The 286394-nt window shown below is 31.3% G+C and overlaps 29 protein-coding genes, 8 non-coding genes and 1 pseudogene across 54 annotated transcripts in view; 9 read left to right on the top strand and 29 right to left on the bottom strand.

The window, feature by feature from the left end:
* LOC113854017 (VIN3-like protein 1) overlaps window positions 1-2086 on the bottom strand; it is an 8354-nt gene extending 6268 nt beyond the window's left edge. For all 4 annotated transcript variants that reach the window (XM_027484806.1, XM_027484808.1, XM_027484807.1 and 1 more), the window contains exons 1-2: window positions 1787-2086; window positions 691-753 (exon numbers count right to left, since the gene is read on the bottom strand). In XM_027484806.1, coding sequence (XP_027340607.1) covers window positions 691-721 — 31 coding nt within the window. In that variant the 5' untranslated portion in view covers window positions 722-753; window positions 1787-2086. The remainder of the gene's footprint in view (window positions 1-690; window positions 754-1786) is intronic.
* Window positions 2087-14255: 12169 nt separating this feature from the next.
* LOC113856497 (protein SODIUM POTASSIUM ROOT DEFECTIVE 2-like) lies at window positions 14256-15406 on the bottom strand. The gene is made up of 3 exons (XM_027488328.1): window positions 15212-15406; window positions 15052-15127; window positions 14256-14383 (listed from the first exon to the last, which is right to left on the bottom strand). The coding sequence occupies exons 1-3, from the start codon at window positions 15404-15406 to the stop codon at window positions 14256-14258; spliced, it is 399 nt and encodes a 132-aa protein (XP_027344129.1).
* A 7815-nt stretch (window positions 15407-23221) lies between these two features.
* Window positions 23222-30728, top strand: LOC113855791 (probable ADP-ribosylation factor GTPase-activating protein AGD14). The gene is made up of 15 exons (XM_027487423.1): window positions 23222-23470; window positions 23782-23888; window positions 24949-25010; window positions 25267-25354; window positions 25461-25522; window positions 25594-25690; window positions 26209-26646; window positions 27825-28146; window positions 28231-28475; window positions 28558-28686; window positions 28785-28889; window positions 28996-29079; window positions 29617-29761; window positions 29855-29900; window positions 30254-30728. The coding sequence occupies exons 2-15, from the start codon at window positions 23790-23792 to the stop codon at window positions 30387-30389; spliced, it is 2058 nt and encodes a 685-aa protein (XP_027343224.1). The 5' UTR covers window positions 23222-23470; window positions 23782-23789; the 3' UTR covers window positions 30390-30728.
* Window positions 30729-31453: 725 nt separating this feature from the next.
* Window positions 31454-36011, bottom strand: LOC113855311 (probable serine incorporator). Its single transcript, XM_027486899.1, has 12 exons — window positions 35734-36011; window positions 35123-35196; window positions 34732-34891; window positions 34610-34634; window positions 34428-34517; window positions 33713-33884; window positions 33543-33619; window positions 33241-33310; window positions 32815-32886; window positions 32607-32740; window positions 31908-31981; window positions 31454-31750 (listed from the first exon to the last, which is right to left on the bottom strand). The coding sequence occupies exons 1-12, from the start codon at window positions 35924-35926 to the stop codon at window positions 31695-31697; spliced, it is 1197 nt and encodes a 398-aa protein (XP_027342700.1). The 5' UTR covers window positions 35927-36011; the 3' UTR covers window positions 31454-31694.
* A 15331-nt stretch (window positions 36012-51342) lies between these two features.
* LOC113855790 (leucine-rich repeat extensin-like protein 4) lies at window positions 51343-53779 on the bottom strand. Its single transcript, XM_027487422.1, has one exon. It carries the CDS (start codon window positions 53777-53779, stop codon window positions 51563-51565), a length of 2217 nt encoding a protein of 738 aa, XP_027343223.1. The 3' UTR covers window positions 51343-51562.
* A 6638-nt stretch (window positions 53780-60417) lies between these two features.
* Window positions 60418-64675, bottom strand: LOC113853823 (aldehyde dehydrogenase family 2 member C4-like). The gene is made up of 9 exons (XM_027484477.1): window positions 64533-64675; window positions 63787-63929; window positions 62648-63031; window positions 62381-62470; window positions 62130-62303; window positions 61816-61953; window positions 61119-61256; window positions 60946-61007; window positions 60418-60832 (listed from the first exon to the last, which is right to left on the bottom strand). Exons 1-9 carry the CDS (start codon window positions 64642-64644, stop codon window positions 60559-60561), a joined length of 1515 nt encoding a protein of 504 aa, XP_027340278.1. The 5' UTR covers window positions 64645-64675; the 3' UTR covers window positions 60418-60558.
* A 2617-nt stretch (window positions 64676-67292) lies between these two features.
* Window positions 67293-72880, bottom strand: LOC113853824 (aldehyde dehydrogenase family 2 member C4-like). The gene is made up of 9 exons (XM_027484478.1): window positions 72717-72880; window positions 71023-71165; window positions 68929-69312; window positions 68741-68830; window positions 68491-68664; window positions 68264-68401; window positions 67938-68075; window positions 67774-67835; window positions 67293-67650 (listed from the first exon to the last, which is right to left on the bottom strand). Exons 1-9 carry the CDS (start codon window positions 72817-72819, stop codon window positions 67377-67379), a joined length of 1506 nt encoding a protein of 501 aa, XP_027340279.1. The 5' UTR covers window positions 72820-72880; the 3' UTR covers window positions 67293-67376.
* Window positions 72881-78256: 5376 nt separating this feature from the next.
* On the bottom strand, window positions 78257-82232 carry LOC113854876 (FRIGIDA-like protein 4a). Its single transcript, XM_027486167.1, has 3 exons — window positions 81040-82232; window positions 79299-79474; window positions 78257-79188 (listed from the first exon to the last, which is right to left on the bottom strand). The coding sequence occupies exons 1-3, from the start codon at window positions 81863-81865 to the stop codon at window positions 78607-78609; spliced, it is 1584 nt and encodes a 527-aa protein (XP_027341968.1). The 5' UTR covers window positions 81866-82232; the 3' UTR covers window positions 78257-78606.
* A 13038-nt stretch (window positions 82233-95270) lies between these two features.
* On the top strand, window positions 95271-98463 carry LOC113855409 (ras-related protein RHN1-like). The gene is made up of 8 exons (XM_027487043.1): window positions 95271-95290; window positions 95431-95481; window positions 96400-96477; window positions 96584-96751; window positions 97350-97398; window positions 97665-97738; window positions 97897-97990; window positions 98266-98463. The coding sequence occupies exons 2-8, from the start codon at window positions 95443-95445 to the stop codon at window positions 98361-98363; spliced, it is 600 nt and encodes a 199-aa protein (XP_027342844.1). The 5' UTR covers window positions 95271-95290; window positions 95431-95442; the 3' UTR covers window positions 98364-98463.
* A 1422-nt stretch (window positions 98464-99885) lies between these two features.
* On the bottom strand, window positions 99886-105535 carry LOC113854268. 4 transcript variants are annotated; one of them, XM_027485175.1, is made up of 7 exons: window positions 105338-105514; window positions 105062-105194; window positions 104820-104923; window positions 104030-104174; window positions 103788-103925; window positions 103323-103649; window positions 101147-103283 (listed from the first exon to the last, which is right to left on the bottom strand). In XM_027485175.1, the coding sequence occupies exons 1-7, from the start codon at window positions 105376-105378 to the stop codon at window positions 101997-101999; spliced, it is 2175 nt and encodes a 724-aa protein (XP_027340976.1). In that variant the 5' UTR covers window positions 105379-105514; the 3' UTR covers window positions 101147-101996. The 4 variants fall into 4 exon arrangements, with proteins under 4 accessions (XP_027340978.1, XP_027340976.1, XP_027340977.1 ...); XM_027485176.1 differs by having other exon boundaries at window positions 101147-103166; XM_027485174.1 differs by having other exon boundaries at window positions 101147-103649; window positions 105338-105535.
* On the bottom strand, window positions 100197-101015 carry LOC113855789. The gene has a single exon (XM_027487421.1). It carries the CDS (start codon window positions 101013-101015, stop codon window positions 100197-100199), a length of 819 nt encoding a protein of 272 aa, XP_027343222.1.
* A 13519-nt stretch (window positions 105536-119054) lies between the features above and the next one.
* On the top strand, window positions 119055-122082 carry LOC113855788 (indole-3-pyruvate monooxygenase YUCCA2-like). The gene is made up of 4 exons (XM_027487420.1): window positions 119055-119744; window positions 121128-121376; window positions 121517-121639; window positions 121894-122082. Exons 1-4 carry the CDS (start codon window positions 119055-119057, stop codon window positions 122080-122082), a joined length of 1251 nt encoding a protein of 416 aa, XP_027343221.1.
* A 12733-nt stretch (window positions 122083-134815) lies between these two features.
* Window positions 134816-135563, bottom strand: LOC113855787. Its single transcript, XM_027487419.1, has one exon. It carries the CDS (start codon window positions 135518-135520, stop codon window positions 134816-134818), a length of 705 nt encoding a protein of 234 aa, XP_027343220.1. The 5' UTR covers window positions 135521-135563.
* A 7306-nt stretch (window positions 135564-142869) lies between these two features.
* LOC113856574 (transcription repressor OFP8-like) lies at window positions 142870-143751 on the bottom strand. Its single transcript, XM_027488441.1, has one exon. It carries the CDS (start codon window positions 143749-143751, stop codon window positions 142870-142872), a length of 882 nt encoding a protein of 293 aa, XP_027344242.1.
* Window positions 143752-147714: 3963 nt separating this feature from the next.
* Window positions 147715-150165, bottom strand: LOC113855786 (polyol transporter 5-like). The gene is made up of 3 exons (XM_027487418.1): window positions 150057-150165; window positions 148611-149979; window positions 147715-148340 (listed from the first exon to the last, which is right to left on the bottom strand). The coding sequence occupies exons 1-2, from the start codon at window positions 150163-150165 to the stop codon at window positions 148637-148639; spliced, it is 1452 nt and encodes a 483-aa protein (XP_027343219.1). The 3' UTR covers window positions 147715-148340; window positions 148611-148636.
* Window positions 150166-152280: 2115 nt separating this feature from the next.
* LOC113856231 (protein sym-1-like) lies at window positions 152281-154344 on the bottom strand. 2 transcript variants are annotated; one of them, XM_027487966.1, is made up of 3 exons: window positions 154109-154344; window positions 153817-153908; window positions 152281-152945 (listed from the first exon to the last, which is right to left on the bottom strand). In XM_027487966.1, exons 1-3 carry the CDS (start codon window positions 154265-154267, stop codon window positions 152540-152542), a joined length of 657 nt encoding a protein of 218 aa, XP_027343767.1. In that variant the 5' UTR covers window positions 154268-154344; the 3' UTR covers window positions 152281-152539. The 2 variants fall into 2 exon arrangements, with proteins under 2 accessions (XP_027343767.1, XP_027343768.1); XM_027487967.1 differs by having other exon boundaries at window positions 152416-152945; window positions 154115-154308.
* Window positions 154345-156381: 2037 nt separating this feature from the next.
* Window positions 156382-160986, top strand: LOC113853690 (pentatricopeptide repeat-containing protein At5g21222-like). Of its 5 annotated transcripts, none has more exons than XM_027484210.1 (5): window positions 156382-156493; window positions 157343-157438; window positions 157523-157574; window positions 158656-159588; window positions 159772-160986. In XM_027484210.1, exons 1-5 carry the CDS (start codon window positions 156405-156407, stop codon window positions 160657-160659), a joined length of 2058 nt encoding a protein of 685 aa, XP_027340011.1. In that variant the 5' UTR covers window positions 156382-156404; the 3' UTR covers window positions 160660-160986. The 5 variants fall into 5 exon arrangements, with proteins under 5 accessions (XP_027340011.1, XP_027340010.1, XP_027340014.1 ...); XM_027484209.1 differs by having other exon boundaries at window positions 157520-157574; XM_027484212.1 differs by having other exon boundaries at window positions 156465-156493; window positions 157343-157430; window positions 159772-160985.
* A 978-nt stretch (window positions 160987-161964) lies between these two features.
* On the top strand, window positions 161965-164181 carry LOC113853692 (chloroplast processing peptidase). Of its 2 annotated transcripts, none has more exons than XM_027484214.1 (5): window positions 161965-162559; window positions 162964-163101; window positions 163451-163537; window positions 163651-163718; window positions 163821-164181. In XM_027484214.1, the coding sequence occupies exons 1-5, from the start codon at window positions 162104-162106 to the stop codon at window positions 163954-163956; spliced, it is 885 nt and encodes a 294-aa protein (XP_027340015.1). In that variant the 5' UTR covers window positions 161965-162103; the 3' UTR covers window positions 163957-164181. The 2 variants fall into 2 exon arrangements, with proteins under 2 accessions (XP_027340015.1, XP_027340016.1); XM_027484215.1 differs by having other exon boundaries at window positions 163651-163713; window positions 163821-164117.
* Window positions 164182-166127: 1946 nt separating this feature from the next.
* LOC113856743 lies at window positions 166128-166251 on the bottom strand. The gene has a single exon (XR_003502977.1). It is a non-coding gene; the product is annotated as a small nucleolar RNA SNORD14 (small nucleolar RNA).
* A 154-nt stretch (window positions 166252-166405) lies between these two features.
* Window positions 166406-166529, bottom strand: LOC113856744. The gene has a single exon (XR_003502978.1). It is a non-coding gene; the product is annotated as a small nucleolar RNA SNORD14 (small nucleolar RNA).
* A 167-nt stretch (window positions 166530-166696) lies between these two features.
* On the bottom strand, window positions 166697-166821 carry LOC113856745. The gene has a single exon (XR_003502979.1). It is a non-coding gene; the product is annotated as a small nucleolar RNA SNORD14 (small nucleolar RNA).
* Window positions 166822-166956: 135 nt separating this feature from the next.
* On the bottom strand, window positions 166957-167061 carry LOC113856730. The gene has a single exon (XR_003502964.1). It is a non-coding gene; the product is annotated as a small nucleolar RNA snoR99 (small nucleolar RNA).
* Window positions 167062-167276: 215 nt separating this feature from the next.
* Window positions 167277-167366, bottom strand: LOC113856721. Its single transcript, XR_003502954.1, has one exon. It is a non-coding gene; the product is annotated as a small nucleolar RNA snR60/Z15/Z230/Z193/J17 (small nucleolar RNA).
* Window positions 167367-167596: 230 nt separating this feature from the next.
* LOC113856729 lies at window positions 167597-167678 on the bottom strand. The gene has a single exon (XR_003502963.1). It is a non-coding gene; the product is annotated as a small nucleolar RNA U83 (small nucleolar RNA).
* Window positions 167679-168218: 540 nt separating this feature from the next.
* Window positions 168219-168303, bottom strand: LOC113856723. The gene has a single exon (XR_003502957.1). It is a non-coding gene; the product is annotated as a small nucleolar RNA Z43 (small nucleolar RNA).
* Window positions 168304-170150: 1847 nt separating this feature from the next.
* LOC113854888 (protein LIKE COV 1-like) lies at window positions 170151-174727 on the bottom strand. The gene is made up of 7 exons (XM_027486190.1): window positions 174257-174727; window positions 173654-173706; window positions 172603-172712; window positions 172123-172290; window positions 171925-172022; window positions 171079-171205; window positions 170151-170613 (listed from the first exon to the last, which is right to left on the bottom strand). The coding sequence occupies exons 1-7, from the start codon at window positions 174398-174400 to the stop codon at window positions 170519-170521; spliced, it is 795 nt and encodes a 264-aa protein (XP_027341991.1). The 5' UTR covers window positions 174401-174727; the 3' UTR covers window positions 170151-170518.
* A 2053-nt stretch (window positions 174728-176780) lies between these two features.
* Window positions 176781-177321, top strand: LOC113856386 (dynein light chain LC6, flagellar outer arm-like). The gene is made up of 2 exons (XM_027488183.1): window positions 176781-177062; window positions 177178-177321. The coding sequence occupies exons 1-2, from the start codon at window positions 176925-176927 to the stop codon at window positions 177319-177321; spliced, it is 282 nt and encodes a 93-aa protein (XP_027343984.1). The 5' UTR covers window positions 176781-176924.
* A 1950-nt stretch (window positions 177322-179271) lies between these two features.
* Window positions 179272-182044, bottom strand: LOC113855785. Its single transcript, XM_027487417.1, has 3 exons — window positions 180368-182044; window positions 180065-180197; window positions 179272-179906 (listed from the first exon to the last, which is right to left on the bottom strand). Exons 1-3 carry the CDS (start codon window positions 182042-182044, stop codon window positions 179272-179274), a joined length of 2445 nt encoding a protein of 814 aa, XP_027343218.1.
* A 2992-nt stretch (window positions 182045-185036) lies between these two features.
* Window positions 185037-185108, top strand: TRNAW-CCA. The gene has a single exon. It is a non-coding gene; the product is annotated as a tRNA-Trp (tRNA).
* A 1100-nt stretch (window positions 185109-186208) lies between these two features.
* Window positions 186209-191094, bottom strand: LOC113856566 (protein ABIL1-like). Its single transcript, XM_027488427.1, has 8 exons — window positions 191005-191094; window positions 190808-190890; window positions 188564-188711; window positions 187968-188067; window positions 187820-187859; window positions 186564-186721; window positions 186411-186475; window positions 186209-186295 (listed from the first exon to the last, which is right to left on the bottom strand). Exons 1-8 carry the CDS (start codon window positions 191092-191094, stop codon window positions 186209-186211), a joined length of 771 nt encoding a protein of 256 aa, XP_027344228.1.
* A 1682-nt stretch (window positions 191095-192776) lies between these two features.
* LOC113854170 (proteinaceous RNase P 1, chloroplastic/mitochondrial-like) lies at window positions 192777-197002 on the bottom strand. Its single transcript, XM_027485054.1, has 7 exons — window positions 195480-197002; window positions 195308-195397; window positions 195032-195213; window positions 194814-194934; window positions 194537-194608; window positions 194269-194395; window positions 192777-193189 (listed from the first exon to the last, which is right to left on the bottom strand). Exons 1-7 carry the CDS (start codon window positions 196935-196937, stop codon window positions 192948-192950), a joined length of 2292 nt encoding a protein of 763 aa, XP_027340855.1. The 5' UTR covers window positions 196938-197002; the 3' UTR covers window positions 192777-192947.
* A 1978-nt stretch (window positions 197003-198980) lies between these two features.
* Window positions 198981-200866, bottom strand: LOC113856223. The gene is made up of 3 exons (XM_027487955.1): window positions 200635-200866; window positions 200368-200486; window positions 198981-199261 (listed from the first exon to the last, which is right to left on the bottom strand). The coding sequence occupies exons 1-3, from the start codon at window positions 200769-200771 to the stop codon at window positions 199242-199244; spliced, it is 276 nt and encodes a 91-aa protein (XP_027343756.1). The 5' UTR covers window positions 200772-200866; the 3' UTR covers window positions 198981-199241.
* A 1641-nt stretch (window positions 200867-202507) lies between these two features.
* LOC113855090 (protein tesmin/TSO1-like CXC 5) lies at window positions 202508-209023 on the bottom strand. The gene is made up of 8 exons (XM_027486560.1): window positions 208469-209023; window positions 207755-207862; window positions 207477-207654; window positions 206397-206750; window positions 205430-205530; window positions 205259-205353; window positions 203946-204362; window positions 202508-203020 (listed from the first exon to the last, which is right to left on the bottom strand). Exons 1-8 carry the CDS (start codon window positions 208693-208695, stop codon window positions 202803-202805), a joined length of 1698 nt encoding a protein of 565 aa, XP_027342361.1. The 5' UTR covers window positions 208696-209023; the 3' UTR covers window positions 202508-202802.
* A 3093-nt stretch (window positions 209024-212116) lies between these two features.
* LOC113855115 (cyclin-dependent kinase F-1-like) lies at window positions 212117-215263 on the bottom strand. 2 transcript variants are annotated; one of them, XR_003502824.1, is made up of 4 exons: window positions 214722-215243; window positions 213842-214620; window positions 212448-212592; window positions 212318-212379 (listed from the first exon to the last, which is right to left on the bottom strand). XR_003502824.1 is itself a non-coding variant. In XM_027486600.1 (3 exons), exons 1-2 carry the CDS (start codon window positions 215205-215207, stop codon window positions 213859-213861), a joined length of 1248 nt encoding a protein of 415 aa, XP_027342401.1. In that variant the 5' UTR covers window positions 215208-215263; the 3' UTR covers window positions 212117-212592; window positions 213842-213858. The 2 variants fall into 2 exon arrangements, 1 of the variants encoding a protein (XP_027342401.1); XM_027486600.1 differs by having other exon boundaries at window positions 212117-212592; window positions 214722-215263.
* A 1325-nt stretch (window positions 215264-216588) lies between these two features.
* Window positions 216589-219578, bottom strand: LOC113855784 (protein NRT1/ PTR FAMILY 1.2-like). The gene is made up of 4 exons (XM_027487415.1): window positions 219494-219578; window positions 219091-219308; window positions 217848-218386; window positions 216589-217468 (listed from the first exon to the last, which is right to left on the bottom strand). The coding sequence occupies exons 1-4, from the start codon at window positions 219576-219578 to the stop codon at window positions 216589-216591; spliced, it is 1722 nt and encodes a 573-aa protein (XP_027343216.1).
* A 3933-nt stretch (window positions 219579-223511) lies between these two features.
* On the top strand, window positions 223512-230354 carry LOC113855783 (annotated as a pseudogene).
* A 7575-nt stretch (window positions 230355-237929) lies between these two features.
* Window positions 237930-241772, bottom strand: LOC113854370 (transcription factor bHLH68-like). Of its 2 annotated transcripts, none has more exons than XM_027485328.1 (9): window positions 241244-241772; window positions 240656-240968; window positions 240049-240123; window positions 239707-239772; window positions 239351-239416; window positions 239077-239133; window positions 238831-238875; window positions 238503-238547; window positions 237930-238420 (listed from the first exon to the last, which is right to left on the bottom strand). In XM_027485328.1, the coding sequence occupies exons 1-9, from the start codon at window positions 241462-241464 to the stop codon at window positions 238286-238288; spliced, it is 1023 nt and encodes a 340-aa protein (XP_027341129.1). In that variant the 5' UTR covers window positions 241465-241772; the 3' UTR covers window positions 237930-238285. The 2 variants fall into 2 exon arrangements, with proteins under 2 accessions (XP_027341129.1, XP_027341128.1); XM_027485327.1 differs by having other exon boundaries at window positions 237935-238420; window positions 239050-239133.
* Window positions 241773-270163: 28391 nt separating this feature from the next.
* Window positions 270164-276973, top strand: LOC113853785 (NADPH:adrenodoxin oxidoreductase, mitochondrial). 4 transcript variants are annotated; one of them, XM_027484395.1, is made up of 15 exons: window positions 270164-270288; window positions 270425-270558; window positions 270636-270731; window positions 271217-271330; window positions 271433-271486; window positions 271659-271775; window positions 271970-272079; window positions 272170-272243; window positions 272816-272877; window positions 273105-273303; window positions 273578-273638; window positions 273913-273980; window positions 275067-275209; window positions 275980-276231; window positions 276568-276973. In XM_027484395.1, the coding sequence occupies exons 2-14, from the start codon at window positions 270433-270435 to the stop codon at window positions 276211-276213; spliced, it is 1458 nt and encodes a 485-aa protein (XP_027340196.1). In that variant the 5' UTR covers window positions 270164-270288; window positions 270425-270432; the 3' UTR covers window positions 276214-276231; window positions 276568-276973. The 4 variants fall into 4 exon arrangements, 2 of the variants coding, with proteins under 2 accessions (XP_027340196.1, XP_027340195.1); XM_027484394.1 differs by having other exon boundaries at window positions 270627-270731; XR_003502696.1 differs by lacking the exons at window positions 275067-275209; window positions 275980-276231; window positions 276568-276973 and adding an exon at window positions 274186-275050 and having other exon boundaries at window positions 270627-270731; window positions 273913-274070.
* Window positions 276974-286394: the final 9421 nt, after the last annotated feature.

Raw genomic sequence — 286394 nt, 5'->3', positions numbered from 1 at the left:
TACCAGTAGTTGACATGAAATTTCAACTCAATCAATCTCTAGTATATATATTATACTAATTGGGCGAATCACATCATTGCATTACTACATTTTAGCACATAATAACATTATATTTCATCATGTGAGCCAAACAAATTTCACATAAATGATAAACATAGGGAGCAGAGGCAGCTTTGAGACATCTTACTGGAACATTTAAGTTTCAAGATTCTTGATCAAGCAAGCATAGTGTTCACGCAACAAATCACGAGGCTACAATATAAAGTATAATAATGAAATGTGGACAAAAATCCTTCTAGATAACAAGTACTCCCTTCCAATATTTACATGTATACCATACATTGGACCAAAACTGTACATAACAATTAGTCTTCATCAGGAAAGAAAACAAAAGAAACCACATGGTTAGACATATTTGAAATAAATACAGCACAATCTTCAATGGAAGAACGCATGTAATATAACAGAAACAGGAGACACAACTTATAGAGGCAATAAGAGTTAAAAGACTTCTAAAATCTCCTGTACGCCTTTCCCAACCCATGGTTTACTTTTAATAGATTAACGTATAAGAATATGAATAATAGTACTACACTAGCTAACACTCAACTTTACATACACCATTCAGAGAAAACAAATTGTTGTAAAACTTTTGAAAGTGCACACTCAGGAAGAAGCACAACACCATACCTTTGACAAGGAACTTCTCTTCTAAATCCATATCTAATTGCTAAAAACTATAATTGCCCTTGCCTGACAAACAAAGAGAATGGCATTACAAGGATGTTTATGCTAGTGGAAAGATCAAAGTTGTGTCATGTATGAATTACCACCAAACTCTATGCCAAACAAAAAGAATATGATATTAAAAAGTAAAATCTCAATCACTGAAATACACCAAATGAAGTTAACAGATGGTTATTAGCACAAATTTTTAACACGAGAACTCGCTCGCTTGAGCTAAAGTTCCAACAGTTCAATAATCAAGAACAAATTAGTATTAGCAATGTCAACACAAAAGTTTCGTTTTTCTTTTCTCGCCCCTTCTTTACTTGAGCAAACAGAAAAGTGATAACATGTGATGGGAACAATGTAGCTCACGAACAGAACATAATAGACCAGCAATAAATCGAACAACAATGCAGTATAGAAAAATTAAATTAAATGATCCCAGCTACAAAACAAACGCAGGACATTGAAGGGAATAAAATAAAATAAAATCAGACTCCACTACATCCATTTTTTTCTTCCACATTTCATCACAGCCCACAATGCTTCATGCAAAAGCTAAAATAAACATAAAGCAAATAGCAAAGAAACCTTACCACAACATACCAGAGACCCAATTGTGATGGCCAAAATTTTTCTATTTTTATTGTAAAATAAGTATATCTTTATATGAAAGACAAACTTCGAAGCAAAGAGAGAAGTACGAGTACGATAAAGCCATGCGCATCACGATTTAACGGCTCTTCCTATACACATTGCGCCGTCCGCATTGACGAGAAGTGAAATCAAAGCGTGTTTTTCTTTTCTCCTTTTTTTTTCCAAAATAAGAAACAATTCCAATATGGGAACAATGGAAAACCGAAAACGCGTATTTATTTTGTTAGAGAATTACAAAGCATGACAAGGTAATAGGAGGGGGGAAAAAAGAGTGTGAAGAGGAGGAAGAACGAATCTGCGGAGAAAAGAGAGGCGAAAAATAGGCAAAAACTAAAATAATATAAAATAAATAAGAGAGTAATTTTCGGAAAAGTTGAGAACAGAATCTGTAGAAACGCACCTTAGGAGAATGGGGAGGGTTTTCTGCGAAGCATGAAATTTGCTCCGAGGAGCACGAAAAATCCAAGCACAGAGAAACTTCTTCGTTGTTAGTTGTTGTGTTGTTGGCTCCAGAGAAAGAGAGAGGAAATTGTACGAGTTGTTCACGTTTTACAACGGAGAGAAGATAGGAATGTTACGCGCGGAGGAGCGCGTGTGAGAGGAGGAGTACTTGTTTGAAAGCAACCATGGTTTGGGCTTTTCTGCAGTTGCACGGTTATCGCTGCTCAGCGATTTCCACACTCTCACGAGTCGTGTCGAGTCTCCACCTATGTTATGTTTATACGCAGTCCATACTTTTCTTTCCTTTCCGTTTTTTAATATTCACTTGAATGGACATAAATGCCCCTTCAAAAGTGGAGAAAAATTTGTCTTTAAATGCTTCACTCTGTATGTTTAAAAGTATTTCTTATGTTACGATAAAAAAATCTTTTACGTTTCCAATTCCCCCAAAATTATTTCTTATAAAATATATATATAATTTAAATGAAATTTTTTTAAAGAAAAGTAAAAATTTTCAATAATAAATTACGTCTAAAAATGAATTTTTACAAAGAAATAAAGTATGAAAAAAATATAAATAAGTATATATAATATTTTATCGTATGTCAATTTTAAGTTCATCAACCAACAAAACTAAATTTAATAATTGATCAATGGAGAGAACAAATTACAGAAATTTTTTATTTAATTTCGTTAAAGAGATAAGACGTTCTTCTTCTTTTTTTTTTTCTTTTGAAAAAACTCTTATTGTAATTTACAAATGATGAAAGACTCTTAACTCTTTAAAGCTAAAAATAACATAAGACTAACAATACTCTTTGACTAAAATAATAACGCTCAAAATTTTATCAACTTCGTATTTTATTTACGGATGCATGTATTTTATAATAACTTTAATTATTGAATTATTAATTAATTGTTTCTATTAATAACAAATATAAAGACAAATTATGTTAACAATTTAAATTTAATTAAAATTATTTACTTCATTATTATAATTGTTTCATTGGTGTATCATGTTAAAGTCAAGACACTTAGCACTTGAACTATTGGTGAAAATTAAAACATTAATTCTTAAAAAATAATGATTATTTGACAAGTTTGTTTAAATGACCGATTCCAAATATTTTTAATATGTAACATAAAAGAACAACAGTTCTAAAAAGATTAAGAGTCGTGACTGAATCAGCAACGACATAAAGCGATTGCATCGTAAGGAACATATTGTGTTTTTTTTTTTTTTTTTTTGTCAACTGGAACACATTGTTTCTACAACCCATCATTTATTTAACTTATTAAACATGCATGAGGGTTTGACGATTTAAGTAACATTAACCAGATAACGATAAGTCGATAACTGATTTAAAATTTGCAAAAACAAACTTCTAAAAGTGAATATAATAAACACACCTTTTTATAATTTTTACGCGTCAACCTTTTCTATAAAAAATAGAAAAGTAAATAACTCAAAGTATATTTTTACCTATGCTAAAGCGCATACACAACTATATCAGCTCTACTAAGGACATTGTACCTTTGCTGTCAATGATTATTAATTGTCTCTAAAGAAAATGAATGCTAAACCCCAATGGGTAGGTAGAAAGTTTACACTGTACATAGAGGTTTTCATTCGCATCAGAGTGGACTACGAGATTAAGTGCAAAAGAAGTAAAGAAGAAATTATTATTTTTGTAATCAATCTTTTTTGGTAACACTGAGCATCATTTGTATATATTTTTATAATCTAAATTTTATATTTTTTATACTTTAAAAATTATGCTTGAAGAGGTTTAAAAAAGATAATTAAATTGCAAACCTAAAAAAATTGTACAATAATACTCAAGAGAAAATTATTTATAAACACAAAAACTTCATAATAAAAATCTTACTAATTCGTCAAAGACTAATCATAAACTATATAGCTTTATAAATCAAATTGATATAAATTTATGCCGTTTTATTGTAGTCCTGCTTTTCTTTTCTTTTTTCTTAGGACAAAACAAATAAATAAATAAAAATAAGCATGCCAAGGGTAAAAATGTCCAATAAAGTTGATTTCATTTAACAACATAAAAATATGAACCTGGTGATTACGAATAGCGAATAGCTAGGTTCTGCTTTCTGCCTGCAGCAAAAGTACATAAAGCAGTGATTCCCCATGCCATTGGTACGTGTATTACCAATTCTATTTGTTGCGCGTGAGAGCAACATTATCCAAAAATTGTTATCTTTTGCTCTTATTATTTATTATTAGCAAATTTTGTTTGGAAACAGAAAACGTTGTTAGGAGCCTTGAGAAAACGCTCAACGAGCTCGCCATTATCATGTGCTTGGTGTCAAATATATTTAAAATTTCAAGGTCTTCGTCTTTTTTGTTTTTTGGGTCGCATGATCTTCGTATTTAATGGTAACGAAAACAGATACGTCTAAACTTTTATGCATGCTATAATGAAGATAATAAATCATTAGTGTTATTAATCAGTATCTTGAATTAATTAGGAGTGTACTAAAAATCATAAAAAATCGTGTTAATATTTTTTTATAAAAATTATTTTGTCCATTTCTTTAATCAGCATTTTAATAAATATATCAATGAGATAGCACTATCGCGTGTGAAGAATAACTTTTTAAATATATTATCAATCTTTTAAATTGAATTTAAATATTTAAAATAATTAAATTTTATTAAAAACTTATTATTTTTAAAGAATTAAAATCATCTCTAATGATTATATATATTATTTATTTATCGCAAGTTTGGATTGTAATTTGCAATCTTCAAACCTTGATTTAGAATGTATAGATTGACTTTTATTTGAAACTAATATATGTTAACAATATTCAGCAATGTTGTGTTTACATGTTTTTTTGAAACATTTTAGTAAAAAAGGGGGCAAAATTACCTATTATCGGGTCAAACAGATATTTACAGACCATAATTATAATCCAAATATATCATTCTTAGATAATGTACAAATACTACCTCTCGTTTTCAAAAAAAAAAATTATGTAAAAAAAATATTATAAAGTGTGTCACAGCATGAAACTATATTTCAAGTTTAAAACATGCTGCATGCGATTATATGCTATAAATCAACTATCTATTTTTGTTTAATAAATGTTGACCGAATATTTTTTTATTCGTTTTAACGTATCTTTATTATTAACCATGATTTATTAAGAAACATGAAATTTAACAAATTTCTCTCGTTATTAATAAGGTGTGTATATGATTTTATGACTTCTGATAAAATTTAATTAATAATAAAACGTGTATTAGAATTCTTGATTTGTTGTCATCGAATGTTCAATCATGCATGTTAGTGAGTTACATATAGGTTTGGAGAGATTTGCCGTGATATTATCGTAGGTTCATCATCCAAACAAGAGGAATAAGAGTACCCAACCAATAATTGACGTGCAACGATGACGAGTTAAGGATGAAATGATTGATTTAATATTAGCCAATAGTTAATGAATTAAGCTATCGTTGGTCCATACAACTACTGGTTGCTTTCACGAAAAGGAAATTATCAAAAACTGAGTGAAATTAAATTTAAACTATTAATACAATTAAGATTTGTGTTTAAATTAATTTTGGATATAAAAATTATATGTAGAAGAAATAAAAAAGAATCTCAAGGTTAAACAAAATGCATTAAGCAACAATTGATGGTGTGTAGTGTGTAGGCAGAATCTTCAAAACAGTGACGAAAAGAATGAGTGAATATAGTAAAGAAAGATGCAAATGCATGTCAAAACATGAGTTTTAGTACTTTATGTTTTTTTATGACTCATTGGCACTTTTTCTTGTGCTTTGGATTCACTTTGGGCGCAGCCACATATCAGCCGTCCCAGTAGCGTTATTGGTTGGTGTGTGTGATTTGACAACTCTCTAACTCTCATCCCTCCGCTTTGGCCCTCGGGCCTCACCTTCACACACCAATTCAAATATAAATTATTTGGTTATTGAACATTTCCATTCCTATATTTTTATTAATTAACCAATAATGTTGATCTTTATTTTCAATATGATTTATGCCCCCACCAAAAATATATTATTTAATAATATTTTCAAATGTGGTTGGTGCGGTTTATTTAGGATCTTAATCCTTTAAATTTTATAAAATAAGAAAATCAAAATTTATTTATTGTTAATTTTATTATATTGATTTAAGTTAATAATAAAAAGTTTTCTCTTATTTAAAATAGTTAAATTTATTGTATTAATCCACATTCTTAATTTTCATTTACGTAACACATATATGTATATGTATAAACACGTACATTATTTGCATATTACACAAAATAAAAGAAAATATAAATTTTAATAATATAATATATTTCCTAAATTATTATTTTTTATTGTTACGTGACTAAAGTTGTAATTTCATAGATAGATGGATATGATATTTGTTTGAAAAAGTTTATAAATAATTCATATAAAATATTTTTTATAATTTTTTTACACTTAATAATTTATGTTTTTATAATTTATTTTAAATAAATTTATTATCAAATTTATATCATAAATTATTATTTAAAAATAATTAAACAAGTGTTTAAATTATCTGTATGCCAAAATTCATCTAACATAAAATTTTACAATGATTATGAATTCAAAATTTTTAAAATCTAACTCAGCGAAGTAAGTTGCATTGAATTATAACATATTTTGACACCTTAAAAAAAATTAACTTCTTAAAATTACAGCTCCTAAAAAACAGAGGTTATTGATGTAGAAATTTATGCATCCAAAAACAACATTATAAATCTCAAAACACGCAAGCATATGAATGAAACATGTATTTTATTTTATTTTTTTTCGTTATTTATTTTTTTTGATAGGCAAAACAAATCTTATTAAAAAGAGTTTAAGGAGAACTCAAAACTTATATACACAAAAAATTACTTACTCAGAGAAATAAAAAGCAAAAATACACTTATGCAAAATTAAGACAGATACAATTTTGTGGATTCAAATACCAATCAGCTAACATAATAGCTTCTTCCTTACTAACAAGTGATAACCATTTTCAGGATTTTAGAATAATAAAATCTAAGACTTTCCTCTCATCCAAAATACCATTGAAAAATATAATTCTATTTCTTTTCGTTATTTTACTTTTCAAGTCCTCTTTAATATATATTTTTTGTATGATTTCAACATCTTTTCAATTTTTTCAATTTTCAAAATTTCTACTGAATGATTTTGTCGTATGAGAAAACAAAGTATGTTTGTTCTCAAAACACTCGGTCATGAAATCAAAACTTGTATTTATATACACGCTTTAATCAAAATGCTCTACCTTATAATTGACAGGTAAATAAAATAGTGTTAATTTTTCTTCTACTTTTAAGGACTGATAAAAGTAATATAAATTTTTTGTTTCATCTTCGGCAGGACCTTTGAGTGGATTATGAAGACAGTTTTCTTTTCTTTTTGAGTTTTGGTAAGTATAGAGAAGTACACATATCTTCGTACTTTTAGTGGTTGGGCTGTGCAAACATATGAATTGAAACACTGCATTACTTTAGAGTAACACTACTTTTGTGATATTTTCTTATAATTTTTTTTTCCATCTCTTTACAATAATTTTCAGTGGTTTTACTTATTAGCTTAAGATATTAATATTCATTTTAATAATAATCTTAAGTAATTAAAAATGTATTTGATAAAATTAGTTTAAATTTTATAATTTGTTATGAACTAATTAAATTCAAATTCTTTGACAAAAGTAATTATACAAATAAATTAAAATGTGTTAAATAGCCAAAAAAATATTTTTTTAGTGTAAGCTATTTAAAAAATTGAGAATAAATTTTTTAATAATTAGTTTCTAATAAGCTAGATTTTTAAGAATGATAGGTACTCGCAAAATTTATTCTCAACGGATAAAGTATTTACTTGCTAAACAGGTAGAGATATGAATATAGATAAATACTCACAAATTTTAATAAGAATGAGTACGAGTATGAATACTAAGTATTCACTCCACTCCACATCCGCATATATATATATATATATATATATATATATATATATATTATTGCCTTAACCTAAATGAGAGAAAATTAGAGTTAATACTTTATATATTTAGCTAAAATTTCTCTATAGTCATTAATAATTATGTAATTATTATATAATCATGCAAATATGAAACTGGATACAAGTATTTTTTAAAATGCAAGTATAAAAATGGGTACTATAATACCCTATTCATGAACTTTACTTAAAATAATTTTCAATAAATTAATTTATAAAAGTCATAAGCTTTTCTATTTTTTGTTTATTAAACATTTCTATTGATTTATTGAAAAAAATCATTGCAAAAAATAAATTTGTATTACTAGACAATTTTGAAAGTGAATTTTTTTTATTAAAAAATAGTATATAAAAATATATAATAAAAATCTATATATAATAATTTTTAATGAAAGTCACATAACGAGCTCAGATGAAAGGGTATGAGAATAATTTATAAGAATAATTTATGATTCATATAAACTCTATTATATATTATTAACCATTAATGAAATCCGTTGAGTGTAAGTGGCTACCTGCCAACACTTGAAGCCTGGAAACGTGAAAATAGAAAGAAATGACGGTGCAGTTAAACAGGCAAGTTGTTCTTGCAAGTGTCGTTTGTAGAAGTCGTGATAACCATGGACCACAAGATGCACTCACGCTGTCATGGTTGCATTTTACTGCTCACTGTCGACAGGGAATCCAGTGTTTCTACAGGTACTATTTTAGATTGAAAAGGATATTTAAATTATTCAAAATTAATAATATATGTGCTATTTTATAATTTATTTATAATACATGTATGTATTTCGATATACATCATAAAACATAAGGGGATATCTGCTCCTTTTTTAGGTGTTTAAACAATATTTTCCAAGGATTGTAAATAGTAACTAAGAATAATACCTAAACATAAAATCATACTATTGTAGTCCTTAAAAGAAAAACCAACAACTCATTTATTAAACAAGAACATTTCATAAAACATTTTTTCAGAAGTACCGTTTATCTGTGATCATTGAGTTTATAATGAAACAATTCAGACATAAAAATTAATAAAGACAGAATTGCGTTAGGATACATTTAGATAAATAATTTTAGTTAAGTGTATGCTTGATAAAGTTTCATTGAATGTAAGTTTATCCGTATATTTAACTGTAAAATTACTTAGTGAATTTTTGAAATTATAAAAGTTTAACTTGTTTTGGACGGTGGTGGAGGTGGTTCTCTAACTCCAAAAATATAATAATAGCTGATACATGTCTTGGAGTAGATTAAACACATCTATAATTAAGGAAGGATTGAAAAATAAATAAAATTTAATATATATAATTATATTAATTTGTAATTCTTATATGAATATTTTTTTTGTTTGGTTTTCTATCCGTTTTAATCCAGATTCGACACATATCACGCACGAAATGTGGTAGACGAGTCTATTAATGAATTTTTTTTACATAAATAAAAGCTTAAATTCGAGACCTTACTCAAATAATACTAAACTGTTTGACATTTGATCAACTTTCATTAATTTATATGAATATTTTTAAATATAAATAAATACTTCATTATCATTAAACAATAATGATATTATGCGTCTTAAGAATAGATAAAGTATAATTAAAGGTAATTTATTTATATAATAAAATAAAAATTAAGTCATTCATTTAAAACATGATTATTGAAGATTGAAATAAAATTTATATAAAAATAAAGTAGTTTGATGATATTTTTTATTTTATTTTAACTTAAGAATAGTTTTGTGATTATCTTTAAACCTTGTTTTGATATCTTAATCATAATTAAATTATTTTTAATCATTAATTAAATTATTTTTTAATTACAATAAAAGACATTCAAATGATACGTGTTTTCATCTATCATTTCTGTCTTTTTTTTTTCTTTTTATTGTTAACGTCACTCGTTATTCCTATTCTATAAATGTACAAAATATTACAAAATAGGCTAGTTAATGATAGTTGATTTATATGAATATTTTTAAATATATATAACATTTAAAAAGAAATTAAAAAAATTAAACACATCTATAATTAGGGAAGGATTGAAAAATAAATAAAATTTAATATATATAATTATATTAATTTATAATTTTTATATGAATATTTTTTTTTTCAGTTTTCTATCTATTTTAATTTAGATTCAACACATATCACCCACTGAATATGGTGGATGAATCTATCAATAATTTTTTTTTACATAAATAAAGATTTAAACCAATACCTTACTCAAATAATATTAAACCGCTTGCTATTTGACTAATTTCTATTGATTTATATAAATATTTTTAAATATATATAATATTTAAAAATAAATTAAAAAAATTAAATATAAATAAATACATCATTATCATTAAACAATGATGATATTGTGCGTCTTAAGAATAGATAAAGTATAATTAAAGATAATTTATTGTATAAAATGTGAATATTATTTTAGTTATGTAAAAAAATTAAAAAATAAAGTTTTTTTTTTTCGTTGCGAGAAAAAAAAAACAAGGCATTTGAAACGGAGGAATAGACTGTGATATGACAAATTACATGAATCAACTGTCAATTTGAAGAGATATATTAAAATTAAAATATATAAACTTCAAAATTGCAGAGATAGAAAGTTTTTAATATTAACAAATAGATAAGCTAAGATGAACTAAATTAATAAATATTTTTAATAAAAATAAAAAATGACAAAATGTGAGATGCATAAGGTAAGAAAAATTACTTGGCAAGTTGAGAGAAAATAATTAAGATAATTTGGAAACCCAAAAAATGAGAAGAAGAAATACTCCTTAAAAAAAATACAAACGGTTAATATATCAAGTTGATTGGTTAATTACAAAACCACATACTTTTTATATGATAAGATAAAGCCTGTGCATAAAAAATTAAAAGGGAACCTTACATCGCATGAATCTAAAATAAAAAATAAAGAATTGATCATCACTATTTTAAATTGAATATTTTATAAATACGATTACATTTAAATTAAAAATGACTTATTTTTTTTATTTATTTTACCTTAAAATTAGTCCTTACCTTCTCCGCTACAAATTTAATATTGTCACTGCATGATGAGGCGAGCTTAATAACTCCGATCCGGAGGAGGAAGACAATGAGTTTAACTCGTTGGGAATATCATTTTTGGGAGCTCGCGATGGTTCTGACGAAACCAAATCCAGTTCTTGCTGAAATGTTCTAATTCTTCATCATTAACGTTAGACTTTCACCCAAAAACACATGCATGCTAAAGTTGTAGTTTCATATTGAATGTCAAGCCAGCTTCACTCAACCTACCTCTCATTACACTGAATTTGAAACCCCGAAAACGTAGCCACAGAGACCAAACAATATCATGCTCAATACTACAGAAAAGTTTTTAGATTTATTTTAGTTTTGAACCATATCACCAAACAATAAATTTACAAATACATACAAAAATTAATGCAATTAAAATCCTTAAAATTTTAAAAAATTTCAAATTCTGAATGTGCGCCATCATGAATAGTGTTAAAAAATCTCACATTTCTCTAAAACAATCTAGATTTTGTTTGGTACATTAGTGTTTTTTTTTTTATGTGCTAGACTATAATCAATAATAACTTGTTTACTTCTGTCTTCCTCTCTTTGTTATGTGAGCTTGAGTTTTGAGAGCTATGCATGGACGATATATATTTTGAAAGTACCTGTAAGAAAATGTATAAATAAGTCGAATTAAGATGACTGTTAAAAGTTAAGGCTTGATTTGTAAAAATAAATAAATAAACTCAACACAATTATTTAATTGAGACAATTTTAAAGACATAGTTTAATTTGATAAAAAAAAAAAATAACTTCAGTCTTGATTTTATTTATGACTTGACTATTCATTTATTTATCATTTTTTCTCTGAACTTTTTTTGGTCTCGATTTAGTGTATTGATAAATACATTTACAGCAGAAAGTGAAACAAAATACTAACCCAATATAATTTTATAGTCATAAATATGGATTAAAATTTGGAAACGTAATATTTTTATGATAAAAAAAAATTAAGTCATCCATTCAAAATTACTTTATTTTAATACACTATCATCGTGTAACATCTAATACTCATAATTTTTATTATTATTTTAATATTATCGTTGTAGAATAACTATTATTATTGAAAATTGAAATAAAATGAATGATATATCATTTTATATAAAAATAAAGTATTTTGATAATACATGTATATTTTTTTATTTTAACTTAAGAATAGTTTTGTGATTATCTTTAAACCTTATTTTGATATCTTAACCATAATCAAATTATTTTCAATCATTAATTAAATTATTTTTTAATTACAATAAAAGACATTCAAATGATATGTGTTTTCATCTATCATTTCTGTCTTTTTTTTTTATTATTGTTAACATCACTCGTTATTCCTATTCTATAAATGTGCAAAATATTACATAATAGGCTAGTTAATGACAGTTGTTTCATCGACATTATAGACAAACATATAAGACTTAAATATATTTTAAATTTATATAAATGTAAGTTAATTTAAGTTTAATTTTTTAAAAATAATTTTGGTCCCAGGAAATTTTAAAATTATTGAAAATAATTGATGTTATTGTTTTGTGATAATATAACGTGCATTTAACATTAACAAGTAAAAATATATATTATTTTTAAATTTTTAAAATCATGAAAAGCAGAAATAATAAATTTTTTAAAAGGCTAAAAGTCTAAATTAATCATACTTATAATCACTCAATATTTAAATTAGACAAGTTGATAAGATATAATTTATAAATCACGACTTAAATAACTTTTAATCAACCATAATAATTTGTTGCCATATAAAAATAAGTATATGCCAATATAACACAAGTGTTAAAAGAAAAGCAACTTTTTTTAGTTCTTTTTATTTGAGCTTAATTTTGTTTGATATTTATTATTATAAATTTTTACAGTATCAGTGTATTCTAATTAAATTATTTTATAAATATTTTTTATTTGTATCAAAAGATATAAAATAATAATTTTATATTTTTTATTATAAAAATATATATAATCTAATCTTTTTAGGGAATCCATTAATAACTTCTAATATATTTTAATAAACATTTATTATTTATGATTTTTTATAATGTATGGTTGAAAACACGCTAAAAAAAAAGCTACTTTATTAAATACCTATTCTATCCTAGATTGTCGAGACGGGGGCGGGTGGGGTATTCAGTTCAGGACTTGTTTTTGGTCGAAAATGATAGGTTTAGTATCTTCCAATACGCAACGAAACTTTTGGGTTCACAAGTTTTGGGCAGGTTCTGGATCCATTAATCAGGCCCATCTTGGATTTTCACAAGAAGTATTAGGGTTGGGGGTTTTGTCATTGGAAATGTCACCAAAATGCAAATGATTTGTATTCAGTTCCCAAAAAGAAATAAAAAATCAATGCTCCTTCAAATAAAGATGCACAGTATTTATTATATTTTTGAATAATGATAGCCATACTGTTTGTGATTCAATTCAGCATCTTTTAATTTGTTTGAATGCATTATTAAATCTGAATTTGTGATCACAATGCAATTATTTGGTTTGCTATTTCGTAGCCGCGCGCATACAATGCATTATTGAAGCTTTTCCGTAATTGTTGTAAGGAATAAGCATAGATCTTATCATGTTTTAAAGCTTTATTTGCAAGTTTAATTTAAGAGAAAAGGTGAAGGAAAATTAAAGCTTCTAAAGACTATTTTTCTGTTTGATATTTTAAAAAAATAAGATAAGTGTTCTTTTAGAACTTTTAGATATCGTTCAGTTTTTTGTTAGCTTGTATTTTTATTTTTATTTTTCTAATATCTAAATAAGAAAAAAGTCAGACATTTTTTTTTCTCTCCCTCTATCTCCAAACTCCGAACAAAGCTTAGAAGAACAAAATTATTGACTAGCTAAGAGAGTTAGTCAAACTTTGATACTGCTCTTTGTTTAACTGTTTTTAATATTATCAATGTCATTAAAAATTCAGTCAGTGCTACTATTTTCCATTTGCATAATGCGTGACACGGAACAATATTTGAGCTAGAGAAGCTTCTAAAGAGACCGAAATAAAATAAAGAAGAGATATTACTATAACTATTTTGGGTGCAGCTTGACGATAGTAAAATTTTTAGCTATTAATGCTAGCTAATACCCTACATCAAGACCTTAACTGGGAGAGACATTAATGCATTTTTAAAATTATATTTCTTTCCTGCAAGAGAATTATTGGAACATGGCACGAGGTCTTAATATTATTATATCTATATAATAACAACAAAAATGACAGAGAAAAATGCGTTCCTTCATTCTATGTTAACTTTTGTCCTTATCGAATTTGATGAGGCTGACGATGTTTTGTGCATAAATTTTCCTTATTAACATGGAGAATTCCAAAACTCAGCATTTTTAACCTTGGATACACTTTCCAATACTTCCAAAGGAAGAATGTCGCCAATAACAACTACCATTTTGGTTTCCAGATCTACCTTGTATGAACTCACTCCTGTTGACAAGTAGAAAGAGGCAATTATTAGAAACGAGATAACACAAAATAGCACCACGCCACAAGTGAGAGCACAGTACAAAATGATAAAGTTGACTTTTTCAACCATGACTTAACATTTATCACGGGTACTAAAATAATTTATCTTTTCTCAAGGATAGTTGGGCAACCTCTATGCTTTTATCACACCGCGCCAGGATAACCATTAGAATTTGGTTCAGATGAATTGTTCAAAGTTGAAACAAACACACCATGCACAACCGCATAAATAAATACTCCCTTCATCCTATACCTGTTAACACTATAGACCCTTTTTTTCCTGTTTCATAACGATTAGTATTTTGAAAATTCAAGGCCTGATCAATCGATTAATCTTTCCAATCATATCCCCATATAATAATTATGTGGGTAATTAATTTAGAATTATCTTAATGATTTTTTAATCTATGTATATCTATCTTAAAAAACAATAATTTTGGAATGGAAGCAGTAAAGTCTAAGTAACTCTGGCATGGTCTAAGTAAGTTAATTTTATATGAAAGTTATATTTTTATTTGAACGAATTTTTTAACGCATGTCTTAAAGTATATAATTAAATATATTAATAATATTAAATGCTATAATTTTTAATAAAACTGATTATATGAAAAGCAGTGCAATGTGCTAACCTTCCAGCTTTGAGATATGTTTCTCAACTTTTTTTGCACAGCCATAGCAATGCATGGACACCCTTAATATCACTATCTGCATATTTGAGCAACGGGAAGATATATGCTTTAAGATATTGCCAAAGACACCTGAATGCAAAAAAGAAAAGAAAAGCCTCACCTTGGGCTTCAACTGAAAAGCCAATGTCTGCTTTCCAGCGACAACATCCTTCAGTCTTAGTTTATGATCGCTGCCGCTTGCAATCAAAGGCTTGCTCTCAAACTCATCTTCAAATTTCATGGAATTTACACAGAAGCAGGAATTTGAACCAGAAGAGAGACAAAACGTGTCCAACATCCTACTAAGTTTCCCCATTCAAACTTCTTATTACCAGTCACACGGGCAGATCAGAACTGAAAGAACCTCTCTACTCTCCCTGTTCTAACCTCTACTTCTTGTTATAATACCTTATGTAAGAAAGGAGGTTAAGCTTAAGGTCAAAATTTATTGGGAAAACCAATCTGCACAGAACCCAATGAATTTTATCCAAAATAATAATAGGAAATAGACCCAATACGATTGGAACTTGTCATGTGATGAACCACAAAACTCTGACCAAAGTAAAATCCACTAAAGGCAGAAAATACCAACCATTTAGTGTCATGATAAAAGGAGAAACATGGTTTGAGAAGTTTTTAGCTACTGTCTAAGAAAGAGATACTCATTAGAAATGGAGAAACACGACTCATGAATCAACGAGGAGAGGTAAGCAAAGGAAGACACAATGATAACAGGAATGGAATGTGAGTGTGATGAAACTTAGCCAAAACTGGAGGAAAACAATATGTATATAGAATTATAGATCCATGCGGATAAGTGTAACTTCCAAATTAATGAAATATTGTAAGCATGGTAAAGAGGTCAAATATAAACGAACAAAGTCAAGGCATATTTGGTAATACAACTGTGACGCAAATGGAAAACAAAAGACAAAAGAAAACGGATGGCAATACGGCATGATCGGGACTTACGGCACAGCGTGCCTTAATTTCTTTAAAGTTTTGAGCATTTTATTTGACCCTTTAAAGACTTTATGCACTGTAAACTATCGTCATATAGCAACAGTGCACAGTGCTTGATTCACATTTTGTTGAATTGAAAAATGTTTAATACTGACAATTAAAGCAACTTATAAGGAGCAGGTGACAACGCATTCAATAGATTGAGAGACTTTGCATTCTTAACATTCTAAACTATGTCATTAGATAATTTTATATCCATGAGTACAAAGAGGGAAAAATATACAATAAGTAAATCTGACCCAATGAGACATGAATATTGAAGCTGAATCTGTTGATGTCTTTGTCTATACCTTAAATATAATAGTGCAAAATGGGACAGGCTCTTTTGCATTATTGGACAATATGAGCTCAGAAGCGTTTCCGAATTATTGAATAATTATTGGGGTTAAATAAAAGCTGTTTTCTATCTACAGGTTGGTCCATGTGATAGTGGATCCCTTAAAAAAAATGGAGCAGATTGAGGAATTTGACAAGGCTAAGGGCAATGACACTTGTCAGAAGCGTGTCAGTCACATGAGCTTAATGCGCTTCTGCGACGATAGAAGTAAAGCGAAGGAGCTCTTGTGGAACTTGTTATATGGAAGTTCAAACTACTGTATAATGAATAATTTTTTAATCGCAAAATTAAAATGTAATTTATATTTTAAAATAATATATAAATATATGTTATTTAAAACTTGCTTTGTAAAATGATAAAAAATATTAAAAAATATAAGAGTATATAGCAAAATTCATACACCAAAAGGAAGCAACAGTTATTTTGTACACAAGGAGGAGAGGGAAAGCAATTGTGTTCAACAATGCTCAGCAAGACCCAACCTATTGTAGTGCATTACCAGCTTTTTGCATGGAACAGTTCCCCTGAATTTTATAAGAATATAAAGGGGCAGAATAATAGTAGTGTGCGATATGAGTCATATGACATCCAGTAATCGGTTGACTGTAACAAAGGAATCCACCACGATGGACCAGTCACCATGGTACACAATTTTTTGTATTTTATTTTCGCTCACCTTTAATTTAAACTATTGGAAAGTAGTATCTTTTTCCTCCTCTCTTTTTTCTGTATTGAATGATTCCACATTTTACGAGATACGTAAAATAAATATTATACTATAAATTATATTAAACACTTAATATTTAGGATCTTATTTTAAGACACCAGTTTAAAAATTATTAAAATTGCATTAAAAACATTAAACATTACAATAAAAACATGTTAATAAACTCTTAATAATTTTTAACTTTTTAACTAATGTATTGACATTTACTTACTTTATATAAGATCCATAAAGCTGCACACATCACTTGTATACAAAAAAACAATCTCAATCCTATAGGTGGCTCTTCTTTAACCGATGTAGTAGTGAGTAATCACATGCACTGTGCCACAACTTTCTTCAGCCTTGGACTCCATTATCCAGCTGAGTTCGCGTAACACTGCCTCAACAGAGCAAACACCCATTATTTGTACATGACAGTATATATAGAGGTTCTTAGTCGATCGTACTAAATGGAAGTGTTCTTAACGTGATTTGTAAATGAAATGATTAATTTAAAGGGATTGTTGCATGCAAAGATCGTATGATTGAAGAAGCAAAATGTATGCGTTGACTATTTTCTATGTTTTTACAATTTTTTATAACGTTAAACTATTTTTTAAGCAAATCAATCAAGTTTTACTCTATGCAAACATTTTTTTAATTCTTAAATCAACCGCATAAATCTATCCCACATTTTTTAATTTAGATCCTCTTGTGTGGTTAATTAACATAAATAATCATGTTAAAAGAGAAAAAAATTACAACTTATTTATTAAATTATATATATATAACGTTATCATATTATTCATAAATAATACAAGAAGATCTAAATTCTATATTTTTATATTTTATCAATGTTTAAGAAGCGTTTTTTAATATAAAATATTTTTAAAAAATTACTAACAATAATTTTTTATCAAAAATTTTTAATGACATTTTTTATTTTAATTTTTTCAAATCGTATTGACTGATTTGAAGACATTCTAATTGTTATTTTATCTCTAAATGTTTATACTTTCATGAAAAATATCATTGACGATATTTGAATTTTATATTTATATTTATATATATATATATATATATATATATATATATAATACTATATGTATATATATATATATAAAATAATCCTTAAAAATAGTTATGCCATTCAAGAAATACTTGTTAACTTGAAGCATGACTCCATGGGACAATTGGTTGTCTAGTGAACTGCATGTGACCTAATATGATCTAATTAAATACAGTAATTAATTAAATAAACCAATGTTGTTGTGTTAGTGCATTTGATTATGCCCCACTTCGGACACATCCATCTGGATTGTACGATTAGAATAATTCGCTCTGCGCAGAGCCACCGTCCCTGTGGTCTCAGCTTTCCCCCAATGGGGGCAAAACCCGTGCTTTACGGGTAATGCTGAACCGGACAGCCAATCAAGTATGGATAAAACTAATAGTATTTTAAAAGTATGATTAAACTCCTTTGGTTTTAACTTTTAGAAAACATGTCTATATTTAATTAAATTCCATTTAAACTTGTTAATATTGCTTTACTTAGCAACATATCAAGAAATATGAAGAAATTTAAAATTGTTTTTTAAATGGAACAGAACTTATTATTTAAAACAAACAAGTATTTTAAAATAAAAGTAGTACACCCAAATAAATATAGAAAAAAGCAATAGTAAAAATAGAAAATTATTTATTTTTTGTTAGTTTCTATTAAAATATTAAAAAACAAAACAAAACAATGTGATAACTTTATAATTAAAAATAAACATATTTCCTGAAATGAAATGATCTCTAAATTTTTGTCATACTCATTCAAACATATGAATTAATTGAAATGTGAATATTTTTTTTTTCATATTTCTCCAACTATTTTATTATTATTGGATAAATTTTCATTCTACTGACCAATAAAGAACGAATCTAAATTATTTAATGAGATCAACATGAGATTTTATCGAATAATAAATCTGGGTATAACAAAACTAGTAAATAGATTAGGTAAAAGATAAATTAATTATTAGTTGAAAGCTAAAAAATTCATTCATTAAACTTTTAAAAACTTAACAAACAATTATTTTAAAATATCTAATTAGTTTAAAACCATATAAATATATATTTAATTACTTAATCTTAATATAAATATTAATAGCTAGCTTAAACTGCGACAAACTTCTAAAATAAGTTAATTTTATCAAATAAAGTTATTTCGGTTAAATAAGTGTTTAAGTTCATTGATTAAGTTAGCAGCTACTTTAAGACACTACTATGAGCTAAATTGTACTTAAAAAAATATATAGTATTTAAATTAGGAAAAATATTTTTTTACACAAGTATAAATTTAAAAATTCTTACACTTAATCTAAGTCTTTTATTTAACTTAAATTTAACGGGTTATAATTTATTACTTCACTAGCCATTAGATTTAAGTTAAATGAAAGATTCATTTTAGGTATAAGAGTTTTTAGACTTATACCGGTATAAGAAAATCTTGTTCTTTTAATTTATTCATTTTCAGTAATAGTACAATGTAAATTAGAAGCAAATTATTCGATTAAACAGATAATATAACGAGTAACTAACTATTTAATATCAACATGGGAATGACCAGCAACTACAATGACAAGAACTTTCTATTTTCCTCTCTTTAGGATACATCCTTAAGATATGTGAAATCTCTACCAAAAATATCGTCTTGTTAGGCTAAGATGCTCTAAGAGAGTGGTGAATGATTCCCACGTTTGCCAGTTCCTATTATACCAAAATTCAGCCCAGATCACCCATTTATGCAGTTTTGAGTTAGCTCCTCTGAACATACATTTTGATACCCTAAACAAGGTCCTGTCCTTCCACATTTTCCGGTGTCTCTTGCATACTTCATAGTCTTGCATTGAAGCTGCCATCTTCTCAACTTGAGTTTTATCAAAACTACCACATAATTAATGAGAAAATGTACATATTTTGAGGCAAAACATATATCTGCTAGAGTTGTAGGATTTATCTGGTTTATAAAAACGTAAATATTGGTGTATTTATCAGTTTACAATTGTAGGATAAATTAATGTTACAATTATGTTTTTTTCAGCCCATTAAATGCTTACACACCAATTCCGATATAGAAACTCCATACTAATCAAAAGTTGCTCAAAAATAGTGCAGAGCGATAGATGGATCAGAGAATGCTATTCGTCGGTCCATTTACAATCTTTCAGCCACCTTATTATTCATTAATGATTACACTCCTAAACTAACTATATCCACCAGTCTCCCAACGACTATGAAATAATATATTATCATCATCTTGGGGATGCAAATATTGGGACTACATATCACAGTATTCCAAAAATAGCTGTTAAGATATGTACGAGAGCAAATAACACAGGTGGCATATATCATAGATGTAATTCAAGTGATACCAATTGTATAAGGGCTGATTGGATTTAGATCCTTGCATATTTTTTAATAATATGATATGATCATATTAAAGAGACAAATATATAATTTTTATCAAATTTAATTAGTGGGTCATATAATCAATCATGATAATTAACATGATCGTATCATATTAGTTAATAACATGAGAAGTTCTAAATTAAGGATTGATTAGTTTTGTATCGCTGTTTTGAAAGGCTTCCTGCTACTGATTTGCGCAGATTTTACTTTGTAAGGAAAGAGTGCTCTTCTCCAGACCACAGTTCGTGATATCTACAGTTCTAAAGGCAAGGTAGGCATAATGTTAAACTAAAACTGTATAAATGTAAACCACGTTTAAATCAAAGGTTTGTTTGCATAAACGAAGCAAATGGTGTTATAACATTAGCAATGTGTAGCAAGAGATCGGCGAGTGTATTGTTTATTATTGACAGAATATGTAGTTTAAGTATTTATGATGCTTTGTTATGCTCTGTGTAGTTCAAAAAATCCAGTAACTTGGTAACTTTAAGCAGTTAAATCCAGTTGGGGCTGATTTATTTATTCCTTCGGGAACAGATATTTAAGAGGGAAAAAAAAAAAAACCGTAATACTTGTACTTATGAATATCTGTAAATTTACTTAATTTTTTTTATCTGCTCATTTGTAAAGATATAATCGAGTATTAAGGTACCCGTATATATAAAATTATTAAAACATCTCAATGTATAAATAAATGTGTTTCTAACTTTATTATTTTATGATAATTTTGATATATCCTTAAGTATTTTACTTTCCTTCTAATTATAATTTTATATATAAATTACTTAAAAAATATATTATTTTAGAAAAGTTATATTCTTAATAAATATTCTTAAATACCTGCGAATGATAAAAAAAAATTGTTTAAAACCTGCTTAACGAACCACATGAGTATGGCGCAAAACTGTACTCACTGATACAATGGCAAGTTTCTATTACTTGTGCCCGTTGACATCCTTATTCATAGGTCATTGTTATTATGTTCCGAACGTCCGAACGTCTCTACCTTTTGTTTTTAACCTTTTTTTTTTTCAAAATTTTTATATTTCATATGGGTGACTAAGTAGATATATATATATATATATATATATATATATATTATTTCTCTTTTTATCTATGTAAAAATATAATTTTTGGATCTAATTTTTTAATTTTAATTCCTCTTTTTTAATTAAATAAAATGTCAGTATATTTTAAATAATTTTTTATTTTCAATTTGTAAAAAGTAATGTTGAATATAAAATAAAGATGCTCTCATTCCGTTCGTCATATAACTAAACGACGGAAGAGAAGCCTTATCATTGTTTTTAATTTTTATATGCGCCAACGAGGCAAATTTATATTTTTAGTGTGTTTAAGAGGGGAAAAATTGAAAGCATACAATGCACTGAACATTACACATGGTCCCGGGTACAAGCTATGCACTAAATGGCAGCAAAAGAATCCAGCGATTATTTTTGTTTGATTTTCTGATTGATGTGAAGAAAAAGCAGCTGTTGAGTGAGTTCCATGTGTATGCGGCAAACGAAAGAGAAAGAAATCTAAATACTCTATTTATAATTCAAATGGAAATTCCCTTTGCTTTCTGCAAATGGAAGAGATAGACATAAAGGAGTAAAACCCATAGGAGTTCGGATTTTTATTTGAAGAATGTTTTTATTTCACACAGTTAATTTAATTACTAATCACAGTGCAAGGGTATTTAGCTATATTTATTCACAATGTTAATTTCATCAAATGGTAGAAAAAGAGAAAAAAAAAGAGAGAAGAATTTGAGTTGCAGCTGTATAAACAATTTGGACACGACATCTCTGTTTTATACACAGTCAAAATAAAATAAAATTTATTATAAAAATAAAATATTTTTCACAAGCAAATAAGAATTTTCAAGACTATTTTTTTAATTCAATAGATTGAACGTGTGACATATCTATTTAATTTAGACAAAATTTAAGCGTATTTTTTAAAATATTTTTAATATTATTTTTAATTAAAAATAGTTTTAATTTTAATTAAAAAATAATATAAAATCATCTAAAAACTGTACTTAGTTTTTCAAAAGATGTTTTCCCAGGATAATAAATAACATTAAAAAAAAAAAAGAACGTTAACGTATTCGTTTAACAAAACATGCGTAAAAATATTTTGTAGAGATGAGAGGAGAATAATGTGAATAGCAGTATATTTTTTATTTAATTGAAGGGAAAAGTAAAAACGAAATTTGATTTTTTTAAAATAAAATGTGTTTTTTTTTTTTTTTTCTATTTCCTCCCTCCAAACATAGGAATATTTGACATGTCATGTATGGAACGAAAATTCAATGGAAGTTTCGAACGTTGATTTATCGAAACACAATCACGTCGTTTTTATTATTATTTTCTTTTCTAGAAGTTGAATGTTTTTTAAAAGAGAGAATGCGATGGTGAATCGTGATATAGAATTGAACTGAGGAGGGGCGGAGTCGCCATGTATGACCACAGCAAAAGACTGTTTAAACTCCTAACAAATTAAAAATATAAAATAAACTTTTTAAAATCAATCTTTTCATTCCTGTTATTTCTCTGTTTCTTCTCTTTTCAAGCTGTTTGGCTAAAATGTATCTGAGCTGTACAGAGCAGTAAGTTTTCATCGCACAACGATCTCACACTCTTTCTTCCTTTTTTCCTTAGCCTCATCAGCTTAAGAAAAAGGCTGCGTAAGTTGAAGCCTTAGAACTATTTCTTCCTCTGCTGCAAAATCAGGTCACTTCTCATTTTCATTTTTCTCTCGTCAACTTTTCTCTTTCTATAACTTTTAGGGTTTCGAAACGATTTTTAGTTCAGAAGATCACTTGCTCGTTTTGTTCTGCTTGTTAGGCAAGTGTTTCGCTCTCAGATCTGCTGTTTTTGCATTATTGCTTGATTTGCTGCTTTTTACACTTTTCTCTCGGTTGTGAAAATTGTTGCATAAGGAATGGAATGTTCTAGATTTTTCTAAAAAAGAAAGAGAACATTCTAGACGCATTATGTGGTAGTGGACGCGGATGATCATGGTCTTGGATGAAAGCATGAGAAGTTTAGTTCATTTCTGTGTAGCTTTTGGAGGAATCTGATTTTGTTGAATTGTATTTTGTTAACTGTTGTGAGTCATTGACTTGTTATATTATATGCTGTGGTGTGTGTTACAGAATTTAAGATGGCAAGTCGACTAAAGGAAGATGAGAAAAATGAACGAATAATTCGAGGACTTCTCAAGCTCACACCAAATCGAAGATGTATTAACTGTAACAGCCTGGTAGGATTTTTCCCCCTGTTTCTATCTCGTCATCATGTTCTGAAGTTAACGAATCGAGGTATTGTTAGGTGCTTTTCGAGCAAGTGAAATCTCTTACTTTGTAACTTTAATGTATACTACATCAGTTTGTAAAATTAAAATTGTATTTAAGATGAGAGACATTGATGTGATATACATTCAATGGTAATGATTTTTCTTACTCTGCAAGCACCTAAGAATTTTGCTGTGGAGTTATAGTGTGAATGTGCGCGCACGCACTTGTGTGAAATTGGCTGCATTGCCCCAAGGTTGTTAGTGTTAGATTCGACTGGACTCTGTAATCGTGTGAAAACTTTAAGTAGACTGCTACTTAGTCAAAATAAAAAGGTCAGACAGAAGAAATTAATTGCAGCTAGTATGCTTGTTTAATTGTAGTGCAGGTGTCACGGGGGAGAAAACATGATAGCAAAAAGAAAAATCTTTTTGCTTTTGGATGAATGTCCATTTGAGGTGCAGTGAATGGATAAACGAACATTGCAGTTTCTTTCCTTGTTATATTTGAATATGCTACATGGAGGAGTCTTTTATTTAAATTTCTATGATTGGAAATTATAAGAGTTAGATATTGCAATCTTTATGAGTGAGGGTTTACTTGATTAATAATATTTTGATTTTTAGAGTTTTATTTATTAAACAAGGAATTTGTGTCAAGTAATTTACAAACTTGTTCTGCCATAGTCTTGATTTATATTGACTAAAAAGTACAGACAAGTTTTTACAAATGTGTGTTATGACAGTTTTGGGAAAAAAAAAAGTGCTCAGATTTTCTTTGATGTTATGGTTGTAGACCATTGAATTGCTGGGATAATAACAATATGCTGTACCTATCAAGTAGTGTGTTGAGATTCCTGTACATTTAGAGCAATTCACAGTTTGATTGAAGAGCCAGTAATTTCTACTGACTTTTATAGTGTTGTTCTGATTGTATATTTCGGAATCTGGCAGGAAATTGTTGAATTTGATGTAGAGATTTGAGGCAAGCCTGTTTCATTAAATCCTTTTTTTTTTCTCTCTCTTTTAGGGACCACAATATGTGTGCACAAATTTTTGGACGTTTGTTTGCACTAACTGTAGTGGATTACAGTAAGTACTTACAATCTTTTTGCTTACAATATTGTAAAACAATGTTTTTGCTTTGAGGATTGTTTAATCTACTCCACTAGGAATGAAACTTGAAATCTCTGTTTACTGAATGTATTTTCTTGTACTTGCTGCATTCTTGTAATGTTGTTTTTGATGGATTGGTGTTCAAACTGTAATTTGTTTAAATAGTCTGTTGTAGTAGATAATAGCATCACGGTTACCTTTCTTCTAAACTGCCTTTTGTTTTAAATTCCAGTCGAGAATTTACACATCGGGTAAAATCAATTTCAATGGCTAAATTTACTGCACAAGAAGTCAGTGCACTTCAAGAAGGAGGAAATCAGGTATGAATGTTTTTTTTTTGGGTGCTAAAGCATGCTCGAGATATCTTCAGTCACACTCATGTTACATATTTCTTATGTTTATTTTCATTTATTCCAATATTTGTAGTGTGCAAAAGAAATCTATTTTAAAGAATGGGATCCACAACGTCATTCTTTGCCTGATAGCAGGTAAGCATTTGCTTGTGAGCTTTGTGTATAATTGCAAGGTGCTTTATTGTGATTAGTATATCTGGTGCCAGCAATATTGACAGGCTCCGAGATTTTATTAAGCATGTTTATGTGGATAGAAGATTCACTGGTGAGAGGACCTATGACAAACCTCCTAGAGTAAAGGTGGTAAAGTGTCTTTTTGCTTCTTTGGATCCACTGTTTAAGCTGATACCAAGTAGTGTATCACAAGTTCAGTTTTAACCTATGAAGCACTGATACATGACACGAGTTGGAGGACATGCTGAATGTTCAAAATCGTAGGGCACAGCATCAGCATATACATAGACACACATAATATGAGCTTCAACATTTACAATATTGATATGGTTATATTTGCCAAAACTTGGAGGAAATGAAATTGGTACCAGACAAAATCAATGCTATCTTAATCTTATTTTCCTTTTTTGTTTTTAAAATTTGCCTAGAAATTTAAAATAGGCTCAACCTCTTTTTAGTAATAAATAATAGTCCAGTGCTGCCATGTTGGAGCTGAAAAATTAATTTTTTGGATTAGACACGTCGTCAGTATGTGTGGGATACATGTTCGCGCTTTATAAATTTAACTAGTACACTACTGGTTTTGCTAATTGCTTAAATGTATCAGCTAAATCTAATTCTCTTTTCTATTGATGCTTGTTATACAGGGTGAAAAAGATGATTTCTTTGAAAACAAGAGGATGGAGACATATCTGGGAGGACCTAAAAGCCCTCCATATGAGGACACATATGAACGTCGTTACAGTGACAGTTCTAGTCCCGGTGGAAGAAGTCCTGGATATGATCAAGAAAATAGGCAATATGGTGATCACAAGAGAAGCCCTGGTCGACCTGCAATAATAAATGATTGGCGTCGTGAAGATAGATTTGAGGATGGACGGAAGTTTGAAGATCATAGAAAAACCAATGGAGATAATAAGGTGGAAAGCCAATCTCCTGAGCAAACCAAAGATCCGGATTCTTCCAGCTCACCTGTGATCCGACCTGTTAGAGATATCTTGGGAGAAAGTGTAGTGCCTCTTCGAATCAGTGAACCCCCCAAAACAAACAGTGGACAGGCTGCTAATGGCTCAGCACTCACACAGGTAAGTGATTATCGATGATGTTCCATATTCTTCAATCACCTATGTTAGGAGTTAGGGGAATTAGTTGGGATAGTTATAATAATAGTTGGTAGAAGGGGTGGGTTAGTTAGTTTGAGGGGGGTTGTGAGGTAAATAAATAGAATGTATGGGAAGGGGATTCAGATCCTTTGTCATTTTGTAAATAGAGCAGTTGCATAGGTTACAAATGACACTGATCTGAATCCCCTTCCCTTATATCCCTCCCCCTATTTATTTACCTCACAAACCCAAAAATCTGGGTTGTGATGCTACTTGATTGGTCTTTCCTTTGGTGTTACTTCAATGTTTACCAGTGGATTTGCCTTGCATTTCTGTAATTGGGATTGAAAATTTTGCAAATAGCCAACAAGCTATTGGCATCTCCCTTAAGTCTTTTAACTTGGGTGTGATGTTGTTGGAGGTTCAATCCGCCACTATACCACCTTTTCCCCTTTCCCTACCAAGGTGCAAGCACCTCTAATGTAATTGAAATAATAGAATGTGTCCAAAGTAACTGAAAAAAGAGTTTAGCAAATATGTTTTCACTGACTTCTTATGGTTTACAGAGAAAAGAGAAAATGAATACGCAAAAAGTCCAAACAGTATGAGATTAAATTGCCTTAATGTGTTTAATATACAAAGCACTTATATCCTGTACCAGTGTAGTTCTACTAATAAAAACCAAGCCCACTGATTCATTATGACTAATGTGTTCTAAATTTACTCAGTTTTCTTGTTTTGGACACTTTTTCCTGGGGTTTACAAAAGGAGGTCTAGAACAGTGTCATTGGTGTGGGTAGAGGAAGCTAAAGTGGTTGAAAAACAGCCTGATTAGATTTAAATCTGGTTTCAAGTAGCCCCCAAAGGGATTGGTGCTACTCCAGCTGTGCCTCATGTCTTGAGCTGGTGAATTTATTTTCTTGTAAGTATCAGATTATCAAAGGAAGGCGGCAATTAGCACAAACATCAACATGTTTATTCGTAGTCCTCTTATTAATCTATCTATGTGATGTGGCTCAGTCTTTACTTTCTTTACCATGAATTTTTTTTTAAGACGACCTCTCCCTTCCCTCTTCCCGTTTTGCTTTGTAAGTTTCCCAAAATTGATTTCTACAAAAAAATATATTCTCATTAGTTATAACTGACTATTGTAATTGCAGAGACCTGCATCTTCCAGTTGTTTGGCATCCAGCAATGGAACCCCAGCAAAAGTTAAGATTGAGACTATGAAGAGCCTTATTGATTTTGATGATGATCCTGAACCACCTTTTGCTCCTGCTATTCCTCAAGCCCAGCAAACTACTGTGGCTCAACTTGGGATGCCTGCAAATGCCAGTGATAATAATTGGGCCTCTTTTGATGTTTCTCCTGAGGCAAAAGCATCTCAAGGTCCTTCAAATGTAAATCCACTTGAATCTATGCTGTCTCAGTTGTCAGTACCAGCATCTTTATCTGCTCAAGTTCAAGTTTCTGGAGCCCAAGGTGATCCCCATCTTGCAGCAGCTATTCCTGGGAGCATTGTGACAACATTGTTTAGAGTCAATGACTAATCTATTTCACCTGCAGGATCTGTGACTGGATCAGCTCTTACTTCTGCTGCTGGAGCTCCAATTGTTAACAGCTTCTCGACATTCCCTATCAGTGGTGCTTCAGTAACATCTTCTGGATTGACAACAGCATCATCCCTCAATAGTGATGGACAGTGGGCTAGTTTGCAGTATCAGCAACAACCTCCTTTGTTCCCTGCTGCAGCTAGTCAGCCTACTATACGACAATCTACACCACCAGTAGGTGGAGCTTTGAATAATCAGGTTTGTCTTATAGAGTAATTGTCTCATTTTCTGTCTATAATTCAGATTTGATATTTGTTCACCCTTTCCTGGATTATTGCAGCCCTGGACTATACCTTCCGTACCATTTGTACAGGGACATCCAAGCACATCAATGCCTCAAGCATCACACCTTGTTTTACAACCTTCTTCAGTGGACATAAAACGTGGTGGAAGAAGTGAACTTCCTGAGGTGTTCTTGACTCCATATTTTACTTAATAAAACATCTATATTGTGCACATGATTGTGTGTCTATTGTTTATCTCAAAAGTTAGTTCTGATTTCTGCAGGATCTATTCACTGTGAAATATTCATCCTTTCCTGCTCCAGTCCCAGGTTGGCAAATGGGTCCACCACCTAGCATGGGTATCTCAATTCAATATAATAACATGGTGGTACTGTTACAATCCAAACTATTACTTACACTTTATCTTAATCGGTGACTACTGGCTTATACAATAGTAAGATGCATATCTCATAAATTTCTTCCCATTGTTACAGCCCAAGCCAAGTTTTCCACAACCATCAAAATCAACAAATCCATTTGATGTCAACAATGAATCGACTCCAGTGCAAGCCCCAACTGTATGTGACTTTCATTGATATAGTAGTGTGCTGTATTTCGCATGATAGTTTGTGTAGATCATATTGAGTATTGTATCAAGCTGTTTGTTTATTATTTAATATTATTGACTGGGGATTTGGCTCCTTTAAAGTGCATGATGTGCTTGGTAGAGGAAATTCCTGTTTATACAGCCATTGGTGGAAGATAACAGTGAAGTTGGCTGTTGTCCACTATTGAGTTATTGATTCATAATTTATTTTTTTCATCATTAATAACTTAAGTCGTGTGCATTACTTCTGAAGGCATTTTTCTTAGAGGAGCTTTATAAATGCTGGAAAATATTGTCTGTTTTCTTTTTCCAATCATCGTGCTTTAAAAAAGCTGGAACATTGTAGTATGATGTGCTGATTTTCTAGTATGTTAATTCACGGGTGAATTCAAACTTACTATAACTGCGGTATGTGATAAGAAAATAGATAATAGCATAAACTTCTCAGTGTATCATCAGTTAGTTGCATATTTGGTGATGTTTTATGGTTGGTGTTCGTTGGTTGCAGTTTCCTTCCATGTCATTGTTACAAGGTGCTCTGCCTAGTGTAACTCCTTCAGCAACAATGCACCCTTCAAACATGGGTAATCCACCCTCATCATCATCATCATATGTATCAGGGTTGCCTCCTCAAGCACACACTCTTGCACCAGGTATATACTTGTTATCTTTCCTCAGTCAATTATGTTATGCCAAGGCAATTTTCCTCTTTATATGTATCTTAAACGATGTTGTAAAATTCTCAGGGGCATACATGGGGCAACAAATGCCAACTAACATGCCAATGCCAAGGTAACTGTTCTTTAGTCTTGATAGTGTTTACTATTTGCATATGCTGTTTAGGTTATGGTTTTTCTTTGGTCTTGGAAATTCATCTTTTGGTTCCGCTCATTCATTTAATCTCCCATGTTTGGAATAATAAACTGAACCCTGTATTCATTAATTAACTTTCAAATTTTAGCATCTAATTCCATAGGTTCACCAGCTATTGTTCCTTGTATGGGCTTCTATTAGATGTGATTACTGAGAACTGTCTATGTATTCTGCAAGGGCCTTTAATTGTGCTAGTATGGATAGGGTCGATAATCATTGGTTGTGGTCTACCTTACTTTGCTTGCCACTTACGATTGACACTGAATATATAGGCATCAAGTAATTGGGAGTTTTGCTACTGAGGGAGCTACTTTTGGCTTCTCAAATCCAGATCAGCAGCCGACTGGTAGGTTGTCAGCCCCTGCTACCCCAAACCCCTTCCCTGCAGGAGGGAACCCATTCGGGTGATCTAAAGTTTTTATCTGCTCGGACTCTGAGTCATGCATCAATTTGTTGCACTCTGTACAAATATTGTTGTTGTTGTTCATGTCGTTTGTCAGTCAAAGTGAAACACGCTAGCATATTGAGAGATTTATGACCTGTCACCTCTCACCCGTGGGTTCAAATTCAAATATTTGTACCTGGGCTTGTAAATTGTTTATTGCTACAGGAAACATGAAGGCAAAATCTGCCTACAAAAAGGAGGGGTCTTTACTGAGATAATGACTTAACGAATATGAAAAAGAGGAAGAGGGGGTTACAGTGACTTTCGTAGAGAATAAATATTTTTTTTGGTGCGGCCATGTGTTACAATTTTAGCTACGATTGTATTAATTTTTATTTGGTGTTTTAATTTGGTGCCCCTAGTTGTATTAATTTTTTCAGATTTCCCTGTATTTTATTATTTTGTAATATCAATTTTTTTTTAAGTTATTTCTATTCGTTGAAGTCCATGAATTCTCTGTCAAATAATTAAGTTTGAGTTCTACGTCGCAATCTGCTTGAGATTATTATGACTGGTTGATTTTTTTCTTTCACATCATACCGCATGTTTATCCAACAGAGGGACAAGCTTACCGTAAATTATTTAAATTTAACATGATTAAGCATTAATATTTTAATTAATCCTTCGAACATGTCTTAGTGAGTGAAATCAGTTACCATGGATTCATTAAAACGAAAAAACTTAAACTACACTTTTAATTTTTATGTGTAATTTTAGTCTTTTTTATTTTATTGTTTGTATTTAGTTGTTTTAATTTTTAATTATTTAAATTTAATTTTTCTTCAAAATTTTATATAATGATTAATAAAAATATAAAGTTGAAACTAGTTTTGGTTACTTGCACCAGAACTCCACCATTGAGATTTGAGACTAATAGCTCGGAAAATGATGAATGAAAAATATAATTAGCATATATTGAATTATTTTAAATTACATCACGCTCCCTCAGTGACACATGTACAAGTAAAAAGGTATACTTTTAATCCCTTGGGCAGAGTGAAAGGATTGTATATATATCTTCATGAGGTAGTAGAACAGATCCAACCAGTATACGTGCATTTAGTGCCAGATCCTATGCGTCCAGTATGCATCGAAGAAGAATCGTTTCCTCAGCAAGAGAATTTCCTGGATGCTGCAATTGCAATTCTTTCTCCTCCTATCTGCAAAGCCGGAGGAGTCCACTACATGCGCAAATTGAGATATGGGACTATCTGAAGATCTTAATCCTCAAAAATTATCAAAAATAGAATGGTTTGTCTCGGACTTTCTCAAGTAGAATTGGTATGTCTGCTCTTCCATATGATTGGAGCTATCAGAATCCATACTGTCAAAAGATATAAACTTGATTTAGTTGCGCCTCAATTGTTCAAGAATTAACGGCAAGAGTAACTAAACTTATCTTTGAGTTAAAAAATGAGCTTTTATTATGCTCGGATAAAATTCAGATCTGAATGCGAATTGGTTTTACTACAAATACTTACAATATACACAGACTGCCAACCATTCATTTACTATTCTGACCCAGGTGCTGGTCCAGCCCACGTCGATTGTCCATCTGCAGAAGAATAAAGGTATTCTGTCTTGTGAACTTGCAACATTTATGAGTGCACTGAAAGAAAGTCGATCAATTTTAGATGAATCTGCTATTTAACACTAAAAGAGAAACTGGAGAAAAAATTATTTCATTTACAACGTATTCGAGGTGACACTGCTGAGTGCTGATTATTATATTACCCGATTAGTTCCTCTAAAGTGATTGGGGTATACTATAGAGGATTTAGAGAATATAGTTATTACCATTGTATAAAAAATCAATGGTTGAGATATTAACAATTTCATAATTAGTTATACATGTGTATGTTGTTTATCAAAATTTTAAGTCTCAACCATTGATTTTCTAATCAACAGTTACAACAACCTCTAAAGCTCACGTTCTCACTTTAAAAGATCCAAATCATAGAAACTTTCGGTAGTGTTGTGCAAATAAGACCCCTCTTAAACTTAATGGGGACCACATTTATTGGGTTCTGATCTTGGTTTGTATATGATCATTTGCCGAATAACAGCTGAAAATGCATTTCCTTTGTTTGCCCGACAATTTGTTCTCTAAAAGCAAAACAAGAACCCCAGTAGGATGCAGATAACATGATATGGGCCAAAAGCAGAAGAGGAGACCATACTTTCTCATAGAATGATGACTATTCCATCCAATCAATAGCATAGCAAAGTACATTGTTCCCGTGGCAAAAACAAAATGGAAGAAACCATAACCATAGGGTACATCATCCTCTTCTGGCGTATCATCCTGCATGACCTGCAGGGAGCTGTCAGATATGTATTGAGAACATAACATTAAAATTCAAGTTGACTTCAGAGTTTGTAACTAACCTGGAAGCATTTGGAGTCTATGCCTGTTGAAAACGTCGCAATAACAATTGCCAGTATTGCAACAACAAAGCTCTGCCAACAAGAGCCACTATCATAAGTCAAACAATAATGAAAAGATCAATTAGGATTATGTATTTCAAATATTCAAATACTAATTACCAAGCCATCATAAAGATGACGATGATATTTACAACCAAAAGGCGAAGATAAAGATTTTCATAATAGACAAAGAAACATTGAATTATATTTTCTGGGAAGAGTTTCAGTTTTTCCTGCGACTGGTTAAATAGATACATGTACATGAAAATATACTGAGCCACTGACACAGGCTCTGCTACACAATAGACAATAGACATATATTTGTAAGTTTAGTTTAAAGAAATGTACTGTTCAAATTTCAGTTAAGCAAGAATAGATATATATTACAATGATGCTTAGCCAGTCTGTTTTGGTTGCAGAGTCTGACTTCCTGATGCAGTTTTCTCCATCAGGTTCACTGCATACGCAAACAATCAAGCTCAAATTCAATAGAAACGAAAACGGGAAGTTAAAAGGGGTTGCATAAGCAATAAATGAATAGAAAAGCAGAAGATGCAGATTTTTTTGGGATCTTTTTACTCCCATGCTTTCTTTGGGAGATAATATACACTAAACGGCAGAAGCTAAATGCATTGGACAACAACATCGACACTAATCCAAATCTATCAGGCGAAGATTGTTAGCCCTGCCTTCTAATAGCGCACCAGCAAAGGTAGACAACATAAAGCCCCATCAGCCCCGGAGTTAGAATGCCAGGATTATTAACCTATTGCAGATGAAGTTAGAAAATCCACATCATGTTATGTTGTATGATGAAGTGAATTGCGCAAGCAAAGAGTTGGACATAAATAAAACTTACTTTTGGGTGCAGAGACACGCTTGTCATAAGTTGGAGAAGTACTAGCGTCCATGTAATGAAGAAAATGTTGAGGAGGCAAGATGGCTTTGGTGCATACCAAATGTACATCAAAATGACCCCCACCAAACAGACAACGTATGCAGTCGTTGCAAACAACATCACATGGATTTTGCTGCATGAGAATTGATTATTAATGCAAGCATTTACAAGATAGGAATCTTATCCCTGATATTATTCTAAAAAATTTGATGTTTGAGCCTATCAGAGTCAGAGAATTACAAGTGGAATAGGGGTAAAATGCACAAGAAGCATAATTTTAGGTTTGTGTGCCCCACTGCTGGCTACACAAGGGAGCTTGATGTTTAATTGCTAAGATAAGCTTGAATAACCTCGATCAGACAATTACTCTTGAGTATTCTAGAATTTTGAGTACATTTAATGTTAATAGAATGTAATTTAGATTCAGAAAATTCATTTTTTCCCTCCTTTCATCTTTATATCAGCACAATAATCAATTATTCGATATCCAAAATCAATGAGCATGCCTTGCTAAAACGTTAAATAAATAAATAAATAATTATCCAAATTATATAGCTACAAGTATCACAAGCAAATTGTTCATTATCGGGAAGCATGTGTTTCTATAACCGTTCTCTAACAAATAAAATCTTACCAACTTGCTGCATATTTTTCAGACTAACAAATAAAATCTTACCAACTTGCTGCATATTTTTCAGACTCACAACAATCATTCAGCCATGTAATGAAGCTGATTATGCTTATCAGTTGAATTAGGAGGAAAACTCTGAAAAAGAAGTAGAGTAACACTTTAAACATTCACATATTAGTTAGAAAGAATGGAATGACTAAATTATTTAGAAGGGGTAAAAACTGTACCCTGCACCAAAATGAGCCACCTCCCCTGCCAAAAGGATTGTATCAGAGGAATGACAAGTTTTTAATATCTACGAGGATGCATTAATATTAGGAGGCTGGTTGAAATATACAAATTTACTAACCATAAATCTGAATAAAGCCAGACGGGAGTAAAAATGGGATGATCGTCATGACGACCCAGAGAGCAATCTTGACTGACCACCATCCAGAGTGCCATTTATCTCTCACATTGTTCAGTTTAGAAGTGCGAGCAGTTGACAAAAACATTATGATATAAAATATCTGAACTAGGATTAAGGTTTACTTTAGATATTATATGATTAGGCCATTGACCTTAGTGACTTAGCTATGATATAAAACTTTCATAAATTCAAAAAAAATTATTTTATTTCTTCCAGCCAGCATAAGAACATAAATTACTGATTAATTAAATGCTGCCTAATGCGATCTTTTCTACAAATCTTATACAAAGCTTTTACCAACTATTTTCATGCATATAATTGAAATGGATACAAAGCAACCCAAGCTCACACGCAAAACACCTTCGGCACCCAAACAGTCTTTTCCACCATTGCATCCTTTCAATCCTGTAGGTTCAATATATTAGATTTTAAGATAATGTCGGCGTTAGATTAGAAAGAGCATGATCTCAATCATCTCATATGTGCAAGTGAGGTGTACCCATGAATTTCTATAGACTGAATTGAATGATTTGCTGACATTGAAAAGGTTCAACTTATTAAAATAGACGGATATACAAATCTTTCTCTTGTTCAGAATTGATAAATTAAATGCTTGCTTATTCCACTTTGGGCATCAAACAATTTCAAAATGAATGCATACCAATAAGTACATTGTTAATTTTTTTAATATTTTTCAAATATCTAATCAATGTTTATAAAATAATGCATGCATTCAGATGAGACATCAAATTTGCAGGTTAAGATAGTGAACCTTCAGGGAAGAAATTGGCAGTGTTCAGAAGAATCAAGAAAACTATTTCAATTTATAAAAAATAACAAACGAAATGTTTAAGCATAAGAACTGGATCTGAAAGAGGCATCAGGAAACTAAGTATTATGAGGATGGAAAGTTCATCACTTTAAGGATTTAAGAAATCTTACTCTCCATTTCTGTTAAAGCACCACGACCAAAATCCCGTGCAGCCCATGCCAAAAGGTTCGCCACAAGAAAAATCAAGGCATAAGCATATCTAGCCATCCAAGGATTAGATGCATTGCGGAATTGACTGCACCATGAAGAATCGTTGGATATGATACACCTCTCGTTACTAGCGTTACTTTCCCCAGCTTCCATCTCTTGTTCTACACAACAGAGCTACGCAGCATGAATGGAGCACAGAAGAAATGGGTGTCATTCCATTATTCTATTTGATTTCCCTGTACACATTATTCAGAAAAAGACTCATCTTTGTCATGGGATCTTCATTACCGTTAGCTAAGCATTAAATGAAATAAAAGAACAACAAATCTTGAGGAGGTTTAGACCGCTTTCTAGGTCAAATTTAACTTATGGTTTTGTCTTCACGTAACTGTAGAATAGTTGTTTAACTTTTTTTTCATTTGATAGTGAACACTGATAGTCATTTCACTTGCCCTGCCTGTCTTGCCTTTTGTTGGCCAAACATTCCTTGTCAGTAGAATAAATTCTAATTCCGACAGTTTAAGTGGTACGTCAAAAGTCTTAGCCACTATTTCTCACTTCTTTACCTTCAATAGTAAAATGGTCAACCGTAGATAACTATACTTTAATCAAACATTTGCATAAATCATAAATGGACTAGGAAGGAGACTAAGTAAAAACGCATCAACGCCACGGTCTGAAGTTACAACTTAGAACCGAGTTCACAGTCCCAATTATTATCTCTATGAAAATACATTATGATCGTATTTCCTATAAAAAATTATATCCATTTCTTTTTATCGGGAAAAAAATTGAAAATGAACTCTGTTTTAAAAACGAGAAACATGTATCAATATTTCAACAGTTAATATAACTTACTAACTAATTTTCATATCATTTATCACTTCAATAGCCAATAGGTAATAAAAAAAAAACAAGGCAAGATCTGGATGAGAAAACAAATGACAACCTGTATTTTATTTTATGTACAGATATTTAAAAAAAAAAGCAGAACTCAGGAGTGTTTGTTTTTTTTTATTTAAAAGAACTTTTTGTTTTTAAAAATAAAAAACTTTTTTAAAACAGGAATCAAGCATTTTTTTTTTACATTTTTTTTTTCAATTATTTGAAGCAGTGGAGTTCTTCGTTTTCCTTTACTTCGAAGCAAGCGTCCCAACTCTGCCTAATTTTCTTTCCTAATTTTCTGGGCAAAAAAACATCAAAACCGTTGATAATGCATACGCATTCAGCAATTTTATCCCGAAACGAAATGCATACGAACTATACGAGATGGAACATCATAGAAAACGAACATCAACGAGATGAACACATGATCCAGCAGAAACACAGCCAAAAATCAAAGGTAGAAATAGAGTTCTTAATTCTTCAAGTACTGAGAAACGAGAATAACGTGATGGAAAAGCGAAGAATCTACGGAATGGAGAAATGCAAATGCAAGTACCTGATAGAGATGAAGGTGAAAGCAACTGCGAAAAAGACGCGCAGATCTAGTTAGCGAACACTGAATCACTATTTCTAAGAAAGACTGATTTGCATTCTGTTTAGTTTTGCAGTCTCTCGAGAAAAATAAAACTAGAAGAAAAAAGAAAGGGATTATTGGGAGTTTGCTTTGCTTTTGGCTCTTTTAATTAAAAATTGTTTAAAATGAAAGAGAATGCTTTTGTTGGGTGTTTTAGTTTGCTTCTCTCCGCTTTTTCTTATTTTTTTTTCCCGCGTTAAGCTTCTTATAGTTTCTTTCTGCGCCAGATTAGTGTTCTTTTCAAAGCATTCTTAGTTTTTTTATTCCTCAATCACACTATGTTATATAATAGATAATATTTTTATATGGAAAAAAAAAATGTATATAATAATGTTTTCTTACTTTATAGTTTTAATAAATGGATAGCATAATACTTTTTTAAAAAAATTAAAATATAAATATTTATTTCTTAAGAAAATCATCAATATTAAAAAAAAAAATTTAATATTTTAAAATGAAAATATATTTAATATTTTCAAATAAATTGTTTTATTCATTAACAGTTTAACGTGTTTCCAATTTTGAAATGATTATCATTTAAAGTTCTGTTTACAAAAAGGTTATAAGAAAATTTTAATTCAAAAAACATTAATTTCATTGATTATATCATCTTTTACCTCATTAATAATTTTTTTTTCCATTTAATGGATGGATTAAAAGAGAAAGTGACATGAGAAAATAATAATTAATATATTTTTAAATATAATCTCTAATATCATTAATATATTAAATCGTTCTATATCTTTTAATTTAATAAAAACTTATTATAAATAAATTTTTATCGTGTGTTTTTATACGTAATTTTAAAAAATTAATTAAAAGTTAGTTCACAATATTTTAACATGATAAATTTATAGTTTATAACATTTTAATTGTTTTTTATTTTTTAAAATTTTATAGCCAAGTCCTCATAAAGTCAATACTGTTAAGTTTTCATTAAAAAGAATTAATTTAATGGAGGTTTTTAGTCTATTTTCATTGAAAGCATCGAATGTTGTGAAACCTGGATACAGATCTTGTAGACACATTTTCAATACAGTGAAGAGGTTGATCTTTGAACAGCGTTCCCTTGTCAAATGGGAGATAGTAATAGAGAGCAAAGTTAAGCACGCTGATTAAGTACAGTGAATACCTCCGCATGATTTTTGTTCAAGCCCTTGTTTAAAATTTTAGGTCTTTGACAAAATTTACTCTAATTTTTTATATAATTTTTATTTTGTTATTTTATTTAAAATTAGGACCTTAAATAATCTCATTGGCTTTTTTTTTTATGTTCAAACGTCTCGTTGGTTTTACTATATTTTTATCTTATATTTTTTTAATTTTAATTATAATTCTTCAATTTTGTTTAGTCTCAAGTCTTTTAAAATTTAGTATTTTTAAGTCTCTAATGATAAAGTGACTAGATAAAAGGATGTCATGTGTGAATTCTTTGTTAACACGTATTTCTAGAGTTTAGAAATATTAAAATTTAAAAAATTATAAATTAGAAATTAAAATTAAAATATTATAATAATATAAAACTAAAAATATTTTTAAATCGTATTAAAATTAAATAAAATTAATTTTAATTATTTACATTTGATTGTGATAAAATTTTGTTACTATTAATTTATACTTAATATATTGTTTTCACGAATAATTAAGCATACTTGTCGCTTTTTTTTTAATTTAAACATTTTTAGTTGTTTTTCTTTTAATTTATACTTTTTATTTAAAGTTGAGTCTCCAGAATTAAATTACTGGTGAGAGGATTTCAAACTTCATTACTACAATTATACGAAAAAAATAATTTCTCATGTGCACATGACACTTATCTTAATTTTGAGTTGTTTATAAAATATATTTTGACCGCTTCACAATATTTTTCTTTTAGAATTCAACTTATTTGATGGATGTGAATAGATAATATAATAAAAAAAAGCTTTTTTTACTATATTGTTTTTTTTTTCTTTTTATCTAGATAAGACAAGTTTATCCAATAAATTTATCATATCTCGCTATTTAGTAATTTTATAAATTTTATTTCAACAAAAGACTTACATCAGAAATAAACAAGACACGATAACGTTAATGTGTCTAATTTATTAATTTTATATAAATTAAACATAACATGAGATTAATAATTTATCCTACTCTTTTATTATTATTGTTATTCAACTACTATCTCTTATTACATTTTTTGTCTTATCATAACCAAAAGTTCGATTCTCTTCCCTCCTTGTTATTTAAAATTTTGAGTAAGTGATATATTGAATTTAGAAAAATGTTAAAATTAATGCTTAGAGTTTATTTTAAGTATTTAAACGCGATAAAATTTTAATTAAAAGGTAAGTATTTATCACATAAAAAATATAGAAGTATAGTTAGCTTTTTTATGATAAAAATTTATTATTTTGTATGTTTAAAAGTAATCTTAAAAAATTATTATTCTGTGACATACATGAAAATCAAACACTTTAAGCGCTCCTTGCCTGACTTGCCTTTTAGCTCGGCAATGACCAATGAGCACCGATCGAGTGTTAGGCATATATATACCTTACTACAAAAGTTAAATAAACAAATTACAGGTCTGGCAACTAATATTAAGCTAATTAAGTTAAAGAGCCCTCTTTTATATCACAATTTTCTTTTACAAAAAAGTATTTTGTTTAAATTAAAAATATTTACAATTTTAATAGTTACCTAAATGTAATGATTGTTATAGCATTTTGATAAGTATAATAATAATTATAAAGCAATCAGAGGAAACATATACAGGATGAAATCGAGCTGGTGATTGTCAGATACATAATCCATAATCATCTCTCAATATATATCAAGCCATTAAATGGGTGTAAAGGTAGAGTTTGATGCTTGTTTCACGCCTAAGTTAAGGTTGGTTTGCGTGTTTAATAATATGGTTTTGATACTTGGTTAAATAACCATAGTGGGCCCTCTATATGATTATCTGCACCATTGTTGTTTGCATGGTAGTAGAGATTTTTTCTTTTCTTTGTGCTGATATTATACATGAAAGAAAATAATTGGTTGATTTTATGTTTTTCAACTTAAAGATATCTTCAAACAAGTTGTTTCTGAACCGAAAGAACATAGCCCATTCTTTATTATAAAAACTTTTTATTTTTAAATTAAATTATAACATTATTTTATTTTACCTAAACACATTCTGTTTAAAAAAACATATTTAAAAACAAAAAACTTACAACTTCCCGAACATGGCCTAATTTTTTTCTTTTGGTCATTAGCCTAACTTTTTTCAGAATCATTCAAGAGATATTCTTGAAATTGTGTTTAAATGCTTACATGTTGCACCTAACTAGGAAACTACACCAGTTAGATTTGCTGTAACAAGATTTGTGAGTAGGTGGTGCCTATAGCTACACCGCAAATATTAAAAAAAGCGACTAAATTTAGAGTATCATGCATTTTTTTTTTGTACTTATTAAATTGTATTGTAAGGTTATTCAGCAAGACTAATTATATAATATGATAATTTTACATTCACAACTTATATAAATTGGATTCCTTAAAAAAATTAAACTCATTGTCGCATCAATATAAAAAAATATATGCATAAATATTGTTACCAAACTACGTAATATAATATCAACTTTGAAAATCGAAGGCAACGCTGGAAAGTTGTAAAACGTGGATACATGTTTCGGGTCGGGGAAATAAATAAATAAATTATATATATATATATATAATTGAAAATTTTAAAGATGTTGTAAATGAAAAATTATAACTTGAAATATTACATTTTGTAAAAAATATTTTCTAATGAAAAATTAGTAGAATATTATTAAGTATTTACGTTATTATGACTTTATTACTCCTTTAAAAATTAATTATTTAATCAATTGAGAAGAAATATTTTCCAAACATAATTATACAAATTTCATAAAAATAACATCTTAAAAAATATATTTCACATTGTTAAAATATCTTGATATTTTTTTTGTCAAATACACATTTTGAGTCAATTGTTTTAGTTGATATTTTTTTCTTATGCGAATACAATAGTGCATGCTGCTGTTTCTTTAGCACATCTCTTCAAACAAGTAATTATTTTGATTCTTAGAATTATATTTTTGAAATGATTCAGGCCATAAATCGTACATCAAGAATAAACTTTGTTTGTATAAATACATTTACTCTTTATATAACGTAAATAAATTGCTTGTCAACAATGGAGCGTTAATCAAGGAGCCGTTGTTTAGCAAAATCATTGTTGTCGCTTTTTAACTCACTTTACTATTCTTTTGTTACTAGACAAATTTATAGAATATGGCATCGTTACATATGCTTTGTTTTCTTTCCCATGCACTTAATTTTCCATTTATATTTAAGTTCAATTAGTTCGGTGTCTTATTGTGACTGGGAAGTTGTCTGTATTGTTCATTTTGAAAAGGCAAAGTACGGATCTCTGTGTTTAATGTTTCCTTCCAAGTTTTCTGTTTTTCCGTCTTTCGGGTGTCGTGGGCCTCTTTTATTTTTGGGGATTTGCCCCCATTACGTAGAAAAGAGAAAATTACATTTCCATTTTTTTTGCACTTGGCACACTTAACATAGTTTTTTATTTTTAAAGAAAAATATTTACCTAGATTGTTAAGTTGAGTTTTAAGTATGTAATAATCATATTTTTTTATTGAAAAAATTACCGTGTTATTTTTTAATATAAGTAATATTTTATTTTCAACAAAATTTAATTAAGTTTGGATGTTTAAATCGAGTTAATAAAATTATTTTTAAAATGCATATTTTATGACTTATTTTTAAGTGCGGAGAGAATTCTGTTTCTCCCTTTCATTCACTTGATAAGAATTTATTGATGAAGGGTGGGATGCCGTTTGCAAAGTGAAAATGAAAAGGGGATCTTGGAGTGAAAAATGGAGTTAGTCGTTGAAGGAAAAGGGTAGACTGTTGATCAAAGTTCAAAAATTTAGGTACAATGATTTTAAAAGTTGTTTATTATCTTTAAATAATTGGGGAAACTTCAAAAGGTGTGTCGTTAGGTGGAGAATCTATGATGTTTAAGCATAATTAGTGGAGCAAATGGTAACGCTTTTAGATGATTGAAGAAAAAAAAAATATAATAGGAAGAGACAACACAATTAAATTTTGAGAGGAAGTGTAAATGGGTAATCTTATTCTTAGTTTGTATCCTATATTTTTTTTCAGTTTCTATGATAAAAGAAATGGTTGTTGAATTGGAAATTTGATCAAACGAAGGATGGAAATGGACTCCAGATTTTGGAAGTTTCATAATTTGCTAAGGTTAATTTCATTGTTAATTGATTTATTGAGATTTTGTATTTAGAACGTGAGCAACTTCAGAGTGAAAGAGGATCTTGCATTTTTATTTTATTTTATTTTTAGTTTGGACTTATATCTTCGAATTTTGAGTATAATATAAACTTAATATAATTTAAGAGTGAACAAGAATAATATGGTACAAGTTTAATTAGTTTACTTCTTTAAAATGTGTTAATCAATATATATATATATATATATATATATATATATATATTATTTGATGTGTTATTAACTCACTAATTTCTAAATACGATTAATTATAAAATTACTTCTTATCTCTTCAAAGTCTAATAAACAGTATTGAAGATAGTTTTAAGCAGATTTTGGAAGCTCCAACTCCGTCCAAAAGTGTTGGCCTTTTCATGATAGGTTATAATGGCTGCACATTTGGCTTGGACCAAAGTCCGAGCATGGATTAGTCATTCCATTATTTTACCCTCAACCATTACATCTCATTACTTGCCACGTTGAGGACTATTTTAAAGTAAAAAAGTTAAACAAACTGACCTCCATTATTGACATGGAATGAATCTTTTAATGTAATTGATTGTTGGATTTGATAAAAATTAGGTTTTTGTCATGGTTTTCAACTACCGTAAATTCTTTTTTATTTTCTGATCGGTGTATAAGTTAAATTTATTGTGTATAGCAAAAAATTTAATTTCTATTTTTGGCGAAAGCAAAATTGTTACATATGATGCATGAATTGATTTTGATGTATCTGGGTTAGTGTACTCCTTTAAAATATTATACAGATATAAATCACACTAAAATAGTTGGCAATATGATTTTTTTTAATTATTATCCGGTTTTCATTAACATCAGAAACTGACGAGTTGTAGCGTTTAATTGTTTATAGACCTTTTGGTCCAAATACGACCTTCTGTTTTTAGTAAAAAAAATAACCAAAATGCTCATGAATTCTCTTTTGGGTCCAAAATCCTCGAGTTTTTGTTTTTGTGAATAAAATACTCATGAGTTTGGATTTGCTTATACACACGTAAGCTTGCTTATGGTCATCAAGCCCACTTTTCCTACAGAATCAGGACTTGATTGGACCCTTTCAGGAACTTAAAGGGCTGATATCAAAGATTTGCCTCCTGACGTACTTTAGAATAACATTTTTTTTCTTGACCAAAAATGAAGAACGAGTTATAATTTAAGGAAGATTGTAATGGAATCAGACTAACAGCTATCGAGTTAGGGACAATTGTTATTGCAACAATTATTATAAGAATAAATAGTAGAGAAAAAAATGTATTCCGACAATAAAATTGATACTTTCAGATTTTAACTTCCTATTCAGATTAAAAGAAAAAAATTATATTTGTATTTTACCATAATTATTAACAAGAGTTAAAAATAAGCATTATCTCTCGTTAGTCTCTTCATTCTGAGACCCATTTTCACCCATCGAAAGTTATACTGCTTTATTTAAGGTGAGGTTAGGAAGGGGCCTTAAAATTTTAATTCTGAATGATGAAGGAAATATTTGTTGCACTACAAAAATTGTTGTGTATAAAGAGATTGTTTTTAAATGTTTGACTATTTTACACTGTAGTGTTTTTTTTTATGCACGTATAACGCATATGAATATAATGCTAGCATGATTTTTTCAATTTAAATTATCACATTTATGAAAATTAGTATGATTTTTTTATTTTCTCTTTATTTAATTTTTTGTCATTATGATTCTAACAATTTAAGTACTATGCACTTTGTTTACGATAAAGAAACAAGCATACATTTAAATTAACAAATTATAGCTAGACAAAGCACATGTTATACTAGTTTTCAAAATTTATAGGTTCATTTCTGAAAACCATACTATTTGTACGAGACCACAAAAACCATACAAAATAGGTACATTTGGATTAAACTGTAATTTGAAAATTTTAATAATTGTCGATTCCGTTTCATTCCTCCTAAACAAACATTCCATTTCGTTCTATTGATATTTAGATGAGTCTAAACATTCCATTCAAATATGTGATTTTGTGACTTGGTTTAGGCACAAGAATTAGTTGGCAGTCCACTTCTTTCCCCTCATCAATTATTGAATTAGCTTTAGGTTAGATATGAAACTTCTCGAGCTGCAAATCCAGCATATTGTTAATTTTCTATAACTATTTGATAGAGAAAAGTTAAACACAGAAAAATTGCATATATTTTTTGTTGACTCTTCAAAGAACAGAAACTATATATAATTGTTTTTAAACGTTAAACTGCACCGAATTATATTTACATGCCTAAAATGTGATCCCTACATTATAGAAGTTAAACTTATTCTTCCTAAAAACTAGGAACACAACTACAAATAGAAACAGAATATATCTAAACTTGACATTCCCTCCCTTAAATCAATGCATCTATACTAGTTACTCCAAGCATGACTCGAAGTTTCTCAGACTGTTTCAATTTTAAAGGTTTTGTCATAATGTCTGCGAGTTAATCCTGAGAACTACAAAAACTAAGCTTGACTATTTCATCATTCACTAAATCCCGAAGAAAATGAAACCTGACATTAATCTGTTTGCTTCTCCAATGAAACACTGGGTGTTTGGACAACTATATAGTAGAGCTATTATCACACATAATCACAACTTCTGTCTTCTTTTTTACTTCAATTTTCTCTATTAATCGTCCAAGCCAAACACATTGACAGGCACATAATGTTGCTACTATATATTCTGCTTTCGTTGTAGACAAGGCAACTACTATTTGTTTCTTTGAGACCTAAGAAATTGCTCTTGCTCCTTTCTGATACAAGATTCCAAAATTAGTTGTGCCTTTCTCATACCGTAAGACTCTCTTTGCTGCAAGCCAGTGTGCCGTGGTTGGATGGGTCATGAATTTGCTTATTAAGCTCACTGTATACATCAGATCGGGCCTAATAATAGTTAGATACATCAGACTCCCAACTAATTGTTTAAATAATGTTTCATCAACACTCCTTCCTCCTTTGTCCTTAGATAGCCTTGTTCCTGATACCATTGAATTTTTCACAGCATTGCTATCCTGCATTCCAAATCTTGATAACACCTCCTATGCATACCTTCTTTGACAAATAAATATTCCATTTGCACGTTGCTTGACTTCAATTCTGAGAAAATGACTTATTTTTTTCAAATCAGACATATCAAAATGCAACATCATTGAATGTTTAAATTCATCACACATAGTTTTATCACTTCCAATGATTATTAAATCATCAATATAAATGCTGACTACTAAGATTTTATCTCCTTGTGATTTTGTGAACAATGTGTTGACTACTAAGCTCGTGCTGCGTGCTTAAGGCCATATAAGGCCTTCTTTAGCCGATAAACTTTTCCTTCTTCTCCTTTCTTTATAAATCCCTTTGATTGCAATATAAATACGTCTTCTTTGAGTTCTTCATGGAGAAAAGTACTCTTCACATCAAGTTGAAACACCTCCTAGCTGAATTGAGCAGTTGTAGCTAATATTACCCGTATGGTATCAAGTTTTGCTACTGGGGCAAAGACTTCAACATAATCAATTCCATACCTTTGTGCATACCCTTTTGCTACAAGCCATGCTTTGTATTTCTCTACTTGCCCATCTGCATCCAGTTTTGTTTTAAATACCCATTTAACTCTAATCGGTTTAACTCCATCTGAGAGTGACTTCTCAGGTGTGATTCTTTTCTATAGCATCAATTTCTTTTGTCATTGCCTCGCGCCAGTGTTTATGCAACACAACTTTTTAAAATGAGACTGGATCACTTTCAGTCATCATCATCATTATATTCATATTTTTTTTCTTCAGAAAAACTTTCTCTAGTTACATAATCTACCATCTATCTTGGTGCTCTCCTTGCTCATCCACCCCTCCCTTGAGATAAATCAGGTGGAATACTGTCTAGATTGTTTTGACCTCCGTCGTCTGCATCTTCATCACCGTCGTGATTATTCTCTCCTTTAGCGTCCTCTTCATCGTCACAATTTAGTTCATCTTGCTGGATCTCCAACTCAGTGTTGCTTCAGTCCCAGCTTTCGTCTTCTTCAAACATCACGTCTCGACTAATAATGATAGTTTTTGAGATTGGATCATATAGCCTCCATGCCTTAGATTAGGGCACTTATGCCGTTTAGCGCAATATTTTACTCACCATTGTACTATGCTCCACCACTTCTCTATTGGACTTCATTGCGGTGACCACAGCCAAGGTTCATCCCAAAAATCTATTTACCTTTTCACCTTCTTTAATGGTAAGCAATTTGAACTCCCTACATAAAGCTTGAAGTTGTGCCCTCTTGACTCTCGTGGATCCTTGATATTTCTGTTTCATTGAAATTCAAATAGTCCTTGATGTCCCTTTGTCAAGAATTGTTTCCAGAATCTCCCTATCAATTGCCTGGACTAGAAAATTCTTGACCTTCAAATCCTTGAGTTTGGCCTCCTCCACAGCTTTTCTCTAAGCCTCACTGCCTGGTCCTGAACCAATTGCTGGTATGAGAATGTCTTCTTCCACCAGACTCCACAGCTCCTTGCTTCTAAGAAAAATCTCCATGGTCATTGACCAAAAATCATAATGGCCATCAAACTTAGGAATAAATGGCTGGACAAATTTTTCAGAGGTTGACATTGTTTTGGTTTTGTAATAATGAACGAAGGTATTACTCTCACTAGATTGACAATGAGATTCTAATGACTGCTATATGGAAACACACACACTCTCTCACTAGGTTATCAAGCCCCTTGCGAAGCTCTGATACCAATTGTCAATTTCCTATAACTATTTGATAGAGGAAAGCTAAATATATAGAGAAATTGCATATATTTTTTATTGAATCTTCAAAGAACAGAGACTATATATAGTCGTTTTTAAACGTTAAACTGCACCGGATCACATTTACATGCTTAGAATGTGATCCCTACATTATAGGAGCTAAGACTTATTCTTCCTAAAAACTAAGAACACAACTGCAAATAGAAACAGACTAAAAAAATAAAATAAAGAAGCAGAACATATCTAAACTTAATATAGTTAGCTTTTACTTGAAAAAATATTAGAAAAAAGTAATTCCTAATTTATCTTAATTTTTATTTATAGCAAAGATAGTTTGTGGCTGGTTAACTATTGAAATTTGTATTTCACCGTCACAATGTCAACAATAATAATAATATATAGAATCATTGGTTATACAAGCAAAGAAAGTTAAAAATCATTCTTTGGAATAAGAGGTGAAATTTAATAAAAATAAAAATAATATATTATTAAAAAGATAAAATAAAAGGGCAATATTTTAAATAAATAAATTATGTTAAGATAATATTTATAATTATTTTTTAATGTGTGTCGAATGATACGTGTTAAAAAATATAAAATAATTTTTTAATTAGAAATAAAAGTATTTATTATTTTAAAGTTATAAAAAATTTATATAATTTTTTATGTTAATTTACAGAATTTAGTAGGATATAATTAATGCTTCTTAACATATATATCAAGATACATTATAAAAAACGGTATTTATAATAACTATGAAAAATTTAAACTAACTAAAAATATTTTTATTTTTATTTTTATTTTTATTTTTTTTGAAAAAACGGAACGTTCCCTACTCTCCTACTTTGAAATTGAGCGTGTCTCCGGTAAGTATTGGGCAGGAGAGGAAAAGATATATTTATTTTGTGGGTCTATAATTAGTATAATTAGGAAAGAGGACCTTTTATTCCCAATTTGGGAGGAACACGGTTCCATTCCCTTCCCTTCCCTTCCCTCCCCTCCATAGTACCATCGTTCCATTCCCTCCTCTGCCATTCAAATACACACATGGCCTGGGGACAAATCTCAGTTGATTAATTTGAGAAATTTCCCCCCTAATGATAATTAGTTAGTAGCATAGTTTTCTTCTTGTTTTTAACTTGAGGACGGGAATCAATAGCTTGAACTCACTTTAAAAGCTATTAATTATGCTTGCCAATCACAGGCTGTCTCTAGAGCCTTAGTAGTTATGTCCGAGTTTAGGTGATAGCGTAACAGGACAAGTCGACCAACTTCAAACATCAATATTTTCATTGCATGATGAATGTGCAAACCCTAACAAGCCATGTGAATATTATTATCTACCCAGGGCCCATCCCACGGACATAAGGGTCACTATCCCTTTGATGACCAAGATATGCTCTGTTTGCTTTTAATTTTTTCCCTCAATTTTCCTCTCATAAGCAATTACAAGCGGTAGGTCTGTGCTTTTATTTTGTTTTATTTTTCACTTCATTTTCCACCCACACACCAAAGACTAGAGCCAGCAAGGTATATAAATTCATTTCATGGTACTTTCTAATGTTTCCCAGTTGAGAAAAACACCAAATTTGTCTTCTTATATATAAACCACTACAAACTGAGTAAATGCTTTTCACCTATTATTTGGTACATGAATTAAGTAGTGATATAATATTCATGTACAAGATGGTTAAAGTGAATCCGATTTCAATGATTAATATGATATATAAGATTATAATTAACCGTAAATTAGTTTAAAAAGCTATTTAATAATATAAGGTGACACTTGGAATAAGAAAAGTGTAAACTTTTTGAAGAAAGTGGAAGGAAAAAAAAAAAACATAACATTATTGCGAGAGTACGCGCAAAACAAATTACCCCAAGAAAAGATGTTTTTAAACGCGTTATAATATAATAATATTATATACAAGCCAACTTTTAATTTTCAGTTATTTAAACAACGAAATAATTTACTCTCCATTTAGTAGGATGGGCGAAAAGTGAGGAAATAAAAAAGTAAATATAAATTGAAGAAAAAAATAAAAGAAAGAAAAACTTTAAATTTTTGTTTCTATTATTTTCCCCTTTCTTTTAATTTTCCTTTCAACTAAAAATAACATATTTTTCGGTACTCTTTTTTCTTTCAAACCACGAGAAAATAGCAACGGCACTAGCACATTATTATCGTCTATGCAAACAGTTACTAGATGCGACTTCTCCTTTTCCCTAATTCGAAGGAAACGTTGCTTTATTCTATTCATTTCCCCCAGGTAATAAACAAAGGAACAAAGATGGACTACTCTCTGCCACGGAAAGTGGAAAGTTTCTCTGTAGAAGAGTTTGCCATAAAAGCTAGAAGATCTTGTGCGAATTATATTCCCCAAAGAAACTTGGCAAGAAGTAAGCATTGATCCCAGTTTGGGTTGTTGATTCAATACGCATCCAGAGGCCAGATGCTTCTGGCAACTTTGGGGTCAATTACACGGCTAGAAGAATGTTCACGCTGGGCTTTTAAATGTCTGGCGACGAATAGTAGTTTCATCTGGGTTGGCGACAGTGGCTAACTTGTATGAGAATAGTTTCGGCGGTCAATAACACAGGAAGGGAAACAAATGCTAAATGTGTAACACGGTAGAAGAGAAATCACACTTAATGGAAGATTTTCCTTTTTGAACTGAGAAGTGTACTTATAATAGTTACTGATTAGTACTATACATTTATCTATATAGTTTATTATATGGGTGAGTATTTTTTCATAATGTTAACTGTAAACTATATTTTAATAGCTAAGGTGTCCTCTTATTTGGGATCCTCCTGGGAATAAAACTATAGAAGAAAAAGCAATAGCTGTGGGAAATAGTCAGATACAAATGTGAGATGACCAACAAGGATTTATTGCAGACACGCAATGCCTTGGAAAAGAAGAGAACTCGTGGCTGTAGTCAAGCCTAACAGTTTTAATGTTCACGATCCAATTTGAATTCAAATCTCGAAACTACGACGATTTGCACATGGAGGGGGTACTCCTTAAAGCAATATATATGTTTAAATTAAATAGAAAAAAGGACTTCATTAAATAGATTGACCCCTGTATGTTCTCCTTAATGGTTCTTGGCATATCTATTGACACCCCACCAACTACCATGATCTGAATCGGGACCGCTATACTCTGATGGTCTCCATGGCGATTAAGACCATTTCAAACTGTAGGCATGGTCTTTGACGACACCATAATTAATTACACGTCTAAATCATTCAGCAAGAAGCGTTTATAATTATATTTTTTTAGAATGATATTTTCCTGTTCCCTGCACCCTCTCCACTTGTGTTTCATTCAAGCATGCACGTTTTCGAACTCGACGCTCTAATTGTATACTACAGTTAGATCCTCTCAAAGACACAGAATAGAAAGAAAATGCTAAAACAAAACCTACACCAATGAACTGAAGCGGGAGCTCTCAAACAATGCAGGCATGTACAGAACAAATTAGATTGATTATCCCTATCCAGGGTGGAATGAAAAGAAAGTCATGGGGAAGGAGGAGAATTTATATCATATTACATATTTCTTAAATGAAGGACAATATTAATGCGGATTGATTTTCGCCGGGGCAAGTGAAGAAAAGCATTTCAATAAAAAAAACAGGTTCAAGACACTGATATAAGAGAAATAAATTATCTAGATTCAGAAAATTAATACAAGGGAAATGTTCATAAATTATACTAATAAATTGAAAAGCAAAAAAAAAAAAAAAACAAAATTTGTAGGAAAAAGAAGTATGATATAAAAGAGGCAATAATAATAAACCCCACAAATAACCAGCTACCGTCTTTGCAGCCATGAATTATGCTCTCCAATTCATCCCTATACATACATTTTTCTCTGCAACCTACTCTTTCTCTACCATTTTTATTTTCACAACTGAAATATTCATAATAATTGAAATCAAAATGGAGAGACTTTCTCCTCTACCCCGCTTTGCTGCAACCTACTCTGTTTCTTTTGATGATAAATAATAATAAAAATAAAGAACAAACGCTGCCTTGCACAAATAATGTCATTCTCGTGTAATACTTTTCCTTGATAAGCGACGAGAGTCGCATGATACAGTAGAAAGGGCCGCAATAATAAAAGCGTGACTCTTCACTCTTGTAGTTCGTAGAGGAAAAGGTCAGAGGAGAAAAACTCTCAAAAGAATCAGTAGTAAGGTGGCGGTGGAGGCGATGCGTATGGGACTCCAAAGATAGGTGGCAACGGCCCTTCATATACTGGGGCAGGTGGCGGGTTCCAGTATACGACGGGTGGAGGCGGAGATGCAGATGGCGGTGTTTCACAAGGAGGCGGGGATCCTGGCGGCGGAGAAGGGTAAACTGGAGGCGGAGGCGGCGAACCGTAGTGAACGGGAGGTGGCGGTGGCGAACCGTAATGAACGGGGGCTGGCGGTGGTGAACTGTAATGAACCGGAGGAGGTGGCGGCGATGGGGGAGTATACTGAACCGGTGGAGGTGAAGAAACATATACCGGTGGTGGTGGGTAAGGTGTGGGAGAAGGTGTTGGTTCTATACAAGGTGGTGGAGATGGAGGTGGTGGTGAAAGGACATGTGGCGGAGGCGGTGGAGACAAATAAGGATAAACAGGTGGAGGCGGTGAGTGAGGTGGTGGTGGTGTGTTATAGTTATGTGAAGGTGGTGGTGGAGAGAACAAAGGAGCATGTGGCGGCTCTGAATTTGGTGGAGGCGGCGGCGAAGACCGGACACAATACGGTGGCGTTGGAGTAGGGGAAGGTGGAGACATAGATGGTGGACTTGGTGGAGTAGATGATGGAGGCGGCAATTGGGAAGGCGGAGGAGGTTGTGGAGTGTTAACAGGTGGTGGAGCGTACGGAGGAGGAGGTGAATGTGGAGTGTAAACAGGTGGTGACGGTGAATGAGAGTACGGTGGAGGAGGAGAATGTGGAGTAGAACCAGATGGTGGAGGTGAAGGTGCGACCGCTGGCGGTGGCGAAGGAGGTGTAGGCACAACTCCAGGTGATGGAGGCGAAGGCACCACTCCTGGCGGTGGCGAAGGAGGTGCAGGCACAACTCCAGGTGATGGAGGCGAAGGCACCACTCCTGGCGGTGGCGAATGAGGTGTCGGCGCTACACCAGGTGACGGAGGTGAAGGTGCCACTGTCGGCGGTGGCGAGGGAACCACCACTACAGGAGGGGAAGGAACAAAAGGTTTGCATCCAAAGGAGTTACAATCCACTGGCTTAGACAAGAACGACTTACATTGCGCCGGAGGCCTCTGCAACGGCCTCGCCGGCAAGCAGTTCCTCCGGTCGTCAAACGCCGGCAAGGCGAGACATGCCGGAGGCTCACCGGTGAAGAAGTTATCAGAATATGTGAAGTTCTGAAGCTTAGGCAACATGCAAATACTAGCAGGAATTTTACCAGAGAGTAAATTGCTTGCCACGTTGAGCTGCTCCAAGCTCACAGCATTTCCAATGGCATCCGGCAAGGGACCAAGAAGCTGGTTGATGCTGACGTCGAACACCGTTAGGTTCTTCAGCAACCCTATCTCCGAAGGCAAGCACGATCGGAACTGGTTGTTCATGAGAATGATCTCGTTTAGGTTAGACATGTTCCCCAAGCTCGCCGGAATGCATCCATGGAACCTGTTGTTGGCGAGAACGATGACGGAGACCGGCGAGTTACCGAAGTTATCGGGAATATTGAAGACGAAACGGTTGTCGTTTATGAAAATGGCGTCCAGATCCTTGTCGAATAACTCCCTAGGTACAGTACCTTCGAATTCGTTGAACCTGAGATCCAAGAACTTGAGCATGGGAAGCCGAAGAACCACTTCCGGGAAATTCCCTGCGAACCTGTTGTTACTGAGATCCAACTCGAAGAGTAGTTTCAACCTTTCAAACTTGTGAGGCACGGTGCCGCAGAATCTGTTGGAGTTAATGTGGAAGAGTGCAAGATCTACCAAAAGACCAAGCTCTTCAGGTAAATAACCGGCAATGTCACCGTGGTTAAGATCAATGCCAGCCACGGTGCGGATCTTGGGGTTATCAAGCGCATGTGCACAATAAACTCCGTTGTAGTTACACACGTTGGATCCGACCCAATTGGCTGTTTGGTTCAGAGGATCAGACAAAATGGCTTGCTTCCAAGCTTGCAAGGCTATATAAGCGTTTCTGATGCGGTCGTTTTCGAAAACAAGGGAGGGGTCTATGGTTACATTCTCTCCTCTGTCGCCGAACTCGTCTCTGTAGGAGAGAAGTTGGCGTTGGCTGATGTACATGGCTTGGGCGTCGGTGAGGGCTCCATTGGCTAGAGTGGAGGCTGAGACTGCGAGGGAGAAGGAGAGTGTGAGAAACGATGCAACGAGGAGTGTAAGGTTGGTGGGATAATCTTCCTTCTTCATTTTACATTAGGCATTTGACACACCGAGTGCCACCTTTTTTGTTTTCTTTTGGCACTCGCTCTTTGGTGAGAATGGTTTGTTTTAGCAGATCTGAGGAATATGCAGGTGTGGAGGATGGTGGCTGTGAAAGGGTTTATTCTAGGGATTTTGGTGCTGAGAGCTTCTTCTATATGACATGTAGAGAGAGAATGTGTGAAATAATTCATCAAGGGGACAGCTATACCACAGCTCAAAGCCCACCAGATTCTCTCTCACATTTATTTTGTTTTTTAAACAAAGATAATAATATAGATTTCTTTCTCGGTTATTATTATTATTACAGTAGCATCGCAAAACCTAAGGAGTTTATTCGGAGTCTGGGATGGAATTCGTAGACGCGTAGCCTGCCAACCCGCCCGTTACTCATAATGTTATTAATATTAATTATGATTCGGAGTTATTATAAGGTCCAATGCCTTACTTGTTAGACAAATTTTCTAATTTCAAACAGGGTTAACTTATAATTAGAAACATGTTAGCATGATTGAGGATTTTGGAAATAAATAAGAGATAGTCGGTGGCGAATTCAGAGAGTAATCCAATTTGTTTAAATAAATTTAATTATGGAATTTATGTTTGGTGGTTGAACTCACCAGACGTTGGAGTTTTGTTAGGGTGTGTTAGTGTGCATTGCTACACGTTGGTGGTTCTTTCTCTCGTGGACTTTTTCTTTGGCAATGCCTACATTCTTGTAAAAAAGTTGAAGCCGGACTTCTGATTCTAATTCTGTTACCCATCCCACCCGTCCTTTTTCCTTTGACATGTACAAAAGATACATTAGCTGCACCGTTATCAAATTAATTTCAGTCTAACACTAGTTTTGTTAAATGTAAGTGACTAAAATTGTTGATCATATTGCTATTAGCATTGTATATTATATTATATTATATTGAGCCAGGTGTATCATTGTGAGGAACAAAGACAAATCCTTGTCATTTCCAAGAGAGAGTGCAACCTTTCTATCAAAATTAGTATTGAAGAAACAAATTTGAACGCTTTTTAACTAGTATTTTTTCCCTTCTTATAACAGTCGACTTTGTTATTGCTTTATTTTATTTAAAATTTATTACTTTTTGTAGTAAATAGTTTTTAATTAACTAATGATCTGACACAAAACTCAAAAGATATGTGTCGATAAATGGAAAAGGATGTGACTCTATTTACAGATAAATCATCTCATTGCAAGGTTCAATTTTATTATATAACGGTCGATATCTTAATATTATTTATATATATAAATTTTTTAACATTCTGATAAAATTCCTTTAAATTGGAATAATTTTATAGCACCATTTTTCTTGCCACATATCTAACATGAGACTAGAAATAAAAATATTTAATTAGTGATTGATATTTGTTAATCAATATGTTAAAAATACTGATAAATAAATCAACACATCAATAAACCATCAGTTAATACACTACTAGTCACGACCAAACTCTATAAATAATTTTTTATAATTTTATAATTATTTAACCAATATCTTAAAATTATTAATTCATACTTACCTTATTTTATAAAGTTAACTCTTAATAGATACTTTATTATTATTCAACAATATCACTGTTTATTTATGTGTATATATATTATTATAAGCATGTAATTATGATATACAAGGTAAACAAAGGGTTTTTTACATAAACAAATTAAAAAGTTTATTATTTTCTAAATATCTTGAAATTTTTTTTAAGTAAATGTCCTAAAAGTATATTATAACAAAAGTTAATTTAAATCAACTTTTGTTTTTGTTTTAAAAAATTTTACACAAAAATTGATTTAAATCGACTTCTATTATAAGTTTAATTTTTTTTATATAGAAGTCGATTTAAATTGACTTCCATTTTGTTTTAAAATTTTTTATATAAAAGTCGATTTAAATTAACTTTCATTATAGGTTTAATTTTTTTTACATATAAGTCAATTTAAATCGATTTTCATTCTGCTTTTAAAATTTTTTTACACAAAAGTTGATTTAAATTGACTTACATTCTGTTTTAAAATTTTTTATATAAAAATTAATTTAATTTAACTTTCATTCTTGTTTCAAAATTTGTTTACATAGGAGTTAATTTAAATTTACTTTTACTCACACTTGAATATATTTTAGAAAGAATTCTATTATAATCAATTTTATAATGCATAATTAAAGTTGACTTAGATAAATTTCATTCTCTATATGAAACAAGTTTAATAGAAATGTCCGCCAACATGTCACACTAGTGTTTTTTTGTGATATTCAATAGTTATCATACAATCAAATTAGCTCTAGAAGTTACAAGGAATTAGTGACATCCCTTCAATATATCATGTATATTGTGTGTAGCACATTATGTCATTGTGTCAAAATTTGTTGGAAGGTTTACGAATACAGAGGTGCAAAATAATTGTTAATGAATGTTATCATTTCACTCTAATTCTCACATTTAATTTCAAAATTCTCTCATCTTCAAATAACAAATTTTTATTTATTTATAATAGACTTCTTTTTAATTTATACATTACAAAATCAACTATAATCGACTTTTTTCTAAAAGATATTTATGTGTGAGTGAAAGTTAATTTAAATTGACTCGTGTACAAATAAATTTTGAAACAAGAATGAAAGTCAATTTAAATCAACTTTTGTACAAAAATTTTAAAAGCATAATGAAAATTTGACTTGTGTAAAAAATTTTAAAAATCGATTTCTGTATAAAAAAATTTCAAAAACAGAAAATTGACTTTCATTATAAAAAAAAATTAAACCTATAATAAAAGTCAATTTAAATCGATTTCTATATAAAAAATTTTAAAAATAAAATAAAAGTCAATTTAAATCAACTTTTATGTAAAAAAAATTAAACTTATAATAGAAATCGATTTAAATTGATTTATGTGTATGAATTTTCAAAACAAAACAAATTTTGTTATAATATACTTTTAGGATATTTATGTAAATTTTTTCTTTTCAAGATATTTAGGGAATAATAATTTTTTTTAATTTATATATGTAAAAAAGCCGTAAAGAGAGGTGTTTGTTAATCAATATCTTAAAATCACTTGCTTGTGATAATAAAGTATTATTCTTTACGGGTTTTAGGATTTCATAAGCATGTACGTTTAGATTCAATATTTAAATTTATGTGTATATATTATCGGATGGAATTCAAATTATAATTGTACTTCGATAAATTAATTTCACATTAATCAAATGAGTGTATTCTCAAAAACGAAAAAAAAAAGGATTATCGATTTTAATTTATAATTAACTTCTTACGAGTGGTTTACTACGGAAATGTCATTAAAAAATCATCGTTATTACTTTCTCCCGTGAAAGCTACTAAGAATTAACCCAAATCGAACAAAAATACACAATGTTAATGGGTTATTTTTTAAAAGTTAACTCTTAATCGTATATTTTGACCAACTTCTCATATATTTTAGTATTGATTAAAATTTATGAAAGTTTTATGATATCAAATGAATTTTACTCTTCGTGTATTGAACACTATATCTTATTTGATAAATTTACATAAAAATTTAACAATGATAAGTAATATGCTTAAAAATTGTATCAACGGAATACATTTCTAATATTTTATATATATCTAAAAAAACACGTTTCTTCAATTTGCGAATACACAAAATCATTATTATATTTATGCAAGATAGATGGAATTATGCGGAGCGCTGGTCAGTGATAACATAAAAGCAGCAGAGCAATGGGGAAATATAATTTAAAATTAAATAATGAATGGAAAATAGAACTGTTGAAAGAAAAAAATGAGAAATAATTAAATTAAATTAAATTAAATGTATGGTCCATATATTTGACTTTTTAAAAAACTTTGTATGAAAAAGTTTATATTTTAATTATTTTATATAAATGTATAAGAATTAGTTAATACTATTATAAGTATTATAACAACGATTTTTTCACAGGAATTAGGATAAAAAAATACGTTAAGTGAAGAGAATAAAATGCTGACCCCTTTTATGTAAAAATAAAAATGAAATATAAAGATTAAATCTAACATTATAGTGTTGTTAGAAAACGAAAAAAATTAATTGATAAATATTTTTATTGTTTTTATAAAATTTAAATTTATGACAATATTTTTTAGCATAATTTATTCAATTTTTTTATTTATTTTAATATATTTTAATTAAATTTATGTCATAAACTTTTGTAAGATAAGAATACACTTAGATAAATATTTAATTAAGATGCTTATTTAAATATATCTTAAAATATAAAATATTTCATATAAAGGCTTAAAAAAGTAGTATTAGTATGAGATATAAAGACATTTATTTTAACTATAAACTTCTTCACTTTTTAAAATTTGTAAATTTTAAATGACTAGAACTCTTGATCTATTACACTATTTCTTATTTAATAAAATTTATGTAAATTATACTTAATAATAATAATTAATGTATTAAAAAAATGTGTAAACAATATGTTATTAATATTTGTTTTTCATGTGACGGGATCATTATTATACATGAAAAACAGATGGCGTGGACCAGTGACACAGAGAAAAGGAAAGAGAGAGTATGGTTTATTTTGTTTTGTTTTATGAATTTACAAATAATGATTTGAATAAAAATTATAAAAGAATAAAATTTCACCCAAACTATAATTGGGAACTTTTCAAAGGAGAGACAATCATGTTGACAGGGAAACAGTCACAGCTAACAGGAGCGTCATCACTTTGTGAGTCTGTGACTTTAGATTAGATTGGATCCCTTTTTCATGTTTGCTATGGAAACTTCAGCCTCCAACGTGTTGCGCGTCTGTATCACATTGCTGTGGACGTTCTCCTCTGAGATTGGGACCCACCAAACATGGCGAATAGAAACCTGTCTACTGCGAGATGTAAAACGACAATGAACGAATGTGTCGTATTGGGACCCACGCATCACCTCGTGCCTAGCTGGACCATCGCCGTTGAGGACTGGGCCCCCCTCCTCCATCGTTATGGTGCACCGCGTCCGCATAGTTTGCCCGTCAACGCCTGCCACCTAAGCACTTTTATAGTCAGAATGATTAAAGTTTAGGTTGATGATAAACTTTAAATAATTAAATATAACGAAGATATTCATTTAAATATTATTGTAGAGTTTTTTTATTTTTATTAAAAAGTAATATTTAGTTTGAGTTGAGGTGCTTCTATAAATAACCATTAAAATAACATTTTTGTCAATCTGATTTATGTAAACCATATATATATATATATATATATATATATATATATATATATATATATATGATTTTGTTTGGTTGAAAAGAGGTTTGAAAGAGATCTACTAGAGAGGATCCAATTTGTTGCAATTGGTCTCTCTTTTCTCAACCCAACACCAGTGCACGACATTGGTTGTCATTCTAAGCTAGTGTTCGACTTTGCTGTCAAAGTTACACCAAAAACTAGTTGTGTAATCTTTCTCATATAATTATAAATCAACTTTTTTTTCTTTTTAGGCTTATAAGGGACTATGAACTTGCTTAACATGTAATTATCTACATTTTGGAATGTACAACACGTCAAAAGCAGAGTTAATAATCTCTAAACTATGAGAAACAGTAACTCCAACTTGACTATTCCCTCCCCTTAAGAAAAAATAAATTCCTTGTGAAGTCATACAAAGAAAGCAGCAGAGAGATATATAGAACAGAAAAAGATTGGTTGACTAAAACGATTTATTTTCTTAATTAGACATGAACTTGTTGGCACGTTAGAATAAACAAGTTTTGTGTTGTAGTAAATAAACCATGAGAAAGTAGATTCGTTACAAACGCGTAACCCCACAACAGAGGAAATAGGCAACTTTTAAAACGCCAACTCATTTCGCATACTTGATAGAAAGATACACATCTAGAAAATACACAATGATACTTGCTAATTCTTTTTTACAGGCTAATCTGTGTATGGCATAGGCACAGTTTTCATTATTATTTTGATCCTCAAGTCTCCGACCGCCTTTTTTTTTGCTGAAATAATGCACATTAAAAGGTAACCAAATGATTGGCCATGATTGGAACTTTCTTTAATAATGAGCGCAGGACTCGGATTAAGAAATAAGAATGTCTAAAAACTAGCATTTAGCTAATACAAAGTCTCACAGCCATTGGGGACAAACAAAAACAAGAAAAAGTATAAGTAGCTTATCAATAAGGAAGAGTTTAATTTTGATGTCGTGGGTATAAAACTTTTCACATTATCATCTATTTAAAATTAATTTTAAATGAGTTTAAGAGCAATTATTACAAAAATATTTACTTCTGTCTTTCCATATTTCTGCTTCATAAGTTTTTCTTTTAATGTTTTTGCGGGTATATTTTTAGGCCTGCTTTTGGTTTTTGGAACAACCGTCTTTTCAAACTAGAACAAGCAACAAACGAATGGGCCCAAGGCCCAACCAGATTTTCAAAAAGAACAAGAATGATACCTCCTGAACTTGGTCCATTTGAGACTAGTGCATATCCATAATTATGAATATGATCCAAGTCTATATAACATCTCCACAGATAATTCTTTAGGTAGTCACTACAATGTGTACCTACCACTAAAAAATAGATGAAAAATATATAAAGATAACAATGTGGAAACAGAGTAAAATACAAGGATGGAAAACGTTAAATTCAGTAACACAACGAGTCAGTGTTTTTGAGTCACACCAAACCATAAGGAAATAAATGTAACTGTCGAAAAGAAAATGACATACATTAGCGGCCACGCAGGAGCCATTCAATTATTCAAAGCCAAGGAGAATTGTAAATAGGTGTTACAACAGATTTAACTTGTAAGTACTTGTGGAGGGCCTCCAATCCCAAATCTCTTCCAAATCCACTCATTTTGTACCCTCCAAAAGGAACGTCATTCCCAAACGCAAAATAGCAATTTATCCAAATAGTGCCTGCACGAATGGACCTTGACATAGTGTTTGCAGTATCCAAATTCTTGGTTACAATGCCTGCTGCTAGGCCATACTTGCTATTGTTAGCACTTTTAATTGCTTCCTCAATGGTCCTGTTCGTATGTCACACTTGAATTTAGTGTTCAAGAACATGCCCTCGAACTTTTTTATTTTTATTTTTTATGTGCAAAAACACCAAAAATTGTAAAATTAAAATATAACTTACTTAAACTTCATTAGCGCCATTACAGGGCCAAATATTTCATCTTGTGCTATGAGCATGTCCTCCTAAACATGTTTTTATTTTTATAAGGGAAAAGAAAAAGAAAAACATGATGATTAACTATCAAACAATGCTAAAGATATCTAAGTTGACACTTTGATGGAATTAGAATTCACCTTTACATTAGAAAATACTGTAGGTTCAATGTAGTAGCCCCTGTTGCCCACTATTTTGCCTCCCGTCAAAATGATTGCTCCTTCTCTTTTTCCATGCTCAATATAGGAAAGTATTTTTTCAAATTGGTTTTTGTCAGCCTGAAATAGAAAAAATATTCTTATGTCTCTTTGAATGAAAATTGAGTATAATTGATTTTAATAAAATTAATTTTGAATCATTAAATGTGATTGTGATGTGTGCATAAATTAATTTGAGTAACATAATTTTATTGGAACATATGTTTTTCATTAAAAGTGTGATTTTATAACTTCAAAGTAGTCAAGTAAAATTTCAGTTTGACCATTTTTGCAAATAATGTATAATGTTTGAACTATGACATTCAGACAGTGACTAGAAAATATCATCAAATATATTTTAAAATTAGTATAAATATGATTGTGCTATATATATATATATATATATATATATATATATATGTGTGTGTGTGTTTGTGTAGAAAGAATCTTTTTATACTAGTGTAAATTTAAAAACTTTTACATCTAATTTGAGTTTTTTATTTAATTTAAATCTAACGATCAATAAAGTAATAAATTATTACCTATTAGATTTAAGTTAAATGAAAGACTCAGATTGACTGTAAGAATTTTTAGACATCGACCAATGTAAAAAGATCATGCCCATATATATAATACTTACTTGAGGTCCTTGCTGTGATTTAGGATTAAAAGGGTCTCCAACTATCCAAGATTTGGCCTTCTCCACTAACTTCTTCTCAAATTCATCATAAATCCCTTCTTGAACGAACACACGAGAACTTGCTACACAAATTTCTCCCTGAAATCACATACTAAGAAATAAAATATTGGCTTGGTGTGTGTGTATATAGGGTGGGGATCAAGTTACTTCATGCTATATAATAACTTTAATAAACATTGATTTTTATCAATCAAATCTTAGGTTATAACTGAGATGCTCTTTTAAAAGAAAGAATTTTCTGAAAGCAAATTCACCTTGTTAATCAAGACGCCCAAGATAGCAAGCTCAGCAGCTTTGTCTATATCAGCATCATCAAAAATAATGAGAGGTGACTTGCCTCCTAATTCAAGTGAAACTGGTTTTAGATTACTCCTAGCAGCAGCTTGCATTACTTCACGTCCTACTTCAATTGAACCAGTAAAGCTAACCTGAAGATACAAATATAATTAAAGAAATTTTAGCAGTCAATGAACTTGTACTTCCAAATGTTTCACATATAAATTACCGCATCAATATCCATGTGTGAGCTAACTGCAGCACCAGCAGTTGGGCCAAATCCTGGTACTACATTGAGCACTCCATCTGGGATTCCAGCCTTTCAAAGGGAAAAAAAGAAAATTAAGGCCCATTTGTTTAAATTTTTTCAAAAGGTATTTTAAAAATTTATAAGAAAATATTTAATTTTTAGAAATTTGATATAAAGCAATTTTGTATTTTTTATTTTTAGTTATAATTGCAATTTTTATTAAATCATGTGTGCAAACCAACTTACCAACTTAGCCAAATGAGCATGAAACAAAGCAGAGAGAGGTGTTTGTTCAGCAGGCTTGAGGACCATGGTGCACCCTGCAGCTAAGGAAGGGCTAACCTTGGTGAAGAACATGGAGGTTGGTGCATTCCAGGGAATTATGTGTCCCACAACACCAATTGGTTCCAACAGTGTATATGCATGGAACTCCTGGCTCATTTTTAATACCTCGCCATGAATTTTATCAGCAGCACCTGCATAATAACGTAGCGTACTAGCAGCCGCAGGAATTTCCACAACCTTATTAAAATGGTACAGCTTGCCAGCATCTATCGTTTCTAATGCAGCTAGTTCATCTACATTTTCATCAATTAGCTCTGCCCATTTCATCATAATTTTTGCCCTTTCCTGACATACCACACCATGTCAATATTAATATTGATGAGGGCGATGAGAAATGGTAAAAGGAAAATTTTAAAAACGAGAGAGTAAATTATAGCATCATAAATAAATACAAAAAATATATTTAGTTTTTTAAAATCTGACTTGTGCTTATAAAAAAAGAACAAATTATATCGACATTCTCTAAATTTTAACAAAACTTCATGTGATAATTCTCTTTTTTTTCACCCTACTCAAACTTTCCTTAATTTATGTAGTAATAAAATCACATTTCCTTTTTATTACATAAACTAACCCTGAGTTCCCGTAATATCGTGCTTCCTGAAAGCACAGTATTAATCAGTAATGAATAATCCATAAAAATGGATTCCGAGATTTTGCTTATCATTAAGAGGCAACATAGCATAAACGGGCGGATAATGTGGCTAAATGATATCCTTACCATTAGACTTTTAGGTTTGGTTGGTCCAGATCATTCTCATTTAATTTATGCTAGTTTGACCTTCAAAAGCTTTGCAATGAAATATATTTTCACAATTTTTAGTATTAAATTCTAGATCAAGGATCATACTTTTCATTTTTTAGTGAAAATGAAAATGCCTGTCGAATTTCTTAATATAAAAAGTTAAGAATGGTTTAACTGGAGAATTGAAGAACAAAAAAACACAAAATAACATTGGGGAGCAGTGAAAATTAATAAAATATTGTCTAATTAAAGAAAGGTAAAGCATTTTTTGGTCAACTGAAAAAGAATGACTTACAGAACCGGGCAAGCGAGGCCATGGGCCTGAGTCAAATGCTTCACGGGCCGCTTTAACGGCTAAGTCAATGTCTTCTTTATCTGCCTCGCTAACTCTTACAATCACCTCTTCTGTTCTAGGATCTATAGTCTCAAATGTCCTTCCTTTGAAAAAAAAAAACCATAAAAAAGTATATATGCACATTGTTAAAACTAAATAAAATTAAAATAAATTTTAATTCTCAATATTTTTAATTTAAAATATCTAATAATTGTCTTTTAAAAATTTTAACTAATAAAAACATTATAAAAATTACGTTTCTTACTTGTTGATTAATTGTTAAACAACAAATGACTTTAAAATAATATTTATTTTTTATTTATTAAAAAACAAACTCTCTTTATGTCGTATTTGGTTACAATTTTTTTCTTTACATAATCGATCTCAAGCCTTGGTTCGTTTCTATAACGTCAAGTCTAGAAAGAAAATATGAGTAACAGAGAAAACTACCACTGAAACGAATGCCAATAAAAGAAACAGATTAGAAAGAGAGGAAAAGGCCGTGAGGCTTTGCCAAAATAACAAGCCACAAGTATTGATCATGTTATTTTCCAATGAAAATTACTATTTATTTCAACAATAATTGTTTTATATTCAATAATTGAAATTAACTGTAATTAGTGAACTAAAACACTAATTTTAATTAAAAATAACATTAATAGTACCTATATAACACTATATAAAAATTTAATCCTATATGCAAGAACCTGATATGGAATCAACAAAATTTCCATTGATGAAGAGCTTGGTAAACTTGATGGTGGGCATCTTGAAGAAGGAGCCGTCGTGGCCACTGTTAGAGTTTGAGAGGGAAGTCATCTGTGAGTGGACGTTGTTAGAGAGAGAAGGTTGAGATGATAGGAAGAGCTGTATCGTTACAATTATATAAGCAAAATTAAAAGCATGACCTGACAATGATTTAGGTAAGAAAAAAAAAACACTAGTGGTTTTGCAAAAGCACAGCAACTAATTAAAAATACAGAAATATATCTTTATAATTAATTGTATAAGCAAAGATAAAAGCATGAATTGACAAAGGTTTACGTCATAAAGTTTTATTTCAATATATTATTATTATAAATTTTTTACTCTATCAACTAATTAAAAATACAGTAATTATATCTTTATAATAATTATTTTAAAAATTAATAATACCCATTAATATAATATTTTATAATTAAATGATTAAATAAAAATAAGCTATGCAGTCATTGTATTTTAATTATATTTATTTTCTAAAAATATGTATGGGATAGCTTTCTTACCATGGCAGGTGAAGCTTTCCTGCCCATCATTAGAGACAAACCTAATCTCCGACCAAACATGAAGAAAATAGGTAGCAATTTCCCTAGAACAATTAAATATAAAAATTACATAATTTAAAATATTTAAATTAATACAATAATTTTAACTAAACATGCATTTTTCCTTTTTAAAGTGGAAAACATTTTAAATGTAAGAAAAGAGAGCATATTTTATTTTAAAATAGTCATATTATATTTATTGAAAGAGAATAAATTTATATCACTTCACTTGTTAGAATTAAGAGTCATGAATATGTTTTTTCTATTCATAAGGATTATTTATTAATTTTTTTAAAATTTTACAAAATAAAAAATTATTTACAAAATTGTTACAAATTTTAATAGTATTATTTATTATAATATTTATATTAATAAGACATCTATTTTTTACTCTTATAAATAAATATATTTATTCGTTCAATGTATGAATCATTAGTTTAATTATTTATTATTATAAACTATAAATTTATAACACTTTACTATATTTATAAAAAAAGTTGATGAATTATATTTTTATTTTTTTATAAACAGGCTGGAAGGACTATATAATAGAAATAGTTTTGATTTAAAATTTAAATTTAATTCAAATTCAACGAAAAAAATTTAGTTGGTTTTATTTTATTTTGTCTAATTAGTGGCAAATAAAAATTATCAGTACTATAATTTTTTAATATTAAATATTAAATATAAGAATAATATCAAATGAAGGTATTTCAAAAATATTATTATTATACTTTATTTCTATCTATCGATTTAGGAAAAAAGAGAGTCATTTAATAGAAAAAGTATAATTTTTAATCATGTAAATATTTCATCTATTAGTAGAAGGAAAAAAAAAAAAAGGAATTGATTTACAATTTTTTTTTTATTTTTAAATTTTTTTGAATAATATTTGGTACCCTTTATGTAATCTTTAACGGAATATCAATACAATGTAATCCTCAAACGAATGATTATCATATCTTTCTCGTTGAGTGAAAGAAAAGCAACTGGGTATTAAAAAAGATAAAATTGAACAATAATAAGATAATAGCAATAATGTAAATATAAGGGAAAGAAGACAAGATTTCCAACAAACAAAGGGAGGTGACCAATAAAATGACAAAAACAGTCGAGTGTGAAATGCATTGGCAAGTGATATGAGAATCTTATATTATATACGAATCAGAAGCAGCATCGAATTAGATATTAAAAAAATATATTTATTGCTTCTTTCTTTAGTGGGTAAGGACTAAGGAATAAAAGCAAAAACTACAATTTATAATAGTTTTCTCTTTTAAGTATCTTTTCATTTAATAAATGACAAACTAATTTTTCAAGGATTAATGACAACACTGCTAAAGTGAGAATTATTCTCAACGGAAATTTGTTTTATATTATTGATAGGTACAATGGAGAAAAGAAATTGTATTACGAGAAGAATATTGAATTTTAATTTTAAATATGAATTCATAAGTTTTGTTTAAGAGTTAAATTTTAAAAAAAATAAAAGAAAAAATTGTTTAATGACAAGACTCGTTTAAGAGTTTTTAAATAAAAAGTGATTTTTTTAAAATTATTTTAAATTCATATTTTAAAATTGTTCTAATTTAAAGGATTTTTTAATACTTCTTCCTTCTAACTTTTCTCTTCCATTTTCTGTTTTGAGTCCTTATTTTACTCTCCTTCAAACTCTTAAAGAAAGCATAAAACTATTGTGTTATATAATAGATAAGGCACAACAAAAATCATGGAAAGAAAAATAAATATAAAAATATTCACAAACTACTTCAATCTAATGCAATCAAATTATAAAAAAAAATATTTAATTGGACTATATACATTAATTTTCAAAATATAACTAAACCAATTTATGAATTTCCCTACTTAAAACTGATCCACTTAATTTGTAAACACCTATGGCATTATCTTATTTTCAAGAATAAAAAGTTAAATTTATTATAAAAGATTGAATTTATCTGACAAATTACGAGAAGTGTCATCCATTAATATAAACAAATAAAAACATTTATTTATCATGCTTATAGAAGCTATTATGATCATTTGTTGTATTATTATCTTTTATGGTATTATCTTTTTTTCTTCTGCAAGGACTTGTATAGAAATCCATAACAGGGACAGGTTGTATTATTATCAATGATACAAAGCCTTTATACACAGGTCAACTGTTGCTAATATCACTGCTCAAAAGGTGAATGTTTATGATTCATGATAGATGAAAATTGATAGGTCGTGACTGGGAGATATTCAAAGCCAAGGAGAATTGTAAATGGGAGTTACAACTGATTTAATTTGTAGATACTTGTAAAGGGCTTCCATTCCATGATCTTTTCCAAATCCACTCATTTTATATCCTCCAAAAGGAACATCATCCCCTATGGCAAAATAACAGTTGATCCAAATAGTGCCTGCACGAATGGACCTTGACACTGTGTTTGCAGTATCCAAGTTCTTGGTCACAATGCCTGCTGCTAGGCCATACTTAGTGTTGTTTGCATTCTTAATTGCTTCCTCAATAGTCCTGTTATTCATATATAATACATGTTTCATTAACTAGGCCCTTGTACACTTTTTTAGCACTAAACTTCCTACAAAATAATTAACCAAAGACACTATAAAATATGAATAATAATAATAAACTTACTTAAACTTCTTCAGCGCCATCACAGGGCCAAATATTTCATCTTGTGCTATAAGCATATCGTCCTAAACGGGTAGTTAATTTTTTACAATGGAAACAAGATGGTTAGTTATCTAACTATGTTGAAGATGGCCAGTTGATAATTTTTTCGTGGACTTGTAATTCACCTTTATATCAGAGAAAATTGTGGGCTCAATGTAGTAGCCTTTGTTGCCCAAAGTTTTTCCCCCGGTCAAAAGGGTAGCTCCTTCTCTCTTCCCATGCTCAATATATGAAATAACTTTTTCAAATTGTCTCTTGTCAACCTGTAATATAACATATAGATAGTTGTTATCCTATAGAAAAGTGCATGTCCTAATTACTTCTCTTAATTTTGTTTCAAATGCTGCTGAGCAATTTTATAAATAATAAAGTTATGGAGTTCCAAGAAAACAAGTGATGTAAATTTTAGGACTAGTGCAGAAATAGTTATGCCACTATTTATTTTCCTTACTTGAGGCCCTTGCTGAACTTTAGGATCAAAAGGATCCCCAACAATCCAAGCTTTTGCCTTTTCTACCAATTTTTTCTCAAATTCGTCGTATATTCCTTCTTGCACAAACACACGGGAACTTGCAACACAAACTTCTCCCTATAGCCACATAGGAAGATATTAAATGTTGGCAGAGATATAACTAGATTTATATTTGCGAAAAAAGGAATTTGTGTAAGCAATTTCACCTTGTTATATAAGATTCCCAATAGAGCAAGCTCAGAAGCTTTGTCTATATCAGCATCATCAAAAATTATAAGGGGTGACTTGCCTCCTAATTCAAGTGATACTTGTTTTAAGTTACTCTTAGCAGCAGCCTGCATTATCTCACGGCCAGTTTTTGTTGACCCAGTGAAGCTGACCTGAACACACACCAAGGCAATTTAAGTAGTCTTATTTAAGATCATGATACTTCCAAATGTTTCACATGTAAATTACCGCATCAATATCCATGTGTGAGCTAACTGCAGCACCAGCAATTGGACCAAATCCAGGCACTACATTGATTACTCCATCCGGGATTCCAGCCTTCAAAAGGGACAAAAAGAAAAGAAGTGTGTGTTGAAAATAGTGTATTGCTAACGTTCCTTGTTGATAAACATATGAAACCATTTGGTCAGACATACCAATTTAGCAAGATGGGCATAATACAAAGCAGAGAGAGGTGTTTGTTCAGCAGGCTTGAGGACCATGGTGCACCCAGCAGCTAAAGAAGGGCTAACCTTGATGAAGAACATGGTAGTGGGGAAATTCCAGGGAATTATGTGTCCCACAACACCAACTGGTTCCATCAATGTATATGCTTGAAACTCGCGGGCCATTTTTAATACCTCTCCATGAATTTTATCAGCAGCACCTGCATAGTAACGTAGAGTGTTTGCTGCTGCTGGAACTTCCATATTCTTACACATATGGTACAACTTGCCAGCATCAATGGCATCTAGTGCTGCTAGTTCTTCTACGTTTTCATCGATTAGGTCTGCCAATTTCATCATAATTTTTGCTCTCTCCTGATTTTCATATTCACATATCACACGTCAGCATTTTACCTCAAATGTTGCACTAAAACTTTGATGTTGCCAGGGACGTAATTAAAAGATATTTATTGGGATAACTACGCTGGAAGATCAATAAAAAGTCTTAAAAAAAAAAATGAAATTACAGTTTTTAATACATTGCAGAAAAGTTCTAAATTCTTAATTTTCATATTTATAATAAATTTTAAAATAAATTATTTTAAAAGCAATTGCATCTATCTATCTGTATATATTGGTCCTCTACCTTGATAAATATATAAACTCCGTTTATTTAAGTTAAAAAACAAACTCTTGTATTCAAATCGTCTTCATCATTTGAGACGTGCGTAGTTTTCCCAGACAATGGGCTTAGCCCATGTTTCTGGTAATTTTTCAAAAGAAAATATTTTTATTTTTCAAAAAATTGAATAACTTTTTAAAAGATAAACATAATAAACCCTGACTTAATAATCGGCCATTTTGCACCGCTCAGCCGGTGTCATTGAAACTGCAAAATTAGTTTGTATTTGGGTTAACGTGGCCCAGTTAAAAGTTGGGTTGAATAATCCAAATAGGAGAAACTGGGTAAGACCACTCGCGGAGAAAACATTACTATTTCGTGAAATAGTATAAAAATTAACCTATATATATATATATATATATATATATATATATATATATATATTATAAACAATAGTCTAGTATTAAATATTTACTTAAATTTATTTCTTTTTTATAGTTTATTATATATATATATATTATTAAAATTAACTAAAAACAATATGAGAATTACGCTCTCTTTTGTCATAATAATTTAACTTTTTCTGTGTTTTTTAATTTTATTCTAAATTTTAAATTTAATTTTTTATTAGAAGAGTCAAATCTCTTTAATTATAATTATTAATATATATTAAAATTAATATTTAATTTCAATTTTTAACAATTTATTATAAAAATATTATTTAAAATAATAAATGTTTTTAAATTATTTAAGTTTTATTATTTTAATATATATTATTCGTAATACAAAGTTAAGTTAAAATAAGTATTATTTAAAAATATATAATTATTATAAATTTTAATTTTTATTATTAAATTATATATATGTATTCTAAAATAAAATAGATTACACATTTTACTAAATTAGTATATTATCAAATGTGCATGTTAATTTCTTTTCACGTTAAAAATAATTTTTTTAAAGTATCTATACTCATAATGTCAAGCAATCCAATTTGTTTTTATTGGAGAGAAAGTCAATCAATCAAGCCATTAAGTTCTTGTTTGAAAAACGGTTTCAAACAATTATTAAATATTTGATATTAATATTTTTTATTTTTTAAATTATTATTGTTAGCCACTTAACTTAACTATAAAAATTGAGATTAATATATATATATATATATATATATATATATATATATCCTTTTTTTCTTCTTCCACTAAAAAAAATCATTTTAACTATGGATAAAACTGAACTACAACTAAGTGTATATACAAATGATTTCATCGGTTAAAATAATGATATCTTTTGTTAAATTAATGATACACATGTTTTTATTTAATTTTTAAAGAATTTCATTCTAAATGATCTTGAGATTGTACATAATTATAAAATCACATATAATTAAAATTAACTTGATGAAATAAAATGAAAAAGAATAAAAAAGTATATATAATAAGGGAACGGAAAAATGGACGTACAGCTCCAGGTAGACGGGGCCATGGGCCGAAGTCAAATGCCTGACGTGCGGCCTTTACGGCAATATCGATGTCTTCTTCGGTTCCCTCGCTGATCCTCGCTATCACGTCCCCTGTTCTTGGATCTATCGTCTCAAATGTCTTTCCTTTTTTTTTTTTTTTTTAATATCCACACAGCAAACAAAAAGACAAACATCATATGAGTTAACAAATTTGTATTATAAAATAAAAACAAAAACTTCATCTGGTGTCGGTATGTCAAGTGAGCTCTCAATCTGCATTTTTTCCGTTCTTGATATATAATTTTCTTAACCAATATAACATTACACAAAGAAATCATATTTTCATTGAAAAAAGTTATAACATTTAATTGTATTAATTATAATTTTTAATAAAAATTTATTTATATATATATTTTCACAAGTTAGTATATATATATAAAGAGAGAGAGAGAGAGATTTTTTGTAATTCTAAAAGCAGGATTTTAAGCTTACTCTACTCAATTATGTGATATTATTTTAACAATTTTATATAAAAATTTAAATTAAATTTATAAAATATATAATTTTATATTTAACATTTATTTTTTTAAAATACCAGGTTTAGTGTAAAAAAAATTTGACTGATGAATGCCTGATTAACTCTTAAATTGTATAAGTTTTGTTAACAATAATTTTTACTTTGATGGTTGAATTAACAAAATATAATATTTATAAAAATTATAACTATTGAAGTAAGTCGATTTTAGCATTTAAAAAAATTAAATGTTTACTTTTTTATTTTATTTGTAAATTTTTAATTAGTCTCTTAATTTCAATCCATTTTTTAAAATTCAGTATTTTAGTTGCAATAGATAGTTGACATATGACATAAAAATTAGATACATAACACCGTGTTAATTAACTACATCACTATTGAGATTAAAATATTGAATTTAGAAAGAAATTGAGTAAAACCAAAAACAATAATTTAAAGACAAAAATTAAAATTTCACATGAAATATAAGAACTAAAAATCTATTTAAAAAAATATTAAATGTTTAGAAAAATTATTTTATTTTTTTCATGAAATCATAAATATTAATGTGCTTCATGAGTTCCATTAACGGAGTTTCTAAGGAATAGAAGGGAGATGTGGTTTCACCAAAAAAAATAAAAATAAAATATTTATATATAAAAAATATTTTCAAACACTCATAAAAAATACTTTATTTTATTTTAAGTGTTTTTTTTGTATTAAATTTTTTTTTATTGCTAATGTATTAATTTTAAAATTTAATAAAATTATACATAATTATTTTGAATTTTAGATTAATTATTTTATCTACGATCCTCTAAAAATTTTGAGTCAAAGATCCGTGACTGAGTTGTGAGTTGAGACAGCATATTGTTGCGACAACCATTTTATAGCACTATGTGCAGACAAACACTAAATTATAGTTTGAACTTTTAACAACCATTTGCTAGAAATAAACTTGTCTTGCAAAACAAAATACAAAAACCCAACTTTATGCTATCTTTGAAATTGAGGTAATATATTGTCTTGTTGAAGTGCTTCCGATTAAAAACTAAAAATACAGAAAAAGGAATAGAAAGCCAAAGAAGCTAAAAAGAAAGGGCAATAAAGGGGAAAATGGAAATTGAGAAATAGGAACTAAGTGCAGATCGAGAATAGAGGTGCATATATACGCAATTAACCTGATACGGAGTCAACAAAATTTCCGTTAATGAAGAGCTTGGTGAACTTGACGGTCGGAACCTTGTTGACGGAGTCGCCTTCGCCGTAATCAACGCCGGTCATCGTCGCGTGTTTGGCCGCTGATGAGTCGAAGCAGAATGGAAAGTTAGTTGCTGAGACTCGTACAAATGGAAACTGCAGGCGCTACTGCTATATGTATGCGAAACATAAAAGAATGAAAACAAAGGAGTTGACGTATTAATTGACATTAGATGAAGTTTTTGTAAAATAGTATCTATAATATTTGTTTACCGAAAGTAAATTTTATAAATGAAACAGTTAAATCTATAATTTAATTCATTATAAGCTTAATTAAGTTTGAAAAAGTTTCATTTAATTTAAAAATTAAGTAACATTTTATTATATAATTTATTTTAACTTATAATATATTATTTAAAATACAAATAAATGTTTATATTATATTATATTATATATTAATAAAAGTATAAACTATTTTAATATTAATATATACATAATCGGTATAAAATAATGTTAAAATTGTAAAAAAAAAAAGAGATTTTACACACATTTGAATAGGATCAATAGATATTAAATGTCAAATTTTATTATAATTAAATTATACTTTTAATGCCTTCGTGTAAAAAGGAAATTTTATCAGTTAAGCAGTTTAATTTGTACAAAATATATTAATTTTATATAAATTAATTATTTTTTAATGCTTAAATTTATTTTAACATATAATATAGTATTTAAAATATTGATAAATATGTATTATTTAATTATATATTTAGTAATTATCTAAAATTTGATACATAATTATTAAAATAATATCTCATGCTTTAATAATTATACGGTTAAAATTTACTTTTTATAAAATCTTATGAAAGGTATTACGTGACATCAATGTTAAGGGTTATTTTTCTGTGAAAGTGAGTAGAATAAATCGTGACTATAAAATTATATATAAATTATCATAATGAAAGGTTACTTAAAGCTATATGATTAATTCAATAATTTATATGGTTTTGTGTTTTAATTTTTTATCATTAATAATAATATGTAACAGTTAATATTTTCTCTTCATTTTCATGTATAGATTTTGTTTAATGTGTCTAATAAACTTAATAAGTGGAGAATATTTAGATTGAGATTGTTGACAACCAATTAAGACAAGACCAAAGATAATTTAACATGGTCTTTTTTTTCAATGGCCTGTTTTTTTTCCTTCTTGTGGTCATGGAGGGCGATCGTCGCTCATGCGTGCCTCGATTCACCTATCTATTTATATAAACTTAATAAGTGGAGAATATTTAGATTGAGATTGTTGACAACCGATTAAGACAAAGACCGAAGATAATTTAACATACCAACAGTTACCATGTAAAGTATACGGGACCTGAACGGGACCATTGACAGTAGATTGCATGGTGAGTTGGTGACACCTCGTTGAAAATCACGTATGGATGTAGTACTGCGCACTCTATGTGGACGAGCATGTGATAAAATTTATATACTAGCTAGGTCATTGGGCAATGGCCTCGCCTGCTTGTACTCAATTCGTAACTACATTTTCAAATGATTCACAGATTTTAACTTATCGTAAAACCTACATTAAAGCACGCAAACGATATATATATGTTGTCAAGAAAGGGTCGAAATTGTGGGGATAACAAAATTTATGTTATGTGTTTCGTTAATTCACGTGTAATTAAATTATACAGTAGTCCAGATTAAAACATATAAATTGTTGTTCCAAGTCACCGATGTGTCTAGCTAGGTCACACACTCTTCTTTCAGTGGTCTTTTTTTTCCCTTCTTGTGGTCATGGAGGGCGACGGTCGCTCATGCGTTCCTCGATATAATGGAAAAAAAAATGTCAATGGGGAAAAAACTGATGGACGATGATTGATATAAGGACTACATTTATCTGTTTATTATGCTATGTGAGCATACATGCATATGATAACATACAGACATGTATATCAAATTATGGTAAGGGGTATATCGTATGCTATATTCAAATACATCAAACTCCTGGTTTTATACAACTGTGCATCTTCCTTCGATGTTCGCCGGCTAGTGGGAGGGTGACAAGTTAATAAAAAACAATCAATTATCATATTCTTATACTCACTTTTTTTATATTTATTATTACATCTAATATTCTTTTTCCTTCTACCCATTTAACGAGTGTCTAACATATTATTATTATTATTCAGAAGAAACGTCATCCCGCGATATTCTTGGCCAGGTTTGCAAGAAAAGTCATAATGCTTCATTTTCTTCTTAGATAGAAAACGCTAAAAAAATTATATTTTTAAAAAATATTGTAAGGGAAAAAAAAATGAAAGATGAGACTTCGAACCAGCTGGTGACAAAGACACTATAACCAGTATTGTGTGTTAGCCCCAAAGAGAAAGAGGTTGGTGTAACGAGAGAGAAAGAGGCACGTAAGTGACTGTAAAACTACAAAAATACGTAGCTCTAGGAGATAATTTAAAAATTGGTCTGTTATGTGGCCCTAGAAACAACACTCAATCGAAACATATTTTGGATTTGTGTACATAATTCAAGATTTGACCCGTTTCATCCGGAATATACTATAAATAAAAAATGTTTAAAACGAAAAAAGCAGCCTTCATTTATTATTAATTTTTGTTTTGGCATATATTATTAATTTGAGTTAAAGTATCCTGTAAATATAATTAATTTTAAATTAATGATAAATAAATATTCTATTTATTACTTTACACTTTTTCTTGCTCTAAAAGAGTTAAATTTAATTATCTTATCATAACATTACGTTTTTATATCAATTTAATTAAAACAACCATCTTAGCCCATCAATCACGTTTGCCATGATATAATTTCTGTTCTTTTTAAACAATCATTTGTCATATATGCGTGGCTTTTGTTCTTAAGATCTGAAGAGATGTTCATATGAGACTTTACAAGGAGAGAGGAAAGGGAACAAGAAAGAAATGGAGCACAACATGGGAAATTGACTCCACCCATCTCATATATGTATAAAATTTGAAATGACTTAAGGAAACATATTTGTTTAATTAGTGAGTTATCGGTTAGCATTTTTATTTATTTTATCGTTTTCTCTTGGCTTCAAAATTCAAGGTTATGTTGAGCTTGACCGAGGTAGCTGTTGGCCAAAATAATGGAGCAGGTACATTACACGACAAAACTTAAAAAAAGATACATAGGAGCTGAATATGAACCTTCAGTGTTAACGGATATATTAAAGTATTTATTTTTCTATATGTTATAACCGTGTCAAATACATGTTTGACATTGACATAATTTTTGTTTTTAGTATCCTTTGTTTACATAACCAGTATATACCAAAAATAAATTTATGCTGCCGTTTTCGCAATAAAATATTGTAATAATTAAAAAAAAAAAAGACAAAATCCAATCAATTATCTAAGAGTCAAGATTAATTTATTTTGAAAATTACTCTAATAAAAATTATTCTATTTAATAATTCTTTATAAATATTAAATTTTATTAATTTAATTATTATTATTATTTTAAATAAATCAAGTCTACAAAATATCATGCAAATTAAAAATTTATGGAACACTTTTATTTTAACACCTAATGTAAATTTTTAAACTATAAATAAGTATATTAGTTACAAGTTGTAAATGTTAGTTTTATCTAAAACTTTATATGAATGATCAACATAAATATATAATTTTATTTAATTATTAAATTGCAAAATTTAATAATTCATAATTAAATTTATGTGACCTATGAGATGTGGAACCTTATTTCTTTTTCATTCGACTAATCTCTTCAAGATCAATTGTCTAATGCTAAACAGCATATTTAATTTCGTGTGATCATACAACTTGTGTGTTAATTGTTGAATATTAATTAAATACTAGGACAAGAGAATCTCTAACATATGTGATAGATCATAATTAATTCACTCTCTAACATATGAGATACTTTTAAGTGTTTTTTTTTAATATTTGAAATGTATTTTTAGAATATATGTTCGTAAAAAAAAATAAAAGTGAAAAGAAAAAAAATACTACTATATAAGATTAATTTTTAACGATTCAAATAATCAAACTGTTCGTAAAATATTAAGCTTTTAGCTAAAACAAATAAGTGCTTATTATCGTAATATCATTTCGCATTATTTATTGTCATTCCTTTTTAATAACTTTGATCTTTATTTTTGTAGAATTTACATACAATTTATTACCACTCCTATACCCTACATTTTTTTTAACTAATGCTAATTCTCTTCTGATCTAACATAAGTTTTCCAAAGCCAGTATTTCCATAGCACCGAAACGCGCGATAGAATCTCGTGCGCGAAACGTGCTGGACCAAAACAGTAATCTTAATTAATAATACATGAAAATAGTGTCAACCTAATTGAGAAATCTCATTATATTTAATGTCAAATGATATAATTATTAGAAATTTAGGGTATAAACCATAATATATTACAACTTCAACACAACCTTTTTGTTACAAAAATTTCAGAAAAAATAAAAAAAAAGTGACAATACACACACACACACACACAAAAAGGGTGGGGGGGGGGGGGGGGGGGGGGCAAAAATGAATATAAAATGTACAGCTTTCCTGATACGTTACTTAATCTGCCATCTAGCGTTTTATGGAGATTAATAATATGGAATTAATGGCTAGTTTAAACTCTAAAACCCTTTTTTTTTTTTCACTTATTTCACAATTATTTGATCATATAATAGAATACTATTTAAACATTTTGCTTCACATTTCCATAACTGAGTCCAATTCACTACATGCAATAAATTTGGTTACCAGGAGACCATCTTCCTCTTCTAGGTATGTAGTATAATGACATCAATTTATTTTTTAATAATAACGATAAATTTTTTTCTGGTCGTAACAACAACAATACTTCCCTTTTTTAAAAACAACATTTTTTTTGTTATGAGGCTAATTCTTTCGCTGGCCTTTATGGCTGAAAGCCCAAGAGAGGTGCATAAGGCTTTGCCGTGCCCTAGATTTGGGCTGTGCTGCCAAAGGCATTGTCTATCCTCCTCAGCCATTGTTTCGCCACTGACTTCAACAGCAGTTAAACAACCGCACCTTAAGGGTTGTTTGGAAAAGAATATTTTTGAGCGGAAGAAAAGGCAAATTTTGTATTTTAATTAAATATATTTTAAATTAATATTTTTTACAAAATAAAATATATAAATTAATATATTAATCATACATTTATCATCATAAATAATATACAATTCTTTTAATTTAAAATTTAAAAATATATCATTCTCTCCGTTCTTTTCTAAAATCACCTCCCATAACAAACCTTATACCCACTCAGTTAAGTTTGTAAACTTTACGCACTTTCCATGATGAAAGCAAACTCCATTACAGCTACAGCTTTTTTTTCAAAGGGAATTTTTTAAATCCCCACGTAACTGCTTTTTATTCAATACGCAATTACACAGGCCAAAATAGATTGTCTTCTGGATTGCATTTTATTGTGATTAAACATTAAAGGCACAAGTTATAAACTAAACATTTTTACCACTTACTAGTGCTTTTGGGCATACACAATCGGCATAGAGATTGAGAAATTCAGCCGAACAAAAAAGTAATCATGGCATATGTCTATGTATTTGAAGAAAAGGGATATATTCCCAAAAGAATAAAAGGGAAAATTAATTACTTTGAAACAGTAAAAGTAAACAGAGAAAAAAAAAAAAAGAACTTTCATTCGCACCATACATCTATGCATTTGAAGAAATACATTCCCAGGAACCTATTTTATTTCCAATTATGGCATGCACAAAACGAGAAATACAATTAGTTGAAAGTAGCATAAGGAGACAACGGTATAAAATGGATTGGGGGGTTGTACAATTATCCCCTGTAGCTGGTTTGATCAATTGTATACGGAGGTTGATAAGTTGGAGGAGCAGTACTTCCATAATCATATATCCCGTAACTAGTCTGTCCTGAATAAGAACCACCAGATCGGTAACTAGACAAGCCCAAATTCTCAACAGGAAGAGGGTAGTGCTGTTGTGTTATTCCAGCCGAACTTTGAGGGTGGGAAGTTCCATAGGTTGCTGCGTAAGGATTAGGATTTGGACCGTCGAACATGGTCTGACTCGGGTAGTTGAATGGTCCAGAAAATCTTGGACTGGGACTAGGCTGTAGAGAAGGTGCCATGTTCCTGCGACTGAAAGATGATGATGTGTGTGCACTATATTTCGCTGCTTTGGCTGGACGAGATGAGCTGGATCCACTGCCTCGACAGCCTCGCTTGTTCTGAGGTTTACTTCCAGATGATGAACTCTTCTTCCTTTCGGCCTTAGTTTTCTCCAAATGAGTGGCCCGCTTTCTCAAACTATCAAGGTTGAATTCTGATTCAAGCTTGTGATCTTCTACACATTTGATTATAGCCTTAATGGAATTCAACTCCAAAGTGCTTGAATCATCCTGAAAAATGACACATTTAAGAATGTGGTACATCAAAGGCCTAATGTCAAGAGGATATTAACAAAAAACACCGTATATGAAACTGAATTAGAAAGGTAGTTTATCCAAACCATTGCAGCCTGATTGTTGTTTCCCTTTTTCAACGTGGTGGTGACATTCTTTTTGTAGTTCCGATAATAGGACTTGAGCAGGTTGATCGGAGGAAATCTTTCAGTCAAACCGGACTCTGAAGCAAAATAAACAGCTTCTATCTCCTTGCCATTTTTAATTAATTCATCTATAATATCTGCATAAATCACTTGCTTTAATTAGATAATGCAATTAAATTCTTCTCTCTATTGAATGGAGAAGTATATAAGTATGACAAAGAATGCCAAGTAGAACAGAAACAAGGTAAAAACTGTGTATGTGATAACATAATCTGAATTTCTCTTACTAATTGATTTAGGCCAGGTCTCCTTCGTGCTTCTGCTTTTATTATAGAGAAAAATTAACTCTGTTAAGAGCATACATGTCTACAAGGATAGGTGTAGGGGTAAATTTGAGGGAGATTACTAGAATATAACACATCAAGACATCTGATGAGGAGGAGCTGCAGAAAGGTAATGTGAGACATGTAAGAGGTTGTGGCCAGTTAACATAGACCAATTAGCAGAACTAACATTGAGAGTAGTAATCCAAAAGAGTAACACGGAAACATTATTGAATCAATAAATCCGTTTCTAAGAAACAAGAAAACTTTTAAGAAAATTATTTAAATTTCAGTACCCTCCACTGCATGCAAGACCCTAATGGAATGTAATTCATGCAAGAGCACATGAACCTTAAACAACTAAACTAAAATAATTTTATTCAGCCTATCCTCACCATTTTCCGCCTCCACCCTCACAAATTTTTTTTGCAGCCATCCTTTCTAACTACAGTACTTCCTTTTTCCTCAGCCAGATCTCCACCACCATTGCTCCACCATAAAAGTTCTTCTTTCTACATTTCCACCCCCTCTTCCTTCCATCATTACCACTTCTGCAGGCCATGGATGAACCCAAACTCTGCCTTCCATTGCCAACGCTGCAAACACAAGGTGCTTGCTATAATTGACACTTACACCACTGTAAACCATCAACTCAGACAAAACGCAAGTTTACAGAGGAATGGCTGCAAAAGGGCCCTTCCAAGGTTAAAAACTAGATGATGGGGTGAAACCAGAAATCAGGGAGCCTGGATTTGTTTCAGGATGGCAAATGGGGCCCTAAAGTGACACTTCCTGTTAAGGTACTGAACTGAGAGTTAGCCGAAAATGTTCTTCACAGGCTTCTGGGAGGTCAGGAAGTGGGAAGGGTCAGAGTGAGTGGCACAACATAGAAGGGCTAGGGGCGAAGAACTGGTGGAAGAGTTTGATAATACTTTCAGGCTATTGAAAAGTATAAAAAATTTCCCACATCTTAATTATAGTCCTATATTTCTTTTGCCTTGATTGCATGATCAAATGCGAGTATTGAAAAAGTACAAGGTTTTTACACATGAATTTTAAGTGAAGTTCCTACACTGCAAGAAGGGTTTTTTTCACATGACCATAGTCGATGGAGGCCCCTTGCATTGTACCTTAGGAAAATATAGATAAAAGTTAACAGAAATGTGCTAAGTTTCAAAATGCATCGACCTGTTAATATTTTTAAAAGCATACTATTATTGAGAGTTTATCTAATTATCTGTATACTGGAAAATCTTGGTCCTTCTGGCCTTTTATGGAAGAGGACTATAAATTTTTTCCATAAGGGTTAAATCTTATCTCTAATGCAATACTACAATGTATGCAAATGTTACGGCATAATATTCCATTGAACCACGAACCTATCATGTTGTCCCCGAATTCCAAGGAAGCAGCTAGCTTAGCCATGTCCCTTCTAGAAGCAAACTCCATAACGAACTTCCTCAAATACCCCTCATCAAACCTTGAACGCAATCCGAAACACACCACCATCTGCAGAAACATCACCACTTCCGCAGCACCAGTCTCCGATTCACCATCCATTTCTCTCTTCCACAATTCCACAACCCCGACGGCTCTCTCCACGATCCTTCTAGAATATTCGCGAGACTCCGAAAGCAACGCCTGAATCAGAAGCCCGCACGCCCACCTCTTATCAGTGACACCCGACTTCACCATTTTGCTCTTCAGAAACTCCTCCACCGCGTCCAGCACCAGCCTCGGCGGGTCCACCGCCTCCGCAATCGCCGGAGCTATCTCCGCCCTCAGCGACGCCGACTCTTTCCGCTTCGAAACGATAAAGCGCAACAGCGCCGAAGCGTCCATCTTCCGCGAGAGGGATTTCAAGGTGGCGGAGAGTTCAGCGTTCGCCGGGAGAGGGGTTCGGAGGTCGGCGATTGCGGCTTCCTTCTGCTCGTCGATGCGGGCGGCGGCGGCGGACTCGCGCTCCGAGATGGAGTCCTCGCGGTGGTGGAGAGATTCTAGGGTTTCTTTGGAGCGGGATTCTAGGGCTTGGAATTTCGAATCGAGGAATTGGGATTTCTGGGAGACGGAGTCTTGGAGGGAGGAAAAGTGGTTGGAGAGAGTGGTGAATAGGTTTGTGCACGTGGCTAGGATCTTCTTGTGAGCTTCCAGTTCGTCGAAGAATTGGTGAACCTTCTCTGAGGTTGTTGCCAATTGGGGCGCCATTGTAGAGTGTTCTGAAACCAAAATGATAGACCCTAATAAACCATTCTGAAGACGAAGAAAGAAGAACTTGAGCTGCTTCCAGTCGCAGAATCCCACGCAGGTTTCAAGTATTTTCTTTTATTTTTTTAAACGGATGATGAGTATTTTATTTATTTTTAGTTTTCCCCAGTGGATGATATTGAATATTGATATGTACACAGCGGCGTCGTATCGCTGAAACCATAGTTATACTCTCATCATGGGCCAGGTCTGTTAAAAAAAGGCCTAACCAGCTTGCACAATTTGCATTATTGTATTTTGGTAGAAAGATTTAAGGAAAGGGAAGTATCAGCCATCAATTAATCTTTGTTTCAACTCAAAACATGTTATCCACCAAAGAAGAAAAAAACATGTTAATAAGCTTTGAAAGAGTTTGCAGATGGGTTATCGACCAAATCCTTTTTATTGACGTTTTGATTGTTAACTGAAAAATACTAGACTAAAAAATTGAGAAATATTTAAAATACCAAACTAATCATCAAGGACTGAATTGTTTTTCATTTAATATTGAAAAACTAAATTCATGTTTAAAATCTTGAAAGATTAACATGATGCTTTTTGTATTTTTCTCTACAACTAAAAGTATTCTTTGTGGGAAGTAATTCTATTTGAACCGTAAAAAACCACTTGTTTGTTTTTCATAAATATTGATATATTTGATGCTTCATACTCGATATTAATGGCTCAATCGTGTCCAAACATTTGTGTGACAAATGTAACCTTTTTAGATAGCGTAGCTAAAATTTGGTTTTAAGGTTTTAAGATTGTGGGTGAAGTTCTGAGATAGTGCCCCTTGTTCATGCTAGGTCCGACCCAGCTGGTGGTTTTCTAGCTTCTTCGAGGATAAACCTAATGACAGTGACTTCATTCTTGGCTCATTCGGATCGCAGCTTACAGAAGCAACTTAATTGACTTTGTAGCTTGCAGCAAAATAATTCATTACATTTTTTTTATAGTTTATGATTTATGCACGGATGATATATTAATTAATTTGTTGCAGACTCCTATTTTCGCTTCGATCAATCAGTGAAAGAAGGAAAATTTTGAGTATGAACACCGAAGTCCTTACTGACATCACCTAACTTCGGTAAAGATATATACTAAGTTAATATTCTTTATTTACCTCCTCAACCACGGCACCTATTTCTCATAAAGGAAATAAAACAAAAGCATTAGGGTGGCCAGATATTGTTTTTGAGTAATGTTATATCTTTTTATCACATTCTTTTAATAACCTTTTATTGCTTTATAAAAACTATTTAATAAAAAAATATATATAATTTATATTTTTAAAGATACTAAGCACTCAATATTTTTATTTGATAAAAGAAGATTATTAAAATATGTTGTTACATGTGAATTTAGAATTATTCATATTCTTTACTTCTTGAAAGAGAAATTTCATTACTCATCCCCAGAACACTTGTCTCTCTATCTCTCCTCCTTCTAATTCTACCCAGAGGTTGAGTAAAGACACCAATCAATGAAAATTTGAAGAAACATCAATCAAATTAATTTCCACCAAACAATGCACAGTGACAAATTTTATAAAAATGCATTTAAGTGTTGAGGATTCATAGATGTTAAAAGAGATACAGACATTTAGCCCAAAAAATACAAAAATACATACGTAACTGTGTGTCACATAGCGTTGTACCAGAGTCTCAAGCTTCTTAACGTTGCCTTGAACTACCCTTTTCTTTTTACAAGTACTCCAGAAGGATCAGCAAACCGAACAGAGAAAGATCTAGAAAGATTATCCGGATCATCAAGAGCAATCCCTTGATCGAAATTTTGAGAGTAAGTGTATTGATCATAAGGAATCCGAAAGGGTGGTGCAGACTCAAAAAGTTTTTTCTTCTCTTTCTTGAACTTCATCCACAACAATTTCCACCTCAACTTAGTTGATCCAGTGGCTGATAGGGAGTTTACATGCTCAATCTCATTGTGACACCCTCCCAATCGGATGGTTCTTCTGCCAGAATTGCGCCAATTTTTGATATCCATGAATGCAATAGAAACAAAGGTTTCACCTCTTTCTGAACCCGGGAAGCGCAAAGTCACACGCTGAAGAGTGTAAATAAGCAATGTGAGTAGTGACAAAACTTTAGAATATGAACTCTTTTTATTATTATTATGTTTTTCCTTTTTTGGCTTCATTTGCCAAAGTAAAAGCTAATCAGCTAACCTCAACAGAACAAAACTATCTCATTTTAATTAAAAATTAAAAGCACCCAAACCCAGGAACTGTGCCACCAAATTTTTCTACCCTGATTATGTGGATCATATTCTACACAGTAATAACTCAGGCACGTGACGCACGTGATAGACCTGCATGTCATTGCCATGTGGAACTGTTATGTTGCAGCTTTGATATATATAATTTGCATTATTTGGTATCATGTATTTGGACTTTGAAGACTTTGTACCAGATGGATTAGCCAGATTCGCCACTGCAACTTTCTACGAGCACCGTTAAAAATTTATAATTATGACCAACATATTTCAGGTTTCTTTACGTCAGGATCTTAATTACTTAATATACATCACATTCCCACCTTTTCACTATCCAGAAAGAAAATTAAAAAGGAATTAAACCTTGGGACAGGCAAGGAATGAAGTAAAACAAGCCCAAATAAAGATGAAGAAACCAAAATCAGATTGAATTCAATTCTAATGATACTTAATCCTAGGAAGAAAATAGATTAACCAATTGTGCAAATAAAGAAAATATAATTATTTGGGATTTGTTGACAGTTGGCTAATTTATACTTGGACGTTTATTTCATCTAATTTTTCTAGTTAGATTTACAGTGTGAACTGTGGACTAGTTTATAAATTCATCAGATACCCTTAATACAAATAATTCTCTATTAAATATGATTGATTTTCAATCCTTTAAATTATTGATTCAACGTCGCTTTATTACCTTCTTTTTAACCCTTGCCGAAAAGAATAATATAAAGTCTCACAGCACAGAAAAGCAAAACCGCATCTAAAAAGAACGGATGGATGACGAAGGAAAGAAAAAGAAAAGGAAAAACGACGAGAGCTTGTATATAGAAGAAGAAGATACCCCTCTGTCTAAGAAAATGCATAGATTAAGGGGTTATGGTATATGATTACATTCTCACAGACCAGATTTTAAACCGCTAGAATGATATTCTCAAGTAAAATTAAAAAGTATATGTAATTCTCTTAATTTTAAAATTCAAATGATAAGAGAATTACATATACTTTTTAATACGTGAGTTTTTAAATGAAAAGCATAGATTAAGGAAATAGAGCAATTATCATTTAATGGTGAATATTTTATCATAAAACTGAAATTTCGAAGGGAGAGATTATTCAACAATCTGTTCTAAAAATCTGCAGAAAATCGTGACCCTCGAACAATTTATACGAGATTTGAACTTTGAAGAACGTTTTAGTTCGCATTGTGATAAAAATAATTTAAAAAAAAAAAAACGGTGTTGTCAATTTAAAACTCGATCAGATGGCAATCCGTTTTCATTCCTACGTTGTGAAAAGCAACATAAATAAAAACTCAGAACAGAAAAAAAGAACATCACTCTTCAGTGAATCAATAATGTTCAATAATATTTCATCGGAATTTTCACTAAACATGAAAATATGACGCTCTTTATATTCCTTTCTAACAATCGTCATCATATAAAAGCATCGTTATTTCGTTAATAATTACATAGCAAAAAAAAAAATCCTGATTTTTCATCTCAGCTACTAAATATATTCAGAAAATGTTCTAGAAATAATTAGAGTTAAATTAAAGTAGATTAAAAATCAATGGAACATGTATGTGATCGCCAGAGCCACCAGCAAGAGGGCGCAAGCAATTACTTGATCAATAGTATTGCCTGCATTTAAAAATAGAAAAAAAATGTTACCATTTTAACAATGAAGAAGCTCGTAAGAGGAAAAAAAGTGAAAACGGAAAGGCATGGTTTGGAGTAATGACCATCGCTTGTAAGGGAAGGTGCAGGAGAAGGAGTAACGTGTTGAGCTTGGCTTAGATTAGAGACGGCTAGGAACATCAAACTGAGAATTGAGAAGAAGAAAAATTTCAACATTTTCTGGGAAAATTGAACAACGAAAATTAAACTGAGAAGTGAGAAAGTGTGAGGTTTTTGTTTTGGAGGTTGAAAGGTTTAGAGACGTTATTTATTGGAGTGAGAGGAGATAAATACGGAACGTGGAGGAGTTAAGAAAAGAAATTTCAACGAAAGAGAGAAAAGAGATAATGAGAACTTGACTAAGATAATTCGTGTTCATAATGTTTAAAACAACTTCTATGATTTAAATTTTATACTTGTTTTTTTAATTTAATTTTTATTTTTTATTTTTTAAAATATAATTTATTATATATTTTACTTTTTTTATCTTTTTTTTCATTTATATAATATTCTTAAATGAAATGTCAAATAACTTTTTCTATCATAAAATACGTTAATCAATTGGTACAGGTTTTTTAATTTAATGTATGATATTGAGTTAAAATTTTAATAAATATAATTATATTAAATATTTTGAAAAATATTTATTGTTTATAGTGATTTTATTTGATTTAAATAAAATTACTTTTAATAAAGTATAAGTTTTTTCTATTTTAAATTATTTATTTTAATATTATAATTGATTAAACAATAGTACTATTAACGGTAATTTAATTTTCTGCCATTTTTCATCAACTCAGTTTATGATCAATTAATTGTAAATAGAGTGATGTGTAAGTGACATTATATATATATATATATTGAATTCTTCCATTTTACATCAACTCAGCTTACGGTGCACATTAATTAATTGTTAATAATTTGATGTGCAAGAGCCATGCTTTTCATGTTTTTTTAATGAATGTTTTTAATTATGTTTTTCTTAATTTTATATTATTTCTATTCTTCGATAAGATGTTTATGAAATTGGTTTTCTTTGATTGATGTTGTAATTTTTGCTTTGTTTTAATCTTTTTATCTCCATGAAATATAAAAAAAATATTAATTCATTTGTTTAAGGCATATAGTAATTATTAAGATTATTTGAAATTCAAATCATTGGCAAAAAAATTCTTGAATTCTTAAAATAGTGTTATAATATATGCTTACAAATCTCCTTACTTACTAAAATAATAAATATTGAATAATTTATATTTTTAAGATATAAAATATATTTATTTCATATTAGAATAAAAAGATTAATTGCAATATATTGTAAGAAAATATATTATTAATAAATGCTAACAAGTGACTTAAAATATTATCTGAAGAATAAAAAGTATTATTAATACAATCTTATAATTATAATATTCTTCTAAAAAAATAATTAAAAAAAGTCTATTTATTAATAAACACCGGTTAGATATTTTTTCGGTGGAATGGGGTGAGTGCAAGTTTTTCTCTCCTCCCCCCTCACTCTTAAAACCTGCCTCGGTCCCTGACGAGACGGAAATATGATATTCAATATTGTTCTTTTCCCTTTTTAATGTAATCTCGTCATTTTCTCTTAATGATCACAAATCAACCACATTACAGATCAAATAATACATTAAAAACTAGCATTAGTATATTGTGTTAACAACTAAATTATATCATAAGTACCTTTTTTATGCGTTGGAAGAAAAAATTATATTATCAGTATGAAGTTATAAGCTTGACATTATAATCTAACAAAGTATGAATCATTGAATCATTATCGAAGTGGGATAAGTATGGGCCCCTGATGGGTCTGTAAATTCTAAATCAGATCATATTGGACGTGGACAAGATATTGAACCGTGAGCTAGTTGCTAAATAAACACCCTAAAAGTTATTAGTCTGTCAATTGTCCAACTTACTTCGTAAAATGTACATAATTTAATGTTATAATTGATTTTTTGTTTTTAAAAATTGATTCTTGTTAGGAATAATACGGTAAAACAAACATAGCCGAAATTTATTCGATGGAAAAATTTAACCTTCCGAGTTGTGCGTGGGTAAGCTTTATGAGAAACCCACCTTCAGTGGAGTACTGTGCGTTTGTTTCTTTTAGAATTTAAAATTTAATTCTTAGACTTTTTAATAAAAATATACATTTCAGTCATAATATATAATTAAAATTAATTTATTTATCTATATAAACTATATTCAACAACTCAAAATTAATTTACTTAAACTTCAAATTAAACGAATAATTCATAATTTTACCAAACATATGTATAATGATTGAGTGCGGAGAGTACCAAGTAGAGATGGTTTATTCAATCCCCAAAATGCAAAACAATTTTTGATCTAACAACCAACAACAGAACAAATGCTTTTCAAGATTCCATTCCATTGCGCAAGCATATGTTCTGTTGCAGAAACGAAATTTTATTACAACATTTCCCTTGTTAGCCCAGTAGACAAAGGTAGCTAAAAATAAGGTTTTGTTTTAAAATTCACCTAAAATAAATGTTGCCATCTCCCATTATTAGCTGGGTAAACGTACCAGAGAGATTATGAAACTTCGCAATAGTTGGGATTGTCTCCTGGTGTTCTAATAAAAATAATTTCAAAAGCTATAACAGCTGAAATATTGAAAGTGACAGTGATACCGATTGTCGTTTTGAATATTTAGACAAAATGTGATCAATTATATAAAAGTATGTACCCGTTGAAATACAAATCTTTTTAAATAATCCAATGGATAAGCGTGACGATTCTCTGATTAATCTCATCATGTGTCTAAACCATCAATAATTTCCTTATGAAAGATAACTATTAGTTATCCGGCACATATATTATCGCAAGAAAGTAGCCTTTGACTACAAATTTTGTTGAATAACCGGGGTTAATTCGGGTAAAAAGAGCCAATTTCATCCAATAATGGTAGAAATACCAATAATATAAGTCTTGAATTTTATTGCCCTAAACTTGAAAGCGGTTCAAATCAACTTTATCTTCCTCTACATAGTTAGCATTATATAATTATACATAATGTAATTGTGACTAAGTATTTGTTATTATTTGCATCAATTATTAGACTTGTGCCAGATAAAGCCAAGATAATCCTTTCGTCAAATTTAATGTGTATTTTCAGCGATTAAATACCAACTATAAACACAAATTTAACAGGTAAAAATGGCATGCACTAATTTTATGGTAGTATTTTCTTTAATTGTTCCTTTTTATCTATTATATTTTTAAGGAAAAATGTTTTATTTATCATTTACTCCTAAAATTTTAACATAATATTATTAATATACTAGTTTTATTTATCTATTTTTAATTTTATCAATTTAGGGACAATAAAACTTTTATTTTATCAAAACTTGAAATTAATAAAAAAGAAAAGGAACAGAGGAATATTTCATAACTTTTTTTATATCCATCCAAATGAAAATATTTTTATCATTTAACAGAAAAAGAGTAAGGATGTTTAAATATCCACTTCTTGTGCTACAAAAACTATTATTGCGATGTTTAAATCCACTTAAATAGATTTATTTGCATCGGTTGTGGAGATAAATATGACTTGCAGTTGCGGATACCATGTCAGACCAAACAACAGGATGAGGACACGTGCATTGAATTGGATCATGCTACTCTTTGTTCTTAAATCAAAACATGCAAACAATCAAACAAACAAAAAAAATAAAAAAACAAAACAAAACAAAGTGATTCATAGAAGTACACAGAAATCTTTGCAACCTTGGATACGCTTTCTGACCAAAATCTAATAGGGAAAAAAAATTAAATAAAAGAGCAGACGTAAGTTACAGATCTAAATCTGGGCGATATTTAGAATAATTTTATAAACTCACTTGAAATCAAACACCTTTCTTGTTTCATAATTATTGGGGATTTAATTGACCTTTTAAATTCATATCTAAGTAAAAATAACTAAATAGAAAATCTTCTCCCAAATTAGTAGTGTGGCTTGTCCTTGATTCCTTGAAGAATAGGAGAGTGAGGAAAAGCTAAAATGAAAGCAGTGAATCGTGGCAGTGAAGAACTAGGTACACAATCCACACAACCATTAATTATTTACCACTCTCTCTCTCTCTCTCTCTCTCTCTTTCTCTCTACAAAACTACTTACATGGAATTTAGCACATGACAAAGTAGGCAGATTCTGGAAGTAGTAAATTGACGATTGATAAACAATTAATTAAACATACACTCACTGTGGAGAGACAGAAACAACAGACTTATTAGGAGGAGGCATGGCCTTGGCGGTGCGTTTCATCCAAGCCGGTGCGGATGATGAAGCTGTCACTGAACGATGAAAACGGCACCGAAACGACCCTTCATGTGTCGTTGGAGAACACAGGCACTGCCCTTTGGGCAACGACGCCACTGCACTGCCGTTGCAACTGTCAGCTTCCGCTGATATGGAAACGGTGAGCTTAGTCTGAAGCTGAGATTGGGAATGGGAAGCCATGAGTGACGCTGCTGCTGAAAGGCTTAGGTAGCCAAATAACCAAGGACTAGAAACTTCTGTTATATACAAAACCATACCAGGGGTACACTAGATATTTTATTTTTCTTTTTTATATGGGATAGACTAAATATTTAATTTTTCTTATGTAATTAAAATACGATACTAATTTTAATGTATTTTCGTTGTTACTTATGTTAACGCATATTTAATGATATATATATATATAATAATAATAATTTTTAAAAAAAATTATATGTTATTAAATTTAGTTTATTGATAATATTTAATATTATATTTTTAATAAAATTTTATTATATATTTTAGACACATGTTATTAAAATGTTTTATAAAAAGATAATTTTCTTTTACTTTTTTGCACGCTACCTTTTCTCTTATCGCTTCTCTCGTGTACCCAAACATTATGTAGTTAATTATCCAGGATAAAAATAGGATATTAATACTGGTTTATCTGAATATTTAAAAATTTAATTATTTACAAATAAGATTTAAGTTTAAGCCTTATTTTTCAAAGAATTTTCTCACTTAACTTGAACTAATCAATGTAATTGTGACTTTTAAGATATAATAATAATATCATGAAGAGAATAAGACACTAAAATAATGAATTGAGAAATATTCAATAGCTTGTGTATATTAAATTCGTTTTTGATATTATTTATTAAGTTTTGTAACCTTAATTTTTAGAATTGAGTTTAAGTATTCATAAATAAAAAAAAATTATGAAAAAATTATATAATTATTATATTAAAATGATAAAAGTATAATAAATATTTTTTAAATAAAATTTTATTATTATTAGTTATTTATTTTTAATACTAAAAGTAGAGGTAAATAAAACACTTATTTATTTGAAAGAAATTTTAGAAACGATAATTAGTTTATAAAAATCATTACAAAACTTTCACAATGGATGTAATTAATCAACGGAGTAACGATTAATTTGCATGGGCCCAATATCCCAGCCCGAGAAACATATGATTTGGTATGGTGGATTGCACTCATACTCTAAACTCGATATTTTAAAATACTATTGACTACTTGCTTGGCACACCAATCTGTAAAATGTCAAAAAAAATTAATTTTTGATGAAATATTTGTTCCTCTCTTACATATTCAGTATGGATACGGATCCTTTGATATTTCAGTCGATTATGTTAGTATATTTTGACATTGAGTCATGTTATTGTATTTTGAGATTTTCGTTTGCTCCCACGTTTATTTTTAAAGAAGAAATTGCAAAATGTATAACCTTTGAATCTTTATGAATATTTGATATTTTAAAAGCAGGCCAATCAACGTCAAGCCTCAGAGTAGGGCCCTTGTGTCTCTTGGCAAAGTGGGTGATGAGAGTAACATCCAACTAATTTGCATTTCATGTTTTGTACCATCAATTCCATTTTATAGGATTTATATTTGGCTTCCTGGGGGCCGTTTTCTGTTATGTTGTTTGGGTGAGTATTCCATTTTTAATTATTTTTTTTTGGTTAAATTTGAGTTTTAAGTAGAATGAGTTAGATTTTATAATTTTCAATTCAAAAGTACGTTCGTAATCAAATTTATTCTAATATTTTCGACACAACATAAAATTATATATATGTTTTATTTTTTAGCTAATGTAAAAGTTTTTTTATAGTATTTGTTTATGTTTTTTAATTTATTTAAATAAATAAACAAACAAATTATTTTATTTTTTATTTTGATCTGTTTAAACAATATATATATTTTTGTGTTTTATTAATCTCTTATTCTTTTCCTTTTAAAAAATTCTACCTGTGTCCCAACACATAAGGATCCGAACAGAGCATCAACAAAAAGATGGCATGGAAAGATCACATTTTGTGGATAAGAACGTAGAAAAGTGACAAAGGAACAGTTACTCCATTTCCGGATAAAATTTTGGAGATGACAAACAAGTATATGCCCCGTATCGCCATTTCACAAAAACTAACTTACCTAATACACCCTTTAGATATTGCGTCCTTGCACTATTAATTCAAGGACATTTTATATCTGTTTTCTTTTCAACTATATTTAATATGTTTATTAAATATTTTTAAGTTTCAATAATATTTTTTTAAAATTATATTTATTATTTGAGTTTAATTCTTTAAAAATTATGTTTTATTTATCCTTATCAGTAATTTATTAAATTACTTTATTATTTATTTACATAGTATTTATTAAAATTTATACAAATTGATTAAAATATAACATAAACGAAATATATTATTAGTAATATAATATCTGTCACATGTTTTTAATAAAATTTCAATTATATATATATATATATATATATATATATATATATCACATCATCGTTCGCATAAATTATATATTATATAAGTTAAATTAAATCTTACATAATTTCACTCACAGCAGGATTGAATATTTTACATCAATATATTTTATTTATTAAAAGTAAGAATTTTTATACGCTTATTAAAATTAAATGTTAAAAAGTAAAATTCTAACAATAATAGTACTGTAAAAATTTATTTAAAAATTTAAAATCATGACTTAAAAAGTAAAAATTACAATATAATATCTAAAGTATTTATTTAAAATTATATCTCAGTGGCACTCCTCTCAAGGAAAGTTAGAGTGTTATAAAAATTTATTCTTATACTTGTATTTACCAAAATCATAGTACTAAACAATAACTTTCAAATAATGAATAAAATATGTCAAAATATATTTAAATAAACATATTTAAATTTTGAAAAGAAGTATGGCTGAACTATAGATTTGTTTTCTATCTTAGTAGAAGATCAATGTTAAGTGTTTTATCCTAGTTTTGAAATTTAAAACTCAAATGCTTGAAGTTACATAATTTAAATCTCGTGTCTACTGTAGAAAAATATAAAATGATGATGAGACTACCAATTAAGAAAGACAGTAAAGTATATCTTTATAGAATAAACTATGTAGGATTTAAAAAAATAACTACTTTGATTGATTTAAGCGCAAAATGTGCTGATTTTGAGAACAAAGGATTATTGCAAGGTTGGAAGAAAATATTTTTAAAAGAACATTTGGAGTCTTTGTACAAAAAAGGAACTGCAACAACTTTAATGTCAAACCTTACACTGATCTGCTGCTCTCAAACTCGGCTCATTCTACGTTTAAGGCAATCAAAGTAGCTATTTTTCTGGATTCTACATAACTTCTTCTATAGAGATTTACCTTATTGTCTTCCTTGATTGGTAGTCTCATCATCATTTTATATTCTTCTATAGTAGGCACGAGATCCAAACTAGATAACTCTAAGCATTTGAGTTTTGAATTCCAAAATTAGGATAAAACATTCAATGTTGGTGCTTTTACTAAGATAGAAAGCAAATAAATGATTCGACCATATTTCCTTTCAAAACTTGAGTATGCTTCTTTGAGCATATTTTGACAAATTTCATTCACTTTTTGAAGGTCATTGCTCAGTACTATGATTTTGGTACTTCTCATTGGCCCTGATGCATTGTTATTGTAACCTTGAACCTCGCTTATTTATTGAATCTTTTATTTTTAAAAGAGGAAACAAGTAAAATAAAAAACAAGAACAAAAAGAATAAAATCAATACTTAATATGTAAGTGTAAACCTAATGAATGCATGACAATTTTGAATGATTGAAAATAATGAAATGAAATGTAACTTATCATGCCTACGAAATACCTTACCAATGCAAACTTAATACAATGATCATGATTTCACAAAATGAATATGTTTTCATATATGTTTCATTTTATTTTTGGATAAAAAAGATAAGATCTAAAAATATCATGCTCATGGTATGCATGTCATGTTACTAAACTACAATGAATGAAGAGAAAAAAGAGAAGTAAGCTCCTCATGTGTCCTTATTTTAGGTAGGATCCAATGGTGAAGTCTTTTAAAGTCAGGAATATAACTTTAGCATATCTTTATGTTCATTTATTAGTGCATAGTTTTAAAGTGGATCTAGATTCTTAACAATTTATTATGATTTCCATATTGCTCTTATCAAATAATAAGAACCTAGCTCATAACTTAATCATAAGTAGAAACATATCTTTTTAATATGGCTAAGTCATGACACTAATAATAATATGAATGATACGTAATCAATAACTGCCAAGTGAGCATTAAGTCCCTCAATAACAACGATTAAGGTACCTTATACTTTTAGACTCGTACAAATTTGAGTATAAAGCCTAAATATGTGTGATAGGCTGTTTAATTGTAATTTAAACTTTCTTAATTGTTTAAACAACTTTTGCAAATGAGCATTCTTTTATATATTTTTATTTATTTATTTGAATTAAGTTTTTTTATTTTTATTTTACGCACAATTGTTTACGTGGGCTATAATGCCAATAAGAAATCCTAAAATCATAAGACACATTTATTTATGTAGGCTAATGTCAATAAGAGATCCTAAATCACACACACTTATTTACGTGGGCTAATGCCAACAAAGGATCCAAAATTCAACTCTGTCCTTGTATTCAATTATATGCGTAGAATAGAGTCTCATAATTTATTAAACTTGTATTACATTAATTGTTGTTTTGATAAATTACACTATATTTCTTCACGTTTAACAATAGTACACTTGATGTCCCTCTTTATTTTGATAATACTTCCCTCAATTCACATTATAAGAAATTGCCTGTATTAACAGCGACGGTAAATGACATTATATATTATATAAATTGAGAGAAATATATACAAGTCTAAAACAGACAAAAATATTAAATATAATATTATTAAATTTCTGGAAACATGAGTATAATTTGTCCTTAATTGTTTAATCTAACAAAAAAACTTGACTAGATATAAATAATATTAAATTTAAAAATTAACTCATGTACCTTAGCAAAAATTAAAATGCTTGTCGTTCACAATTTCACATAATAAGTTTTATACATAATAGCTTACTTACCAGTCCAACCAACAAACTACCATTCTTGTACAATGTCATCATCCTTATTTTTTCCTCTCCTCTAGCTTTCCCATTTATCATTTCCAACATCTCATTGCCTTCCTTTGGATTATCTTTTCAATCTTTGAAAAACCTCTGATATACTAAAGAAATTTTCTCTTTTTTCCTCCATAGATCCGCTTAGCTATGGCAAGGACAGGAAACAAGAGTTTACAGGCCAAACTGGTGGGTATGTCTTCCCTTTTTTTTGTTATTTTGTATTATAACGATAAACTCCATTTGAAGAATAGAAATAGCGTCTATTTGACATATTGGGAATTAAATCAGAAGAACATATTTGATATACTAGGACTTCAACTAATTTCTTGAGTAAAATATCTGTTGGATTCTAAGCAATCATATCTTATTACGTGACATAAACAACTGTTTAATGTTTGTTTAATTATTGAAAAGTGCTCTGCTTGCATCTTTCTACTGTTTCTGTCTGCTTGTGCATATGTCTTCATCCTTCAAGAAAAATTATATTTGTATGAGTCAAAATTATTTATGTTTATAGATAACTGTTAGATATAAAACCATGCATTTATCTGCATCAAGAGTTTAAAAGAATTGGATTAGTTCGTTCATGATATGCGTTCATTTTCCACCATTTTTTCCGAGGGGGCAAGTTACATATAAAACCATTCATTTAGGTAACAATATTTCTAGCTATTTATTCAGTTAGTGACTTTATATTAATGACATGCAGAGAGTACTCAAGCTTGTTCTATCTTGCATTAGCAAAGTCGTTGATTAGTTCTAGTTGGACGCTTCATATTCTGCCAACCAAAAAGATTATGTCTTTATGTCTACCTCTATCCACTATTTTTTCGTCATTTATCCTATGGTTGGAGAGAAAGAAAATATGAAGGAGAGAGCTTTTGAAAGTTGTATTTTTTCATTAATTAGCTGAAGTGAAAATAAATAACAAAATAGAGGAAAAAATTATAAAAAATAAAAAATTCAAATTTTTGTCTCTAATTTTTCTCTTCAACTAAATTTCAAATATCTATTTTACCTAATTTTCGTGTGATCAAAAGGGCATGCACAGTTAGCAGAAGAAAGTATTCCCAACTTGTTAACTTAATCTCTATGATTTCACAGGTACTTCTTGGGGACATGGGGACAGGGAAGACAAGTTTGGTTCTTAGATTTGTCAAAGGTCAATTTTCCGAATACCAGGTTACTATTGTTGTTGTTTTTTTCCGTACTTCATCATTTTAATCCTCTTTAAGCCTCTTCACATCATAATATATTCTAGTGGTTTTCCATTAACATATGTGTGCAGGAATCAACAATTGGAGCTGCATTCTTTACTCAGGTGTTGTCTTTAAATGAAGCCACTGTAAAATTTGATATATGGGACACAGCAGGACAGGAACGATACCACAGTTTGGCTCCTATGTACTATCGAGGTGCTGCTGCTGCCATAGTTGTGTATGATATTACAAGCATGGTAACTATATATTGTATTTTTCGCTTCTAATTATTAAGTGCCTTCAAGGAGTAGTTTTCTCATGAAAGATAAATTAACCCCATCTACGGTAGTTGGTACTTAATCCTATAAGTCAGAACAGCGTATAAAAATTTTACTTAGAAAATTCTTCTTTTGTAAAATAATAAGTTCATGACTTGGGAAATACCAAATTTGGAGAAGTAACTAGGTCCACACATATTTTATTCTCAACAGAAAAGAAAAAGGTCCCTGTATGGCCAGGGTAGTGTATGGAATATGATCGCATTTTAAGCATGATTTAGCAGTTTAACTTCTTTAACACATGCTTAATATAAATATACTATTAATTCATGATTATTCTAATGTATTTTATCATTTATTACAATATTAGTTGCCCCCAAACAATGTGGTTAGTTTTCTGTCAGCATCAGAAGACTAACTAACAGGCTTTAACTACATTGATTAGGGCCAACTAGTGTTTTAGTGTTCTTTAAAAGATTCAGTATTGTGTTTTGTTTAGATATCTATTGCAAAATGTCTAAATACATTTCCAATGAAAATATCTGACTGAATAAATAATAATGTATTTCTGACCCAGGATTCTTTTGTCCGAGCAAAGAAGTGGGTTCGAGAAGTGCAAAGACAAGGTAACTGTCAAAAATGTAAATGTTTTAAAGAAACTTAAGAAGCTATTGAGATTAATATAAATTGTCTGATACTAAAACTTGTAAAAGATCATTATCATGATCATCCAATTCATTAGTAAGAGTGAGTTTTTTTATGAAAGTATTTACATCAGAACCAGATTTCTTTATGCTTAAAAGGCTGAAATGGGTTTAAGATATCATTCTGATAAAGTTCATCACAACTTTATAATATGATAAAATTTGATGGTTCACTGAATTTACGTCAGCAAATCCAAGTTTGACAATGTTTTTGGTGGCTAACAAGGCTGATTTGGAAGGGGAGAGACAAGTCGGAAATGAGGTATTTCTAGTGAATTGTTCTAGTGAATTGTTCTCTCAATTTCATGATTGTTCATTATATAATTTTCAGAGGTTCACTTGGCTCTTAATCTCCACAATCAGAATTTGTTTCGGTACTAATTTTCATATGACATGCTATGTATTGATGGTTGGTTGAAGGAGGGTGAGGAATATGCCAAAGAAAATGGCTTGTCTTTTCTTGAAACTTCAGCAAAAACAGCACAGAATGTGAATGAGCTCTTCTATGAAATAGGTAACCATTCACCCTCTTAAGTATTGAGGCCAAGAAGCGGTGTCTCTTAAGTAAGAACACTTGCATTGCCTTTTCAGTGGCTCAAATTTTGTTGAATTGCATGTTCTGCCTTTCTGTTCTGTTAAAAAATATATACCAACACATCAAGAAGCATATCTTTAACCAAAGAAATATTAAACTTTGGGAATTTTAACCAAATGAATGTGGTGACACTAATGGTTGGTTATTAACGCTCTTTTTAAAGATTCTTGACCTCCCAAAAATACGTTTTGCAGCTAAGAGACTGGCAAAAGCTAACCCTTCACGTCAAACTGGAATCAAGCTGGATAGCAGACCTCAAGAAACTAGAAGAAGACTGTTTTGTTGTGCTTAATGGCATGCCCTTAAGAATCTTTTCTTTTGGAAAATATTATGTTTAATTCCGTGTATATTGTACTCAAATACCGGAAACATAATTCACTGCTCACAGATCACTGGGGGAATCTTCATTTATATCATTTCATGAGTTGTATGGATGCATCCATGTCCATCGTTGATCTATACATGGTCAGAAAAGAACAAACATTTGTTCAGCGTGCATCGTAAGATCTCAAGCACAAAGTTGTTCTTATTGAAAAATATTAGCATCAATTTTTACTGTTGAGCTTTAAGAGAAAAAAAGAGGGTAAATTTTTATTTTAAAAAAGCATTTTATCACACTTCTAAAATTTTTTAATGTAATAAATGTGTTCTTATTCAATAAAAAAGTTTACTTTGAGATCCTTAAATTCAAGTTAACAACTCTTACTCATTTATTCTGTTTAATGCTTACTTACAACCGGCCTTTTTGCACCTCTTTTTTTTCTTCTATCGGCACCTCCCTTGAGCTTTTTCTATTGGCACCTCTTGTTGAAGTACATTCTTATTTTTGAAAGGGAAGAATATTTAAAAATCTTAAACGCAAGTTCTATAACTAACGTTTAATTACTAATTTGTCTGTTTACTTGATTTTGGCCAAACAAAAGGATGGACTATACTTACTCATCAACCTCGAGCTAAAGGGAAAACGTATATAGGAGCTATCCGTACTGTCTGCCATAGTAATGGCAACATTGGCATCTCAAATGTTTTCTCCATTGACATTTTATGAATTTAACCACTTGCCTGTGCAACATGATAAAACTTTGGTCACCTGACTATAGTTTTAAAGGAATTTTGATCTTGGTAATCTCATTTTGCCTTTTGATGATAAAATAATTATTTTCATCTTTAAAAGACTAATATATTCTTTCAAGATCGAGTAGTAGTTTACAGTATTTTTTATCTGTCCAAACATATCAGCTCCGCATGCTCCCAACAAATAGAATATCTTTCATTATCTCAACCATCCAAAACTACTAATCAGAACATAACAAGGCGAAATCTGAAGTTTCTTGCCTAATCGAACTCCAGCAAGCAGCCGATGTGCTCGTCCTCATCGAAGTGGACCAAAAACTACATACCGTGCTTACAGATTGCAGTTGCAGGGGCTGACAGCTAGTTTGTGGGTTTACCTTTCAATGCGTTATTACGCATGGGAATCATAACTCAGGCACTCAGAAACCCAGATTGAAACATTTCCATTGCATTTTAACGATAACAGAAGACAAGAAATTTTTTTAAAATTTTCGTACTTGGCAACGTAAAGAGATGTGATATTCTTACAAAATTTTTTTACAATTCATACAGAAGTGTTAAAAGATAAAATTATATCATTATTTATTTTATTAATTAAAAAATACAAATTAAAAGTTATTTGTTATTTTGTCTTTTTATATTTTTGAATATATAGTTGTAAATTAAGTTTTGTAATAACATTTCTCAAAAGGAAATGCAACTTTTTTCCAATAAAAAACAAGGAAAGTGTATCAAATGCCAATGGTAATAAAGACCGTTCATTTCCCTGATATAATTAGCTAGAAAGTGCTGAGATGTAAAAAAAGTTGAGTTGCCATGAGTGCTACTAGAACAGAAGCGCCATGATAGCCACGCCTGCAAAAAGAAAGTACTCTTAGCTTTTTCTCAAATGCTAAGCAGCTGCTATTGCTACTTTTGATCTTGTTCTTCCGAGTCACTACCCCCACTATTACTTCATTTACAAAACTACCCTCGCAATGAAACAAACAAAAAAAAAAAAAAGGCTTTAGCTCTACTCTAGCAATCTAGCCACACCATTGAAGAATCACAATTACCAAGAAGGAGAAGTACAAGGGGAAGCGGAGGCTGAAGAAGAGAGACCATTGTTGCTATGGGAATCACTGCCTGAAGTGCCCAAGGACCTAGCATCTCTAAGAGAAACAGAACAAGCCTCTGCAGGGAGCTTCTTCATTGGAGTGAGAGGAGGTGTAAGTGGAGGTGAGTGAGTAGTAACACAAGGGAGTGCCTCATCTTCCTCAGAGGAACCACTTCTTTCCAAACGTGAAGGTGAAGTGTCTGGTGTCTCAAATGGGGTATTTGCTCCGCTGCCTTGGCTCTCATCATTTTCATAAATGGGGTTGGAAATGTACACAAGGTGTTCCCCGCCACTGGAACTACCCAAAGGAGGATCTTGATGAATTGGCTTTGGGGAAGCTTTGGAGATGAAGGATGGTGGTGGGGAAGAATCTGGATGAACCACAACTTGACATAGGCTTGCATCTGATTCTTTGGTTTGCATTTGGATTTGAACAAGCTGATGAAGCTTAGAATGTTGCTTCCTTGGCCCAGCTTTGTCTTCTTTGCAAGAAACTGCGGGTAAAAGGATGCTGCTTGGAGCTTGGAGGACCCCTTGTGCATAGATGCTACTGAACGGAGATGACTGTTGTTGGGGGTGTGATGCTGCGTGTGAAGGAGAAGCATTGACTCTGGTTGTGATGGGTTGAATGGGGGTGGTGAGAATAGTGTTGGAGTTGCTGTTTCTGAGGTGGCGCCGGCGAAGTAAGAGAGAACAGTAGAGTTCAGCTAGCAGCACAAATATTAGGCCAAGGACCACTGCAAGGGTCACCACCATCACCAAGGTTGCACCCATAATCACTTTGGATGTTCCCTTCATCTCTTTGGACTATGGACTTTGACCTCTCTCTCTTTCTGTGTCTCTTCTTTCGTAGGATGTGGCGGTAAAAGAAGCACTGTAATATAGGGGGAGGATGAACAAGTCCTTTTGGCGGGAAACAGTCCTTTATCTTTGACAGGAGGTTTGGATGCAGACGGATGCTAATAGTAAAAGGAGAAATGGTCCTAGGGAACACAAAGGCTTTTGTTCTGAAACTAGTTAGGACTTTGAGTTCTGACATTCCAGTTCAGAATAGTCAATTTGTTAATTTACTGCCGTATGCTCACATGGTAAAACTAACTAAAGCTTTACACCGATACATTCCTGTAGATTAATTTCACTGTTTTTCCTTTTTCTGAGTTGTTCCTTGAAATTGGAAGTCACACACTCGAGATGCCCTTTAGTACAACTTTAACCACATGCCACAGTCATGCATTGAAGCTTGAGATAAGTCACTAAATTAATGTGAAGTTACAGAATTAAAAAATACTTGTGTAATTAAATAATAAATATTACATAAATACTAAACAATGAATGTATAAATGAACGCCATTGTCTGTAAAAAAGAATAGGGGTGAGTAAGAGCTCTGAACCAATAGCAAATCTCAACATATTTTATCCTCGTTCCTCACCCGGAAGAAAGTAGGAACACCATAGTATTTTGGTACAAACACTTTTACAGTCATAAAAGGCAAAACTTGAAATAAATGTTGCGTGTAACCTGTAGGGGCATGCATCGGTAAGATGATGGAAGACTTACTACTGTCAACCACACAGACGGGACCATCTACGATGATTTAGTCGAGCTCCAAAGTAGTCAACCATTTGCAATAAAAGAAGCACCATAGAATCTTCAACAATTTCAGGTTCAAACATTATAGGAGATAAAAACGTGATGATCATAATGAGTGCAATCATGGCGATAAAAGAAGAAATTATTCATATTACTTAAATCCTTCATCTTTCTCTTAAGGCCGCAAACCTAGCTGCTAAATCATCATAGTCAGGTAACTTAGGATGCACATGCCGAGCTTCGTGTGATCTAATTGGCTCAAATGTAGCAGCACGAGTGAATACTTTCTTAATTTCCACACCTTCATGTTGCTCACGAGGAAGGGAAACTGAACGTGGTGCGAGAGTAACCATCTCTGGCGTCTCATCAGATCCATCTGTGCTTCCATTCTGCAGTAACTCACTGGTTGACTTATCCACTAGGCGCACATGGTGAGTTTTAGAGTTCCTTCTTAATTTTTCAGGCACAAGGATGGATGGTTTTTTGCTATAATGGATCAGTAATTTATCTATTATCCTTTCCTCTGCGACATTTTGATACCGTTCATCATCAAAGCAAGTTTGCAGACCACGTCTTGATTCATCTCTTCTCCTGCTTCTGCTTCTCGATTTTCTTTCGAGTCCAGAATCTTCATTAGAGGCATCATAGTAACTAGGTCGTGATTTTGAGTGCTTTCGCCTCATAGATTTTTGTTTTCCCACAGCCACTTCTTCAGAATCTTCACTAAAAGAGATTTCTTTTTCACGATTCTGCGTGCTCAGCCTCTCATGTCTACTGCCCTGCCAATCAAGGTCAGAATTATCCAAACCTATTTGAATCCTCTCTGACATAGAAGCGGCATTAGGTTTGTCATGTACTGAATGATATTTAGACATGCCATCATTGTCAGCATGTGAAGATACCATATTGGCTCCCCGTGTGCTGTTCTGCTTCTTAGAGTTAGGATGTTTAACATATGGAGGTGGAATGGCATTACTATAGCAGGGCTTCGGCGCAAGTGTTTCATCCCTTTGCATTTTTCTCTCAGATTTATCAGTATCGGGTAGGCTAACATGGTTAATAGCAAATGGGTCATACACATTACTCTTGAAATGCACTCTGGCATGACTAGGAGACTTCCTAGCAGCAGTAGTCTCCTGGTTTTCTCTTAGAGGGGTGGTATTCCCCCAATTATCATGCAGCTTGGAACCACCTTCAAATTGTTCCACTGCTTTCTTCTGAGCTGAATGTCCAATTGTTTTTAGCATAATACCCTGGTTTTCTCTTAGAGGGGTGGTATTCCCCCAACTATTATGCAGCTTGGAACCAGCTTCAAATTGTTCCACTGTTTTCTCCTGAGATGAATGCCCAATCGGTTTTAGTACCCTACCCTGGTTTTCTCTTGGAAGGGTGGTATTTCCCCAAGTATTATCCAGCTTGGAACCATCTTCAAATTGTGTCACTGTTTTCTCCTGAGATGAATGTCCAATCGGTTTTAGCATACTACCCTCCTTCCAATAGCTTCTATCACTCTTATCAACAGTAATCGCTTGCCTCCCTGTTAGTTGATTATCATGGCCATCCCTTTTCTGAGGGACTTCCCGACCATTTAGGGGCTTGTACCCATTTCCAGGGAGTGTGGATTTAGACTGAAGATCATGATCAAGTCGGTTTAAGACAACAGCTTCCTTGCCATTCTGAAATATGCACCCATCATTTCTACGATCATGAATTTTCTCTAACAGAACATCATTCCTTACTTCTCTTTGGGTAAAATCCTTGCCATGTGATAATGTACCATGATCCGTCAAATGATTAGACATACAAGTATTGTGGTTCTGTAAAAGTCATTTATATCAAATAATAACAATTTTAGACACATCAATATTTGAAGTAAACTAAGAATTCGATGAGTATTCAGTTTGACAACGAAACTACTCCAAGATGAAAAGAAAAGGAAATGCAAAAGACAGCACCTGTGCAGCAGAGGATCTCGACATCCTCAGTTTGAAAGCCTTGGAGTCCCAGTTTATTGAATACTCAGATGCAATCTCTTGCATCAACCAGGCCTTCTTCTCCAATGTAGAGGACTTGAAATTCAAATTTGCAGCAAACTGAGATAATGGGCAATATATAGTCAGTCAGTGATTGAAACTAGAAAACGTGGTGATTAACATGTAAAGTTCTAATATAAATAAAAATGTGAGCAGTCAGTCACCTCTTGATTGACATAACATTCGAGGGAATTCCCATATCTTTCCTGAAATACTTGTCGAAGGTCACGTAACTCTGGTAGATCAGAAAATCTTGCAGCAGCAAACATCACTGACGCAACAGCCATCCTACAGTCCTCAGGGCAACCACTGTAAAAGAAATGGAAGCAGTTAAGCCAACTGTTTCAACTTCTGAATTCAAGGAAAATATTAAATATACCACTGCTACCCAACCATAACAATTTTGCGATATTTGTGACATTATAGCTACAGGTGTCCAACCAATCCAAATCAGTCAACCGAAAAATAAATAAACATACCCACATTTGTCATTTTATTCTGACCAGTTCATCTCACCATAATCATTATTAATATTACTTTATCTTTTCGGCCACGCACATAGAAGAACTACACGCACGTAAATTTGTAGATGCATATCCACATTATCTTTTCGACCATTAAAGCTGTTTTTCTTTCAGAATCATGGCAGTATCATAGACAGAAATCGGAACATCTTTCCCCCAACACGATTCAATTCCTACAATTATGTCTGCGGGGCAGACAATGTGGGAAAAGAAAACTGTTCATGACCTCATAAGAAATATTACTGCATCTAGCTTGGGCACAGTCCTCATCCAGTACCCGAATTTCACGATATAGTTTATTTTTTACATGAGCAATTATAATACTCACACAGAAACCGATAGATTGACTTCATCAGCCACAAATTCTGTGGTCAAATGAGAAATAATGTCAATAATATCAAAGCAGAAATTTAAAACAAACTTACGATACCTCAGCTTCTGCATCGCTGAGAGATGCTTATACACAAAGTCACAGCACTGCTCAACATAACCGTAGCAAGATGTCAGTGTCAGCTCAACCATGAGTCCTTCAGCCTGTTTAAGCACCTCGCAAGCAACCATACAACTTAATTAGAGCTAATTCATGAAACAAACAAACGAATTATCAACACGATTATATATATAAGCTAGCATGCTTTTCTTTTTCAAAGCCTAACCCTCACAATATCTTACCCTTCCGTAGGCATTAATATCTAAACCATTGAGTAGCAAATCAGCAATATCTTTCTTCAGAAACTTCTCCGTTGCCTTTCGCTTCCTCCTTATTACGTCGATTCGACTCTTTGTCAGTTTAATCAACGATTTGCTGAAAACAAGGAAACGGAAGAAGAGAACACGAGTATCGTAATTAGAAGAAGCATAAACACACTCTCAAAATCGCTCTCACTTTCGTCTCAGATAACAATCATCAACGAGAACAAAGAAGATAGCAAAGCACATGAAGCGAACCATTTCGCGGTGAAGCTTCTGCCGAGTAGCCCGTCCAACATGTTGGAAGATCTCGACTCGGTGGTTTGACTCAGCGAGCGATTAAACTCGGAAGCTCAAAAGGCAATATTCGCCATTGTCAAAAAAGAATAACAACACAGAACAGGCTTTGTTTGCTGCAGTGGAAGGAGAATGTGAGAGAGAAAAATATAATAATATAAAAAAATACAAAATCAATGCAAATAAATAGAAAAAGGAAATTATGGTTTAAGAAAAGGATCTTTCTGATGGCGCTTCTACTACGACGATGATGACCTTTGGTTGTTTCGATTAAGACGATTGTTAATGCGAACGTTAGAAGGGTATTTTCGGTAGTTAGAGGTTTTCTGTTCACTGCGGGTAGAAATATTTTATTGGCATGAAACCGAGGTGTTGGGCCGCTGATTCGGGGGGCACGGGAGAAAGAGTGGACGGTGAGGATGCAAAGTAAGATGCTGAGCTGGATGGCATTAGGGTAAAGGAGGCGCAGTTGGCGCAATCGGGTGGGGACCAAACGGGGTAAGGGGTTAAGAGCCGTTGTGTCAGCGATCATACTATTTAACGGTTTACCTGAACCGGGGAAATTCCACAAGAATGTCACTTTTTATTATTTTTATCTTTTACATCATTACGTATTTCTGTATAATTTATTTGGAATAAATCTCTTAAGAACTTTCATAATCAACATTTTTAACATATATTCATTAGTCAATAGTTTAAAATATGAGATTATATGTAAAAATATTCTCTTTGTTACCAAATTATGTTAGTATTTTGTGTTAAAATTTCTTTTTTTAATACATTTTGATGTATTCCTCACTTTTATAATTGATTATAAAAAATGATTATTGATTTATTTTCACATATAAAATTTCGGTAGTAATTAAATTTTGTTTTTTATACTTTCGTATCATTTGAAGTATTCTTATATAGATAGTTTATCATATTCTCACGACTAATATTACTTGAATAAATTTTAAAAACTACCAATCAAATAAGAGAAAGGAATTTCAAATTAATTTTGACTTTAATTTATATCATTCAAAATTATTATTCATTTAAAATATCTCTTTAAACGTGGTTTGTGTGAAAATTTCCAATCACTTCCACTTTATATTTTTTAAAAGCAAACCGTAGTATTTTATTTTTCTCAATTTTTTAAAATTTTATTGACTGTAGAGTTTCATTTAAAAAAAATATCAACATTTAATCTAACTTTGAAATCTTATTTATTTTCATGGAGAACGGGTCTTCTTATTTTCTATTTTAACATGATATGTCATGTTGATCAAATTAAATTATTTATTTTAATTTAAAACTAATTAACAACTGAAAATATATTTTTTTCGTTTTCCTTTTCATTTTTTATTTTACATTCAAAATCAGACATATCTCTAGTTTATTTTCATTTTTTCGATATAAAAAGAACATTGAATTGCGTGTCATTGGCTATGAAGTCCATGCTTCAATTTTTAATTAAATATGCCTTATTGTCCTATTAATTAATAAATAAAATAAAATTGCAAGTAAAATTTTGGATGTTTAGAAAATAAAAAAGATCTAATTAGAAAGAAACATTTTAGAGAAACGGGAGTCTGATCTGGGTGTCATTAAAAAGAGAAATAAGAAAAGAGAATTTGAAAAAAAGAATAAAAAGAGAAAGTAAAAAAGTTGTCTATTAATGAATAAAATAACATTTAAAGTAAAATTTTAAATGTTTCAAAAATAAAATAAATCTATTTAGAAACAATAAAAGCTGCTTTTAATTAACAGAAATATTTTAGAAATATATGAGTCCGATTTGGAGTGTCGTTAAAAAGAGAAAGAAGAAAATAGCAAAGAGAGAGAGAGAGAGAGAGAGAGAGAGAGAGAGAGAGAGAGAAGAAAATAAAATATAAAAAAAATAAAACGAGAAAGTGATTTTTTTAAAATCTTTTTATTATTAGTTTTTAATTAAATTAAATGGCTGAGATCAACATAACATCTTATGTTAAAATAGAAAATGAAAATATCCTATCCTATTTTAACTCAAGTTGAAGGGTGATGATTTAAATATACATTGAAACATATTTTTTATCATAAAAAATATTTTAAGTCTTTTGTATATCAAAAGAAAATAGTTTATTGCAAAAGAAATACATTGTTACTACAAGATGTTTTAAAAATTTTCAGGAATTTATTTGTTAAAATAAATTGTTAAGTCCTATAAGAAATGGTTTATTGAACATTTATAATTTCTTTTTTTCTGCTAATCAAAGTACTCAATCATTTAGCACTAAGCTGTTAAAGTTCATTAAAATAGAAAGCTATAATAATAATAATAAGATAGACTGCAGATTGAAAAATGAGATTAGGATAGGAAAAGGGACAGTGGTATAATCACGGGTAGGCATACCAATCATATACAGTGCTTAATTAACTTCTCAATAATAATAATAACTTGTTATAATTATAATTGTTATTATCGTCTTCATTTCCTTTTATATTTTTTTGCGCATTAAGTGAGTATTTCCAAAAGAGTTGTTTATTACGTTTTTTCAATCATTACGAACGAGAAGAAAAGTTAGTTAACGATAGATTTCTTTTGAGTCATGAGCCGAAAGAAAAATTTCTGTCAAATTCAAGTGATTATAAGATATTATTAGAGAATTACCGTCAACATACTTTTTTTACACTATTTTTGAAATATTTTTTAATTAATTAATGAAATTCTTGTGATCTCACGTTATTTAATAGTAATTATAATAAAAATAAATGAATTAAAAAAAAGAGTACCATTAACATTTTTAATATTAATGTAAAACTTTTATATTATCATCTAGTAATATGCTAGGGTTGAATATTTATACTTGTAATCAAGCCGATGGGCAGGGTACGTAGTTGTACACACATACTGTTAATTTTTATTTTTTATTTTTTGGGAACTCTCTGGGTTTTCGGTGTTAATTTTGTTCATGAAATAAAGATCACCTAGTATATATGCCTCGACATCTTTGTATCTTTCCCTGTTAATTTGCCATACATGTCAAGACAGCTCACCATTGAAAAGCACCGGAAACATTAAAATAAATTTTTAATGTACTCTAAATTAAATTATAAATGTATATATCACTTCACTAAGTTACGTGCATAAAAGGCTTCATTCGTAAAGTCCCAATAGTATTAATATCACCGATGAATAAGGTTACAACTTACAATCTCATGAAAACGTACAATCGGCATCAATTCAATAAACACGCAAATTGAATATTAAAAACAGAAAGTATACCAAAAGCAACTAAAAAAGTTGATGAGAAGATAGAAGAGGTGATCTTCGTGGTCAAGCAAATCGTGTCTAACCATTCGTAGCAAAACAATATCGTGTGGCAAAAGACCACTGTAGTACAGCAAGGTTGAGAGTGACATGGCTGGCTCCCCAATAAGCCATGATAGAAGCCTCATCATGCATCTAAGCATCAAACTTGTAAGAGACACCAATTGATAATTAAGCTGTTAAAGAAGAACAAGATTGTTACCTAAATTATCTATGCAAATAAGTTAGGCCCTGAAAGAGGTTAACAAAACAAAATGAAAGAGGAAAGAAGCTAACAAAACTAAAATAAAGTGAGTTGAATTTTGCTTGTTTCTTAAAAGTATAGTTGCTGTGATGATCCATAACTTATATTAATTAGTTCAAATGTTGACTGTGTATATTTGAGAAGATAGGTGGTTGTACCAAATCTTAAGATGTCGAGAAGGTTTGGTAATATATATTAGCTATTTGCCCACTCCACTCACTATTATAAACTCCCTTCCCCCTTTCCTAATTTTCTAAAAAAACAAAAAAAAAACTTATTTCAATTGTAATTGAATTGTCATAACACAAATTTCATTCAAGTTCATCATAACTTATACTAAATAGTTGAAAGAGTTGACCTAACTAACTATACTGGAATCAAAAGGAAAACTGAGCAACTGAAAGTTCAGAAGGAAAGAAACACGTTATATGAATATTTGGATTGTATCATATACTTTTGGAAAAGAATAAAAGTTTTGTAATTATTATCATGATCTGATATTGATTATATATTGGTTTATGAAATCATAAATTTATTCCTTAATTAACACCGTTTTTTATTTTGTTCTTACATGAAAAGAATGCAGACAATATTACAATATAATGGCACTATGTTTGTTCACTGTGCTTAAATTATGTTTTATTTTGGTCATTACATAAAAAATATTTTATATTTTGATTCAGTTACTCAATTTTTATTGTCCCTACGCGACAGAGCACCAAAACCTTTACAACTTTCATAAACACCAAAGATCAATTTATAAATATATTTTTTTAATATTAGAATCAAAATATAAGTTTTTTTGTTATAAGAACTACGATGAAAAATGTGCATATATATGAACCAAAATTTTAATTTAACCATTTATTACATATAAATAACTAATTTAAACATATTTTTACGATATAATTATTTATATCTCTTCATGGAAAAATTTCATTTCATAGATAAAACAATTTTTATTATATATTATTACGAACACAAAATAATGTTTTTATACATGCACAAAAAAAAACTAATTTAAATATACAGTTAATGTAATATTTTTATTTTTCATAATTTAAAAAAATCCTTAAAAATTCTCTGGTAAAAAAATAAATTAATCAAAACACATAATTGCTTTAATTTTTCCTAACGTGGCACGTCAGGGTCGAGTTTTGTTTTCGGTGAACTGTCATGGTTTGGTTTGGGCTCTTCGTCTTGTAAAAACAAAATCAACCCAGTTTGGTCCACAATGGTGAATTGGGCCGCAAAATGCTTCTTGTCTTTTTATGTAAGGTGACGAGTCTGAAGCCTGTATTTCCATAAATTGAAATTGTACTTTCAAAATCCTTTTCATTCACTTTTCTGATAGCATTACCAGCTATCACTGTTTGTATTCCGAGAAAGTTTTGTAAAACTCCAAAAATAAAAGACAAGAACAATCATTGGCCTGTTTGATTACTGTTTCTAATATCAGTTTCTAAATTTTTAAAACAAAAAGATTAATTTCTGATATCAGTTTATAAACAATGAAGTTTGTTTTCGCTGTATAATTTATAGAGACCATTGCTTCTTTGTCACTAACACCTATGCCTCTTGATTGCTTCCGGTTTCTATTGTATTTGTAACCAATATCAGTGTTGCTTGCCTTTTCTCTTTACTTCTCTAAGGTCAAAAAGAACGAATTGTATTAATGTATTGATTAAGAAATTATTTAATAAATAAATTATTTCATTAAAAATTTTGTGATACTTTTTTATATAATTTTTTTTTCTAAATTTTTAACATTTTTTATTTACAAGCGAAAATGACAATAGTTAATGTATTTAAATCTACATAATAGTTAATACTATAATTAAAATAACAATGATAAGTACGAGTAAAAAAAAGATTATTTGGAAAAATAACATATGCAAGTGGATCATATTCCACAAAAATCAAAATTCTACTTTTAGAATATATATATATATAATTTTTTATATTAATATTAGTCTAAAAAAAATTATATTTAATTTAAATATTTTATTTAACTTATATTTAATGATCAATAAAATAATAAATTATATAACCCGCTAAATATATTCACTTTACCGGAAACGTTATTTCATATGCTATCCAAGTCTCGTGTTTTCATTGTTTTCTACTAAAACTAGAGATGAATAAATGAATTGCGGTTGACGCAAACTTGGATTAGAACAATTATAACATGTTTAATTGTTGATTTAATTGGTTCGTAGAAAACACAGATTAAATTATTTTGGTTTATAGGTTTGTAGACCAACCTTTTCTTGAATTAATATTTTTTTAAAAAAATTATAAACTACATAAAAAAGGCATTTAGGATTGGTCTACAAGCCATTTTAGGCTAGCCTATAAGTAAAATGCTATGAATTGGTCCGTTTAACAATTGGTTAAACACAGTTAAACAATCATGTCACGTACTATATATGGGTTCATATGAATACATTGATCAGTTAGTTGTAAACTTTTGAAAATTCGTGCGGATCGAGTTAGGTTGGAGGAGTGGGTTAATTATATTAATTTTTAATTCTTCAATAAATAATTTTAATCTTTCAATACTTTTTTCTTATTTTAGTTTCTTAATTATTTAAATTTTTATCGTCAAGTCTAATTAATTGATGAATTTTAAGCAGAGATGGATTTAAAATGCTTTATACTTTAGTTTATGAACGATTTTAATAAAAAAAATGAGTAGTTAAGAATTTTGAGAAAAAAAAAAGCTTTCGGATGACTTAACTATAACAGATTAACAATTAAAAATAAATAAATTCATGCATAGTAAATAATTAATATCGCATATTAGCTATAAAGAAAAAGCAAAGAACTACGTACATGCATGTGTGAAATTGTTACAATAAAATTTTGCATGCCACTTGACGTTAACAAGCCATGTCATGTCCAACCATAGATCATAATATTTTACAATATGAAGCGTGCAATTTAATTAGATATTCGCATATGCTGAATACTTTTGCTGGTCAAGTTGGTGAAAGAATAAATAAATAAATAAATGTTAATTTGTATTTTAAAGTATTGATTAAAACTTATTAAAAAATAAATATACCTATCTTTATGATTTTCAACACACGTAATATTTCGCCAATAACTATAGGTATTTAATTAGTGGCACGCGTGTTAATAAAGTTGCTCTTCACTCTGCAAGTGTTCGATTTCTCATCTTCATTAACGGGTTCCACATGGTGAGAACACTAACAACGCAAGCACTGACGTAGATAACGATATATATATATATAAATCGGATTCACATTTTACTCTAAGTGATATTTTTTCACACTTAATTTTAATATTCATTTAAATATGTGTTTTTTTCTTTCTTTATCATCACAATTATTATTACTTATATTCTATCTTCTCTTATTTCTCTTTTTTTACATGAATATATACAATACACCTAAAAATGGATGTAAAACGATCTTTATCTAATTTTCTTTGACAATACAGTAATTCGTGACGTATTTGCCTTTAACCTTTTTTTTCCTACAAAAATAAAGATGAATTTTTTTACAGTGTTTTACAAAATTATGTTGTTCGAGTGTGCTTAGAATAAATGAGAGTATATTTTTCTTATGCTGGTTTAATCATAATCACCTACAATTAGCGTAAGAGATTAGGGTCGGTTCAACCAATATTCAGGTTTAAAAACTTTCGAAATGAGATATTTATAATTTAATGAAAATAATTTATTAGAATGGATGTAATTTAATTAATTTGAATTTAAATTTTTAAGATGTAAATATTAAATTATTATAATTAATTTTATCTATTGTTTTTAATTATTGATAAAGTGAATATATTAATTCTTTATTAATATATTATAAATATTTTTATGGTTTTCAATTTTTAAAACTTTATTTGTGTGAAATAGTTGGAATTGTAGACAATGTTCTATATAAGCAATAGATGCCTAATAAATAACTAACATTTACAACAATCAGTATTTTGTTCGTTTGATTTATTTTAACATTTACAATATTAAATAGTAGAGCATAATTATTTTAATTAAAACTATAAGAATAATAAAATTCAATCAATAAAATAAATAAAATAATTATTAAAATTAAAAGAAAGGAAATAACAAGATTATACTTTTTTTTAAAAATATTTAGTTTAACATTAATATATTAATTAATATTTTTTATTTAAATAAAATATTAATATTTCATATTATTTTAAGTTTGGTCCATAATTTTTAAAATCTCAAATAAAGGTTTTAGTTACCTTATATTTGAACAGGTCATGAACAACAAGGTGCAATTAAGACCAATGTTTAACCATCATATGCTTTTGATGATGATTATGTGGAACCTAGCACGATGAAACTTAATTAATGCTTTTGTTTTTCACTAATAAACTGTCCTGCATTAAGTTATATATATTATAAAAATATTTCAGCACTTCGGAATATGTTTATAATCCAACAAGAAAGAAAAGAAACAGTCCATAATTTTTATTCTGTGTCTTTAGATATGCGTTAACAAAAATTGATGCTGATTTTTTAATCTCTCATTTTTCTTTTTGCCAACCAAATTACTTTAATTTGGAAATGTAAAAAATATTTCGTACACATTGCAACTAATTTGTGACTCTGTGATTTTCTTTTTGAGTCAAAAGTAAGGTTCAACTAATTTGGGTGAGTCATTTGAGCATTGTAGGAAGTAGCCTCAGAATACTTTGACAGACGAGAATAAAAGATGTATTATTTCAATGGGTTAAAGATACTAAACACTGATTAACCGCTTCCATTAAGGTCATCCATTACGTTTTAGAACAATATTAGAAGTGGTACAAGACGAAATATGAATAAAGGAAATCACTCCCATTCCCATAGGTCATTGTTAAAGTTATATTTATTTATATTTCTCTGTTAGGCTAACCACAATGCTGAAGGAACAAAATCAGAGCTAACTTTTGTGCTGCATGTGCATCTTGTTAACTTCCCTTGTATTTGTGGCTAATCAGAAGATAATATTATTGTGCAATCTGGTCTCCCTTACAGTTTTTTAACTCACTCAAACCCATTTCGGCAGTGCAAATCACATCGGACTCATAAAATCCAAAGATCAATGATTTGCAGGAAGAGAAAAAAAAAAAAAAAGAACACTTAGTCATTGCTTACCCAAGTAGCATAGTCCATTAGCCATTTTAATTAGCGGGTCACAAAAATGTTTTAGCAAATTACTTGAAAATAGTCAACCACCATAATTTGTCGTTTTTGTAGCAGCCAGATGTGATATATTAGCCAGAGAATCCGATGCTCATAAGTGATCATTATGCAGAGAAGTAAAGTTTACTATTAAACTAGTGAGTGACATGTAGTGTGTGTATATATATACTAAAAAAAAGATATTGGTTGACATCTGCCTTTTGGTTATAAAATGGTGACGAGAAAAGAAATATAGAAAAAAAAAATGAAGATATAATTGATGATACGATATAAAAGAAAGAGAGAAATAAAAATAAAAGTTTTAACTAATTAATGCTTACCAATCTACCTTTGTTTTGTTTAAATAAATTTATCTATCCATGGAATGGCTTAGGATAAAAGGTTTTAGGTTCCACCCTTATCTACTTAGGGTGTGGAATGTGGTTCTATTACCAAAAGCTAAGCCAAATGCAGTAAAAAAAGAGTTTTGGAAGTGCTTTTCTTCCGATTTGTAGTATTATCATGCTTCAACCCTCACCGTCAATGAATTTTTCTTTTGGCAAAAAGATTCTGATGAATATTTTATACTTATACCATACTCGAGCATGCTATATATTCTCTTTAGAATAATTGCATTGCGCATGGATAGTGCTTTAGTTTCAACATTCGTGAGCATGAATAAAAAAATGTGATCTCTACGCATGAATTTGTTCATTATACATTTATATACTATGTTTGGAACTTGGAATCTTCTAATTTACAAGTCAATTGCTATTTCATTTCCTAAAAATTGAAGTCTGGTGATCTATTTTCTAAGCTAAAGGAAAATGTTCATAACTATATTTTGAAGAATAACGTTGTTCATATATTTCGTTTTTTAGATTGTTTGACAAAGTAAGATGAGACACAATTCTAAAGGTCATACACTTATATTTAATGAACTATACAGTAAAAGGTATAAGTTGTGAAAATATTATTTCTAAAAGAAACAAATAAATGTTCAATAATAAATCTCATATGTGTCCTCTGTGTGTATTGACTTCTAATATATAATGTAAACTGATCTTTTAACATTTAAAAGAACCCTATAGGAGTCGTAGGAGTTAGTTAGTACATTAAGTGCTTGAAAAGGTTAGAAATGCTAGTCTCTCTCACGAGGATTATTGTTTATATCCAGTGAGAATATCTGTTATATAAAAATAAGGATGATAAATATTTAGATTATATAATTATAAATAAATAATCAAAATTAAAGATTATAATATAGAACGATGTGATTCTAATATTTTAGATCTTATTTCTTCTTTTTTATTGTCTCATCTTAAGTATGATGTTTTAAGTATTGATTTTTTTAGACTTTGTAATCGATTTTATTATTTTTGTGCTGTAAGTCACGTTTATAAGAAAAATATTAATTAAAATTATATAATTAAATTAAAAAATTATGTGATTTTTTAAATATTACATGATTTTAAAATTTTAAAAAGATTGTTTTGATATTTTTAAATAAAATGAACATTTTTATTTGATATGTTTTTCAAATATAATTTTTATCCATTGAAATGTTAAATTATAGTTATATATTTTAAATTTTTTATTTAATTTTTATCAAAATAGAAATTTTTATATTTTTTAAACATATATACTAGCATTATATTAATTTTGATGCACATAAATAATGTAATGAATAATTTTAGATTAATTTAAAATTTTGTAAACATATTATATATAATAGCAAAATTTAACTTAATGATTAGTTTTAAAATAAAAACTACATAAAAATTGTTAAATAATATATTATTGATAATTTATATTAAAATAATTTGATTTCTCTTTACAGATATACCTATACAGGAGATATATCTAATGAGAAGAGTCTTTTTATGAAAGGAAGAGACAAATTTGGATCTTGTTAATTTGACTTAATCTTAACTATTTATAATGAGATTTTAATGATCAAAGATTTTTCCTCTCTCTCATGTAAAAAGCCCCTTTCTCATTATATATATATATATATATATATATATATATATATATAGAGAGAGAGAGAGAGAGAGAGAGAGAGAGAGGCCAACAAGAGTAAAAGGAAAGAAGCGGGTTCGTGACTGCCTTTTAAAGGCCATTTTCATTTGTGTGGCGATATTATAATATGAAGTTATACCTCTGCCTTCCAATTGAAGTCGATACGGATCAGTAGAGAATAACAAAAAGGGGTTCTCATTCTCTCATTGCTAAACTTATCTTTTACTTTGCATGTCGCTGTTAATAATATAATCTAAAGCGAGACCCTTTGCTGTCTCGCAGTTGACTCGAAGGGAAGGCACTATCACTTAATTGGTTGATAGCTACTCTACAAGCGTCCCATTCTTATGATATTTTATTTTGGTCATACGATAGGATCAAGTAAATGCACCCTAGGCCTGACCTAACTTTGCAGTTTTTATTTGTTTCATCTGTTACCACACACTCTCACGGAGAGAGATTTAATAACACTAAATTAACTTGCATCACTTTTCAGAAATGTGGCCATATTCCTATCAATATATATATGTACCAAATAAGAAATCAGTTCTATATATTGAAGTATAAGAGCGTACTTAGGATGGCGGTGAACTTAGATGCTTTTATATTACTAATTAATAAGAAAGAGAGATATAAAATTAATATTTTGCATCATTGTACACTCAAAAGTTATTTAAAATTTTAATATCAAGTCTATAAAATTTGACTCATGTAAATTTATTAAAATAAATAAATTTGATTGAGCATTTAATAAGACGAGCTTTAATAATTCATGAATAATTTTCACCATTAACTCTCTAACTTACATCATTCTGCAAGATTTTGTGTTAAGAAAAATATTATAACGTTGGTACTTATTTGCTAGGTAGCTGGAAGCAAACTGTGATAACCAATTATTTAGCACCCCTCTTCTCGATGGGTACTTGCGCAGAGAGCCATGCCACCAAACTACAAGGACTTTGTTTCCGAACTTAATGAAGATGCTTAATTAACAAATATATATGATGATACAGCAAAATCGGCTTTCAGAAATGTATTATATACAAATCAGTACAAAATAATGCCATGCGTGCTGTCAAAAGGAGATTCTTAATGGCTCTGCTGAGGAGAAGTGAAGGCCTGGGCTTGGTCTAAGGCTCACAGAACACTTTGTTGTTAGACGCAAATAACGTAATGAATGGCATAAAATCTCTTGTTACAATAACGTAATGAATATCCTTTTAGGACACTTAAATTCATGATACTCTCTAACGCATAACTCTATGTTGACCATGAATCATGTGTAACTAGTCTCTAATCCTATAAGCTTTCTAAATTCCAAAGGGAAATAGACAGCGAACGAGTCCCAAAACCTCTAAGCTGAACTGCAGAGAGAAGCATGTATTTGAGGGCCAGCGTTGAGATATAGTTATGTCAATTTATATGCGGTCATTCATCATTTTGCATCCAGTATGTGTCTAGGAATAGTAAACAGTTCAAGTAAAATTATGCCGATGCTCACAGGGAGTAAGTAGGAAAACTAAATATATATATATATATATATATATATATATATATATATATGGAGAAATGATCTTATTATAATGGTATAAGTTTAAATACTTTTACATTAAATATCATATTATAACCAGTTAAATATAAGTCAAATAAAAGGTTGGTGTAAAAGTTTTTAGACTTACAATAATGTAAGAAGATCCCATATATATATATATATATATATATATATATATAATTTTAAACTTAATTATACTTTTCATTCTTTTAATGATTTTTTAGTATGTCCAAAGGTGTATACAAAATTAATAATTTTTTATTATAAATAAATTCTTAATATATACCTTTAAACACATGTTAAAAAGACATTTATTATGATAAATATGCATTTTTTATCCCTAGTAATTTTATCAACAATCCACCGAATTCTTTATTTTTTATAATTTCTAAAAGTTAAGGCATTCTATCATTCTGTCATGCAGTTACAAACATAAGTTTATTAACATCTTAACCTATACAACAATGAGTTTAATATATTTTAATCTCTGATATAGAAGATTAAATATAAAATTACATATTTAAATTTAATGTAGAATGAAATCATTAGTGGGTTCCTTAAGATATTTTACTTAATGAAGTTATAAGTTTATTTAATTAATTGGACGACAAACAGGCAGAGGGATCTTTTATAATTAAAAAAATTATAAGATTTGATTGCTAAAAAAATTATTGAGACAAAAATTGAACATAAAACACAATGGAGGGGCAAAACTGTAATTATATATATATATATATATATATATATATATATATATATATATATCAAAATAAGTTAAGATACCATCTCTAGGATTTGAGTAGTTGCTTGTACCTAATAAGACAGAAATTTCGCTCCCTCTCAGTATGTTTGTGTATGGTTTTGTAGGAGATGAAAAGTTGTTGTTGGTTAATGTTAGTTATTATTAACACTGGGATGTCCCACATATAACCAAACTCCTTAACACTCAAAACACATCAGCAGTCACCAATTCAAATATATATACATTATGTATATATCGAATCCACCACAATACAAAACCCCTTTAACTTGATGTCTACTTGGTTCTGTTTATATCCTGTGACTCTGTTGCTTCCTTCTTTCTCCTCCACTCAACAAAACCATAGCTCAAACTCTCATCAACCCATGTTTTTTGAAGCAAATTAGACCCTTACAAACCATACGGATTTGATTAAGTCAAACCGCATCTCATCTACTCAGTTCTTACTTGAGGAGAGGAAACACACTTAAAAGAAGAGTTTTAACTTCACCCAAAGTACTAACATTGTTCTCTTCTGTGGTTTCACTTAGTCATGAGTCATCATGACCTTGTGCACCCCCATAAAGATTATTAAGGCTTCAAATTCTTGAAATTGTCCCCTCACTCCTTCCCTTTCCCCTCTCAGGCTTTTCTTGCTGTTGATGGAGTACTTGAAGGAACAGGAAGGAAAAAGTGTCCATGATTATCGCCGAGTAAATATGGCTAACATGAAAAGTCCTATAAAGGTTCCAGGACCAGTGATAGTGGGTGCTGGTCCGTCAGGGCTAGCTGCAGCAGCATGTCTTAAACAGAAAGGTATTCCAAGCCTAATTCTTGAAAGGGCTAATTGCTTAGCTTCAATGTGGCAACTCAAGACTTATGATCGCTTGTGCCTTCATCTCCCAAAGCAATTTTGTCAACTCCCTCTCATGCCATTCCCACAAAACTTTCCCTCTTATCCAAGCAAACAACAATTCTTGGCCTACTTGAAGGCTTATGCTGATCATTTTGGTATAAAACCGGCTTTAAGAAAGACTGTGGTGAGTGCCAATTTCGATCACAGATGTGGGTATTGGAGGGTGAAGACTCGTGAAGGAGTGAAAAAGGAGGAGAGTGAATATGTTTGCAAATGGCTGATAGTAGCAACTGGGGAGAATGCTGAGGAAGTTGTGCCTCAAATTGAAGGAAAAGATGAGTTTGAAGGGCGTATCTTACACACAAGCTCGTATAAGAGTGGGAGTGTGTTTTGTGGGAAGAATGTTTTGGTGGTTGGATGTGGGAATTCAGGCATGGAGGTTTGTTTGGATCTCTGCAATCATAATGCTCGCCCATCCCTTGTAGTTAGAGATACGGTCAGTATATTTATAACAACAATTATATTAATACACACACCTACACATTATGTTTTTCATTTTTATCTTTCCCTTCTTCTTATTTCATTCACTCCAAAAGTCGAATATATGATTGTCTTTATCTACTTGTAGCCGTATGATTACAATATCATACACTGAAGATCTTCGTATATGATTTTTCCATCACCGGTACTTAGTTGATAATAATATAATTATTGCATTAAAAAGTTGATAATTTCTCCTAAATCTAATTTGAAAAGTTCCGTTTAGTTTAAAAATTGAATAAAATTGATTTTGATAAATTTAAATTTAAGCCGTTCAATACTATCAAAATACATATTTAAATTAATTTAAGTTACATATTTTTATTAAAAAATAAAAATTATTTTTTTAACTTTATAATAAGCAAATTTAAAGATGTTTTTATTCTAATCGGAAGTTATTAAGTGCTTTGAGACTCACTTCAGAATTATAATGTTCACATAATAAATTTTTATAATAATAATTATTTTATTTCTTGTCAACACAATATTCAAATTATCAATTTTTTAAATTTTTACTTTTTTTATCATATTTCTTTTCTTTCACTAAGTGTCAACGTATGGTTTTTATTGCTAATATTGTAGACTAAATAATGATAGGAAACCAGGTTCCGAAGATGTAGACGGTATTAGTTATTTAAAGATGATGACCACGCCTACAGTTTTTATCGTGTATCTTGTTGGTCAAATTAATTTTTAAGCAATGTTATTAATACTAGCTTTTTTTAAGATTACTTTTAAATAACTAAAAATAATAAAACTGTATTATAATTTTATTATACATCTTAAAAATAAATATATTAATAATAAAAATAATAAAATTTATCACTTTAAACACTTTAAAAATAGTTTTGAAGTTTATATTAGTACTTTTCATTTTTTAATAAATATTCTAACGTTCAAATTAGTCTCCTAAGTTACTATGAAGATAAAATATGAACCGCAAACATCATTTTCACTATTGAAGAATTAGTATGCCAGAAGTTGTATCTTTTCGAAAACTAATTTAATTATTTTAATAAAACCTAAATATTTTCTCTGTATAAAGACAACTCTGAATTTTTTTTCAAAAAAAATCTTTTTTTTTGTCACTGTTCTCTTACTTTATTGGAATCCGTTTGCATGCGCAACCATGGTCCCCGGTCAGCATCCCAAAGTCTTTGATAGGATGTTCTTTTTTGTCATAGAACCATTGTCAGTGTTTACGAAATCTCTTGAAGCATGAAGAGACGATGGTCACTTGTCTCATGTCCCTAATTTTCTAGAAAAGGTTCTCAAGCAACTTTAAGGGTTTTTTTCTATTATTATTTTAATAATAATTTTATTTAATTTTTCACTGCAGGTGCATATTTTGCCTCAGCAGATGTTTGGGAAATCCACGTTTGGTTTATCCATGAGCTTACTCAAGTGGTTCCCCGTTCGTCTTGTGGATAAATTTTTACTTCTAATGTCACATCTGATGCTCGGGGACACAGCTCGATTTGGCCTTCATCGTCCCAAAATTGGCCCTCTTGAGCTCAAGAATTTGTACGGCAAAACACCGGTTTTGGATGTTGGGACACTTGCTCTCATAAAAAGTGGAAAAATAAAGGTTAGATTCTTCCTATCCCCTTTCAAATCCAAAATAGTTTTCGCCATGCTATGTTTTCTTGTCATAATCAACCAAAATTGCCTTTTGTAAAAAAATATATTGTTTTATACTTTCCAATATTATATTGTCTCATATTATAGATTTGCCGCGGAATTAAACAAGTAGCACAGCATGTGGTGGAGTTTGTAGATGGAAAAACAGAGAATTTCGATGTCATCATTCTGGCAACTGGTTACAAAAGCAATGTACCCTCTTGGTTGAAGGTGCCTTCTTCAATCTGCTTACTTAATTTGGACCGTAGCTAGTGGGCTTAGTTTTGGCACTAATCTCATCATTGAAATATAACTATCATAGGCATAAAAATTTCAAAAAATAAATTTATACGATAATTTATTTGATTTTTTTAATCACGTCGTCATTCATCTTATTTTATATTTTATTTATAACAAAATTGTATAAAATAATGATATGTCATTAATATATAATGATTGGGGTATTGAAATGATTTTGTCACCAGGGCACCGACATGTTTTGCGAGAAAGATGGGTTTCCGAGGAAAGCTTTTCCAAATGGATGGAAAGGTAAAAATGGACTGTATGCTGTGGGTTTCACAAAACGTGGCCTACTTGGTGCATCTATTGATGCTAAGAGGATTGCGGACGATATTGAACATTGTTGGAAAGCTGCTAAGACCACGTATTTGTAGGAGTTCGCTCGTTCAGGGTTGTTATGACATGGTCCTAAAATTTCTGAGACCATGAATTATAGCAAATTTATCATTCATAAAATTAAAAAAAAATTGATAAACTCGGGGGATGAATTACTTGTAATCTACTAAATGAGTATGGTCAACTAAAAGTTTGAGGTTAGAATTTTATATCATAACCCACAAAATTGTTAATTTATAGTATAGCCCAATCAAATGAAGTTACGGCTCCAAACATGTGTCGTGCCACAAGCCTGCCAATTGTGACCCATTCCTGCAGCAAGCTGCTGCTGAATCAGAACGCAGCCATTGAAGTCTTCATGGAAGATTAGAGAGGCCGTTGTTTGTTTACAATGAGTGCCTAGGTTTCAGAAAGTGGTCTTTTTTCATGGCTTTTCAATTTTGATTGGCTTCTTCCCCCGACTTGTATTGTTCCTCGCTGAAGCTTAATTCAGATGGGATAAATTAAACTTGACTTACTTCAGATGTTATGTTATATATTCCAGCATGTTTGAATGAATTTACAAAAAAAAATATTTGTAGGAGAAAAAAATAATAATAATTTTTTTTTATAAAGTTAAATGTAATTTATCTCTTTAATTTTTAAAAAAGTTAAATAAAAGTATTTTTTAAAAAATAAAAAAGTATAAGTTAAATTTAAGTTTTATATTATTTTTTAAAATAAAGATTTATCTATAAATTTATCTAAACAGACTCTATACATGTTTTATTAAATAAAATTAATTTATGGTAAAAGCACGTGCGAGAATATTTATCATTCTTATTTTGATGCCTGACGTTCCTGTGGTGGGTCTACTTAGATCATGGTTGGTGGATGCTTCCCAAAGGAAGAAAAAAAGGAGAAAGAAAGTGTGCAATTTTGTAGGTAAGTGTGTAATATTGCAGGATGGTCCAAAACAATATTTATGTAGGAAATTGAATTTTCTCATTATGCATATTGTGTCTATTTTTCTCTTGGATTTGTTTAATATATAAAATGATAGCCCCTTTGATGGTGCCATTGATGCAATACCTTGTTCAGATAATGTTCATCTCCCACTTGAGGTTGCAGCAGCCTAAGATGAAGAGAAGGAACTTAATTCTCGAAGAAAAGAGAGAAAAAATAAAACGAAAATAAATATTTAAGTGTAATTCCTATACGCATTACCATTACAATGTATTATTTGTACAATGTATGTTGCCATATCTACCTAGCTAGGTAGTTGAATATTTTGAGAGATAGGGGCTGCTAGCTTGCATTGGTTTTCAACATTTGTTCTTTATAAACCTGATTTATTCCGTGCGACATGTCCATCAATTTAACTTATACTTTTATAAATTATTAATACACGATAATATTAAGCGTTAAGTTTAGTAAAATATTATTCTTAATAAATTATATATTTTTTCATTTTTAATTTATGATCCGTACTAGATAGTCAAAATGGTTGCTCTGTTTCTGACACAAAATTTTAGGTGGTGATTGACGACAATTTTTTTAATCTCAAGTAAAAAAAATCAAAATTCATTAACTACATATTTTGATAATTAATCAAGATAAATTCTTCTTAAATTCTCACGGGATACGTTTTCCCTCTATAAAAGGTTGAGGAAAAAGGCCCTTAATTTGAAGAAAGAAAAATCAAACGGTCTCAAAATAAAAGTTCTTTAGACTACGGAGAGTTATCAGTAAAACTTAAGAATATTTTAATCTTTTAGGGTTTAGGGTTTATAGTTACATTGATTGCATCTCATTGTCGTGTGTCTTTTCCAGTAGAACTGAAAGTCCACAAAATCCTCCCCACCACAGTTTGATCCAACTTAGCCATTGCCAACACCTGTACCGGCTGGATGGATTACTCTAATTAATGACTGACAAATCAAGGTTGAAGATTAAAGTACAGTGCACATGGATGCTGTATACTTAAAACGTTGAATTCAATGATGAAGGGCATTATACTTTAAACCACGTTGGCAATCCAACTTGTAGTGAGAATTTAAGAGGACAAAACAAAGTTTTCGACTTCGATATGAACCAGACTTTACTTAAGTTCGTTTGAATTATTCGTATATTCATTTTTATAAATATAAAAATAAACATTTTAGTTTCTAAAAATTATAAATATAAACTATATTGATCCTTTTTAAAAACTATTATATTGAAGAGAATTACTCATGTGTGTTATACTAAATTTATCTGAGATAAATTTGGATATTTATCTTTTACATATCATGTACATTATACATGCTTATATAGTTGTATGATTAACTCAAGTTAGGGTAGGAATTAGGTTCGAATCATAACATTGTACATGAAATTTGTGTAGAATGGTAATCTACCTTTAATATGACCAACCATTGTTAGGTATTTAATTATAAATTGATTTAATCCCATTCAAATTGTAAAATTCAAAAAGTGAACAAATAAAAAGTGTTTTTCAATGCATCCATATATATATATATATATATATATATATATATATATTAATGCTATAGTAATGTGATACTCAAATTATTAATAAAAATATTTGTTTAATAATATTTTATTTAACTAAAATTTATCAATAAAAGAAAAGAAAATAAAATTATCGATCTTTTCTTTTACTCTTTTTTTTTCTGAGACCAAAGTTATAAAAAAGTTATTAGATTTAATAATTGTAATTGGATAAAAATATGAATTTAAAGCACATGTTATGAATTGATTGTTTTTATTTAGGTACTAATATAATATATTTTATCAAAATTTGCTCGTGTTTTGTATTAAGTGATTGTTAAAATATAAAAAAATTATGCCATAGACAAAATACTTTTATAAATTAATTACCTTAAACTTTTATATTCGGTTAAATAATTATATTTAATATTGATTTAGTTTTTCTAATACAAAATAAATTCCATGTAATAATACATTAAAATGTTAGGATAAGCTTTATTAGTACCAATAAACTTTATTTAAAAAAATTAAATTGTTAGTAAATAATTTAATGGCCTGTACTGATAAATAATGTACTATACTAATGTTTATGTATTAATAGTGTATTTTAGTCATTATATTGATAAAAGTATTTGTTGGTGTAACATGTTATACTGTTAATACAAACTCAAAGTATTTATATTAATAATTTAATTTTTATTAGAAAATATATATGTACGAGTGGAAGTTTATCTAACATCAAAGTGCTGGTAAATGACAATTTTTTTAGTGATTAAAAGATATCCAATATTAGAATTTGATTATAATACACTGATAATTTAAAAAAATTTATACTATAATTAGGTTATAGATTGTAATACTAATAAAATTTATTAATTTTTATAACAATTAAATTAATATTTATAATATCTATAATATATTGCAATTGTCTGATATTATAAAATATGTTACACTAATAATATTTTAAATTTTTTTAATACTATTATTAATATATTTTAGGTAATTAATTCCCATACACCATATGAATATGAAATGTTGGCAGAAAAGAGATAAAACTCAATTGACCTGGATTCCATGGATAATGACAAATACAGTAAACGGAGGGGGTTGATTCGGGTTTTAAGATTCAATATTGGTGTGTTTTATTCCAATTCGTGAACACATAATAATCGCTCTATATACGAAGAGTTGATGACAAATATGCATTAGTGTGTCAATGTTTTGAACTGTGGTCCATAATCATAATTATAAGCATGCAATTAAAGTTTTTATAAAGAATAATGACATAAAGAAGAATACACTCTCGCTTTCACTTAAAAAAAATATTAATAATGACATGATTGCAATCACGATTAATTATAATAAATGAGTTTAAACATGTTTAACTTTTATATTTTCAATTTTTAATTACTAATAAAAATAAATATTTTTTATATTTTTAAAATAATAAATACATGTCTTTCTTTATTAATTCCCATTTTACAAGCTAGTAAAGGAAATATTAAAAAGATATAAAAACTTAATTTGATTATACCTACAATTTAAAGTAAAACAAAACCTGGATACAGAACTAAAAATATTTGTATAATTATTCTTTCATTAGAAATCCTACATTAATAATTTACATAATAAAATTAATATTATAAATTGCAGACATTATCAAAATTAATATTCTTTAAAACATTACCAGTGACCACTACTGCTCTTCCATATCCCAAGTTTCAAACATGCAGATAGAGTATCAGCATCAAGGGTTTCCTTCTTGATCTGATGGTATATATATATAGCATTCAGGTGAGGACCAGTTGAAGTGTGCCCTCCCTGCCAAGTACTATTTATTGCCTCACTCGTGATATTTCAAAATCACATCCTTAATATAATTACATCCCCTTAATTCCTCTTACGCCCACTTCGGCGTGATCTTCTGTTCTTCTTTAGACCTTGCGCTACCATTATCCATCCCTTCTATTATAAAAAAGGAATATCATAGGCATTTAATGAAAAACTTCAAGATAATATATACGAAATTTGTCCTCTTTTTAAATTCGAGAGTATACGTACCACTAACATTTCTTTTGTTTCCTTACGTAATATATACAGATTTCCACTAAGATATTTATATTACCATAGTTTCGTTTTTTCTCCCTCTTTTCCCAAAGATGTATTACTTTAATGCTTCGATAACAGTCTTTGATGCATACAGGCTGATGGAGATCATTTGGATTACATCTTGGTCATGGATAAGAGCAAAATATGACGGTTCTATGCTTTAAAAACCCTTGGTTATTCTTGAATCATTCGTCATCCTTTTGATTTTAAAAGTTGCATGTAATGATGCAAAAGGGTTAAGTGGGTTTAGTTTTATATATTTTTTTAATTTAAAAAATTATTATAAATGACAAATCGTAAATATAACTGTACTAAACGAAGAACTTTTGTCTATAATAATTTTACTCAATTCAAACATGATTAATTCTAATAAAAAAATACTTACGGCATAAGAAAAACATAATTCTATCTAAGTTTAAATAAATGCAATATATTTAAATTGTCATGATAAATTTTTTAATATTATAAAAAATAGTTAAAATAAATTAGAATGTAAGAAAGTTAAATTATAAAGCAAAAATAATCGTATTATACATATGTCAATGTCCTACACAAATTAATGTAATACGAATATGTCACCAATTTTAAAATATCTCTGCCCAAAACAAAATCCACTCAAATGAACTTGTGAATCATAATAAAGAGATATCTCATGAAAGTCTGGGGGAGAAGTTTGTCATGAATAGACTTATTATTTTTCTTCTCTTGATTTTTTTTTTCTTTTTTTATCTATTTATTGATACACGAGATCTACTTCGTTAATTTCCGTTGGAGTAAACTACCATTCTGGTTTAGTGCTAAGAGATACAGGATTACCGTCACTTTAATTAATTATTAAAAATAACGTTAATTTAGCCTGTAAAATATAGCAAAATACATCAATTCAAATTTTTTAAGAAGTTAATAGCAAATTATTTGTTAAATATTAACATACAAGCACTGACTAAATAATTTCGATCACCCGTACAACTTAAAACAATAAGCTTGGTATGTACCTTGAGTCTTGATTTTTGAAAATGCTAAATAGTGTTATCAAAATATTCTAAATAATCGAGGCAGATAAAAATTACTCTTTTAAACATTTAATTCTAATTGTAGATTTAAAATCGAAAACACGTATTAAATTAAAATAACTCCATACTATCTAATTCATAAATTTGATGGTAATCAGAACAAGCTTGGCAACTGCAATACTCTCATTCATCATTTGATAAAGAGAATCACGATTCACGAACTGCATACTGAACCTTTATAAGATAGGATAAAAGAAAAAAGGGCTACGCGTGACAATTATGTTAGACTACATATTTATTCAGTTTCTTCGAGAACAAATTTATTTTAGGTCGGTATTTGTTATATTCATTCAGTCGAATCCCTCTATTATTGGCATTAAAATCAAAAGAACCCTATTCTTTATATTAATACCTTTATAGAACAGATATATCTAATTTTTGCGGCAGCTTGATTGCATCTGGTACAGTGGATTAAAGTGACAGCTAATCTTGAAACTAATACCATGAGATTTCTTATAAATAAATGGATATATCTAGTAATTATTATGAAGTAGCATTAACGAAATACACAGCTAAGAAGATTATATCAAATTTGATATCAGCCGGTAGCATATTATTCCAAGAACTATGACAGTGAAGTGATTGTGATTTTGATTAAGGAAGGACGGTGGAAGCATGAGAACAAACGCGGATGATTATACAATGTGAAGTACTTTTAGGTCAAAGCACTTTTAGACTGACGTTGAAAGTCCAAAGTTTAAAAAAAAAAAAAAACACAAACAAACGACAAAATGTAGAGATCCTGTATTTAGTTTATGTTAATAAAGAAAAAGTATTTCTTTTCTTTTACAATTAAGTTTAGTACGATGAGACTATTTAATAAAAACTATGATTTTAAAACTTGAACTGAATCAATTAATTCAAATGATTGAATCGAAATAGATCAGGTGATTGATTCAAAATACTCAAAAAATTGATCGAAAATCAGACTAAATCCGTCAAAATTAGCTATGAATTTGTATTAGAAAATTAGTTCAATTTTTTTTTTAAAAAATATTGTTTCTTTCTAAAAATATTCTTAAGAAATTTAAATGCTAAAATAATTATAAAAAAAAGAAGATAAAAGCTCCTATATAAGATGTGTGTATGAATTGTTATTTACCATTTGTTATAATTTTTTAATCTAATAACATATACAATATAATTTTTTTATTTTAACTTGAAAATTTACTTAACTTATTTATTTTAAAATTGAATTATCAAATACAAGAGTTATTTAATAATATAAAAAATTAGTGTAACTTATATTGATATATTTTGATTTTTTTAAAAGCATATATAGATAATAATAAAAAAGTAAAAAAACTCTATTACTGGGTACCGGTGGCACAAATAATGAATCGGTTAAGAAGTTAGTTGCAGTATCTGATTATATCAATTATGCATTACTCGTAATTAGTGCATACTTTCAAGGTATATTATTTAATTATTTAACAAGGATAAATTAAAATATGGTAAAATATGTTTTATATCATTTCATCAATATGATAAATAAAGTTTGTAGTTGGGTGCAATACGAGCCCCAACTGTGAACTAGGTGTAAGGATATGGCGTAGGAGTTAGGACAGTACATCTAGAATACTACAAATGGTCCAGATGGCACGTGATACCACAGGAAAATAAACCACGACTAAGCTTTCCTAATCTTCAGTGCCAGTCTACGCATGGTTCTCATATGCTCATCAATCTGGACCATGCATTTCTATTAAGTGTATTTAGTGCCATTAATATTCGTGGTCCAAAAAGATTTATTATAATAACCGTATAATTGGGTATTCTATATCTTTCTTCAGGACCATTTGCCATTAGTTTACTGGCATTGAGGGTGACTTTTGGGGGCTAATTACACTCACTGTTACTTCTTTGCCTAGCTACCTACCTAATTATTTCGCGGACGATAAGGGAAACGCTTGAGCTTAAGTAATGAAGAATCTGACCTTACCTCATGGAGGATATATAGAACCTTAATGTAACCCTTATTCGTTGCAAAATCCAATGTCTTGTTTATAATCTTATTAACTTTTGTATTTCTAGCACGTTTTTAGTTAGTCTTTTCATCCACGCACAAAAAAACACAAGTTTATAAACTTCATGCTTTATATGTATAGAAGGAAAAAGAAAGAAATGGAAATCAAACATGAGTAGTGATATTTTTCTTTAGGTGAAGAGAAAGTGAAAATAAAAAGCTTTCAAAAATTAAAAAAAATAAAAAGAATTTTGTCTTGTTATTTTTTCTTCAATTTAATATTTTTTTTCCTTCTTACTTTTCTCCCACTCTACCAAACAGAGGCTAAAAGTTTGGATAAAGTAAAGATCACTAGCCACTGCACAAAAATGGTAAGATGAAGGGTCCATATATGAAAGAAATTGCCCATCTGAAATTTAGTGTGCATGATTATGTACAAGACCAAGAAAGTGAGAGATGAGTGTCGACAGCGGATTACAAGTCGAATTCCGACACCTAGCAATACGGAGAATGAGAAGCTTTGGGACGAAAGGTTACTTTCATGGATGTGACATACAATGATTGTTTCTTTTGGGATAGAGGTGTGGCGGCTTAAGTAACTATAGACATAAGCATTGTTAATTCTCGTAGCTATAACTAGACCCTAAAACTGGGTTGTTCCAAATCTAGGAAAGGATGTCCAATTTCATCCACAATTACAAAAGCAAAATAATATTGAAAATTAATGATGCGGTCCTAGTTAGATGAAGAGATATTTGCAGATTCTATGCATACATAAAAATGCCAAACAACTCAATGGAGCAGAAGGTTGGCATGGAAACGATCTTTGTTTGTGCTCAACTTTATTACGTTTGAAAAGGGCAAGTCATGCAGGCTCAAGTGCGGGCAAGCGTGAGCATGACCATAAGCATGACGAGTCATCAAGCATTAGTGAGGGGAAAGGAACGAAGACAACAGAAGAAAGGATTATATATTATCATACGGAGCACTGATGTTTTGCAAACAGCTTAGTCACAGGCTCCTAAGAATTAAAGTTTTTTTTATTATTTAAATTTAAATTATCATATATTCACGTCTATTTTAATATTATTAATTGTAATTTCTGTATATATATATATTTCAATATACTTTTCAACGTATACTTAACATATGTATGATTCAACATTTTTATAAAATTAAATTTGCGTCTATCATGAACGCTACAAAGAGTAACTATAACTGTAACTATAAGTAAGAAAGTATCACTAAATATACAATTAATTAATTAGGTGATGCATGTACAAGATCCACACATCTTATGCTTGTTTAAGCATGAATCTGAGTGTATATCATGAAAATGATACCATTTATTATCTAATTTAAGTGAATTTTTAATGTATATCAAATTAAACACATTTTATGCCTAAGCAAGAATTAATTTTGGAATTTTGTAAAAACTGATCAAGTTAATGGTAATGAGACATCCTTGTTCTCTTGTTTGATTTTAACTTTTACCACGTGACTCACATTGAGCTTATTTTGGTAAGTAAGAAAACTTCCTACAACTTTTACGAAGTACGTATATACAAGACAACTTCCCACGTGAGTCACATTGAGCTCATGCGTTCACAGCATGAGAAATTAAACGCAAGGCAATAAACAAAACTGGTTAAGACAAACTATAGCACCCTTGTACGGCAGAAGTGAGTCCATTTATTTATTTTACTAAGTTTATCATTGACTTAATATGAAAGCTTAAAGCATGCTACGTGCTAAAATGATGAACACGTGTGAAGGAGAACATATAGAAATGTTATCATATTATAAAGAATGATAACTCAAATTATAATATAAAAGTAAATAATTTATTTATTCCCTAACTTCCTCAGTTGTTTTTTTTATAAATTATTAATCTTTAAATCAATTTGTTGACTTGATAATGGTTGCATTAGTAAAGTGGTACTTTAGCAATCCAATATTTGTGAGAAGGATGTTGTATCCGATGCTTTATTATTTTGCGATTTGGTGTACTTGCCAAATATATAAACTCGAGGATCTCTCTCTTGAGGAGGGTGATGGTAGGTTTACTTGGACCACCAATTGCAACTTGTAATGCTCAATCATTTATACCGATCTTCTCTCCACGTGTTCTTGATCCAAGCAAAGATGTTGGACTTAGTTTCCACTTTGGTGAAACCTCTCTTTCTGTCTACCTCACCTAGAAGGACCCTTCAATTGTTATTGTCACTCCTCACACTGATACAAAATTACATATAAGCAACTCCACCAGGACAAACCAAACTTGCTACTGCAGAGAGCAGGCAAATCAGTGCCTGATTCTCCAAATAAGATCTAATCAACAATCAATATTTTCAGTTTGTAATTTTATATAAATCTTTTAAAATAAAAATAAATGTCAGTTTGTAATTTAAAATAAAAAATACTAAAACCAATTTGTAATAGATTTTATCGACAAGAATAAAGCTAACATTCGAGAATGGGGTTAAACTACAGAGTCGACCCATCGGACATTCAATATCGACAACCCTACAATATTATGTACCTTAGATTGTGTCTTAAATTTCTCATCATTTTATTCTGATTGCTTTGTTGTAAGAAAGAAAGGTAGCTAGCTGGCTAGAGAAAACTGTTCAATTAATGAATGGAAAACTGTTCATTATTTTATATATTTAAAATTTTAGTACCGTGTGTAGTAGGAACAAGACAATTTGACAGAGAGGGTAATTAGATTGTATCTACAAGCTAGTAGAACAATAATATTCCTAAAAAGATGCGCCTTTATTCACTGATAACTCTTCCATTTTACCATAACAGACTATTTGAGAGAGACGGCACTCACAGCAGTGAAAGCAAGGCCACCTTGTTTCCTTACTGCAGCCTGAAAGGGGAGACTCCAACTCAGTGAAGTCCAAGTGACATTGATCCCATCGATCCCTATTCTTGGGATATCAATGGATGCTGGTGGACTTCTAATACACTCGTAAATTTAGTCATTAAACTTGATAAAATAGACTAAATAAGTTATATAAATAAATTTATTAAATAGTGTTTAGTTAAACTATGTGTTGAATGTCCTAAATCATCAATGGTGTTGGGTATTTCACTTGGATTCCTGACTTGGGTTTCCTTTCATTTCTTGATCCGAATGTGGAAGATGGAATGGGATCCACCATACAGAGTGTTGTACTTAAAAGTCATCGTTTCTCAGAGTGCATTCTTTTTCCTTTTATTCATGGCAATTGAACCATGTGAACATATCCAAAGCACATGCGTTGCTTCTGCGATATTTATTAACATCATGGCCCAAGGACGAAAATGGGTTCCCGCAGTACAACAATTCAAAATCATCTCTACACTTGAAGAGGGAGAATAGGCTTTAATCAATAGAGGGACTTGAAGCCAATAATAAAATGATAAATGTTATTTTAACATCCAAAATAGTGTCGACACTGGAAACTCAATATATTTGGGTGTTAAAATATTTGTTTTAAATTATTTTATATATAAAACTATTTAAATAATACTAATACAGTAAAAGATATTATAAAATAATTTTAAAAACATATTTTAACACTCAAATATTTTGGTGTCTACTGTAAACACCTATTTTCAGTGTTAAAATAGCATTGTTCATAATAAAATGCCACATACAAGATTTATTACATAAACAAGCATTTTCAAACTCAAGTAAAGTGTACATTAATTTTTTTTCATCTAAAATTATATACAACGACATTTACAATAAGTATTGAAATCAAAATTTATATGAAATATTAAAAACTCGTAATCTCCAATTAGAATGGTATAATATTTTAAAAAATAATTATAAAAACACATATCATGCTTGCTCAAAATATATACAAAATAAAAACATAAAAGAAGCAAACTAAATATTTTTTACTTATTTTTTGTTCTCAAAAGTAAAGCTTCGTGCAGCTAGAAAAAATAAATATCTTCTTTTGCTATTATAACCATATTTGAGCGGACTAGTAGAACAAGTCATTAAAAGTATTGTGGATAGTCTTAGCAATTTGAAGGAGAGGACGTGATGTTGGTTCACTTCAAGTGGGAGATAAATAAATAAATAAATTGAAAGAAACGATAAAAATGAAGATGAAAAAAGAAAAAGAAAAAAAAAGAGTAGAAGAAAATTTTCACCAAAGAGAATAAAAAGCTCAACAATAATGAAAAGAAAAAATTCCACTAAAAAGGAGAAGATTTTCTTGAGAAAAGAGGAAACTGCTGTTGATAAAATGCATGGCTTTATCGATAATACTTTTTGGGGAATACCATTAAATGCACGTGGGCTTTATATGGATATTGTGTTCATGGGCCAGCATTCCACCAAACAATAGAAAATGTAGCACGCATGTTGCCCAAACAAAAAGGAGGGACTGTAGCATGCACTAACTTATTTTATTTTAATTTTTTTTTCATTTTGGGCTTGGAGATTTTATTAATCAGATTCTCTTATGCTTTTGGGCCTGTAAATCCTTTTCCGTTCTGATCGACAGCAAAATACTGAGAGACTTGAGAGTTCAGGGGTAGAAAGTGGAGCTACAGTAGATCCCTTTCTATACTTATCATATTTTTTGTTCTTTTTATCTTTCGTTTCCTTCCTATCTTCTCTTCTATTTTGAAGTATTTGGGTGTAAAAGAATTCTTTTTTTTTTTACAACAGGGGATTATACAACTTGCTGCCAATATGTTTTGATTTAAAAACCGGACATATTTATTGTCAGGGAAAGGAATGCAAAAGCAAAAAGCCTTATCCCTTTCCTCGAAGGGACTCAAATGCTTTCCATTTCCGCAGATTGAGCTAATAAAAGTCTTCGTCATTATTTCACCTTTATATCTCAGAACGAACCATCCACAAAAAAGAATCTTGAAATATATCTTTATTTCCTTTAGTAACTCGGCAATTATTCAAATAAAATGCCTTCTGATTTTTCATACCTGAGTGCATGTCAAATTGTTCGATCCATTGATGATTGATCAATCAAATAATTGTACAAAATAAATTTAACTTTTAGAAACACGAAGCAGCCATTACCATTCATGAACAACACAGGGCTAATTAATTAAATAAACAATGAGAATAATCTAAAGAAACATTAAATGATAGAGTAATTAAGAAGGCAATTAGCCTAGCTAGGACCTCACTGATCTCAGCTTCAGCCTAGAGTTCACACTAAGAGTACGAGGTGTAGTAACAGGCCTAGCAGAATCACCAAAGAACTCTGAGTAAATTTCCATTAAGAATTTATCCACAATTTCAAGATAAACCGGGCAAGAGAGTCGAGAATAATAATGAAGAACCTCTTCAATGTCGAGTACATAATCTACATTGTTCATGTCCAACGTCTCCAATTCTCTCAGCTTCTTTTGCACCATACAATTCCCATTTTCTTTTGTTCTCATTGAAGTCAATGATGAATCTTGCTGTTTTCCCCTTTGATGGGTTAAGCTCCTCTTATTCTTTTGCTTGTCACATTCCTCTCTTTTCTTCATCTGATCCTTTGCATTGTTCAAGCTAATGAAACTTCCATTATGTTGCTCCTCCTCGTTTTGCTTTGCTGGTGATGGCAACACACTTTTCTTCTTGTTTCTTCGCTTTCCCCTCTCTTTTCCTGAATCCCATTGCTGGGTGAAGTCACTGTAGAACTTCTCCAACTCCTTATAACATGGGTTATTGTGCACGTCCATGACACTAGCCGCAGCCACAGAATAAGAGAAATGATTGTGTTGAGGTGTTTTGGGAAGCTTTTGGTAACGTGGAGAGAAGCAAGACTTGAAGTTGTCAACAGTCTTTTGCAAGAACTTCATGGTGTTGGAAATGGAGCTCGGTAGCAGCATTGGTGATGACAATGATAGTGCTGATTTTCCTGCGTAAATGTTGTGTACTTTGGTGCAGATGAGGGACACAACAGAATGTAGTAACTGTGTAAATGCGTGTGTTTTTGAGGTTGTTGTTGTTGGATATGAATGATCTGAGTGAAGATTTCTTTATACAGATGACAAAAGAAGAGGAGCCATGAAAGATTCTTTAGCTTTTCCTTTTGAATGATCAATGGAATTCCCTTTTCTGTCATTGGCTTCCTTTGCTTTATTGTTCTCTTTTGTCTTGACACGCTCCTTTGTTACCCTCGTTTACTTTCTGCTTCCTAAAGGGACCCCACAACCTCCAAAACCCAAAATTGGCTTCTCACTCGTATTTGACTAAGTGGGATATAGTGACTCGTTTGTTCCCACTACAAATAACTTTTTTTGAGTTTCTTCGTTGCTTTTGCTTTTGATGGTGGAGTTGGTCTGTAACCTCTTTTGATAGAATGAAAGGAGCGGGTGGTTGCTGAATTGTGTCTCTCTTCGACAATTCTGTTCTATATTTAATCAAAGCTTTTCTCCTGATCACTCATCACGTTCATGATTGATCGGCCAAAATCACTGTGCTGCAAAGTTTAGTTAAAAACTAGTCAATACTTTAACAGGTTATTGTTGCATTAGTTTAAATACATGATAATTAAAGACGTTAAAAAATTTCAATTTCTCTATTTAAACCACTAAAAAATTAGTATTGATGATCATTATTATAACCCATATATAAAAAGAATATCCAAAGATATGCTATTTTATCAGTACAACCAACATATATTTGAATTCAGATTACCTCTAGTTTTGGTGAAAACTACAGGCTACAGTTTCTCACTCGCTTAAGCGAATTTGGCAAAAAGTAATTTTGGTTTAAGTTAAAAAAAATTTACTTAAGCAAATTTAGCTTAAGCCAAAAAGAGTAAAGAAGAAGAGAGAAAGAGAAATCGGGACGAGAGCATAAGGAAGAGAGAGAGCGAGAAAAGATTAACAGAGAGAAGAAAAAATGACTAAATGAAGAGAGAAGAAGAGGGGAATGAGTGGAGGTGAAAGAGAGGAGAGCTAGATGAAGAGAGAGAAAAAAGACTGAAAGAAGAAGTGATGAGAAAGCTGAAAAAAAAAAAGGAACTGAGTCAGAAGGAAAAAAGAAAAAAAAGAAGAGGAGGAGGAGGGCTGAGTGAGTGAGTGAAAGAGAGTAAGCCAAAAAAACGAGAGATAAAAAAATATCTTTTTCTTTCAGCTTATTTTTATTTAAGCTAATCTAAATTCTTTTAAACAAAAATAGAACTATAGGAGATCTATTTTTTATATATTTTTTTTTTGTCAAAAATTTAATACAAATACAAGAATGAAAAGACTTAAATAAGCTAATCATAAATTTCTAACTCCAATTATCCACTTAGTTATCTTAAATAAAAATATATCGAGAAATTTCGAATTAAAAAATAGCACCTATCACCTAGGCCCTTCCAAATCAGAAAAATTAGGGTGTCCATTGCTCGTAAGAAACACTCCTCAGTACATACAATTACCCTTTGTTAGGCATAAGTTTAATCCGCAGAAATCATGAGAAGCTATGAAACCCATGGCATGTTATTTTGTTGCAGGGTTAATTTTGTGTTTTTATTTTTCTTTGATTTAACATTTTATATATAAGAATTAAGAAAATGATTGATATAATAAATTTTTTAAAATATTATTATTTAACTTTCGACTATACCTTTTATTTATTATGTTATCTATGTTCTTATTTATCTATTCAAAGAAAGAGAGAGAAATTACACACATTAAAATTTTTTTAATCATTTTATTAAAATTATTTAATATATTTATTAATTTCTCTTTTATAAATATGTCTATTTTTATGCTTAATTAAATAAATTAAATAGTACAAATACTTTATATAAATAAAAAATATATTAATGAAACACAGTATTTAATATTGTCTTAAGCTTTTACATAAACACATAAATAAAAATGCTTTTTTCTTTGATTTGATAATTGAAAATAAAGGTAATATTAATTAATATTTTGCTTAACTATAATCCTTTACTAAATAAATATTAATTTTGTAAAGTAATAAAGATGAATAAAATGTAAAATAAAAATAAAAACAAAAAGAATACTTAGCATATTTTTTTATTACAATTTTTAATGTGTTTAAAAATACTTGTTAAGAAATTAAAAGCAAATGTTTTATCATGTATCCTTGAATATATATTAAAATAAATTCTTTATAAGCATAAATACTTATGTCACTTACAAGAGACATCTTTATATATTATGATAAGGTATGGAATTTCTTTTAGTAAATGTTCTCATTAATTAATAAAAAAATGAATTACTTGCTTATGTGTTAATGTAAATGATAAGTTTTTACTCAGTTTTGTTATGCCTTTTATAACCGTCATTGAAAAATAAATGTATTAGTTGTCCTCTCTAATTTCTATTCATAGCTATCTATGCGCGTTGTCCTGCAGAAGTTGAAGCCTCAAAACTTTTCTCTGTCAAGCTAATATACGTATCCGTTGCAGTGCAGTACATATATCTTTCAGATTATTTAGATATGATCAGTGGGTTATTTTAATTAATCTGTGTTTAGATATTTAATTATGAAGTGAACGGAATAAAATCACATAAAATGTAGAATTAAATAAAATAAAATTACGAATATACTATTTAATAATAATAATAAGACTTATTACATTTACTATTCTATTTTATTATGTTTCAAATAATCTAAATAGGATGACCTGGAGTGGAGGATACTGAAGTATATAAAAAAAATCTACTTGCAATTCTCAAAGCAACTCAAACATGAGGCCCTAATAATTTTCGGCAGACATGTTAGTATCAACTTTCTCTTGTTAGTATGAAAAGACAAATAGAAATAATAGAGGATATTATAAATGCACGAAATCCAATCTTTCTTGTTAATATCGTAGAAACAACATCAAACAAACAGTGAATACAAAGATAACTGTGTATATGTATGTGGGCACTCGAAATTTGCCTTGAATAGGTTGTAATTTTTTGATTGGTTGCACGTTCAGTTTGTATTTATATAAGAATATTTAGTCTTGGTGATGAATGGAAAATGGCAGTGGATATCTTTTTCTCTAATCTCTAGAGGTTGGAACTCATCTGCGTTCGAGAAAATAAAGATGAGAATGTTAATTAACAGTTTATGAATGAATATTCATGCTTTAATCCTTTTATAATTTATGGTGGTAGAACTTACGACAGTGTAAGACATTAGATCAGAATTAAATCTTGTGTTTACACAGGTAAAAACCCCTTCGCACGTAACAGCATAAAATGGGTGCAGAGGCAATTACTTGTTGAAGCCAAAGACAGTGTGTGTCTTTTGGTCACATCCCATTTGTCATTTTGTTTGAGAGTAAATGTACGTATAGAACGCTGTCTGAGCAATTTTCTTTTTTAATGTTTTTTCTGCCTTACACAGGGAGGCACGCTTGAGGAGCGAAATACGGTGAATGGAGAGTGGGGAAGTGACAGCCCTCAGAACTTCAAATTTTTAAACTTCTCTTATTTTTCATTTTCATACATATAAATATATATATATATATATATATATATATTTTAAATTCCTTGAAAATTATGTTTCACCCCAAAAGTCCCTTTTGGCTACCACCTTTACAGCTTGCTATTTGGTACTCATTGCTTTGAAGATTGCTCAATTGTATCAACATTACACGAGTACAGCACTGATTGCAGAGCCTCTAGCCCTCTACGCTTCAAAAAATGAGGGACCACATCGTATTTTACCAATGAAATTTAAACTTTTTTTTTTAAAATAGTCATTACAAATATTTTGCAAAAGAGTCAAAATTTCATGCCAATTGTGTTAATTTTATAACCAACACTATTCTACTAAATCATGAGTAATAAATAACTTAGTATATAGTACGTGTTTTAAAACTAAGCATATATTGCAACTAGCTTACATCAACAAAATTCAATCATTTGGCATTATTGTATTGATAATATAATTCAAACAAACTATCAAAAGTTCAAAACCTATGAATTGCAAGAAACAAAGACACCGCTAAGTCATCTAACATCCCTTGAGGCAACAAGCGGGAGCTGAGAACCAAGGAAGATAGGAAACTTTTTGAAATTGATGATATCCTAAAAAAAATTTGATCACTGTCTAGTTAACAGCATGTTATGGACTATTTTTTGTTTTCTTAAGTGAGCATGTGTTAAGGTGTTATAGGCGGATAACTCAAGAAAAGATAAATTTAAAATGTGAAAATTTGTTTTTGAACAAATTGAAAATATTGTTCTAATACAGACGATTTAAACTAGTAATTAACAGCATTTTATATAAGACAATGACAATCCTGAAGGTAGCCCAAAGGCAACATTAGGGATTAAACGACAAAGAGCATAGAAAGAGGTAGGACAGCCCAATTATGTAGTGATGAGGCCCATGGTCAGAAACCGACACCCAATGCAGCTAATTAATTGGCCCTTTTTACGGCCAAAAATTAATTGCACATATTTGGTTGTGTGCATTGACAAGGAGATTTGGGGCTCAAGAACCCAAAAAATGCGATCATTAATGGGAGTGGCAACCAAACCAAGACATAATGGATTCACCACTAGCAGACATTCTTTAATCAGCTTTCCATTTGAGGCAAATGGACATGCACCCCTATGCCCATTGCTGTTTAATCTGTCACCAAAATGAATGTGACATCCTAGATTGCCACAAAACAAATAAAAACGTTGCTCCCACTCTGCTTATAAGATGGAAAGAAAACAAAACAAATCATCTCTTGCTCTTTTCTTTTTGTTTTGTTTTCTCTCGTGTGTGATATGTTACATAGCTATCATAGCTCGGACACATCAGGGTAATTGGGTAATGATACCATTAAGTAGAGTAGGTATGCAGTCCCCACAACTAATCGAAAGATAGAAACGTTTTGGTTTTATATTCTTTCTGCAAACCCTCGTAACAGTTTTCCCCCAGACTTTCTCATTCCACGGTGCCTTCTCTTTCATTTCAGTTTTTAAGCAGCACCCATTCTTTTGACACCGACGTTACGCCCCCAATTTGATCTTTCAGCTTCAAATCGCAGTATAATGGAATGGCATGTGTACGTATCCACCCTCTGACAAACACATGACTAATCCTTTCTCTTTCTTCTATATTTTTTATTCTTTTTCTAAATATTTTAAAACTGATGTCGCCAAGGAAATTTAATTATTTTACATTTCTATATATCTATATTTCAATTCTAATTTTTGTTACCCTTGCTTTCCATTAGTTTGTTGAAGCTGCAGTCTATAGTCCCATCAGGACCCAAACGTATCTTTGCTTGTCATTGATATATGTACATGAACAGTCCTAGATACTTCCTTGTGACAATTATTTTAAGATCTCTGAATTTTCAAGTATACACTGAAGACGAACGACATGATCTCCGTCTGTGACAAAGTTTGATGTTAAGGGTGTGTATGTGTGTGTTTGTTCTGTCCCTTCTTTCTTGCTCAAAGATATAATGAACACTGATTGATGGACATGAATTTGGTCGATAATACGAACTAAACATGTTTATACCAAATAATTATATATTTTGTCTCTTTTGTGTGCCAACCACGTACAAAAACAACAAAGTAGTTGTTCCCCTTTTTCTAATTAAGTTTGGATGCCTGTTTTAATTGATTTTCAAAATTATATTGTCCCCAGCATGGTCATAGTCTTATTACTAAATTATTGAACAAATGTTTTTTTTTGTGTGTGTGTGTGACCAAACAGATACCCATTTGAAAACAATTCAATCAATTGTTTTCGCGGCTACTGGCTAATAATTGTTCATATTAGCCCTTGAGCAACTCATTAAGAAAGAGACAAATAAAATTGTTGTTCAGCCATGTATGCATCTTGATCTCCAACTTGATAACTCTTAATTGAAAGGGATGAGTTCAAATAAGAGATGCAAACAGAGAAATATTTGCATCATGTGAAACCTCTTTTGTCTCTGGAGATTTGTAGATTATTCCTGTAGAAATACGGTCGACAGCATTGCATCAGTCACTGACTTATTTTTCTCCTCTTTTGCTTCGACAAAAAAAATCAAAACACGGAGAAGCGGAGAGGCTCAAACCATAAATAAAAATAAACATATCTCAAATCCTCATTTCTAACAAGTCATTTTAGAAAGAATAATTCCAAAACTTTCTAAAATATTTCTTCAATATAATCTTAATAATTGAATTATAAAATACAGAATATTTTTTTGTGATTTTAAAATTTTAAATATATTATTTTTTATTTAATACTTTCTTTATAAAACAATAACGATTATCTAGAGGAAATATGAAGTTACCCTTTAGTTTTAGCTTGAACTTAATAACTATTCCTTTTTAATTGCAATGGGTAAAGTTGGTATATCTTTTGCTGTAAAAGAAAGAGGATAGAACCACGTTTTGTTTTAAAAAAATTGTGGTCAAAAGTTGATGAAGTCCACCTACATTTTGTTAACTTAATCCAATGCAGATCTCACTTTTATCTTCCGAGTTAAAAATTAATTACATTAGAGTATGAAGCGGATCTCACTCCGTGACCTTTCATCACATGTGTAAGTTATCTAATGACAACCTCCTAATTTCAATGGAACAAGTATCTGTTCTTCCTTTTCTCTTGGTTTTTTTGGATAAGGACTTTAGAAAACAAGCTAGCTAGTCTTTTTGTATTCTTTTGGCGCATCCGAATGAAAAGAAAAAAGGTGCAATTCAACAACACGAGAGAGTAAGACAGCTTTTGTGTTTTCAAGCTCTTTCTTCCCCTCATTTAAATAAAAAAAAAGCATCCCATCGTCATCTTTTTCGAGCTTCAGTCTCAGAAGTCCAAACCAAGAGGACACATCTTTGCTTTCCCATTTCCATTGAACAATCTTTTCCATAAGGATAAAAAGGCTGGCACTCCCAAAAACAAGACAAGTGCCCTTTTTAGGTCTTTTCACAATTTTACCACCACCTTGCAAATACAGTTTCTTGTCAGCATATCCATATATAAGAACAACCCATTCCTCAACAAAAGCAATAACAACAAAAGATGAGAAAAAATGGACAGCACTTACAGTTTCACAATGAACAAATGTCCAACACAGTGAAAATAGAAGTAAAACTTTAACTCAGTAACTTAATTGAGTAGCAGATGGAATATCATACATGCAAACCAAGTTAGAAGAACTGAACTATTTTCCTTACAAACTAACACAAATAAAAATAACAGAGAGAAAGAACATAAGATAGCTATTTTCTTTCTCCCTCTTATTTTTTCTCTCTCTCTCTAGAATTATATATCAAAACCAGTCGGAGAACAGAGCTTCCCAAATCTCGGTGAAGACTTGAACAATGATCTTATGATGATGATACGAATTCAGAGACAGAAAACACTGCAACAGATTCTCCAAATCCCCCGGCGAAAATATCTGTTTCTCAACGATCATCTCCACCATCGACGTCCTAAAGTCATTGTAAGGATCACTCGAGCGCTTTACCACAGCGAACGTGTCCTTCACCTTCCCGTGCAACGGAAGAACACCCATGTCCGAGCTCCGGTCATTTTCCCGGCGCCGGCGGCGAGACCTTGAGGAATCAGAAGAGAGGCTCTTGGATGAGAAAAGGGTGTCCGTTTCATCTTCTTCGTCGCTGCTATACCACCAATAACCACCAAAGTTGGTGTCTTTAGCGCAAGAATTAAAAGGGAAAATCTCCCTTTTCTTCTGCGCATGCCTCGTTTTCTTCTTCTTCTTTTTCTTCTTGGTCTTCACGTTTTTTCTTGAACCCTTTGTTTTATCGTGGAAAGCGAAATCGTGATGGTGGATTGGGTTGAGCGAGGTGTTTGGTGAAGTGGGGGGACACGACATGCCACCGAGGTTAACGTTGCCGTTGGTACCCCAGACAAAGGGTGAGGACCACTCGGAGATTTTACGTCTGGGGAGAGAATCCTTAAACGACACGATGCAAGTGTCGTCGACGGTTTTGGGCCCTTTGGGCCTACAAATGGGGGGAAAGGGTCGAGTTTTTGGAGAGGGTGGTTCGATCAGGTGGAAGCCACCATGGTTGGGTGGTGCAAACACCGCTTTTTCCATTACATCTGTTATGTTACGGGTTCTACACGAACCGAATGAGGACCGGAACATGCGAGAGATTCGCATTTTGAGTTTGTTGTGGTTTTCCATGGGAGAGAGTGAGTTAGTACAGAGAGCGGTATTGGAGAGAAGAGAGAGAGGATTTTGAGGGAGGATAACGGGAAGGGAGGGTTATAAATGCATGAGAAACCGAAAGTAGAAGTCCTATTAATAATGATTTGAAACTATGGAAAAATAAATAAATAAATAAATAAAATAACGGGTTCTGATTCAACTTTATGCTGTTTTTTCTCGTCCTCTTCTCTGTCCTGAATGTGCAGTGAATGCATCAATGAGAGAATTTCAGTTTAGTTTAGTAAACACTTGTAACAGTAGTAATTGACCTTAGAACTTTTAAATTAGCCAACCGGTTTACCTTTTTCTTCTTTTAAAAATATAAAGTTGCAGTGCTGTATGCACAATCTACAGCCTTGTGTGTTCTATTTTGTAATTTAATTTGCTTGCTGCGTTTCCACTGGATTTTATTTTATACGTTAAAACTTGTCCACACTTTCCCTGTATATGTTTGGTTTACGAAAGAAAATAAAAAATTATAAATACATAATGTAAAAATTAACAAAATTTAAAAATTTTGTCTAATTTTTTTCTCCTAAATTTTTTCTTTTGTTTTTAGCAGTGTCAATCTCTGATGATTTTATCATTTCAACTGCTTGAGGTCTAAATTATTACCTGAGGTGTCGATGACTTGTCCTGTTCCACTGATTTTACCGCTTTGAAGTCAATTTTGCCAAATTTTAAAGTTTTAAAAAGTAGTTTTGACACGTTTTAAAAGTATATTTGAGTTAAATAACTTAACTGAAGTTAGTGTTTTATATATTTTTTAAAAATGTATACTTTTTAATTATTATACATTGATAGGAAAACTTTAACTTTACATGATATAATATAACATTATATTAATATTAATGTTATTTATTTTGAAATATATACTCTAAAACATGTCTTAAATAATTTTATACTTTTTTAAAATATTTATAATTTAGTTATATATATAGTGTTAAGATTGACGTGTTATATCAACAAATTCAGTTAACTAAGTCAGGTTAATATATTATTTTCTTAATTGAGTTGAGTTTAAGTTTAAACAATTAACTCATTAAGAAAGTGGTAAGTCCCAGAATTTTAAGTTGTGGAGGCAATATAAATAATTTTTGTGTTTTCCAAATGAAGCCCTCAACTAATAATTGCTGACTAATTTCTTTCAAAGTATAAAAAACATTAAAATTAATTTTTCTTCTCTCTTAATAAAATTTTAAACACATATTTGGAGGCGTATAGGAGAATTCAAATATGTTGGGAGTAATTTTTACACTTTGCCTTTTAATTTCAGCTCTCACTTCAACTACTGGGTGTGAGTGAAACTCTGAAAAGTTTATAGCTTCCTGGACAAGTACCAACACAAGGGCATGGGTAGGCTTACTGGACAAGCATAATTCCCACTTGTTCACAAGTAAAAAAAGATCATTTTGCACAGTTTCGGATCACCCCATGAAGAAGATTCACAATGCTTTTTAGTATGCCGAAGCTGCTTCTCTTTTTTTTTTTTAAATTAAATTTTCCCCTTCCCTTTAGATGTTGAGTGGGAACCAAGCATTTTCTTTTTCTTTTTCTTTTTTGATGTAGGGAGCCAAGCATTTTTCGAAGTTTAGGTAATATTGACCTTATTAGAAGTAAGGAAAACTTACTCCTTGTACATGGAGTTAAATTATTGAAATTGATTTGCTATTATTATAGTAATTGACTAATTGTACTAGGTAAAATACCCAAAAACTGCAGCATGTGTTTGCTCTAGGACATATGTGGTGGTAGGGGACCAGAATCAAGGACGTTAAATATATATATACATATTTCAAGGCGCTTAATGATGTTTGAAATTCAAATATTAGAGACTGAGAGCTAGTATCTCCTAGTAATACACAAAAAGAAAGATAAAATAAATTAAAACAAAACGAAGTGCTACATTATTAGCATAGCCTTTTCAATAACAGTTGAAGAATCTTTACCTAAACTTGATTTCTTCTACATATAGTCCCGTGAAAGGTTGATAGTATAATATAAAAGATTTACTTTGAAACAAACTAAGCATTATCCTCCTCCTCTTTTAGTATTTTATTCTTTATGCGTGGAAAGTACATATAATGACTGAAACCAAAATTATATTGTTTTCCTCTTCCTTAATACAAACTCAAATCAGGAAGCATTGAAGAGCATTTCAATTAATCTTTCCCGTTAATTAGTTTTCAGTTGTTTGTTCACACCTAGCCAGCAACAAAGTGAGAGTAACAAAATTGCAAATTAGTTCTTCAATGACATCCATGTCCACCTATTTTAGTTTTAGCATATGATTATTTATTAATGAAGACAACGGAGAGTGAGTTGATTGCTCACAGTTCACAGTTCACACAGTATAATAGTTTTAGTGTAATACTATTATTTATTAATGAAGGTCACGGAGAAGCATATATTCACATGAGATTAGATATAATGCACGTCAATAGGTACAATATAATAACAGTTTTAAATAAATTATTGTCTCCCCTCTCCCAGTAAATGAAGAGAAAAGTTTCTTATAATCTCATTTTATTAATATTAGATTGGATTTGGCAAAGGAGATTGTCCATTTAATTTCTTGCAGTGGGCTCTTTTGCAAGCTCAACTACCTTCAGAATATGCTTTTCATGAAGGGAAATACAATTATGCGTAATTGCTCAGAGCTTACATGTAGAAATAGAAGAAAGGATCTCACGGGTCATTAACCAATACAACCTAGTACCTATATTTATAGCATTCAACTGAGGGAACTGAGCATCCTATAGAAATAGAACCAATTGTTAAATAGTGACTCTTGACCAAATCATTTGAATCAAAATGGTAAGCAGTTTCCATTTCAGATATCTGCATATTTCAATAACTGTTCCCAGTACATGCCATTAACCCTAAACCATGAAAATGGGTTTCAATAAAATATGGACTAGCTAGAGACCAATCAACCTATCCCATCATCTATTATTTTCCCGGTTGATTTTGACCCTTCTTTTATTTATTTATTTATATTGGATTTGAAAGGAGGTAAGAAGGCGGTGGGGGCTCCCAGTATATTTTCTCAGTTCTCTAATTTAGAAAGCTACAAAAGCTGATAGTGCATGTTTCAGAGAGAGAGAGAGAGAGAGAGAGAGAGAGAGAGAGAAAGAGAGAGAGAGAGAGAATAGTGAAAATTTAATTTTCGATATTTGAGATACGTGGGTAGACAAAGGTATTATTGTCACCTTTTCAATGTTCCCATCTAAATGTAAATATTATTAAGCATTTTTGTCAACATGCTCGCGTCTTGCTCGACTCGTCCGGTAGTTAGAAGACAAGATTAGAGGTTTGAAGTCTTTGGCTAGACCAAGAAATTGAATCTTAATGAGTACTATTTGTTCATCTAGGAGGAGAGGGAGCAAAAGTAAAGCCAAACCCCTTCTATTACCCTTAAATTCGCCTTTATTTTGTTTAAACATGAGCACCATAAAAAGTTATTGGAATCATAAGGTCAAGGCACTTCCTCTCTCCCAAGAGCATCTTAAAGTCTTGGAAGCTTCCAAACACATAAAGACACATGGAAGAGAGAAGCTCAAACCCTTTACTTGAAATGCCCCACCAAGGGGTAACGGACAGTATGGGATAGTCAGGGTCAGCTTTTCAAATTCACATGAAGTTAATGACAAGAAGAAACTATTACAATTACATGGATTTCTTGACACCCTGTTGCTCTGATTTGCCCTGCTTATGATTATATAAAAGGGTCCGAACCCCATTTTTGTTAGCTTATAGTTTGTCAATGAAAGCATGGGGAGGTGTAAGTGTTTGACATTTGGATCATGACGTATGGTCCTGATCTCTTTTTTTATTCTTCTTTTTATGCACAATTTCTTGAGATTGTCCCTTATATTGGCTATACATACATAACACGTTGTATAATTCTTCAAATCCCACATGTACTACCAAGATTGGCACAACACGTTGTATATTTGTACAAGAGATTAGGTCAGTATTTCAAATTCTCAACGTTAACTTGGCATCAAACAGAATACTCTTGCAGAATCAGACAAGGGCATTGAACCAAGATGACACCAGCGAGAAAAAGTTTGGACAGTGATGCTTCATCATACAAAAGAGTATACTATATGTTTAGTTTTGAATTATAACCCGCAAGCAAGCGAGAAACCGCATAACGTAAAAAATGATCACTGGGAACATGAATTTCGTACTGTGTTTGCCACCCGACTTTGATTAATGTCAACCCGCATGTTCTGTGAGGAGCAGAGTACCCAATTCAAGCCTTTTTTTTATATATAATTTATTATTATCATTGAACGGTAGAAATTCGTAAATAAGTCGAGGGTGCTGGTCCATTTGGGACCACAAAATCCATGGGGAGTCCACCATGATTTCTGAATGGAAGTCCTGAGAATTTCTCCCGAATCAAAGAAGCTTCACGTTCTTCTCTGATTGTTGAGAGTCATTTAATTTCCCCCAGACCCACCATCATGCATCACTCCCTCTTTCCTTTTAGCTACGTAGGAATATCGAAGTTTGTAACTTAGTGGCACGGGTCATCTGCAAAAATTAGTAAACATCTATTCAACGCAAAAGTTAGTAGCGTTAAAGTAACCTTGAATCCATGACCATATATGAGAGCAAACACGAAGTCTCTTCTTGTGATATGCTTTGGTGAATTTATTTACCGAATTTTTTAAACTTATTTTAAACGAAACTTACAATTTATAAATATGTTATCTTATGAATATAACTAAATTCATATATGATCAGGTATGCAATTGCGATTAAGATAAAATATGTGACCAAACCATAAGGACAAAGGCAAAAGAGAGCACAATAACACATACCCGAATTATGCAACGCCTTCCTCTTCCTAAACAACTTGTATTTCCGTCCTCCTATCATGACTCTCTTTGTCACCATTACTACCCTCAAAGAGAGTTTCCATTTCTTCCAAGGTCTTGCCTTTGGTCTCCGGCAGAAATACGTAAAAGAAAGCTGTAGCCACCACCATGATCCCACCCAACACAAAGAACATTCCTCCAAACGTTATCTTCTCTGAAATGGTCAAGAACGTCATGGACACCACCCCACTCACCAACCGGTTCACCGAAATCGCAAGGCTCGAACCTTGGGCCCGAAGCCTGGTCGGAAATATCTCGGACGAGTAGACCCACGTGATGGGCCCAAGCCCAATAGAAAAGAAAGAAACATCAGCGCACACGGCCACAATGCTCAACACAACAGCCCACAGAGGCCTCCGGGTGGACGCCTCTAAAATCTTGGAGGCCAGGCCCAATCCACACAAGGAGACCGCCATGCCAAACGAGCCCAACAACAAAAGAGGGCGTCTTCCAAACCTGTCCAAGTAGAGAGCAGAGACCAAAACAAAGGAACTCTTGGCCAGGCCCATAATAACATTAACCCCGAAAAGGTGTTTCTTGTTGTGAATTCCAACAGCCTTGAAGACCTCTGGGCAGTAATATATAACAGCGTCGTTCCCAGAGGCTTGCATGAAGAAGTTAATCCCCATGGCAGAAACCAACATGTGCCTAATGGGCCGAGTGGGCCGTACCAATAACTCTTTCCAAACAGGGCGGGCATGGGAATTTGGGCCGGTGGATAGAGCATTAGTTATTTCCTGAAGCCTTAATTGGGCTTCCCCGGGACTGTTTGAGATAGAGAGGAGAACCCGTCTTGCATCAGCGACTCTTCCTTTGAAAAGCAACCACCGAGGAGACTCCGGCATTGCGATGGCAGCGAAGGCAATGGCGATTGCGGGAATGGCTGCAAGGCCAAGCATGAGTCTCCAACTCGTTAGAGCGTAGTTAATTATGTACCCAAGGAGGATGCCGAGGGTGATGAAGACTTCGGGGAGGGATGTGAGGAAGCCACGTGTCATGGTGGGGGAAAGTTCTGCTGTGTAAAGAGGCGCAATGATGAGAGCATAACCGACGGCAATTCCAGCGAGCATTCGACCGGCTAAGATGAATGGGAAGGAGGGTGAAAGAGCCATGAAAAGTGCTCCCACTAAGAATGTTGCTGCTGCTAACACAATTGTGTAACGCCTTCCAATCCAATCAGAGGTCTTGCCTGTGGCCAGTGATCCAATTAGAGAGAAGAAGTTAAGGGTTCCCACTAACACTTCCTCTTGAAGCCATGATAGTTTCAGATTCTCCCTTATCAACATCGCCGCTCCACTCATCACCCCGATATCTGCGTCCATTGTGTCATAATTCCTAACTCAGATTATTTGAATTTTGTCTGCCAAAAAGGAAATGAAATGAACTCACCATAGCCGAGGAGGATGGAGGTTGTTGAAGCCAGGAGAGCACAGAGGAAAGTGAATCTGTTGAGGCCAGTAGATGCAGCGCTTTCTGATTCTTCGTCGTTGCCGTCCATATTTTTTGTTTCTGATTAGTTATGGAGGGAGGAGAGCATTGGGTTAGTTGCAGAGAAGAGAGCGTTCCTCACGTCACTGCAAAATACATTGTTATTTTCCGATTTAAAGCCAAACACTAACAAGTAAAGGATCATCCAAATCAGGTGCCAAAATGCGCCCTTTCCCCTCCAAGCATCCTTATTTTTCAACTACTAACAAACTACTATCTGTTCTTTAGTATTCTTTTTTCAAATCCATTCGTATAAATAATATAAAATAAAAAATACACTTCTTGTAGAAAAATAATATACCTTTTCTTCTCGTCTTTCTATCTTCTTTATTGCACAATTTTTTTTAATGTAGAAATACAAATACACAATCATCCATTACACGCTTCATTTTCATTCCATGATTTTAGTTCCACAAGTGTCGGTTTTGCTTCATATAATTTGAGTGAAGGACAGACAGTCACAAACACGTAACATAACAAGAGGGGCTTGTCTCAGGAAAAAAAATACATTTGTTTTAAGTAATGACGATAGGGTTCTTCTTTTTTCACCTCAAGGACTGTCATGAAAATATTAAAAGCAACGTCTCTGATAGGCTAGGCTTTAACGGGAAACAAAAATTATATTTTGGAGAAAAAATATATATTACTATATGCATTCTAATAACACTTTTTATTTTTCAGAACTCATTTTCTAAATACTGGAAATAGAATTGCTATAACGACTATGCTAAACAAGATGCGACATTGTGAAACAAGTAGGAACCCAATAATACCAATTGATATATAGTGCATACAACAGGTTCTTAATTAGCATTCTTCTTTACCAAATAAAAGGATGGTATAATTCATAGTTAATGAATTACTACCACTGTTTATAGGTTGAATTTTATTCCAATTAATACTTTCATTGTCGAAATATATTTTATTCAGTACAATTGAATGAGTAAATAACTGAAGAAAAAATTTCATATATATATATATATATATATATATATTAATTCAATAACTTGCATAAGGTGAAATTAAACCGGAAATAAAATTAATAAAAGAATGTCAATTATGTCTTCCAAGTATTTTTCTTTTCTTCATAAGCATTCTGTCACACGTTTAATCTCTGATCTAAATAAACAAACACATATTACGATTTGGTTGAACCGAAGTTTTGGTTTCAGTCTTAACACTTACTCCGTAAAAAAGTAAATTATGATCTTCTAAAATTAACAGAAAAATTTAAAATTTTCTAAAATAATTTGGGGGGGGGGGGGGTGTTAAGTGAAGCATATCTCAACTCAAATAATTTGGAGCGTCAAAATTAGTTTTTAATTTTTTTCATTTATGAATAAAAACGGATTGATAAGTTTTTATAAAAAAGACTTCTTTATATATCTCGAGTCTCAAAGAGGAAGAGCATGGAACATATAATCCTTGGTCGCTGTTGAGGACAGGTTATTGAAGTGAAAAGAACACAATATTTTTCTTCGGTGATGCAATTTGTACTTTCTTTTGATTCATCGAAAGTCAAAAGCTTACGAAACTACACCGCACTCATGATCACTGTTCTATACCACATTGAATATGCTTTTATGGTTACATGGTGACGCAGAAAGACAAAATTCAGGAGAGCCCCAGATTCTAAACAATCACTGCTATGAAACACCTACCTGATCAGGAGAGCATCATTCGGCGGTGCGTCCTCAACTTTGTGTTCTAACTATAGCCTATTCCAATGCATGTGATATTAATGTATCAACTGTTCCAACCTTTTCCAACTATGTGTCTTACCAAGTAAAACAATAAATGCAATTTATGTGCTGATCTCTTCGACAAATCATTGCTCACCTAATTAACGAGGACATTGCAACCACCGACACAGGGCTGACACATTTGGGCTTGATATCAAAATTATACAGTGCTATACACATTAGGAATTTTGCTCGACACTTTTAGAGAGTGTTTCTGTTTTTAAAAATAAAATTCAATACAAATTTGTATTATATTTTATTTTTAAAAACAGTTTTCTGTTTTTAAAATAGAAATCAAACATACCCTTAATATTCATATTGTTTGATTTATTTTTTAAAAAATCCAAAGATTGACAGACATAGAAGTTCTAATACCTTATTCAAAATGAATTATTTCGAAATGTATGATGACTAAATGATTTTCTACATTATTTCTCTTACATAACTACAGTCTATTCAACAATGGCCTTAAAACCTTTTTTGGTAACCATTTTTCTAGTATCATTAAGGGTGCGGGAAATTTTAGGGGGCTGGGGGAAAATAAACAAAGCAAAATGTCTACCTCGGAATCTATCTATTACATCTTACAAAACATTCAAAAGCTTTAATCAATCAACATTTCGTATTCCATCAATCTCCTCATCAGCATTGACCTCCTTTTTCATTCGTAGAATGAAATGATGCAAACCATTGTTTCCAAGGTGCATCCTTCTGTTGCTCTAACCATGACAGAAAAGCACTATCCAGCAAGCAGAACAAGTTTACATAAAGAAGTTGGTACTTCACAGGAACATACCAAAAATTAAAAACCTGCACAACTGGCCACACTCCACCTTCTAAAATCAAGGCTGGGACATAATTCCTCTTCAAGTCTTCCTTTACCTGAGGAAGCGTCTTGCCAGCACACAATCCCATGTAAGTAAAGAACACAAACAAATGGAAGGGACCAAAAATTATGCCATCCATTGCCACTTTAGTGGATACGGATCGCGCAGACTTCGGCATTAGTTGAAGTTTAAGCCTTATAAATTTGTCCAAGCCTTCATACCTGCATGACATGAAAAGGTTGGTTTCATGTGAATTCAAATCCTTTAGAAGTAGGAATTATAACTTTGCCCATAATTATTTTCAGAAGAATTATTCTTTAAGCTTTTTAGTCAAATGAAAGTCATACTTTTCAATCTTAAAAACCATAAGCAGTAAACTTGCAAGCTATCTTAGTGCATATCCCGCCAAAAGTGTTCTGAAATTACAACCACCTCGGAATAAAAGTTACGTATCCATTTGAAGCTAAAAGATCCTACAGAGTTAACGAGGGCAATGCTTACATGGGACCTAATAGCTAACGATATCACTTTCTTAATAACAAAGATCTTCTCTCTACATAACTAAGGGAAATCTACAAGGTTCAAGTGCATTCTGGTGTGCATTTACAAATGAGAAAAGTAGGAACATAGTTGCTGGCATGATATGGCTAGCAAATCGTTCAAAATGATATACTTAGGTATCTGTCATTGATACATACCCGCTTGTTTATATGTTAGGATCCTTTTAATTCACTTCATAATCTATCAGGCCCTCAGGTGTTCTAGTAAAAATTTCCCATGTAATATTCATGATTCAAAAGGTCTTGACAGCAGTTATGAAACCAACATTTTAGGCAAACTGGAATCCAGGCTCAAAGTGGTTCCCCCATTCTAAGGACCTACCAACTAAAAGCATAAAATTCACAGACAAAGGAATCTCCAAAACCTGATGCACTTAATGCAGAACAATCAAGTCAAAGTCCACTAGCACATATCTCATGCTGTAATATAAAAAAAATCATACTTGTTCCATTAGTTTGCAAATTAAAATCTATCTCATTGACATGGTATTGAAGAATTTCTTTACTGGTGAAATATATTGGATTCACATACCAGAAGTGGCCCACTGGTCCAACAAAACCAAATCCAAAAAAGCTTGTAACAGCCAAGCGGTTCCAGTTGATCTTAAATTTAGCATCTGAATCCTACCACACCAATACAAAATTTTAGATTGCCAAGAAACCTTATCCATATATATAGTCAATAAATTATAATAAACCAAAAAATTCCCAACAAGGCAAATTGGTGAAACCACCAAAAATGAGTAATTTGCACTGATTAGAAAGAGAAAGCCTTAATCCTTATTCAGAAAAGGCAATGGAAGATGAAAAGGAATTGGGCTTACAGTTACAGATAGTTGAAGTCGTTTTTTTGTAGCAGAGTGAGTAATGTACTGAGCAGTGAGGTCTCCAACACCCCAGAGAATGGCAGAACTAATGACTTGGGTCTTCACTGGATGAAGAGAAAGGCAATTCTGGTACCAGTTCCACACCTTCAATATCATCTTATTTATAACGTACAAATCACAGGTGACTATGACGACTACGAGGTTGTAACAAAACAAAGATGAGGTTCAGGTTCAGGTTCAGTTTGATGGAAACAAAATACTATATTGCAAAATTCTTGGGCTTTCTGCAATTTCCCTTTTCGTTGTTGGGCTTTGCATCAGTGCCTCTTCTTTGTTTTTGGGTTTAACCCAACCAATTCGGGTTCAAGCCAGATATAACCACCAAAGGTAGTATTGACCGAAAACCAAAACACTCAAGGCAGTAAAATTTTCACGGAAAAAAAAAAGATAGTAAAATTTTTCTTACCCAATTTTAATATAGTTATATTACCTGAACATGTAAAAAAAAAAAAACCACTATTATTTACTTATTTTTAAAAATAATTTATTCACTAAACACAATAAAGAATTATTAAATATAATTTATTAAAATTATTGAAATAAAACGTGCATTTCAACACAATAATAATGAAAAAATAATAATAATCAAACTACATCCATACAAGTGAACTAAGCTACATGAATTACGTGTTTTTAAGTTAGTTAAAAAATAAATTCACATAAATATTATTTATTATTAATTTTTTAAAATTCTTTTAAATCTCTGTCTGAATATTATATTAAAAAAATCATCAATATTTTTTCTTACTAATAATTTTAATTACATTGTACTATTGTATACACAATTTTTTTATTATATATATATATATATTTTGTGACTACTCATTTATTTTAATATTTTTATTTTTTTACTTTTTTTCTCATGTGACTCTACATTTATTCTAATTGAAGATAATTAACCATACCGTTATAAGATTTTTTTTTCAAGTTTGATATTTTTTTTTATTTTAATAATTTATTTTATAGTTTATGAGTAATATTTTTATTGATTCAGTTTGATTATCACTTTACGATTGTATAATTAAAAATTTAATGATTTTTTAAAATTTTAATTGAGAAGAGTCTTGACAAATATTGAAAAAAAATTAATCAACCTTTTAAAGTTTTACTCAAGAGAACAGTTTAGTTAAAATAATATTTCTCAATTAATCTATTACTCAACGATATATTTATCTATAATAACACGTGTACAATAATGTTAATAGTGTTAGTAATATATTTTTTAACGCATATGTCTAAAAATGCATAGTAAAATATGTGTATATAATAAATATTTATAAAAAATAAGAATATCACAAATTTTTAATAAAATCAAATATTATAATTTTAATAAAAATATAATAATATTTTTATTGTGTACTATTGAACATACAAATTAATTCATTATTTTAAAAAAATATAAGCTAAATTTACCTTTTTATAATACCAGAAACTAAATTATATGGTGGTGTCAATATTAAGGAGTGAATTAAACATATTTGATTTTTCTAGTCCATTTAAGTGTGAGAACCCCCACTTGTGTTTTGTCGATTACTTTTGGTGCATAACCAAGATTGTAAGTGACGATTGTGTTGTAATTTGCTCTGACAATTGATGATTAAACATTTAATGTGACAAAATGAAACAGTATAAAAGTATTCAATAATTAAAAAAAATGCACAGAATATAAAAACAACAATGAAAAAGTGTGATTAAAATAAAAGTGAAATAAATTAAATTAAAAGAAAATAAAAAGTTAATTTATTAAATATCATAAAGCGCTAAATTGACGAGTGCTATTAATATAAAAACGTGTGTACAATCTTAGAACATTTTAATTTGGTCATCTATGGTAAAATCGAAGAAAAGGGCCTGATATTATTAATCAGAGAGTTAAAAAATCTCTTTCAAGATCGCAAGATATTATGAATCAACATAAAAAGGGTCAAGCTTGTTTTCAATCACAAGATATTATTAGCAAATAAATGATGAATAAAGTAATAAAGTGCAATTTTGAAATGAAAATTTCCGAAAGCCTAAGGTTGTATTTCTGATGAAGAAAAAATACGTGGTAAATTATGATCCTGCGAATGAAATGCTGGCGTGGCCTAATCCACTCCCCTAGTGATCTTCCCATGTATTTGTCTTTTTCTTATGTCAGCCTCAAAAAACTGTCCCGAAATCTCATTACGATAAATATGTGTGGATAAGAATCTCCAGTTCATGCCACACACACGAAACCCACTAAACTACAATGGCTCTTCTGCTAATTATGCATCATAACCTCACTGCTAACTATGCAGACCCAACTTTCGTAGGAAGCTCTTTAACTGCTTCACTTAGGTACCTCTTCCTCTCTTTCAACTTGTTTCCAAACAATTGTTAACATGACCTCAACTAACCATGCAGCATAGTGTATCATTTGTTTGAGTCTAGATAATGTGTATTTTTACATTTCATAGCCAAGATTTGACTTTGATGTTGATTAGAATGATCATGCTTACGTACCCCTGTTGGATTTGGTGTTGGGTTCCTGTTTTCAGTTTGGTTTAATTAAATTATTTTTTTAAGCTTGGGCTTCTAGGATCAATTTTGGAATTCATACTCGTTGTTTGTACTATCAAATGTCTGGTCTACAATGAAGCACCTAAAGCTGACATAGTCATCTAACTTATATTTTAACTATTTGTTTTGTTAGATGACAATTAGGTGATATCTTTGTTTATTGTGTGTTATTGTTTTTAACTTGCTATATATAGCAAGTATGAGAGATGTAATAACATGTTGTCATGTTTCCCGTGATTCAGTTCTATGTTCACCTTCTGACGTTTCCCCCAACATGTTAATGTGAGTTGTGGGTTTTATTCCTGCATGTTTATTTGAGGAGTAGTTTTTGCGTGTTAATTTATTAATAAAATGAAGATTTCTAGAGCGAATGGAACTGAGTGTGGGGTTTGTGTATGAATTTTGTGGTTTACTTGTGCCATTTTCTCTAGCACACATTAGCACAAATCCTATTTCTGCAAATGCTCTGGCAATAAATGCATTTAGTACTCTATTATTTGCATATTTTGATTGGAGCCTCTTTTGAGCATCTAGATAGCATTTAATGCCAAGTGTTCTTTTTATTTTTTGGTCATTATGTTTTAAATAGGTTAGCTGATGATAACCTTCACTTGATCTTTTTTGCAGTATAATTCCGGATGAGGCATCACCTTATGATGCTAGGATAAAATCCAGCAATTGTCAGGTCTTGCGGCCAGAATCTGATTTGGCCAAGGTAGAAAGGTAGTTTGCTGAGGCCTTCAGAAGTAGTCAAAATAAATTTCTGAGAATCTAATCAAGTGTATTCATCATCATCATGGATAGCAGCCAGAAGGGAGCTCTCATGAGTAATGGAAGTGCTAAAGATTTATCAGTCATGGTATTGTGAAATAGTTAACATTTTTCTCATGACTATGTCAGAAAATCATCTATGGACCTAATTGCATTATCTATGACCTGCAATTAGCCTTAAGTATCTCTATGTTGTTGAGCATTTAGTCATACAGATTTGGTTCTTCTAATGGACTAGGTGCAACCATAATCTGCAAATGAAATTGTAACAATTTCATAATTTTTATACACAATATATATTTTATCACAATCTCAACCGTTCACATTTCGTCCTTTAAATTAGTGAAGCCAAATCGTTGACATTTGTAGAAATCTATAACTTGCTCACACAATAATCATCCATTATTCATTCTTGAATTCTTTGATCTTAACAGCACTGTATTGTAGCTGACTTATAGACAGAGTGCGAAGAGCAGTTCCCTATTTTCTATGATAAAAATTATTACATATCTAAATTATGACAGAAAAATTTCTACATGAATTTCTATGTCAGATTAAGTTGATATCTATATCATTATTTATATTAATTATATTTTTAGTATAATAACAGTCTTCTGGTAAATCAGTATGTGCACTTGTCTGACCCTGGCTTATAAGATACATGATTTCATTAAGTGATCACGTTTATACTAGATTGAATTTTATAGCTGTATGAGATATCCATGCTATGTGGTATTTGAAATTATTGATAGGGAGGGAAAATTTTCTGTCATTGTTATTCAATGGAATTTGTTACTGAACGGTGAATAACCATAAGAATGATTAAGATGTATGATGGATCTCAGGTTCTTTCAGGAACCTTAGGATCATCTCAATCTAAATGCCCTGAGAGATACTAGAATTATTCCAATTTATCTCAATAAAGTAAAGTGAATGTCAAACATAATTAACTGTACGTGGCCGTGAGCTATTTGAAATTTCTAACCATTTCATAATTACCCACATCTTCTGGATGAAATGCTCAGCTACTGTAAGTTATGGCCTAAAAATATTTGAATTTTGATTACTGGATTAGATCTATCAGCCATCATATGTTAAAGATAACCATCAAAATGTATTGATAATTTGATACATTCCCTACAATTTTTAACTTTTAGCAATTTCAACAGGAACTGCAGCAATACAAGAATAACCATTCAAAATTAAGGAACAACCATTCAAAATTAAGGTCTACTTCAGAAGAGACGCATAATCAACCCTGCTGTCTTGTCTGTAAAGGGAAGAACAGTTGCCAAACGGTTCATTCAAGAACAAAACTGATGAATACTTTGATTGGAAGAGGGAAACCACATGAAGCTCAGGCCGTCTTCAACAATTTGACTGAAGAAGGACATAGGCCCACTCTCATAACATACACAACTCTTGTGGCTGCCCTAACCCGCCAAAAGCGTTTCAAGTCTATTCCTGCACTTCTTTCTAAAGTTGCAGAGAATGGGATGAAGCCTGATTCAATACTTCTCAATGCCATGATCAATGCTTTTTCTGATTCTGGCAAGGTAGATGAAGCCATGAAAATCTTTCAGAAAATGAAGGAGTATAGATGTAAACCAACAACTAGTACTTATAATACCCTCATCAAAGGATTTGGGATTGCTGGAAGGCCTCATGAATCTATGAAATTGCTAGAGATGATGGGTCAGGATGAAAATGTAAAACCAAATGAGAGAACATATAATATTCTCATCCAAGCCTGGTGTACCAAGAAGAAACTGGAAGAGGCATGGAATGTTTTGCATAAAATGGTGGCCTCTGGTCTGCACCCTGATGTTGTCACATACAACACATTGGCAAGGGCATATGCTCAGAACGGTGAGACAGAAAAAGCCGAAATGTTAATATTGAAAATGTACTACAACAAATTGAAACCTAATGAACGAACTTGTGGTATCATAATAAGTGGTTATTGCAAGGAAGGCAATATGACAGAAGCCTTGAGGTTTCTGTACAGAATGAAGGAGCTTGGAGTGCATCCAAATCTAGTAGTTTTCAACTCTCTTATTAAAGGATATTTAGACATTACAGACACGAATGGAGTAGATGAGGTGAGTTATGATATCTAACACTTTTCACTAGTCAATGTTTTCTTGTATGCATTTTTCCTCCATCTATGTTGACATGCTGAAGGAACATTGACAAAATAGCTAGCTTAGTACTCTTAATATAGGAACCATCTGTTACTTATTTTTCAGCGATAATGATAGTAGCTTACAAATGAAAATTGTCAGGCACTGACATTGATGGAGGAATTTGGGATCAAACCAGATGTGGTGACATTTAGCACCATCATGAATGCATGGAGTTCAGCAGGGCTTATGAACAATTGTGAGGAGATATTCAATGACATGATCAAGGCTGGGATAGAACCTGATATCCACGCATATAGCATCCTTGCAAAAGGCTATTCACGTGCCGGACAGCCACGAAAAGCTGAGGCTCTTCTGGCTTCCATGAGCAAATATGGTGTACAACCAAATGTTGTGATCTTCACTACCATCATAAGTGGTTGGTGTGCTGCAGGCAAAATGGATCGTGCCATCAGACTTTTGGAGAAAATGCATGAAATGGGAACTCCCCCTAATTTGAAGACTTATGAAACTTTAATATGGGGATATGGAGAAGCAAAACAACCATGGAAAGCAGAAGAATTACTCACTACTATGGAAGAGAATGGTGTTGCTCCTGAAATGTCCACTATGCAACTTGTTGCCGATGCTTGGCGCGCCATTGGTTTATTCAAAGAAGCCAACAGAATTCTGAATGGTTCAGAAGAAGATTCTGAGCTAGATCGAAGTTTTGACAGCGACAAGATGCCACCAGTCCGGAGTTTAGAAAGTATTTACAAGAAACAGAAACTCAGTGCTTCGTCCTCCAATCTGCTACAAATACCTGATGCTGTGGTAGCTCATCCAGAAAGAACAAATAATGGCAACATAAGAAGCCACATGATAGTCAAAGCACCCGACAACACGCGAAATGCTACCATTTCCATGGTTTTAATTCGTACAACAAGTTCATATGGAGTACAACCAATGATTGTAAGTAAGCATCAAATTCAAAATCAGATTGTTAGACCTTTGCTTGATTGTTGCAAAGTAGTGTCAATACTTTGTTGAGGTGACTCTGAGCTGGGATGACAGTTCAATACACCATGCTGACGAGTTCAAGTGGAACAATTGTAGATATCATTGTTGAACTCCATAAATCAGATCACATACACTTGCAAGTTTGACAAAATGCTGATGTAATTTGCATTTGTTGAACTGCTGCTGCTTTTGTTCAGTATTCACTTACCAATGAAATGTGTACGCTACATGAGTACAGAATTCATTGATTTGGAATTTTGTGTGCATTGCTTATTGTGGGGAAGTCTCTTACTTCAAGAAAAAACTCTGAAAAGTTTATGACCATATCAATCAAAACTAATTGCCCGCGACCAACATGTTTGCTTACATCACAAAATAGGAGAGACCTCTCTTAAAACTAAAGCTTAATTGCATTTATTATTATTATTAATATGTGATTTTAGGTCATCAATATTTTTTTGCTTGAATTTAGACTTACTATTTTTTTAATTGTCATGATCAATTCCTTCTGCCACTTTTCCTTTGCATAAAACTAAGAATATTTATTGTTTAATTTAGATTGTTTTTGTGATAAAAATTATTTTTTATTATAAAAACAAAAAAAAAACTTTTAATTTGATTTGAGAATAATATTAAATCAAATCCTTAAATATGATTTTTTTATTTAGAACGAATGAATTATTTAAATTATATATATATATATATATATATATATATATATATATATATGTGTGTGTGTGTGTGTGTGTGTGTGTGTGTGTGTGTCATGGTTTATTTGAAGATAGAATAGAAAAATATATATGAGTTTAATATGCACGTGGTTCAGTTTAATTTTGAAAATGAGAAGCATTTTGTTCAATTTTTTAGATAATAATTTGTTTTTTTCAATTTTTTATAGTGATTCAACATTTTAAAATGAATTGAAACGGTTCGTAAATATCTCTATATAAAACTTTTAAATCTTTATTTTTTTTTACTAAAATAATTAGAAATTTAAAACAAAATTAAGACAAATAGATTATTAAAAAGGTTGAAAAGTAAAAATTTTGATAAAAAAAATCTTAGAGGGTAAAGTTAAAGTTTCAAAAAAGAAAAAAAAAAAGATTGTTTATAATTTTAAATGGAATATATATTTTTTGGCACCCAAGTTCCAAAACAACGTGAACTAGTTACTAACAAATCAAGGAAAAGGAACATCAACGCCATCCTAGTCCTACCAAAGTGAAGATTTGCAACTTTTTATTATTTTTGGTAGAGAGTAGAGACTCCCACTTTTAATTCATTCATATTTAATTAAATAAAAAGTTGTATATTCAACAACGTAAATAAAAAAGAGACAAAATATGGAAAGGAGAAAAAAAGAGACAAACTCCATCTTCACCGTACATTTATTCACATTTTCTCCTTTCTTTTCTGTTCTTTTCTTTGCTTCATATCTCAAACTCAGACACAACAGAAGATTAAGATTTAAGATATGCCATCCCTCTCTATCTTCCCATCACTCCCATCGCTTCAAAACCCTAACTTGGACCATGCCCACTTCTACAATCCCTTCAAATTCGTCATTCCCCGTTTAAATTCAACGATTCCTTCATCATATGCACGCTGTCACCGTAGAATCCACTGCAAAGCTTTGAGGGATTCCGGCGAGGACATTAAGGCGGTGTTCAAGTCCGATAACGGCGGAGGCAGCGGGGGCGACGGCGACGGCGGGGGTGGGGGTGGGGGTGACCGGGATGTGGAGAAGAAAGAAGGGTCTTCTGGGCCTTTGCCAGAGTGGTTGAATTTCACTTCTGATGATGCAAAAACGGTTCTTGCTGCTCTGGCAATATCGCTTGCGTTTCGCACGTTCGTGGCTGAGCCTAGGTACATTCCTTCGTTGTCAATGTATCCTACATTTGATGTTGGAGATCGAATTGTTGCTGAAAAGGTAGCCATTTTGTTCCTTTTGCTTCTTCTATTTTACGGAAGGTGTCAATGAAATTGTAGCTAGCTAAAATACTTGAGTTTCTTATGTTTGTAAGGCTTGAAAGTTGAAATAGAAACTTGTTGATAGTAAGACTTACACATGTTTCCAAGTTTAGGGTGTATAATTGATTTTAATTGGTAATTTCCCAGTGATAATAGTTTGGTAGTAGTCGGTATTTGATGTGGTGAGAATTGTTCAAGGTTGAATTTAACCCATCCACAAAAAAAGTGAGACTGTAGACCTTGATACTACTGAGATAAATCATGCAAACATATAACTCTGCACTTTTAATAGATTTTGACCGTTCAATTAGACTTCCTTTTCTGATGCATCTCTGTTCTAAAGATCCATCTTGATGTTTTCAGGTTTCATACTATTTTAGAAAACCTTGTGCAAGTGACATAGTAATATTTAAAAGCCCTCCGGTCCTTCAAGAAGTTGGATACACTGATGATGATGTTTTTATAAAACGTGTGGTGGCGAAGGAAGGTGATATCGTCGAGGTAAGATCTTTGGAGATGAGCATTCACATTAATATTTCATTCATTGTTTGTTCAATTCCTTATTGAGACAATGTTATGATGACTACGATGAATTGTTACATTTTCATTCATGATCTTGTTATTGTCATTTTGCCTCTTGCTTGTTTTCTCAATTTTGGGGAAAGTTTGTTCTTTGCTTGCTGTTCTAAAGTTTGGTTAGTTGAGGTTTTACATGCACTCAGAACTTTAAAGTTGGCAGAATATAGAATGGCATTTAGTATTGTCTTTTAACTTTGGTCAGATTCTTGGTGTGCTTGATTCAATGCCTTGGTCTCTTCAATGTGATTGTGAGCAACTGAATTATTTGCAGGTTCGTAAAGGGCATCTTGTAGTTAATGGGGTTGAGAGGAGTGAAGAGTACATACTTGAACCACCTTCTTATGAGATGAAACCCACAGTAAGTTCAACCTTTTTCATATTGTGGCTTTGTTCTACTCTTTATTGTTCCTTAAGGTAACTGCATAACCGTGAGTTGTTTTGGTGTTAAATTAAATAATATTTGTTTTGCAGCGTGTGCCAGAGAACTACGTTTTTGTGATGGGAGACAACCGCAATAACAGTTATGATTCTCATGTGTGGTAATGCCGTGTTTAATTAATTAACAATTATCAAGATGCATTGCATTATTTTCAGTAATCTAATTTCCTAATTGTGTTATGAATGGAATGTAATTTTCGTAGGGGTCCCCTGCCAGCCAAGAATATCATAGGTAGATCAGTACTTCGATATTGGCCACCAAATAGAATTGCGGGCACAATTTCTAAGGAAACATGCCCTGTCGAAACAAAGCAGGAGACTACTCTAGCATCCCAATGACCTCTGTTCCCATGTAGCCAATTTTTGTGTTGTCCCATTTACTATTCATTATTAACTTTTGGAAAGAAATAGGACTTTGTCTTAGTTGGAAAAACATTTTTAAGCTCTCCTACTCTTGCTTGCATGTGGTGATCGCTTGTGTAATCATTCAAAATTCTAATGCAGACGTACCAAGATCACACTTTCTGTAAAAAACATAATCCACCACACCCATGCTTCTGCATTTAAATTAGTCAACTCTGTTTCTTTAAAATCTTCTATGTATTTTCAACAGCAATTTTGCCTTTTTCTCCCAGTGAACCCCTGTGCGGTAACTCGGACTAGAAGCGAAATATACAACGTTGCTACAATGATTTCGGTGACTAGTAAACTAATGACTAGGATGCAAACAGGTCAGGCTATTAGACGGTACCTTATGGCCTAGCTTTTTTAAGGCCTAAAGTAGCTTGACTTATTAAAATAATTTATTTAAAATTTATAATAAAATATTAAATAATTTATATCAAAATTATAATATATATTATATTAAATAAATTAAATTTTACAATAAATAAAATATTCAATCATAAACTCTAATATTTTTTTGTTAGAATTAAAGAGTGTCCATTTGTTGGAGTTTTTTTTTGTATTACTTTTATTTGATCTATTATTTGTATGTGTTATTTTGATTAGTATTTTAATAAAATAGAAATATATAATTTTATTATATATATTCAAAGTGTTAAATATTTTTTTTATAACTTATTTAGATATAAACTTTATGATTTATAAAAATATACCTATTTAGATAGTTTAATAATTTATTTATAAAAATACTTTTAATATAAAATGTCATTATGAAGATGAATATATAAAAATAAGTTTTTAAAAAAGTCAAGTTAAGTTTAATAAAGAATTTATGACAAATAATAAGTTTAGTATTTAGATTTTAAAATTATTAAATAGGTCAAATTTATTTGTGTAAAATTCACTTAGTGAACTATTTTTATCTCTACTAATGATGCAAGATTAATCAATACCTTAATTTTTAAGTGGCGCTGCATTAATATCCATTTGTGAATAAATAAAATTTCATTGAAACATTCATTCTCACAGAAGGATTATTTGAGTGAAAAAAAATGGAAGACCCATTGCATTAAACCATCTGAAGATATCTTGCTTAGCCAAAGCATTCTTTATCTGTCCGAAATCCTATGGATGCTTGGCCAATTATTTTTGTTGCACTTTCTAAGAGTTACGCAGGAAGAGCGACAATTTCGTAACGCATGCAAGAATATGATTAACTATCGACTCAGCAAAGTGAGACCCGAGTCATGACTATAGAGAGATTGCAAATCTATAAACGGTTTTGCTATCATTTTCTATAGAACATTAAATATATTTTCACTTCTAAAACATGATAACATAAATCAATAATGTACTAGGTGCTCTGGAGAAATGATACGAGCTATCATATTTGAACTCAACTGGCTGAGATGCACTACAAAAAATTAGTTTCACAAACATGATTAAATCAACACGACCCCGTGACATTCCAATTTTCCTCACTCTTACAATTGTGTGTTTAGATTATTATTTCATAATTACTTGATAGCAGGCCAAACAAACGCTTATAAATTTTTAATGTTTCATAATTTTTTATGCTACTTGCTTGATTATGATTTTCACTTCTAAAAACAAAATTCTATATAAATTTGATATATTTATATTTCGAGAACCAATCCATCAAGTTATTAGGTTAAGCAAGATTTGATTTTTCTTAATTTGCGGTAGGTTAAATTAATTCATCCAAAGCAAAGATATACGAAAAAAATTCTAAATCAATAATGTTAAACAGTAGTTTAATATCATTTTTTTGGAAAATTTACATGGACAACAATTAAATAAATAATACATTAATTTATGGTACAAATACAGGAATGATGCAAATTCAATGCTTCACATTTTAGAAGATTCTGGCAGCTCCAGCTCTCAAGCCTGAAGGCAAAAGCTCTTGGACGGCCAGTATGAATGTTTTGGAGAAACAAGACTCTCGATTGGTAATCTATGAGTGAAATAAGAATGCGACATAACTTCCAGTGGACAGCAAAGCATCAAAATAGCCAATGTAAAAGTAAGAAAATGAATGAAATCTCAAAGAATCAAGTCAATTCACTACTCAAAATAGACATCATCTCAGACATCCAAGGAAGGATTATAGCAGCATTAGCTCTCAAGCCCGGCGAAGGCGAAAGCTCTTAGGCGGCCACTGCGAATGTTTAGAGAAACAAGCCTTTGGATTTATCATCATCGATTAACTCAAACATTTGGAAAAGTTACGTTACGAAATTGGCTATAATGAATAGCCGGTTTACTTAAAATAACAGTGCAAAGTCAACAAAACAATCAAATAATCTACAATAATCCACTCAACTACAAAATAAGATAGTCAATTTTCAAACCAAAATATAACCTCAGACATCCAGGGAAGGATTATAGCAGCATTAGCTCTCAAGCCCGGCGGAGACGAAAGCTCTTAGGCGGCCACTGCGAATGTTTTGAGAAACAAGCCTTTGGACTTATCATCATCGATTAACTCAATTATTTGAAAAAGTTACATTACGAAATTGGCTATAATGAATAGGCCGGTTTACTTAAAATAACAGTGCAGAGTCAACAAAACAATCAAATAAACTGCAGTAACCCACCCAACCACAAAATAAGATAGTAAATTTTCAAACCAAAAAATACAAAAAACAAATATATGAGACATCCAGGGAAGGATTATAGCAGCATTAGCTCTCAAGCCTGGCCAATGCGAAAGTTCTTAGGCGGCCACTGCGAATGTTTTGAGAAACAAGCCTTAAATGATAGTCATCATGGATTGAAACTTTGGAACATAAAGAAAATAGCTAAAGGAAGAAACAAACAAAAGGTAAATAAAAAAACAAATACACATACACTACAATGGTTACAAGAAAACGACAAGCAATCTTCCGCATATAAAGTTTAAAATAAAACAAACATTTCATCCTATAATGATCAGCAAAATATTTGAAAAAACAGAGCTTACAAAATGACTTAGGTGGATGCATAGTATAAGGGACATGTTCATCCCTAAAGCATTTGGACATACTGCTAAAGGGGCAGACGTAAAGTCCCACCAGATTCAAAAGGGAGAGCTCTGATTTACAAACAAATACAGCAAACGAAAACTTAAGAAAAATGCAAAATATTTTCAGTTCCAGCAAGAGAAGAGAAGAGATGAAAATTTAAAATGACCTAACACTCCACATATAATTATCAAATGAAAACAAGTCGCAAAATGTAATGAAGAATGGAAGGGTCATCAGATAGGAGCGAAAGACTAAAAAACAAAATAATCACAGATAAATCATCTGAACTATGCTTATGATCATCATATGACCCTCACATGACATCCACAACACAAACCACAACTGGCTGTGTTCCATTGACTGAAACAATTTATAAAACAAATGGCTGTGGTTTTCATTCATTTCGATGGGTTGCCAAATTGAGCCTTAATCAAGGAAACAATTAACAAAAAAATGTAGCGTAAAAGAGATTCAATTGTAAAAATTCACAAAAACATGAAAATAAAAAATGTACCGTGAAAAAAATTACAAGATTTGAAAACCAAAGCCTCGGAAGGAAGGCAGTATGGTAATGTAATCATGAATAATCATGCATTATCACATTTTCCATTTCTTTCGTCATAGGCAAAACTGAGCAAAGGCTAAGGAAAATTTTTAAGGCACCAAATAAGAACTTCTATCCTCGAAGAGGAGACACTAATCAACAAACAAACAAACGTTAGAGACACTGATTAAATAAATAAAGGAATATGTAGAAGATATCAAATATAACAAAATGACTTAAATTAGATTTTCAGTAAATTTTGCCGTTTAGCATGTCCACCAGCATGCGCAACCATTCGATGCTGCGCAAACTGCAGATCATGAATAGACATGAATAGCATAGAGATTACAGTAACAGAGTATGTGAAGCGGGTGTAGAATAATACCTGGACTGCTCATAAACAACTAACATAAGTATTAGTCTGTTCATAAAACGCTAATCAAAATTAGATTGACCCACACAAATTACTTCCGACATATGTTTGTCTACTGTTGTGTTATAATGATGTGCCGATCCTAAACCACAAATAACGCACCCTAATAATGAATATTAATCAGTAAGGAATCATCCAAAACGTTAATCCGTTGGATATTTCAAGAGAGAAAAACAACGGGATGAAAGAGGGACTCGGAATATGGGTGGTCGGCATGACCGATTAGGCCAAATACGACGAACGAGACCTTAATTACATAGAAATCGTCACCATCCCGTTCCAATTGAATCTACCGCTTGAAAGAATACTCCAATAATCAAAAGAAAACGAAAAGAACAAAAAATGATAAAGAAAATGGTTCTTTGAAAATGCAGCAGAAGATGAAAACCCTAATATTGGGAAGGCGTAAGAAGAATGAGGGTAAAGAGTGTTTATAAAGAGGGGAATGAGAGCTAGGGTTTTGGGTAAGTGGGTGATGTTTAGAATGAGAATGGGCCGAAGAGTGCGCTCATCGTTAAGCTGCGCCGCAAAATAACAACACAATGCTCAAGGGGTTAAGATAAAAAAAAAAATTTAGATAAATTAAAAGTTAATTCTTGACAAAAATAAAATAAAATAAAAATGATTTTTTGATTAAGATTAAGAAAGATGATTGATTGATAAAAATATTATTTAATTTTGTTTAACTAAAATTTATTTAAATCTAATTAGATGGCTTGTTTATAATATTTTATTTTCAATTTAGTTAATCCAGCAAAAAAAAAAAAATTAGTAAAGAAATAAGCTTTTTTACATTGTTTTTGGTGTTTAATTTTAGGAGCATAACAACCAACAACTTATCATGGTTTAAAAGCACAAGTTTGATTAAGTTTCAAGTTTTAAAAATGTGAATTTTTTTACTCTAGGAAATTAGTTAAATAATTATTGTTGGATAAAATTGTTTAAAATTTAGGCTTGTATTGTAATCATCTTGGCTGGAGTTTTATTTTTTTATTTTTTTTATGGTCTCCCTGGTAGGATTAGATAAGTTATCTCCTTTCCACCATTTTTACTAAGAAAATAATATACTTATATTCTACCCAACCTATGATAGAGTTTTGTATAATAGCAGGTTCAATTTTTATTTTTCTTTCACTCATCTCTTTGAGCTAAAACAAATTTAAGTTTTCTAAATATTTTTTATTTTAACGACTTTTCTTACCCTTTTTTTGTCATTGATTTTCTCTGCTTTGAAACAGAGCACTATTCACTCTTTCTAAATATCTGAACAAAAAAGAAGGAAAAAAGCAATCCAATTTGGTCAAATATCCGATATAATGTATAAATATTGGTTTTCATATCACAAAAAAAATTATTAAAAATTAAAATATAATAAATGGGATAACTAAGTAACTTGTTTTATTCATCCCATTATCTATGCATCCAATTTGACATAAATATTTTTTAGATATGCATACCATAAATGTAAATTATATGAAATAATATTTCTTTATTGAAAATATTAATAAATGTCTTTAAAACAGTAATTAAAAAATAAAATAGAAAAATATATGTAATTTAAGTTAAAATAAAAAATAGTTAGTATTTGTTTTTAAATTATTATAGAGAGTGAATTAAATAATTTTTAATAAACTATTTTAAGCCACACCTTAACGAGACCTTTTATTTTACACTAGTCATGTAATTGGCCAAATAAAAGGTTGGAATATTGTTTCGTTATTTTACTATCCCATCGTCAAATCCTATTGCTGCCGTCTTGCCCTTTTTTTTCGTATATTATTTCAATAATTACTAAAAAACACAAGAATAAAATAATATACTAACAAATAAATAACTCAAATTAAGTTATAAAAGTGTACGACAGAAATGAACTATTTTATTAAATTATAAGTGTCATATTATTGCATGTTTGTTTAATAACAATAATAAAAAAATAAAAAAAAACAGAAAATGATGACAGCTGACTGAGTAATTGTGCACTTACATACGTTAAATTTATATTTACATGTTTTATTATAACGTATTTAAACACGCAATTTAGAAAAGCTCCAAGGAAAAAAATTACACGCACAAGTTCACTGGCTAAGGAATTGAAAAACCACACAGGAACGCCATAGTTGTTGAATGCCAGTTTTGTTCCAAAAATTAAAAAGTTGAAAACCAGTTATCTGAGGTACAAAATTGAATTGCTATGTTGAGGACACCAAAATAATATGCACGGGCAGAAAGTAGGGACTTCTACCACAGTAAACTTTGTAAGCCTGTATCATTACCCACACCACATTTTCAAACAAACGCTAAATTCTTCATTCTATTATTACACAGGTACGAATGCTACACAAACCATCAGAATCCAACACTTTCTCATAGATTAATGACGTAAATTCAAATTCAGCCCTTGCAACATAAATTGGTTGCATTGCCACTCTGATGACTAAATATGAAACAAAGCAAACTACTAAAAGAACAACTAGTATACTTTTTTCACTCTCATCTTCTATCAGGTCTTCCTATTTCCACTGGAACACGTGAATCAAGTGTTGATAGGATCTGCGGCATTGACATGCCTCCAGAAACGACAATTTCTGCAAAACATGGCATATGTTAAAAATATATTAGAATGAATCCCATCAGATTGTTTTCATTAACTTTTTCCTTTTAGCATATGTCCACCAACATGCACAAATATTCATGCTGTGCAAATTGTAGAGCATGAGTTAGCATAGAGATGATTGTTACGCAAACTATTGAGGTATGTGTAGAATAGAATCTGGACGATCATAAAAAAGTAGCAAAAGGATTAGAGTGTCGTGTAGTGGTTTGAACAAAAACTATGAAGAGTATGTGAGAGAAGTCTGTAATTGTACATGCAACTATTATCATTACGATCTTTTAATAATTATTCCTCGATCCCAAATTAGCAAGACCAAAAGCCACTTAACTCGCCCCAGGCAGGAGTTCACTAAAAAAATGATCACAATGTTAAGAGTACAACGTAAGCAATTTTTTGTGTAATGTAAGACTCAGTAACTACAAAAACTAGAACTCACCAATTCCTTCCCGCACTGATAGGTTTGGCCTAATGACATCCTTGGTGTTGACAAGAAATATATCACCGATATAAAGATGGTTTGTGGGAACATAGACACAGCAGAGCTCCTCATCTCCAGAATAATTCTGTGCAATTACAATACAATAAAGAGAGTTAAATTTAACATGCAAAGTCATTTCAAGCTCTAATAATGGCAGAACATTTTCATTAATTGACACTAAACCAAACTCGAATGCTTATGACTATGGAAATTTTCCAAAAACTTCAAATTCAAACTATTGAATATGATCACAAGTTGACATCTACAAAGCAATCAGAATGAGCATTCTGAAAAATGCTAACTGATTATGAAATTAGTGCACCACAAACCTTTGAGCAATCAAAAGGGTATCTTGCAATATTATATGGCTTCAGAGATAAACAAGAAAAAGAATCTAAAAGGCTTCATGACAACCCACATTATTGAAATAATGGATGCAAATTTCCATTAAGTGGCCATAACACTTATTTAGTGTCTCTGTTCCATCCACTGAGTAAGATAATAGTTCCATTATTAGTAAAACCAAGCCAAGCCCCAAATACGCATTGGCTATATGTTGCTACTGTATTAACATATGGACCTGTGCTGTATATCATTACTGGTAACACATAGATCAGTATACTACCATCATTAACTAAGCAAGAAGTAACATAATAGTCCAAAATATTCCCTTCCAAACTGACACAGCTCTGGCAGAAAACACCATAGCATTCATTACAACACACCAACTTAAGCAATGATGAAAAAGTTCTGAGCTGAAAAGCAATGACGAAAAAATTCTGAATTGAAAAGCAATGATGAAACCTGAAGGACAACAGATGAGGTGATGAATCCAAATGCATATTCACCAACACGTGGATGCCGAATGATGGCAACTTCTTTGAATGCTTGTGTATTTTGATCTGCAGCAGCACATATGTTAACACAAACAATTCTCCTCATCCAACATTACATAGAAACATATCAGCATCACAATTAAGAGTAGGATGTGGCCAAACACACCAGGAGAAATAGCAGCACTGATCTGCTTGGAGGCATTATAGATATGACGAACAAGAGGCATTCGCTTGATAAACCACTCCCCAAGACCCAGGACAGATGCACCCAACCATGATGACATGAAAACCCCAACCAAGAAGATGAAAGTTATGGAAGTTATGAATCCAAGACCTGACCAAGAAGTATTAGCAATTGATTCAACATATTCAGTGCTACCATTACATCTAACAAGTAACCTCAGAGGTTAGAGTTAGAGAGACCACAATAGCCAACAATATATCTATTTTGCATGTAACAACTAACAACTTGTATAAGTTAGCAGCTCTGTTGCACATTTATACTTCCAATAAACCCAACCAAATATTGAAAATAACAAAACTTAAATAAAATTAACATTAACAATATAGAATTACTACATTGTTCATCAAATAAAATTAAATAGCCATAGTATAGTGAAGTACCATAAAACAAAAGAGTACTTACCAAAGATATCAATTCCAAGTTGAGCATAGATTGGAGAAAAAAACCCATCCACGAAATGAATAAACCACCATGTTATGTAGAAGGTGATTGCAATTGGAAAAAGAATGACACTTCAAAAAAAGCAAAAAAAAAAAAAAGTGAGCTATCACCAATTCACCAGAACAGATAAAGACAGGAATTCATTACACTCAGCTGCTAGTGCCATAATATGAGTAGAGCATCAGATTAGTTCTTAAATGACAGCATAAAAAATGTCAAATGTAGTAGTATGTTCATGAAATGGGCAGTCTGAAATAAATGTAAAGACAATCAACCTTGACGGAGGAAATAATTTTGCAAATCCAAGATTTGTGCAAATAGAAAGACAAATATTAGATAGGAACAAATATTCTTGACTCTATTTCTATATAAACTCGTGTTTACAACTTCTATAGAATTGTCTATTTCTCCATTGCTACCTTATATTTCTAAAACCGCGCAATAAAGAATAGAGATGACTCTAGGAATATTCATATTCTAATTATAGTGGTTATAGACAAAAAGACTACGGTTTGATTTAGTATGGCTCAAATTCAATAAGCAGTTTGGAGATTTCTAATCTAGAACCTAGATTGGTTCAATTAGGGTTTCCCATGACATAAGGAGTACCACTTTGAATATAGTACTAGAAAAATATCTCAGATCCTCCTAAAAAAGGGAAGTTCTTTTGAACATAAGGTAACTAAGTATCATGTACGGCAGTAAGTCTTTCAAATATAAGTGTTTTCAGTTCATGACCCAAACAAGATGCCATCAGAAACAAAATGTAGATAAAAATTAGAGAAAACAAATTGTTTAATTATTCAAAGCATACAGATAGACCATTTTCCTTCCAGAAATGATAATAAGATGATGAAAGAGTAAGGTGTAACATGTGCAGTAGTTTGACATGTAAAAATGTACAATGACACGACATATATATTCATGTCTAGAGTAGCAAGACATTGCATACGACCCAAAAAACTGTTTAAGATGTAAGGACACAGCATATATATATATAAAATTTGCGTACCATCCGGTCATGAACTTTTTTGATGTCCAGCTCCTAACAACTTTGTAAAAAGTCTACAAATTGACAGAAACAACGCATGACAATGTGTCAAACAAATGCTTTAGATGCAAAGTCAGGGAAACTTCCATGCACAACCACACCTTTATAGAACTGTTCATAATAAATTAACACAGGTCCCCCACCCCCACTAATAAGCAATTCACCGCACTTTTACCCATAATTAATTGGATCATCTTATGTTAAACTCTGTCTACAACTACATCCATTTATTAAAAAAAATGATTCAATGCTTGATGAGGTACAAATTATGAAGCACGTGACTCGGCCTTGGAGAAACAAGTGAATAAACTCCGGAAAGAGATAATAAACTCAACTCATCCATGGAAGCAGTGTCAGTCTTGTAAGATTTCATTACTTACGCGATTTTAACCCAAAAAAATATATATAAATATAATTCAATAATTGGATAATTTAAATTGGCATGAACACATACAGGTAAGAAAGAGTTATTAGTTCAAAGGTGGCAAAAACATGTTCCAGTAATATGAAAAGAAATAGTAATTTCAATTGAAACCCTAAAGCAGAGGAGAAAGAGATGATTACCTCACGGCCAGCATGATGGACGGAAGAAGAGGAAGAGGATGGTTTGGAGGCGGCATCGTCGTCGCCAGAATCGGCGACGGGGATGAGAAGCTCTCGATCTCTGTCTCTGTTGCTCATTACCGTCGAGGATTTGTCATCGCCCATTACCGCAGCAACGACGACGTTTCGAACTTCCCAATATCCCTTTGCTTCTTCTGCAACTCTGTGTCAAACTCGCACGAATCACAAATTTTCAAAATAACTCTTCAATTCTATTATTTCTTTCCTCTCTCACCGTTGTTTGTGTTTTTTCATTTTTATTCGATCCAAACTAAAATTTATGTGACAAAAAAAAACTAAAATGTAATTTTAAAAACTCCCGTTCTTATTATCTGAGTGTCTTTCTTTTTTGGTTGAGGTGACGATTAAAATTAAAATATTTAAAAAATGACGTTTTTGGGATGGAATTGTATTTGTAGGGTAGCATCTTGCATGTGACTAGAATGAGCTTATTTAATATTTATTTTATATTTTGCCCAATAGCTGGATTCATGTGGGGCTCCCATGAAAATGCATGTATCCAATTGTAGTAGGAATATAGTATAAATTTAGTTTCAATTTTTATAATTTTTTATTTTGATAAAAGATAAGCATTTAGTATGTTGTTAATTATCAAAATAAAATTTTAATTTTAATTAAAAATAACACAAAAATATTTAAGAAACTGTATCTAAACTTTATCATGTAAAATATGAGCTAAAAAAATATTAAATAAATTTTATCTATGATTTAATCTTATATATAACATATACGAGTTAATAACCTTCAAAATAGTGTTTTTAAGAACTATTTTAAATTGAAATATTTTATAAAATATAATTTATTATGCTACTTGATTTACATTTCAATTTCAAATCTTATACAAAATTTAATTTTAAAAAATATTTTTAACATTATTTGTTATAAAATTAAATATTTATCATTAATAGTTAGAGTATTGATTCTTTTAAAAATTTTATAAAACTATTAAATTTTAAACTGAAAAACTAATATATCTTTAAATTTTTAAGAAAATACACATAAATTTTAATTTAATAACATTTGTGTGTAAAAAAATACTCACGGTTAGTTTTGCTAATTTTTTATCCTGATAAAAAATAATATGTATTTGTTTTAAAAAATTGTTGGTTATGCGGTGAATTTGTTTTTGTTAATGGAAATTAACATTTCTTTATTTTTATCATATACTTCAACTTTATAAACAAAGAAGCCAAAAACATATTATCTACTTTACTGTTTAGGTTGTTCAAAATTAAGGTTGGAGGTATGAAGCTTTGTTGGTCAAACAATTGAAAGATTACGCGGTAAGGCTAGTCGTTGTTGTTTTCGTTTCAGTCCAATATAACGCGGTTGTCCCAGTCAACCATTTTGAAATATGTAAAGGGAAAATGTAAGAAAAAAAAAAAAGTATAATTAATTGTGTGTGGGTTTTTTTTTAAATGAGCTGCAAAACATGTCTCAACTTAGAACCTTTTTGTTGATTAAAGAAAACCCACTATCTGCTATTTAGATATAAAAAGGCCATACTGGGCCTTTCTAACAGCAGCCCAACCTTCGTATCCAAAACCCTAATGGTGTCCTTTATTTTTTGGTACAGAGTGTGTGTGGTGCCTGACCAAAGGAATTGAATTGAGTTAATGCGAATTACATCATGCACAATGGATTACGATTCTGAATAATGGGTTTTGATAATTTTTTATATTTTATTCTTTATTCTTTGTTGATAAACTTTATCTGAGATGCACTAATGCTAATTTAAACTCATTTTTAATTTACAGAATAAAAATATTGAAAATAAATTTTCCTTATTTTTAATGATAAATACTACGGAAATTTCTACGCGTAGCCATAGGAAAGATAGATACGTAACTACGGGAACCATTTTCCATCAAACAATCCGCAGACCATTTCTTATAGTAAAAAACGATCTTATTAATATTAATATTTAAATTTTATTTTAAATATTTAACAATGCTATTTTTTATATAAAAAATACTCATTACTTTCAAATATATTTAAAATTTTAAATTATTTTTAAATTTAACGTTTACATTTTTTATATTAAATACTGTAACTTTTAACAATTTTTTATCTATTAACTTTTAATTGATACCAAAACCGTCTTCAATAGAATAAGTTTAAATCTGTTTCTTTTTAAAATAAATAAATATTCATTTACTAACTTTGTAAAATAAATAAATAAAATACTGAAGTTAAAATTAAACAACTAAAAATAATTTTTTTATTAAAAAAGTATTTAAAGCTGAAGTTAAGAAAATCAAAGGAATTAACCCAAATAAATATTTGCAGTTTCTAAAACATAAAAAATAAATAAATCCAATCACATTGCTTGTTGGTGAATGGAGAGAGAAAAGGGATGAGATGTAGACAAGATAGCTGAGCAAAAAGGCCAGGTTACGTGCCTCACTCAAAGTAGTGCCACCCTATCAATAAAATCACTCATATTTCCTATGTATTATTGTTGGATTGGAACAAACAAAACCTGCGTTTGGTTTATTTTTCTTATGCCACAATCTCGGCCATAGTTAACACAGATTCCTACACTACAAAACCTTGTAATATAGAGCAACATAGGGAGACTCAAAGCCACTTCTAGAGCTCTTTAAGGATGTTGGAAGGAAAAGCTATGGTGAAAGAAACAGACATGCCAATGAAGATGCAAATCCGTGCCATGGCCTCTGCTTCTCAGGCCCTTGATCACTATGATGTTTCTGATTGCATCTCTATTGCTGCCCATATCAAGAAGGTGCATCACTTTGACTCCTCATGTATAAATTTTTTGCCTTTTCATGTTAATTTGCCTAATGCTTTTTATTTCTGGGTAGTTTCATTTGATTATATGGCGGTGTTTGGTTTTTCAGGAATTTGATACTGTATATGGGAATGGGTGGCAATGTGTGGTGGGTTCCAATTTTGGGTGCTATTTCACCCATTCACCAGGGACTTTCATCTATTTTGCTCTAGAGACCCTTAATTTTCTTATATATAAAGGGACCTCTTCTTGATCTAATTGTCTTCCATGTATGTATAAGCAGAATTCTAGTTGTTACATAATGGGAGAGCTATGAATGGATGAGGGAGGAATGGTTGAAGTGTTCCCATCATTTTCTCTCTCAAATGGGGCTTTTCGACTCTAGATTCTCCTACATCAACTCTATCAATCAAACCATAATGATGCTGTCTTTCCTTTATGTACAAAAATAAAATGAAATTGCATGACATGTTACTTGGAAATTTTAGCATGGATAACCAGAGTTTATTGTTCTTAATAAAAGATAAAAAATAAAAAAAACCATAAAACTAAAGGTTATTACTCTGAGTTCCTAAAACAAAAATAATATTCATAGAGTTATATATTATCTTTTTCTTTGTTTTTCTTATTTATTACCAGAATATATATACGTATATAATGATGACTTTTTCTTCCCAAATGCAAATATCAAGCTGTAATAGGATGAGCTTAGATTAAAAAAGATAGAGCCAATGTGATTGAAGTACGATTAATTTGGTCAATTAATTGTTTTAAATTCATTAGCGTTTTGTGGCATAACTGGACTGAAGGATGACAATTCTCGAGTTCATGATTTTTTGGATTACGACAAACTTGTTCCTTTATTTTTTATTTCCAACTTGATTGTTTATCTTTTCAGCAAAACAAATAAGACACATAAAAGGGTTTCCAGCCCATTATGTTCATTACCCTCCTTTTTTTTTTCTCAATAAATTGAAAAGTTTCTAAAATTTATTGAGAAACTGAAAATGAATAATTGTTACCTTATTACGTGGCTAATAAAAGAGGGCCTTATAATAAAATAAAAGCAAGTTTAATTTTGATGCATATAATTTTTTTAGTTTAATTAATATGCATGAATTAAATATTAATGAAAATTCATGATAACATCCAGGACACTTTAATAAACATTATTTTTATTATCATTTTGTTTCCTCAGTACTTAAAGTGAAATTAATAAATAATAATACGTTACAAATATTATTGAGCAACTATACATACCAATTAAATTTATTTATTTTTAGCATTATTTGATTTTATATTAGCATTTCGTTAAATAAAATTTGATACAATTATTCATCAAAATAAAATAAAAAAATAAATGATTCCGATATCTGCGTACGACATTTTCAGTAGTTTTAAATTAGGTTAGCTTGCATGATCAAACATTAAAGCAAAGACTTCCAAACGGATACCAGATATAACGTAGATATGGACACTGATATAGTTAATGATTGAAATGTAGGACACTGCATCATACAAATACTAAAGAGATTTTTTTTTTTTTTATTTTTTTGTGTGTTTTCCTTTTCTATTACAGCAATGAGTTTGAAATAAATACTAAAGAGGATTATTTGTAAAGAAAGTATCTTTTTTCACTAACCGTAAGTTTAAAAGTTATTATATTTAATTTATAGTTTTTATTTACCTTACATTTAATGATTAATAAAATAATAAATTATAACTCGTTAAATATAAATTAAATAAAAAATTTAATATAAATTTTTTTATATTTACATTAGTGTGACAAAATTCTACTTCTTATTTTTAATATCTTATATTATTTTAAATTTAGCGACTTTTAATGTTTTAAAAAATATAAATGTTACAAGACCAAAAATGCTAAATATTATTTTATAATATTAGTGTCTTTAAAATATCCATTTATGTAGAGGTGTTGACTCGTGTATATGACCTGAAGTAAAAATTAGTATTTTTTAGTTAAATATCTAACAAAGAATATGTCAAAAATGTGTCTAACCTCAGGTAAAAGGAGCTATTGCGCTTTATAAATTACTATTCTGAAAACTTCACATACCAAAACTAAGTAACTTCTTCAGCCAACGGTTTTAACTTGAAACTCTTGTATTTTGTATAATAAGTCCTTATCAGTTATCAACAAGGTGAAGATACTGATTTTTTAAGACCGTGAATTCTACAATAATCATAAATTTATAATAAGCTCCTCAATTAATCCAATTAGAAGCAGGGTCTCTATTTTATTGACAACTAGCTCAGCCTCATCTGCAGAAAATCCATGCCTCCAACCCCTCTCCCACATACTATTTATCACTCCATTGCATTTCATATCTTTCTCCATTATTGCAAAGACATTGCCAGCAAAAGGTTTTTCATTGTAAAATTTCAGATTCTCAATGGCATTATAGATTTCTTCAACCAACTTGCCTAAGGAGATGTGTAATCTTGAGTCCCCCCTACATGCTAGCAAGAAAGAACAAACTACTTGTGACTCTTGAAGGCTTTTAAGCTCAATGACTTCATTTGCATAATCCAAATAAAGTCTCAGATTGTCCATGCCATAGTTAGTTTCACCTTTTTGTAGGATCTTGGCCCAATCCCAATCAAGATTAAAGAACTGCTTTGCATGTCCAATGAATGATTCACTGGTTAAGAGAAAATGTTTCAGTTCAGTCCCTTCTTGGTCATGGTTAATGCTATCATCAGCTTCACTGCATTTAGTGTTTTCATGAGCTTCTTCAGCAAGGGTAGAATCATTTTCATGTTCAGAGTTTAGCAGCATAATGTCATTGCTTGAAGAACACTTGTTCACCTTCCATTCTTCAGAGATACAAAATAAATTAGTAATGAGTCGCTTAAAGACAAAATCAAAATGTATTTCATGTGATGAACAAACTTCCAATTTATTCCTAAGTGTAGTGATAAAAACAATGAAAAGCTATTTGAAGTTTGAACAATGCTTAGCATTAAGATCATACTTGTGCAGGCATCTGCTTCACACACCATCAGGAGTTCATCTACTACTGTATTAGCCATCCTAATCTCAGTAAAATCCTCCTTACCAGGAACATCAATAGTTTTATTTTCTATTCCCTGCTTGATTTGATCAACCTGTGCAGAAGAATTGTAAGTTCAGACTCAGATTGAAAATCTCGCTTAATTTCATTGATTAAGGATTGTACAATCCTAAGTATGAACACTGTTTCAACATTGTATTTTCCATGCTTAGATTCCTGTAGTGTTAAAATCATAAAAGAAATTTACATTGAAAGTAAACTTACAATTAGTTTAGCTGGCTTAGGCTCAGAAACAGGACAATGGTTCTTCATCTGATTCTTTCCAAGTATCAAGGAATCTACCACAGAATCAAAATTTTTAATCTCCATATTGAGCTCCTTGGAATTATTAGTTCCTGGTGCCTCTGTTTTTGAGATGGAGATATTGTCTGAACCTGTGCTCTTTAGGTGGGAATTCTCAGCCTTATCGATTGTGGACCTACTTTTTGACTTCCTCAATTTTGTGGGGGTAGTGATTTCTCGTTGATATTGATGCCTTGCATTTTCTGGCTGTTTTCTACTAATGGTTTGCACCTTCCATTTTTTATCAATTGTCTCGTTCACCCGTGATGTGTAACCAGTGTGACAATACAGTTTTACTTTACCTGATGATGCTTCAATAGGAAGAATGATTCCTTTTGCATCTGGTTTCACGACCTCCTTGAGAAATTTAGGTTCTTCTTCTTTGTTGAGCCGTTTGGTTTCACCTTTTTCCATTTCTTTTACCATGTTGGTGGAACTGGAACCTTTTCTGTGTTTGACATTTTTGGAATAGACTATTTCTGCTTTCAGTTTTCTCATGGATAGCTCTTCTCGTGTAGGGGTTTTCACTGATTCCTGGTATAGAGTGCATTGAGTTTTCATTATCTGCTTGGAATTTGGATGATTGAGATGATGGACCTGAAGCTTATGCTCTTTGACAAAACTCTTGTTGAGAAGTCCTTTGAAATGCATGGTGTCAAGAGTTTCCCTTGGGGCCTTTTCTTCTGGACTAATCTTCTCAGCTATGAAATCATTCTTTGCTACCTTTGACATATCTATATCAAATATAGGTCTCTTCTGGTTCATAATCTTTTCACCATCCAACTGTTTCTGCATGACAGATGGAAATGATCTTGAGGGGGGTTCTTCTAAACCCATCAACTTGACTACTAGGCTGGGTCCTCTTTCCACCTTTGGAGCTATTACTGAGAAAGAAGGATCAGAAATGCTGTTAGTCCTGACCCCAGAAGAGTGACTTGGACTTGTGGAAAAAGTTTCTGAAGCTGAATTCAATCCTTCAGTGGTCATTGTCGGAAACATATTTTGCCTAACCAAACTCTCCTTAATCACTTTCTTAAGTTCCTCTTTGCAATTACTTGAAGAACCACCAGCACAAGGTTGAGGACTTTGAAGCCCCTTTGGATTACTTTGTTCACTAAATGGATTAGCTTGCATTTTACCAATCATCTTTGCATCAATTGTATCTCTTTTGAGTTTCTCTGTCTGTTTTCTCCTAAAAGGAGTTGTATGCTGCGAAGCCTCTTGCAACTTGCGAAGCATGATTAGAGAATCTTGCAAATCTAGAGCACCTTTTAGAATATGTTGTGCAATATCTTCAGACTTTTCACCATATATAAGATCTCTAGACCATGAATCTATCATGTTGTTCAAACTTTGGTCCCCTCTAGAGACCTGTGAGAGCTGCATGGATGATGGACCAATGAGACTTCCATCAGTTCCTTTTGGGAACTTCTCTTCTTTGTTGTATCTTTTGTTCATCAAGGATGTCTCTAAGTGTTCATCTCTCTTCTGGACTTTAGTCTTGTCCTTCATTTTGTGAGAACAAGTCCTGTATTTCCTGATAGTCCCACATCCTACAACTCCTTTGGGATCATCACATGTCAGAAATGATCTATACATGATTGAGTCCTGTGGATATTCTGTCACATAAATTTCATCATCAAACTGAGGAACTGTTTTTAGTCTAAAACACAATACCAACTCTTACCAAATTTTTATAGAATACTTACATGGTTATGTCTGTCCTCTTGAATCTCACAGTATTAAAAAATACAAAAATAGTATTTGTTTATCTCACTGAAATATAAGGAGTTAAGCACTTAAATAATCGATCTCAATTAACAATGTCATCCAAAATGAAAGAGAAATCAATAAAGGGAAAATAATTTATCCACATCATTAATAGTAATATGAATTTTGTCAACTGAGCTGTTTGTATCCTTGCAACTTCTCAACTCAACCATTTATTGACAGAGTTGATGTGTAAGTGAATCTCCACTGAAATCAAAAAGGGTATACACAAATTATATAAAAACTATGGAAAGTAGCAATATTTGAAGAGGAAAAAGAATTAAAAAAATAATGCTGGCTGAAGATTGCAGACTCAAATAAAAACACAATTGTTTTTTTGTGTTTCCTTCTTCGTGTTTTCTTTTTCAGACATCAAAAGAATATTCCTTTTGGTTCATCTGGGCGATGATAAACCACACTCTCCCCATCCATTGTTTCTTCTTTAAGAAAAAATCCCACATGGAAAAGAGAATGCAACATTTAAGTTCCAAAGCACACAACAGAAAATCATGGTTTCATGCATACCTACCTACACTTTTTTAGCTGTTCATTCTTAGCACCAATCCTAACACCAGCTCAGAAAGGAACTCATGAAAACATCAAAGATGTTGCTATGCTGGTGAGGAGTAAGGAAGATGTTAGAAGATTCATCCACGGGAATCAGGTCCTAAAGAATCATGGGAGTTACTAACACAACACACGTGTACGATGATGAATACATTAACATTATCAAAGTGTTTTCACCAGCTGAGTTTTCACTTTCCAAAACAGATAGAGGAGTGAGCTGAACTTGGAGTACAGTTCCTTACTTCCTTTGTTTATTGGGATTGATTAAAGATTACGGAATGTAATAAATGAGAGATAATGTTCTTTGTCGTACACATGTTGCAGAGTGCAAGGAAGCGAAACCGTTCATAAAGCAGTAGAGTGAAATGTGGTTGGAAAATGGAAAACTGCCACTACACTAGAGTTGGTGAAACTCAAAATTATTAGTGTTAGTAGCATAATTTTTAACATATTTTTAAGTTAAAATTTATTAAATAATATTTTTCTTTTATATTTATAAATTTTAATAATAATTAAAAATATTAAATAGCATTTTACGCTTATGAAATACTTTCTCAATAAATTACCATAAAAGGTCGTGTTACTTTTTATTGTGGGGTGTGGAAATTGGACTTTGTCATCACATTAGCTCACTTAATTATGATTCAATTGATCACTTATATAGGTATATGATTGGTCTCGTAACATGACACAAGGGTCGAGTCAGCATCAATGGAGTAAAGATAAAAACCTTTTAGATATCCTCAATGCTTGTTTGTTTAATTTTAAAAAAAAAAACTTAAAATAACAATTACTTATTGGAAAATGGAGTTTGCAAATGCATATTTATCAATAGGATTTGTTCTTTCAGGGGTCGAACTGTTATTGATTAATACAAGCCTTGATGGGGCATTTCGTGCTTCGGTTCAGTGAGGAAAGACAAGTCCATTTCTTTTATTGTTCACTACCTCATATCTCAACTAATTGAATTATCAATTTTTTCGGCATTGAAGTAGTTAGAACTATAAAGGCACTTCTATGTTCAGCATTTTACAAATGGCACATAAGAACTAATTAATAAAGATACGTAAGAGATTTTATTGTTTTTATCACATTTCCTGTTAGATTAATCCTAAAATTTGGAGTAATAATTATTAGGTGAATTTCTTTTCAAAATAATAATGATTTGATTAAAACCCTTGACAGCGTAAAAAGGATAGCCTAAAGTTATAAATCCCTTTTATGCCAATTATTTGGGTGAATATTTGTTTAAATAATAGAAGATTATTTTTTTATGGTAAAAATATAAATATTCAAAATTTAACTTTGATGGATATATAATTATTTTAATGGTTATTTAAGAATATCTCACTACATCTAATATTTATTAAAAAATTTAAAAGGGTAAAACAACTCATTGAATAATTGATTAAAAAATATTAAATTGATTTGATATTGCGACTAAAGATGAATATCATAAAATAAAGAAAAAATACAACTATTCGAGATAGAAAAATGTACATAAGAATATATTATATCTTGGGATGGAATAGACTACTATGTAATATTACTATTATCGTGTATATTAAAGTATATTGAACATAACATTCATTTGCAAGTAACAATGTCCCGAAACACTGTATCTGAATATTTCCTTGTGTACTGGAGAAAGATTAACTCGATCCTACTTATAGAAAAAGGAAACCGAGTACCTATTCAGCATAATAGGTCAGATAACTCGTCAGGATTAAAAGGTAATTAATTCAATTAAAGGTAATAATCAAGATATTATTTACTTTAAATAAAGGGCTAAAATGAAGACGGGCTCGATAAGTCCATTGGCCCATTACAATGTCTGTGTCTATATAAGGAAGGTAAAAGTTAGAACCAAATCCTGACTTCAGTATTGGAGTACCTTTTGCAAGTACCCTCCCACATCAGCAATGGTTAGAAAAACGTTAGCGAGTCAAAGCAAAGACTTGAAGACCCGTATTACCTTAACAGGAACATCTTGCAATATGCAAATTTAAATAACCTTACATACTTTTTACTTTAAATATTTTAAAAATGCTTTTCTGGCTCCTTAACATGCTGAAGGTGTACATGAATACTACTTTTCGATACTATGACATGCCAGAATTTGGACTGCAAAATTATGATATGGGGGCAAGTATATGTCACAAAACTCTAATAATAGTGACTCAGAACAAAGTATAAAGATATTTTGTATCTGGTAACTCGTTTTAATTGATACTAAACATTATGTAGAACAAGTGGATCCGTGGCGCAATGGTAGCGCGTCTAACTCCAGATCAGAAGGTTGCGTGTTCGATTCACGTCGGGTTCAAACCCTAAAATCTTTTTGTGTATGAAATATAGATCGAGACATCACGTGATCTTAAGAACCCTTGGTTTCGATTTTAAATTTGTTTGTTTTGAGGTTGTCATTTTTCTTTAAGTGTATGGATATGCAACAAGAATTTACATATAACTACTGAATTTTGATATTATTTTTCCTTTGACTGAGTCATGATAGTAAGTTGATTTCCGGGGCAGCATATGTATATAAAGGAATAAAATTAAAGGGCAGGATTATGATATAGTAATAGTTTTTAGATGTCGCATAGTGGGAAATGATGTCCATAACAGTGACGGAAGGAGGAAGGAGAAAATGATTGCACAGAGAAAAAATAGTCACAGTGCAGATGTAATGTAAGTAGTGGTGCAGGCTCCCATGTCATAGTAATCTGTAAACTTAAACCTAATGCAGAAATTATAACTAGCAGTGTTGAAGTAAAATCCATACAAATTTAAAAGCGAATCATGGCATGCTTATTAAATTAAAAAAAGCTAGAGTTGTGTCTACTCTTTATTCCCTTTTGTTTTTGGACGAGTTCTTTATTTTTAGCTTTCATGGAAAGGGAAACAGTATATAATATGTATATGGTATTTTATCTACATAGGATTTACCTGGTTTTGTAAATTACGAGTCAAACACTTCGGTAGTGTCATTAATGTACTGCTTGCAGATTCTTTATTTTTCAGTTCAAAGAAGTGGAGAAGTGATATATGGTCCTTCTGGTCCAAGATCATTGCTTAAATCTCCATCCATATGATTTTCTGCTCATTTCCATTTTGGTTTGCACTTGGGACCCAGTTTATAGGCATTTGGTGCCTGAACGCTTTTCATTTCGAAGTGTTGAAGTCAAATGAGCATTTATAGTGTCAGATGTGCTATATCTTAATAAATCGTTATATCATGAAGATCTTTCCAACCCAAATTACTCGAAAAAAAAAAAACACCTTTCAAAGTGCCTCAAATAGAAATAATTTCTTTAAATATTCATAGAATTAACATTAAACTGCCAAATATAAAGATGAGGGAATATTTGTAACATTAACATGATGAACCACGATTACTAGGAATAGGTCCAATTCTCTAATTTTTCATTGGGTTCGTTTTGTACGCCGTATGAGCCATAAGATGTCACTACTAAACGAGGATCTTCTGTGGCGTCCAACCTTCTGGGTACTCTACACACAAACATGTATATTCACCAATCAGAAATCCATGATCCACTTTATTATGCATATTTATCATTAATGCATCGCGAATATAAAACAGGTAGAGAGTGGAGGACACACTCACTTGGAAATGGAAAGTAGGATTTGGAACTTTTGTTAAGAATGACGAATCCTCCCGAACTGGTGCCACTATCACAACCCAAAAGAAAATTATGCAGAAGAACAAAACAACATTTTTAGTTTAGTATTACAAAGAAAATAATAATATGTTACCTACCCATGCCCAAATTGTTATGCCCATTAAGTGTAGCTGTGGTGGTTGGCTTCAAATTTTTAACTGGAAGCATATGGGTGCACATAAAAAGCGGCAAATCCTCTCGTGTCTCCGATACGTGGTTATCTTCTATCTTTAATGGAGCTCGACTTTCACTATCTCTGCATAAGATTTAGAAAATCATAAAAACTAAACTAAATCGGAAATATCTTTCACTTTCATGGATGAGATTGCCATATTATTAAACATGCTTTATCTTGGTTCTGACTTCTGACAATTAGAAAATGTGTGGTCAAGCGTATTTAATATTCGTTTGTTTTAGATTTTAATATAATTAATTTTGAATAATTAAATGTGATTGAGATGTATGCTCAGATTAATTTCAATCATAAGTTTTACATTTAAATAAGCATCACCATGTCAAAAATAATTTTGATTATTATCTAAATAAGTCTTAATTTGTTATGTAAAAACTCATGATTGTTTGCAGATCTAACATATGACTGTTGCACAAAGTATCCAGTTCCTGAGGACCCTTTTTCTTGGAAGTTATCATTTCACACAAATTTTTTTTCCTACACTTCCATTGTTATGTGATTTATATTTAGAAGCGATAAGATAATTCAAATGTACTAATCAAGAAAATATCTTTATATATGACATGATATTTATAGAATTTAACTTATTTTTTTTATTAAGAAAAAGATAAATATAAAATTTATATATAACATTGTTATGTGAAAATTGAGCATAAGATCCACTTTTGCCACCAACAGAGTAAGTTGTATATGCCAATTTGCATAACGTGTAAGTTCATTAAAGCGAATTTGTCTTTGTATACAGAAAATATTTTCTCCATTAGTATAAGTTTAAAAAAATTTATATTTAATTTAAATTTTTTATTTAATTTACATATCTGTCAATAAAAATAAATTATAATTTATTAAATATAAATTAAATAAAAAGTTTAAATAAGTATAAAAGATTTTAGATTTATACTAACGTAAAAAATATTGTCTTATACTTATATATGTGTGTATTTTTTAATTATAGTTTTAATATAAATTTAACTTAATTATTACATAATAATTTTAACTAATGTGTTATTCTATAATTAAATAATAACATAAAAATATTCCATTAAATTTTATATTTAAATTATGGCAAACTGAAAATGTTGTAATTGATACTGTGGGCGCGCCCATGTGTTAGTAACACTAAGGTCCCATTATTAGATTATTGGGTATATGGAGAGGTACCTTATTACTTTTTTACTGCTTGATCTCTCAAGGGGAGGTGCTGATCATGGAAACCAATCGAAAACAAAAGAAATTAGATAAATGGAAAATTAGTAATTAATTGGCAAATTTTATATGAAAAAAAAAGGGGCGATAATATTTTAATTACTTGGTGACAAATAACGCGAATGGAATCTATGCAAATTCTCACTCAATTGCATTTTTTCTAGGGCAACTGTACGAGCATATTGTTCACACAAAACAAGTCTCTGCCAATAAACATTAAACTTTTGGTTAGACATCGTTTTGGTTGAAATGAAAAAACAAAGAACTATATTTGATGTGTCAGATGATATATTTAACGAGAATTTTAAGATACACCATAAAATAATTAAGAATATTTTTATTAAATATTATAATTTTTAATATTATTAATTTATTTACTTATAAAATTTTTATTATATAAAGTCTTGTTTAAATATTTAAAAAAAATGTGTCCAATAACACATAATAAAAAATAAAAAGTAAATTTTGTTATTAAAAAATGTAATATTGACTATTAACAATGTATTAAATCTTATAATATTTTATAATTTTTAATATAAAAATATTATTATTTGTCATTCAACACACTTTAAAAATAAGAAATACCATTGAATAAAAGCTGTATATTTCGATCAAGCATTTATTAGGCTGATTATGAGTTTCATAAAGCATCATATAATCTGCATTTGGGGTTAATTTGTACAAATAAGCAATACTAACTTGTTGTAAGCAATGGATTCGTAACTCAGCTTCAGAAAATGCGTTTGTCTGAGAAATAAGGCCTTCAAGATTGGCTGAGACGTTTCCAAGATGATCAACAACAGTGACCATGCTCCTGCATATGTACTCTTTTGTGTTCTCCACCACACTGCAAGATTTTCAGATGCCAATCTGGCACGGGTCAACATATCCATCAACCAAATAAACTCTCTTCAATACAAATTAGAAAGTTGACCCCAAAAAGATTTAGGAATTCTAACAAGAAACTATCAAAGCATTAATTTAATGCGTAACCTCTTAAAACAGCAACTAAAAGATCCCCACCAACCACAATTGATTGAAAGACCTTTTTACTGAAGCTATTAAATATATATACATTGCTTTTTGAGGCAAAGGACCAGAAAATAAAATAAGCAAATTAAACCAAAGACTTTTCCTTACTGAAAGTTACTTATTCAATCTTTGAGTTAAGCATAAAAAGGCCAAGCAACAATGGTTTGGTTAGTAAGGGTGAAAGTATGTTGAGTTGATGATTCATGCCAAACCCAATTAAGGTTTGGCTTGATTTTATGTTTGATTCATTGAATAAATGACTCTATTTTCTTGGATTAAGTTTGCCTAAGTTGTAACTTATTAATTACTTAGATTAGGCAAATCAAATAATGTAATCAATTGCTTTAATTTTTCGTACACTTTATTAAAAAGAATGTTAACATGATAAATTACACTGTTTTTCCTTGAGGTTTAATTTAATTACTTTCAACACTTTTTATATTTTAAAATTACACCTTTTCGGGAATGTGATTTAAATTACACCCCCCCCCCACCCCAAAACTGAAGTAAGTGTTGTTTTTAAAAACAAGGAGTATTGAGTGTAGTTAGACAAAACTTTCAAGAGACACCAATGTAATTTTACCTTAATAGTATAAAAGACAAATATCAAATAACACCACTTAAGAATTTTATTAGGTCATTCAATGAATTGTTACCACACCATTTAAAGAATGTAGCTATACATAATATATCAATTTAGTCAAATGATGCAACGCATACACGCATAACTTAATACATAAAAGTTTGGCTTATATACAAGGTTTGGAGGGTAAACTCAACTTTTTAACTGGTAACTTAAAGTTATAATGTCATACTAGTACTATATACTATCTCATCCCTCTATTAAGTTTTAAAATATAGAAGCGGCAATATTCGACGTAACTCAAATGATGAAATATTAAATCAAATGATAAACATTAAACCACGCAGAAGCAAATTTTTTTCTTGAGTTAACATCTTAATTAAAATTTTCTCTTCTATACTTTACTTTTTAAACCAAATTTGTAACTTCAATATATCTTCGTTTCCTTTGGTCTACTTTGGTTCATTAAAACTTGTTCGTGTCTATGAAGTCTACTTAGAATTAAAAAACCAATAAGTTGACAAAAATGGAGACATTAATAACAAAAATGAAAGCTAAATTTAAGGCCCAATATGCACCGATTTGGCCCTGCAGCTCAGGGCAACAACATAGATATTGTCATGTCTGTTGACCCAAAAAGAAAAAGATATTGCATGTTAGCAAATATTTTACCACTGAAAAAGGGAGAAAAAAAAATAAAAAGAAAGAAGAGTTTGGCAAATTAACGACTAAGATCTTTCCATTTGTCCTGACCCAAAAACAAAAAATCTTTCTATAATTTTTTTACAATAAAGAGAGATAGGATAATTAATATAGAGTACAATTTTAATGTATTATTAATATAAAAATTATATTCATAATTAATTAAAAATTATCTTTAGTATGATTTTTAGAATAATTATTATAAAAATAATATTTTTTATGATAATCTATGATTAAATAATAACATAGAAAAATATATTCTAATTAAATTCACTAATAAAATAGAAAAAAAATAGTATTGTATAAACATTTTGTATATATAATATAACTCTTTAGATAATGAATCCTAAAACTGACAAAAACAGAAGCTTGCTTGGCCAAATACAAATACAGAAAAAAAATTTAAAAAAAATCTTCACAACAAAAAAGTTTTTTGAATAATTTTTAAAGATGACTTTTAATTATTCTTTTTACTTTTTGAGTGTATATTCTAAACTTTTTTTTTTTATATAAGAAATACAAATGTTTATATACAATATTACATACATGACATTAACTCTTTAGTTGATTAAAAAATAAAACTACCACAGTTGACAAAAAGAGCATGGTGAGTTTAGCTGACTCACTCACTCTTCTCTTTGGTTTTGGAGAATGTAGTTTCACAGTAATCTGCAGCTTGGTGTAACTGAGACCTTAGTTCTCTCAGCTCCTGCAACCACCATCATAACCATATATGATATATGGCCAATGGGCATCAACAAAAGATGCAACTTTTCAGAAAAAAAAACTAATATATATAGCGTAGCTGAGTATGAATGTGAACCTGAAGAGACTTGTCAAAGCGCATGCTTTCTTCTACCTCAGCATCAGCTTTTGGGTTTTCATGGCAAGAAGACTTGAAACTCAACTCCATCATCATATTGTTACTGATTCTGAGGTTGAAATAGCTGTTTGGTTACCTTACGAAAATAAGAATCCTTGAAAATACATATAGGCCAGCTCTAATACTTACTTTTATGGACGAGACTCTTGTTCTGTCCAAGATTGTCTTATCAAATATATATGCACAAAATACATGTCTACAGGGATAAAATCAAATGATATTCAGTGTCAAATTTAATAAAATAATATCTTAAATACATTTTATTAAAAATAAAGTTATGAATTCAATTATTGATTAATAAAATATTATCGGAATAATCATGATTTTAGATATTTGTAGACATAATATAATAGCTATTTACATATATTTTTAATAAAATATTATACAATAAAATAAGGTAAAACAATAAAGTATTAGTTAATTTTAAAATTATGAGAAAATTTATAAACTTAATCTATTTATGAGAATTAAAGTTAGATTGATTTCATAAAAAAATTATTAAAAATATCATTTTATTCAATTTGATATTTATGTCAGACACATGCATATAAGGGTGAAAAAGTGGTTTATGTGACCTTTGGTGGGTTGTGATGTGGTGCAAGAAAACAAGGTTCCTAATGAACAGATTCTGCTGCCCATGACCAGCTAGCACACATCATAGAGGATGATGACAAATAAACAGTTTCGGTCCCGTGATATTCTGTTTTTTACCATTATGCGCATCAAATTAATTAAAAATGCAAAGTAATGACTCAGTATAATGCAATGACAGACCCTACTACCACTTCATTTCTTTTAAAATTGTCAATCATGCAATTAACAGTAGCTTATAATTACTCAGCATTCACTACTCACTATGAGATTGTCGTCTGAGTTTTCTGATAAAAACAAATCACATATATGTCGTTGCTATTAATCTTTATAATTTGAAAGGCACATGACTTGTTGGAGAGTTTATAGAATTTGGCTTAAACAGCACATGCACATGCAATGTTTCACGTGTGTTAAGTGTTTACCTCACTCTAAGAAGACGATTAACAGAGGGGTTCAAATTTGCAACATGCGAAGTGCAAGATTCTGTCTTCACTGGACTACCCTTTATGTTTGGATTGGCCCTATCTATAAGCACCTTAATAGGGTGATTTATTATTGTAAAAATAGTATATGGCAATGAAGATGAGCATATGAACAGGAGATTTGGGTGAAGATGGGGAAGAAACAAACATAATTGCTAATCATAATTGTTCTCGCTAAATATGACTAGAACCTAATAAAAACGATATGAAGCACCAGGTAGGAGAGTGTAATAGGTGGTTTGATAGAGGACCAAGCATCGAACATCAACATCACACAGACACCAAGAAGTTGTAAAGATGTACAAAACTTGTTGACACAGTGACCACTTACTTGTATCTTCAGCAAGGTATGGCAAATCCAGATGCTTTTTGTTCAAATTTGATTAAATTATAAGTTGTTAATACGGTACATGATCATGAGAGAGAACCGTTTAATTGAAATTTCAAGCTATTTGATGGCGGTTAAAGACTTGCTTTTCATGTCTAACACAACTTATTTTTGTCCCTCCATTGATGTCAGATAAGGGAGTGCAGAGACACTGTTAAAAGTTTTAGTAACACTTTTTTTGTGAATTTTTTGTCAACAAAAAGTTGAATAACCGAATAATATCTTGTCCCATGTGTGATAAGCAATTAGAAAGCTTTGAATGGAAAACTTTATTTTAGATTAGAATTGTAATACTACAACTTAACCTTGTATTTTCTCCCTGCAAAATAAAACTAAATTGGAGCTTCGCACAGACCACTGTGATAATTTTCCAGTGTATAGCTCAAGATAAATCATTAATCAACACGACAAAAGGAACTTTATATCTGAAAATCAATGGTACAACCACCAATCAACTCTGCAGCCTCAATGTCAGACAATATTGAGTCTTTATTATCTGAAGATATTGATGCTAAAAAAACATCCCTAATATTTTTATGCAATTCTTGAGGTGATTCCATTTTTACTTTGTGGTTGACAAGATTCTGATGTTGTGACTCCTTTGCAGACGCATCTCTAGTTGCTGATGATCTTGTACATTCTTTTTGCAAGGGTTCAGAGTCTAATGAAAGGAAGGGAAAGGGAGGAGGGGATTAGTATAACATCAAGTTAATTCATCAAATTGATACTTTGAGTTAATTTTCTATAAGGAATAATTTTATAATTGGAAATAAAAAAAATTATGGCATAAATCGAAGTAATTCTTCCCAAGTGCAGAATACAAAAGTAGGCATCCAGCTGTTAAACCAAGTTCATGTACACAGATGTAAATCAAGCTAAATGACACTTTCATGTTACCATTACTCAAGGGTCTCGAAAATTGTGAATAATTAGTTAGGTGGAAAGGTTAACCAGGGAATATATATTGAGAGGAAATGATGAAGACTGAATATGTTGGGTCATTTTCATGGTGCTTGAACTACACTTAGAGCAGGTACTCCCTGAGAGGTTCGTGGCGTTCTGATTCATTTTCTTTTCTTTTTTGAGGAAATGAGATGATTTTTCAATTTTTCTTTCTATTTTTGTCAGAAAAATTCAAAAGCCTCCCCAAGTCCAATTAAATGGACTGTGGTAGAGAATTTCGGCATATAGGTAAAAGGCAGTGAGTAGAGACATGACAGTGCATGTTAAAAGAAAGGATCATAAATATATGAGACCTAAGCAAATATAAGACCATCAAAGTTACATGAACCATTGCATAAAGGAATAATCAATTAAACCAAATTCGTATTTTCTCTTCACCTCAAAAAAATCTTTCTCTAAAAAGGGAGTGGAAATTAATTTAGTGAGTAAGAAGTTCTTATATTTTAAATCCTGAACTTTCAATGCTTGATTTTAAAGTCACAAATCACAACTTAGCTGTGTTAATATAAGAAGCATCAATGGGTTAGAGTTTATACTTCTGGAAAGCTATGAATTTCGATTATATACCACATGCTTTGACAATGAATTTGTTGCTAGTGCTTACAGTTTTATCCTTGAGATTTATTGTTCAATTACAGAAATGTCAGTACGATCTATATCATTAAGTTGATGTCAGTAAATTCATTGAAACAACAATAATGAAGATAATAAATAGTTGTAAAATCAACCATGTAAATGTGAACCAGATACAATTCCCAGTGAGTGTCCCAGCCTAACCTTTAGATATAGAAGAATCTTTGCAAACCATGTCTAATTTAGCACGGGTAATGCACAACCACCTTCTTTCTGATTCATAACTATGTTCTGTTTCAATTGGAATATGCCAATGGCCTTCCTCTGATTCCTGCTACCACAATTGCCATGTTATAATTTCTTCTTTCTTTCTTTTCTTTACATTTTTATTCTTTTAATTTTAGATTTATAGTCAAATATAATTTAATTTTTGTTCATGTTCCACCATTTTTGAAACAGTGTAAGAGCTGACCTGAATTACAACAGAACAAGGAGGGGGCATGTGAAACACTGGACTACCGATATCAGAGAAACTGAAGTGTACCTTAAATTTGAAAGACAGGAATTCTGGTGTTAAGATGGCATTAAATTGTAAATTAATCAAGGAGAGGAAAACAAAGCCAATCATTATGTATGATTTAACCAAAGAATTAGAAATAAACCTTATTTTTTCAAATATATAAAACCAGTATGACAATCAAGAACAAAGACCTGATGGAAAAATTTTCTTTCCAAAGAGCTTTGCTCACCTGATGCCTTTCTTTCCACTTGGGGAAAAAGTCATTTCCCAGAAGTTGGAATAGATGATCCCTCATCTCATCATTGGTAACAATTAAACATTTAAATTTTATAGCTGCATACAACCAGTACCTGAAGCACAGGTTAGCAAACGAGGCATGATATGGATAATCAGTGAAATAAATAACTAAAAAGCTATTAAAAATATACTATACTATTTTGTTCTTACCAATCATCGTTTGATCCATAAGGTGTTGCATAGAGTGCATTGGCATTAGTCCATTTCTCAATTAATGCCCTATTGATTGGTTCATCCATTTTCTCTCCCTTGATACGCTTATTATGCAAAATAATAAGTGGAAACTTGTTTGAAGGAAGCTTTTTGCGAAATTCATTGACAACAGCATTGATCTAAAGGTTTCACTTCAGAAGAAAATAATCAATAACCATAATAAGAACAATCAGGAAAACAAAAGGAAGAGTATTTTACCATTCAGAAACTTGCCTTGTGTGGCTTGAATATCCTTTGGCCAAAAAGACCTACATTTGCAGCATCTACCACTGCTTCGAAAGGTCCATAGTAGTCAAGCCATTTCTGCAATACACAATTTCATTTGTTCCAACTTCGTCAATCTATAATGAGAGTAGAATTAATGTGCATTAGTCAAGCTCCTTACTTGAAAATTCTGGAAGTTTGACCCTTTTTCTTTCATTAAGGCAAGGGATTCAACTGACTTGGCAAAATTTTCAGTTTCAATAGGATCAAGATCAATAGTGGTCAAGTGCACCCCACAGCACTTACACATTCCATCATTTCCAATGGTTGTATGAACGACTTCCCATTTTCCCTTACCCAACCAACCCTGTCCATGCCACCCTCCACCATTATTTTCTATTGCTTCCATTATTAGTCTTTTATCCCATTTTCTTTTCCCAACTCTTGCAGCCTGTTTGCTCTTAAACCAATCAGTAATCAAAGATGCAGTAGTTGGTGAGACTCTCCTTACACTACTTCTTAGTTTATGCAACACATAGTAAACCTTATCACTATTGCCAGCTCTTATGCTTACCCTTAAGAGTGCCTCCAACTCAGGCTCTTCAGGGTAGACGCCATGCTCTAGCATGTGCTTTTCAACAGCAAATGCTTTATCTATTTCTCCATTGTTGCAAAAGGTAGACAAAGCAGGAGCATAAGACCGTAACCTAGGACTTATCCCCAAGTTCTTCATTTGCTTTACCGTCTCAAAAGCCATGTCACCATCACCCATTGACATGGCCATTCTAGCCACAGAAGTCAACGCTGCTTCATTCATTTGAACCTTATCCTTACACATATTCTCATACACTTCAAATCCTCTCTGCAGTGCATATTTCTTGACATGCTCGCTCACCAAGATTCCACAATCTTCTTGGTTGCTAAAGGGGTTCTCTTCTCCCTTGTTAGATTTCTCAGCAGAATTCAAAACAGAATTTAACTCTGAATTATCAAATGTTTCATCACACGTGGCAGTTTCATCTGAAACTGGATTGTCCAACATTGTATCGCCAACATTGTCCTCATGATGATTGACAACCTCATTGGATGAGACAAGTGCATTCAAAGTTCTAGCACCAGTTCCACTTTTAGCAGGTCTAACAACACCAACAGCTGCAGAAGAACAAAGATACAAAAGCACAGTGTAATGGTGCTGACCAAGTTTGAGACCCTCTGAGCATGCTGAATCATACAAGGACAATGCTCCCATCACATCCCCTCTTTTAGAACACATATCCAAACCAACCTTCAACTTCACGTCTGGGCTATCCTTATCCTTTTTCTTTTTCTTATTCACTCTCTCGCTAACCTTCGATTCCAAAGAACCCCTTGTATCTCTTAAAAAAGCAAAAGGGGTTTTGTTGGTCTTGCTAGAGAACCTCGTCACTGTTTCACGTATAGAGTTGTTGAGTGAAGAGTACTGAGTTGTTGTTTGTTTTCTTTGAATGAAAGTGATGGCGTGAGATGAGTGGAGAAAGTTGGGTTCATAAAGATGTGGTGCGAGATGATGACAAAGGTTTGGTTTGAGAGAATGGGAGAAAGTGAGAGATTGTTGGAGTTGGAGTTGCAGAGTGTTGAGTTTGAGGATAAAGGGGGCCATGTGTGGCCGCTATCTATCTCTTCACTCCTAGATATGCTTGTAATCTGATAACTCGAAACTGTCAATTTTTTCACTGTTCTTTCGTAACACATCACCACCCTCCCACATTAGGCGAATCAAATTATTTGTTGGGAAAATTTATAATCTATTATTTCATTTCATTCTAAAATAAAATTTTTCATTTGAAAAAAATATAAAATAAGAATTGATGTAAATTTTGAAACTTTTAAAATTGTGCATGTATATAAATTTGCTCAAGTAAGGAATAGTTTATGTAAAATAAAATCAGTTTGGTTTTGTTTGACATAATTCAAAAATAGAAATAATTTATCTGAATCAAATTAAATTGTATTTATTAATATGCATTGCCATACCCGGATTAAGAACATATTGAATTTTTTTATATTAGTAATTAATTTTTATTACTTAAGACAGATTAAATACTATACAAATAACAATTAAAATATGAATTTAAATTTAACCTATAAAAATTAAATAAAATTTTACACTTAAAAAAATCTTTTCAAATTATTTCTTATTTTATATATCTTTCAGACAAACAAAAAATCATAAATAAAATCAATTCCCATAATAACACATTCCAACATTTTTTAGAGCCAAGCCAAACATATTAATAAGGTACCTTTTTAATATTTAAAATCTGATCATTACTTTTATGTTATTTAAATCTCTCTCTCTCTCTCTCTCTCTCCATATATATTTTTCATTTCCTATGATTTCATTCAATTTAGATTCTTGTCCTTGCTAATGCTATTATCCCCATATATAATGGCAAAAACTGGTGTCTAAACTAGCTAAGTATGCATACGTGACAAGAACCTAAAGCAAACGCAGAAAACTAATTTCAGTTCATCAAAACGATTTCCCCCTTATTTTGTTCTCAATTCCCCATTTTATCTTTGAAACTTACGTATTGTGAAGTTTGATTTTTAATTTCGTTATATAAAATATACATTGGGATTCACCTTAATAAAGGTGTTCAACAAGAAAAATAAAATAAAAACTCAATTTCATCAACGTATGATCAACTTGAGCTCTCTCTAGACTCACCCTATTTTTAATCGTATGAGCTACTAAAATTTTGAAGCATAATGTTCAGATGTTCCTCCAACTATGCATAATGTCCAAAATAAAAATGTCACTGCTTTAAAACACTCTTTAAGGACGCACAGGGGGTTAACATGCACATTGGTAAACTCAAGAGTTTAATTTCAAAGCACAAAGAAATTTTGTGCACATGACCATAGTTGGAGGGAATTCCTCTTCAGGAGGAAAAATTCTAAACTTCACTTTGAAGCTAAGATCAACTAGCTTCATGGGTTAAAAGTCACTCTACAGAAACACTTCGTGCTTATTTGGAATGTGCATTAAAAGTCTTCAAACTGGAGACGTAATCGTGATTTAAAATTTATATCTTGTTCAGCAGTTTAATAATACAATTAATGTTGCCTCTAAAATTGCGTTTAAGTTCACATAATAATTTGTAATTTTTACATTGAGTTAAAATATTTATACTGAATTTTGTTAACAAACTTATATTTAAGCAAAAAGTTTTCAAACATAAGTTATATCACTTTAAATTCACTTCTAAAAAAAATCAATTCTACAAAATTAAATTTGTTTAGACTCAAATTTGCAAACGCTCATCCAAACACGCACTTCCAGTCAAAAAAGTCACAGCAAAATGGAATTGGGATGAAAACCAAATAAATTTTGAAAAATCATTCAACTAATATTAGGTGTAAACGAACGCAAAGTGGAATTGTAACAAGATTAAAGTATATAGAAATAAAAGGGTAGGTGTCAACAGCAGGTAAAAATTTAGCATGTCTAAAGCAACCGTCTGTTTTCTTCCCATTTCTCCAGCGTCAACTGTCAACCAAGGATGCAGAACCTAGTAAAGTATGTAACCACGACTTCCTCAAAGGCTCATACACTAAAATATCATATCTGGTTTGAGAACGATTTATAAACACCATAGAACAATAGTGATCAAGTAAATGGATGAAATCCTCAGATATAAATTATAATTCACTTTAATGCATTAGTTGTTAACAAAAAACTCACCCAGAGACTGGATAAACTAAAAAAGATATTCCAGAAATAAATGAAGATGAAATGAACCAACCAATAAGTAACATCAATTGCATTGCATGTTCCTCAAATATCAGATGAAGGACCCTATGTCAATGGGCTCAAGATTACAACAAATGAAAACACCAACATGAGCCTGCCATCAAATGGAAATGCTACCTTGCAACAACTAATTGCAGACAAATGCTGTCATAAAGGCATGGAAATACCTGCAGAATAGAAAAATTGAAGCATTGCCATTAGTTCTTTCCGTTCAGCGATTAAATTTGGCGGCTCAATTTAGATGGAAAAATGTGATGTCTGCAATTATCTTATCAACAATGTGGTTTTGAAAAAAACAGTTCCTGATAAATCTTCAGCATATAGCAATACTTAGATCAAAGCTAGCTATTTACTCATGTGGGCTACTTATCTACTGCTACCACTGTAAAAGGACCCGATGATATTTAAATTTGTTGAGTTACAGAAGATAATTTCCTGCAATAACTAAAAAATGTATATTTGTCTTTTTGTGCATCGGGTATCTCTACTTAACAGTTAACACTCATAGCTTGGAATTCACTCGAGCAAAACTTCATTAAAATAATACCAACATGATTTGTTTAGGCATTTGTAATGACTAACACAACTATCATAGAGCTGTTTCTATCATATGACTAACAATACTTTTTTATTCTACTAAATTTAGCATTAGATCCAAACCTTCCAAAATTTAAAAGCAATGGGTAAAATGATATGACCAATTGACTATATAATTTGGAAATACTCCCTCCTATCCCTTGGTGTCAAACTTCAGCACATCATTTTCCTGAAAAACATGCTTCATGTTTTTCACATCTAAGCAAATTCTATAAAAAAACAAAATAACAAAAAATTCCAACATCCAAGTGCTGATCATGTGATACAACTTATAAAAATCTTCCATACAACAAAGCTCTACATATAATTAAACCTCCATCTCTAACAAACAAGTACCTAATAGTATGTTCATACAAACCGTCAAGGAAGTATTTGCAATCATATGAATACATGTCTTCTTGAAAGACTTATTGAAGCAGGCTAGTTAATCAGCCTACTTATGGTTAAAATTCATAAAGCAACGGAAAACTGAGCTTTCACACAACACAATATAACAGAATAAGAACACCATCCACAATAGAAGAAACAAATATAAAAATAAAAATAAAAAATCAGTGTGCAAAACACAAGCAGAAAGCAAGGCCATTCATTACCTCAAATTCAATCTAGGCACGTGTCATTGTCATGCCACAAGAACACTATTGAATTCACAAAAAAAAATGATAAAAGAACACACCTTGAGGAACTAATCCCCAACCCAGAGACTCAATGGACAAACTTGATACTAATCTAGCTGAAGCTACCGCACTATGCAACGGCATCATTGATTCGAAGCTACTCAACTCCACTGGTAACCTAACCAACGAAATTGCAAAAATATAATTAAAATAAACAAATTTCCAGAAAAAGTCGTTTTAGGTCTTCGAGAATGTAAAAAGCCAAACTTTTAAATTTAGGGGTGAAACCAAGCATGAGAATGACATGGGTGTGTTGAGATTCTCACCGGGAAGTGCAAGAAACGCGTCGCGCAGAGGCAGATTGAGGATTGAGGTGGAGAGGGAAAGAAGGTTTGGTGAACTTGTTATGGGTAAGAGCTTGTAACCGAGACGATAACCTACACAAAACCTTCGATGATGCCATTGTTATTGAGCTGAGTTGAACTGAATTGGACTTCAATGGAATACCACTGAGTTTGTAACCTTCGCCGCCACGCTGATTTCCTTCCCAGAATCCCCGATCCTCAGGAATACCCCTTCAACGATGCCGTTTCATCTACATCATATCCCGTTCTTTTTTTTAATTAAGAGCGTATAATAAAATGATTATTTAATTTATTATTTTTTTAACGTATACTTAATAAAATTTTATTAAAATTACAAGATATTATAAAACTCAATTTTTTCATAGAATTAAATTTTATGATTTTAAATAAAAATTATTATTTAACATAAGTAAGAAATTGAGTTAAAATTAAAATGTAAGTGAATTTTAGGATATATTTCATAATATTATGTTATCTTGACGTAATATATGTCATTTAATAATAATATAACTTAAAATTTGTCAATTTGATCTTTGAAGAATCTTTAATTTTAGAATTTATCAATTTTGTCATTAAAACTTTCTTAATCAATTAAATTGGTCTATAAAAAATTTATAATCAATTAATTTAATATATAAAAAAAACTTAATTAGTCAATTTGATTCCTCAAAAAAATTTAAACAGTCAATTTTGTCACTATAACTCAAAATCTACTTCTTTTTCTCCTCTTTTTTAGAACTATATTTCAAAATCATGTATTATCACTAAATGTAGTTATTCACTCAAAATTTATTATAATTAGAACGGTTAGAATTCAACAATCAAATCTCAACATTGCTACCAACACTGTTCACCGTCATCACCACTCAACCATCATGTTTTTGTCAACATGGACTTTGACATTACCACAAATTCACAAGTCACTAGGAATCAATTCTTAAAGAATACCACACCTTTACCTATTAATTATAGCCATTGTTACTTTATATTTCATGTCTGAACCTCATAATTAAGATTAGAACCTCCAACTGAAACACAACTATCATGCTAGATCCGATCACTTTACTACTAGACCTTGCAAACCAATCCCATCATCAATAACTTAGGGGGGAATCAGAAGTTATGATTACGATGGCAAGATCTGTTCAAGAATTTTATATATGCGAATACAGTTATTTCGTTTTACAAAATCTCCACTTAGTGTTTATTGCGTATTAGAAAACAATAATTGCACACCCATCGCAATTTTTAATGCAAGCTATTGAATGTTAAACCCTTAAAACGCCACTTTGCCTTTTGCCACGATATTAGAACAAAAATCACGAACAAACGGGAATGGAAAGGACGATAACACTGTATTTAGAACAACTCTAATGCAAATTGTTATGAAATAAATTACCATTACATTCATGTTACACGCATTAAAGTTGTTAATGTAGAAGAGATACATGGTTTCCAACATGAAAGAGATTAGTAAGCAACGTTAAATTGAAAAAAAGGTCACCTATATATAATATATATAAATCTAAATTGGCCTTGACCTGTAATGAAACCCCAACACTACAAAAGAGTCAGGACAAGTACACAATCGCCGCTTTCAAATATTAAACACAGTCAAAATCTAAAACGAGTACAAACTATAGAATAAAATTATGAATCTTTGGAGAGAGTTACTACAACGTAAATAAAGGAGCATGTACAAATTGTATAAAACAAGATTGTAACAAACCTACAATTTATAATACGCTCTAGGTCAAACTGTAAAATTCTTTTACTAAGAATGCAATATTGACCAAAGTAAATGTTAAGAAAAAAACTCTAGAAAGGGGAATTCCGTTAAATTGTTTCCTTTATGAAATTACAAGTCTGCAATTTACAAGTTATGTCAAAGCAGAACAATTAATTCAAATATATATGAATGACCGAAGTAGAAGAAGAAAATTGATATGCGAAAAAATTGATCCTAGTTGGACTAGTAGTGGGCATGTAAGCTTGACACCCCCATCAAAGAGAAGCCAGAAAATGAAGAATGGAAGTTTACATTGCAGAGAAGTTGCATACCTTCACACAACATTCTTGTAATTTTTCCAATGGTATCTCTGCTCATCTAAGTTAGATTCCTTTCATATCTATTTTTCAACGTTAGTCCTAGTATCCCCATTTTCAGGAACAATGCTACCTGGGACCAATGATGTAGATGTAACAGTGTTTCCCGCAGCATTGGCAACACCATTATTGATGGCTCCCTGCTGATGCGCCATCTCGGTACTGACATTAACAGAACAATTGATGTTTGGGTTCTTTTGACTCTCTAATTCACTTCTGGCTAATGAAGAACACTTTGTTTCTGAAATTGGGAATAGAAATTAGGTCATGCACAAATACATAAAATACAGTACATTAGTTAGTCTGTATAACTACACATTTTTCACTTGACACAAATCAGTAATCGAACACAAATTTTAATACTTTCTATCTACAGAAATCAGAAACTTCAAAGCTATTTCAATTGACAAAGCCATATAAAGCCATTCTGACAGCGCATTAATAAACTAGTAACAGGTGGCTCATCTATCTGTCATGTGTAAACTTTCCAACTACAGAGACAGCCATTTTCAATCTATACGAGGTCTTCTTTAGTTTAGGGTTAAATCATCCTTTATCACAGTAAACTTCTAATCTGCAAAAAAAAAACAAACAGAACAACCCCCTAACTTTAATGTGAAATGGATAATTTTCAAGATTCAGTTTTTAAGCACAAGCATTTGCAGAGGATGTGATTGAACCCCATAACTAGGGTACACCTAGGAGGAAATGAGAAGAGGTTCGAGTCTCAACTCTCAGGAGGGAAGCACTAAGGAAATCGTGAAGAGTATTCGCATTGGGGACATGCAGCATAATGAAAAGAACAGGTGGCAGAAAGAGAATGTGCCAGAGGAGAATTTGGCAGTGTTCTTTTCCTGTCTTTGCTGTATTTCTGCATCCTCACGAATTTTTACACTGCCTCTGCACTGATAGCAGTTCCAGAGATCAAACACAGACTATTTATATACATAAATAATATAGATTCAATTTCAGCCACCTAATAGGATGGTAACAAAGAGAAATCAACTCAAGGAAAAGAAATAGAAGATCAATTGCGATGTTTTTATCGAAGTTAAGGGGGCTACTTGCCTAAATTGAGAGTTGAGAGGGTCTAATTGCAAAAGTGCCATGTTTATGAAATTTTTGAAAACAAATTATAACTTGAGGAGAGGGAAGTATTAACTTGCCATTTATTTCTCCCATAGTGATAACCCTATTCAGAAAATCTCTAAATTTCGTCAATACAATCCTTTCTTGCTCTGCATAGACCTCTGTCACTCCCTGTCCATTTGGCAGTTGCAAAGATGTGTTGCAAGCATGCGCCATTGGTCCAACAGGGGAGGCAGCAGTCGTGAACATTGGATCTTGCTCATCACACATCAATGCTAAAGTTCCAGGAGACATTGGCCTCCCCTTTGGGACATCAGCACCATCTGAGCAAGAATTGAGTGGGCTGATTTTATCTGTTTGGTTTGCACTTGAACAATTGTCAGTCATAGCTTTCTCAACATCAGCTTCCTTTTGACTAGGTAATTGCTCCTGAGTTGAAGCAAGGGAAGTTACTGTCTGATCTTCCGTATGCTTATCCATTGAATTCTTCTGGTCTGCTCATAGTGATAACAATAATTGGTGAGAGAAAATAAATCAATATTGTAGATTGACAGGGGTGATATCACTTGCAGATGGTAACCATCAATTGAACAGACAACTAAAGTTTTTAGCTTAAAAACTTTACTACTAAGTATACATGTAAACTCAGGGACCATGAGTATAGATTAAGGAAATGGCTTTTGTTTCAATTATGTGTTTTTACTCATAATTACAAAAATGCAACACTGTTTTCAATTGTTTCTCATTTTCACCATTTCTCATACTAATATTTGAAAATAAAAACTGAAAACAAGGTAGCTTTTTTCAAAATAATCAACCAAGTGAAACAGAAAAATAAAACATTTCCTTAAGCCAAATACTTCTTAGTGTTTCATGAACTGCTTCCTAATGATCTTTCTACAGAATAACAGGAAAAAACTAGATGCACTAAAAGGTTAAAAAGATAGCCAAGCATGTTGATCATTGGACTCTATCCAAAATTCCAAACTAACCCACCAAAGTTATCCAATGGCAAATAACATTACTAAATGGGTAGGTTTACCAAACATTTAGAGGTACCATAGAATTAATTCCACTTCAAAATAAATAAATTTTAATTGATTACACTTTCTTTTCTGATTTACTCATTTCTCATAAAGGAAACTATTATTAGCAGGTAAATTATCAATTGAAACAGGTGAAATTCTGTAATTTATTATTTATCAAACCATTTTTTTAGGCTCAAGTTTGAGAAAGGGGAAAAGCAGGGAAAATGTGGGAAACACAGCAAAAATCTTTTCTAGGATAATACCAGTTTACTCACACCAGCAAGAACATAAGACAAACAGTGATGATGCTTTCAAAACAAATAACACAATTGGTGTTTTGACAATTTAACATGTCAGTATACCTGTAAGTGTCTTAGCGGTTTGTCCAGACACTAGCACCAGAACTGAGCAAAGCTCCTTCAGGTGCTGTGGTTGTATTATGTCTGCTAAAAGAGACCTTCAACAGTAATCAAGTTAATGACTAAATTAAGTAAATAAATCTTCATTTCATGTAATTAACCAGTTCTACCCACCTGTACATTAATTTTGAAGGACCTAAAGTTGCAGGTCCAACACGAGCACCTGGGACAGGAGACGTTGAGGAGGAGGGTGCAGGACCTCTGACATGGTTTGCCTAATAAACATAAAATATATATATATAAAAGTCATGACACTACTATATGTAAATTGAGTAATAAAAAACCCCTTAATAGTTTTCACTCTAAAGTGCAGCAAGCTAATATGAAATAGCAACTTAGTTTATGGATGCACTTTTTAAAAACCAGATGTTAAGTCATCATGGTATCAAACAATAGTTTCAGCCTCAAAGACACAGCCTTGATTTGTCTCTGTCCATTCATGTATAAAAATAGAAGTTGAAGTTGTTACATCTCACATTGACTGTATACAGAAGTTGGTGCGTTAGACATGACGTGCTCTCACCCACAAGGCTAGTCTTTTGGGAATGGACTTTCCTTGTGGGCTTGAGTCGTAACAAGTAATGCTTTCATTGAGAGCCAGTCGACATGGAGGGGGGACAACCTGGACTCAGAAAAAAGTGACCTAAGAAGCAGCAACCAAAGAAAAAGCTACCTTAAGTGAAACCTTAAACCTGCATCAAAATGGTCTGACTCTGAGTGGGCAGCCAGAATGGCCCATTCCAGCATTCAGCAAATATGGAAGCTTAATGTGATACTTAGGCCATGAGGCCCTCCTATCCAATAATAGATTAGCCTTCTGACATAGGCTCTCCTCATGGATTTGAATTGCATGAGACATTGGAACAAATAAAATGGAGCATATATCAATTTAATAAAGACTAATCAAGTTTAAATGCACCTTTTACATTTAATTGGAAAATATCAACTTTTATTGGAAAAAATATTAGAAACTGTAAAATGCTGTGTCAAGTGGACTAATTTTTTTCTGCATTTCTCCAATTTAATTGATTTACCAAGTTAAAATATACCCTGAACAACTCATACAATTGAGAAGTTTAACCTGTTGTCCTAGCCTGCTAACTGATGGATCCTTGACAGTTGTCCCAAAGAAGAGCTCCTGACCTTTTCTTTTTTTTGATATTGGCGGTGATGAGTAACCAGAGGAACCAATAGCTCCAGTAATGGCAGCATTTGCCGCCTGCTGAATATACACCATGTTGTTATTTTGATCTCCATGGTACAAAGCCTGTCTCTCTTCACTTCCCTCAAAGTTTTTGCAATCCATGCATTTACAATTTTCAGAACAAAGAATGTTGGCTTGGAAGCACTCACAGTACTTCTTGAGGCACCCAGATTTTTTACAATGGCACCCCTTGTTGTGCTTTCCCAATATCAAAACTTCCCCGGCCTCCTCCTACATTTATTTTGAAGTTCACATAGTCAACAATAGAAAGGTAAAAAAACGCAATGCCTTTTCCAACACAGGACAAATTACTACGTTAGAAAATTTTATTTTCCACTGATTTAGAGTTTAGAGCACATATAAGTGAATTTGCCAGGTATTAACCAATAGGTTACTGTAATGCCATAGCTTTATACCATCAAAAAGCCCAACTTCTTGTGCTAACCCAAGTAATGAAATGCATTTGTTTCATTGACACAAAACATTTTAAGAGGTTTATATAAATTATGGCTTGCTGAAAATAACATCAATAGTGACATGTAGGGGATAACAACAAATAACATAACAAATAAGGATATTTAATATCAAACAAATTTGAATGTTTCAATAAAATAGTAAAGCCAAATAATGGTTCTTTAGTTATGTAAAAGGCCTAATATCATTATCATGGGATGCTGCAGCTAATGGAACAGAAACGTATGCTATGGGAAAAAACAATTACAGGAGCAAAAGTGACCTATCATAATACAGAAACTATCCCTTTAAGTCCACACTCCACAGTGAACTTAAAGATAAGTTGTACGAGATAACAGGACAAATGCTTTGCATCAGTGGATCACAATTATACCTGACATGGTTCCAATTAATAAATACAATACCTTAAATTGACCTTATTGTCCACAATCTGAAACATAACATACAATGCTAATGACTAGAAAAGTTAAACTGTCAACATACCCTGCTATCACGTGTTCCATGAGGGCTGCTTGCAATTTTCGGCCTAAATGCATTTGGATTTCGTTCCAAAGTAGCTTCAACAGCTTCTCTTCTAGCAGCTTCATTTTCAACATTGTTATAACAATTTACACAATTGCAACCATCGCAGTATATTCCTGACGCAAAACATTCACAATATCTGCTCAAGACATGTTGATCATTAGCTTCTTATCACAGCTAATATGTTGCAATGACAAAAGAACAAGTGCCGAGAGAAAGTAAAAGAGGATTTTGCTTACAGCTTTAAGCATTTTGAATGTTTACAATTGCACTGCTTTTGCTTCTTTGGAGTACCTTCTTTAATTTCAAAGTTAGGTCTCGATCTCGACTTTGGAGATTCTGGTTTCCTGGATTAAATAAACGTTAATTGAAGACAAAAAAAACAAATAACAATCCAAATTAACAAGTACCTCAGCTGTAAAAAAAAACATTCAAAAAGATACTAAATAAGCACAACATAAGAGTAATTACTGATTACTTCCATCTCATTTCCCAACCACCGAAACCAAAAAGGAAATTTTACTATACACTAGTTTACAAACTGCATTTGCAAGTCAACTTCCTCACTAACTGAAGACCCCGAAACCTCCAATCAACTTTTCCAAATACCAAGCTGATATCACAGCATATCAATATAAAGCCAATAAAAAACCTGTTAATTAGAATGGAAGGAAGAACGAATAGAAAAAGAACGGTGTTGCGAGCATGGAAAATTTGCTAATCACAAATTGCAACGTCTCGCATGTATTAGAAACCCAAACAGAAATATCAAAAACCCTCCATTCAAAATCGAAACTTTATGCAATCCCAAAATTTCCAAAACCGACAATTTAAAAAAAAAAAAAAGAAAAAAACTCAATTACACCTTATCTTCTCTCCAGAATCCGGAAATCCACGTCTTCGTTAATTAAAAAAAAAAAAAAACAGTAACAAAATAGCATCTAACAACTCACCCAGCCCTCAGGGAAGGAATCGCAGGCTGCGGCATAGTCGGCACCGGCGTCAAAGTAACTGGCGGCTGGGGGTATTCCGGCGGCGGCATCCCGGCAAAAGCGGTGAAATCGAGTTGCCTCGCAAGCTTCTTGGCGGGAACATCGGAGGACAACAGTGCAGGTGCAACGGCATCGTTTGACACACTTTTAGAAGGGTAATCACTCCCTTCACCTTCACCTTCCCCCATCAGATACAAAATTACAATAACCAGCAAAATTTATTTAAAAACAATAATAACAACTTCACTCCACACACCCCTTATTATTCCCTCAAGATAACAACAACGCCAATAACCATCGCCAATTGAAGAAAAATTAAGCTCAAATTCAGCTACTCTCAGATCCAAATAACGAAACGAGTGAACGAATCAAGAGACACAAGTGGATCGAAACACCGACACAGCACACAAAGAGAAAGAAGAAGAAAACAAACAGAGAAGAAGAAGAGAGAGTGGAGAGTGTTGTTGTTGGTGCTGTTAGCCTTCGCCTCTCTCTTCTTTCTTTCTTTCTTTCTTTCTTCTGCTCCCTCTCTCTCTCGAGCTTTTGAAATTCAATTTTTTGTAAATATTGAACGCTCGGATCTCTCCGTCCGCTTCATCGTGCGGCTCTCGATTAAAGTACCAATCATGCGGCGCAAATTCATAGCAGCGTCGCTCGTGTTTCCTTCTCTGCCATTGGATTAAAAAGCATTTCCGTGTGATGGAAGTGGTTTGGCTCTGTGATTGGCTGCGTCACGTGACGTGGGTGGGGTTTGATACAGAGGATTGTGTTTCGGGGTTAAACCTAGGGTGTAAATAAAGAGAGAATTTGGCGCTAAAATAAAGCGGTCCCACCCAAGTTGTTGACTTCCATGAGTAAACTTTTTTACGGTTTATGCACTTATTGCTCTATCAAATTCAATTATATTAATATTTTTTATTAAAATAGTCAAATCACATTTTTATTTCATTCTTAATTTATTAATTTATTATGTTATTTATATTTTTTGACCCCTTATATTGTTTTATTTTTAAATATATATTTTCATAGTTTTTTAATAATTTATAATAAATAACAACAAATTTTAAAAAATCTATATGCATCATTTTATGAATTGAATTAATGAAGTTTTAATGTGAACACACAATAAAAGTATAATTTTATTAAAAATATTAAAAATCACAAAATTTAATGCATTAATAAAATTAAGTGTTATAATTTAAAAAATACCATTTATTGATTGTTTATGTTTTATTGGATATAAATTAAAAATTAATTAATTAAAATAAATTGTGAATGTATTATTAATTATTATTATTATTAGAAATATGTCATTATTGCGGTATGTTTTATAAAAAAATGATTTAATTAAAACTAACGTATATGAGATAATGAAAGAATTTTCCTTTTTTAATTAACATTGTATTTGGTAACATAAATTTGTAACTCATTTATGAACTTGCATTTATTGGCTTGAGATTTAATAAGTTAGAAAATTTGTTTGATGAATAATAAACAAATTTATAAATTTTACAAGTTAAATTTTAATAAATTATCCAAAAGCTTCTAAAAACTAGTCGTTAATAATTAGTTTTTTGTTTTAGTTTGAAAATTTTTATTAATTTACTCATGTATGATAATTATATATTGTTTTTAAGTCATTTAGCATAGTTTTTGAGTTAATTGTGCAATTAGTTTTATCAATTAAATTACTGTATAGTTTTGTGATTATAATTTTTTGTTTTGTTTCGCACATAATAGATAAAACTTTAACTTTTAATTCACTCAGTTGTATGGATTAAATATTTTTGCATTGGTTATGAATTATAAAATTATGTTAGATGTTTATGAGGATAATGTTTTTTTTTACAGTATTAAAATTAAATATTTTTCATTGAAGGAATAATTTATATTGATATAAATTACATATGTTGTCAATAAATATAAATAAAATGTGATTTTGTCAAACTATTTATTGAATTAAAATTATATATTAATACATAAAATTCATTATATATGTTAAATTTGATAATAAATAATATCTGTTTGAATATCACAAAGTTATTATATTTATAAGAAAGGATTTTTTTATTATTATTAAATGATTGAGAAAATGATATATGCATTTTGTAGTTCTCACAATATTTATGATATCTACTAAATATATGTCTTTTTGTCCTTCCTAGTAAACAATTTAATAAATTAGTTTTTTGCATATTTTGAAAGCATATATTGTGTTAAATTTATTATATAAGAACAAGATATTCGATAGTTTATTATTAATCTTAAATTTAATGACATGATTTAACGATAAAAACTTTTAATCAATCAAGTAAATTTATCAAATTTTTAATGAAAAAATAAATTATTTTTTATACTCGTTATTAAAGATATTATTAATTTACATCGGATTGAGGGAACATTGTCCCTCCATATAGGTAGAGGTTAGATCAAGTTAACAAATGATTTGATCAAGACTGAAGCTTAAAAAAAATGCTTCTATGTATATTTAGTCTTCTTTTGATGGAGTGCATTTCTTTGTCTTTTAAAATATAACTTGTTGTAATTTTTTTCTTGTCATTTTATTTTTAACTACACAAAAAAATATATCAATTAATTTTAAGATAAATTATCCAATAAAATTTTATTAAATAACATAATAATAAATGTAACTTAAATGAACATCAAAACGAACGAAATCATAATTTCATACAAGAGCAACACTGGGGAATTATATATATATATGTGTGTGTGTGTGTGTTTTTCAAAATGTCAAATATTTGATATTCTTTGAATTCAATTCTGTATAATAGTTTTATCTTTTCTGGAACCAATAAAAATGGTAAAGAAAAGAAAATGTGTTTCTTCCCTGCACGTGTCTAAGACAATAAATTGAAAAGGATATGGCATGCTTATATTTTTGTATTCATTATGAAATGATAGCAAACGAATATATAACAAGCTCCACTCCACCTGGCCGAAAGGGCAAGGGCTTCTTCTGTATGGGGCCCCATGGTCCATGCAAAACATGTTACTAGATAAAACCATTAACCTTATTCTGAAAGTGCCTATCAAGTGTGAAAACGCTTAACTGGATTAAAGTTTGAAAACTTCAATTGAACTGCCCAATAAATTTCAAGAATGTCTTTGAAATTGGACCATGAAAGACACCTGTAATTGGCAGCCAATATAAGCGAACATGAGTAATTCATCACAAAAGTCAAACCACAGTTCAATTCTTTATTAGGCGAGGAATATGAAAGAATAAGAGGCACAATGATCATTCTCCAAATTAATTCTCCATACGCTTGAGAGTAACTTATGCCTTTTATAAATGGTAAAATCTATGATAAAATATAATGTACCATTTACAAGTAAAAGGATTTCATACCTTTTTTACAGGTTTTATAAAGTAAAATCTATTATACCATTTATAAATAAGAAAATTTTATACTTTTTTTACACGTGAAATAATCATCACAATTAATCTTATCTTACGCTGATAATAAACCTCTAATAAGTCATCAAAATGTGTTTTTTTTTTAAAATTTATTTAAAAAAAATTTGTAATAAAATATGACATAACTCTTCATACTTATAAGATCTTATTGAACAAAAAATTAAATTCCGCTCACAAATGCAAAAAAGATTCAACATAAAACTCGACGTCGATACAAATTGTTTTTCAATTAGTTGCCCTGGATTTCTGATGTATATAGGAAGCTAGTCTATACAATTCTTAACAAATTTCATTACAGCTGCAAATAACACTACTTATTATAACTCATTATTTTGTTACAATGCTGTTTCATTTGTTTTTTTTTTTTTAATCTTTTAATAAATATTAGCTCATGCCCCTTCAGCCAATTTTTGTTATAAACTATTAATGCCCTCTGCAATCAAAAGGAGCAAATGTTATGGGAGAAAATCTGAACGAAAGAAAAGAAAGCATAGGATAAACCTTTAGCCAGCAACCTCCACCGTGATCAACTTCTCTCCTTCCAGAAATCTACTAATGAATTTAGGCAGTATCTGCGTATGCCTAGCAAGAGTGATATTCATTTGCAAAGCAACACAAGAATGTGCTTTGACTCAGGTTCCCACATCTGAATAGAATCATACAATCGGTTGCACCATTTAGAACGCAGATAAAAGGTATATAGATTAGACTTACCGAATCATGATACAGAACAGAAAAAGATTTACCAGAAGTCATAATGGTGGGGGGCATCAAGGTAGTTAAAATCTCGATTTGAATCTTAAAATCTTACGATTTTACGATTTTGGAAGTCTCACCGATTTAAATCGTAGATAAAATCCTAATTGAGTAAAATCCTTGTAAAATTCCGATTTGAATTATAAAATCCCTCAACTTGTGGGATTTTACGATTTCACTTCGACTTTGAAAATTTCTCGCAAAGTCTATTTTGTTGAACCCTATCGTACGCCTCTTTCATATATCTCCTTTTTATGGAATCTAATTTGCCTCTAGCAGCTTTGAACCCTAACATTGTTGTTAACATTCAACAGTCCTCCTAGTGCGTGCAACCTGGTCTGCAACTAAATCTATTGTTGTTGTTCTTGCATCTTTTCTGTTCTGGTCTATTTTTTATTCATGTAAATGCATTACATTCTTATGGAATAAATTATGATTTGTGAGTGCTACGTTGTTTAAGTACTTTTACTGATTTGAAGCTTTTTTCCCTTAATTTATGATATTTTATATGAATAATATGAATTTATATCATATATATGAATTTTATAAAATCTTACGATTCAATTTACGATTTTACGATTTACGATTTTCACTCTCCTTTACGATTTAAAGTAAAATCCCGATTTTAACTACCTTGGAGGACATGGAACCAAGTACTACCAAAGTAAACGAAGGGCATGTAGCATTTGGCTCTCTTCATAATTAATTATATGGCTGGACTGCAGAATTTGACACTTCCATCCATAAAGAACTCAGTGTTTACATGATGCTGTACTACAAATATAAATCCTCTCAGGCTCTCACTTGCACAAAAGCAATAAGACTTAGACTCTAAATTTTTCTCGTCTTTCTACTAAGTGACACCACATTGTCACGTTATTTACTAACATTAAAGATGCAAAACCATATAATATTATATAATAACTAAATATGTCATTGTAACATAGATAATCCATTAGGCTTCCTTTTCAATAATTTATCCCTTTGTTCATAAACTTCACATATATGAATGTCAGAACAGAAAAAGAGATTTTTCTCATCAATATTCTCACTGCACAATTTCCAGATGATGTTCAGCAAATAAAATATTGAACAACACAACACATACGACAATGGGCAGTTCCAAGAATACAATGTACCTTGAATTCCTTAAAGCTCAAGGAAACTGTATGGAGAAACCGGTTCCCGTTCTGGTGATATTCAGAGGGCCAAAGTCATCGAAATCAGAATCAGAACCCATGTCCTCATAATCAAGCCACCCACTACCAGGGGAATCCTCATCCCCTTCCTTTCTTGTCAAAGGAACTCTCAGCTCAGAAACAGGAACAGGAAGAGGTTCTTCACTAAAGTACTTGTCACAAAGCAATTCCATTGCCGTAGCCCTCCTCGGCGGATTATAACAAACCAACCTCTTAACCAGAGACACTTCATCCGGCGAACGATTGGGCAAACAGGCTTCAATACCAGCAGGGTTTTCCACCTTGCTAAACGATATGATTCCATAATCAGGAAGCTTAGAACAACCAGGCCAAAGATTCTCATCAAGGTTACCCAAAACACTAATGATTCTGCTGAGTTGATCAATATCAGCAGTTCCAGGAAACAAAGGCTGCAGAGTTAAAAGCTCTGCAAAGACACATCCCAAGGACCATAAATCAATCTCTAAACCGTAGTCTCTGGATCCATAAAGCAACTCAGGAGCCCTGAACCAACGAGTTCCAACGCACGATGTGAAACAACCAGGTTCTTCATCTTCCCCTTCCCGCATTTCATTATCTACGTCACTAGTGTTGCATGTTGCGTTTCCGTCACGAATGTTAGCGTCCTTATCAATCTCATCTAAAACTCTAGAACTTTCTTCGTTATTATAAGTGTTATCCTCCGAAGCATCGAATCGAGGCTCCGTAAGAATCCTCGCCTGAGAAAACAATCTATCCATCTATCAATCATTCGATTTCAAACATTTAATTTCCGATATAATTAAAAAAAAAAAAAAGAGGGTTAGGGTTTTGACATTACTTGTCCGAAATCTGCGAGTTTGAGGAGTCCGTTATCGGAAATCAAGAGATTAGATGGCTTCAAATCTCGATGGAGGACCATGTTGCGGTGACAGGCGTCGACGCCGGAGAGAATCTGGATCATCCAGCGCTTGATCTCGCCGACGGGGAGAGGTTCATTAGCCTTGGCGGCGTCGGCGATGACGGTGGCAAGGTCGGTTCTGAGGTACTCGAGGACGAGGACGGCGTCCTCGTCGTCGCGCCAGAAGTACTCGTGCAAAACGACGACGTTTGGGGAGCCTTGCAGAAGCTGAAGCGCGTCGATTTCTCGGAACGCGGATTGGTAGTCGTGGATTTCCTTGAGGGCGACGGTGAGGCCGTCGGAGAGACGACAGGCACGGTAGACGTCGGCGTAAGCGCCTGACCCGACCCGTTCCATTATCTGGTATTTGGCGATGATTTCGGATCGAGTATGGATGCTCCAGCTCTTGGGTGGTGGAGGCTCCATCTGCGCCTCACTCCCTAACACTTCCCAAAGCCTCCCCCTTCAGTCTTTTTTATCATTGTTTTCTTTCTCTTTCTAATTATTTCAGTTTTCAATATTTTTGGAGTTAATTTGCTCAATTTGTGTTTCACCTGAGTAAATTTATTAAGAACGATAATTTTTTAATTTATTTTTCATTTTTTATTTCATTTACTTATTTTCTAATTTTTTAATCTAAATTTTAAAAAATCATTTTACTTCTATTTTTTTATTTACTTTTCTCCTCATCTAAATAACAGCTAAAAACGAAGATTTAATTGAATGTTTTTGGTCGATCCTTATTCATCATCACCATTGTTGCAAACGTTTTACAATCTTTACTTTTTTATTATCAGAATTAATCGTCAATATTTTGGTTTAAAGGAGCAATACATTCATTAAGTATGAGTTGAATGTTGTGAAAAATAGATTCTTTTAATAATTAATTTGTTGTTATAATCAATTATATAAAATAAATTTCATATTTAAATATGTTTTATATGAAGTGATTTAAAAATATTTTATTTTGTTTGAATTGTTTTCTTTTATAATAAAGTTATAAACGAAGATATGGAATCATTTACAGTAGTTAATTTTATATGTATTCTAATTAATTATCGTGGATAAAAAAAATACTAAAGAAAACTGTTAACGTATAAACTAAATTTTTTATTATCATCAAAACAATTTTCTTTCTTAAGATTATACTTTTTTTTATTATAATTCAATTTATCAAATACATATAAATCGCAATATCAACTTCTTTTTTCATCAATTAGATTAGAATCTTTAAAAATATAGTCTAATCAAAACAGGCTCTAAGGACAAAGGAAATATGCTTTTCGATTTGAAAAATTAATATATTATTTTTCAGAATTGAATAATAAAACAATAAATTATGAAACAAATTTTGTCATTGGTTTCATTTTATGAATATTACTTTCTTTAATATATAATAAACATTGCAAGTGAAAACAATTCTTTAACGCTGTCCATAGAGTGTATTTTGGAAAAAGAAATGTTATGTGAATAAATTCTAATTTAGGAAAGAATTATATTACAAGTTTTTCTGTCGTTATAAATTAATAATCTAAATCAACACATTTAACCTCGCGCGTTCTTTTTAGTTATAGATCATAAGGTTATTTCAATTGCACTTAGTATGTTCTCAATTTGATTAAACTGAAATTTTAATATTTGACCCTTGATTTACCATTCATGTAAAAATCAAGGGTGTAACAAATTTTTCTTGATGTACGATATTTAAATAATCTAAGTACACTCTGCTGTTTATGGGCGTTGCACGGATCCAAGCACTGGTATCATATACAAGAGAATACATTCGTTTCTTTTGTTCATTTTTTGCTCATGTAGTGTCCATCTCTTTCTCAGGTACTACTTTTGTGTCAACCTCTTCATCCCAATTCTTAATATCATGAGTACTCCCATAAGCCCAACTACATATGCAGAAGAAGAACAAATTAACCAAATTTAGAATGAAAAGGAGTGCATAATAGTAATCATAGTGTCCTCTATTGATATTTGATGCAAGCCAACTAACTTGTCCTCCTCTACTTGTCCCATCTTTCACAATCTTGACAATAAGGCTAGCCAACAAGTTTCCCATGCCAAAGCCTAAGGTAGAAAGAGCAACAGCAATGCTTGACATGGTCTTAGGAAACTGAGTGTAATAGAATTCTATTTGTCCAATGATATTCAAACCCTCAGCTAAACCATATAGGCAATATTGTGGAACCAACCACATAGCAGACATGTTTACCACTCCTTGGGGGTTGTCTATGAACCCTTCTCTTATGGCTTCATTTCTTCTTTTCATCTCTACCAACGTTGCCACCACAGTGCCCAAACATGAGACCACTATTCCTATTCCCATTCTCTGCATAAGGGTGAGTCCTTTTCCCTTTGGTAACAAAGGAACTAGAATGCGATCATAAATAGCCACCCATATGGTCAAAGTGAGGATTATGAATGCACTGAAGCTGGTGGGTGGAATATCCATATGCAACACAACCCTGTCCATGGTGCTTGCTTGGACCACAGAAAATGTTTGTTGGCTTATGGTAGTAGCAAGAATGATGCCTGTGGACCAAATGGGAAGGACTTTGATTATGGCTTTCAACTCCTCAACTTGTCTTACTGTACATAACCTCCATGGGTCAATGGGCATCCCATCACTGTCCAAATCTTTTTCTCTGTTCTTGATCATGCATGCCTTGTTCAAGAATCTAGGTAGAGTGAGAGTCGAATATTGAATTAATTAAAACACACTAAATAAGTCCTATAAATAATAATGTAACACCACAAAATAGGAAATGGGTCATGATATGTGATGTATAAGATCTGTATTTATTTTTGTCTATTAATTTTTAGGTGAATTGTATTGACTTTCCAAAAAAAAAATCAGGGTGAATCTAAATTTATCTTGAAAATTTTAGTGTGACACATTAGTCTTTCGAAAAAAGATTAAAAAAACTGACATTTATTACAGATCAAAATAAGATTTATAGTTTTTAAAAGACTTACCACCTAAATTTTTCAATAACAAATAATTTGAGTGTTTTACTCTAATTTTCAACATCTGTGGTATGATAAATTGGTATTTACCTTGCTTTGTCCGTTGGTTGAACAAGACTAGAGCCACTATGGAAATACCAAGTGTGAGAGTTCTTGGGAGGGAGGGGTAAGTTTCTGTTTTTCCAGGCTGCTACAATCACTTGGGCTAAGCTAGAGAGCAAGCTCTTGTTTGGTTTCGCTCTGACATATGTGAAGGAACCCAAGAAAAACATGATAGCAGAAAAGGACATAAGCCCCACAGGAATCCCAAAACCCACAACCCACCCTGCTTTCACTTGAATGTACACTATAAATATAACTGAAACCATCACTGAAACACCAACTGAAACATAATACCAATTGAAGAAGCTTTTCATGGTCGCCTCATTTCGTGGGTTTTGAGGGTTGTTGATTTGGTCAGCAGCAAAGGCTAAGGTACATGGCCTAATGCCACCAGCTCCCAATGCCATAAGAGCAAGTGAAGAGAAAAGAAACAGGAGTTGCGGTACTGTTGGACTTGCACAAAGTCCTGCTATACACTCAGGTCTTGCATGCCTAATAATTGCAGTAAGCCACAACACAATTAATCCCTGTAATGAAGAAAAAAATCAGCCTGTAAGAGATTCCTGATTTGAGGATTTAGGATACTTAATTGGGTAAATCATTAAATTAGTCTTTTCGATTGTATTAAAGCTTTCTATTAAAGCTTTATATTAAATTGACCTTAAATTGCTTAATTTAGATTACGTCATTTTTTGTATATGAGATTTTAAAAAACTGTGATATATATTTTTAATCTCAATAAAATTATCAAATTTTAACTTTAATCTCGTATTAACTTTTTATTTGTTTTTAGTTTTTATAAAATATGAAAATTATGTGCATTTAGTTTTTGATAATATAAAAAAAACTATTCTTTTAAAGTATAAAGACTGAAAAAATAAATTTTGATTAGAAATTGAAGTCAAATTTTAGTAATTTTATAAAGACTAAAATATATTTAATATAGAAACCTTTCATCAGTTTATGAAAATTATTATAATTATTTTTACTTCAGTTTTTTACTGTCACTATACATTGAAAAGGACTAAAATAAATGGTATTTTCAAAAGTGGGTGAACAATATAAAGTTTAAAAAATTTCTAAGAACTAAAATGTCCGTCCATTTGATCTCAAATTTAATTTGAGGATACTCTTACTCTATTAGTACGTTCTCAAAACTAGAAACTAGAAATGTGATGAAGTTGATTCTAATGCTTCTTGGACATTCAATAAGAGTATAGTATTAGCTTACAAGAAGATCAATGACTGTTCCCAACGCAATAACACGAAATCGTCCAAGGCAAGAATCGGAAAGGAAAGCACCAAAAATGGGCATAATACTGGACAAGGCGTTCCACAGAAATATTACAATAGCTCCTGTTGAAGGGTCAAAATGATACTCTCGTAGCAGGTACAAAATCATATTCACATGGAGCCCCACGTTTGCAACCTTTTCAAAAGTCTCGTTCGCTAAAAGCAAAAAAAACAAAAAAGGTTGGAAACCACAACCTGGCTAGAATCCTAAAACTGATACATATACTTCACTAACACATTATTGTACCAAACGAAAAAGCATGATTTTTAATACAATATATGAAATGATTTGAAAAGGGTCACGGTATATATTTCATTTATGTAAAGAAAGGGGTCATCACCTATGATAAAGGGCATGGTTATGTAACCACCCTTTTTCCTTACAACCACTTCGGTGGCTTTCTCTTGCTCCACTGATATCTCCATTTTTCTTCTGTGATACACATGGAAAGGTTACATACAAAATATAGTTGAAGATTGTTATTATAAGAGCTTTGTTTTTATATAGAAACAATCAGACAAAAACAAAAACACTTTGTTTTCCACACACACACAGTATCCCTCCTTGTTACTCAGTTGGTGCATGTGGACCTAGTTATCATCCAATTCATTGTCGCATTTTGGGAATTGAAAGAAATTAGTGAAAAAAAATAAAATTATGATACGGACATATTAATAGTCATATGAAGAACTAAACGTAGTTTTGGAACAAATATGACTATTTGACAATGACACCTAGAGAGACACGAAATAGCTTCTGTATCATGAATAAATATTTGCATGTTGTTTATTTTCCTTACCAAGTTCTGCACTGAAAATCTTTGAGAAGCTTGTGACACCCTCATACACTATAACTATGGATCATGAACACTATAATTTATAGGAATAAAATTAAGCCTTCGGGAAAAGCACATTACAGCATTGTCCATACTCTATCTCCGTTTGTAACGTGTGTGAATACCCTTTTGTAAGATGTGAGTGTTTTTCTTGTGTTGATGTGTTTTTCTCGTTGTTCGTTTGTTCAAGGAATCAAAATGATCGTGTGTGTTTTTGAACTAACTTGAGTTTTAACTCCCACAGTTAAAACTAAATTAAATGACATTGGCATCTAATTAAGTGATTATATATATACATATATATACGGTATCTACCACCGTCCACTTGAACTAACTAGTTTGAAGTGAAATTAAGAATACTTTGCACTATATAATATATGTGACTCAGTGAAACGAAAAAGTTGTTCAATGTCGGGTCGAAGGTTCCAGAGGGTGAAGGAAAAGGTTAAAATATATCGTTTGAAGTAACAATGATATTGCTATGGCCTTTGTTTTCTAAAACTGTCTAATTTTGATCCCCTCGGTGTAACGAAGATTAACTTCATGTTACTTTCTATTGTAACTCCTAGCTAGATTCCCGAGTCACATATATAAATGCCGCATCAACCTAGCTACTTATTGCTTTGTTAGAATAAAATTTGCATATAGCTAAAATGACATATATATACACAAAAGGTTAACTTTTAAAAAACTTCACATTGTGTGGGAAGTTAAAAAGGGAAAGGAAAAGAAAAAAAATTATTTAAAACATTTTTTTAAAAACATTTAGTATAAATGTATATTTAAAACTCAAATTTGAGATAATTAATTAAACTTAAATAATTTTATGTCAGTTTGATTCATACAGTCAATAATTAATATTATTTAACTTATTAAATACTTAATTATAGGTACAAATCTTTTACTGTGACATTTTTTACTACATAACAATTTATCCGCTAAAATATATTAATATAATATTAAATAATAATTTAAATAGTTGGATTAAAAGCCGCAGAATAATCAATGCAGGGCATCTTAGTTGTTAAAATCATATTAACGTAAGATAAAATTATATTAATAATATATTAAATTATATAACAAATTTATAATTGAGCTTAAGCAAGTAAAACTTTATATATATATATACATACATTGAAATTTAAATACTTAGTTCAATTCAACACAACTTATTTACAGCAAGGAACAATTTTATTTTTCCTAGAGTAGTTGACGAGTGTGGTCTAATTACATGTAAAGAAAATTTTGATCCTTCACCATCGTCAAATTGTACCGCTAAAATCAAATAAAATGTCATATTATTAAAACATGAAGTAAATGAACAACACTTAAGCACGAAACTATTTTTGTTTCCTAGAGTATTCGACTAATGATGGGCCTAATTACATGAAAATAACTTTTTTTTTTCTGTAGGATGAAAAAAATTTGATCCCTCACCAAAATAAAATTATATATACTATCCAATATATGTGTGTGTCTCTTTGCTATAGTAGTGGACGAGTGGTGTGACATAATTGCATGAAAAAAAAAACATATTGATCCTTCACCATCTTAAAGGAATTATTAAAAAAAATTAGAAAATGAATTTTTTTATATAAGTTAAGAAAAATCGTGTTAGCCTCTGATAATTGTTAATATGACTGTTGGGTGATTCTTAACCAATAATAATAATAAAAGAATCTGTATCTGTGTAATACATTAGTTTTAATTTGTAAAATACATAATATTTTCTTTGTATATTATTTAAAACTTATCAATAATATTAAATAAAAATAAAAAAGTCATGCTTCATACGTTAAAAATAGCTTGAAATTTAAATAAAATATTTATTATATTACTTTAATGCGATAGAGATTATTAACTCTATAATAGAAATTATTAAAATATTTTTTATAAATATGCTAATCTTATTTTAAATATAAAAACACAGTTGAAAAAAATGAAAAATTATTATTAAATATATTTTGTGTGAAAATTATATATATATATATATAAATAATTATGAATTTTTAAATTATAATTTCAAAAATTAAATATTAATTTTTACAAATTTGAGATTACTTTTTGACACTGGTAGTATAAAGTATTAAAATTGAGATTGTAATTTTTTTATTTGTTATTTTGTTTTTCTTTACCATAAATAAAAATAAAAGCAACATTGATTTTCTAATTTTTTATTTCTTTGTTTTGTTATATTAAATACAATAATCACATATATAATAATTTTTTATTGAAAATTAAAAAATACATTTATTATATATATATATATATATATATGTATATATGTTAATGTTTAGGAAAAAAGTATTAAGCCCAATAAATTTATATAATTTCATTTTCATGTAAAGAAAATCAGAAGTATGAATTTGAAGGAAAATACTTTTCTTTTTTCTTATAAATTTGAAACCGTTTCCTTACAAATTTCTAAGTTTTTAATTAAGTAAAATATTTACCAATTACCAATTACCATTTAATATTAATTTTATTTTTAGAGAAATTTCTTCCATTTCCATATTATTATCATTATTATAGTTAGAAATTTGAAGTGTCATTGATAAATGTAGCTTTTGAACAATGTTTGGTACGAGGAAGAGGAAATTTTGGTGGTGATCCGAATTGGCAGCATTTCTTCAAGGTTCCAGTTGTCAAAACTTGTATTAAAATTGCATGAAAGCTCCACCAATATTTTAATATTACATATTACATCTAAAATATGATGATGTATGATCAACGGTTAATCTGAGCCGGCTGGGCGGCAAATTGGGTCCCACCCGTTCATGTTTTGCCGCGAGATTTCAAAGTGGATGAAGTTACCAAAATGCACACAGCTGTGGAGATGTTCCCATTTTGACATCATTAGTTATTCATTTTAATAGAAATTAATCTTAAACTATACTTTATGTGATTCTCCCCTGGCATGCTTGTCTATATCTACTACGTTTAATATTGGGGACACTTACCCAATAAATTATTTCTGTCCTTTCATAATATCTTTATACAATTTTAATAGAAACAGTAAAACGACTATCTTAAGACCAAATTTTACAAGTTAAACAACACCATTAGATGAAATGAAGCATAGCTTACAACGAGTTTAAATTTAACAGCACTGATTAAAATCTCTATCGAAAAATATAAGCCTGTAATAAACAATTTTTTTTATAAATATTAATGTTGAAATAATTAATATACAATAAACAACAACATTAGATGTTGAATAAATATTAATGTTGAAAAATATAAGCCTGTAAGAAACAATTTTAATTTTTATAAATTTCTTAGTATATACGCATGAACATATGACATGAGTTTTACTATTTCAACGTAAAATTTTTTTTTACATTATATATATTATCGAAATAAAACAAGGTAAAACCGAAATAAGGGTCAAATTGGTCATTTCATAAAGCTGCCGGCCGAGCCCATTCGTTCCGGCAAATTGAATCGGTTACTGGTATTTCCGTTGAGTCATAAACCCCACAAACGGACCCAACATTCCACCACCTCACTCACTCCCACCGCCATGACCACCGTAACGGTCACCACTCGAGCTCAGATCCTCCGCCACACCTCCGCATTCATCTCCGCCGTCCTTTCGCAATCGGAACTTCGACGCCGCCTCATCGCCACTCTCCTCCGTGACACCGCAATTTCCGACCAAATCACCCTAAAACACCTGAACCTCGCTACTGACACTCTCGAAAGCGCGATTTCCTTCTCCAGCCCCGCCATCCGCACCTCCTCCCTCTCCCTCGTCGAGAAGCTTCTCCTCCCTCTCCCCGAATTCCCCGTCTCCTCCTTCCTCCTCTCTCTCATTCGCGCCCTCTCTAACCGCCAAACCGAATCCTCCATCAGCCTACTCCGAATCTTCCACTCCATCCCTTCCCTCGCTCGATCCGAAATCGCTCCCGGTCTCTACGAACACCTCTTCTCTTTCCACCTCCTCCCTGTTTTCCGATGGTTCGATGAACAGAGGACAAAGATTCTATCCTCTGCTTCCGCGAGCTCAAGCCGCGACGCGGGTGATTACTCGTTTTCCGACGAATCCGTGGTTCTTCCTTGTGCGAAGTTGTTGTCGCATATGAGTGAGGAGCAAGCGTCGAAGCTGAGGGAGGTGGAGAGAGAGTATGAAGAGGTTGTGGACGAGAACTGTAGGGTTTTTGCAGTGTATTTTAAAGAGATTTTGGTGAATAAGAATGGAAACGCGTCAATTAGTCCTCCGTCGTTGATACTGAAGAGCGCCGAAGAAGGTGACAACAGTGGGGAGAATAGGAAGATGGAGATGCAGATGAATGTGTTGGAGAACGGACGGTATAATGTAATGCTGTTTACGAATTTGTTACTCTTTTCAATTCAATTTCATTAGTGTTTGTTTTTCATCTTAATATTTACGAGTATATATGAAATTTTGTCCAAGTTATCTGTATGCTCACATACCTAAATAATTCATAATTTCGTACAGTTGGAAAATTAGAATGTTCATCCATTTTCCAAGGTGTTTTTAAGAAAAATTTTCCAATTACTTTTACTAATTTTCGAACAGTTGGTGTTGGCGTAGTTAAATAAAAATATATATGATTATGAATAACGACATTTTCGCACACAACGAATGTATGTGGAATGAATGTACAGAAGAGAAAGGGAGAAAAAGAGAAAAAGAAAAATTGTGATAAATGATGTGACAAGAAAATGAGACAAAAAAAAAAGAGTATAAACAAAATCTAAGATTGGGTGTAAAAATATTATTATTTTTATATGATTATGGATACAACGAGTAGTTTCATTGCATTTGGTCGACAATTTCAGGCACGTGCATTGCATGATCATTCTGTGACATTCTGTTTCTAATGATTCCTGCAGCCAATATGGTCCGAAAGGGAAGCATCTATTGAATTTGTGAGTAGCAAATCCTCCCACGCACCATTTTATCCTCAAAGAGTCTCTCACACAATCCTCAAACCACACACATCTTCAAAAAAATTGACAGCGCCAGTCTATGAAACTGAGTTTTCTATAGATGAGAATTTGCTTAGTTCTTCTTCAGATTCTGAAGCAGAAAATGAGGTAATTGATGCTACCGAGAGGGGAAAGAAATATTCCAACGAGGACTGAATATTCTATGCTTGCTGTTTTAGTTCTTTAAATGCTAAGTGATGAAGCTGTGTCCTGTAGGAAAAGGACAAAAATAATACATTGTTGGAGCCTCGACAAAACCAAATTCACGGACAAATGCAAACAATCTTCAAACAATCCAGGGGGTACGTCAATATTTAGAAACCGTTCTTCATTTTTTCTCGGTGTGCAGCATTTTCTTTAACTTGGATTCTTCCTGCTTCTAGTTTCCCAGATTATCCTATGGCAGACTATGATAACCCACTGCAAGGAAGTGGGAAGCATACACCTCCCAAAGACTTTGTCTGTCCAATAACAAGTAACATATTTGATGATCCAGTGACTCTTGAGACTGGTCAGACATATGAACGCAAAGCTATCGAGGAATGGTTCAATAGAGGGAACTTAACTTGTCCCATCACTCGCCAGAAGCTGCAAAATACCCACCTACCTAAAACAAACTATGTGCTCAAAAGACTAATTGCAAGCTGGAAAGAACGCAACCCCAATTTGGTCCCGCCACTATGTGAGAGTCCATATGATGAGACTAAGGCAGTTGTGGAGTCAACAATGCCTTCAACTTCTCCTAATAGTGTTATAACACAAGCCACAGTTGATGGGATGATTACTGAGTTACGCCATGCAATCAATAACCTGTATATGTCCGAGGTTCTCCAGGAATCTGAAATGGCCGTGCTTCAGATTGAGAAGTTGTGGACGGGGGTGAATCTGGGAGTGGATATCCATACCATGCTATCAAAACCTCCCATAATTAATGGGTTTATGGAGATCCTTTTCAATTCTGTTGAGCCCAAGGTACTGCAAGCAGCAGTTTTCCTTCTGGCCGAGATGGGCTCTAGAGACAATGCTGTCATTCAGACTCTTACACGTGTGGACACTGACGTGGAGTGTATCATGGCCCTTTTCAAGAACGGGTTGACAGAGGCTGTTGTGCTGTTGTATCTCCTAAATCCTTCCACCATGAGTCTTGCGGAGATGGCCACAGTGGAGTCACTCATAGCAGTTTTCGATAAGAAAGAGGAAGACTTGTTTAAGATGTGTATAAAGCCCAAAACAGCTGGAGTGCTTTTACTTGCAAAGATTATTGGCAGCAGTGAAGAGATAATTGCATCTTCCATTGTCAAGACCCTGTTCTCTGAAAAAGCAATTGGAACTATTGTTGCCAGTTTGGGAGCTGAGTTGGTAAAGGAGAGGATTGCTGCAGTGGAGATTTTATTGAGATGCATGCAAGAAGATGAAACTTGCAGGAGCAACATTGCTGATAAAGCAGAGCTGTCACCTATTTTGGAAAGTTTAATGGGTGCAACTGATGGAGAGCGTTTTAAGATTATTGAATTTTTTTCTGAGTTGGTCAAATTAAATAGGTACATGTCTTTCATATTCATAATTACACTAATGAAACTGTTCTTCTCTTTACATTTTGTCTGATAGCTTCCTATCGGGTTCCCTCCAGGAGGACATCCAATGAACAAATCCTCCACATTATAAAAGAAGAAGGACCTTTTAGTACAATGCATACTCTCCTTATTTATTTGCAGACAGCCCTTCAAGATCAATGTCCAGTTATGGCTGGCCTCTTACTCCAACTTGATCTTCTGGTGTGAATCTTTGATGCTCACTAAATATTAAAGATCAGAAGTTGTATTGATTTCTAGTTAAACAATCTTTGTATTACTGCCTTTAAATTACAAATGGTAAAATGCAGTTTTACGTGTAATATGGACTTAAATACTCATCATGCCAATTTTAGGTTGAACCAAGAAAAATGAGCATATACCGGGAAGAGGCGATAGATACTCTTATTTCATGCCTCAGAAACACAGATTTCCCTGTTACCCAATTAGCAGCTGCCGATACAATCATGTCACTGCAAGGGAGGTTCAACCTCTCTGGAAAGCCTCTAACCAGAGAAGTCCTTCTGAAACGTGCAGCTGTCGACAAAAGTTCCGGAAGTCTTGTAAAGGTGGATAAGATAAGCAACTTCAGCCAAGAAATTGAGATAACTCTGGTAAAATCCTACGAAACTCTTCCTGTATGTTGACTTGCGCTTTCTGCTTGCCAAACAATCTTTCTGATAGCTTATTTTTTGTTTGGCATCAACAGGAAGAAGAGAAAGCAGCTGATGATTGGGAAAGAAAAATTGCATATGTTCTAGTTAGCCATGAGTTTGGCATTCTTTTTGAGGCTTTGGCAGATGGCATGAAGAGTCGAAATCATGAACTACGATCAGCATGCTTTATATCAGCTACATGGCTCATATACATGTTGACCATTCTACCAGATACAGGGATACAAGGAGCTGCCCGTGCCCGCTTGCTGAAGCAGTTCATAACTAAATTAAATTCTGCTAAGGACGTAGAAGACAGAATCCTTTCTATGCTTGCTCTCAATAGCTTTCTTCATTTCTCTGGTAGGTTTCACAAACACAGCCGTTAAATACAGTTAAACAATCATTGTAAAAATCTGGTACAGCTAGTTATTGACAAGAAAATAATCTTGTCTAAGAAGGAATCACTGCCAATTGGCAGTTCCTGAAAGCATGATAAATTACACAAAATACATTATTCAACATTGATTTAGATCAGATGCTACCTATATTATTGTTGACTTTCTTATTAGTCTACTATTTAAAATGAAAAAGATCAAAATGTTCTCCTTCTGTAGATTTATGTGTTCGAAGTCCTACATGTCATTGTTATGCGAAGTTTTCTAAATGGTGATCATACGTTTTATTCTGAATTTCAGATGGCTTACGTGATCTAACTTCCTACACTAAGGATATTGTAAAAGGGTTGAGAGAGTTAAAGAGATCCTCTCCTTTGGCATCTGAAATGCTAAAAGTTCTGGTTGATGAGAATGAATCTAAAGCAGTAAGTTTGCTGTACTAAACCATTTCCTGGTATAGGCATGGTGGACGGTTTTAAACTGTTGTTTGGAACAGGACATTTGGACACATAAAGAGCTAATACAAGTAGATTGTAGCGAGAACGGAGAAGTGCTCTCTGTAATTTGCGTTAAGGATAAATATTTTTCAGGCCACACAGATGGCACCATTAAGGTAATTAGAGTTTGAACTTTACATGCCTCGTAAATTCTAATGAATAATGGTTTTAAGTCTGACCGAGAACAGATTTCTTATTGTATTTATTTTAGTTTACTTAAATATTTGTTTCCTTAGAATTATTGGAAGTTGAATCATTACATTATTGAACTGTCAATGTATCCAATTACCATACGGAGAGCTAAATAAGTGGAAGTATAGATGTGTTGAATCACAAAAAGATGTGGATTTTTTTTTTACGGGGTTTTTGTCACATGCTTGAAGATTGAATAGCTGGAAAAATGCCAAGACAAGCCTGATCATTAGCAAATATGTTTGGGTCTTGCCTGCATCTGACAACTTTTCTGTAATATGAACTTACTGGAAAATACTTTATAACTTTTGAAGGTCTGGACATTAAAGGACAACTTATTCAATCTGTTGCAAGAGATCCAAGAACATACCAAGGCTGTGACAAACTTGGTGATTTCAGAATCTGATGATAGACTATACAGTGGTTCACTTGACCGAACTGCAAAGGTAAATTTTTTTGCAGTTACTACGGTCTTAATGTCAATCTGCCTACTAACAAAGGTTTTGTTTCATTGAAGAACAGGTCTGGTCTATTGGAAAGGCAACAATACATTGTGTACAGGTGTATGATATGAAGGAGCAGATTCATAATTTAATTGTAACCAGTAGCTTAGCATGTTTCATTCCGCAGGGCACTGGTGTCAAGGTACTCTGAAACCATAAATGGATGTTCTTCTTTGAATGGTTTTGGGCTGATCACCTCTTTTACGCAGGCTAGTATGTAAAATAACGCTAGTCTCGTTATAAACTAATTTTGAATGCCTCTGTCACACTGACTCGCACACACAAAGATTATACTTGATTTATTGCTCTGAGCAGCATGTTGTGCTGTTCGCATTATTTTCTTCCTATCTAATTATGTCTGTAACAACCAAATCCCCAAGTGGGGCCATTAATTTTTGTAACAGATTTTGTTCCTGCTTCGCCCTTGGTACTGAAAATGCTCAACAATTACTTCATACATACTAACTAAAATAAGCTACATTGTTATGTACTTAAATTACTTTGCTCTCTCATCAGGTTCAGTCATTGAATGGAGAATCCAAGTTGTTAAATTCTAGTAAATATGTGAAGTGCATGGCTCATGTTCATGGGAAATTATATTGTGGATGCCACGACAGTAGTGTTCAGGTATCAAGTTTTTGGAATAACACAGTCTAAATCCAGTATGATGCTATATCAACATTCTTGCAATCAATCATATTCTCGTGATATTTCAGGAGATACATTTGGCCACTGGAACAGTCAGTACTATTCAAAGTGGCTCTAAAAGATTACTTGGGAAAGCATATCCTATTCATGCACTGCAAATTCATGGCGAGCTTATATATGCAGCTGGCTCTTCCATGGTTGGATCTGCTATAAAGGTATCTCGGACACTTGTGGTTTAGTACTATATATTAATGTCCAAAATATTTACTATTCTAGCTAGAAACATCAAGTTTCATGATTTCTTGAATTTTGAAGCATAGAAAATTCTTAATCTATTTGATGTTAATTTTATGGATGTCATACCATAGTCAACTAACTGTTGCATTTATAAATGTCAAGATATGGAACAATTCCAATTACAATATGGTTGGATCACTGCAAACAGGATCAGAAGTGCGGGTTATGGCCGTGAGCTCAGAATTGATTTATATGGGGTGCAAGGGAGGTGCTGTGGAGATTTGGGATAAGAGGAAACTCAATAGAGTTAACACATTACAAATGGGTACGAATTGTAGGGTTAATTGCATGGCTCTAGACAGCAATGAAGAAATTTTGGTAATTGGAACTTCAGATGGACAAATTCAGGTAATTTTTAATTTATTCAATTTATAAACCGCTTGTTTGAATTTTAATGCCAAGCCCTATAACGATAGAATTTGTGCACCGGGCCAATTGTTTAAACTTCAAAGTTTGCATATTGATGTCATCTATATACCAAGTAGCTTTTTGTACTTTGTCTTACAAGTTCCGAACAAGATACAAACGAAACTGTAAATATTGAGGTCTCCATTAACAGTTGCTAAATCTCTGTTAACTGCAGGTTTGGGGAATGAATTAAAAGAATATGCTTATAGTACTGGTACAGGAAGACACATTGACTTACCTTGATAATATTACATTCTTTAAACCTTAGAAATGCTTTCATTTTTTTGGTTCCTTGTGAGCTGTATATAGCTCAAAGTTTATACATCCAAGTGCCTTGTACATAGATTAACTTTATTTGTAGATATATGATTAGTTTTCTATTTCTAATTTTTATGCTCCTTTTTATTTCTTCATTTGTCCTCTTTTTCTTTTTGTTTAAATATCTGTTTGGATGGGAACTTAAGTAGTGAAGGAAGATGAGGAGAAAAATCTGTTTATTTTGAATAAACATTCTCCCTATTTGAGAAATTTAAAAAATCAAATCAAATCTTACCCGCATTTCCAATTTGAAATATGGCTAGGCTTGGCCGCTTTGTGTTCGGCCTCGCATTACCTTGTTTCATTTTAGTTATTTTTTACTTAAATTTTTACAATAAATACCAAAAAATTATTTTATCTATTTATTATTATATATATATCACATATTTTTAATTTTTTGAAATGCCTAAGCAGAAACCCCATCTTTTACTAATGTTAGACTCGATTGAAGAATAAAATTGGTGCAACTATAGAATATATTTAAAGTTTATGTAAAAAAATAAAATTGAATTATATATTTTGATTAAAAATATGAATATTAATTTTCAATTATAAAATAAAAAAGAGTGTAATGAGCATGAGAGAACAGTTTGAGTATCACATCAAAACGAAACGACAACCAGAGACAAAGATCTGGAATAAGAATGGATGTGGAAATAGGGATGTGACTTGTGGAACATCTAAAAAAAGAAGAATAATTAGAGGGTGGAAATGACATTGCTTCGCGTGGTGGTGATGTTTGGTAAATGCTCACCTGCAAATGAATCAAATCATATTTATTGCTTTGCCATCATTACTGCTTTATTTCTCATTCTTTCTTTTCAAAGTCAAGCCAAGCGTGGAGTTTCCATCAACATGTTAATGATGTTATTCCAAATTTCTTAAGATTTTACATTAAACAGAAGAAAAAACACATCCTACGTACAGTTGTTGTTGGACACCACATGCTACGTAGGGTGCTACTTTCATGGTATTATAAGCATAAATTAACAATTAATTAACTTCATTCGATTAATTGGATTAGCGTGCTTCCCAATTGCATTAGCAAACGTACCATAATACAAATAATTGGCCCCATGTTGGTCATATAGCTAGCAGTAACCACTGCTAGTTCAATTTCATACCTGTATATGGATTGATTAGAATTCTTGAAAAGTCATATAGAAAGTGACCACATCCATTCCCGAGGTAATTACTATTCGTTTTCTTCACTCTTCAAAATTTCTTTTCTCCAAGATTCCCTTCTTCTCATTGGCCAAGCTTATTTGAAGACTATTTAGAGCTGAATATATATTTTTATAATAAATATATTATTTGTATAATAGTTTTAAAATAATAATTTTTTATCCTTCTTGATCATATCATTTATATAATCACTTTTTTTTAAAAAAAAATTCCTATTTTTTAAAAAAGAATACAGCAAATTATTGTAAAAATAGTATTTCTCTCTCTAGGGAGTTTCTTGCTGCTTTGCTAATTCTGTTTGGTGCCTGTAGTAGAATATAGCCGCTCTCCATGAACCAAGTTAAGAACCCTGTACTATCAAGTATCATCCATTGATTCACTGTTCAACAAATTTCCTTCCCTTCAAATTTCAGCTGTTATTGTCCCCAAAATATTAGAATTGTTCCTTAATGTACGCCCATGGAGTCCAGAAGAGGAGGAACAAGTGGATCGACATGATAAAACCTTATATATATATTGACATGATCTGCTTAAAGTATTCATATTTCCTAGACATATACACTAGCTTTTAATAATAATCCATACCTCTAAAAGTTTTTTTTTTTTTTTTTATGTAAGATGGTATAAGTTGTAAAAAAAGTTATAAATAGAAAAATGTGGTACTGCAGCAATGATCTTATGACCACTGCTCCGAAAATAAGCCTTATAAAAAATGTTAAGAAAACAAGAAAGAAATACAAAAGTAGCGAAAAATATAGAAAAAAAGAAGAGGAGAAGTGAGTTTTGTTATTGTATAATCATTTTTAAAAAAAAGGTGTATCTTATGATACAAAATAGAAAATAATAATTTAACATAATAAGTTTTTGAAAATCACATGATTAAATGTTATTTAATCAAATTTTATTATTTAATAATTTTTAATTTTATGTCATTAGGCACATGTTATAAAAACTGTTTTATAAAAAAAAATTGAGCTATCCCGTTATGAGCTTTCAAGGCTAAAATTATTGTATTTCCTATGTTGCGTATTAGACATCATTTGATTTTTTATATTTGTAAGAAATTATTTATTATTTTAAAATATTAAGAAAATATTAATTATTATTTTTTAACAATCCTATTGATTCATTTTTTTTCGACTAACTATTATAATAATTCTAATATTATTGACTCATTCTTATTAATTAACTATTGCAATAATTTTATCACTTTAATATGGATATCATAATATAATTAATTAAATTTTATAATAAATTTAAAAATAAAACATTTTTAATTTACATTTCTGATTTTACACGTGTTGATCAACGTATGAATTGATCAATGGCCATTAGAGAAATTGTTTATCATAATAATAATTATTTATAAATATTTAAACAATATCACCACTCGTTCAATGTTTTTTTTTATTAAATCACATTATTTAAACACCCAAGGAGTGCCTATGTAACATTTTCTTTATTACAATAGTCATGAAAAATAAGGTGCAGCATATTGATATCAAAATAATAAAACCTGGTTTTTGAATTTTATTTAAAATAAAAGGTACTATCGACACAAATGTACATCTCAACTTCTTTAATTTCTGCAATTCAGGTTGCCTCATTAGAGCTTTCCTTTTGAGTTTTACACAGAAGTATTGATTCAGCTCTACATATATGGAGGTTTGTAAATGTGTCAGCATATTGGAGTTTTGGTAGCAGTAACTATATATATGTAACATTTGTTTCCTTCATAAACTTACACTCTTGCATTATATATTTTGAATCTATGTGAGACAAATCAAATATCTAATGCCTAAAAACTAAGTCCCAATATAGAGACCATGAATAGACCCTTGGAAATTATTTCATAAAAAGATAACCAAGACAAAACAACAGAAGCAGACGGTCTTTTAATCATATTTTTTAATCAGAAAAGGGTAATACGAATTATCAAAGATACAGAAACAGAAGGGAAGACTCTATCCCTTAGTATAATGATCAATATTACATAAAGGTTTTCTCATACTTTGAAGTTAAACACAAACAAGATATGATCTTAATGAGTTCTATCACCCTATCCAAAATCCAATTGCTTAATTTCTATTGAAATTTTTTTTTTTTTTATCTTTTCTGTAACCAAATAGACTCCCAACCTACCAAGTCATCGTCCATATTGTCTTGATATAAACCTTTTTCAAGGTCCAAATGATGCATGAAATGAAATTAACAGTCTAAGGAAAATGTTATCTGACAAGAAATAATAATGGAACATTTGAAAGAGTATCAAAGTAATTGATATAAAAATAAATTTTTTTAGTTTATTAACACAAAAGTGTGCTTAGTACAATTATTAAAATATTGTTTATATCACAATAAATATTAAATCTTAAAAGAATAACACTAAACAAAAGTTAGAATAATAAAAATAAAAATGTTTAAGTAAATAAGTGGACATAAAAAAAATGATATAAAATGATAATATAAAAATATATTAAAATAATACTTAAATTATAAAAAATAAATAAAAATCGTTTAAGATAGTTCGTTTACGTGTAAAAAAACTTTTAAAAGTATAAATAAGAAAAATAAATTATATAATTTTTAATCTGATAAAAAAGAATTAAAAAAACTCAAAAGAACTTAGAAGAATTTATTAAATAAAATATTTTATTTAATTAAATTTTTAAAAAATTAATTTTTAATTAATTTTAATAATATCGTGTAATTCATGTAACTGGTCTTACTTAATAAAATAAAATTTAGTTATTGTTGTATTTTAATAAATTTTAGAATTAACTTTATAATATATATCTTTGTGTCAACAAAGTTTATTGTTTATACACAACCAAAATTCGATAGGCAATGTAGCAAGATTCGCAGAGAGAAATATAGAATAAGAGTAAAAATTAGGGACATAAAAAAAACAGAGATTATTTTACAAACACTAACCAAGTAAATAAAAATGCCAAAAAAAAAAAGAAAATAAAAATAGGAAGATACTCTCCCAGGAGAGAGTTAACGGAAAAACTAAAGACGACAGTGTACGGCACACACTTTTTGCATTAAGTTTTATAAAATAAGCAAATATTATTCTCATTTCTTATTTTTATAAATTTTATAGTAAGAAGTTATTATTTTAATTTAATTTTAAATTTTGATTTTAAATTTCAATAAATATAGTTAAATCAAATACTTTAATATTTAAGTTTAGACAAGAAAAATATAAAATATATTGACTAATTAAATTGAGAGATGCATTAAAAAAGTGTTATGAAAATATAGAAATTAAAATTTAATTTTTATATTATTTGACATTTCAATTTTTCTCCTAAGTTGGCCTTTAATTTTAATTCATTAATTTTCTTTTTTATATTTTTAAAATAAATTTCATATAACTGTTATTATATGGCATTACCCAATTCTTCAGTAAGAGGATGAAAGCACTTGGGAGGACCCTTATTATACATCAATGAAATTCATTGTATGGCTTTTAAAGAGTGCTGGAATACACTTTACAATATCTATAATAAAAAGATATCTCCAAATATAAAACTCAAAATTGTCCTTATGAAATAAGAGTGTCAACAAAGTTTTAGTTTGTTGTTAAGATTAGAGTTTAAACTTACATTTAGATAAAGAAATAAGCTAAATCGCCTTTATTACTCAAAAGCTTGTTCTAAAGTTTCAAAAAAAGTAAAGAACAAACTCTAATCCCTCCTTAGGTCAAGAATAAAAACCTAGTTAGCTACCTAACTCCTTCTCTTCAAACTTAGGGTTTATCACTAAACATATAGTTATGGTAAATCATAGTTAAGGTTTTTTCATTCGTGTTCCAAACCTGTGAAATATTCACTCGACTTAGATTGATTACCTTATGAGTAGAGTGTGTGTGATATCCTTGGAGCAGAACAAGAAGAAAGTATCTTAAATGCTTTATTATTATTATTATTAAAATTTAAGTGACTTTGTTTATATGTTGGAGTTTTGATCGGCATAAGTTCATGTATAGAACGGAAATTATATCAATTATGTTTTTATACTAGTGCAGTATGTTTTAAATTTTTATAAAAGTTGTTAAATTTTGTTTTTTTCTTCTAAATTTTTTATCGGTTTTTTTTTAAATATTTATTAATATTTTTTATGATATAATATTTGTATAAAGATATTACATTACGTATTATCTGAAAATAATCACAAATAAAGCATGATTATACGCATTCGCAATTATGTAATGACGTAAACTATTTTAAAATTTTTAAAATTTATGAGGAGTAAACTAATAAAACAGGGATAAATTTTTTTTTTATATCGATATTTTTTATATATTTTAACACACACTAATTGACTGCTAAATTTTATATCTTCACGTTAAGCTTAATAATTTTATACTTAATTTTAAACAAGAACTAAAATTTCTTTATCCAATGACATTTGTAGGAATATATTAGAACTTAAAATCATTAGATTTAACGAAAAAGCAGAACGATGGATATTAACTTCAATCAAAAGGATATTTTTTTTCAGTTACAATGAAAAAAATCACTTTCGTATGAACCATATTTATCAATTTAAATTTTATTAATTATATATTGAATGTTAAGATATTTACTGTATATTTACCAATAAAATATTTTTTTTCATAAAAGTGATTAATTTATGTCTAACCATTTTTTAGTAATCATATGAAGTAGTTTCTTGAAATAATAAATAAATATAATTAACTACGACCAAATTAATTTTTACATATTCAATTTTTTTATTTTGAATATTTACTTAATTATCGTATGTTTATCCCTTTCTAATTAATTTAATAAAGTAATAAAGAAATTTATAATCATAAATTTACATATTTTAATATATAATTTTAAAACAGTTGATAATAAATTTATTTTGTAATTTAAATTAATACCATGTTTTTTCTATTTTACCAAAGTTAACATCCGTCATTATTTTTATAAAAAAAAATAATTTTAAATATACCTAGAATACCCTTAATTAAAGACTAAGTCATGATAAAAAAAATTTTGCTCTTTAGTAAAATAGTGTTTATCCATTTTTAAATGACTGCCATTTAAAATTAAAGTATATGCTGTAGTGTCCTAAATTTTTTTTTATAGGTATCGTATTCAAAATATTTATATTAATAAAAAAGATATACGTGATAAATTAAAAAATATTATTTATATATAATTTATTTAAAATTATATTATTTATATTATTTATTATATAATTCTATTATAGATATATATATTGTTTATTAAATTTTTTATTTTATTTTTTATAAATTTTTAGTTTTGAAAAAAATATAATTTATATTTAAATAATTTCTATTTATTATAAATAAAAAAATTATAAAAAATATATTAATATAATGTTATTATTTTATTTTTAAATTTTAATTTATTTAATTTTAATTTAAACACTCTTCAACTTATTTAAATATAACAAATATAATAATTTATTATTAAATAAATATATTATTTTAAATACATATCTAAACATTATTGATTAAAATTTTTCATGTACGGTAATCTAAAAATTTTATATGGGTACCGTAGAATTTACCTAAGATTAATTCTACATTAAGATAAAGAGATATTGAAAAACATTAATTGTTGAAGCTAAATATAATCTTACTTGTCTAATGAAATTGTCCTTAACGAAACTACGCTCTAGTAGTAACAAGTTAATTATCTAAGAACTATTTAAGGTTAAAGCTATCTAATTTGTCATAAATATTTAATGTTATGGCTAGAAAAAAAGATCTCTCCACCCAAAAATAAAGTGGAATAAACATATGTTGGCATTGGCAACGTCTTTGCTGAAGAACATCGACGTAAGAACGCGTGGGTTGCCCTAGCTAGCCAAGTTAGGGTTATTTATTCTAATAGAACTCGGTGACTGATATAACTAAAGAAAGGGTATAACTATATATTTAACACACGCATGCGACACAAGCCTGCATGCGTGTTGGACTCTGTCGGTGCGCGTCTATGCCAAGTGTGAACACTTTTTTACGTCTATTCATCCATGTTACAAGAATTAATACACTGGGCAAACCCATGATATCCAGGAACAAAAGGGTGAAGTTTCTGCTGACCCTGCTTAAGAGTCCCAAAAGCTTTAGTATTAGAATTAGTATCACACTAATGATAAATATTTTCTTTAATCTTATTGAATCATATATTTAATATACTACAGTATCAAACTCTCGCCGAACAACTAGCTCGGTGTCGTGTTTTGTTTATCTTTCCAACGTATCCTCTTAATGCACCAAATGGGCAATATATAAACTTATTTTTAAAAGCTTAAATGGTACCTCTTCGTAGTAATAGCTTGCCTGATCTTGTTCAATTACTTCGAAAGAAGTAGAATTCAAATTAATCATACAATTATTGCATATATACATGGAAATTTAACATCGTACGTCCTATTAATTAAGCTAATGAAAATAAATAAAAGCTTGATTTCCATGAATTAAGGAGTCTTAACAAGGGCTTGCAAATATATATATACTACTTGCCTGGCAGCATACATTTTATTCAGGAATGCCGTATAGCATCATGAGCAATCAGCCTTAGGTTTTGTAGCAGATTGACTGCTAATGATGTTGTACAATTTCCATGAACTTGCCTCTTTGTATGTTGCCACATATATTATATGCTAACGCAATAAATTAACTCCATCTACCGAAATCCCCCGCCAAAAGCAGGAGCCCAATAGTCAGCTCCATTATCACTTCCAACTTGCAGCGTGCATGACACTGGAACCAGACACAACCCTCTACTCCTCAGGTCCTTCTTTGTTTCTTCTTGAGAATCCTAATTAATTAATTCATCCAAATATATGTTATTGAATTAGTTTAATCATTATTTAAGAAGGAAACAATTGCTGAACAATTACCTGCTCACTAGTTGCTTTCCTCTTCAAACAGTTTTCATTCAGCAGCTATAACCAGAAATTAAATAAAATGAAATGAGAATTTGATAAGTATTTCAACTACATTAGTAATTAATGCACTAAAAAGAAGCCACTTTTGTTTTATTCATCTTAGAATATACTATATTATTATTATATCTGAAAAAGCTGGTGACACTTCTCTTTAATTGTCTACTTTCTTCATTTAATAATAGAATGCAAGTAATTGAACTGGGTAGCTATAATCTTCTTTTTCAAATGCAAAATCCCCAAACCCCTTTAAAGGGTTAATGGATCCCAGGAAAAAGCATACCTGACCAGGGTCTTCAGGGAATATACAATTCTTCTCTCCTTGAACCTAACATTAAATAATTACAATCATCACTCAATTAGTACCGCATAATTATCCATTAATTAGTATACATGCTGGCGCACATGCAAGAAGAAAGAAGCTAGAGGAAGAGATAGTGATTATTGTTTCTTATTGCTTTGGGAAATGAGAAAAGTCTTTATGTATGTCTTGTGTCCTAACCAGAAATGGGTTGATATTATTTCTTACAGATTGATGGTGCCTCATGTTTCCTGTTCCACTGCCCAAATATGGTAAGCTAAGGGCCTGAATCCACGGGGAAAAAGACAATATTTTTAGAACTTTAAAAACTAAAGGATATGAATATATATATATATATATATATATATATATATGTGTGTGTGTGTGTGTGTGTGTGTGTGTGTGTGTGAAATAATGGACTTTTAACAGCCAGCGTGCCATCACTATTTACTGACTCGTGGTTGTTTGGAAGAATAAACAGAGGAGAACAAACATTAATTACCTCAATTTGACTCTGAAGGAATCTAATATACCCAATAGCTTCTAACAAGACAGATGCCGTGTCAGTCTGCAAAAGTGAAAAAATACCACCACACACTACAGTCATATTCCCACTCATCTGTTCCATGCAATGCTAAACACATTTCGAGCATTTTTTTTTTCTCTAAAAGTTTATATGTAAAAAAATATTAAAGAAAGAGGGGAGAGGATGGGGAAGATGATTTTATATTAGGAGCTAGGGAAACGATTTAGATTTTCTATGAAGATATTTGACACTTTTTTTTTAATTTAATTTTTGACATAAATTAATTAGTTTATGTGAGTCTTCAATTGATTAAGTTAACTAAGCTTGTATACCTTTCCAAATGGGGAAACGAGTTGATGGAGGGCTGTAATTCTGTCACCTAACTTCTCCTTCCTAACCTGAAATGGAGAAGAAGATCTCAAATAACTACTGTGTCGGACAAGTACATGCATGCTTAATATGTTGGCTTATGTTGATTCTTCATTTCGAGATACAAATGAGAAGAAGAAGATGGATTTTAAAAAAAATCATTTTTAGGAACAAGACAATCAAGAAAGACAACAGTGACACCCACACACATGTGATGTTTGTGTGTGGTTATATGTGTTGGTTTGCCTAAAAGAGGGTTCGGGGTTGGAAGTTTCTGTCTAGTTTTTTGCAATTGATGAGAATACCTTGAAGTTCGACTGAGTTGTAGACGGTTGAACCCTAGCTTTCTTGAATGCCCCACCAACTGCAGTGCTATTGCACTTGAAAAGGGAAAAAATATAATCTCATTAAAATTATAGTGCAAAAATAACAAAGATACCACAAGGAAAATAGAATTAGTTCTTATTGCGTGAGGTTTCGTCATCTAAACAAAATATTAACGCGGTCAGGTAAATACTAGCGTTCTATCTGATTTAAAGAAGATAAAGAGAAACAAAGGAAACCATCTTTTGATCTACAATAAAGGGAGAATAGAAGAAACGTTTTATATTATATATTCAATTAAAAATGAAAAGTTGGAGGACCCTCCTTGCCTTTGGCAAATATATATTTACTAGAAAATAAAGTTTGCAACTATTTTTCAAAACGAAAGCATTTGGGTGGCCAAATTTAAAGTTTTCAATAGTTAATTTAATTAGTAAAGTTTCACGAAAATCAAATATGTGCAAGTACTCGTATCAAAACCAAGAAAAGAAAATATAACAAATTTAGAATATAAAAAACAAAACAAATTTACAAAATTGTAGATTCTCTCACTTAATTAATATGTATTATATATCTTTCTTATTGTACCTCTGAAGATGGATCCGGAGGAGGAGGCCTAGCATCCGTCTTATTGTTAGAGAAATCCAACATGCTGCTACTGAAACTTGTTACACAGGATTTTGTAGAAGAAGCAGGCACTATTTGAGACCAAGTTGGTTTTGCTGCCTGAAAATCTTCGTTTCCATGTCCATATACATAGCTGTGCACCGAGCTTTCTTGCTTAACATCAACAAGAGGAGCACTTGGAGCTTGACTTAACATTTGTTCCTCCCAGTTCTCCAACCTCTTAGACTGAACCTGGCACATACCTCCTTTGTCTTCTTCAGACACCAGCCCATTCCTATTTCCAAAACCATAACAAAAAATTAACAAATAAATAAATAATTAGATTAGATCCTTCAAAAAATCATAGTGTATGTTTGAAAACGTTTAAATTTGGAGAAATAATTATTTTTTAAAATTGATAAAATAACTAAGGTATTGTTTCTTCAAATTTACTTAAACCAAACAGTACTAAGTATGTTACTTTGTTTGATTTATTTTAAAAAAATAATTATTCGATTTTAATAGCTGTCTAATGTGGGCGTGTGTGTGAGAGAGAGAAAGAGTTATTACATGAGAAGCTGGCTCCATGACTCGGGTAGGTCTTGATTCTGATCATGCCAAGAAGGAAAAGGAAGAGAAGAAGAGGGGGTATATAGAAAATTGGAAGGAGTGGACAAGAAAGGAGAAGCTTGAGGAAGAGGAGGGCGCATGGTGTTGATGTTCCACCAGTTGTTAGGGTTCCCGGCCATCATTTGTTGCACCGGTGAGCTTTGCAAGACACCTCTATTCATGCCTTCTTTCTTTGATAGATCTCTCTACAAAAGAAAAGAAAAAAGAAACTTTTCTTTCTCTTTCTTGATGTTGTTCCAATCCAGCCCAAACAGGGTCTTTGTAGAAACTTTGAGAGGTCCTCCCCTATGGTTTAATTAAGTAGGGGGAACACTACTATTACTTGGTACTGTTTTTGAGAGAATTTGAATAATCATGGAGTTTTGAGAACCTTTTGTCTTTGTTTCCTCTCTTTTCTTTCCTTTCTTTATTGCTTTTCTTTTCTTTTCTTTTCTTTCTTCCTTTCATGTTTTTCTTTTCTTCCTTTGCTTTTCTATTTCCCTTAGCTTGCTTTTGCTTTATCTTAAAGTGGGACAGAAAAGGTGGTAGCAATTCCCATAATTAAGAAAACCAATATATGCGTCTAACCATAGCCACTCTCGAGTGCACGATTTTTGTATCATATCTCCCACGTGGCGTGTTTTTGAGACTTGTACATTGCAAAACCTTTTAATAGATGAGACGTCTAAAATTTGGGAAAATTAATTTGACTTATCCAACCTAAACACTTACACCTTCTTATCCGTGACTCGATGGGCATTCATTACTTATCCCATTTCATTAAGCACTTGTCAATGGGATAATTAGTCCGTGTCTTATGTATATTTTCGTATCAAAAGGTTAAAGATTACAGCTAATCTTTCTCTGTAGACAAAAAAGGGTTACAGCTAATTATCAATGAATTAGGACTCCACTCATATACATTTAATAGTGCCGTATCCTTTGTTTTGTAAGTAGAAAATTAAATTACAAGACAAAATCTATGAACCAAATACGCCACTATTATTCTATATCAACTTATTGGAACAACATTAATTGCCTGAAGGATTCAACTTCCCTTGACAATTAGTCCTCTTTCCGTTTTCTTCTTCTGCATGCCATGTTGCTCGATTGCACGTATGATGCGTTATAAATTTTATACATCAGTCAACGAAAATTGCTTGTTTAACGATTCTATAATTTATACACTATTTGATAGAACCTTCAAGAGTAAACATATATATAATTCAGTGTATTTCGTCTCTTAATTAACCCTTCAAAATTATGACACAAGTTAACAAATAAACCAAATTTAAGGCATTAGCATCATCAATCTTATATAGTAGCATTGTATGTTTAGAAAAACGTTTATGAAAACTTGATTCGAAGAAATTTAATTTTATAAAGTTGATTTTAGTTAAAAATAATTTTAAAGTAAAGTGATTTATGTTTAAAATAATTTATTTTTAAATCAAAATTGCAATAAAACCAACTGTAATATTTTCAATCCACATATATATATAATTGCATTTTTTATATGAAATTTCTTTCTTTTACTTTAAATTTTTTAGGCATTTGGAACAAAATAACGTTTTTGATATCAATGTACAATGGCAACCCAACGCAGTTCAATCTAAGCGTATCCGCCAAAGGTTTTGGAGTTTCAAGTATGGAAGGTATGAGGTATGGGCTTAAACAATGTTATTTATAAACAAATAAAAAAGATTAAGTAATAACATATTCTTTATTAGTATAGTTTTTATCTAACAAAATAAATTGTTAATATAGATTGTAAATAATTATATTAACAAAATAATTTATTATCCCGATATGTATAATTTAGTAAATGAAAACTTCTTGTAGCGAAAGCAAGTCTGTTTTCTTTCTGTCTCTAATAATTAAATATATTTTTATTTTAATAAATTTGTTTACTACGAGGGGTATAATCGTCCACTCCTAAGATTACCCCCATTTAAAAAAAAAAAAAGGTTATGCCCTAGGCCGTACACACACACGTTGCAAAAACTATAGTTGCCATGAGCATCTTGATCATATATTCTAAACAAAGCAAATCAACTATCAATATAAACCGATGATGGGCATGGGTACACTAACACTAGTGATCACACATCTGAAAAATAGTTAATATAACTATTAATTTTATATATTGCGGACAAACATTCCCTTAAACCGCATTTTGATGTTACCAACAAAGAAACAAACAAAACAAAAGGGTTAAATTTGGAGGTATGAATGCCTGATGAGAGGCTTGGAAAGAATAAAACAATGAATTGATATAGTAATGTGTAATGAGAATATCAAATATCAAGGAATGTAGGAATGGTAACAAACAAGGTATATAGGTATGCATAGGTAGCCATAGGGATTTTGTTTGTCTCGACCGTACTCCCAAATCTTTGTCGTAGGTGGCGTGTTTTTCCTTTGTAGCATAGCGCGCGCGCACACACACACATCACACTTCCATGCCTTCTTTCTTGTCCTTACCCTCTTTCTCGTATATTCCCCTTTCCAACTCTCCTTTTACGTTATTTTCCCATTTTTTATTTTTTCTGCTTCCAAGTATGTTTATGAAACGTATTTCAACAAAATTTATGAAAATCTTTTCATGTATTCTGTATTTTTATTTAAATTAAAAAAATGTTTGTATATAAAATAAGATGAGTCAATCTAGATAAAACAATTATATATACATGTTCAAGATTTAAAAAATTTAAATGTTACACAATCACTTAAAATAATAACGTCACAATTTTAATATGATCATTTTTAATAAAATTATTATATAATATCTTACCATACTTATTTTATCTCCCTTATTAATCAATTATTTTTTAAGCCAAGTTTATCTTTAAAAAAATAATTAATATTGTCTTAAACTTTAAAAATATTAATCAGCGTCCTGCGAGTATTAGTTACTGAATCTAAAATAAATTTTTGTTAAGAAAAGTAAAAAAAAAATTACATACATATTTTCAATGTATTTCAACGTGTTTTTTTAATAAAAAAAGTATTTTTGTTGATTCTTTAATCAATAAAAATTATTCAATCTAATTTAAAAAAATTAATATAATTCAATCAAATTCAGCTTATATAAATATACTTTTACTTAATTAAAAGGTGATAAATAAATTCTTTTATATTTCTATTATACTATTTTTAAGTACAGTTATTTTTTATATAAAATATGAAAAAAAGTATATAAAAATAAAATAAATCTAAAATATATAGTTATGAATACATTGAAACAAAAAAACATATTTTTAAAATAATAATAATAATATCCTTTTTGAAAACGATAATCGTAAACAATGAGTATATATACTTTTATAAGTATGAATGTAATATTAATTTTATAAATAAAATTATGTATACACGTATATAAATTTGATTTGGATTGATTTTGATCAATTTTTAAAATGAGATTTAAAATTTAATGGCAATGGATAAATTTTGTATTTTTTTAGTTTTTTATTTGTTTATTTTTTAATTGTTTTTTTTTATTTCACATTAGATTGGATCAGTTTGTAAGTATCCTTAGTTAACAAGATGGAAAGATAAAAATAAAAAGTATCTTCAAAAGTGAAAGATAAAAAATTAATTAACAACCAAAGAAAATGGGCCATGCCCAATTAGTGTAAATTAAGAATCTGTTAATCAACGTGACAAGGATATTCAGTTAAAATTTAATAAATAAATAATTAAAAATAACATTAAGATAAATTAAAAATCATCAAAGAAAGTGCATTTTAACATTTTTAATAAAATAATATTTTAATCTTTAACTAATATCTCAAAGTATTTGTTAGCAATTTTTTATAATAAAATCTGTTTAAACATATCACTAAAAGTAAATGCTAATTAAACCACTAGTATAATTTTCTTTATTCCATAACGATTAATTAGCGTGTTAATCTTGGGGTAGTTTTGTCTTTTTGGTCGTTTAACCAAGGGGAGAATTAACATGGATGCCCATGCACTGCCGACACAAGGTTTGAACCGGCGTGATGAGCACATGTTCTGAGACGGTGAGACCATATCATAATTACCATATTTTACTCATAACTTAATATTATCTGTGTAAATTGTAATACATATAAACGACAATATTGAAACTTGGATTGTCGTTCTTCAACCCCCAATATTAGCCCAAAATCCGTATTATAAACATTTCCTCATTGGATTCCTCGTTACATGCTTTATAATTTCCTTTTCGTGATAAAATCATATAATATAATAAGATAATATTTTTTTAGTATCCGTCTAATCAACGTAATAAATTCTATTTTTTATTATAAATTTTATAGTAGAGGGTGTGGGTTAAAAATAGATTGGATATAGGATATATACAATTTATTTAATTTTTTATTTTGATTCGAATCAAATTTAAAATAAAATCAAAATTTATCTTTTTATTTTTTAACTTATTGTTATTTTATCACATCTATCAAATAAGCTCTTAAAATTATTAATTTTTATTAAAAATAAAATTTAGATGAATTTTTAAGTGCTCTTAGTAATACTTATCAATTAAAATTTGAGTTTTATTTCTATAAAGGTATGGTAAATCATAAAGTAAAAATATAATTTAAATTAATAAATAGTAAAAAAATCAATAAACTATATTTAAGTTTTATCTGATCATTAAAATTTTAAAGACTAATTTTAAACATTTGAGCATATTAAATTGTTACTAAAAGAAAGATAATGCTTATTATATTTTTATATTCTTATTAATAAATATACTTTTTTCACTTTTGGTTCTTTAATTTCATCTTTAAAATTAAAGATAATATTTTTTAATACGAGACCAAAAATACATAATAAATAGCATTTAATGTTATAAATAAATTAAATCTTATAATATTATATAATTTTAATAAGATCTTATATATAAGCTTTTATTGTGTGTTTAAATAAAAAATGGTTCTTGAAATTATTATCAATATTATGCCTCTGGATGATCCCAAGACAGCTTAATTAGTTAATAGAATATAAAATAAAAAGCTTAATACGATGCATAGAACAAAATGGTTTTATCCATCCCCACCCCTCACCCAAGGTGCATGCATTAGAAAGAAAGTTAAGGGCCAATTGAGCATCTAACAAGAAGCACAGATGGATGATTGCTCCATTTTAATTTTCAACCGTTGACTTAATGATATTTTTTTTATACTTAGAAATATTTATTAAATAACCGAAATTAAAGGTTAAAAAAATCATATAAAATGTAAAAGACAATTCGGTAAACTCAGAAAAATCGTAGCATATGCAGTAAGGCATATATCATTCTCTGTTTTTGCACTTGATTCTTTTACTATTAATTTACCAATAATGTTTACCCGTGTTATGGTCCTCTGTATATGCTTAAACTATTAATGGAAGGACGCTAGAATTAGCCATGCTTTCGGCATCAATTCAACTGTGATATCCTATATGAGTTCCACTACTCATCGCCTTCAACTTGCTTTTAACTTTGTATTGTATGCACCTTTTTTTCTCTCCCCCCTTTTTGGTCTTCTAGCTAGGTTGGGCACAACTTGCGAGCCCTACTAGAACCAGCAGTTTAAGATTAAACTCACAATTATCATCTTTATTTAGAGTCTATACTTGAGGTGCCCTACACACATGTTTAAAACGATTATTCATAATTTAATAGATATAAGGATCGCTAAATCTCATTTTCCTTTTTATGCATCTTTTCAATGAATGAACGATGAAAGAACAAAAGTGAAATATGTACATGAGGCGTTCATTATTAGCAACCCTGTTTATTCCGTAGAATATGCGAACATGGACTATTTGTGTGGGGATTCAGGGGATAACGCATTCACTGTTTTTCCACGAAAAGGCAAAGAATTTAAAACGAACTATCAGTGTGTTTTTGAGGAAAATATGATATCGACAAAATTGCTGTTGTTGGCGTTGCGTGCACGCATTTCAAGGCATCCAATTAATGTTATCTAAGCATAATTTTGTTATATATATATATACCCCATCACATTCGAATTCCATTATAAATAATTATCCATACATCCTCGTGAACACAAAGTTAATTTGATATGTGTTTACGGTGAAAAATGACAGTTGTAAACAAATAATCCAAAGATCAATCTGGGGACTGGATTTAGGTCCTCTTTGGGTTCTTTTAAGTGTGTTGTTAATGTGATGCTCAGATTAACGGCGTAAAAGAGTATTAAGCAAGAATAGTGAATAATAAATGTGCATAATTAAATCAAACGTAGATGTTTTTACAGAAATGTAGCAAGCCGGAACTAAACAACGTACAAAAACATAAGTAACAAGAACTGAAATTAAAATGCAGAAAGGTAAATGTAGGAATGTAAAGGTGCTGGAATGTAAACGTACGACTCCTCACAACGGCGAACAACGGCCACCGTAGGTCTCCTTGTAGCTGGTGTCTGGCGCGGTGCAGAGTTTCAGCGTCTCAGAGTGTTTAAGTGTGGTGTCTGGGTGCAAAAAGTCGTCCTTTGTGAAATAATGCTTTGTAGTATTTATAGACATGAATATCACCACCGTTTTCCTCCTTTTGCGGGCACTTCTTAGTAACTGACTTCAACTGTTGATGCTCACTATCCACGATCATGCTGTTTGTTGTAACCGCTATCGCCCATGATCTCCTTTGCGTAGTGGTGAATGTTGATAACTACTGGTAACCGCTTTTGGATTTTTCAATACTCCTATCTTTCGAGTATTTCTGAGAGAAACCTAGAAAAACTCTTTTAATGTTATGGCCTTGGAATAATTTCTTCTTGACTTCTCTTTTCGAGCCATTCTGGAGTTTTGAGAGTCTGTCTGGGTCTTGTGGACTTAGAACATTTTCTTTGCTCATTTCTGTTTTTCGATCAATTTTGGAGGGACTCTTGAGCTCGACCAGATTTGTGGACTTAGAATATTTTCTGACCACTTCTTGTTTTTCGAGCAATTCTAGAGGAAATCTGGAACTCAGCCAAGTTTGTGGACTTAGAATATTTTCTTACCACTTCCTGCTTTTCGAGCAGTTTTGGGTGTCAGGTACTTGGAAACTCATCAAATATTCCTCGAAAAGCCATCAGTTTTTTGTGGACTTGGAATATTTTCTTGCCAGTTCTATTTTTCGAGTAGTTTTTGGTGTCAGTGACTTAAAAACTCCTCAAAACTTCTCGAAAAAGCCTTTAGTTTTGTGGTCTTAGAATATTTTCTTGTCTTTCAAGCAGTTTAGAGAAAAATCAACAATGTGACAAAAATCTCTTAAAATAACTCGAAATGTGTTCCTTTTAATCAAAACCAAAGGTCTTCCAATATTCTCTTCTGTTCAGGTTTATCTTTAGCTCCTTCTTGACCCTCAAAACTTGTTGAGATGTAGTTTCCTTCAAGATGATTTTTAACTTAGAAAATTTTCCTTATCCCAAACAGATGCCCCCCAAAATATTAATATCTCAGGTAGATGAGATTTTAATATTTTTTTATTTTAATTGGAAAATTTTCATTTTCTAATTTTCCCGCCATTTTTTATGGCGTCTCTGCCACTTACCTGCTTTATGTCAGGCACGTCGTCCAAAGTCGGCGCAATAAATGTAGGTACTGCTTGGCAGTTACCGAAAATGTCCCATTATTGAGACGTGCTCCGTTCTGTTAGGGATTTAAGGCCATTTTTTATCGAAAAGACACCCCACTATCTCTTCATCTTCCCACTAAGTGCCAAAATACTCTGGACTTGGGCTCTTGTATGGGCCTTGCACGAGGTTGGGGACCAGTATAAAAAGGTGAAATTACCTTCCCATTTTTTACACTTTCATATTTTACTCCCTTCCTAAGAGCTCTGTTCTCTCTCTTCTACTTTTGTGTCGAAATTTCTTCCAGTTCTTTCCTATCTTCTCTTTTTCCTTTGAAATGGCCTCTAAGTCTAAGGTCCCGTTGGCTCTCTCCAGTGCTGAGCTCGTGCCTATTGGTCATTCGAGCTACCTTCCTGAGCCGCCTCTCAAAGAGGAGAAGTTGGCTATTTGGAAATCCCAGGTACTTATTCCTTTTACAATGAACTCGAAGCCCCATGCATTTTTAGGTCCTTTTGTTCCTCAGGACTCTGTTGATACTCCTTTTTCTGTCGAAGGGATCATGGCTTTTTCCTCGAAATATAATCTAGATTCCCTCCAAAGTTTGCAAAAAATCTTTCGTACTATGCCCCCAGTTACTAAAGATCTTTATCTTCCTTGGTTGGATAGAGTTGAAAAGGAAAAACAAGATAGCTGGAAAGTGATAGGGATTTACGACATAATTCAACTTTCTAGGTACAATTTGTCTTATAATTTTCCCATGATCATGAGCTCTTTCTTCTTTTGGAATCAAAGTACCAGTTCTTTTCATGTTTCTTGCGGTATGATAACCCCTACTCTTTTTGATGTTGCTGCTATTACTGGGCTCAAGCCTACTGGCCCCTCATTTCGACCAGATTCCCATCCTAAAAATCCAGATGTAATTCCTAATTTTCAAAAACTCTCTTATCAACTTTTCATCTCTCTCAACATGAATAGAGATGGTCCAGTTACTGATGAAGAACATGTTGCTTTCCTTATGTTCTGGCTTTCGGCATATGTTTTTTGCTCGAGATCACTCCAAGTTCCAAAAGCCCTTCTTACTCTTGCCCAGCTTTTACATGAAGAATCTTCAATATGCCTGGGGAAGCTGATCTTGGGGAATCTTTATGAAAATTTGAACGAAGCAGTGGCTTCTTTAAGATCTAATGAGTCTTTACCTGTCGTTAGTGGTCCACTTTGGTTGCTTCAGCTGTGGCTGAATGCTATTTTTGAAGATAAGTTACAAAGTTCTGAACCTCCTCATACTTCTCGAGAAATAGAGGATTTTCAACTTACTTTTCTTACTCCAAGTATTGCTAAAAAGCATTATTGTGATGCTTTTCGACAATATTTTACTTTCTTTTTGAATCTACATACCTTCAGTCCTCAATTAGCCCCATTTTCTTCTCGAAAAATTGGACCAGTTTGGTTCAAACGCCCTTTCCCGTCGAAAACTCCAGGTGCCCAGGCTGAAAGTTTGATAATTTGGAGGCACTTCCTCTCTTGTCAACTTCTTTTCTGTAGCTTCACTCCAAGACCTTATCAGGTGGTCGCTTATCAGCCCAATTTGGTGGCTCGACAATTTGGCCTAAGCCAATTCAGGCCAACTCTTATGCTTCAAGGGACAAATCAGAGTGTCTTGGATAATGCTCGAAAAAGCATTGACAATTTGAACGAAGCCATTAGCTTCTTTAGAAAATGTAGGCCAGAGCTTTCTTCTGTAGAATTCGAGCTTTCTTTCTATAGCACACAAGCATATGAGAATTGGTGGTCTAGCTATTATCAACAATGTGATATTTCTGTCGAAGCTTGCTACCAGAGGATGACCAGTGCTTTTTCTGTGTTTCAGAAGGGAGATCCAAAAGCCAAGACGAGAGGTACGCATATTCGAGAAATTCAATCTTTTGAGCGATTTTTTAAAGTGCTTTACTTACCCTAGAGGATATCTCAAACTATTTTTGAGGCTGCTCTTTCTTTAAGAGAAAAAACCAAAGAAAGGGTTAATAGATACAAAGAATTTCATCCTTTTGAAAAGTTCATCGAGGAACTCCTTTTCAAAAAATTTTGACCAACTTTTCCCCCTTTGCCAAACTGTAATTTTGCTTTGGCTTTACCAATAATTTCACCAAAATGGGTCGATTTACCTTCAACTATTTTGAACGAATTAGCTCCTCCTCGAAATAGAGTAACTGCTTCGAGGTTTTCTTTTAAAACTTATTCTTACCCTCTTCATCTTGATATTCAAGATGTAAGAATCCTTACAAAGTTCAAAGATGGTAAGGTTTACCCTACTTTTCCTCGAAATACCTTTTGTATTTTTTATTTGATTTTAACCTTTTTTGAGTACTTTTACAGCTCTTCTAACAGAACCTTTTGTTGGTCGATATGACCAAGAGGATTGGGAAGAAGATGAGCCTCCTAAGAAAAAACAGAAATCTACTCGAAAAAGTTCTTCTTCAAAAACCCTACAAAAGGATTCATCTACACCCCAAGCTGCCTCTGGGGTGTCTAAGGTAAACATTTGATCTGGGTTTAATTTTATTTTGCTTTTCTCGAGATGCTTATTATTTGGAAATTTTTCATCTTCCAAGCTAAGACTACCAAAGCTACAAATCCTGCCAAATCCAAAATTTCTATCGAAATGGCAGTTCCAACTCCTGTTCGACCAACTTCTGATCAACCTTCGACTCGGTCAACGGAGGTAAGTATTTTGTGCTTTTTAGAGTAAAATTCTTTTTTTTTTTTTCGAGCAGTACCTTAACCTTTTCTTTGTAACAGGTTTCAATTGATGACACTCCAAGTGTCAATTCCCCTCCCAGGGTTCAACAGAAGTCAAAAAAGCGCTTGACCCCTATTCCTGAGGAATCTCAAAAAAGCTCGAAAAAGAACCGTGAAGTTGTTTCCCAAAACTTGGCGCTGGGGAATGAAGCAACTTCGTCTTCAAGTTCTGGGACTTCGAGTTCTTCTTCGGATGCCTCTTCGAGCTCATCTAGCTCGAGTTCTGAAGACCAAGCTCAAACAGAGCAAGCTTCTGAGGTAATGCGTGATTTTGCTCGAATTTGATCTTTTTAATTTGTTTCACTATTGATCTTCATACTTGAGATTTTTCTTACTTCTTTTCTCTAGGTGCCCCCTATATCTCGACAAACACCGCCTCTGGGTTCTCCTGAGGTTGATGTTGTTACATATCACTCAGAAGAGGAAGGGCCCTTGCATGAAGGTGAGGAGAATGTAGCTGCAGAGGGAAGTCAAGTTCCTGAGAACCTCCCAATTTCTGTCGAAGGTCCTCCCAGCCTTGAAGTTGTGCCACCAGCATCATCCATTAACTCAGAAATGAACTTGGATGATTTTAATGCCATGGTGGAGGAAGATCCAGAGGGGGCCATCGACAAAATCTTGGCTGGTACTTTTACCTTTTCTTCTTCGTCTCATACTCCCTCAAGGTCACATTCGGAAATCTCCAAGCCCACTGAATCAACTGAAAAAATGCTCGAAGAGCTAAGGTCCTTGGTCTTTGATGCACCGATGATGAAGAACCTTCCTACTGACAAGGACTTGGTTGCCAAGGTCAAAGGCCTACTTTCTTCGTTGAAGGCTCAACTCTCGACCTTTCCTGAAGGACTCCAACGTTTTGAGTCTCTTTTCATCGATTCTTTAGCAATTATAGACCAAACCACTGTGGTGGGTTCTAAACAAGATCAAGCTCGAGTAAAGCAAGACTCTGCTTCTAATAAATTGAAAGAGGCTCGAACTGGGTTAGTCAAGCTAAAGGAATCGGCCACCAATGCCGATATGAAGCAGAAAGAAGTTGATGCTAGAATCGTTGATTTGGAGAAACAACTCGAAAGAGCTCGAAAGGAGTCAGAGATGTTGAAGAAAGCTAGTGCGGCTTGTGAGAAGAAAAGAAAAAACTTTATAGAAAATGTGAAGACCCTGACTATTGAGAGAGCTCAAGCTATGGAGGATATTTCGAGTCTGGATGCACAATGTACAGCTCTTGAAACTAGATATCAAAATTTGAGAGCTGTTTATACTGAAATGCGCTCGAAGCCTCCTTTTTGATTTTTCCTTGTATTTTCCTTTGAATTCTTGTAGTTAGGCCTTTTTGTAAATACTCAAATTTTACTTTGAATGAAATTTACTTATTTGTCCTCTTATTGTTCGAATTACCTGTTTATTTGCCTTAATTCAAGTTATTCTTACTTCATATGTTTCTGATTTGTATGGTTTTAAGTACTTACCGTTAATCGACATGATTCGACTATTAGTTCCGATTTCTCGAATTGAATACGCGTTATTTGAAAACACATTTTCAATCTCGAATGGGCCTTCCCAGTTGGGTGACCATTTTCCAAGTTTTCTTGATTTTTTATCGAACGGTAAAATTACTTTCCACACTAATTCACCAGAATTAAAATGCTTGTTTCGTACCTTTTTGTTATATGACCTCGAAATTCTTTCTTTTTGTCGAATCATCTTTTCTAAGGCACTTAAACGAATTTCATCCAAAGCATTTAATTCATCAAACATTAAGGCCCAATAATCTTCACTTGGTAATTCAAATTGCCGTTGTAATCTAACTGATTTTAGATTCACCTCCACAGGTAGAACGGCTTTATGGCCATAAACGAGTCGAAATGGAGTTGTCCCTGTAGCTTCTTTTGGGGAATTCCTATATGCCCACAATACTTGATTTAAGGTTTCATGCCAATTTCTTGGTTTTGATCCAATGTGTTTTTTAATCAATTTGATCAAAATTTTATTTACTGCCTCCACTTGTCCATTGGCCTGGGCATAGTATGGGGTTGAAGTTATCATTTTTATATTCAAGGACTCTGCATATTGAGTTACCTTTCGACCTACAAAAACAGTTCCTTGGTCTGTTGTTAAAGTTTCTGGTATGCCGAATCGATGAATTATGTATTCGTCGATAAAATTAACAACATCACTTTGAGTAACTTCTTTCAACGGAACTGCCTCAACCCACTTTGAAAAATAGTCGACAGCCACAATGATATACTTATGGCCTTTTGTTGAAAGAGGATGAATTTGGCCAATTAAATCCAGAGCCCAGCCTCGAAAAGGCCATGGCTTAATTATTGAATGTAATTCAGAGGCTGGAACGCGTTGAATATTACCATGCTTTTGACATTCTTCACAGGATTTTGCATATTCAAAGCAATCTTTAATCATCGAGGGCCAGTACAATCCTTCTCGAAGTAACATCCATTTCATTCTTTCCCCAGCTTGATGAGCTCCGCAGATCCCTTCATGGATTTCTGCCAGGGAAATATAAGCCTCATGTTCGCTGAGACATCGAAGTAAAGTGCCATCAACACCCCTTTTATACAATTCATCAACCACAATTATATAGTTAACTGCTCGAAATTTTGTTTTTCGATCAGTTGGAATGTTGGGGTCCTTGAGATAATTGACTAAAGGTTTCCTCCAATCTTGGTCAGTTAAGTCATTTATGTTTAAGATCTCAAGGTTTGTTGACCCTAACTTCTCCCTTATCTCTGTTAATTTTGCTAGGTTTTCACTCGAAATTCTATATTTCGAGGCAATTTGGGCTAATTCATTGGCCTCTTGATTTTTGTCTCGAGGAATATGTTCTAGAATGACTTCGTCAAATTTTTGTAATAATTTATTCACTTTTACCCAATATTCGACGAGGTTTCTACTTAAACATTTATATTCTTTGGTTAGCTGCTTTATTACTAACTCAGAGTCTCCTCGAATGATTACATTTCTTGCCCCGAAATTTAACAGTATTTCAAGTCCAGCTAATAATGCTTCGTACTCAGCTTCATTGTTTGAACAAACTGTTTTTATCTCGAAGAGTAATTTCGTTGGGATTTTGTCTGGTGAAATTATCAGTATTCCGATTCCAATTCCATTTCTATGACTAGAGCCATCGAAGTACAATTTCCATGACTTTAGACTTATAAAATCTATTTCTTTGATTGGAATTGAGTAATCAACAACGAAATCGGCAACAACTTGGCCTTTTACAGATTTTAGTGGTTTATAAATTAAATAATACTCTGTTAAAGCCAACGCCCATTTTCCAACTCTACCGTGAAGGATAGGTTTCGACAAGAAATATTTTATTATATCATGATGTGAATAAACATGTACATCGAAAGGCCTAATGTAATATTTCAATTTCTCACAAGAAAAATATAGACACAAACATAACTTCTCAATTGGACTATATCGAGATTCTGCACCTATCAACATTCGACTAAGATAATAAACAGCTCTTTCGACACCATTTTCGTCTTCTTGAGCTAGCATGCTCCCAATAGTTTCTTCTGATGTCGAGATATATAACTTCAAGGGAAAACCTTTCTTTGGCGGAACCATTACTGGTGGTTGTGTTAGATATTGCTTTATCTCCTCGAAAACAGCTTGATGCTCTTCCTCCCATCGAAACTCTTCTTCTTTCTTTAACTTCAATAGGGGTGAGAAGACTTTAACCTTGCCAGAAAGGTTGGAAATAAATCTTCGTAAAAAATTTATTTTCCCTAGCAACGATTGCAGTTGTTTTTTAGTCGAAGGGGCTTGTGTCTCAGATATTGCTTTGGCCTTATTCTTGTCGATTTCAATTCCTTTTTGGTGAACAATAAAGCCAAGGAACTGTCCTGCAGTAACACCAAAAGCACACTTTAGAGGATTCATCTTCAAGCCATATTTTCGCATTCTTTCAAATGCTTGTCGAAGATGACCGACATGGTCATCTTTATACTTAGATTTCACGACAATATCATCAATATAAACTTGCAAAAATTCGCCTATTATGTCATGAAAAATAGTGTTCATTGCCCTCTGGTATGTAGCTCCAGCATTTTTTAATCCGAATGGCATTACTACCCATTCATAAGTTCCTAGAGCCTCAGGGCATCGAAAAGCTGTTTTCGATATATCCTCTTCAGCGATAAAAATTTGGTTATACCCTGAATATCCATCTAACAAACTTAAAATTTCATTCCCTGCTGCCGAATCTACTAACATATCGGCTATTGGCATAGGGTATTCATCTTTTGGTGTAGCAGTATTTAGATTTCGAAAATCAATGCAAACTCTAAGAGATCCATTTTTCTTAATCACAGGTACTATGTTCGAGATCCAGTCAACATACCTGGCAGTACGAATAAACTTTGCTCTAAGAAGCCTTTCAATCTCTTCCTTGATTTTTGGCAAAATCTCTGGCGCAAATCTCCTAGGTGGTTGCTTTACTGGCCTCTTTTCTGGTCGAATTGGGAGTCGATGTTCGACTAATTCCCTCGAAAGGCCTGGCATTTGATCATAATCACAGGCAAAGCAATCCTTAAATTCCCTTAGTAGCTTGATTAATTGGTCTTTCACTTCTTCTTCGACCAATTTACTGATGAAAGTTAACCTCGGCTCCTTTTCATCTCCAAGGTTCACTTCTTCTAAGGGATCTTGTGCCTCCATTTTTGGCCCTTTTCGAGCTGAATCTTTCTCGAAGCTAATTGGTGCATCATCGTAGATGCAATCAAGCCGGACATCGTTGCCTTCGGTTTCTAGAACTGATTTTTCTTGAATCACACATGTTTCGAGTTCTGTGTGCCTTTGTTCGGCTAGATAAGCCGATGTTGTCGTAATGGCCGAATATGGTGAATCGGCCTCCAATCCTTCAGCCACTTTTAGGGCCGCTTCTCTTCTTTCGGCTAGATGAACCGAACTTTCAACCATGTTGATATCTGCATGGCCTTGGATTGGGTCTACGGCTTTATGGGTCGAGATTTCTTCTATTTTTTGTGATTTTATGGCCGAACTAAATTTATCGGCCTCTGAAGTATCCCCGGCTTCGAGAGCCGTTTTTATTTTATCTTCGGCTACGTAAGCCGAAATTCGAGCCAAAAGGCTCTTTTCAAGGCTCTTCATTTTCATTCTTTTCGGCCTCCACTATTTCTTGGAAGCCGTAAAAACCCACCAAAGGGTCTAGGCGAATCTCGTGTCGAATTTCGCGAGCATTTGGTAGGAGAGGATTTTGGCCAAAATGAGGGCCGCCTATATCTTCTGTACGGAGTGGCGCAATGTTAGCAAAAGATTTGTCGAATGTCTTACTATCGAGACTGCTTACATGAACTTCAGCCTTAAAATAGCTCTGATCTCTATCGACGTATTCCAGCACTCCGTTGTTATTCCAAAAACATAATTTCTGATGCAGTGACGAAGGTATTGCCCCAACCCCATGAATCCATTCTCTCCCGAGCAGTAGATTATAACTTGCCTTAGAAGCTACCACTACAAAAATGGTTGCTCGAGAAACAGATCCAACTCTCAAGTTGACGATTAGGGCTCCTTTGGAACTTGAAGATTTCCCTTCATAGTCCGTTAGTACCAAGTTGTGTGGGAGTAAATCTTCTTCAGATTTCCCAATCTTTTTTAGTAAAAAACTGGGCATAATATTGATAGCTGCCCCAGAATCAACGAGGACTTTGTTCACTCAAAATTTTTTGTCAATTCGAGCCGCAATGTATAGCGGCTTCATATGACTTTTCATTTCACGTGTCGGCTTCTCAAAAACAGCCGACGATTTAGCAAGTGAATCGTCCTCTGCCAAATAACAATAACCCCATGGGTTATTATCGGGTTCGTCATCGGCATAGAAGTCTTCTTCATCTCCTTCGCCGATTCCTTCGGCATATTCAGCAGGCAGCATGGATACAACCCCAAGTATGTCCTCGAGGTCGTCTTCAAAGCCTGATTCGAATACATCGGTGATCAATTCATCATCCGCATCATACTCGATTTCTGGACTCTTCATCTTCAAGTCTTTCTTCATTGCTGGTGCCCTCTCTTTAGTCGTTTTGACTTCGACACTAACCGGGGTACACCGCATCTTTCTGGCGGCATTTCCTTGGGCTTGTTGGACTTGATTTTGAGCTCAAATTTGGGCTTGGATTCGAGCTTGAGCTTGTGCCTGGACTTGAGCTTGAGCTTGGGCCAAGGCTTGTGCTTCATGCTCAGCCTTCCTGATTCTTTGAGCTCTTCGCCACTGAGTTTTAGTCATAGGAGCCTTAAAATAGGGCTTTTTCGACTGAAAATGGCTCCCGGATGGAGTCTGGAACCCAGTTTGAGTGAAAAACTTGGGTTGTGAGAAAACTTGTTGTGGCATGACCGTCGAATGTGACGGTCCGCCCTTTTCGATCATCTGCAGTTTTGGTCGAATTAATGATGGGTGCAACACATTTCGAACCCATGTGTTGCTCGGAACATTTTGAGCAGGTACGAAGGTCCTGCTTTGAACAGTCTGGGGATCACGTATGGTGATAGAAGCATTCTGAGTCTGGATCCCTTTGTTCTTGGTGATCACCTGGTTGGTGGTCACCTGATAGTGTTTGTTCATCTCTGATTGCTCGAAGGCTTTGGCCGTTGCTTTATCGAAAACGGCGCTGCACCTCGGGCACAGCATGACCTCACTGTCTGCTTCCTTCTTTCGAGTTAGAAAGTCCAGCAGCGAGTCACCAGCCTTTGGGAAGATTTCAGCTTCTTCCTTCTCGAAGGCTTCGAGGGTGTCATTCAAAGAGCCTTTTCGTTCTAACTCTTCTACAGCTCGATCGAATGACCCCTGTTGTTCAGCAACATCGACCATCAGTATGTCGATAGGTTCCACGAAGTTAGCTTCTATTTGCATGGGATCAGAATCGATTTTCATCGGCATTTTGATTTTTTGCTCAAATTTTAATCGTCCTTGCTTAATGGCGTCCTGAATAAGATCCCTGAAACGAACACAGTTATTAGTCCAATGTCCATAAACATGATGAAACTTACAATATTTTTGACCCTTTCTTTGTTCTAGAGTAGGGATTTTATGATCATCAGATAATATAATTTGCCCATCTTTCAATAAAATGTCGAAAATATGATCAACTTTAAATACATCAAAGGCATAACTCTTATTAGGTCGAGTTTTGTCCTTAATTTCGAGTGGTTTTAAAGATTGGCAAACATAAGGGGGTCCTGGTTTTAATTCAGCTACATTTACCTCATTTACCCCTAAATCGACATCTTCTTCGTCGAGATCATTCTCGCTTCCTATTTCTCCTTCAGCGAGACCTATATAAGCCACTTTGTCTTTTCGAGGAAATTTCTCTATTTTCTTAGGGACAAATTTTTCAGCCTTAAGTTGCTCGATTTGCCTCACTCTCGTCGCTAACTGCGACATGTCTCTTAACTGCTGATTAATCAATTTCTTTCTAATCGAGTACTCTAATCCACCTATAGCCATTTGGACTAGTTCATATTCTGGGATTTGAGTAAAACATCTTGACCTCATTTGTCGAAATCTACTTAGATAATCGTCAATGGATTCATTATGTATTCTTTTTATATTAACCAAATCCATTAAGCTAACTTTCGCTTCACCACGAAAGAATTGTTCATGAAACCTTCTTTCTAATTGATTCCAATTATGAATTGAATTCGGGGGTAAGGTTGTGAACCAGGTAAAGGCCCCCTTAGTCAAAGAACTAGGAAAGTACTTTAACTTTAAATCTTCATTTCGAGCTAAATCTCCACATTCTATGGCGTATCTAGCTATATGTTCGACTGTAGACTCACCGGAATCTCCGGCAAATTTAGTGAATTTTGGGACTTTCCAACCCCGAGGCAGTTCAGCCTGCAAAATTGCCTCAGAGAATGCTGAGACAAAGTAGGGTCTATTAGCATACCCTACGTCGAACCCATGTTGATTCAAGACTTGTTCGACTACATTGGCAATGTTTTGGGGATTCGGGTCGTTTGGATATTGAATTTGATGCCCCCTACATTATTTTGCCTAACTTGCTCAAGTATTTCATCAGCATTCTGATTTCGAGCAATAATAAAGGGTTGATTTCCCTGGAAATCACCCTCATTTTGTCTCAGAAGGTTTTGGTCGAAATTTCGACCAATTTGCTCAAACGGAGCATTTGGATTTCGAGCAAAAACTAGGGGTTGGTCTACCTGAAAATTTCCTTCATTTTGTCTCGGAAGATTTGGACCAAAATTTGGTCTATTTTGCTAAAAAATTTGACCATTTCGACCAAGATTTGTAGCATCTTGATTAGGTGTTTGGGCAACATTTTGCCCTTGCCTAATAGGGACTCGAGGTGCCCCAAAAACGTCAGCAATTCGACGCATTTGTTCAGCCAAAATTTGATAGCTGGTATTAGTCGTTTCCACTATGGGATTCAACACAGTGGTCATTTGATGAGTCAGCATATTGACCATCTCGTGATTACTTTCATACATCTGTTGCCTCATGGAATGTAAGGCAACATTCGAAAACGAGCTAGTAGGAAGTGAATCCCCACTCGAAGCTCCAAACGCAACTTGCGCTTCAGGTACTCCACCAATCGTACCCATTCCCGGTGGAATAGTATGGAGTACACCCATTCCTGGTGGAATGGTGTGACTCTGGGGTGACACGGTTGTCACCACAGGGTTAGAGTAGGTTGGTACTCCAAAGATAGGAGGCATACACACGGGAGGTAAGCCAAATGGGTGATCACCCAGCCTTGGCCTTGGGCCAGGATTTATGCTGGGATTGGTTGGCGGCATAGTAGCCATAAATTGGCTAACTACGGGAGATGACGGCGTAGGTAACGCCGTCGTTGGTGTGGGTTGTGCGGCAGTAGTAGTACTGCCGCTTACATCTGGGTTAGTATCACTACCATCACTTCTGGAATTGCCATTCCCAGAACTAGAATCACTATTTCTTCCTCTATTAGCCATAATACAACGTCCGTTACGTAATATCATGCAACAAAGCAAGCAATCATTCAAAACACACAATATGGTCCCACCAGGCGTGCCAATTTGTTTACGGTGAAAAATGACAGTTGTAAACAAATAATCCAAATATCAATCTGGGGACTGGATTTAGGTCCTCTTTGGGTTCTTTTAAGTGTGTTGTTAATGTGATGCTCAGATTAACGGCGTAAAAAAGTATTAAGCAAGAATAGTGAATAATAAATGTGCACAATTAAATCAAACGTAGATGCTTTTACATAAATGTAGCAAGCCGGAACTAAACAACGTACAAAGACATAAGTAACAAGAATTGAAATTAAAATGCAGAAAGGTAAATGTAGGAATGTAAAGGTGCTGGAATGTAAACGTACGACTCCTCACAACGGTGAACAACGGCCACCGTAGGTCTCCTTGTAGCTAGTGTCTGGCGCGGTGCAGAGTTTCAGCGTCTCAGAGTGTTTAAGTGTGGTGTCTGGGTGCAAAAAGTCGTCCTTTGTGAAATAATGCTTTGTAGTATTTATAGACATGAATATCACCACCGTTTTCCTCCTTTTGCGGGCACTTCTTAGTAACTGACTTCAACTGTTGATGCTCACTATCCACGATCATGCTGTTTGTTGTAACCGCTATCGCCCATGATCTCCTTTGCGTAGTGGTGAATGTTGATAACTACTGGTAACCACTTTTGGATTTTTCAATACTCCTATCTTTCGAGTATTTCTGAGAGAAACCTAGAAAAACTCTTTTAATGTTATGGCCTTGGAATAGTTTCTTCTTGACTTCTCTTTTCGAGCCATTCTGGAGTTTTGAGAGTCTGTCTGGGTCTTGTGGACTTAGAACATTTTCTTTGCTCATTTCTGTTTTTCGATCAATTTTGGAGGGACTCTTGAGCTCGACCAGATTTGTGGACTTAGAATATTTTCTGACCACTTCTTGTTTTTCGAGCAATTCTAGAGGAAATCTGGAACTCAGCCAAGTTTGTGGACTTAGAATATTTTCTTACCACTTCCTGCTTTTCGAGCAGTTTTGGGTGTCAGGTACTTGGAAACTCATCAAATATTTCTCGAAAAGCCATCAGTTTTTTGTGGACTTGGAATATTTTCTTGCCAGTTCTATTTTTCGAGTAGTTTTTGGTGTTAGTGACTTAAAAACTCCTCAAAACTTCTCGAAAAAGCCTTTAGTTTTGTGGTCTTAGAATATTTTCTTGTCTTTCAAGCAGTTTAGAGAAAAATCAACAATGTGACAAAAATCTCTTAAAATAACTCGAAATGTGTTCTTTTTAATTAAAACCAAAGGTCTTCCAATATTCTCTTCTGTTCAGGTTTATCTTTGACTCCTTCTTGACCCTCAAAACTTGTTGAGATGTAGTTTCCTTCAAGATGATTTTTAACTTAGAAAATTTTCCTTATCCCAAACAATATGTTATTTAAAAATAATTAAACATGTAATACTTTAATTAATTTCTATTTCTTTTCTCTCCTTAATGCATAACTTGAGATGATATAAAAGCGCTTCCAAATTGAAGTTTTTTCCGCGTTGACAATGACACTTTAAATTGTATTGCGTGATGATTGCACCATAACAAATTAAGTTATTAGCATCAACAACTGACAATAACATGAAAAAGCCAATGCTACTCGTCAAATTTGTGTCAATCTGCGTCGAGACTGACTTTAATAGGTCTTGCACAAACATCCTACGTATTATAGTAAATAAATAATATATTAAAAATAATATCGATAGTTATATATAAAATTTATAGTAACTCATGCAATAAATAAATCAACATATCTGTTTATATAAATAATGAATAAATGATTCATTAATAGAAATCATGTAATAACTATGAGTATGAAATTATTTTGTGATAACTCTCAGAGTAGTGTTAATGAATCGATGTATGATCAAATTATTGAATTTCTTAGTAATTTAAAAATGCAGAAAAGGAATCATGTTGGCAGACAAGCAAAGGCAATATCTCAGTATATTATAAATAAAACTTTCAATCATTCTCAGTAGGAAAATGATAGTCATATTACTAATATTTTATACGTAATTATTTAAATACAAATTCCAAAATGGTCATTGCATCATGCTTTTTTTCCCTCTTAATATCTTGAGTTATTTTTGTCCTCTTATATATCTTATGGAAAACAATTGACACTTTGTATTTTTTAATCGCCGCCTTGGAGACGATATCAATTTATAAATGGTTTACATAGATGAAGGATGCTCATTTTCTTCGTTGCTTTTTCTCTAGCCTCCCATGTGTCAAAAGTGAAAGTGATCAAAGAGAAGCAAAGTCAAACGAGTGAAGAATTAATTAAGAAATTTATTAGAACTAATCTTTTGGTACGACTAAATCATTCACTTCTATCCTCGCACCAACTTCAATGCACGAGACAATCATGAAAGCTTACAAGAGTTTTAGGATCGATATATGTTGTAAAAAGCTTAATTTGGTATTTATCTAATAAATTTTCAAAAATCAAATGATATATAAAATGATAAATCCAACACATTTATTAAATCAAATTTTATTATATTCTTAATTATTTTGAATTATGAGGGTGCTAAATTACGGGTCACTTGTGTTTTTGTTCTTTTATATTATTGTGCTCTCAAGTGAATGTTCATGATGGGAGCACATGCATTACATATTACGATACTTAATTAAGTTATATACTTTCCATTTTTATTTAAGAATCTCTTTTAATTAAATTATATAGTTTCACTAATGTTACTAAAATATTTAATATATTAATGTTGTAAAATAAATTACCATAAAATTAATTTGGCGTTTGGAAACGGTAATTTAAAAATAATTTTTAAATATTATATTTTGTTTAGATTGTATAAAGAACACTTTTATGTAATAAACTATAAAAAAGTGTAAGAGTGTATATATCTCATACTAGCAATTCTATAATTTTCAAATGATTTAATGTCTCAATAATTGTGGTTTTAGCTTTTTTTGATAAAAAAATGTAATCATTTTATTTAATATCACTTACCATTTAATAGCTTTATTTAATATTTTTTAACTTCCCATAAAGTATTCCTAACTGCTATTACTTACTTTTATTATTGTTTCTAGAATTTTACTGAAATACTTTGAGTGTGTGTGTATATATATATATCATCAAATTATGAATCTTATAATTTATATTAAAAATATATTTTAATTAACTGATGATATAAACTTTTTACATTATTAATAATCTATTAAAATTAAATTGTTTTTAATATTTTTCTCAAAAGTCACAGTTGTTGAATGCAAAAAATAAAGGTGCATGAATCTTAGCGTTGTTTGCCTTAGAAACAATTTAGTAATATGTCAGAATTTTTATTTGATAATTAATTGATGCTCACACTAATAATTTTGTATGTAAATTTTTTAATTGTTTTCTGTAGGTTTTATTTGTTGTTAATAGTTTTTATTATTTTTTAAATTCCCATAAAAAAAATCCTTAATTGCTATGATTAATTATTGTTTTATTCTCAATTATTTTACACTCCAAGATCACGTTTCTTGAATCTATAAATGATTAGTTAATTCATTTCTCATCTCATTTCCTCTCCTAAATGGAACTATATATATAATATTATGGAGTTTTCCCTAAACATTATTCTCTATGTTATGTTCTCAACATGTTCAATGTGTCCGTCACTCTCTTTGCAGCATTGAAGTAATTATGTTTATGAATTATTAAATATTGATACTATATATAATATTGCATATTAATATTTATTATCTGTCTAATGCATCTGAATTATAAAAGAATATATAATCCTAAATGCTTTAGTGGTACAAAAAAAATATATTATCGGAAAAAAACAGTAGAACTTTGTTGAATAATTGATACCTTGATTTAGTTTTCAGGGATTTGGTGGTGAGAAAAATTTCTAATTATTTATCGCAATCGTTTTCAAGATAAAAGTAATTAAAATCTGCAAATTGACGTTAAGATATCTTAGAAGTTGAATTAAAGGGTCAACCCAGTGTGGGAGGGGATGATTAAAAATATAAACAATTAGAGAAATAAAACTAATTAGTAGAACAGCATACTGTCTAACCAAAAGTTTTGAAAACGACAGTTTGACACTGATTGACGATAAAACTCGTGAAAGCTCGTCGCTTAGATCTTCTCCCTGCGTTTGTTTCCCATCTTTTTTATAATCTCAGAATAATATTATCCCACATATCATAATCGGGACAAAACGAGTCACTTGAAAATAATCAAAGACACTAATTAAGTTAAGTTAATTTGGGTTTATATGTGAAAACCTAACTCAATATAAATCCACCATCTCTTGGAAGTTGCATAGTACTCTCATTGTCATATGTTCTCTTTTGTCATTAATTGATGTTAACATTTTTTACCCCCATTTTAGTACTTTGCTTATTTCTCTTCACAATGAATATGAATGAAAAAGTTAAATAATATATAAATAAATAAATTTATACCCTCATGATTTGGCATTTCCCTCTTCATTTGCAAAAATGCTTAAATCCTAACTTGTGCTGTATAGATCAATTCAAATATATATACTTTATTAATGGAATAATATATATGACAAGAAAGGGTTTACTTAATTCATGGAATATTTTTTTATAAACATTAAATTTTATTAATATGTAAATTAAGCCTATAAAATTTTAAACTATTTGATATTTTATTTAATATATTTATTTTAATGTATAATATATTTTTAAAATATAAATAACACTAATTATAAGATTAAATACTCATAAATATTTAATTTTTTAATAATTATAACAAAATTATTAAACTTAAAGCTAAGTGAGTGATTTTTTTATATATAATATATGAATGTTGACTTATAATACCTATACTAATATTCAACTTTCATTAGATAAAGATTCTAACACACCAAGTTTAATCCCAATTGATGCATAAAATATTTTTTGTTAGCATATGACATTTTTTATTTTGTGATAAAATTTTAATACAAAACTATTAATCAAAACGTACACTAAATCTTAAATTTTGTGCCTTGCATTTTTTAATAAATGATATTAAGTTTAACTTTTTAATATATTAACTAAACATAATGTTCTTATTTGACGCATTATTAAAAAAACTCATCATTTAAATTATGTCACCTCCATAATAAATAGTTTATATATATATATATATAACTATTTTATTTTTACCATCTTTTTAATATTGCATATGATATAGAAAACGATTAAGTTCATGTAATTCTCCCTTTTGTACTGAGAAAACTCAAATAAGACCTTATCAAAGTAAAGAGTGTAAATAGACATATCAAAGTGTTAATAATCAATAGTCCCACGAATTAATATCAAAGAGGCAAAATCAATGATTTAAACTATTGTCTAATAGGAAAAACATAGCTAAAGATAAAATCAGAATGCCAAGTATAAACGAAGAGTATCATAAATAAAAACATTTTTGGTAAACTATCATTAATAAATATATTAAAATGCTAAAAATGTTACCTTTTATTTGTTTTATTATTTTGACAGGTGAAGTCAAGAGGTACATAGATCCGTCGTAGTCCCTTCATGTTTATGACAACTCTCTTGTATTTATTCATATGTTTTATTGATAGCATTAGTAATAATAAATTGAAAACTAAGTTTTTTTTCAAAGATTATTTGAGTTGATGGTTTTAATTTTATGTTATATGTTTGGTCTAATTCTTTCATATTTCCATTGTAGCTTAGACTCTAGGTATTGCTTTTTTTTTTTTCTTATAAATTTCATGCAAAAGTATAGAGATCACCACTAACTGGAAAATTAAGTACAATAATATCTAAAAAAAACAGAGAAATAAAAAGGGGGAAAATAGAAGAGTTTAATTTTTTTTAATGTATTGACCTGAAAAGTAGTTAAAGGAGGTGAGATAGGCGGTTTGTAGGACAGCGTTGGCTGTAAGAGTTGTACGCAAAGGGAACTCCTTTCTATTTGGGCTTTTCAATGTTTGACAGTGACTTAAAGTTTTTGGACACAACTAGTGGGGTGGGCCCTCTTCACGGCCCACTTTGTCCCCTTTCTTACACATATAAAGCAAAAAGCCGAAATCACCCCTCTCTTTCTCTTTTTATTTTTATAGAATAATATTTCCCTGTTCCAAGGGTCCATACTCTAATTATTTCTCTTGCTTTTTCGTTTTTTACTCTTAAATTCACATAGCCACAAATATTGCATACTGGTTTTTAAGTATGCAAATTACTACGTTATCTACACGTCATTTGTGACCTTGCTCAGTCCTATTGCATCCCATTTCTCACCCCCACCATCTAATATTTCAACAAAAGTTATTCAATTAAAAAAAAATTTAATTTTCCATAAAGTTTCAAATTCTATTTAAATAATGAAATTCTATTATTAATTTTTAAAATATAATTTCTCTTTCTCTATCTCTCGTGTAAAAAATGAAAAATATGAATAGTTATTTATAATATCAATTTATTAATATTTAAATAATGAAACTATTATTTTCTGAAATGAGATGCCTCTTTCTCTACCTCTCTTGATATATGTTTGTAAAACAAGATAAAATATTAATATATTTATGATCGATCCTTTTAAACAAGTTTTTAGATTCAAATTTTGTGTACATGTAGATGTAATACTTTATTACATGATATATTTGTAAAATAGGATCAAATATTCATATATCTTTGATCGATCCTTTTGAAGAAAGTTTTTAGATTCAAATATTGTATATGAAAAAAGTTATATTAAAAGAATTATTTTCCCTGTACTTGATGTTTTATACTCGAGTAAGATTGTTTCTTATAAATATCACTTATAAATTATAAGAAACAATTTAGACAAAAAATTTAATGGGTATCAAATTTTTAACTAGTGATTGATATATAAGCATGGGGTTTCACGTTCTCGCGTGTACAGTGATGAGAATTTTCACCGGTTTTAATAATGCTAGTGGTTTCTCAATCATGTTTTCTAATGAGACAAACAGATGGGTTATTAGTTTGTAAATCATGCATTGACGTGATATATTTCAACTTAATTGTTAATTTAGCACTTAAAATTTTATTTATACAATTCAATTACAATTTTGTGAATTATATTATTTTAGCTAAATATTAATTGGTTAACATTTTTCATCAAGTAGCAATTGGTGGTGCAAAATGTTCGAACTAAAATAAAGAGAGAGAAAGGAAAGTCTCGTAAATGAACAAAACTATAAGCTAAATTATTTGGATTTGCTACAAAATGACAAATCTCGAGAGAGAGAGAGATGAGACAAACAATTTGTCTCTACCATTATTCGAATTATCTAATTAGAGGCTTTGTTGCACTAACATAACAAAGGTTTATGAGAAACTTGGTGTGATCATGATCGAGTTCAAATAGTAGACAAACATGGTGAAGCTGTCATTATTCATGAAAAGGACAAAGAGCATTATATATGTTTTGCCATTTGCAAGTTTGCTAAATCATGATCTTCTTTGCTCTCTTGTGAAACCAAAATGAAAATTTGATCATTATTAGTTTTTTTTTTCGCGTGCGCATAAGAATCCCACCAAACAATGCATGATTGTCCTTACTAAGTGATGCAATTTTAAAATTTCAGTTGACCTGTGTGTATGTGTATGTGTGTGTGGTTGAGAACTTGAGAGCCATTTGACAAAACAACCAGTCCAAATGTGGTCCACTTTACATTTCATTTCCTCTTTAAGAACATCTTTTCGGCCAAACCCACTTCCGTTGATGGTATTAGTCCTCAGCCACAAAAACACACAAATTTTAGAGGGCTGAAGAGCTTCTTATATATAAAATTAATATACACGATACTGTTCTTTATTGCTCAAGATTCTTATTTTATTTTGAAGTCTAAATCATTTGATGAAACTTTATTTGCTAGTGAAGTATGATTCCTTTTACACTTTATTATTGATTATTAAACGTGAAACTCTTCAATTTGCAATGTTTAAAATACAATTAAAACAACACATAATACTCATATGCCTAAAATCATAAAATTTGATAACATATTCCAAAGAAAACTTGGTACTTTTCTATCAGATAGTATTCATTGAACATGATCTCCACCTCACGGGGTGAAAATGGGACTAGTTGCTTGGTGCTTACCCATTCACAAATGCCAAGTAAACCCAACGTCAAATCGTGAATGCGCCCACTAATAAACATTAAGAAGGTTTAATATTTAGAGTTTATATTTATCTTAAATCACCAAAGCATGACATAGTTGAACAATTGTTGAATTTTTTAAACATGTTGATGGTAGTTTCATTTTTGATCGTGCATTTCAAGAAGAATTTGTGAGGAGATCTTCGACCTTTGCCTCTCGATTGAACTCCTAGTGCATACCAACAAAATTAATCATTTCTTTGTTTTAAACAATATATTCATTTATCTCATTAAATTATAAATATCAATCAATTTAATTATTTTTTTAATAACATTTTTTTATGTTTATAATTGACAATTGCTGATTTTTCAGACTCTTTAAATCCTGGCTTCAACAATTATTAACTAATATAATTATTTACTTTAATGTATACTAATTCATTTACTTTTTAATATTAAGGATCAAATTAATAAATATAATAACATTAGGAACTAAATTAATCAATATAAAGTTATTCACATTTGGGGAAAGCCATGTTACATGGGTGGAGCATTCTCATAGTGGTCAGTGGCCCAATTATTTCTTCTCTATTGTATGGCTCCTTATCATATTGTAACTTTGGGCCTTTCTGGGCCACTTGTTGCTGAGTTGGGCCACTGTGACATTTAATAAATAGACAAAAACCAAAGAAAGTAGACATATTTGATATATGTATAAGCAAACCTTCTAATGACTATGCGTTTTACACCACTCTTTTATATTATCACGGCACCTTTAACTTTTCTTTAACATTTATTTAAGATAATTTGGATTAAGAGAAAATTCTATACCTTCCTACGTGGAATAATCATAAGATAGCAGTCAATCTTAAAATACATAAATGTCATATATTTTTAAGATATTAAAATCATCATAAATATTTTAAGGTATTTAATATTATAATTTTAATAAAAAATATTTTTAAGGATTGAGACAGTATTTATCCTCAATAAATTAGATTAATAAATATTTTTATTAAAACAATATTTGGCAAAATATAAAAGAAAAATATCTTAACATATTTAATGAACAACTTAATAATAAATTAAAAACCTATAATAATTTTGTTTTAAATAACTTTCAAACAACAATAATTATAATTTCATTCTCACATTTTTTATATTTTTCTTCTCTTTCTTTATTATTTTTCGTTTCATCCCTTTTTTTTTTTTCTTTCTTTTTTACTCACTTCACATCTATTGATGGAGCGTAAGTATTTGATAAATAATTTTTATCCAGTAAAGTTATGTTCTAATTTAACTAATATTTATTTTAATACATAAATTATTACATCATTGTCAATCCCAGCATCAGCCGCTAGACGAGAGGACGATGACGGCGATCTTCCACAAGTTGCGGACCCGTTAACTCACGGATCGGGTTGTACGACCCGAAAGGGAAAACACATATTTTTGACCTAATTTTCTCTTCACTTCACGCATACATCTATTATATCTCATTTCCACTTCATCCTCTCATCATATCCCTGTTCTGAACTCATCAGTGCTTCAGGTGTGTTGCGCTTCTGTTCTGTTCTGTTCCGCTTTGAAAAATGTTATCAAGTGATGGTGCTGGTGACCGAAGCATATTGGACCTTGCTAAGCTTTTCCAAAAGGGTTTGAGCGTAATTTACCGTTTTTTTTTTCAGATAATAACATGCAAAAATTAGCTATTTTTCAAGCAAGAAGGTGGCTTTGTAGGAGCTTCTCGAGCATTTCTTCAAACCCATTGCGGGTATGCGTTGTTGGAAGTGGCCCTGCTGGTTTCTACACTGCTGAGAAGGTAAAGTTCTAATCTTATGCGTGAAATCTGAAAATGGGTAATCCCTAACAGAATTGGGTACTTGGTAGATGTTGAAGGCGCATCAACAAGCACAAGTTGATATCATTGACAGGTTGCCTACACCTTTTGGGTTGGTCCGCTCTGGTGTTGCACCCGATCACCCTGAAACAAAGGTCTATTTTTATTATTATTTGCTGCATTCTTTTGTACCTATTGAGCATTATAATTGATTAGCACTGGTATTTTTCATAAAGTATGTGATGGTAGTAGGAAAAAGAAGTTGTTTATTATGTGGTTTTGATATTTTGGTGTTGTAGAGAAAGCATTAGAGTAAACTCTACGTGTATTTTTAGTCCCTAAAAGTGCAAAAGATTCAACCTAGTTCGTAAGAACCACAAATGTTGGTTATATTTGTCCTTGTCAGGTACTAATGTGTTTGGTGTGTCAGGACGACTGATGTGAGTAACATTTGTGTTCTTAAGAAGTGGAGTTTTTGCATTTCTAGGAACTTAAGTGTCTGCTGCCAATTTTTTCAGAAATGAAGAGGTTTATTCAAAGAAATATTTAAAAAATGTTATTTTTTGGTTCTGGGGTTTTCAATATTTCCTTTCATGAGAGTAACTCCATTGAGCTTAGTTTACCAGAAAACTTGAAACAGATTGTCATCAACCAGTTTACAAGGGTGGCACAACATGAACGATGCTCATTTTTTGGAAATGTGATCCTTGGATCCAGCATTTCTCTCTCTGAATTACGCGAGCTATATCATGTGGTGAGGCTCTGGTTCTGGATTTATGTGTTAATGGTAACATGTTCAAGTAAATATTTGTCAGGTGCATCATCCTTTCAATAATCATTTTATGCATTTGAACAGGTTGTCCTTGCTTATGGTGCTGAAAGTGACAGAAGTCTTGGTATTCCAGGAGAAGTATGCTTGTTTTATTTATGTGCTTTTCAATAGTTTGCAAGAATTGCGTTTTATTGGTATTTCCTGCGGTATAAGTGATGACTTAATGTTTATTTATATTCAATGGTTATGCATTAGCTGATAGTTTGAGTTACACTTGTTTTAATTTTTTAATATTCTTCTTCCTTCTCAGAACTTGAAAGGGATACATTCAGCTAGAGAGTTTGTTTGGTGGTATAATGGGCATCCAGATGGACGAAATCTTGATCCAGACCTAAAGAGCACTGATACAGCTGTAATCCTTGGTCAGGTAACTTCACCTTGTGTGCCTAAATTTTATAGCAAGTCTTAGTTGAGAACTACCATATTAGTTTCATTTTCCAAGAAAAGACACCTGTAATGAATGTTCACAACATACCTGGGGAGTTTAATTTTGGAACATAATATATAATTTTTGACTTGGATTAAAGGTTTTTGAGTAAAAATGGTTTTATTTAATTTCAGGGAAATGTTGCTCTAGATGTTGCACGTATTCTTTTAAGACCTACTGTAGAGTTAGCTACAACTGATATTGCCAGTCATGCTTTGGCTACTCTAGAGGAGAGCTCTATCAGGTTTTTGGTTGCATTATTTGAAGTAGCTGGACAGTCTTATTGATATTTCATTTCATATATTTTTTATCTGTAATATAACCAATATTTCAGGGTGGTTTATTTGGTTGGAAGACGTGGTCCAGCTCAAGCAGCTTGTACTGCTAAAGAACTACGTGAAGTTCTTGGTAACTTATGCATCAACTTATATACCGGGTTTAGTTTATTCATTTAGTTTTCTATGCATATTTGTTTGATATTTTGATTTTGGTTTTGTTCTATGGAACTATTTGGAAAAAAGGCATGTCTTGGCTATATATATGATGTATTCCATAATGCCTTTGTTTATTAGATACAGAAGTTTCCTTTGTAAACTATTACTTCTTAGTTTGCATCCCTCAAGATCACCTTGTCAATTTAGCTTGTTAGTTTCCATTGATTTACATGATTTCAGTCTCATGTTGGTTTTCTTTCCTATGGATATTTGTGCTAATTTCTTTACACCTGTTTTTAGTACTCATTTGCCACTGATTTAAAACCATTTCAGACCTTAAGATTACAGTTTTAACTAAAAATGGAACCCTGATCTTGGTTTTTGGCCCACTATCTGCCATGTCCTACTGGACTATTGGTTTCTCATCCTAATCTGTATTGGTGCAAATCAATTCCAATTAATTTATCCTTTGTCATATACTGTGAGTTTTATGCCAGTCCTGTCTGACACTTGACGGTAACTGAAGGACGTCTATTTACATTACAGGCATTCATAACCTTGATATTTCAATTCTGGAATCTGATCTACTTTTAACGCCAGCTGACGAGGTATTAGATGAATATAATTTTTGTTCTTTCATCACTGTTTTTCAATAATCTTGACCCCAAAAACATAAAAGGAATCCCTAACTAGTATATGTTTTCTTATTACCTTCAGTTTTATTTTCATGTTTTATATCTTTTTTATGAACCCTTTAGGTGTTTTATGATTAAAATTTTTTTTTTATTCCTTTTCACTGATATTATCTTTGTGTTGATGCTGTCACTTGACAAAGGAAGAACTTAAGAGTAACCGAATACAGAGAAGAGTTTATGAGTTGCTTTCTAAGGCAGCTACTTCAAAGCCCAAACATGTTGGTTCAAACAAACGTGAGCTCAATTTTGTCTTCTTCCGTAAGCCAGATAGTTTTCAAGAATTAAGAGACAGAGGTGGCCATGTTTCTGGTGTGCACTTTGAGAAGACAGTTCTTAAAAGTAATTTTTGTTTGCCCGTATTTATTTTGCTACTTTGAAGTTAAAGCTTTACAACATGGGCCATAATGTAACATAATATAGTTAATAATTATAAATTGGAATAATTTATTGCAGTAACCCAATTGCAGATATATGCTTTACTGCAATTTCCTAAAATGTTAAAATATAGCCTTTCTTGAAGCTTTGCTAGATACTAGCATGTTTAAGTCCATAATAGTCTATTTTTGTGCAGTGAATTAATTATAATTAATGATTAGTAAACTTAATTTTGCAGGTGTTGAACCTGGAAAACAGATTGCTGTTGGTGCTGGAGAATTTGAAGATATAAAATGCGGGTATCAACTTACCCAGGAAATCTTATAAAATTACAAAGATTCTTAGTTGTGAATATTGTCATCACTTGGCTTGAAGCCCTTTCTGCTAGTATCATTGTAATCAAAGATGCATTGGTTACAATACTCAATATCCTCCATAATGTACAAAGATTGATATTATGCTCTGCAAATGACTGAATGTGGCCTCTTAAAGATTTTTATTCCTGTGTTAGTGTGTTGTTATCCCAAAATGTTGAGAGTACTTACTATGTCACAACTTGCTGGCTTTTTGTAGGATGGTTCTTAAGAGCATAGGTTATAAATCAGTACCAGTTGATGGCTTACCTTTTGATCACAAGAAAGGTGAATGAATGACGGATGTTCTCAATCCATCCACTTTATGTCCATTTTTAGGGATAATTACAATGACCTCCCTCTAGGTTAGTGGTACTGGTAATTACACTTTGACCTCGCTTGATTTGAAAATTTCAATATTCTTTCATGTTGATACCCATTTTTTAAAAAAATTACACATACTTTCCCTATTTTTTTCGTATCATACACATAGTACCCTTAAAAAGAACAAAGCTGGAGATGTGCTGGGGAGGTAGGTGTAATTTCGGAATAAAGCAGGGTCTAAAGTGTAAGTATCACTAATCTTGGGTAGGTCAATGTAATTATACGTTTTTTTTTTTAATCAATTTCATGTTATGTATTTTCTTGTGGAGAAGACATCTTTAAATCAACCTTTGTTTCAAAATATGATTGGTTCTAGAAAAAATTCTGCTGGTTTTGGAAATAAGTGTAGTTTTGTTGTTCAAGGTTTCTATTGGAAAATGAAAACAAAAATAGCATTTATGATTTTTTTTAATCTTGTTAGATGGAGTTTATGTTCTCTTGAGTCTTCAGCATTTTTTTTTCTTTTCAATATGATGTGATTTTGTTTAATATTGGCCACAGGACATATGGTCTTGTTGATAACAGGATTTTGTACAATATATTGTTTGGTTGGACCGTGATCATGTCAGACTTATCAGTTGATCATAATTTTATGTGGCAATAGAACAGTACTTGGGTAGCTTAACTCTTGAACCTTAAAAAAAACCAGAATAATTAATGTTAATTGCTCTAGTGTGTTTCATTTTAGTATTTGTGTTTTCAAAGGTGTGTCTAGACGGCACTTGTAAATGGATTGGGTTGCTCTTTTGTGTTCACGTTATCACATTTTTTTTATTTACTTTCTTTCCTCTGTTCTTTTCAATGTAGCTTTAGGTTTGGGACTTTGGAGGATCCCTAACCTCCCTGCTTTGCAGGTTCTCCTTTTGTTAAATTATTATTCTTTTGCATTGGTGTTTTTCAGACATTAGCCAAGAAACATTATGTGTGGATGTGTGTAAATGTGTCATCTAATTGGAGCTCATAACTGTATATATGATGGCTTCCTTTCAGGTATAGTTCCAAATGATAGAGGTCGAGTGTTGAGTGACAGTTCAGATCCTTCAGTTCTTGAAAGGGGCTTGTATGTATGTGGTTGGCTTAAGAGAGGACCAACTGGAATTATTGCCACAAACCTATATTGTGCTGAAGAAACTGTACGTGTCTCCCGCTTTTCTATTATTCCTAAAACAGTTAAACTGACAGAAGTAACAAGATCACAATGAAATCAATCATAATAAAATGACTAGGTTATTGATATACTTAAATGACTTCTGCCTGGTATGCTGGTGGAGCCTACAGTTTTGCATGTTTTCTTGGAATTCTTAAGTCTGAGTCTGAAGGTCTGAGCTCGATTAGAGCTGTTGGTAGTTAGGTTGTTAATTATCCATTCATAATAACTTGTTTTTTTAAGGTTGAAACAGATTGTGCATGAATGTAAGTTATTTAATACCCTGAGCTAAGGCATTACGCTGCATTGTTAAAGGAAGACTAGAAAGGATGTGGGTAATATTAGGTCATGCATAATGCAAAGATCCTGCTTGTGACGATAACATTTTTATTAATTCAGTCAATTAGATTTGTTGAACTTAGGCCGAATTTGAATTAGCTTATAGTTTATGGGAGCTTTTAAATTGTAAAACCTTGTTATTAAAACTTTGCTAATGCAATAAATTAAGTTTATAAGTGCATATGGAGAAGTTAGATAAGAGTTTCAAGAAAAAGTTGAGATACATCGGTTGATTTTGATTTATCCAAACAAGCTCATAGTTGAATTGTTATGATTCCATTGTATTAGTTGATGTTAGTTGTAGTTCTTCATAAAGAACCTGTATACAACATTAATGTTAGATTCATTTTTTAGCTAAGGTTTGTTTGCATGTGATTATATTAGTCATGTATTTTTTGCTGATAATCGACATGTTAGGTTTCGAGCATATCAGAAGACCTTGAAAAAGGAGTGTTGATTTTATCATCAGCCTCGCCGAAACCAGGCAGAGATGGTCTTCTTCAGCTCCTGGGTAATAGAAATGTCAGAATAGTTTCATTCAGTGAATGGGAAAAGATAGACTCTGAAGAGAGGAGGCTTGGAAGTTCAAGAAACAAGCCTAGGGAAAAACTAGCCACGTGGGATGAACTACACAAAGCTACCTCGGAATGAATCAATTATTTTAGCTTGGTAAGCATCTTACCGTACACCAAGAACAGTAAATAATTGAAAGAAGGCTTTCACAGTACAAGTTGGTGAAGTCATCCTCTTTATCTGTTGTAATGCCACATTTTATTTTATTATTTTTTACTAAGAGATCCCTTTGAAGAGTTCTTTTAGTTCTAGTTTAATTATGTTCTAATCTTCGCCGTGATAAAGATCATGCATACAATAGGCTGTGGAGCAAATGTTAATTGGTTATTTTCTTATTGAAACTCAATTTTCTATACACAAATGTTTAAAAAATTGTTGTCAATAATAATCTTGGTTCTAAGTAAAATTGTCTTCTCTCAATGATATTTACAGTATGGGAAAAAAAAACTACCATTTCTAAGTTACTGCTGCTATTATAACATTATTTGTTCCATCACTTTGGAGTGCAACGAGGGTGGGGGGATAACACAGTAAGTGCTCTCACTTCAGCAAGGTAGATGTAGTCAGCGACCCCTATACAATATTTGATGCACGGAGATCTTAACTTCAAACCAACTGAAGTAGGCCGCCATCAAACGGTCTATTCCAGATTGAAATTTTTCTCTATATTTTATTGCCTGAAGCATTTGACTTATATTATGATGTGACCCACGTCAGCTACAACTTGGTCTCGTGAAGATCGTCTTTGGTTGATCAGTGCTGCACCACAGACCGTAACACACGTTATACAAAAAGCGTGTATTAAACGATTTCTTTCTTTCTATAGTTAATCCAATGGCATAAGTTCAATTTATGTGTCTCATGTTTTATTTGATTCGTTGATGTATTACTTCCAAGTACACAAGCATTTTTCACCACGTTTTATAGTGATCCAAGATTTATTTTGCCATATCCCATATTTTAAACTGTCTTAACCATATATTGTAATCATCCTTAAACATGGTGATAAAATATTTCTCTATCTCTGTTGTGTTTTCTCCTGTTAAAATCCTAGATTTTGTACAATAAATGATCCCTGGCCAAAAAACAGAAATCTTTTTGCCCTTTTTGGTATACATTAGCCAAAAAAGAAAGGAAGTTGAAAAACCAAAGTCCTGTTCTCATAGATGAGGCAACCACCACGAAAATTTCACTGGTTAACAAATTTGAACTGCAATGTTTCTTTCATGATATCTCCAAAGTGCTAACCAAGTTGGTGCAGTACAAGGCCTACTTATTTGAAACTGAAATTTTCTGATGGCTTTCTTAGTAAAAATTGCTGCTAAATCCACGTGGCTGTTTGTTTGTGTTATATAAGAACTAAAAATATCTCATTTTTATAATATTTAGGGACTAAAATTATTATTAATTTTAGGTAAAAAAGTGTTTGACATTTTTTAGGACCAATTTGGCTATTTATCCTTTTTTTTTCTTCTCTTTCTTCTTTTTAATTAACTTTTTTTTTTCAATGGAAATTCAGAGAATAGGAAGGGACCAGGACAACTACTACTCGAGATAATAAAATTGTTGTCTTGGTAATGTTTGAGTTCACGAAGTTGAGTGGTTGAGGTGAAGTATGGCGGACATCAGTTATATGCCATAAGATGAAATACAGTCCACAGACGGTGAACCATTCTAGGAAATTCCAGCAGTGTCCTCTTTGCACGGCTGTAAAATGAGTTTATCATTTCGGCATTTCAAGAGTTCAAGTGTTTCACTTTTTATCTGTTTGGTAGAGTTTTGAGTTTTTTTATGTATATAACTGAATGTGAGATTCTAACTTCTTTAAGATGTGAAAAAATGAGGTTGGATTTGGTATAAATTTCGTTAAGCCAGTCATCAGTGGGAAGAAATATCTTGGTGATACTTGTGACCATGGACTACTCGTATCAAATCAAACAGTTACTGCATGTTAACTACAATGTATACTCACCCAAAAGCTATCTTCATCCAGGCTTTTTTTTTTTTATCCTATCAAGTGCTTCTATGCCTTTACTATGTGTGACTAATCGCAACTCAGGTATTTGATGGTGCTCTTACTGTGATAATTTAAATTCTCAGTTGAGTCACGTCTTGGGATCCATTTTACCTGAAACTAATCTTGTAAACATGCATTTACAAATGAATTTAATAATTATATATCCTGTTTAATACTCGTTTTATCATTATGCCACTCATTTATCTCAAGCTATTTATAGGGTATAAAAAATAGAGGAGGAAGTGGAGTCTTTCTCCCACTTCTTTTTGAAATATCATGTTTGATTTTGATGCATTAGTTGATGCTTAATTGTTGCCTTGCTCTTTCCCATATTTTATTATTTATGTTATACATCAACATTTTTTAAAATTTAAAAAAATGATTAATTCCACTTGTAACTCAAAATTTCTACTCTTTCCTTTTTTGGTATATATAGTATAGATAGTTTTTTAGTGTGATTGGTAGCTTGGAGCCATAGCTTGATTTGCTTCTATGCATGTCATTTGTCTTCAAAGTCAAATTCCACCAAGCACTTGCTAGAACTTCATACGTTCATGTGACTGCTCAAGCCGACTCAAAAAGTCTTCCATGGTCCCATCAACATGTCATTTAATGCTTTGCAATATTCCTAGGGAGAGGGCCCTAGAAAAACATGAACAATTAGCCAACCCTATTATGGCTACATTTCCGTTAATTAGTGAAACAATGGCTTCCTTTTCGAGGAAATAAATCTGAACTTCACAAGTTTATAGTAAAAAAAATCTCCAAAAACTTGGTTAAAGCTGGCCCTGTCATGAGAATACAGGGATTTCACCTTTGATGCATTGATCACGTTTGAGTTTTGACATTATCTCAAAGGACCCGCTAATAAAGTTTATGATATATAACACTCACATTTCAGAATATTGGTCGATTTTGGCGTTGTGTCATGATTTTCGATGCAAAATACACATTAATCTAGAGTTGAGTTTGACTTTTTTTTATTGGTCAGTCCATTATGTAGACATCAATTTATGGTTACCTCTTCATTAAAATTGTATTTTATTTTACTTTTTTGGGTTCTAGCTAGTAGCTACCTGCTACAGATCATGAATGCCCCTCTAGGCACAGATAGGGACTATGTTAGCTGCCATCTTTCTTGGCTACTATGTATATACAGCGAATTTTTTAGGGTATGAAGAAGGATGAAAGGTTATAATCATACTCATGCTATGGCAGAACATTATGAGCCGGTGCAGGTGCTCTACACAAAGGGTAGGGTATCTTCTCTTCCCTGAATTTAAGTTCAATGCCACTATGGTTGACTGATAGGGACTTGGTCATTGCATTTTGTCTAGCATGCTTTCTGCATTAATTGAGTCAATAATATAGCAAATGTTCATGTATACTATTATTTCATATAGTTTTATTTACTATTTTAACAGTGGCTGATAATTCACATCACGGTTAATTTTATTTACACGCACTTTTCCAACTTATCTGCACTGAATATCTTGTTTCATAATTTATGAATTTGCCTATTCAGCGTGAATCATAATCACGTCAATCAGATGTTAACAGTGTCTCATAGTAAATGTCATTTCAATCTATCAGCAAGTTGATCTTGTTCATTGTTATTGATAATTAAGATTTAATAACACAATGTCAAAATCAAACTTTTCATGTGTTCAATTTCAATACTTTTGGAGGAACTTCCAATATTTTTTTTAACGGTGGAGAAAAATAGAAAAATGAAACTCTATCAACTTGCGTAACGCAGTTTTCTTCTCCAAGTTCATGCATAGTCCATATTCCTAGATGTTCATTATTTGGGAGAATCCTCTCTTAAAGATAATAAATTGTATCATGATCAATATAAGATCCGGTTTGGTCCATATTATAATGATATTTTCGTATTACTACAAAAAGACACAATATATTAGGTAAAAAACAATATCTCTGAAACTACTAGTGTTTTGTCAGCTTCTTACTCTTTGAATTTTAGAGTTTCATTGCAATTTTACTGAGAACTAATAATTTGTAATTAATCAGAATCAAATATATGAAATAGTTAAGATTAAAGTTATACCTTATGTCTATGCGTCCGAAACTAATTGGCTTGGCAGAAAATCTTTTTTGCTTTTGTACTGATTGCTCTCTTTTTGGCACAACCAGTGTTAGTGGATCATGATCAGCCTTTAAAGTAGCTAACATTCTGTCCTTGTACGGTATCACGGTACACCGCACTAGCCAACTAATAAAGCAAAATTAATGAAATTAACTGAAAGTTTAAAGAAATTTTTCGAACAAAATCCAAGCTCAGAAAAATCACTAAATATTCCAAGATACAGATTTTTCTTTCTAGCACCCTGTAGCTAGCTTAGCTTAGAATATATAATTTAGAATACGGACCTTGTTACTTCAAGATAAAGGGTGCTTGTCAACTTCAAGATAATGAAGAGAGTGATGAGACAAAAATGAGAGATTTACCTTGGTCTATGCATTTCTCTCTTGTCACCACATTCCTCCCTTTCTCAGGATCATGTTGATAATCTCCCCACAAATTCTGTACTCAAGATCATGTTGATATATAATTTTTTTTTTATTTTTCTCTTATTTTTTATTTTGGTTATATACTAGTATCTTAAAAACACTCTCTTAAAACAAATAAAAGAAACACCTAGAAATATCTCTCTCAAAATGTACAAATATAATTTTCCAACCTCCCAGCTGGCAAACCATCATGATTGCAATAAGTTACTGTTGTTGGAAATACAAAATATGGGGCCAGGTGAAAAGGGTTACAGTACTACTGTGAAGTATCAGTTTCCTGATTTTAAGCTACAATAGAAACGTGGTGAATGGTGATGAATAAGTTTCAAATTAAATGATATAGTACTTGGAGTGAAATGCAGGCCCCTTGAGTGCCAATAATTCATGTTTGATACAGGGTCCCTTGCTGGTTGGTTGCAATGCTAGTTGGAATACATTACAACCTTAGCAGGCTTTTTCAAGTATTTCACCATTTAGCTGAGGTAGATGACAAAATTGAATCCTTGCCTTTAGAACATCGATAAGACTCTCTTCTAGTAGAAGGATGAATAGGATTTCCATTTAGCACAAACAAGACCTGACTTGGGTAGTGGTGTGCTTGGATTGGACTGAAGTTGTGTAACATGCAATCTTCCTTGTGTCCACGCGATGAATTAGAAAGATCTGTGGTCATGAAATAATAATTTCAGAACGGAATCATGTTTTATTCAGCTCCCAAAAGTGACGTGGGATGCCAACACTCATGCTTAATTTTGAATCCTTTTATATCTTTCCTTCTAATCTTGGTGGCATCTTTACATATTTCTTCTACATGAATAACCTTAGATCATTACCAAGCTTGTTGGTCAAAAATCCAAATTATCAAAGCAAATGCCAAACCATTAGTAACCTTATTTTTTCAATTAAGTAGTTGGTCCTTGTTCCTTATGTAGCACTGATAAGCATGCAATGCATGGTTTCACATAGTTAGTCCTGTAGTGGTATAGCCTTTGTGGATTTCAAATTTCATCTATGCGTACACCCCCATTTATTTGTCGCACCCCTCTCACGTTCTTTCTGCACTAGGTTTGTCTCTAAATCAATGCTTTTAGGCAAAATATATAATTCAATATTTTGTATTTTGGTACTCCATCCAGGTTCAATCTAACCACTCCATACACGTAAAACACACAACTTTGCATGATAGGACTTTCCCACTTACAAATATTAATAACATTCATTTAACAGCATCCATGCTTAGGAAATGTTACTGACAATATCTCTGATTCAGAAAACCCATCCCCCTTGATTGAAAAAACAAATCAAAGGCCCATAGAAATGATGAAAAGTAAGGATGTGATCTCTGATTGACGTGGAAAGATGGTGATTCATTTTACCTACCTTAATCTAATAAGCTATGTGAGAAAATGAAAATCATAAAAGTTGGAAGTTGTTACTATACTATAAATTGTGATCATGTAAATGTGAATATTTTCAAGCTCACTCACATGCACAACGACATATACATATATGTGTGTGCGTGTGATTTTTTTCTAATTCTTATTTCAGTAAGGAGCACCTTAGGCAAGTAACTGAAATTGTGGGTCCTGGTTTCTCTGATCTAGTGTATCAGATGTGCAGACTGCTATTGTTCATACAGGAATATGATTGTCCATTTAGGAGTATAAAATTAAAAAGTAGGTTGGGACTCCACTCGATGTTTAATCAAATCCTTGATGGGGTCAAGGAAGTGTTGTTTTGAAGATTCATGCTGTCTTCTACACTTAACCAGAAAGTCTTTGGTCAGATTATGACAACCATTTGATATTTTGGAGTTAGACTTTGTTGAAGTCCCTGTTTGGTTGCTGTAATTCTTTTTTCACTTTTTATTTTGTCCTTCTTGGCCGTTCTTTTTGGTTGAATTTTCGGTTTCTACCGATAAAAAAACAAAAAGAATTATATAATATCCACCTTCATGAGATAGGTAAAAAGGTGTTCATTCAGTCAAAACTATGATTTTTATTTTGCTTAAATCATTTGTTCTTGTCTTCAAAACTTTGATTTTTACTCTGTTTGATCATTATCGCTTGTCTCAGTAAATATTTTATGCGTGAGTTTCTTCTGTGTTAAAGAAAAATAGTAAATGGTACAATGTATTTTCATCAAACGACTCCACAAATAAATTGCTTTATTTAAATCTTAATGCAGCATTGTTGCTAATACAGAGTTGCGTTTCACAGTAGTTTTAATCAAGAAAACCTTACTGAAATAGAAAAACTATGAGTTGAAGATGTTTAGTTTCTCGATAATTTCTGTTGTTCAAAATGTTCTATATTCGAATACGACATTATATCTTAATTAATTCAAATTGCTGACAATTATTTTCAATCATTTACTTTGTTTATTTACAGGACCTGAATTCAACTTTTGAACCAGCTAGTGTTGGTCATAAAATTCTCATAATGTTCAAAATCTATAGATAAATAAATAACACCACCCCCCCCCCCAACAAAAAAAAAGAACTATTATTAGTAGTTCGTATCATGCATGGCTAGCATGAGAGATTTGATAGATACTACTTTGTAGATTAGAACAAGGCCTACCTAGAAATTAACCATTGGGAAATAGAGATAAAATTATAATTAATGAGGATTAGCAGTTAAAGTGCATTATTATTCCATGAACCAATCGGAAGCGATGCTTTGAGTTTTGAGAAAAAAAAGATTAGGATCCTCAAAAGTCATAAGTGGGGATTAAAAAGCTAATGCTTATCTTATTGACTGTAGGCAAAATGCATGACAAATTAGACCCCACAAATTGCCACAACCATTGAACATAGGATTGAGATTTGGAATATATAGTTGGGCTTGGCCTAACTAACCCACAAGTAGAAAAAGCCTCTTCTTACTAACACTATGGAATCTAAGGATAGTGGAGTGCCATCATAGTTTTGTTTAGGAGAAAGGGAAATTAAAAGTGTGAGAATTGAAGCACTGAACTGTCTGAAGGATAACAATGCTGTTAGCACAGCTGTTCTAGGGGCCCATCAACAAGAAGAAAGAATGTTCAGTAATAGGACCTACTTGAAGTATGTGTCCTTTTTTAAATTAATTTTTTATTACTAGGATCATGCCCTTTTTAAGTGTTTATTTTATATTTAAAATATATTTTAAGATGCACACATATTAAGTTTTAGTGATTTAAATAACAATTCTTTAAAAAAACTTTTTTGCTCGTTATTCTTGTTAACGGCTCTGTTCATCTCAGTTTCTCATTCATTGGCTTCATACATTTTGTTTTCTAAAATTAATTATCAATATAAGATTGGAAAAAAAATTCACTGATAATGTATACATTTTGAAGTATTTACATATTCAACCTTTTTTATCAAAAGATGTGATATAAGCTGAAAAGTTTTCTCAATTGATATTGTTTGGATGATAATTAGAGGGTGTTTAGATTTATAAATCAATGTTTTTCATTCGATTTTTAAACATAGTTGAAGAAATGTGAATTTTTAAAGAAAAAATATGTTCATGTTTATCATATTTAGCTTGTAAGACTTGAGAATTTATCGAAGAATTCAGATGCCGGCACCACTTTATATTCTTTTTGATCCATTGCATTTTAACTTCAATTCATTTTGGATTTGCTTTTGTGCTTTTCAAGAATTCCTCTTAAAAAATAAATGATTATTGTTTCAGATTGAAGTGTACTCAACACACTATTCATCATTAAATAATTTAATAGTTATAAGGTTACTTTCATATATTTTTAAAAAAAAGTACTTGTGAAATGTTTGATATTTTATCTTTTCTCGTATACACTATTTATAAGATATATTATATATCTTGAAGTAAATTTGGATTAACATAAACAATTCAGAGCATTATCTTATATTTATGTTTGTGGTAAAAGATTTTCAATATAAATGATATTTACAATATTTTTTGAATAGTTTTAAGCTGCATGGCATCTAAAATAAGTAATCGTGTACCCTTGGCATATACTGTTGTGCCGAACATAACTTGGATTGATATTGTATATCTTAGTTGTTTCATTCTTCAACAGTGATAATCATGTATGCTGAGGCACTGTTATTTTTTACTGTTACCTCGTGAGCAGTTACCTTGTGCTATTGCTAAGTATTTCATGTAACCCCATTATTGAAACATAAGGATTCTCAGGTAGCATCTTCCCAGGACAAACCTTGCTAATTTGCTATTCCACTAATGCCAGAATTGTTGGTACTAGGTTATGTTGCCCCTCATCAACAAGGCTAATGCCTCATGCCAAGTTGCTATTTTCTGTAATCCACCAACCTTCTCAATGTGCTCAATAATCTTGATTTGTACTTACTTTGTACAATACTTGTTAGATTTAACAAAATTCTACTGTATTGTTAGAATATACTTGTTACATAGTACATATAAATCCTCCTAACAGTCATCACCTTGGGAAGTAAAATGAAAATGATGAATTTTAAATATTATATTTATTAAATGATTAAAATTAATATATATGACATTTTATCTTATTATTATTAACAATCAATTTTTAATATTTGTGTATATTCATATGATGTAAATTTATATTTTTTACAATTTAAAATTATAATTACTTCCATTGTTTATCTCCCCAATTTGATTAAAACGATAATGTATAAGTTGAATTGTCAAGTTATAGATTTAAGTTTTAATTAAAATGCAATATTTTAGTCCTTATAAAAATATTTTTATATTTTAATACTTACTGTTATAGTTTTTTTTTTAAATATTGACATAGCTTAGCAATATTAACTTAATAAATTTTTTTATTAATAATGTTTTAACAATGAGAATTAAAATGTACATGAAAAAATATTTATATAAAACTAAAATGTACAATTTTTGTATAAAAAATAATCTATAGATAAATATTAATTATAAAAAATAAATATATATTTTAACTCTATGAAAAGAAAAAATTATTGCACTAACATTTATGTGCAGAATTTTATGAAAATTATATATAGTTACAAATACTTTATTACCCATATTGCTACACATTTATAGGTTATTTAATATATTATATTTAAAATAAAAATATTATACTTAGACCTTATAAAGTTGTAATTGTACATAAATTATTAATCTTATCTAATTTAATTTTTATCTGAAAATTGTAAATTTCAACTCAATATTATTATTTAACATTTATGTCTATGTCATATTATAATTGCAAGACAATTCTTCATTTGTAAAGTAAAATTAGACGTTTAACTAAAATAACTTTAATCGAGCGAACGTCTAATTTTACTTTTTATTACATTAAATAATATTTTTATTAAATATCCATAGAATATAGAATTGAATATTAAAATTATTAGTTGGGTAAATATAAGTCTAGAAATGAGGTATATTTTTTAAAATGTAAATATAAGAACAATGACTGTAGTCACATGAAGATTCTCCTTTCATCTACACAAAGATGGCAATTCATAGGATTAGGGAAGGGTATTATATCAACTCTTTATTATTTTAAATGTTTTATATTATAATTTATACATGTATTAATGGAATTAAACACATGTTCGTATTTATATTTATAAAATTATAAGAATCATTATATATACCCAATTTTAAACTCATTTAATAAATAGAAACCACATTAATTATGAATAACTTTTACATATACCAAAGTGATCTAATCCTAATGCTATTCCTATCCCAGTCCCCGGAGCTGTTTCCTT

Source organism: Abrus precatorius, unplaced genomic scaffold, assembly GCF_003935025.1.
Source record: "Abrus precatorius isolate BTA unplaced genomic scaffold, Abrus_2018 Scaffold11, whole genome shotgun sequence".
NCBI classification, from domain to species: Eukaryota; Viridiplantae; Streptophyta; class Magnoliopsida; order Fabales; family Fabaceae; genus Abrus; species Abrus precatorius.
Note: the sequence above shows the minus strand (reverse complement) of the source record. Positions and strands in the feature narration are given on the sequence as shown.

Bases quoted from the DNA above. Each gene is read 5' to 3' on its own strand.
- LOC113856497 (XM_027488328.1), bottom strand. From the start codon at position 15,406: ATGGGGAAACTTAGTAGGATGTTGGACACGTTTTGTCTCTCTTCTGGT. The intron at 15,128-15,211 runs GTGAGGCTTTTC...TCAAATATGCAG, and splicing joins CTTTTCAGTTGAAGCCCAAG to ATAGTGATATTAAGGGTGTC. The intron at 14,384-15,051 runs GTTAGCACATTG...ACTTGTCAACAG, and splicing joins ACATATCTCAAAGCTGGAAG to GAGTGAGTTCATACAAGGTA.
- LOC113855791 (XM_027487423.1), top strand. From the start codon at position 23,790: ATGGCAAGTCGACTAAAGGAAGATGAGAAAAATGAACGAATAATTCGA. The intron at 29,080-29,616 runs GTATGTGACTTT...CGTTGGTTGCAG, and splicing joins CTCCAGTGCAAGCCCCAACT to TTTCCTTCCATGTCATTGTT. The intron at 29,762-29,854 runs GTATATACTTGT...TAAAATTCTCAG, and splicing joins AGCACACACTCTTGCACCAG to GGGCATACATGGGGCAACAA.
- LOC113855311 (XM_027486899.1), bottom strand. From the start codon at position 35,926: ATGGAAGCTGGGGAAAGTAACGCTAGTAACGAGAGGTGTATCATATCC. The intron at 35,197-35,733 runs GTAAGATTTCTT...TTGAACCTACAG, and splicing joins TGCTTTAACAGAAATGGAGA to GATTGAAAGGATGCAATGGT. The intron at 31,982-32,606 runs GTATGGTCTCCT...ATTCTTCTGCAG, and splicing joins AGTCATCATTCTATGAGAAA to ATGGACAATCGACGTGGGCT.
- LOC113855790 (XM_027487422.1), bottom strand. From the start codon at position 53,779: ATGAAGAAGGAAGATTATCCCACCAACCTTACACTCCTCGTTGCATCG.
- LOC113853823 (XM_027484477.1), bottom strand. From the start codon at position 64,644: ATGACTTCCCTCTCAAACTCTAACAGTGGCCACGACGGCTCCTTCTTC. The intron at 62,304-62,380 runs GTAATTTATATG...TTGTATCTTCAG, and splicing joins CACACATGGATATTGATGCG to GTTAGCTTTACTGGTTCAAT. The intron at 61,954-62,129 runs GTGAATTTGCTT...ATGTGATTTCAG, and splicing joins TGGGCGTCTTGATTAACAAG to GGAGAAATTTGTGTAGCAAG.
- LOC113853824 (XM_027484478.1), bottom strand. From the start codon at position 72,819: ATGACCGGCGTTGATTACGGCGAAGGCGACTCCGTCAACAAGGTTCCG. The intron at 71,166-72,716 runs GTTAATTGCGTA...AAAAAAAAAAAG, and splicing joins TTTTGTTGACTCCGTATCAG to GAAAGACATTTGAGACGATA. The intron at 69,313-71,022 runs GTACGTCCATTT...TATGAAAATCAG, and splicing joins GGCCCCGTCTACCTGGAGCT to GAGAGAGCAAAAATTATGAT.
- LOC113854876 (XM_027486167.1), bottom strand. From the start codon at position 81,865: ATGGCGCCCCAATTGGCAACAACCTCAGAGAAGGTTCACCAATTCTTC. The intron at 79,475-81,039 runs GTTCGTGGTTCA...TGATTTATGCAG, and splicing joins ATTCGGGGACAACATGATAG to ATATTATAGATGAATTAATT. The intron at 79,189-79,298 runs GTTTGGATAAAC...GTCATTTTTCAG, and splicing joins ACAACAATCAGGCTGCAATG to GATGATTCAAGCACTTTGGA.
- LOC113855409 (XM_027487043.1), top strand. From the start codon at position 95,443: ATGGCAAGGACAGGAAACAAGAGTTTACAGGCCAAACTG. The intron at 95,482-96,399 runs GTGGGTATGTCT...ATGATTTCACAG, and splicing joins AGAGTTTACAGGCCAAACTG to GTACTTCTTGGGGACATGGG. The intron at 96,752-97,349 runs GTAACTATATAT...TTTCTGACCCAG, and splicing joins TGTATGATATTACAAGCATG to GATTCTTTTGTCCGAGCAAA.
- LOC113855789 (XM_027487421.1), bottom strand. From the start codon at position 101,015: ATGGGTGCAACCTTGGTGATGGTGGTGACCCTTGCAGTGGTCCTTGGC.
- LOC113854268 (XM_027485174.1), bottom strand. From the start codon at position 105,378: ATGTTGGACGGGCTACTCGGCAGAAGCTTCACCGCGAAATG. The intron at 104,175-104,819 runs GTATCGTAAGTT...TTTCTTTTACAG, and splicing joins TCAGCGATGCAGAAGCTGAG to TGGTTGCCCTGAGGACTGTA. The intron at 103,926-104,029 runs GTGACTGACTGC...CCATTATCTCAG, and splicing joins AATGTTATGTCAATCAAGAG to TTTGCTGCAAATTTGAATTT.
- LOC113855788 (XM_027487420.1), top strand. From the start codon at position 119,055: ATGGAGTACTTGAAGGAACAGGAAGGAAAAAGTGTCCATGATTATCGC. The intron at 119,745-121,127 runs GTCAGTATATTT...TTTTCACTGCAG, and splicing joins CCCTTGTAGTTAGAGATACG to GTGCATATTTTGCCTCAGCA. The intron at 121,640-121,893 runs GTGCCTTCTTCA...TTTTGTCACCAG, and splicing joins ATGTACCCTCTTGGTTGAAG to GGCACCGACATGTTTTGCGA.
- LOC113855787 (XM_027487419.1), bottom strand. From the start codon at position 135,520: ATGCTGCTACCGAGCTCCATTTCCAACACCATGAAGTTCTTGCAAAAG.
- LOC113856574 (XM_027488441.1), bottom strand. From the start codon at position 143,751: ATGGAAAACCACAACAAACTCAAAATGCGAATCTCTCGCATGTTCCGG.
- LOC113855786 (XM_027487418.1), bottom strand. From the start codon at position 150,165: ATGGACGGCAACGACGAAGAATCAGAAAGCGCTGCATCTACTGGCCTC. The intron at 149,980-150,056 runs GTGAGTTCATTT...CAATGGACGCAG, and splicing joins CTCCATCCTCCTCGGCTATG to ATATCGGGGTGATGAGTGGA.
- LOC113856231 (XM_027487966.1), bottom strand. From the start codon at position 154,267: ATGATATTGAAGGTGTGGAACTGGTACCAGAATTGCCTTTCTCTTCAT. The intron at 153,909-154,108 runs GTAAGCCCAATT...TTGGTGTGGTAG, and splicing joins GACTTCAACTATCTGTAACT to GATTCAGATGCTAAATTTAA. The intron at 152,946-153,816 runs GTATGTGAATCC...CATGTCATGCAG, and splicing joins GGACCAGTGGGCCACTTCTG to GTATGAAGGCTTGGACAAAT.
- LOC113853690 (XM_027484209.1), top strand. From the start codon at position 156,405: ATGGCTCTTCTGCTAATTATGCATCATAACCTCACTGCTAACTATGCA. The intron at 156,494-157,342 runs GTACCTCTTCCT...TCTTTTTTGCAG, and splicing joins TCTTTAACTGCTTCACTTAG to TATAATTCCGGATGAGGCAT. The intron at 157,575-158,655 runs GTATTGTGAAAT...CAATTTCAACAG, and splicing joins CTAAAGATTTATCAGTCATG to GAACTGCAGCAATACAAGAA.
- LOC113853692 (XM_027484214.1), top strand. From the start codon at position 162,104: ATGCCATCCCTCTCTATCTTCCCATCACTCCCATCGCTTCAAAACCCT. The intron at 163,538-163,650 runs GTAAGTTCAACC...TTTGTTTTGCAG, and splicing joins CTTATGAGATGAAACCCACA to CGTGTGCCAGAGAACTACGT. The intron at 163,719-163,820 runs GTAATGCCGTGT...TAATTTTCGTAG, and splicing joins AGTTATGATTCTCATGTGTG to GGGTCCCCTGCCAGCCAAGA.
- LOC113854888 (XM_027486190.1), bottom strand. From the start codon at position 174,400: ATGGGCGATGACAAATCCTCGACGGTAATGAGCAACAGAGACAGAGAT. The intron at 173,707-174,256 runs GTAATCATCTCT...GTCAATTTGTAG, and splicing joins TCCATCATGCTGGCCGTGAG to ACTTTTTACAAAGTTGTTAG. The intron at 172,023-172,122 runs GTGTGTTTGGCC...GTGCTGCTGCAG, and splicing joins CAGTGCTGCTATTTCTCCTG to ATCAAAATACACAAGCATTC.
- LOC113856386 (XM_027488183.1), top strand. From the start codon at position 176,925: ATGTTGGAAGGAAAAGCTATGGTGAAAGAAACAGACATGCCAATGAAG. The intron at 177,063-177,177 runs GTGCATCACTTT...TTGGTTTTTCAG, and splicing joins TTGCTGCCCATATCAAGAAG to GAATTTGATACTGTATATGG.
- LOC113855785 (XM_027487417.1), bottom strand. From the start codon at position 182,044: ATGTATAGATCATTTCTGACATGTGATGATCCCAAAGGAGTTGTAGGA. The intron at 180,198-180,367 runs GTAAGTTTACTT...TCTTCTGCACAG, and splicing joins CTAAGCCAGCTAAACTAATT to GTTGATCAAATCAAGCAGGG. The intron at 179,907-180,064 runs GTATGATCTTAA...GTATCTCTGAAG, and splicing joins TGAAGCAGATGCCTGCACAA to AATGGAAGGTGAACAAGTGT.
- LOC113856566 (XM_027488427.1), bottom strand. From the start codon at position 191,094: ATGGAGTTGAGTTTCAAGTCTTCTTGCCATGAAAACCCAAAAGCTGAT. The intron at 187,860-187,967 runs GTAATTAAAATA...TTCCATGATCAG, and splicing joins TTCGCGTTATTTGTCACCAA to CACCTCCCCTTGAGAGATCA. The intron at 186,476-186,563 runs GTAGGTAACATA...GGGTTGTGATAG, and splicing joins GCATAACAATTTGGGCATGG to TGGCACCAGTTCGGGAGGAT.
- LOC113854170 (XM_027485054.1), bottom strand. From the start codon at position 196,937: ATGGCCCCCTTTATCCTCAAACTCAACACTCTGCAACTCCAACTCCAA. The intron at 194,396-194,536 runs GTCAGCTCTTAC...TTGTGGTAGCAG, and splicing joins CTTGTTCTGTTGTAATTCAG to GAATCAGAGGAAGGCCATTG. The intron at 193,190-194,268 runs GTTAGGCTGGGA...TCCTTTCATTAG, and splicing joins AGATTCTTCTATATCTAAAG to ACTCTGAACCCTTGCAAAAA.
- LOC113856223 (XM_027487955.1), bottom strand. From the start codon at position 200,771: ATGGCATCATCGAAGGTTTTGTGTAGGTTATCGTCTCGGTTACAAGCT. The intron at 200,487-200,634 runs GTGAGAATCTCA...TTCGTTGGTTAG, and splicing joins CGCGTTTCTTGCACTTCCCG to GTTACCAGTGGAGTTGAGTA. The intron at 199,262-200,367 runs GTGTGTTCTTTT...TCTATTCTGCAG, and splicing joins TTGGGGATTAGTTCCTCAAG to GTATTTCCATGCCTTTATGA.
- LOC113855090 (XM_027486560.1), bottom strand. From the start codon at position 208,695: ATGGGGGAAGGTGAAGGTGAAGGGAGTGATTACCCTTCTAAAAGTGTG. The intron at 205,354-205,429 runs GTGGGTAGAACT...TTACTGTTGAAG, and splicing joins CCTTCAAAATTAATGTACAG to GTCTCTTTTAGCAGACATAA. The intron at 203,021-203,945 runs GCAAGTTAATAC...TCCCAATTTCAG, and splicing joins CACTATGGGAGAAATAAATG to AAACAAAGTGTTCTTCATTA.
- LOC113855115 (XM_027486600.1), bottom strand. From the start codon at position 215,207: ATGGAGCCTCCACCACCCAAGAGCTGGAGCATCCATACTCGATCCGAA. The intron at 214,621-214,721 runs GTAATGTCAAAA...TTGTTTTCTCAG, and splicing joins AACTCGCAGATTTCGGACAA to GCGAGGATTCTTACGGAGCC.
- LOC113855784 (XM_027487415.1), bottom strand. From the start codon at position 219,578: ATGGAGATATCAGTGGAGCAAGAGAAAGCCACCGAAGTGGTTGTAAGG. The intron at 218,387-219,090 runs GTAAGCTAATAC...TCTTCATTACAG, and splicing joins GAACAGTCATTGATCTTCTT to GGATTAATTGTGTTGTGGCT. The intron at 217,469-217,847 runs GTAAATACCAAT...CACTCTACCTAG, and splicing joins CAACCAACGGACAAAGCAAG to ATTCTTGAACAAGGCATGCA.
- LOC113854370 (XM_027485327.1), bottom strand. From the start codon at position 241,464: ATGAATAGAGGTGTCTTGCAAAGCTCACCGGTGCAACAAATGATGGCC. The intron at 240,124-240,655 runs GTACAATAAGAA...TCCCTTTTCAAG, and splicing joins CTCCGGATCCATCTTCAGAG to TGCAATAGCACTGCAGTTGG. The intron at 238,548-238,830 runs GTATGCTTTTTC...TTCTGGTTATAG, and splicing joins TCCCTGAAGACCCTGGTCAG to CTGCTGAATGAAAACTGTTT.
- LOC113853785 (XM_027484394.1), top strand. From the start codon at position 270,433: ATGCAAAAATTAGCTATTTTTCAAGCAAGAAGGTGGCTTTGTAGGAGC. The intron at 270,559-270,626 runs GTAAAGTTCTAA...GGTACTTGGTAG, and splicing joins GTTTCTACACTGCTGAGAAG to ATGTTGAAGGCGCATCAACA. The intron at 271,487-271,658 runs GTATGCTTGTTT...CTTCCTTCTCAG, and splicing joins GTCTTGGTATTCCAGGAGAA to AACTTGAAAGGGATACATTC.